This window comes from Amblyomma mixtum, chromosome 2 (assembly GCF_055824585.1).
Source record: "Amblyomma mixtum isolate Tamu chromosome 2, ASM5582458v1, whole genome shotgun sequence".
NCBI lineage: Eukaryota > Metazoa > Arthropoda > Arachnida > Ixodida > Ixodidae > Amblyomma > Amblyomma mixtum.
Window position 1 is genome coordinate 267,819,093 of NC_143013.1, and position 231,041 is coordinate 268,050,133.

A 231,041-nucleotide genomic window follows, 5' to 3' on the forward strand; every position below is an offset into this window, starting at 1 on the left:
CGAACATTTACCTGATCTTCATTGTCATTTTTAAAGATAAAGCGGCAAAGGTTGTTTTAAAAAAATTGACAGAGGAATTAGAGTGGTTAGGACAAATGAGGATTAGGTACGGTCGATCGTGCTTCCGTTTTCACTTCGGTTTCGGTTCGAGGCTCGGTTTAAGAGAGAATCAGCAGTGTTCCGTGGGTTCGACACCAACCTCCCAAGTACACTGATCTTTGAAGCGGTCTCCACCATGCAGCTCATGTGTAGCCCCTGTCGACCGCGTGTGTACAGACCCCACGATCAGGTAGACCGTGCGGGGACGGCGTGGAGGCGGGAAAGGCATTTGTACACCAGTCGTTATTTTACAGTTCTTGTTCAGTTGTTTTGATTTAGTCGCCGTGCCTGTGCCGCGTTTCGATGGAGGAGAAACGGAAAGGCGCCAGTGTGCTGTGCGATGTCAGTGCACGTTAAAAATCCCCAGGTGGTCGAAATTAGTCCGGAGATGATGATGATGGTGATGATGATGATGACGACGACGATGATGATGTCCTCAGACTTAATAGCACATACCCACGTCGGGGTTTTGGCCAGGGTGTATAGCGGATACAAACCCCTCTAATACTAGGGTCCCTAGAAATGCAAGTATTTCAGGGACCCTACTACTACGGCACCTCTTCCTCTTTCTTATTTCACTCCCAGCTTCCTCCTTTCCCTTATGGCGAGGTTCGGGTGACCATCGATATGCGAGACAATTACTGCGCCATTTACTTTTCCCAAAAACCAATTTTTCAATTTTTCAATTTATACGGGCTTCCAGGTAAAGTACACCGTTTGAAACTGATTTTGGAAGCCCGAGGCAGAGCCGTAGGGTACGCCTTTCCAGTAAGGCTAAGGATTTCAGCTCGTATGGTGCGGTACCAGGGAATAGAACACAACCAAATTCGAGTATCGGTCTTGCATAAGCCTTGTGGAGAAAGAGTAATGTGTCGCGATGCATGCCAAGTTTCTTATTGCCTACTCGTGTCAACCGGCCCGGAGTACGTTCTCCTTTAAACACATTACTCTTAATATGCGGGCGCCAGTCCAAACTTGGAGTTGATTTTTCCTCTTGATCTTATAGAGGAATATTGAGTTTGCTGATGATTATTAAAGGATTCTTGCCGTTTTGTAGATTCGATATGGCTCAGTCACGTTGCTCGAGGCCACTTCTGGAGAGGTTGACTGTTTATTAACGATTAACCAAACAAAGAAAGATATAAGCAAAAAGAAAACTTATCTACATTTGACTGACTCGTAGATTTTGCCCGACGAAACCATGCAGCCCACGGTCCCGCCGAAACAGCTGATTTTAAACCCTATGTCCCCGCCCTCGGTGCGGACAGTAACCAGTCAGGTGACCCTACAAATGTCCACCCAATAAATCATTGGGGAAAGGAAAACGTCACCAATCAACGACTAGGAAAGGAAAACACAGCCAGTTAATGATTGGTGAAAGAAGATAACTCATCTCGACAAGCACTGTACAAATATGTACACTTTCCAACATCGAGATTTCAGATGATTCTCCCTTCCTCTTGCGAGCTTCGCGAGCATTCTCGCTTTCCCACGGTGGGGGCTGTTTCAACCTCCGGTAAACCCAGGCTCGAGGAAAGTCATTCTTCAAGGCCCATCTGTTCAGTACCGTCACTCACAAGCTGTCTTCATGCACAGCGGACGGAGGGACACCAACTCCCGCACGCATGATTCGCTTACCGTTAACACACGCGGGATCAGGTTCGATTTGCGCTCGTCCTTTCGCCCTTGCAAACAAATTCAACAGTTCATTCTGCAATAACGTTCCCCGTCAAATGAATAACATTTAATTAGACTTTTCAACGCCTCCCGCCATCACTTTCGGTTTAGGCTCAAAGAAGTGAAAATGTTATCGCAGAATTACACCCTATTAGCGCATGTCCTGAGCTTCATCACGCACTCTCACGTAACAAGGGAAAAATGGTGTGTAGATGCCGCTCCATTCGCCGCGAAAGCCGGATCACCAGCATCCGTTCTGGGAACCTAGTGAGCTCAAAACGGATGCTGGCGAGTGGCGACGCGACTCTTATGCTATCTGATGCGGTGTCTTTATTGGTAGCACCCTGCACTGGCTGGGTTTCGCTCCCGCTTCCCAATGGGCACTGGTATTCTCTTGGACGTCCCATGGACCTCTTAAACGTCCACAGGACATTCAAGAGAGTTTCAGTGCGAATTGGGTTGGGTACTGAGGATGGCCTGGGTCACCTGGAACGCCTCTCAAGTATGGTGCTAATATATAGTAGGAAGATCCCTCAGTATCCCACTCTCCTAGCAATGGACGTCCATAAAGCCAGCTACTCAGCGATCATCAGCATTCTGGAATGACTCTACCTCCCACTAGCTGCAGTAGTAAACTTTGTGCGTTTCGTTTTGAACGATCTTCCCTTCTATACACATGTGTAGATCATGTGGGGCACTTCGGAGTAAAAAGGGTTGTGCCTCAAGGCTCAGTGATGGCCCCAATACTGTATAACATGGCGCCTCTTCCTTTGGCACGGCAACTGGCTACCATTCGGCATATATTATATGTGTTGTTAGCAGACGGTGTGGCAGTTTGGTCGGTCCATACGGATCTCAGTCGCCAAGAGGCAGGCCTTCAGGAGCCTGGAAAAGGATTCCGTCTGGTGATCTCAGTTAAAAAGACGAGCTATACCGGGTGTTTCAGCGGACACTTTCAAAAATTCCTGAAAATATTGGGTTCAATATAGCAAAAAATGGGTGTAGGATCACACTCTCTGCCCCGGCGGACACAATATGCTGCAAAACCTCTCTATTTATCCAGGTAATTAACAAAAACCCACTAATTAGCTTTTTAATTATCGTAGCTGGGTGGTTAGTCCCAATTGAGAGTTTGATGCCGTGAAGAAGACGATGTCATAGCTTTTGAAACGAAGAAAAACTGAATTTCTAGAGCCCTGCAGCGCGAAGAAAGCCGGCGCTTTTTCCCGCACGCGACCGAAACAGCGCACGAGGAGCGCCGGAAGTATTTTGAAGCGTCCGCTGATGACGTGACGGAATGAATGCAGCGCCCAATTCGAAACGCGTGTGCTAACTTTCCTCGCTAGAGAACCTCGGCGCTCAGCTTAGACCGCGGCCGGCGTTATCGACTGCTTCGTCGCTCAGAGTAAGGAAAATTATAGTCGTCTGATACGCGGCCGTCGCCGACGTTATCAGCGTTCCCTTTTGGGAACGCTGATCAGCACACCTGGCGCTCTGCCTGTCTGGTTAACTCTGGAGGTTTTTTTTTATATATTTTACTTTTTCACTAGCTTTGTGAAAGGGATAAAGGTACTCTTCTCTGGCAGTGTGCAGATTACTGTTTAACGTTAAAAAGTTTTTTTTTTCGTTTTTTTTTCAGACTAGAAAAAATGGAAAGAAACCTCAAAAATTTCACAATGGTTTTATTTCAAGGTTTTATGTTTGCTTGCTTTTAGTTTAGGTTTTTGTTTTTCCTTTGAAAACCATTACAGCGTGCATCGTTGAACGATTGGCGAGCAGTCGTCATCGCCGGTGCCAGGCGCAGTGCTCTTAAAACGTTCGTGCTGCGAGTACGCGGGCTGAAGGCCAGGTCACATATAAGATCCAGGCTTGACTTTAAAAAAAACAACTAAAACTTGAACTCACGGCTCAAGTAGAACAAAATGGCTGCAAATTCTACAGCGCTACACTTAGGCTGCTGTGCACGTAAGCGGTTTTAGCCAAATACAAGCCTAGCTTCTTGATTTCCAACGTAGCAGAGTACAGGACATCCGAAGGAATTTGGTCCAGGACAGGGGTCTTCCGCGAAGCACGTGGCCCCATCTACCTGGTGGCAAGGCCTTTGCACCAACCAGCCGCTAACTTCTCTGGCTTGCCGACTGCTGCAGATACAGGTGTCGTTTCGGAAACGTCCATACAAGGATTCGCAACAGGCTTTCAGTGGAACGCGTTCGAAAGCTTGTGTATATATGTGCAGTCGAACCTAGCTGTGGACACAGCTTCAATCCATGCTGCTGCGCGTAGTGCCGCATCAGGCGACAGTGACTCTGAGTCCGATAGGGAGTGACTGATAGATCAGTTTTCATGTTCCCTTTCTCGGTGCAATAGAACAATATAAGTTCATTCCACAAATATGATATTTATATCTCCTGAATTCGCCTGAAGTGCAAATCATTATTTATCTTCTCGGTACAATAGAACAAGAAGTTCGTTTCACAATATGAGATCTATAACTGCATATTCGACTGAACTTCGGAGCATTGTTATTGATCGTTGTGCTGTTGCAAATAAATCTGTTTTTGTCACGTTTTGCAAAATTTCGAATTTTTCATGAAAAAACCCTGAAAAAAAAACGGTTTTTTTCATGCCATTCAAAATTTCTTGAAATTTTTCATCTCTAGTCAAGGCAGCACCGCTGAGCGAGGAGGAAAGTTTCCCTCATGGGGTAAGCGGAAGCAGCGACAGGAGCGCCACCTCGAAGGCTACGCGGAGCTCCGCGGAGCCGGGGGAGGGCCTCTTCGGGAAGTCTCTTCGGGAAGTCTCTCTCCCCCCCCCCCCCCCCCCCTACATCCCCCTGCCCCTTCCCCTGGTCCCCAAGAGTGATGCCACCAACTGGCCAACATACGTCGGGACCAGTATCCCCCCCCCCCCCCCCCCCCAAGAATATCCCATAATAATTCAAGTCAAGTCTCTTCGGGATCCGGCTAGCGTCACGAGCGGTTGCAGCCGCACGCTCTCGTCACCTTCCGCGACAGGCGCACGGAGATCTGTCGTGCTTTGCCACTGGACTTCTGGTTCCAGGCAGCGAAGTGAGCGCAGCAAACGCGCGCTCTCGTCACCTCCCCCAGCAGATGCTCGGGGATGGCTTAGCCCCAAGAATGCGGCGAGCACGGGAAAACCCGGCCGCCATTGTCGGCGCGTACAACCGTTCGCCGCCGATACCCCCGAAGTCGCGCCCCAGCCGGTAAGTCGGCAACCCTTCTTACGTTAGCCTTCTATTTCAGAGGGATGCCTCGTTGATGTTATTCAGCTTGCTGGCCCGCTCTGTGTATTAATTGCCAGTGTAATAAATAACACATGAGTGTTCACGCTTTGTCGTCCCTCCCTTTACTCCCTTGAGCACGAGCCCCTCCAAGGTTAGCGAGCGGGAACGCTGCATCCGTGGAGTGGGAGTGCGGGGGCGGAAGACTGTCCCCCGTTAATTCCACATTCCATACTTCCGGCGCTCCTCGTGCGCTCAGTTTCAGTCGCGTGCGGGAAAAAGCGTAGGACTTCTTCTCACTGCAGGGCTCTGGAAATTGAGTTTTTCTTCGTTTCAAAAACTGATGTGACATCGTCTTGGTCACGGCATCAAACTCCCAATTGGGACTAACCAACCAGCTACGACAATTAAAACGTTAATTAGTGTGTTTTTTAATTACCCGGATAATTGGAGGGGTCTTGCATTATATTGTGTCCGCCGGTGCAGAGTGTGATCGTACACCTATTTTTTGCTATATTGAACCCATTATTTTCGGGAATTTTTGAAAGTGTTCGCTGCAACACCTGGTATTGTCCATCACGAACTGAGGGGTCCACACCTACTTTCAACAGATGCCCGCAAGGCGCTTATTGCAGTGCAAACGCCCTCACTACAGCCAGGTCGATGCGGGTGCTAGGAGTCGAACTTGACGGTTTTGGCTCTGCGCGCGCAGCACCGTGAATTTGCTGTGCGCGGCAGTATTTCGCTAGTACACTGCAACCGTTTCGTCGCATCATGCAGAGAGTTGGAGGCGCATACTTTAAAATGGCTCGAGCATAATTGCGCGTGGTTCTACAGCCTAGACTAGTCTACCAAGCCCGCCTTCCGCAAAGTGTGAATCGAGGCCACGCGAGTTATCACTGGCCTGCCTCGCTTAAATGACAGCCGTTCCTACGCTACAAGCGGACGCCCTGTGGAGATTCTTGGAGCACCGCCGCAGTGCGCTTGAACCGAAGCTTCAGGCTACCGCCATGACAGCTGCACTGGCACATTACATCGACCCGACATATCCGCTACTTCCAGCACCATCTTCAGATCCATCGTCGGCAGCTAACCAAGGTCACAGACAACCTTCCCCTCACTCCTATGCGCAATACTCACTCACCCCTAAATGGCACAAGCAGACCCCGCACTCCCAGCTGACTCCCTGGGCGGGCTTCCAGCTTACACTGACGCAAGTACGAGAAACAATGTTTTGCGCACCGGACTTGTTTGATCTATAGCTCTCCTTGATGTGGGCCAGACATATTCATACCTCACATGGGAGAGGGCTTGCGACAGCAGCAGCAACGGCGGAAGCACAGATGCCCAGGAAGCACGGCGGAAGCAGCAGTAGGTTGGCCGAGTCAGTCTTCGGGTCACCGGACTGGGTGATGCTACGCAAGGCCACGCTGAGGCTGCTAATTGAAAGACGCTGTGTCCTCGACAGAGGTCTCGTGCTTCGGCCATCCGGCGGGTGAGTTCGAGGAGGTTCATTCACCTGCGGGGAGACTGCGGCATACTCCTTTCCCGCGGAGGCAACGCACAGAAGACTTGTGGTAGGGGTCAAGGTGACGCATCAGTGTTTGATGACTCTGTCTTCCCTTCCCATCCCCCGAGCTGTGAGAGAGCGAGAGAGCATCAGCACCACCCCCTGCAGTGGGTGGTACCGCCAGCGTCATCAACTGCCCACCTGATTGGTCATCGTTGTCAGAACTTTATTCCCTAGTCAGGGATCTGGGAAATACGAACCCTATGTAACGGGATGTTGTGTTGTTATCAGGACACTCCCATCTCGACTGTAAATATGTAAAATAAACCTTCTGTACAGTTTCCTCGATAACGCAGTCCGACACCGTCCTTCGGAGCCGGGACCTGCGGGGCTGAACGAGTCAGTCATTACCAGGACCCCTCCGTCTCCAACAGCCTGTATACAGACCCCATCCAAGCATTTCGGGCGCTTATCGCAGCGTGGCCTTGTTCCTAGCTGGACATTGCCGCTGATATGTCACATGGGGGAACCAATTCCGTGAGCTTTTTTTTTTTTTTTATTCGTGAAGTCTGCCTTGAGGCATAAGTTGAGAAAATTGCGGAATTGCGGTCATGCTCACGATCCACAATTCCGTGAGCTCTCCGCGTTAGGTGGATTCGGCGCACAACGCCCAACCTCGTTGGATGCCTCTCATCCCATGTCCAGCGCATGTTCGGACAAAATTTTTCAGTATTGAAATATTTTAAGATACTGTTATGGAAATATTGCAGGTGTAGTGCAGGACGTCTTCCAAGGCGCCGCGTCGCGAACGACTAGCGGAACAGTCCAGGTACAGAGCAGAGGCAGCGGTCAGTCCAAAGCACGCACGAGCATCGGAACGTTGTTTCACTTTTCGTCGTCTTCTGCCTTAAGCGCCATCCGCCGATGGTTCGGGAGCCGAAGTCCTGTCTTACAACTTCCCCCGGGCGAAAAGGCGCCATCCTGGCGGCCTAGGGTGATGTGACGATGGCGGGATCGTAGTGTGGTTTGAGACGGTCCGTGTGGACAATTTCACGGCCTCGGCGACGATGATCAGTGGACGGAGTAAGGGGTTCGATGAGGTATTTGACGGGGGCGGTCTGTTTAAGAACGTGGTAGGGGCCCTGGTACTTGCTGAGAAGTTTGGAGGAAAGGCTGCGACTTGAGGAAGGCACCCAGAGCCAGACCAAAGAGTCAGGAATACAGGTGGGAAGAAGTGCAGAGGGATTACGGGTGCTTTGCTGCTGCTGCTGGGCGTGTGAAGTGAAAGACCGGTCAAGCTGGCGGCATTCTTCGGCATAAATGGCGGCTTGAGAAATAGTCGTAAATTCAGAAGCATCAGGGCATATGGAAGAACGGTGTCCATTGTGCAAGAAGGCTCACGGTCGTAGAGGAGAAAGTATGGAGAGAATCCGGTGGTGGCTTGAGCAACGGAGTTATAAGCATATATAGGTGACGAAAGGTAGAACGCGGTCCCAGTTGCAGTGATCGGAAGCTGCATACATGGCCAACATGTCGCCAAGAGTGCGGTTAAAACGCCCAACCAGGCCATTTGTCTGCGGATGGTAGGCGGAGGTGGTGCGGTGAACGATGTTGCATTCCTGAAGGAGAGCTTCTACAACTTCAGATAGAAAGGCCGGACCTCTATCACTCAGCAACTCTTTGGGAGCACCATGGCGAAGAATGATGCGATGGAGGATGAAGGATGCCATGTCGTGGGCTGTACCAGATGGTAAAGGCGATGTTTCGGCCTAGCGGGTAAGATGATCGATGGCAACGATGATCCAGCGGTTGCCGGCTGATGTGCTGGGAAGAGGGCCGTAGAGGTCAATGCCAACGCGCTCGAAGGGCTGCGCTGGGCAAGGTAGCGGTTGCAGAGGAGCGGCGAGTCGGCGAGGTCGGTTTTTTCGGCGCTGCCATGCGGTGCAGGACTCAACGAACTTGCGCACATAACGGTACATCCCACGCCAGTAGTACCGACCGTTGTCGTAGACGGGTGAAGGTCTTCAAGAAGCCGGCATGGGCACACTGGGGTTCTTCGTGGTAGGAAGAGCAAATGGAGGAGCGCAGATGGGTCGGAATGACAAGCAGCCACTTGCGACCATCCGGAAGGTAGTTGCGGCGGTAAAGAAGCTCGTCTCTGGTGGCGAAATGGTGGGACTGACGACGGAGAGCACGGGAAGAAGGTCTAGGCGATTGGCCAGTTAAGAAATCCAAGAGGCAAGCGATCCACGGGTCTCTGCGTTGCTCAGAAGCCATATCAGCGGACTCAAACGTCAAAGAATGCAGGGCGGATATAGAAGACACTGCCTCAGACGGCAGAGGGGCGTTTGAGAGATCATCAGCATCGGCATGTTTACGACCGGAACGATAGACAACGTAAATGTCGTACTCTTGAAGTCGCAGAGCCCAGCGCGCCAGTCGACCAGAGGGATCTTTCAAAGAGGACAGCCAGCAGAGGGCGTGGTGATCGGTGACAACGTCAAAAGTGCGCCCGTAGAAGTAAGGGCGGAATTTGACGATCGCCCACAGGATGGCTAAACACTCCTTCTCGGTGACAGAATAGTTGGCTTCAGCTTTTGTTAGTGTCCGGCTGGCGTAAGCGACAACGTATTCGTCAAAGCCAGGCTTGCGCTGCGCGAGAACTGCACCGAGGCCGACGCCGCTGTCATCGTGCGGAGTTCCGTCGGAGAACGAGGGCCGAAATGACGCAGAATTTGCGGAGTGGTCAGGAGGCGGCGGAGTGGTCAGGAGGCGACGGAGTGTCGTAAAGCTTCATCACAGGCTGGCGACCAGGCCGAAAGGTCGTGGCCGGAAAGGAGCTTGGTCAGAGGGTCGATGATAGTGGCGAAGTTGCGGACAAAGCGGCGGAAGTAGGAGCAGAGGCCGACGAAGCTGCTGGGGTCTTTTACAGAAGAGGGTTTCGGAACTTGTTACAGCGCGCAACTTTGCCGGGTCCGGGAGAACTCCATCCTTGGACACGACATGTCCGAGAATGGTGAGCTGTCGAGCTCCAGAGCGGCACTTTTTTAAATTGAGTTGGAGGCCAGCGTCGGCCAGGCAGCGAAGAACAGTCTCAAGGCGCTGGAGGTGAGACGAAAAATCCGGGGAAAAGATCACAACGTCATAGGTAACAAAGGCATATGTGCCATTTAAGCCCGCGGAGTAGGTTGTCCATCATGCGCTCGAATGTGGCGGTGGCATTGCAGAGACCGAAGGGCATGACATTAAATTCATAGAGCCCCTCGGGTGTGACGAATGCAGTTTTTGGGCAATCGGCCTCTGCCATCGGCACCTGCCAGTAGCCAGAGCGCAAGTCCAATGAAGAGAACTCAGCGCCCTGCAGGCAGTCAAGGGCGTCCTCGATACGAGGGAGAGGGTAAACGTCCTTGCGTGTAATCTTGTTCAGACGACGGTAGTCAACGCAGAACCGGATGTAACCGTCTTTTTTCTTGACAAGGACCACCGGCGATGCCCACGGGCATTGCGACGGCTGTATCACGTGGCACTTGAGCATGTTCTTCAATGATGCGGCGCTCAGCAGCTGACACGCGGTACGGACGTTGGCGTAAAGGGGTGCCAGTGTCAATACAGTGGGTAGCGGTGGTTGCGCGGCCCAATGAAGTTTGCTGATAGTAAAACGAAGCTGCAAAACAGTGCAGGACGGCGACAAGTTGGGCCCGTTGGGTAGCTGTCAGGACGGCGTCCACGGAACGGTGAAAAACATCGAGAGGATACGGATTGGCAATGGGAACAGGTGTAATGGCGCTGACGTGAAGGCCGGCTGTGCTATCAACGAGAGGGTATGCTGAGGCGTTATCGAGCAAGGCAACACTACTACGCGACAGGCCACAGAGCAAAGCGGTAGGGCAGGAGAACGGGTTGGACACATAAATAGCGCTTGAGCCACGAATAACTGTAAGCAGGGCATGAGGCAGCAAAACATATTTCTGGTTAGCGCATCGTAACGAGGGCGTATAAGTGACAGTTGCGTCAGAGAGCACAAGAAAAAGGCACCAGCACTATAGAGAAAGCGGAACGTCTGTGTCCTCTGAGACGACCACAGTAGCGGCAGACCGGTACGTCGAAGGCAACGTCGCTGAAGGGCGATAACTCAAGCTGAGCACGGGCGCAGTCAATACCAGTGTGATGTGCGGAAAGGAAGTCCCAACCAAGGATGACGTAATGAGATGAGCGGGCGAGGACGATGAACTCTATTGTGTAGGGGACGTTCTCGATAAGCTGGCGGGTGGTGCAGGCGGCTAATGGTCGAATGTCCTGAGCGCTGGCGTTGCAGAGGGAAACGGCAGGAAGAGGCGTCGTCTCTTTTTTGAGTCTGCGACAGAGGGTGTGACTAAGAACAGAAACGGTTGCGCCAGTGTCAACAAGTGCTTCGACGGCGACTCCCTCAACTAACACGGTGATGTACAAACTAGTACAAGCTAGTACAAACTATACATGATTTTGCGCAGGCAATAAATGAAGGAAAGCAGACTGACGCTATATTTATGGACTTTAAAAAAGCATTTGATAAAGTTTCGCATAACAAGCTTCTTCACAAATTAGGTAATGTACTAAAAAATGACAAATTACTTGCATGGATTACAGCCTACTTAAGAAACCGTCGTCAGTTTGTAGTAGTAAATAATTCCCCTTCCCCTCCAGTTCCTGTTGATTCCGGCGTTCCCCAAGGATCTGTTCTTGGGCCACTCCTCTTCTTGATTTTTATTAATGACATTGTCGATAACATCTCAGTTTCTGTTAGATTGTATGCTGACGATTGTGTGTTATATGAAAAGATTACTACTAAGGACCAAGTACGGTTAAATAACGATTTCACTAAGATAATAACATGGTGTGACCAATGGCAAATGTGCGTTAATTATGATAAAACAGTGTTCATGCGTATAACCCAGAAAAAGAAGCCTCTTTTGTTTAACTATACTGCTAAAAACAAAGTTCTCTCTCAAGTGAATACTTACAAATACCTAGGTCTGCGGATCTGCAATAACCTCTCCTGGACAGAGCACGTTAACAACGTTACAGCTAATGCCCTACGCAAACTATTTTTCCTCCGACGTGCTCTGAAGCTCGGCCCCCCCAGTGTACGTTCACTTTCGTATAACACTATTATTCGCCCTATGTTAGAATATGCCGTCATAATCTGGGATCCTTTCACTAAATCTAACATTGCTAAATTAGACAGAGTCCGAAAGAAAGCAGCACGGTTTATTTACAATTCATATAACCGCACATCTATCACTGCACTTCTTAATCAAAGTGGTTTGCTTCCAGTCTCTCACAGAAATCGCATCTGTCGTCTAAAATTTTTATTTCAGTTAATCAAAGGTCAGTACAATATTGACACATCCAATATTATATCGTTCTCCTCAGGGTACAACACAAGACAGCGCCATGATTTTACAGTAACACCATTAAACGCACGAATTAACACCTTTAAGTACTCCTTTTTCCCCAGAACGATTACAGAATGGAATAATCTAGCTAATGATGCAGTAACCCAAACTTCACTAAAAAGGTTTGAAAGCCACCTTTAACTTTTTTATAATGTCGTACCGCTACATTTCTTTGTTTCGTTTTTACTTTTTGAAATTGTTTCTTAATCTTAAATTGTTGATCAATTGTCCTTGATTGTTTGCTTGTTCCTGAGGTCGTTTTTGTTGTTTCCAGAATTTATGTATTGTGTGCCCACCCTGCGAAGGTCTTGTAAAAGATCGCAGTATCAATAAATAAATAAATAAATAAATAAATAAATAAATAAATGTTGGCGGGCACGGAAACAGGTCTTGAGCGAGTCGCTGGCGGCGCAGTTATTGCCTTCGGAACTGCGGCCGTTAGTTTTCCGCTTGCACGGCGGGTTGGCGGCGGAGCATCGGAGGACGGGATCGTCGGTCAGGGGACGGCGAACGGCGAGAGCGGAAATGGTAACTAGAAGAAGAAGAATCCGGAGGCGGCTCATGTGACGCAGGCGAGGAGGATGGCGGAAGATCGTACGGCGGCTCACGCCTATAATTGTACGGACGAAGAGCGCGACTGCGGCACAAACGAGCCACGTGGCCAGCGACTCCACAGGCGTAGCAAATAGGGCGGTTGTCTTGCGTGCGCCAGGGGTTGAGAGGCTGCGGCTGAGATCGTGGGCGGGCAGCCGGACGATAAATGAGAGGTGTAGGTCGCTGGGGTTCTAACAGGTGGTGAGGTGCCCTGTAGAGAGGAGCAGCAGATGGGGGCCGCGGTTGCACCACAGCATCAGCGTACGTTAAAGGAGCCGCGATCAGTGACTGCTGAGTAGGTGGAGGAGAAGGGGGCAGTACATCGGCGACCTGCTCCTGTATGACACTCTGGAGGCTGGGAGTGAGCGGCGGCGCAGGCGTAGGTAGGCTGGTCGACAAGCACAGCTGGCGGGCGACTTCCTCACGGACAAACTGCTGAATGTGCTGGAGGAGCGACTGGTGGTCCAGAGCACCGTCCTGGGGAAGAGCCAAGCTGGAAATATTTGCCTCTTGAAAGCCGGCTCGGCGGGTGGAAAGGCGCTGTTTGCGCAGCTCATCGAAGCTTTGGCAGTAGCTTATCACATCGGAGACAGACTGGGGATTTTTCGCGACGAGCATCTGAAAGGCGTCATCATCAATGCCTTTCAGAGTATTTCGGATCTTGTCGGCCTCACTCATGGAAACGTTGACGCGCTTGCAAAGGTCGACGACATCTTCGATGTAGCTTGTAAAATTTTCGCCGCTTTGTTGTGCCCGACTGCGCAAGCGTTGCTCGGCACGAAGCTTACGCACAACGGGACGGCCAAAGACCTCTGTGAGGCTGGTTTTAAGATCCGCCCAGCTGGAGATGTCCGCCTCGTGGTTGCGGAACCACTGAATGGCGACATCGCTCAAATAAAATATAACGTTGGTGAGTTTGACGCTGTCGTCCCACTTATTATACGCACTTACGCGTTCAAAGCACTTACGCGTACCAGTCCTCCACATCCGTGTCATCCATGCCGCTGAAAAAGGCTGGGTCACGCTGCCGCGCTATGCCGGAACAGATGACAGCCGAGGGAGGCGGTGATGCAGGTTGGGTGGCGGTCTCAGGCATCGCGGAAATGGGAGGCAATGCACGGCTGCGAATCTCCAGGGTGAGGGGATCGTTGGCACCTCCACCAAGTGTAGTGCAGGACGTCTTGCAAGGCGCTGCGTCGCGAACGATTAGCGGACCCGAGGCAGCGGTCAGTCCAGAGCGCGCACGATGATGATGATGATGATGATGATGTCCTTAGGCTCAGGCCCACAAAACTTTCGTCTTTGTGTGCCCGCACCTCTGCCAAGGAGAGTGCAAGAAAGCTATGTAATACGAAACACCAAACTATGTTCACCAGATGCACTAGTAATGTTGTGTACTCTCTCCCCCTGTCATGTGGAAAAGCTTATATCGGCCAGACGGGCCAATGCATTAATGACCGGTTAAGACAGCACCGCACGTCACTGCAGCCAGATAACACAGCTTATCTACCAAAGCATTGTAACAAGTGTCAGAACTGCACTCTCTTGTTCAATAAGGTGTGAGTCATGGGCCGCGGAAAAACGCAGATAGAGTGGGAGATATTGGAAGCATTTGAGATCAAAAAGTTAGGCTCTGATTGCATCAGCGACACTTCGGTAAAATTTTCATCTAGAGAGCTTCAGAATATGAGTGGGACTCAGTTTTCACATGCAAGAAAACTTCAACCGATAAATTGATTTTTATCTTTTCCTACGTAGGCATGAGCATGTGCGCCCTGCTCTGCTCGAGACTTTCAGGAAATAAAATATTGAGTTGTGTTCCAGCACTGTCCATGTGTATTTCTTCGCCGTGTGAACGCGTCCTGTTTTGCTGGTTTTTTCTATTCCTTTGCCCGCTAACCTTACGTCACGTAAAATATCGGTAAAGTTTCCTTTATGTTCATAAAGCGTACGCAACAGTGATCCATTCTGGCCAGTTCTCGCAAGCGGGTTTCTAAAAGTAGATTTTAGACCTCACTGAGCTATTTCCACCTAAAAGCGCGCGAAACACAATACTGCATCAATAGTTATGGTGCTCGGCTGCTGGCCCGAAAGACACGGGTTTGATCCCGGCCGCTGCAGCCGCATTTCGATGGAGGCAAAATGCTAGAGACCCGTATACTGTGCGTTGTCAGTACACGTTAAAGAACCCCAGATGGTCGAAATTATCCGGAGCCCTCCACCGTTTACGTAAACCCGACAGGGCCGAGTTGAGTCGAGTTATTGGGTCGGAAACCGGTTACTAAGTTCATGTAAGCGCGCGCCGAGGGAACCTGTTTTCCGCTTGCGCCGTCGCGCCTCCGAGACAGCGGTGGCGTGACGCGATTTTGAGTCTGCCACTACCCTCTCCCTTTGCGCTGCTCGACGCTTGGTGTCACTGCAGTCGAACCGGTCTCGACTCGCTTAAATAGACTCCATGTAAACACGCAGTCGTCGAGTCGGGGTGACTTTGGTTAACCCGACCCCCGACTCGACCCGACGCTAGTCGCTTTGTGACGTCAAACCCCACAAACTAAATCAACAATACTTTCTTGGCCACAAAAGTTAAGAAGTACTGACTCCAACCAATAATTTGTTTTAAACCCAACTTTTCGGGACCAACTCGGCCCCTTTTCAGTGGTAATTGAAGTGCGAACCAGCAGCAGGGAGCGGCGAAGTTAACCTCGTGGATGGAAGCGTTCCAGGAATCCTATTCACCGTCGCCTTTGTGAGCCGGACGTGCCATGACTCAACATGGCGCCTTCAACCTCTCTCTCTCTCTAACCTCTAACCAAAACGCTAACCTCTTCGAAGGCGATTCTGTGGTCGGCGCGTTCGCAGTGCTCGGCGAGGGGGTTGCCTTTTGAATTCATTGACCGGAGGTCAATCTTGTGTTGCCTGATTCGCTGACCGAGGTTTCTTGTTTCGCCGATGTGTGAGGCCGGGCACTTGGAGCAAGAGATTTTGTAAATGACACCCGTTTTTTTTTTTTTCTTTGGGGACACGGTCTTTGTGTCGTGGTAGGAAGCGGCTGATCGTTGAAACTAGTTTGTGAGCCGCGCAGATGTGGTGGTTTCGTAGAATGCGTGCCAGTACCTCGCTGGTGCCCCTCACCTATAGAAGCACAGTGCGGGCGTGTTTTGTTCTTTCCATGTTGACTGGCCTCTCATGTCCTCCGAGCCTGACGGCGGCGGGAAACGCGTTGAATAAAGTGAGTGGCTACTGTGCTGGCGGTTAGGTTGACGGCAAAGTTGGTTGATTGGCTCGTTGTAGTCGCGTGAAGTGCACAGCCTCCTTACCCTTTTCGAGAAGGGAATATTTATTGTTTTTATTAATGGAAAAGGAAAACAGGACACATATTTGTTTCCCACAGCAGTGTGTCGTAGCCTTTAGGTAGCATTCTGAGATTTTGGAAGTGCTGCTTCATTGGCAGTGATGTGACCGGAATCAGCCAGTGGGGTCGAACTGACGGCAAAGTGCTCTGTGGGCTATTTTGCCGGCTACCGACACAGTAGTATCACCCTTGATTGAAGCTACGTGTGTAGCGATTTTTCTGCATATCTGTGAACGCGATGGCTTCTTCCTCTTTTCTCTCCGCTTCGGAGGAGCCGATGGACTTTGCTCTCAGAAGAGACGACGGATGCCTTGTGAAGTGCTTGGGGATCGGGACCGTGGCCTTCACCGCATAGCGATGAAGTGGGCACACTACGAGGGAAGCCTTCAGGGGAAGCAGCAAACCTGAAGATTTATTTTACATATTTACAACATAAACAGAGAGGCCGAAAGTCGGAAATGAAGCGATTTGACGTACGACAAATGGCGGCTTGAGTATACATGGATAGTCCCTAGGCACGGAATCCGGTAGCTGGTCTAGCGTCCAATGTGCCTTTAGCCTTTTCATAGGCTCCGCCCTCGCCACGTGACCGCGCACACAGCACAGAAACACACACAGGCAAGAAGGATTCCTGGCTCATTGCAGTCGCGGACTGCGGTTTCCCGCGGGCCTACCAGGCCCAAGGGGTCGCTGGCTGCTATGCGGTGATCCTGCGGTGGGAAACACGAGATCTGACGGTTCGCACCGGCGGACTCCTCAGGAGGTAAGGACGAATCAGCCGTGTCCACCCCCGCTTGTCGGGCCGCTCAGGGGCACGCGGGCAATGGGTTGGCGCCGCCGCCGCCGTCACCCGCTGTCTCCTCCGTCGGTCCATGAGACAGCGCAGTACGGGAGAAGCGACGCATTCAGCATCACCGGAGAAGAGGATTAGATGCCTTTGTTCACGGTGACGCCGTCGCCAGAAGCCGCCCCACGCCAGCGTTTCTTGCGTCTTCTCCGAACAACAGCGCTTTTGGTCACGGTAGCTCGATGGCGCCTGCCTGGCTCGTCTGTTACCGCTGGCTGGGCCTCCGACCACAACACTTGTGGTTAACGTGGCAATAGAATTAAAATTTAAGTAGCGGCCTGTATGAGTCGGCTTTCTATACGCACCGATCCAATGACTGAATTGCACTCCGGGAACGCTCCGCGTGCATATGTCAATGTATTTCGCCTGGTGTTAACAAAGGGAGAGCGGAGGCCGCTCCCTGCTGCTGCTGGCTTGCATTTCAATCAACCCTGAAGAAGGGACCGAGTTGGCCCGAAACGTTGAGTTTAAAATAAAAATATTGGTCGGAGTCAATATTCTGCAACTTTTGTTTCAAAAACCCAACCAGGCGGACGTCCATCAAAGATGTTCTCGTTCAAATCTCACGACTATAGGTGCGCCGTGCAATCGTGTAAACCTGAGGACCTGTGGCTCAAGCATGGAGAAGAATAGTCCGCGGGAAGACCTTCAGCTAGGATGCAGTTCTGTTAATCTCTTCTAGAAGTGAGCAAGTCAACTTTTGATCGAGGTTATCGGGCCGGCGTTCTAGCTGTCGCGCTGTCTGGAAGCCATATTGTACAGTGGACAGAACACGTATACTTGTCTAGAACAGCTACATTCTCTGGAAATACGCACGCAGCATCTGTAGCGATAACGCCTGTTTCGAGACATGATGCAGCATGCTAGGCAACACTGACAGCATTGCCTCATTGTTCTCTCATGGCTTGTCGACGTGTGGCTGTTTTCGCAGTCCGGACCACAGTGCTCGGGTCTAGGCAAGTGTTTTGTCCTCTGTATGCAACTCATGGCTTAGCCGAGACAAAGAGCGAGAACAGAGCCGCACTTTGGGGGTTTTGCAGAGAGCATGAAAGGCGCAATCATGACGGTAAGTTTTGGAAGCATCGGTGCAGTTACGTACGACCAGCATAGGCGTGCGCAGAGGGCGAGAAGGGGGCAGTCTCCCCCCCCTATTAGACATACTTGATGCTCAGAAGACATCGAGCCTATGACGACCATGGCCTATGACAACCACCGTCATGGACAACCTATGACAATCACGGCTATGGAAGACATGGCCTATGGCAACCAGCCTAACCCAAAACAAGAACACAAAAATATTAGCCGGAAATACACACAGTGCCTATTAGCACGCAGCGGTCTTCGAACCATCAATCTGCCTCAGCTAAGCTTTTGGTTTTGCTGCTCCCATTTCAGTTTTGTCCGCGTTTCATTCGGCACTGATAACACACGGTCTAAAAAATTACGGAGGACACTTACGTGCTTTGCATGCAAAAGCATTGTTTTTGTATTTCTGTTGCTTTTAATTTTATTTATTTATTTGCTTATTTCATTTTTTTCTCTTTCTTTCTATAATGACACACCTATTCGTTAGCATACAGTCGTAAGGCAACGCATAAACTGGTTTGGTGTGGTTTATTGGGGTTTAACGTCCCAAAGCGACTGAGGCTATGAGAGACGCCGTAGTGAAGGGCTCCGGAAATTTCGACCACCTGGGGTTCTTTAACGTGCACTGACATCGCACAGCACACGGGCCTCTAGAATTTCGCCTTCAAGAAATTCAGCCGCCGCAGCCGGGATCGAACCCGCGTCTTTCGGGTCAGCAGCCGAGCGCCGTAGCCACTGAGCCACCGCGGCGGGGTACGCATAAACTAGGTCCACCTGTGTTCGCCAAGAAGCAACGCCGTTTTGTGGCCCATAGGTAGCTCCCGCTTTCCGTCCCGAGATAACCATTTGTCCACCAGCAGAGTGCGACGCCAGAAATTAGAAAAGCCTGCCAAAAGCGTGTTCCAACGGTCGTACATTAATGGAGAAAGTGTCTTGACCTGTGCCCTTCAACGTTCTTTGTCCTTAGCCTTCGAGAGAGGGAAGAAAACTATTTCTGAAAGGTTTAAGACCCTAGCTCCAGAGGGTTTCTTCATATTTGGTTTTTCCTACCCCCCAGGTGGGGCCTATATTCCAGAGCTTCAGCGTGTAGAGACGTTCGGACGGCCCGAGAGGGAGTGAGAAGAAACTTTTATTGTTCACTGATGTGGGCTACAAGCCCGGGCCAGGCACGGCCCTTCTGCGCTTGATGTATTTCAGTCCATGACGCTAATCAATCAGCTTCCGCTTCAGGCATTGGTCGCCTCGAAGACAGACAAGAGAAAAACTGCAGAGACAAAGAGAATGAGATTCATTCGACGCGAAGGCGGCGCCACTTTTTGCCATGAGCTCTCTTTTAATCAGATGGCGTGCAGAGGAAAGCGTAAAACGGTAGTAAAAAAAAAAGAACAAACACTTGTCACTCAACACCCACTGCATCCGAAGATAAGCCTTATGATTGTTGTTGTTGGCAGCTGGCAGCACCGAAATTTCACCGCTGAACGTCGCTTCATCTAGACAAATCAGAGTTGCTCAAATAATCGATACTGTAACGTTTGTTTCTTCCATCACAAAACAAGATATTTTTGTTTCTGCTGAATGAGACGTTTTGGTGAGAATACGTAGCATACACGCTGTACCCACCATGCCGGTCGTGGTGACGTCATCATGCAGTCGCTGCTATCCGAGACAAGTCGACAGCCAAGTCAGTTGCAGCAGGTGTCGGCAGCAGTCGGGAGCAGGCTGAAATGTGTCTGGCCCGAAGACTGTAAAACGTCATTTTCTCGTTGTACACTTTATTCACCTTCACGTGCCACTTTGTGTTTGTAAACTCTCGGCTAAGTTCCACCACACGGTCTCCTCAGCGAAGCGCAATGGGCAAAAAAAAGTAGGTATATGGAAGCAACCCATTGCGCAGCGTCCGTCGCTGCGGGTGGACAGACAGGCCTGGTCGTTACCTAACTTTTTCTCGCCTTTGTCTCAGATCTGGACGAGGCAGGGCGCAAAAGAACGAAGCTAGTACGGCTTTGGGCTCTGACGACGAGGCCCTGTACTCGGACTTGGAGCAGCCTGATGTGAAATCGAACGAATACCTGCAAGACGCCGTGGACGCATTTCATGCCGACCGCGATAAGGTAAATTCTCTTCGTTCGGTCGGTGACGGTCCCATCTCTACGGCGACCGCTTTGAGCTGCGGACGAGCAGTGTTTTGACTACTACGCGGCCTCTCCTCCCTACCAGGTGCTTCTCGACGATTCGGACACTGAAAACACGTCTGGCCAAGTGAGTGAGGGTTGCCGCTGCCTTAATTACCTTTGCACATGTGTAATCGTGGAGCTGGGCGACGTATGTTTACTAAACCGTCCCTTTGCATGCTATTCAGGAAGAAGTGCTTTCTCTTGGCGATGACGACGATGACAGCGAGAATGACAGCGAGCTCGACGACTCAGAAGATGAGCTTGGCCCTATTAGCGAAGCCCATTCCCGGAATATCCGCAAGGATGAGATGGCTAGCGACATAGAGGATGAAGAAGATGGTAAGTTTGGTTCGTGAGCATCTACAAAAGCTAATTTGCCATTTTAATGTTTCTAGATCGTCTTTGCGCGCATTATTGGCTCACCGCTTGATTCTTTGTCAATATCCATTTGTGTGCATGCGCCCTCAACTTTTACTTGTGTCGGCGCGTGTCACGTCAGTGGTCTCAACGTCTTTTGTGCTCACATACGAGTCTTCGCTACTGGTTTTCAGGCCTGCCGGATGCGAAGGCTTGGGGAAAGAAGAAATCAACCTACTATCACACGGACTTCATCGATGAGGACTATGCAGGTGAGCTTGGCTCTTTGTAGTTATTCACACTGCTCCGTAAAACTTCACTGTTTCCTTCCATATCAGAATCGTATCCGACTGCCGCCTGCTCGTATCATTCATTCCCTCCAAGGGTCAAAAGACGAGGCTTTGTGTGCAGTTTTTGTGCAGTTGGGCAACAAATTTCATTAGAGATAATAAGCCTAAAGAGTGCAGTTCACAGCCTGTCATTCGGCCAATGCAGGCCCAATGTAGGCAGATGGACTATAGGATGAGAATACTTGATAGATTTGTGTTGCAAGGTGTGGAGTGCTGTGTTATTGTTGATACTTTATAGACATTTTCCTTGTACAATTAGATTTCTTGTGGGGCATTGTTTAGGCATCAGTGAGGATGCAGCTGAACTTGCAAGGCTAGAGGAACAAGAAGCTCGTGCACTTCAGAGACGGCTGGTGGAACAGCTGGACGAAGAAGATTTTGGACTCGACTTATTCCAGGTGCCGTTTTTCTTTATACGTTCAACACTTTTTACTTCAGTGAGATGCTGCCTACAGACGAAAACAGAATTTTGTTTTCTTTGTTTCTTTATAAAGCTTCCAAAAGAAGAGACTGCAGAGGTTTTTGAGAAGGTCTCAAAGGATCTTTCAAAGCTTTCGAAACGGGAAAAGTTGAAGGTGAGTGGATGCCAAAAAATTTTAGGCTGTTGCGTTCGAATAAGTAGTTCATGCTACGATTCTCCTTTCCTTTGCTAGTTGCTATCCAAGGACAGTGCGGAACTGCTTGAACTCATTGATGACTTCAAGGCAAAGGTTAGACTGTTTTGCGTTGTCGTCGTGTATCCAGGTTTCCAGATTTATCTTTGTTCATTAGTTTTCACCCAACATTACATTCTTTTTTTGCAACAGATGATAGAACTGAGGGACACGATTTTACCTCTGGCCAAGCTTGTTGACAGCGGAAAGATCACCTCTGTGCCAGCAAATGAATATGTTACCCTGAAGAGACAGCTCATTCTGCAGTAAGTGAAATCCGCCGCAGTGGCTCGGTGGTTATGGCACTCGGCTGCTGGCCCGAAAGACGCGGGTTCGATCCCGGCCGCGGCAGTCGAATTTCTTTGGAGGCGAAATTCTTGAGGCCCGTGTACTGTGCGATGTCAGTGCATGTTAAAGAACCCCAGGTGGTCGAAATTTCCGGAGCCCTTCACTACGGCGTCCCTCATAGCCTGAGTCGCTTTGGGACGTTAAACCTCAATAAACCAATAAACCAAATCGCGCTGTAGATTTTTTTTCATCTTCAGTTTCCCTATTGATCATCCTAAATGCTGATGTGGTGGTTGTCGCTTTACGTGGACTCTTTTTTTCATCACCAAAATTTCTGTAGTGAAACTAGGGACATCTATAATTGGCCCTAAATTAAAAGATATGTATTTTGCATGAAGCTCTCTTTTTAATTTGTGGATGATATCAGCTTGATGAATATCATTGCATTTCATGATGCATTATGCTGGTTTACTGTCCAGCTTTGCTGTCAAGATTTACACCATGATGAGAATGTGCGTTAAGAACCAATTTGTACCTTGCATCTGCAAGCCACGCATGCTGTATGGGATAGGCGTTTACACTTATGCAGAGTTAAAGGAAGACCTCTACCAGTACTCGTACTCACTCAGCTTTATTTGGAGGCTGAACCCTTGGTATGTTATGCTAGATACTGAAGCAGGCTTCCATAATGCTTGCAGGGTTTGCAACCCTTTTCACGGGAATAAACATTGCCTCTCAGTCCTGAACAATGGCTTTGCTACTGTTAAAGGTGCACTGAAGAGGAATCTGAACTTGTCTTTTTGCCGCGGGAACTCGATCTACACGTTCTGAGCTTTCTTAGAAACTGCGATTTACTGCCCTGTGTGGCCGATTTCCCCAGTTAAATTGCATTAACGGCCGGCTCCCGCCTTTTCTTTTTAATTCTGCCTCGTACGGTGGGCGGAGTCGACCAACGCGTGGAGCGCCTTTCACCCAGTCCCGTGGCGGCTTGCCGCTCTGCCATCGGCGGAGTAATACGTAGTAGTCCGTAGTAGCAAATAGTCCGCGCGTATTTTTATTTCTTCGTGCTTATTTTGCGACTATATTATATGTGAATGAAACTATTAATTCATGGAAACCTAAAAAACAAAATAAAGCGAAAGCAAAGCCGCCACGGGACTGGGTGAAAGGCGCTCCACGCGTTGGTCGACTCCGCCCACCGTACGAGGCAGAATTATAAAAAAAAGGCGGGAGCCGGACGTTAATTCGATTTAATTGGGGAAATCGGCCACACAGGGCAATAATTCACTGTTTCTAAGAATGCTAGGAACATATAGATCGAGTTCCCACGGCAAAAAGACGAGTTCAGATTCCTCTTCAGTGCACCTTTAAGGAAACAAAATAGTGTATGTCCTCTGACTGAAATTTTTTTTGAGCAGACTGTTTTTTGCACTAACGTGGCATCCTGAATTTTGCTGCTGTTAGATACTGCACAAACATTGCCTTCTACATGATACTGAAGGCCAAACGAGTGCCTGTTGGAAACCACCCTGTGATCAAAAGACTGATTTCCTTCAGAAATGTGAGTCATTTTCATAGCTGCATGGTTTTTGAAGTTTATGCAAAGCATCACCACCCTAAATGGGCATAGTATGGTTTGTGGGCAGTTCAAAGCATACACTTAAAAGGGCACTGAAGACAATTCCGTAGAGTTTTCATTCTTCGTAAAATTGGATTGACTTTTTTGGTGTCTATTGATGTTCGTTCGCATTTATTGCTGAGAAATTTGGAATTGAAAATGGAATACTTTTTTTTCCATGACTCAGTTCATCCTCGTGATGATGACATTAAGAGATTTATGTACTCAGTGATTACTGGCAGCATGGTTATGTGACCTGTCATTAGAGATTTTCTAACGGAAATGTACTTATTGTGTCATAGCATTATGCTTGTGAAAATTGCCTGTGGCGGCGATACTTACAGTTTCTTGGACTTTTTTTAGCTTATAAAAGCTTCCATTTTCAGTGAAAGTAGCTTCTTTATTATTAGAATGCAATAATCAATCAATATAGGTGAACTAGAATTAGTCCTTGGTGTTTCTAAGTGCAAGCATTCGCAAAAGGAAAAGCTGCAACGTTTTTGGCATGTCAGTGGTAACATTGCATGCGCTCATGTTGAAGTGCTTATTATTTCCAGTTTTTCCTGTTAGTTTTGATTAGGAACATTAGGAAGTTAGGAAGATTATGGCAAAGAGTGCAACGCATGACTAGTGAGACTAGCAGTACTGCTTGTTAGCAAACCAACCTATCTGACCTGTTGAACCTTCCAGCTTTTGAAACAGCTGGAGCCAGTGGATAAGCGACTGTCCTATGAAGTGAACATTTTGCTGGACAAGCTGTCCAAGGGCGAGGACATTGTGCCATTGACCGTGCCAACAACGAAGCCCCAGGAAAAGCCAAAGCTGAGGTATGCAGTTTCTGTGGTGCCTTGCAGCGGAAGTAACTATGTAAAAGTCTGCGTAACCACTGATGGTGGCGTATTGTTTTCTTATGCTTGATTTTGGTTTTATTGCTTGACTTGTTTTCATTTCTGTTCAGGATAACTCAGCAGATTAAATCTGAAGCACCAGGAAGCACAAAGGAAACTCCCGTGGAAAGTCAAACAAAGCAGGCAAGTAACTGCTCATCATTTCTGCAACCAATGCTCATATTTCTTGCACAGTTTGAAACAGCATCATGATTTGATGCAAGGCGTTTGTATGCCATGAAATGGCTAGGCTTACCAGTGCTGGTTAATGTTGTACAGTTGTGGGCTGTACTGAGCGCTATAGTTTTAAAAGAAAATGTTTTTGTTGAATCCTTGCTGTATATTCGAGTCCTTAGGACTTTTGTAACAAGTTGCAGCTTTTAAGCATGGCTGTCAAAGTACATATTTATTTATTTTATTTTTTTTCAGTAGTTGCATGCCTCCTGTCGATTTTTTTTATGTGTATCACAGTCTGCTTTACCATACTCTTCAAGGTTCAGTGTAGAGCACTGCGCAGGCCTATCTTTTGAGGCCTGACCCAGACCGAGCCCGGCTCTACAGAAGGTCGTTCTAGGCCTGGTCTGGTCCAGCCAAAAGGGAAAAGTTTTATAGTGACTCGCAATTCACTGGCTGCATGAGCAGCTTTTTGAGACACAATAGTTGAATGTGGAAGCAGGTCACCGGCAGCGGTCAAATTTTGATGGGGGCGAAATTCGAGAGCCCCGTGTACTGTGCGATGTCAGTGCACTTCAAAAGAACCCCAGGTGGTTGAAATTATCCGCAGCTCTCCACTACGGTGCCCCTCATGGCCTGAATCGCTTTGGGACGTTAAACTGCGTAAAACCAAACCAAATTCGAGAAGCCATCGCTAAATTATGCACAAGATAGTCGGATTCTGGATTTTTCTTCTAAGGTTTCCTTTTGCCCCATTCCTCCGAGCAGCGGTACTGCAAAATTCAATAAAAGTGCCCAGCAACAGCATTTAGTGGCTAAAAGCTGCACCCATACAGAAGCACACGCAGATGGGAATGGGGAACAAAAAAAGGACTGCCTCCCCGCTTCTGCGGAGCCCTCGGCTTGTCAGAGAACCACAGGGTGTAAAAAAAAGAAACCCCAGAATGGATACAGTTGTCCCGAAAACACATGCAAAACTTCACTGGGTGGGAGGTGCACATAGGGCTCACTCCCCACACTCTTGAATCCACCTCTGACACTAATGAAGGTGAGACGTTGGCTGATGTGGCAAGGATTTCAACGAGCAGGGGCTCAACCGAGTTCAGAAGAAACATGTGCTGTTCGAATCACGATCCAGGCATGACCCAGTCAGGGCTCAGGGAAAATCTGCGTAGTCCCACCCTGGCCAAGCGCACGGGCCAGTCATGGGCTTTTGGTAAGGCTTGCCCCATGCAGCGTGCTAGTTTGTGTAACATGGTAACACTGAATTGCTTAATGATACTAGGTGCTAGTGCTTCTTGGGAGGTTTCACTTGAGCACAACCCGTACACCCCCACAAAGTTAATTTCACCACTGTTTATTTCACTTGTAACCTGCTTTCTATTGTAGCTTTTTTTTTGTAAATCTGAACTATTCATATCTTTTCATATATATATATATTTTTTTTGTTTTTGTTGTTTGCAGAAGAAAGATCTCAAACGTAAGCACACACAGGAAGAGCAGACCATCCTGGACATGTATGCGGAGATGCGGAAAAAGTCTCGGTTCGAGGGCAGCTCTGCCAGGTATGTTGTGTGCGTCCTTCGCATGAGCAGGCCACAAGGAAAGTATTTTTCTCATATAGGTCCACCTAAGCTGTTTTTCTTTGGCATCTGACAACACAAGCAGACCTAATATTTTAGCCTATGGTTTTTTTTATTGTTTATATGATATCTAATGTGAGCTACTTGATTCCTGCATGCATGACTCCATATATGGAAGCTTGCTTTCTAATAGAAATCTCAAGAAGTTTGCTAAAGGACAGTGTGACAGAGAGGTGCTTGTTTTTGAGGCTGCCATTTTTATCAGACACCCGTCTGCTTCTCGGACTGCAGTGAAGGCGATTCAGAGGACGATGAAGGAGAGCTCGATGCTTTCGATGAAGATGAGGAGGAGCGGCCTGAAGAAGACCCTGAAGAAGCAACCGGAGATGACAGGCGCGGCATCACATACCAGGTAGGCACATCTCATTAAAATCTCAGGTGCTTCAGAAGAGTGGTGGAGGAAGAAAAATCGAAACCAGTAGAGTTGCACTTTGACGGAGTTGTGTATGTTGGTGTAGTTGGTGCACACTGCTAGAGTAATGTGGTACTATTTGTGCAAACGCCATAGATTGTAAAGAGTGCAGCTTGCCTATGTTGTTTCTCCTATGTACATGCGCCTGGGTCTGTATATTGCTTGTATACTGTATTTAGTCGCTTTAATAAGTGCAGTTTTCATTTCCAAAAAACTTACTACGACACCTTGGCAGATGCATCCATCAGTGGACCGTCACGCAAGGTAATACATTAGCAAAAATTTAATATTCCAACAAGAATAGTGGGTGCATTCATTGCACTAGATGTTACGTAAGACCAAGTGCAACAGTTAAGACTTGTTTAAACATCCCAGTGATTTCAGTTCAGCTGCACCTGTATATTGGAACTAATATGCTCTGCAAGGCACTGAACACTCAAAAGGGCAGTACATAACTTTGAATCATTGATTTCTGCCTTTTCGTTTGTCGATTTCCCACCACTGTTCGCAGTACTTATATCTGCCGGAAAACAGCACGCGCCCTGATAAGAAGCAAATTTAGAAATGCATTAAAGTTTGGCAGCTGTCACTGCTGGTTGTAATTTTTTCGATTTTGAATATAAACGCTCTCTAGATGTACGCTTCAAAACATTTAACTGAGGCCTAGCTGTGCAGCACTGTTGTATTAGTTGGTAGTGGAGCGGCTGAGCACATTGACAGCCTCGCGTGATCAGTGGTTTCAGAACAGTTGCAACGTCTGTCGCACAGCGTGCTGTCCATGAAGAAAAATCTGAAAAGAGAAAAAAAAAACCTTGTGTTGTGCAGATTGCCAAGAACAAGGGGCTGACTGCCAAGCGGAAGAAGGAGTACCGCAACCCGCGGGTGAGGCACAAGATGAAATACCGCAAGGCCAAGATCAGCAGAAAGGGACAGGTGAGTGATCGGCTTGTGCTTGCACTGCTGGGTGGTTCAACAGCCAGGCTGAGCTCCTTAGTCCGCCCTAACCAAGATTATTTCTTACGTATAAAATGGGCAAGCGTCTCGCAGCCAATCCGTATTGAGTGGGCCCCGCGAGACCTCCTGAGCTCGCAAAGCCGTGCAGATTCTGCGACACGCCAAGCGACACGAACCTCTTCTCTGCCTCGCCTCCTAAATCTGGATGATGCCACCCTCTTTTTAACGACAAAGGAACACCTCCGGCACCGCACACGTGCTCTAATCCCTCCGTGTGCGGTAACCCTCCCCCGCAGTCTTACACGTGCAGAGGAGGTTGCGCTTCGGAGGATCCGGGTCAGGGTTGCCCTAATCCAGCCGTAACGCAAAAGTGGCCGCAATTTGAAGGTGTATATCCCCGCCGCGGGTGTCCAGTCTGCAAGAACCGAAATCTTGAGGCCGACATTCGCCACCTGCTGTGGGTTTGCCCGGCGTTGAAGCCGACAGGAATTCGGCACCTGGCGGCCGCGGGCCTTCGGCCGAACAATAGTGCTTCACACACCGTTTGAACTCAAGGACCTCATCATCGTTAACTCCTCGATTTCATTAGATCAGCTAACCTCTTCTCATTTATTGAAGCATCGTCATCTGTCATTACATACCGTTTTATGCTCTGAGGCAGTCAACATCGCTTAAAAAAAATAAAAGGGAATTGCAACACTGGGACACCATGGACAAATAGAAGTTAGACTGTATTGCTAAGGTAATGTATTCTAATCACAAATATCGCTCTCATAAAAAAGGAAACTTTTGTAACTAGAAAAGACAAAAAAATGACGGGTGTCTCCACGAATGGCCAATTCTGCAAGTAAAATGCGTGCGTCAACACCGATCTTCGGGCGTGGATCTCGGAGGCTACACTACACCGCCATTCACTTCAAAATGGTGGCAATCCATCCTTTTCTGTAAGGACGTCACGCATTTGAGTCTACTGGTGGGAAGGTTTTTAAATTCAATTTTCTTGCTTTCTTTTGCTGCTGGAAGTACATTGACACAGCCAGAAAAGGCCTGAGAATAAAATTTTACTGAGAACAGTAATCTCGTAGAATTGTTCTTGGCGTTCATTTATCTAAGTGCATTTTTTTTTTACTACTCTGGCCATCAATGAAAACTAAATCCAGCGCATGACAGTGGACACATTGAGTACTCTTGCTAGACCAGAATTGTATGAGGATTTGAACTGTGGGCCTGTTTTACCATGCAGTTTTGGCCATTTTCTTACTGCAAGAATAATTTTTTTTTTTAGAAAGTCGTCCTACCACAGTAGCCCTTGAAGGGGGACAGCATTTTATTTTGTTTTGTTTAGTTACAGTAAATTAGCAAATTCTTTCTGCAGTTAAATTCTAGGGGGCTTTCTATTCTAGACTCATTGGTTAAATAAAAATAATAAAATGTGCAGTATTTTGTAGAATTTTTGTTTTCCTAGTTAAGTACACTCATATTCCCCGTCTAGTATCATACGTAACTTGGTAAAATTTTTGTATATGTCTGTAGCTCGAGAGCAATCTGTGAACCTAAGATTGGATTTTAGCCTGGCTATTGTGCCTGTTAGAAACAATTTTCATAAGGTACAGTGTATGCTGTAGCAACTGCAGCCATGCAAAGTAATTTCTCGTTTCATTGTTCTTGAGCGCAAGGATTAACTTAACTGTTTTTTTTTTTCTTCAATCGGGGCACAAGAAATGTGCACAGTGTGGCCGTGTTGTTTGCTATGCGTAAGTCAGCTTGCGATTTACTTGCACAGATCTAGTATGAAAACACACTTGTTGTAGCTTAGTGCGTCAAAAGACTGCTGCCAACCAATGTTCCGTCTATCGCAGGTGCGCGAAGTGAGGACAGAACTGCAGAAGTATGGTGGAGAGCTGTCTGGTATCCGTGCCGGCGTGACACGCAGCATCAAGATGAAGTGAAGCGAACCTGTGATTTGCCAGATTATGTAACTCGCAACAAACTGTTGCTAGATGGTGGTGCTGTTGGTCAGCATTTTCGTTGTTTTGGATTGAGATATAAAGAGTTTTTCCATCATAGAGTTGGTGCGTTTTTGACCCCTATTGCTCCTGGACTGCGAACTGAGTCCACTTGTGTTAATTTTAACTGCTTAGGGACGTAGATTTTTGTCTGCATTTTCACAAATTTAAGTTGCCTTGAATTAAGGGGGGGATGAGGGTCTTGAAAACTTTTTCTTTATTTGTTAACATACCTATCTTTCTGAAACTTAGCACCTGGGTGTATCATTGAATGCTGATTTCGAATATATATTGATTTCAAATATCTCAGCTGGAAGGAAATATATGGCAAAATAAAAAATCCTAATTAGGTCATTTCTTACGGGCCTTTTTAGCAATTTATCAGTTAAATAAACATTTTTAAAGAATAAGCAGACATTTGCAAAGGCCCAAAGCACATCCTAAAGCTAACAGGATGTCTACAAACTAAATTTATTGATCATAAACAACAAAGTTGGAAAGAAAAAGTGACATTGCAGAAATTAGCCCACACTTGGCCTAATTGCTCATTTATCAAGTTTAAAGAAAAACAAAGCTTTAGGATGTGCTTTGGGCCTTTGCAAATGTCTGCTTATTCTTAAAAAATCATTCTTTAACTGATAAATTACTATAAAGGCCCGTAAGAAATTACCCAATTTGAATGTTATTTTGCGATAAATTTTCTTCCAGGTGAGATATTTGAAATCTAAATGCATATTTGAAATCAGCATTCTATGATACACCTGCTTGCTAAGTTTCAACAAGTTATGTTGAAAAATAAAAAAACAAGTTTTCAAGACCCTCATCCCCCCTTAAGGTGACAGTGAGAAAGGAATGAAAAATTTCAGACACAACAGTTGCACAAAAAGCACCTTTTCTATCGTCGTGAACCCATTAGACCGCATAATATTTTGTTATCATTTTTGTTATGTTATGCCCAATTCCCACGGTACTTTGATTTATCCCTACAAAGACCCACCGTTGGGAAATAGAATATTGGATTTGCTTTGTGATGCAGCGTCTTGTTGAAACGCTGCCAAATTTTTGAATGTCCACTTGCTGCGGCAATGAGCTGCGTGTGTACCCAGCTTTGTGGCTGCAGTGTAGCCCTGGAGCATGAAAATTTTATGTTTTGGCATTGCTCATGCATGTCCATTTCTAGGCTCTTTCAACATGAGTGCCCTGTTCTCTGGGTTAGGAGAAGGCAAGATTGAATTGAATGCAAGCACCATAGCGTGCCCAGACCATGGAGGGTGAAATTCCTGACCCTTTTGTGTTTGACCATCTGTGGTTTATTTATCTACCCACAGCGCCAACAGGCACTGCAATGGGCTGGATGTACAAAAAAGATGACATAAGCAGTGTCAAGTAAAATTTCATACAGCACTAGAAAATTGAGAAAGTGTCATAATAACATAGAAAATAAAACAGACCTACTATAGTAGGATACAACTTAAAAAAACAGCAGTTGCTAACACTGGGCCGCGGTCCGGGGCGTCTTGTATTACTCCGCTGGCCAACCGAAACTGTAAACGTAATCAATTTTTTAATGTTTGACTGTATCAAACAATCCATGTATCAAAACTGTAGAGCTCATAATTTTTTTCTTGTGCTAAGCTTCTTGTTTACGTATCAAGAAACGTTTCAGCAACAGACTACTTTTTCGTCGTGGAGGGATTCTGTGCGCGGAGGCTGAATGTGGGCGGAGCTCCACTGCAGACTTAAGTTGTATCCGACTATACAAGCAGTGTTTGAAGGCAACTTGTTCCATTGACGGATAGGTTTTGGAAATGACAATCGAAGTACATCATTCTTGCAGGCGATCTCTCGTACCTTGAACCTGTGGTCTACACTGCCAGAGACAGAGTGAGGTGCAAGCAAATATTTTGCTTTTTCAATGCGTCGGCCTCAATGAAAAATAGTGCAAAAAAACTTAACGGCAAATTACATCGACCGTTTTCCAAATGTTCCCAGCGCAGTTTTTCTTTCAAGCTCTCCGCACAAACATCTCTGCTGAAAGTTCTCGATGCAAACCGAACATCTAAATTGTGGACAGTTTCCAATTTCTCTGTCTTGTACTGCTGGGGGTCCCACACTGTGCACACATTCAAGAATCAACCTAACATTGGTCTTGTACAGCAATTCTTTAGTAGGTAAAGTTCTGGCACCTCACTGCAACATTGTCTACCTGTCTCTGCCGCCTTAGCTCGGATGTAAAATAAACGTCTCTCACGCGTGGGTTCTTCTTCCTGGTAAATGTTCATGCAGGCAGTTTTATTTACCATTCACCAATTATGTCTAGGTCTTATTGGAGAACGTGCACATCACCCATGCCTTTTATTTCCCTGTGAACTACGCAATCATCAGTGATGATCAGTTTTTGAGGAAAGGAAATGGCACAGTATCTGTCTCGCCTCTGGGCGGACACCTGAACCAAGCTATAAGGGAAGGGATAGAGAATGGAGTGAATGAAGAAGTGCCATAGTGGAGGGTTCAGTCACAGCACACCAGCGCTTTTCACGCCGCCACGGTGGGACCGGGAACTCCGACTCATTATGAACGCATTCAAGATTGCATGCTTTCAGTTATATCACTTACGTATGGTAGAATAATGGTGGACCCAGCACGAATCATATGCCAGACGTGACACTGGTGACCAGAGATTGAAACTCATTAACATGATACAATAATAGAGGTATATTATATTATGAAGCCAAATTATGGTGCAACCAAAAATGGCAAATTGGGTTGACTTGTGAATGACTTAAATATACTGATGCATAACTAGTGTTATTTAATACATTTATTGCCGGCCAGCAGAACAGAGACCAAAGAAATAAAACCACAGTGGGGAATGTTTGACATACACAAAAGAATGGGGTTAGGAAAACCTCGTAAGAATTTCACCGCATGAAAAGAGCTTTGATTAATGGGAAATCAATGCAGCTAAGAACACTTGCCTGCAAGTGAAAGGACATTGTGTGAAAGCATTGTTAAAAAAAAAAGTGATTAAAGCACTGCGCACCAGAACAGGTAACTTCACACTAAATGCTCTCATTTCAACACTCCTATGATGTGGCAACCCTTGAGAAGGCTTTGATACGCTTCTGCTTAACTAGTACCTCAGGGGGAAGTTGGTTCTGATCACAAGCAGTGTGTGCACAATGCAAATTTCTGCACAGGAACAACTTTTTCAACCTTCTGCAATTATGGTTTTAAGTGGGCGTCCAGGTCAGGTTTGGAGTAATAGTTACGCGTGGTTTGTGGCTTGCATATACTGTGAAGATTTAATATTCATTCCTGCAGAGAAAGCAGCTATGGAAGTGAAAGAGGTACTGAAATATATGCTTGGAATCGAGAAGCAAATCGCGGTTGGCTCAGCGGTTATGGTGCTCGGCTGCTGACCCGAAAGACGCGGGTTCGATCCCGGCCACGGCGGTCGAATTTCTTTGGAGGAGAAATTCTAGAGGCTCGTGTAGTCTGCGATGTCAGTGCACGTTAAAGAACCCCAGGTGGTCGAAATTTCCGGAGCCCTTCACTGCGGCGTCTCTCATAACCTGAGTCGCTTTGGGACGTTAAACCCCATAAAACCAAATCATTTTCTTACATAGTCTATTTGGTAATAATATTGCAGTCCAGGAGGCTGTAATTTACTCTACACGACACACACAGTATTTTACATGACACATGGTGTTTTGGATATTATGCAGAATGCACTCAAAACAGCGAGCCTAGCAAAGGGGAGATCAGGGGGTACTCAGCACACTGCTATTTTGGGAGTAATAAACGACACTGGTAAGGCAGGAAAACATATACAGAGCTTATGCAATTTTAATACTACATTTTGTTGCAGTATCCAGTGAAGACCCATACAGTATATAGTAAACACTCAGCAGCTCATAAATGCATTTTACTCATCACATTAGTAAGTATTCACTAATGTCACTTCAGAAGACTGCCTGTAGTCCATCGAAATGAAATGCAAAAAAATGCTCTGGTACAGGTTCAGCCATTGGAAAATCAACAAGCTCTTGTCAGCGCCAGAATATGAACCCAGTACCTTAGATGCATTGATACTAAGCCAAGGCTGCAGAGGCCAGACAGAATTTTAGATAAAAATATGCATATGTATCTAGTGAGCCAGCTATACAGCATTCAATGTCTGTAGCCAAGGCTTCTGTCCAAAACTTTTAATAACATAAGGCACATGACTGCTTTACAAACAATAAAACTAGGCAGTTTTAATAATGAGGCACACAGTTGCGTACAAAATGAGCCATTTATTTACAGTCAGTGCATAATAGCCACAGCATAGCAGCACCAAAAAAAGCTAAAATTTCCAACACTGAAGCAGCACTTTTTTTCAAAGCACCTCTGGGCGTAAAATATATTAAAAATTCTGGTTGCATTAAGCTCTAAAAGAGCAATGGTGTCTCGGCTTATTTGTTACACCTTCGCAGAAGGAGGGAAAATATCTTTGATCAAGAACTATGCACAGCATTTACATATCTTTCTACACAACAGTCACTATCACGTGCTATATTTGTCACTATGATACAGGAAATGGCAGCCACCTATTTACCATCTGTGCCCTTACCAAATGTCTCGGCACAGAAGTCCACTATGTGCATGTTTTATTGTGTGCACAGATTTGGGAAGCAGTGGCCACAAAAAAATATTGTCTTTCGCTTAAATACACTAAAATCACAGCTAGCAGCACTTGGCAAAGGAATAAAGGCTTTTCGTTTTTCTTCTTTTTTTTTTTTTCATTTAAGCAGCTCAGTCTTCTTCACTGTCGCTAAAGTGAGCAGTGTACTTCCTCTCCTCGTAGGTGTCTCTTGCATAATTGATTTGCTGCACAACCTGCAAGACAGATGCATAGAACAGTAAAGGTAAGTTAAATGAGTAACTTTCTTCGAGATCAGCTTAGCTTTAGAAGACAATTACCTAACTGGCCAGAGTGCAGGCACCTTCTGTGTTGCAACTAGTTGCAGTTAGTCTCCCCCTAGTTAATGAAACAGTTCTTGAGCAGATGCGTGACCACTCAAAGATGCCTGGGCAAGAGGGTCCCTCTTTTGGACACTAGCAACTTGTCCTGTGCCTGACAGGCTCTATTATTTGCAATTATTTTCTTGAAATGGTTTGCTTTGTTGGCTACTCACCTCTTTATTTCCTTTTCACTAATTTAGTTTCACAAAAAAAAAGTATTTCCAGCTATGTGCGCCAAGAAGTCACAACTACTTCCAAAGACTATTAAACTGGAAAGGACTAGTCTAGTCTATTGAACTGGTTAGTCTATTAAACTGGAAAGGACAAATCACTTTCTGCACTTCACAGGGGAATTTCCTGCACAGCAATTGGGGCGATAGAGCCAGTAGAAATGGGCACGGCCCTGAAAAAGTAAGTAGCGTGCTTTGTTCAGGACAACTCCAAGCATATTTCACTGCCGTCCCAGCTTAGAGCCTGATCTTTGAACTTCACCGCTACTCAGCAGTGGTCTACAAGAAAAGACTTTTGCAGCCTGGAGCAGTGCATTAAGTTTGCTGCTGTGCAGTTTCAGAGTTCTTAAACTACTCTCCACTGTGGTTATTTCAAGCAACTAGTTTTCGAATTAAACGAGCATGTCTCTTAGGGCAAATTACTTGCAGCACATAACTGCATGTGAGTGCTTCATCTATTCACCCACAAATGATAAGATGATGTATAAACCTTTAAATTTTGGGACTATCAGCAAGCTGTTCAGACAAAAAAAAAGGGTCTGTGCGTGGTTTAAAGGGGTCTCACAATACTGGCCACATAAACGGCACCCCAGTGGGTGGGAGCACAAGTAGATGATCGTGAACGACCTCCTAAAGTGAAGGCAGCGATCATGACACAATATCACAACTGAAAACTTCCAAGCTATGTTAACGATTGTAAAAAAACCATCAGGCATGCTTGCAGGTACCCATGTGCACTTGGAAAACATTTCTCACATGCCTCTAGATGAAAATTGCCCCCATATAAAATGCAACAGATGTGCAGGGCCGAATATACTATTACCAGCCACCAGATGCTGCTAGCTACAATTGCCTGCAAGGTGTTTGAATTATTTTCAACACTATGATGTAGTGCCAAAAAAGTTGCCTTCCTCCACCAGCATGTATGCCCACAATCAGAAGCTTATGAAGCGTGACTTTGGCAAAGAAATAACATCTTTTCATCTAGGGCTCACTGCTTGAGACCTAATGGCACTCTGCATGATTCACGCATGCAGAATTAAACTTCACAGATATATATTCTAGGCTCCATGCAAAGACTGCAATAAAATGAATTTTTTCACTGCTGTTGTATATTATAAACTTTCGTAGTGAGTGTACTTTTGCGCTATGTACGCAGTGGCACCAACCCACCTTTCTTGCAGTGGCCTCATTTTCACAGCCAATGCGCAGAGATCCGTGATGCAGGTCGCAGCTGCTCGAGAGCCGCTGGTTCTCGGGCCGTAGCAGGAACTCCACGTAGAAGGGCGGCTGCGGCTGCAGCCCAAGGTTGGAAGGGAACCAGCGGCAGTAGCTCAGGCTACTGTATGGCACTACATGCAGGATGCTCTCAGTGTGCGCGCCCTCACGCTTGATGATGAAGGCGCGCTCAGTTGAGATCAGCACCCGTGGCCCATCAGGCCGACTCTCCAGCTGTTCCATGGCTACAAAGCTGCACAGAGGCACAACAGCACAATGATGCAAGGAAGAACTTGTTTCAAGGTTGCTGCACAGTAAAAGCACAGCTGTGTTGCTGGCCAGCTTGAAAGACGGACTCCTCAAAAACCAAGAGCACGCAAAATCTGCTCCATGAAATCGACCTACTTCATTCCAGCTTTGGCCTACCCCCAAGTAGTAAGCTAGCAGACAGTGCAGGGGCATCACTCACAGGTCACTGCCGGCATCGGCCAGGTTGCAGAGGAACTGCTGCCCCAGGGCTTGGGTGGTTGAGTAGCAAGGCAGCAGGCCACCAGGGCCTGAGCAGAGGCGAGGTGGCCGGCAGCGTCGCGGATGCACATGTGAAGGGGGCTTGCTGGTGTCGCGCACGATGCTGGCCGCTTCCGTCACCAGGTCCAGAAACCCGGCAGCCGGCATGGCCACAGTCCCAATCAGGCCCTTCCCCAGACCCGTCAGGAGACCCTGTTCCAAGGTAAGCCGAGATAATTTTTTTTCGATTTGCTCTGCGTGACACAACACTTAGACATAGCTATTTAACTCTTTCGCTACCGCAGAAAAATGGACGATTTGGAGTGTACGGAAAGAAATTTTTTTTTCACAAGAACTAATACACCCAGCACATATTGCAATGCATGAATTTGTAGCTTATTAGTTACACTTCTGAATGAAACAAACAGAAAACTTCTTTGTGCGAAAGTAAATGAACATTTATTTGTGAAATTAGCTAAAAACACAAAAAAAGTATATAGCAAAAACAAAAATTACCGGCTGCACTAAGCCAGAACTTGATTAGAGAAAAACTGGAATATACAAACTGTTGCACATGTTTATAGCTGTCATTATTCACAGTTCCAGCTATGAGAAAAATTTACTGCACTTTCCATGGCCTGTCAAGTCAGGGGTCATGACTGTGGTGCCACTGTGAAGAGCAATCAGGGGTGAAGATGTGAAGCAGAGGTAGACTGACAGGTGCTTCACATAAGGCTTTATCTTTGTTCCGCCCTTGTTCTCTGATAGCCGAGCTTGCAGTTTCTTCTCTTTTTAATTTTTTTCGGTTGGTGTTGAATGGATTCTATGGGAGGATTGGGGGCGTGGACTTCATTTCCCTCATCATACCCGAAGATTTCTCGAATGAGCTGCTCCCTGAAAGCCAGCTGATAAAATTTGGCATTTTAGGCAAGCTCTAAAACATCAGAATCAATGAAATAAGTTTTAGCGATGTGGTTCGAAAGCCAGGACACTTTCCAAGTTTTGCCAATAGATGCTGCCGCCACTGAATCATCCGGGTCCGTTACGTGCAAAAAAACAAACAAAAAAAGCGAAAAACCAATTTTGAGAAATGATTTTTGATAGCTAGAATAGATTATTCTGGTATTTCAGTAGAAATATAGTCGCGGCAGGTCAACAATTCCAATGTATATGATGATTCCAATGAACATCAGCATCTCCAACAGATTCACATCTTCCCATGAGCCGTCACGCCGAACTTGCTGAAAATCTTCATGCATGCATACTTATTAGTGTTTCCGCACACGGTCTTCATCATTTTCGCCGTGAAGAGCATCAAAAAAAAGTCGAGACGTCGAGCTAATCTCCGAGCGCAGCTCCGCAGCGATGTGCCAATATGGACACCTAGCTGTCGTCTTGGTTGAAAAACGCGACGCGACCTTGAGCATTTGGCAAACTGCCTTCGCCATACGTTGTCAAGACCCTGAAGCATAAAAATAAACCACTCTCATCAATTACAAACCGTATGAACCGCAGAAAACTCACAGCGAACGAAAACAGAACTTACATGCAAGTAAGCGCTGACATTCCAGGCTCCCGAGGCGAAGTCTCGCTGTCGAAACCGAAATCCAACGTTTGTACATTGTTGCCCGACTAATAACCGCTGCTTTCGTCGCAAAAAACGAAACCGAAACCAGCCGACGTACTCGGTGTCAGCTTTCGTTTTCGAGGAGCGCGCGGCGACGCGGACGCCATTTTCTCCGGCTGACGCCGCTGCGGCCGTTCAAAGTTTTATTTTTCACGGCGCCCCCTCATGTCAAAACACTGAAACCAAGGCTGCAATCGAAAGAGCAGTTGTTGAGCTTGCTAGCTAGATGGCGGAGCACGTAAACGACTCTCCAAAATGAGCTTTTTTATGCGGGCGATTTGAATCGATCATATGCGATCGATGGCCTATGGCGCGGTAGCGAAAGAGTTAAACAGGTAAGCTTGTAAGGAGGTGCAGCTGAAGGGGAAGAAGTAATTAATGAAAAAGAAAAAGACAGCCTAAGCAGAACATAGAGGATACTATGGGCAATTGGTGCAAATCCATATTTACAACAGCTGCACCCGGTGTTGCATGTGTACAAAATTGTTTTTTGGGAAAATGGCGCATTATCTGTCTCATATATCTCGGCTGAACCGCAGCGCCATAAGGGAAGGAATAAAGGAGGGACTGAGAGAAGAAAGGAAGGAAGAAGTGCTGTATTGGAGGGTCCGAATAATTTCAACTACCTGGTGATCATTAATGTACACTGACATCCCATAGCACATGGGTGCCTTTTGCATTTCACCTCCATCAGTCGTGTGCCTGCAAACTTTTTTGCCCCTTTGTTCTCTCATAACTTAAAGTCTTCCAAGCACAGTGGTAAAAATCTCGCCATTAAAAAGAGATAAATCAAGCTGGATGCCCCTTTTTGAAGGGACACTGAAGACAAGCTCCATACAACTTTTATTTCAGCAGAAATCAATTCTCTGATGCTTTGCGGTTATGTTGATGTCTGTTCCGCAGCAAGACACAATTATTATGGAGAAAATTTTGTTCCAAACCGGAACAATTTTTCCACACCACTGCATTCAAGCTCGTGACATCAAGACCCCAAAGGACTCCGTAATCATCAAATGGAAGGAAATAGCATGAGATGATAGCATGAATGATGGGCTAGAGAGAATCCATGCTACCTGCTTTAACACATACCGACTACAGGCATTTGCCAGCCATGCTGGTTTTAGAATTTGCCTTTTGTTTCAAAGAAAAAATGCCCACAATAAAAAGAAAACCTTGTTTTTAAGTTCATCAACAGACCACGTCACAGCTGCCACCACCCATGCATTACAGTATTTCAACCTCACCAAAAAGCTGACTGCAGAGGTGACAGGAAAACGTGGCTAGCAAACTTGCCCGGTTGGGCAGGGACTGACCTGAACGCCCTCATTGATGGCCCCCTGATAGGAGTGCCTTGCGATGCTGGTGAAGCCGCCAACCACCCCGCTGCCCAGGCGTCGCAGCCCTGTCACCAGGTGCCTCTCAGAGTTCTCGGGGGCGGCTGCACTGCGGCTGCGCTGCTCCAGCTGTCGGCCAGGGTCCGCCACTGTCGTCAGGCTCTCGGACAGAGAACCGGCCATCTGTAAGTTTTGCACAAAATCCTGTCATGAGGAGCAAGAACAAACCGCACGAGCAAAACTCCCTATTCACACACGTAAATGGATGCGATGTTGCTGCATAAAGCCACATCAGCACCTGGCGGTGGTAAACACAAGCTTCTCGAGAAACGTGTTTCAAGTAGCAACATGGACCAATCGGTACACTTTAAAGTTCCTGCACGCACTTACATGTGTTACTTGCATGCCTCCAGGCAAAAATTACAGCAAAAGAAAACAGCACCAGCAAAGAGACAGGGAGAGTAGTGTCCTTGGTCGCCAAACCAAAGACTGCCATGCAAACGGCCCTGAGGTGCTGCTTGAGGCACCTGCAAAACTGTCACGCCAGGAAGCGGTGTCTCCTGCTTTAAGCTGCGTCACACAGGAACTGTGGAATTTAATTGCAGTTCAATGAATTACTGGCGTCTCCGCTGCAATGCTTCAGCCCTCATCTTTTGCAAAGTGGAGAAAGCAGTTTTCCAAAAGGTCTTTTACGTCAACTCCAAGACTAGACGCCTTCCCCAATCAGCTAGTCATTTCACGCGTCACATGACCAGTACCACCTTGTACGTGTTATCACAATCACGCCTCACTCTCATCCCACTCTTCACTAACACCACAACCAGGAGGGCATGGTTTACCATAACTTTTGTGGTATGGTGGAACAGAGAGAGACCACGGGTCACTCAAAACTGACGTGGATGAGAGCAGGTAAAGGAAATATTCATTCAAGATTCTCTAGTAGCGCTCACAAACTCATGAACACGTGTAATATATATATATTTTTTTTCATAACTAGCGTGCCAACTTTTGGAGGAGCCCTCTAATCCACGAAAAGCTTGTACCCAGCACTGACACATGCGAAATTGCCAAGCACATGTTGTTTGCGTTCAGTGGACTTTAAAACGCTTTAATGGCCTTCAAGTAAAATGTCCATGTCACATCAAATCAAACTTTATTTTCTCTCTCAAGGAGAACGTGGACATAATACTTCCACATTTCTACAACACAAGCTCCATCACCACTGAGATTTTTTCTTTATGGAAATTTCAACAGCTCTGGTAAAAATAAAAGCTTACTTTTTGAGCTTAGCTGTGCACTTTACTTCATTTATCTGCATTTCACGAACAAAACTTACCTTGGCAGTGGAATTTGACAAGCCGTGGGTGACGCCTTTAACAAAGCTGGTGGCATTGCCGTCCTTGATGAACTCAGACCAGCCGGTGCAGACATCATTGATGAGTCCCACTGGGTCGCCCAAGAAATCAACGGCACCCAGAATCTTTGCTGCATGGCTCTGGAACTCCTGACAAGGCACAGAGGGATGTATTACCACAGAATAAAAGACATGAGACCGTGTGATTTCTACCTCACAATCACAGATCTCATTTACACAGGCATTTCGCAGAAGTTTAGAAATTAAAGTAAGAAGAAATAAACACCTACCCCTTTGTAATGTTCAACCACGTTGTCGACCAGGAATTCAAGTGACTCAAATGGGTGGGATTTCACAAAGGAATCTGCAGTGATGAAAGAATCATGAAAAATTATGAAGTGCCTGCCTCCCTCTCATAACATCAGAAACCTTCTAGCAAGGCACTTTGAACTAACATTTAAACTGTGAAAGGTAATGCGAGATTGCTCTCTTTGGGAACCAGATTAAGAACAAATATTGTTGACACTGCTGTACAGTGCGACCACAAAAGTAAATGTCTGTTTGCATGACCATAACACAGCCTAATATGACCCTGCCCTCACTTTCATCTCTCCAAAATGAGAAATAAGGTAGCTACTTGAGATATGCGCCATTTTGCTTAGGAATAGATATCTGTTTTTTAACTCATTATAAACAGAACCAACAGCAACAATGAACTTATGGCCTTAACATGAAAGCACATTGATACCATGGCATTGACACCAAAGCATTACGAACTGTACATGTTATTTCTCTAGCCAGTGGCCTCCTTAGTTCTAGAACAAATAATTGCCATGTATAACTACTTTAAATACCAGCAGAAATGTATTCTGCAGGGATTAAGGATAACTCGCAGTATATTCCCACTTAAAGGAACAATATGACGTCTGCGTTGAATTCGCCATAGCCAAATAAATATAATTTGGGAAAGAGTAAGCTCGTGACCCCGCAAACAAATTCATGCCAAAGAACATGAGAAAACAACAACCAGTGTCAGCACAATGCTTTTTCATCGTATTCTTAAATTTCCTCCATTTATGTGACTCCCTACTAGAAGCACTAAGCAAGGCATCAAACATAGTAGTATGTGCTATGCATGAAGTTCAACTTATCAGCATTAAACTTATCTGAGGATAACCAACCTGTACAGCTGGGGTAACATGCAAACGCTAACACTGAAGCTTGGGCGAGCTGCTAATCCACTGAGTAATGCCGCGCTGTTTGAAACTAGGATGAAGGAAGACAGACAAGGATGATTGCTGGGTAAAACTTGCGTACAACACTGGGGCGGTGTGCTGTCCTGCAGACAAACTTACATTTTGCCACAGATGCTAGGTTCCAGAGAAAGTAAGTCACACAGACCAACTAGAAAGGTGGGCATGAGAACATGCTGTCTAATTTCACTTTCTAATGCCTGCCGAACTCAGCTTAAGTGCTCTATACAAGCACCAACACCAATTGTGCATGGACTGCATACTCACTTGCACGCATCCCCTATCATCTTTCATAAACTTGTAAAGAATTTAGCCACTACTGCTAACCTTCATGTGGCTATCAGCACATGTATTTGAGTGGGTATGCCCTTGCTTGAAAGAGAAATTTTCATCATTCACAAGACCCCTGAAATCAAGCAAAACTGGCTGGTTAGAAGCACTCAATTGAGGGAAGTCAGTAAAATGGGTAAAAGACGAACAACATTGTTTTACTGTGGCAAGCAAAAAGAACTTAACTATAAAAGAAAAGAGAACAAGCTAATCCTGTCACCAGCCACTGTGAGCCATCAATAGAGACAGGTAGATTTTTTTCGACAGCTTTCTCTGTTCCAGTTAACTTGACCCAGTACGTCGGCAGGCCAATGCGAACTTGCCAAGTTCGACGACGACATCCTCGAAGCGCATGAGGCTCCAGCCGACCTTCTTCTTGATGGTGTCCAGCTCTGGGGGACGGTGACTCATGGTCAACACGCTGAGCTTGACCTGGTCCAGCCTCAACTTCAGGGTGTTGAAGTAGAAGCGCCTTGCATTGGCCGACGCAGCTGCATTAGCTCTGGGTGCCCAGCAAGAGGAATAGACAAAAAACCAGCCATTAGATCCCGCCACGATTAGCATTTCAAATGTGCTCTGCTTCACAATGCAGCAAAAAAAAAACTAGCTGCGCACTTTCTGGAGCCAAAAGTAATGTTGAATGCTAGCAACAGTCATCAAGTGGTAAAGCAATGCATTTTTGCTTTTAAACATCTTGCTGTACTTTTTGAAGACATCTCAAACCTCTGTTCATAACTTCACGCAGGCCCTTTGGCCTACCTTTACAAAACCTTTATGAACCTGCTTAAGTCCTCCCCCTTTTCTAAGCCGTCAGCATGCTGGCATGTTGTTTAACAAGCACAACAAAGCATATAGTAGATAGTAGTAATTCAAATGCAGAACACAGTCAGGGCAGCGCACCTTTGCAACTGGTTGTCGATGATAATTTCGTCGCTGAAGTCATCAACCTGGTGGTGCAGGAACTGTACAATCTTCAGCATCAGCAACTCCTCCAAGGCCACAGTGATGTTCTTCACGTGCATGATGAAATGCTACCAAGAGAAAAAAAATTTGCCACTTACTAGCTTTGCAGTAACAGCTCGACTCTTCTGTGTGATGCACCACTCAGAACAAAGCAGTACATAATATATCATGAGTTAGTCCATTAACAGCAGCTTTTTAAACAGCAGCTTTTTTAAGCATTGCATTTTGACCATTGCATAATCAAATCAGAGAGACACAAAAATTCAACACGTCTTTACTCCACTGAAGCCTACTGACGCAGATATGCCATGTGACGACATCTTGTACAGGACTGCAAGTCCCCTGCTTCCAAGTCTAAGCTAAGGTGATGTTTTTTATCTGCCTGTTCTTGTTTGTTACACTGGCATTCCTTTTCTTTTCTTGCCTCTGCTGTTTCTTTTTTCCACTGCTCCAAAACAACTCCTAATGTGGCTGTCTTTGCTGCACAGTTTTCATACAGCTTCACGGCACTTTCAGTTCTTTGCCAATAAATGTGATGGTTTAGTGGCTGGCTAAGCATTTTCACTGAGCTCATTTGTACCTTTGTACCTTCCATTATAAAAACTGATCTGCCAAAGACTACAAGCAAGCATACAACTGGCTGCATAGTTGATCATACTGCTGCCATCTGCTGAGGGTGCATGCTGAATGCTAAATGGATAAGTTTTGGCACTGCTTGACAGATGGCATAGCATCCATGCAGCAATAAAACCAATGGACAAACACAAAATACGGATAAATTTTCCGCTGTACTCAGAAAGTGCAAGGTTGAAGTCAAGAATGCATTCCTGCACTAGAAAGCTATGTGCAGATAAAATGCACCACAACAGAAATGCTTCCTACCTGGAAGATGACCACATCTGTATCTTTCTGAGGTAGGCGCTCAGCGGTGATGACTATGGCTGGCAGATGGCGCTGGCGGTCACGCTCATGTAAGGGTGTCACATAGAGTGCCACTGGGCGCTCAGCTCCGTGCAGCTGATTGTCAACCTGCATGTTCTCAACGCTAGCATCCAGCAGCTGTGACGATGGGCTCTGAATGAAGTTGACACGGATATTCTGCAGCACTGCATAGAGGAGTTCCTCACTCAAGTGGTTGATGACAGACACGCCCACGCCTCCCATCAGGTGCAGGTTGAGCTGAAATTTTCATGTGTAGCAAGAGAGGGAAAAAAAAAGCAACAAATAAGCTAGAGAAGGGCTATGGAATAAAAGACTTTAAGTGCCAAAATACAATGTACAGCAATTCAATGCAGCTGCAAAAACACATGAACAGGTTGCATGACCTACAAACAGTCAAATTCATAACAGATCAGTTTCAGCCAGCAGGGGGCGGTAATCCATAGCTTCACAAAGCGCATGAAAGGAATTACCTACAAGACAGCGACAACATGTGTGCACTAGAGTAAACTACGAACTGTGACAATTTTGTACCTTAGCACTTTCATACAATGTGACTGTGCTTTTGCATAACTGCAGTAGATGTATGTTCCCAAGTTACCCTTGGGCTAACTGCCATCCATATTTCTTGCAGTAGTGGCCTTTTTTTTTTCTTTCTTGCAGCTTTGTAGCCTCCAGTGATTCTGGCACCTTGCAAATTCCACTAACTGGAAGTTACTTTATCGGCATGCAAGCTATTACTATCCTATCCTTAGTCTTTTGTGGTCGAGTTAGATAACTTGGAAAAAGACAATCTAGGGTGGATTTAACTGGGTAAGCTAATGAAGCATTACCACCTAAACAACAGCACGTTTGAAACAAGAACAAGACAAACTCCACAACACAAGCAGTGACACGAACCTTGAGCTATGTACCTTGTCTTGTACTCGTTTTAAATAGTAAGCGATTACCTAAGTCACGATCACATTTCCCACCTCTTGCCTTCACCCTGTTTCTTTCCTCAATAAGTATTTCAGGCTATAACCCTGTCACCACATGTATTTTAAAGACGAGCATACACACAGTACTTACCTCAAGGTCTATGCCAAACCTCCCATCCAGCTGAGGAGCCTGAGGGTCCTCTGAAGGGGACACTTTCTGCGCCAGCAGGCCGACGTCCGGACTCAAGGTGCTCACAGAAATCTTTTGCTGTGCATAAAAAAAGGGCTCTGTTAATAGGCACTTAGTCCAAGTCCCATCGACTTCCAGTTCACGTACCTTCTGCATGAAATCTGAGATGCCGAGCACAATCGTGGGGCCCTTCGGAATGACTCGAACAGAAAGAACTCCTGAGCCACCCCGCATCTTCTGGTTGACAACAGCCTGCTCCAGGGGCACACCATTGGGCATGCATTCGAAGCTAACTGGCTGCGGTGGGCCCAACACTACATCATTCCCTGCAAAAACAAATACATCTGCATATCAGCAACACTATGAATTCTAGTGCTGTAAAGTCTGTTTCTTTGGTAAGCATCAGATTTTTAATCACTGCATATGTGGCATGCAAGGTACAAACTATTTCTTTCACAAAAAATTGGGCAATCAGAAAAAACCTGAAACTGGGTTAGTTAGTGTTGCTTCACACTTTGCAAGGCACAAAAAAAAAAATATACAAGTTTTGTCTGTGTGTGTTTTGTTCAGGTTTGTGGAGCGGCACAGCTCTAATTACAAAACTAAGAGAGGTGATTGCAGAGATTGCAGTACATAGATACATGTACATTAAAGCTAAAACTTTTGAGCAGATATATATCCTGCATGCACTAGTATTTAAAATGCAGTGTGTATGATATAAGTCAAATGTGTGGACTGCCACTGTAAGAAGCCAGTTAGGAGAACTCGAAATCCACAGCAAGCAAGTTGAATAGTAATGCTTTTCTTTTTACAAACCCGCTTAAAACTGAAATGGTGAAAAAAAGAAAAGCTAGCATCCTGCCGAACAACACAAACTGACAGGCAAGTTGGTCTGACATATCAAGGTGAAACAGCAATAGCATCTTGCCACAAGTATGCCGAGACTTAGCATAAACAGGTCACACACTGCAGTCAGAACAATATTAAAATGAAGCAGTTGCAAATTTCAGTTTCATCTCCAAAGAAAAGCAAACGCACAAGGCTTGACATGACAAAAAAAAAGCTTGAATTAAACCGTATATTGCATGCCCCAAAGGTAATAATAAACAAGAAATTACTTGTGCTTGCACATAGGGAAGCTCTTCACAGGACAATCTAGACATCCCTTTATTTTCAGAAAGATGCTTTCAGGCAATAAGCAGGAATTGGGAATTAAGTGAGCTGCTCACAAGGCAAAGTTAAGAAATGACTGAAAGAGGTGCGTTGCACCTTTCAGTGCGGCTTGGCACAAGCCTATTCCTCCTACCAGTCCTTTGCAATCCTTCAGATCAACCAGCCTCAGAATGTGCCACATTTAAGCTGTCCCATTTAACTGCATGGCAAACACTTCCCACAACGAATCACTGCCGTACCTAACACATGAGGCAGTAATGCTACAACTTGACACCTACGCTTCATTTAAATGCTTGCGTGTCATCTCTGCCGGCTGCTTTTGAAATACAGTAAAAGCTCGTTAATTCGAACTTCACGGGACCGGGACAAACGTTCGAATTATCCGATGTTCGAATTATCGAATGGCCGCGAAAAAACCGACAAGAACCATTTGCACTACGGTGTATGTAGGGTATTTACTCGGGTAACGAACCCACTCACATAATGAACCCACCCGCCCCCGATTTTTGCCTAAGAATCTGAAAAAAAAAAGCGTCAGTCGTTAACGCTTCCCTCCGTTTGGCACCGTCACGGCCCCCAACGCATTTCTTGGCGGCACGCCAAGATGCTGCGCAGCGATAACATCACTTTTGACGTTAGCTCCAGCAAGGGGGAAGCGAACTTTGGCAGAGTGCCAGCGCTTGTTCGGTTGTGCAAGCCTCGTTTTCAGCACCATCACGGCCCCCAACGCATTTCTTGGCGGCGCGCCAAGATGCTGCGCAGGCAGCGATAACATCACTTTTGACGTTAGCTCCAGCAAGGGGGAAGCGAACTTTGGCAGAGTGCCAGAGCTTGTGCCGGCGTCTTGTTCGCGGGTGAGCGCGTGCTTGCGCGCTTCCGTTGGCGACCGACCGATGGGTGGAAGCATGGACGACACTCGCAAAGAAAAACAAAGTTTTTCGCTCGTAATTTGTAGCGCCGGTCCTCCGAAGTCATAGCATAGCCTTCATGGGCGTTGGCTGGGACCGCGCTGACAGTGCTTATCGGTATTTTCGAATTAACAGGGCTCGAATTAACGAGCATTTAGTTGCGAGTTCCCGAGGTTGCGTGGAAAAGAGGGTAGGCAGCCGCCAGCGCGGTCGCCAACCCCTTCCCACCGGTGCCGCCGGCCGCCGCGCCAGTGATGGCGCCATTTAAGCTTTACCCACTCTTCCATGGTTTTATCTAGTTCAATCTTCTGTCCCCGTTTAGGACCTACGCAGCCTCTAACTATGCGGAGGAGGTGCTTTTTTTTTTTTGGCCACATGCTGTGTGCCAAGCCGCCCAGACGCGGTGGCGCGTAGTTCGAATTATCCATAACGGAACCGACTCGCTTTCGAATTAATGGGCTTTTTTATACACAGATCTCTATGGAGCTTGGCCGGACCAAGTAGTGTAGTTTGAATTATCCGAAAATTCGAATTATCGAGTTTTGAATTAACGAGCTTTCACTGTATATTCAACTACCTTACAAACAGTTTTGCTTTGACATGCATAGGTGAAGTACTATGTGAAACCCATCATTTGGTGATAGAAAGATGCTGTTCAGAGTTCACACAACAAACAGCAACACAAGGGCCTGTGAAAACCCTAAAAGGCAGCAGACACAACACAGAGACACATGCGTCATTCTCACCTCTCCGCAGACCGTGGAATCCATCGCGGGGCTGCACAAACATGCCAGGCAGCTGGCAACAGAGGCGGCCGTCACTGCAGAACTGCCAAGTCTGGGTCAGACGCCGCCGGCCGTCGGGCTTGCGCAGCATCAGCTCCGTGTACTTCTTGGGCTCAGGTCCCAGACTGGCAATGTCGAGCACCAGCATGTGGCCAGGCTCTGCGCTGGGCCGGGGGTCACGTGGAGTGCTTGAGCCCTCATGTTGCAGCATCCCCGTAGAGGTCATGCGCCACAGCTGTGAACGCTTGCCCAGCTCCTGCAAGGTCAGGTCATATCTGATTGGACAATACACCCATATACAGTAAAAGTTCACTAATTAATTCGACCCCCGTTAATTCAGAAATCCAGATAACTTGAACTGCCAGTGCAGTTCTGGCCAACGCCCATGTGAGTCTACGGTACTGGACGCCCGCTAATTCTGATGCTGCGAGTCTCACAGCGGGTAATGAAAGGCTTAAATAAAACAAGCCTCAACTGCAGGTACAGGTGCAGTCGAAAGTAAATGGAAGGCAATATTAACGAAAAAAATTAATCATTGCCCGCTCAATTCATGCATCCTTGAATACATATGTGTAGACTAATTGTGATTGTGCGAATTGCACTGTGCACCAACAAACATGGATCATTGCGCTTCAGATTTAAAGAAATTAAATTTTTTTGACAAAGTCGCCTTCCATTTACTTTTGACGGCGACTGTACAAAAATGAGCCATCACGCAAATTCAACTACCTTCTTGTTGATGACAATGCGAGTCCCCTGCGGAACATCGAGCACCAGTTCTTGGCACTTGACATCTTTGGAGCCTGGCTGAACCTTCACCATTGCCCTCGGTCTGCAGCAAGCGAGAAAAATTTACCAAGGATGAAAAAAATATACAATAAATTCACTAGAGAATGCATTGCAAAACAAAAAGACGTGTTACAGACTAAACACCAGCACGTTCCCTGAAAAATGCCTACGAGCTCCACACGTGTTTGTGTGGGATTCCCCACTTTGCCCCGTCCGACTTTTGGCACTCACGAGTAAAGAACACACTGGACAAAATAGCACAAGAGTATGTGTTAACTTGCAAGTATACTAAAATACTGCCACATGCATTATGCTCACTTAATGTTCTTGATGTAAGTGGACATGTGGTGTTGTTATGTTTGTGTTTCAGTGTAAGACAAGCCTCACATGAAGCGAGTGTTGCAGCAAGATCGTACTTACTCTAAGAATGTTCCTGCGAAAGCAATGTAAAAGAAGTTCTCGTAGTAGAGTTTCTTGCCAGGTCTGAAAATGGTCATGTCGTAAGTCTCGCTCATCCCTCCGGGAGCAGTCACAGTGATGTGTGGCGGCAAGGTGGGCTCATCCCAGGCATATGGAACTGCAATTCAACACAATGGACACGGTGTGCGGAATGCACACAGCAAGCGCTATAAGAATAAAGGAGATATGAAAAGAATGCAATTTCTGAGAAATACACCTTCATTTTCAGTGTATCAATCAAAAAAAGATTTAGTGGCAAAAGCTTGCTCACATCTGTGCCTTTGAAAAATATCAACCTGCGTCTATCGATATGCAAGCATTGTCTGTCGTGAGCCAGCTACAATGTACATATATCAGAATCTCCAATCCTATAATGAGTGCCACACTAAAATAGCCACGCCAGCTGATATGCGTAACAATGCTCAAGTTGTAATTCACAGTTTGCAAGTTCCTTCAGTCCTATCCATGTTCAATTGATCGACTGGTCTCATTGATTGAAGATTTATTTTTTCTTTCAGATACATGAGGAAGGGTACACAAGCAAAAGGTATTTCCATGCCTGACAAGGGTAGTGGCATGGTATGGTAAGTGGGGCTTTAAATCTCATAGCTGTTCATGGGCTAAAAATAATAATAAATTTGAAAAATACTTTGGTGGTTGGGGAAAATAAATGTAAAGTATCCGAACCACCTAAATTAACCCTTTCACTGTCACGGACGTACCGGTACGTTTTCGCGCTTCCCCCCCCACAGTGTCACTGACGTACCGGTACATTCTCTATCGTGCGTTCAAAATTTTGCGCTTGAGCGCAAAGCTGACGCTCTTGGACTAGCTGCACCATCTGTTGAATCTTTCTACAAGTTCGTATTTTCGCCCCTTACTGTTTTGGTACGTGTATTGAAGAGTACGGAGTGACTTCCATCCCACCCCCCCCTCTTTGCTGAGTGGCGCGGTCACACCGCGTTCGCCGGATCATGACGCGCGCGTGTGGTTATGGGTCCAAGGGTTGTTCTGCCATCTGCCGCTGTTTTGCAGGTTTTTATTTTTCTTCTGTCGGCGTGTGAGCTACGGCGCTTCAAGTTCAAGGGCGCGTGCCGTTGCCACTCCGAGAGTCAAAGAGACTGACACATGACTCGATCGCTGCTTTTGCTCTCTCGTCGCACCCTCGCTTGCGGCTGGCAGCAGCAAAAGCAAAGCCCCTCAACTTTGTTTTAGCCTTTTTCCATCTCCCTCTCTCATCTTTATTACACAGCGTCCCATTTGTCTCCATTTTGCGGGCCACTGAAAGCACACCCCCGCTGCGCGCGGTTACTTTCGGATATGGCTGACCGCGAGGGACCTTCCTCTGCGCATTGGAGCGGTGGCCCTTCAGATTCTAAATACGAGCCGAGCTCGGATTCGGACTCTGACAGCGTCTCATCCGAGGAAGAGGCGAGTTCCGCATCGTCAGATTCCGACGTTGAAACGGCGGGACCATCATCCCGGAAGTGTGCGACACTGGGGGTGCGTCACGGGCAGAAACACCCGACAGCGAAAGGGTTAATTGCTGAATTACAGTACACCATTTCAAACCCTACATACTGCATGTGAAGCAACTAATGAAAAATTACTTTGCTTTAAGAAATACACAGTGAAATGCAACTTGCACAACACTACCACTGTGAACCAAAAAAAAAAATGAATATAATGTGTTCTGTGAATCTGTACCTGATGCATAAGGTCGTATTTGGTCAGTAAGTTTCTGCAATAACTGCTCGATTAAGGGGGGAAACTGGTCTTGTAAAGAAAATTTTATTAATTTAGTCATAGTTATGAAATTTTCAGGGCACATGTATTTTTGTGTGCTGATTCTAGATATGTCTTTTAATTTCATGTAAAACAATTCCTTGAGCACTTATGCACTTTTTATGCTAGTATTTTGCGGAGAGTTTTGAAGAAAATTTGCTGCAGGAAACTCGCTGAAATGTATGCCATTGGGTTCTCTTGACACCAAGGAATACAATAAGGGTAAAATTATCATCCTGGCTCCCACAGAACTTCAGTAATAGAGTACTGAAGCTGCCACTTCACACACAGGAATACACATTTTCCTTCTCATTTCTCAAGCGACAACTTCAAAACTCTATAACTTAAGTTCTATGATAGGCAGGAAGGCAATTTTACCCTTATTGTATTCCTTGGTGTCAAGAGAACCAAATGGCATACATTTCAGCGAGTTTCCCGCAGCAAATTTTCTTCAAAACTCTTCGCAAAATACTAGCATAAAAAGTGCATAAGTGCTCAAGGAATTGTTTTACATGAAATTAAATGACACATTTAGAATCAGCACGCAAAAATACATAAGCCCTGAAGATTTCATAACTGTGACTTCATTAATAAAAATTTTTTTTCAAGACCAGTGTCCCTCCTTAAACAAGCAATGATAAATGGATTTCGCATACTGTAGCAACAGAACCTAACGCGCAATGTCATGTCACCGTGACATCTGCTTCAAAAAACAAAACAAAAAAAAAAAAAAACATCGGAAAGTAGTACTTTGTCGCAATCACTGTCTCAAGGTCCCTTTGGCCTACAGGGACATAAAATCACCATTTGTTACCATCCTCAGTAAACAGACCTTGCTAAAACCTTTTTTTTTTCTTGTTATCCCTGTTAGTAAGCAGGTGTTGCTAAAGGTAGACTCCACTACAAGAAGTAGATTGAAAGGAACCACAATGAATGCTCTCTCAACTGGTGGAGAACATACTATGATAAAGCGATTTTCTAAAACAGCAATTCACACAGGCACACCAGAGTTCCCAGCTCATGATACACACCTACTAAGTTACAACAAGACAACAGTGAATAATGCTTGTATTAGTAGCTTGTCAACTTAGGGTGCAACAAAAACAGCTGGGAAGGCTACAGTACCTGACGTGTGTGCCTTGACAGTGGCCCTGAGCAGCTCGTTGCTGACACTTGTCTGGTGGAAGGTGATGGGAACTTCAGACTGATTGTCAATGCGCAGCGGTGGAGGAATCTTTGCACAGTCCATGAAGATGATGAAGAACATTGCGCCCTTGAGAATCACTTCCACTCGAAGAAAGTATGACCTCCCAAGATCATCCCTAAAAGAGCACCAGAGCATTACTGAGACTGCAATCGAAAAACTCCCAATTTTCTTCTCTCTCATAAGGCAGAAACAAGCACAAATGAAATTTCAAGAAAACTTCACAGTGCTACTTACAAAATCAACAGGAGCAAACAACACGACTGGCGTTACAGTCACACAACACAACTTCCAACACTGCCATTTGGGCCTTGGTCCCTGGCAAATGTAATGCTTGTTCAATCACTATATCTAAAACTGCCCAGGCATACTCCCACAATGCACTTCACAAAGGCAGCAAACCAGAGGTTCGACAAGCTAGCATTATATCTGGCCCTAACAAAGGCAGCAACATTTCAATACTGTTGTTTCAAAACGATCAGAATTCAATGGTACCGACCCTCTCTGAACTAAAAAGAATGACACCTGCCTCGTGTGGATGTGAAACGAGTTAAGCTCATCAATCTTGAAGCCGCCTGACCACAGGCAGCCGGGTGCGTCCACTAGCCGCACACACAAAAGGTTGTCAAGGTCCACCCGTGGCCAGTGGAAAGGCAGGCTGGACTTTGGCTTCGCCAGGGAGATGTGGTGCCTATGCTGATGCTAGAAACAGAAAAGTGTGTCAGAAATCAGAAAATGCAAGCCTGTGCAGGCATGCATGTGAATACATTCATCACACATACTCTTATAAAGCCATTGCATGTCGTGGTCAGCAACAAAAGCTCAAAACACAACAAACATAAAAAGACCAAATTTGCTTGAAGCCTACTAATACGACACATAGTCAAAGGTTCGAATGTAGTCAAGTGTTCAGATGTTGGAAAGCATACAGCTCGTACTCTGAGAAACAATGAATAGATTGAACACGACCTTTTAAAAATGATAAACATAATTTCAATGCTGCAAAAGAAGCATGAAATTGTTTGTCACTACCTACCAGCTCCTTTGTGGCAAATCTCTGGGCGATTTGAACAACAGAGCTGCTCTGGTTGTCGATGAGAAACCTTGGAGACAGCACAACATAGTTGGTGCACGCATATTTTCCTCTTCCTTGTTGAATCTCCACCCCAATAGTGTAGACCCTGCAACAATGAAGAAGGCAAACGGAGGTTATTCCATAGCCAGAAATAAAACCAAGCATCAAATGGTTAGACATGCGCAAAAAAGTTATCCACTGCCACAGGAGTCCAGTGGCTCCACCACAAAGATGTCATGTGCCCACATGTTGTTGAAGGACATGTTATGTTATCCATTTGATGAGTGTTGCCCATGCTGCTGACAGCCAGATTCTTGCAACTCAACTTCACAAAGTGATGATGAATGAAAAAAATGTCATTAACAAGCCACAACTGACAGGTTAGCCCTGTTCGGGCACACACAGCTTAAACAAGACCAAGCAGTTTACTGAGTCTTATTTTTTCCTGAAATGTACTCGATTGTGCAGACTCCATTTTTTTTCCACTGCATTGATGTTGCAACAGTTTCATCTTTTCTCAGTCACAGAGCACACAGCATCCCAAAACTCCGTGCCTCACAAGAAATTCACATTTTGATCAGCTGCCATTTGAGATAGAATTAGTCGAGCAGTCCCCTCACACCAACCTCCCAGGTGTTTTTCACGCTAAGCCTTCTGATAAAGAATTGCAGCACAGGTCCCAAGTGAAGAAAAAAAACTGGCGAACCTTTAAGTGCTGCTAAGCAAAGCATATAAAGCAGAAGGCACATGACTTTTTCATATCTGTTTATGCTTATGTGCCTCATAGTAGCAAGGGGCTCTTCAGCTAATGGCACAGCAATCACAAGAGCAAATATTGGTTATTTTTGTTTTATGTAATTGCTTTCACAGGGTGTAGACACTTTTCTTTTTTTTTTGTGTATGTAATAAAAAGATTTGTGCTGGGACTTATGAAACTTATACCTTTTTGTATGATGGAGTAGTAATAGGTGGAGCTGATATGCTACAAAATGAACATTTCGGACTTCACTCCGGATTGTAAACAAGACAACTGATTACCGTAAAAACCCGCGTATAATACGAACCCGAATAAAATACGGGGCTAAGATTTAGAGACGCGAAATGGGAAAAAAAGTTTCACTCGCGTATAATACGAGTAACACAAGCTCATAGAAGACATTTATTCAAATCACATCCCGCACTTCACTTCAATTACTTTGTTCTTCAGTAGCGCTTTCTTCGAACATTTCTTTGTCCGACAAATCATCCCAAATGTACTCATCTTCCGTGCCATCGAGGGCGTTCGAGATGCCGCACTTCTTAAGCCCGCTTCAGCCGCCCGGTTGGCGTCACTGCAGGCTCACCTGAGCGCATCCACTCTGCGTAGCACCGCCTGACTGCGTCCTTGAACGGTTTGTTTACACAACCATCAAACGGCCGCGAAAGCTTTGTCGCATTCCGCTGCACGCGAAAAGGGCTTCTTTCTGTTGTGGCCATCCACGAATGCTTCCTTCGACGACACCAAACTGCCTCCCGGCCGCACCGTTGCCGATGTTCTCCGCAGCCAAAATCGCTTGAAAGTAGCCGAGTACTGTTTTCGAGATCGTGACATCGTGCTCTCTAAAACAATATCCACTTCACGAAGCGTGCCTTACATGCTAGCACGTGTGTTGTCAACAGGCGCACAGCACACCGCGATCCCCCGGCGCACCCAACGGATCAACAAAGAAACGACGTCGTGACGTCGTTTGTCGAGAGTAACGAAGCCAAGCCGTAGCCACGCGCCAATAGCGAAGCGAAGCCATAGCCACGCCGCAAAAACGAAACCAAAACATCGAGCAACTTCGAAAATTTTTGTTCGGATCCGCAAATAGTACGAGGCGGAAATTTAGGACGCTAATTATGGGAAAAAACCTCGTATTATACGCGGGTTTTTACGGTATTTTAAAATTTTTGTGTGTTCATCATCATCATCATCATCAGTGTGACTTCGCCGACTACAGGGCAAAGGCCTCTCCCATGTCTCTCCAATTAACCCTGTCCGTTTTGTCGCTCAAAATTTCATAATAACCTTTTCCTTGTAGTAATATCTAACAGCTCCTTTTATATTAACACCGTCGAAGAGCATATATGCTTTTAGATCTCTGTGTAGTGATATACCAAAAAGCGCTACGTGCTGTGGAGGAGAAAAAAAAAATAAAATCTCAATGGAATCGCAAAAAAATAAGCTTTCTCCTGTGGTAAGGAAAGATTAAAACTCACCAGTCAGGACGGGCATCGTTTGGCGACACCATGAGCCGGCGCACCTTGATGCCCTTCTCCAGCGAGAAACAGGTGCACCACTGGGGAAAGCTCCGTGGGTGCAACTCCATCCCCACCCTCATGCTGCACCTGCAAACCACCAGAATACACCACGGGCCTGTGCACCACGCACCAAGCTTCCAAAAGCAACACACAGCTCACATAGCAGTGCATGGCATGCTCACAGGGTCTCCACCCTCTATACTACCGTCCGTCTATTTATATTAAAGTCAAACACAATGGGTCGACTGTGACCATTACAAAACAAAACTACAAAATGTGCAATGCATCAATGTGCTATTGTAACTTCATGTAACAAACATGACCACGAAACAACTTTAATTTTTTATACCGAACGTTCATAGCAAGGGTAGGGGACAGAGTATTCACGATTCATGCGAGGTGTGCACAGTCAAGGGCTAAATACACACCACTGCTCGTTTGGCATACCTATGGTGCACTTTTGCATTGCCTCCCACTAATGCCTTGGATGGGCAAAAGTCAAGCAGTTACTAAGCAAATGTGCGCCGTATGAAAACCTTTGCGTCTCCCCAAAATATCAAGAAGCCTTGAAGCGCACTTACATCATGGATGCTTCACTGTCGGCAAACGAGAAGAGCAGAGGCACCATGCTCCGTGCCTGCTCGTGCTCAGGAAACTGCCCAGCTGACTCGCAGTTGGTCCCTTCTTGCTTGAAGATGAGCGGAAGGCCCGAGCGGTTGATAATCCAGTAAGGCACAGACACAAACACCTTCAGTCGCCAATGAAGAAGCAAGGGGGAAGGAGAGAAAAAAAAAGAAACGAAATGACACTGAGTAGGTGGACAACGTCGAGTGCTCAGAACCTGACTACACCTAGACATGCTCTCCAGGTAAGGAACTGTCAGCAGGTGTCCGTCACATTTGGGCTAATTTAGTAACTGCCTTTTGTTAATCCTGCATCAAGGACTTTCAGTATAAAACTCCCACAACAGTTTTTAACACATAAGGTGCCTACACCTTATACATAAGGTGCCTACAAGAGCAATACAGTCAATCCTTGCAGTAACGAAACGGCCTGTGACAAAATAATAGACATAAAAAAAGAACAGCTATTGCCCTTGGAAGGCATGTATGTGATATCTCGCTTTAATCTCGTTTTAATGTTTATCTGTGAAGGGCTAGAACAAACTCAAAATAAACTTCACTGGCCATTTAGCACTGTGCACATTATTTACAGTGGTGCACTACATTCGAATAACCATTCAATGGCAGCAAACTGAAATTACAACACATATCCCGCTATGTCAAGCACCATGCAAAACATGCGCAAAACTCTTTTCGTTCCAAGCACCGCCAGCACAGAGCGTTTTTTTCAGACCATTTGCTAGTTTTGGTGCAACGAAATTTTGACATCGACGTGCACATTTTCAGCAAACTCGAGTACTCGAGTTCCACCAAACAATCTTGTGCAGCGTGGCGCACATTACCTGCTGTGCCTTGGTAGAGTTGCCAAGGTCATCAGTTTCCCCATTCGCCGACCTCTTTTCTGCATGTGAACTGCTGTGAGCATGCTGTGCTTCTCAGGTGCTGTGTGCAGTTTAGTTTCGGTTTTTGCACCATGGTTATGTTATGTGATTTGACTGTTTGGCAGTGTGCTTAGTGTGCTTGATGGTACCAATGCCCTGCTGCCTTAAAAAGGCCAAGATGAGTGACAGTGTTGGAAAACAGAAGCATAAGATGGTTTCCGCTCACCAAAAGGTGGACATGACAAAAACAACAGTAACCTTCCATGTAGCACATCTATGCTCCACCATTAGACATTGGTGTCATGAGGTGAAGCTGTGTAACAGAGATGTTGCAACCAATGTGTGCGTGCGTCATGCAGGGAAGCCAATCAAAACGAGTACTCGCGACAGATTTGCTGCCGTGCATGTGCTTTTCTTGTGACTCATATAGACTTCAGCGCCAAGAAGATGGGGTTAAATACACTGAATAGGCATCTCCCTGTCCTCTGCAACAATATTCCTCCATTATCTATTTCCTGGGCACTGAAGCCTGTGTGGGCTGCGGAAGAAATGGGTATATGTTGGCAAAGCTGACATATTCGCGGTTGGTAAACCCACATTCAGCTGCATAGTACGTGTGCCTAGGCTCGGTCTAAGGATCCCTTAAAGGAACAATGTGGGCAGGAAAATATGCGTTTCAAATTTTTAGCGTGTCTTACAAGTAGGGGTGTGCGAATAGTGGTTTTTTGATTCGAAGCGAATTCGAAGCGAATAGCGATTTTCTTCGAATAATTTCGAAGCGAATAGTTCGAATAGTACTTCTGGCACTAAAAAGAGGCTGAGTGACAGTAGGCATTTCCAAAACCATTTATTTTCCCAACACACGATGCCATTACACACTGCACTGAGGCTTTATTTAAAACCACACTTCAAAATTTTAACACCTAGAGTGAAGAACAATTTTTACTGGCAATTTATACTGGAAGAACAACTTTTACATTCCCAGACTTGCATTCCCTCAAGCAAGAATGGAAACGGCTGTACAAAACTCGCGCCGCAAGCGAAACGTCATTCGCACCGCTCGCGCGTCCTGGCAAAATTGTCCCCAGTAGTACTTCCGAGCAGCACTCAGCATCGCGCTTCCATCAAGAATGCTCTCAGCCTCCAACGTATCGGAGTGCCCAAGTTGCGGCGACGGAGTTCGGCACACCACCCAAGATGGCTCAATGCCCTGATTACGGCGGCGTTCCGTTCCCATCAACGCGCAAGCAGTCAGAATAGCAAGAAAAGACGCCAGTCGTAGATGCCGAGCGTTAACGGCAGTAATCCTCCATGGGTGCACAATAAGCTTGGCGTTATCACACGCTAAAGGCGCCCTTTCCATTGACGTAAGTATACACTTCGGCGACATCGAGTCCCCGCGCTGCCGCTGAATTTTTCGCGCCTCCGCCGGTAATATGATGGCTTGCTTGACAGCTGCCGAGAACGGTCGCTCATGTTCCGTACGCATGATTCGTCACCTGACTGGGTGAAGCGATAGCGCGGTAGGGCTGCGTGTTTATCTTCGCATCTGTCCTATCTGGTAATCTTTTCCGCAACTCTAACGGGAAAAAAAATCGAGAGGCGGTGGAGCGGGCGCGGCTTCGGTGCTTATCTGATTTTCCAGCCAGCGTCCGCCGCGGCGGACGCTGTTGTTGCGTTGTGTGACGCGCTTCTTTTTTCGTTTTTCCTTCTTTCCTCTTATCTTTGAACTCTCCTCTATCTGCACGTGGCAGCGGTGGTGGCTCGGCTAGAGCCAGTCGGCAGGCCCGTGCACTTTCCTTTTCATCCTTCGCTCAGTCGCAACAACAACAACAGTAAACTGAGGTTTCTTGTTTTGAAGCTTAGACGACTGATGGCTGTGCTCTTCCTTCTTTGCGTCTGCCTCGACACAGTGGCAGCGACGCGGCTTATGGCAGCCTTAGTGCGGAGGCTCGGAGACGGCCAGAACGCAGGATCTTCCGCAAGAGCGCGTCGCCCTCACCTTTATTTCGTTTGTAGCTGGGTTCGCACCCCGACCTGGTTGTGATTCGTGTATTGACTGACCCCCGAGCGTTGAAAGCGCGATAAAAAAAGCCACCTATGCGGCAATACTCGGAACTGAAACCAAATAAAGCAAACGGGCAAGCGCCCCAGAAACACTATTCGCGCGAGGCGAATACTTCGAAATTTCGAATACCGAGAATTCGGTTCGAAGCGAATATCGAATACCATGCTATTCGATCGAATATTCGAAATTATCGAATATTCGCACACCCCTACTTACAAGCACTGAAGCTGATATGGGAAGCAGTAAAAGCGGCTGTGCGGCAGTGATTCCGCTGCAAGCATCTGTTCTGGATGAATTTGGATGGAGCACCCTTTTCAATGCATGAGTTCACTCATCACAATAACACAAGCACAAGTTGGCACCGGATTAAATGCCAGCTATGTTGTCCTCAATCTACAAGGTAGCAGGTAAGCTCGTTGGTATGCAACAGTTGTAGCTAAGGTCCAAGCTGTCAGGAAGCAAACAAAAAAACAGCGGCTACCCCTTTGAATTCATTGCAATGACTGTATTCTCAGAACCATTGAAAGATTGCTCAGAAAAAGTGAAGGCATCTATCGCCCTAACAAACTCAATGCAAGTACTATAGAATTAAGTAGTATAATGTGATTAAATATCCATGAAGAGTATGCCAACTACAGCTAACACCAAGAGGGCCCCTGGAGGAAGAGGAGAAAAGCCAAGCGGCTCTGACCTTGAGTGCCCTTCCACGCAGCACGCTGACACGTGCATGCAGCAGAAGGAGCCGCCCCTCGGTGTCGTGTGTCTCTAGCCTTGTGGAGAAGCTGCTCGATCCAGGCGGGATCACCAGCTGGGTACACTGGCGGAAGTTCTCCAGGGAGAAGGCAATGATGACATACTGCTCCGTGTTCACCTGCAGTCCAGGAAAGAAAGGAAACAGGCTTCAGTTCCGGCTATACATTGCTGCCAAGTTGTACATAGGGCAGTGTGAATGTTTGAATGTTTCTAATATAGAAGCAAATAATGTGGTATTCAGTTTAGGCTTCGAAGCGAATATCAATATTCGGAAACCTCAAATATTTTCGAGATCTAGAATTCAGGAAACCAAGCTGCTGGATGAAGCAGTCAATGGTCCTGTGTATGCTCCGATGCTTCCGTGCGACTGCACCACTCTGGATGTTGGCACACGTGCACACAGCGCAGCTGCCATGTCCAGAACTTCGGCCTTCGATGGCTGCACGGTTCGGCACGTTGCCATCGAGCGCGCGTGATGGGATAAAAGCCCAGACAGATAGCCCAGGTGTGCAAGCGAACATGACAAGACGGGAACTGCAATTCGCTGGCACATGGAAGGCCCGAAAAACGAGGATGGCGTAAAAGATATGAAAGAGTGCAGAACTACCAACATGACCGAGGCAAGCGCTTAGTCAGTGTTGGCTTTTGTATTTGTGGTGCTGCGTACCGCAGGACGCTAACTTCGAAGCTGGCGATACCTTACCCTTACACTTACCCCTTCAACGGTTGAAATTAGATGAGAGGTGAACCGCCAGTTATTTTAGGTACCGTAATCAGAAAGCTAGCACACCAAAGCTCTTTAATCAGCGCTCGCTTCGTACAGCATTGCCATTTTCTCGCGCTCACGATCTTGGCACCGGGGTACACCACCCCCGTGCTTCTCTGCCACCTTTTCCTCTGTTTAGACGAATGTACTCGCCTCAGAAAAATTTCCATTAAGCCTTCTCACCAAGGAAAGGTGCATTCTGTGCCTTTACATGGTGCATCTGACAGTGCAAGAGGGCGTGCTCACATTCCAAGCACTTCATGCTTGTCAATGTTGAAAACATGCCTCCGTCTGTGGCAGCACAACGCACAACACTGCAAGGTTGGTTTACGCAAGGACCCATCAATCACAGAACTTGCTGGTACTGTGTCCTCTGACTGGTGTACGGCGCACAATGCCTTCGCTGATATCTTTTGACTTCCGTGTAACCATACAGATGACTCAGGCCATTGCCTAATCTGGCAGCAATACAAATGCACGATCAGGCATGCAAGGGGCCCGAGGGGCCATCAATCTCAGGCTTAACGGCATAGCATCCCAGACCTTCGAATTAACCAGGCTCGTGGCGGCCACCTCTTTAAATTATCCAGTCAAATTTGTACTAGAAATCATGATTCTTTGAATTATCCAGGATTTCAAAATAACCAAGTTCAAATTATCGGGGTTTTATTGTACTTAGTATTCTATTCACTTGAAGGTGAGTGCTTCTTTTAATGCTCTCAAAGAGATTGAATGATTGAAGCTGGAAAATGGGACGCCACCTCACAGAAGTTTGGCACCCCCCTCTGCCACTTCCTTTTGTTCTTGGTTGGCCAGTATTGCGACGAGAGAAAGCCCCCAGAATGGATGCTGAGTGTTACTCAAACTAAATATGTTTGCTTCCACTACTATTAACATTCTTTTCAAAAGGCACCAGTACTACGACTCTTCCCAAGGATGGGTGTGAACACATTGTTGCCAGAACCGCCAAAGCATGCAAGCTTGTTCAAGTGGACTGAGGAGCAAGCATTTCAAAGCATAAGCAGAACTTAGTTTTTTATTCTAGCTTTCAAGAGACTTAATATAATCATATTAATCGCACTCCCGTCATTCTGGCACTCCTACTGACATTAACAACAAAATTAACACCAAAAATGAGAATGTGGCTACAATTCCTATTCCGCCATACAATTCCACCAAAATGCTGAAATCCATGATTTTTCACAGAATCACAGGAAACTAGGGGCCTTATTATAATGTTGGCGAAGGTTGCGGAATGAAGTAAATAGCCTAACATAGCTTGCAGGTGCCACACACAACCTACCCCACGAGGCTCATTGCTATATCCATGGGAAGCTTCCTAGGTCACAAACGTACCTAGCCAAGTGCAAGTCAAGTAGCATGCCCTGAGATGATGACACACTTAGCTGTTCACTCAAAAGCAATACATGCACCACTGAATACCACACAAGCTCGCAAACAGCTTATTCACAGCACAAACAGCATTGCACTAAGCAGTAGGCGGGCAGGTTTAAACAAAAGGACCCAGCCGGTTTTATCTTTACTGCTACTATCTATTGGCAACAAGGTGAGAACCTGAAGACATACCTCGTGCAGTGCACAATCCCTCTGCGCAGGTATGATGCCCCTGCACTGACTCTCATTGACCACATAGTCCAGCTCGCAAGGCAGCAGATTGTGGATTCTGATGGGAGGCAGCAGGCTGATTGTGTGTCCAGGCACAGTGCTGGACACGCTATCCTTGTCGGGATAGTTCTCGCGTTTCACGTCCACTGAGAACCTGTCAAGGACCAGAGATTATGCACCATCAAAACACATGAGTTACTTCCTCGCAGCACCCCCTCTTGCTGTTTTGCAGCACCAGCTGATATAGTCATATACCTCCCACACCCCCTTGACACGATTCTATGCAGTATTCAAGGGAATACCAATAGAAGACTTCATTCAGACTGCCATGTAGTGGCGACAGTAGGCGGGCCAGTAGATAGCCGGGCTGTAAAGCAGGCTTGTGTAGAACTTGAAACTGATCGTTTATGGTGGTGAATTTTGCCTTTGAACAATAATCGCTTATTGCGGCAAAAGCGTGCCTTTGAACAAGAGATGAGTGGTGGCATCAATAATAAGACGTGCATTCAGCAATCGTCCCACTCAAAAGTAGCCAAGTCTGCCATCTGCACTGTATTTAGGCATGGCTCTGAACATTCTAGACAATGGCTGCATGTCCTTTCGAAAGGTCCAAGACTGCACAGAATCACCCACACGATTACGACATGAATTTTTGCAAGCAATCTAGAAGTGCCTAAGAGTCACATGCCAGATAACTTGTCCCATGTTGTGAACAAAACAATGATAGGGGTGCATGCTAGCAGGTGTGCACAGATTAACAAAACAAAACATATCGTAATATACACCTGAAGAGGGCGGCGTCGTTGCGTATGGGACAGCATGTGATGGAGTAGCCAGCACTCTGCCGTTTGCTCGCAACGTGCTGCCACTCCAGGGAGGAGTAAGCAATCAGGGAGATTGTCGGCCGCACCCACATGTCAGCAAACACATATGGCAGGGGCACCGCAGTCGTGCACTTGGGCTGAAGGCAGATCTGGTACGGGCGCACTGCAACAGGGATGAAGAGATGCACTAGTCAATACTAACGGAAAACACACGAGACGAGAAAGAGATGCTGAGGGGGTAGCACTGGACCTGCTAGCAATGCTTCATCAATATGCATTGTCCAATCTCTGCATTACTAGTGTTAGCTTTCGTAATCACGACTGAATCAGCGCAGTTTTCCACTTTTAGGCAAGACAAGCCCAAAGATGTGCCTAGCTTCTCTCAAAAATAAAAATTAGTGAACAATTTGTTATAAACTGGCTTGTCAGATCCCAAAGTGTTTCACTAGATTTTCGCAGCCTTTCCAGAAGTTCTGGTCAGAAGCTACCTTGTGCATGTGAGCCGGACTAAAAATAGGTATGGTGTAGTTAGTTTGGTACGGCATGTGGGGCTTGACATCCCAAAGTTGCACATGGGCTAAGAAGAAAGGTTGAACTTTGCAGTTTAAAACAAAACAAGAAAAACAATAAAGGTTCACTGAATTCATTGCTTTAAATTCAGTTTAATCGAAAAAGGACAGCATTTTTTAGATGTATGCCAGAGCTCGACGACTACTGAGTACGGGATACAGTCGGTCGAAGTGCAGACGCCAGAAGCACAGTGAGACAATGAGATTTCTGAATTAATTAGTGTGGTTATATTTTATGATGCTTCATTCTGCAACCTTGGAACAAAAATCACAGCGAACTGGGAGGCTCTACCTCCGTATCAAGCTTTGTCTGCTAGTGTAGTGCCATCCGCTCACAGACTGCCATCGATCGATTAGAGCCCGATTAGATTTTTGCGCTCCATGCAAGGACACTGACAATGCTGGTAACCCGAACAAGCCACCGCGAACATGAAGCCATGCACAAGGGTCAAGAAAATGTGTCATGTTCTGGTTTCCACAATGGTTCAGAGCCGCTTCCATCGTTGCTGTCATTCCACCACCAAGTGGTGTACAGCCTTTCCTTCTACGCTCCTGCTGCAGTCAATTTTAGTTTCTTTTTAATTCCAAACTTTGTTCTCGTGAAGCATGTGCTGCTTCCACAGTCCATTCCAAGAGAAAAGCTGTGAGCAGTGCGTCACAAGCAAAAATATATGTGCATCTTTTGCAGCTAAGTAAAGTGATTCCAACACGACGGTGACTAGACAAAAAGGCATCGTTTCACTTACTAATCATGGAAAGTGTATATGCATGTAGCTTGCCTACTGCTTTCACATATTTGTTTTTTACTAACTTGTTTTTAGCAGAGCGTAGTTTTCAAATATAAACTCTTGTTTTTCATGTTTGTCTCATAACACAATCACTTAACTCCCAAATGTTCACTTTTTCTTACGGCAACAGCATTTTAGCCAGCAAATGCTATTCTATATACAATCATGCATGCATTCCTTACTGGCACACCCCTCTCATTTTCCTCCCATAAGCAGTGATGTACTTGAACACCACACAAAAAAGCTACTCAGGCTGCATACAACAGTGCATGCTGCTGGTCGTGTCTTCAAACAAAGTTTCCATAACAACATGCTTTTCAGGAAGAAAATGGCTAAAAAAATACTGTTGCTTCCAGACACAAAGTGTTTAAGTTGAGCCAGAAATAGCATGCATGATTATACCACTAATTACCTCCAGCCGTTTCCAGCTTCACATCCACTGGAACCTCCACTTTGTTCTTGATCACCAGGGCCGACTGTACGGTGATCAGCTTTCGAGCGTTTCCATCGAGGGTCACACTGAACACCACGCGTATCATGCCAGAACTGCGGTGCTGTGTATGAGGAAATAAGTTGGAAAGACAATTTTCTTTGTATGCATGGTACAACAAAACTTCATTATGCGCGTGGAAGTAAACATTCACATTCACACTCTATCTAAACCTTCTTTTCAAACAGATTTCATGTGATTTACGAGGTGCTTTCTTTCTCAGTTTTAAGGACTCAAAGCTCCAGAGGCCACCACTAAGGAGCACCACATCAAGTAGCACTGCACTAGAAGCAGGAGTAACTGGGTCCAGCCTGCACTAGTGACTGCTAAACAATACCTGCCTCAATATTCAAGTGCATATGCATTTGTTTTCTTTCATAAGCAACTCTGTCGCCCTCAGGCTTGCACTTAAAATCACACCTGATGTCACCATACTTTAGTTGTATAAATGGCTTGTGATAGAGACATAAGAGTTTCATTTTTTGCTCTTCTCAAGCTCATTAAAAGCTCTTTTTTCAGTGCAAGTAGTCTATTTGTAAATAAAAAGTAGTAAGAGATCAATCTAGGCCAACTCCAACTAATCCTCAGTATACCTTTAATGCAGTCCGCCTGATTGGTGGCACCAGTGACGTGCTAAGCAGCGCGGCAACAAGACGCATGTGCTTTGCAGCGTCCCATTCCAGAAGTGGCATTTGTGCCATCCACACATCACAAAGGGACCAGTCACACAGCAGAGTGCAACAGTTTGGCCCCACTGACTTCCCCATTTATGCGGACTCCTTCACCATTTCCCTGGTACCTTGCAACGTTGACTTCCACCCACCCGCATCCACTTTGCTACTATTATCGCAACTGAGCTTTCAATATTTGCCACCACTTTCGAAACCGAGAAGCAGAGAGGCAATTTTAAAAGCAGTTAAAGAAACAAGCTGCAGTAATCTTTCCTTCATGTAGCTGCAGTGAATGAAAAAACAACACAACAAATAAATGCAGAAATTTACCCAACCTACACAGAAAGAGGAAAGCAAGACATATGCTGCACAATGTCTGCACCTTGGCACTCATTTTCGCAAAGCATTATTGTTGTGCTGTACACGCCCTGATCATTTTACAAAACTTACCCAAAGTAGTTCAGGTAGTGCAGGCTAATAGTCAAACATATCGCAGCATTGTACAGCATCAAGATTTTTAACTATATAGCTGTGTCACGTGATGTGCAGACAAATACATACGAAAAAGGAGATGGCCACAGTTCGTCCAACAGAAACACAGTTTGCATTCAACAACAAAACAGGTAGTTATACTGTAGCAAACAAATTTAGTGCAGGGACCCACCTGACGGTCGATTGGTATGGCATACTTGAAGTAGACACCCACTTTTTCCACTGACACTGGTTCTAGCTGGCCATAGCCAGCAATCTTCAGAACCAGCCTGTGCATCCTCAACTCATGGGAGTCCTGTACCATGAAGAAAACAAAGCACATGCTGTTTCTGCCCCTGAGCCTGCTGTGGAGCTTTGCAGGAAGTTGGCAACCGCTACAACAGTGCCATCCAACAAATCAATGGGACAAGTGACATAACAGCTGACTAATGCTTCTGTCGGATATGCTGAGACTGCCTTGCACAGAATGAGACTCTAGCGGTTCATCAGGTGCTCCAAACATCTGGAGAGAGTCCCAGACTGCTTCCTTCAGATATCTGATACAACAAGAGTGCCACAGAAGCTCCCCACAAGCACCGACAACTACTCTAATTACATGAAAAGTGGCCCACAAGCTACTGACAAAAAAAGACTGCACCTCGAAATCTGGTGTATCATTTTTAAACGGAAGTTAAATCCTGGTGTCCATTCATGCAATGGCAAAGCTACAGATGGTGCAAGATAAGTATGATGTGGAAGGAGACGCAAGAATTCCAAGTACAATTTCTACAGTGCCCAGCTGGGCCTGCCACTTCTTACTGCTCTAGGCAAAAATCTCACAGCTGCATCATCTGCACAAGCCACTAATCATTACCTGGTATACTAATTCGTTTTCTGTCCGCCAACACCCCAGTGACGATAGTGTTGCTGCGTTAATGCCCATATATGCAGAATTGGTGCTTCTCTACTTTGCATTCATAGATCCCCGGAAGTTCCTCATACTACGCCTGGCGCTGTAGTGCGGCGGGTTAAGCTATGCGCCACTGGCCTGCGATGGCAGATACTAGCACCAGTGGGGATTGTGTGACCCAGGTTGCTCTTCCCGAGCAACCTCTCGCGACCAATTATTAACTTAACTGCCACATGCCACAGTGGGCTGCTCACAATCCGGTGGGCAGGTTGTGATGACACCACAAGTTCAAATGACCTAAGTGCCCCCACCTGCCATCTAGGCTACTTCTCTGGAAATTTTTCATGAATTTTTAGCTCATGGCCAATGGCGGCGACGCCGGCTTTTCAGTGACAGAAGACCTTTCATGCTATCACGTTAAAACATGCAAGCCAGTATATTTGTCTCACAACCAAGAGCTCCAGATGCTAGACTACTATACAGACAAGAGGCTGTGGTCACCTGATGCCTGATTTTGCCTCGTCCTTGGAAGGTGAAAGGCACAACCTGGCCAGGTTCAACGTCCTTCCAATCAAACCTCGAAGTGGTCTGCTCTTCTTTGCTGCCACTGAAAGAGTAATGACATTGAACTCTATGTACTGCGAGCATGAGTAAATGTACAAAGAAGGGAGTTGCATGCTGGTGAAAACAAGAAAGAAAAAGTAAGGAAGTGTTCAGAAAAGAGAGAGGGTGGGGAAGTATAAAAACTGAAAAAGCAGATTCAAGAAATTGAAATACATAGATTGCAAAAAAAAAAAAAAAGAACTTCAGAAATACAAGTCTACAGTCTCACATGCTTATTACTCTGCCATGGCTACAAACCTGCAAGTTCTTGGATTGTATATGTGCACATATAGTTTGCAGGACTTATACTACAATGCACCACAAGCTCTTTGCTGCAGACTCACAGTAACAATGATTTGTATTTGTTAAAGTGCACATTTTATACAAGCCTTACATGATAAAATAAAACTACACCTCAGTCTTCACCATTCAAGAAACCTCTCTCCCACCGACTCACATGTGCATGCATGCACGCACAAACATGCATGCACAACATTTAGACACATCTGCCATTCAATATGCCACACTCCAGGAATCATGTTAGACATGGTGTGATCCACTGTCAGTTTTCACTGGTAAGATTCCATGCAACTATAAACGTAATGTAAACTCTGCCAATGTAACTGCTACAGAAACACTACAACATTGCTTGTTAAGGCCAATCAAGGATGCAATCACTCAGCAAACTGCGTTCTTCAATGTTTTGGCTTGTAATTAAGGAAACACGACATTACAACAGCACCTCTGCCCAACTCGATCACAAATACTATTAGGAAAAGCACAAAAATCCGCTGCAGCAAAAGCCAGACGTGACCAGGCAGAAATCTGAAGCGGCTGCACGCCGTGACCGCACACACTTCTGTTTTAAAACGTAAGATAAAAAAGAAAGCTACAAACCCGAATGCAGCGGCAACAAAAGCTGTGAAGCGGAAGGCAACCCCAAGGTCATTCTTGATGGCGAAAGGCACAAAGGGCGAACGACGCCTGACGAGCGTGTCTCCCTGCAGTGGGGCATCCTTGTCCTCTGGGCACCTGCGTTTTATAATTAATGGCTGACAACATGCACAATGTGCACTGAAGTGAGTTACAGAAAAAAATTCCTCATGGCAAGACACACATAAAGCCACCAAGCCTCCCATCCTTACACAGCTTGCTGCAATAAGACAGCCGGCCTACAAAAATTTGTGCAGGAACATACTGATGCAGTAAAGCAAGCTATACAACCTCGATATATAAAAAAGAATATTACGAATTACTGCCTATCTCAGCTCTTTCTAAACATCTTTGACAAGTGCATGCAATTCTCACTTTATATACGAGACGCAACTGGCCATAAAACTGAGATATCAAAATCCTCAGCTCCAAATGGTGCCCACTCGGATGGCAGGCTTCGCTGCACTACACGAGCGACTAATGACAGTACGAGAAGCATTTGCACCATGCACCCTGCCAATATGGGTGGCTAGTTGACAGTGCCCCAGAAGCAGCAGTGTGGAACGTTGTAGCCATTCACTATCCTGCATTCATGTACGCTGTCATGGAGATAGTTAAAATGGCGACAGCTTTTGCTCTGGTGTACCAATCCTATGCAACAACGCTGTAATGCAGAGAAGCCACCCTATACGGTGTTTGGCCCACTGCCTCTGAAAGCTGGCAGTGCTGTGCAGGGAAGCCAACTTAACAGCCGTTTGGTGCTGCTCGGTTTTTCACACCATCTGGAAGCAACACTAAAACTTCAGAAAACGTATCTTCTAATCTCTAATGGGAATTGCCTTGGTTGCCGTCTTTTCATCAACTAAACTGTGCTGCTCTCGCATGCATTTTTTACAAGATTTTATAATACAAATTTCTTCTATATCGAACCATTTTATAATTATTGTACCTGTTTGTTATAACAAGGTTCATTTGTGATTGGCAATTTGATGCAAAATACATTACTGATTCAGCCAGGGATTCAGGCTTCTTTGTGAGAGCAGAATACTGTGCAGCTTTCTGTGTGAAATAAAAAACAGAAAACTAGTCTCACAGTCGGCGATTGTTACACATGGTATGATACACACCAGCATCACACATGCATTGCTCCAGATATTAATATTTCATACCACGGAACAGTAGAGATGGAGTGCTTATGAATTTAGGTACTAAGCTCACTTCTAGTAAGAGCTCCTTGTAATACGAACATATTTTGGTGTGTTCCAGTTCAAACTATTTGCATGCACATGTATGAGGAGAGTATCCATGCTTACTCAAAAAGCTGTCTACAGGAATAAAATTTCAAGGACTGTCAACTTACTTCTCTGCAGAAAAAAGCTGGTAGAAATCAGTGGCCCAAGAAGTTTTCACCTTCTGGTACAAGTCCAGCAGAGCAGTGGTAATGTTTACTTTGAGGACGTCTTCAGCTGGGACAGAGAAAGAAGTGAAACTGTGACTGCTAAGAGCGCCAAAGTCACCACGGAGGTTGCATAACAGACAGCATTTGCTACACCCCTGTTAGGACGAATAGAACCTCACCACGAAGCACAACAAATAAGAAATAAAATCTTACCATTTATTTTGAAGTGAAATTTTGTGAGACCTGTTTTCCCAAAAGCAGCCTCCCACTGGCAGTTACACCTTTGGAGAAAAAGAGAAGGCCATATTTTTCACAGCTTCCAGCAGTACAGCCCATGAGGAAAATAATAGAAAAGTTAGCTACAGCCGACACAGCAGCCATGAAAAGGGAGCAAACAGCCATGTAGCTGCTCACTGTGCCATGTAGATACATATGTTTCAGTGTGCACTTAAACATATGTATTTGTGTGGGTATCAGACAAGCTAAGAATAGCCCACAGCTGCATTTCAGAGTAGAAATGTGGCTACTCCATTAATATTTGCCGGCTCCTGTACGAAACACAATTCACTAACTCACCTCCAGGGCTCCACAATGGGCTCCCATCCTGAAAGTGCTCTGTTGTAGTAGCCAATGCTGAAGAAAAACTTGGACTCTCCACCAAACGTTTTTGAGAGTTCTTGGAAAATGTAGGTTTCTGACGAAAGAAGAATAAATTCCAGTAAAAGTCAACACATGTGCACAAGCACAATTGCATTTCATCTTACATTAATAAGTGATGCTACAGATGGTGCTGAATCCCCAACCACGTGGTCGGCAGTACAATGTCGCAACCACTGGTTAACTGACACTGGTATTAGCCTTCAAAGGACACTGCTTATAGACACTTAAAGACACTAACAGTACACTAATACCCGTGCCACACGCGCACAAGAAATGGCAGTAAATGCTTAAGGCCTTAAGTTTGTTAATGCCATTATTTCCGGAGTTTGTGCTACACGTCCACATTTAATGCCATTATCGGAAGTGACGATGGCGATAACGCTTGCTAAGTAGTTAAAAGTTTCATCTGAATATAAACATTCTTAGTGAGCACAATATATTGGGAATGTTGTTCAAATGTAATGTAAAAACGATTTTCCAGAAAATATGGCTGTTCCTGCTTTACAAGTCGAAAAAGTAGGCATAAACTCGCATGTCAGCACATAAGTCGAGAGTACCTGTCAATAAGGCTGGTTAAAATGGCGCTCTTCGCATCGAAAATGCGGTATAGATGCCTCATCTGACTGAAAGTTAAGAATTAACCATTTCCTACTGGTTAGGAAGTCGTTACTAACAAAGCTGCATGCTTTTCTGCGTGTGGAATGGGAACGAGAGTACACGTTGCACGGGCGAATGAGTTGTGGTGAACTCAGTAGGTCGCGAATGGCAGTAAGGCTAATGTCATTAAATTTATGCGTGTGGCACCGCACGAATGCCATTAAAACTTAAGGCAGTAAGCACTTAATGGCATTAAGTCTGTCCATGTGGCACGGGTATAAGTCACTCCCCATTCAGCAAATCAGCACTGTGCCCAGGCAAAGAAGCTTAGCACTGCCACACTGAGTATGCTGGACTTGCAATTAAAACTGATGTACCGCTGTCAGGCTAACACGCGTGAAGAGAATTCCCTATAGGTGAGGCAATATTCCAGAGAAGGGAATATAATTCCAATTTATCAACATCTGTGTGCACAGCAATATAATAGTTACAAAGCAAAGCTGTACAGCCTTAGAAAAAAATTTTTCCTGCTCCAGTGGTTTTCTTTGTAGACATACAGTTGAGCTCAGATGAATGCTGCATGCAATTTCCTTCTTGTCATTCCTCAATGTTGCCCAAGTTTATGGAAGTTTGATTATTAATGCAAACTGCCTTGTGAGTAATAGTTCAGTTAAGTGCACAAGTTATGCACATCGAGGATGTGCTGGGACACACTCACCCCTGAGATCAATCTCCAGCAGTGGCACGTCGGCGTCCATGCAGTCATCAATGATGCAGAGGCAAAAGGAGGAAACCTTAAGCTCTACAGCAGACATGACGACGTCTTGTTTGGCAATGGAGGCTGGCGGCGCGATGGCTATCGTGCTCATGCTGGGACTACAAGCAGAGGCGTTCTGAGTGAGCCAGATTGCTGCATCGTTGAGGTTGCCCTTGCAGGCTTCAAGGCTACGGAGGCAGTCCTCGTGGGAGAAGCCCATTTCCAGGAGGCTGTCAATGTTCACTGCTGCATGAAAGATCAGAAGAGGAAGAAACAGCGCATCACAAACTGCTGGAGAAAAAAGAAAATTTAACTTCATATAACCCCGACACAATGTACCCTGAAAATTAAGATTAAGATGAGCAACTTGGAACCGTTTGAAGCTCTGAACAACACTGCGATAGATGGCCTTGAAAAAATTCAAAGGACACAAGTTCTGCCTTTAGGGTATGATGCGATAGCATTAATGGGTTCCTTAGTGGCCTCGGGTCCTCTTTGTGTATCGCTTTGCAGACACGAACACTGTTCTACATTTCACTTCATTTCATTTTTTTTTATTATTATTTATAGCAATACACCCAAGGCCCCCTTTAACCAAGTCGAACGAATGTTCCTCAGTGGTCAAAGGGTAGCCCACCCTGCTCACAACCCGGGGGGGGGGGGGCACCAGTTTCAGTCCCAGCTTAACCATTTTTCTTTTCTGCACAATTTGTTTTCTTTCTTCAGAGGCATCACATAACAGTGCTGAAATGACATCATGACCCTGTGAACCAATGAGAAATTGTGTGGCGACGTAATGACCGTTGCATTGTGTGATCACTGTGAGGTGTCCGAATTAAACGTGCGAGATCAAGTGGTTGTGGTGCCACGCCTTTCTCAACCAATCCGGATTTTTTTACCACACCAGCAACGCCGGGTTCTCTGCTGATTGGGAACTTAATGCTGTTGTGTTAATACCTGAACCGCAGCATACTAGTCTGCCCACTGGCTTGCAAAGAGGCTAAAACAGCTGCTCCAACTAAAGAGTCAGCCACAGACAAAAAAGGCAGTTAAGATTCACAGCAATATTTCTAAACGAGTCATTTGAAATCATACATAGGTCAAACATACATTGAAATAACTACTCATTTTTACCAATTCACACTGTCACACAGTGAAGCAGGTGCAATATTCCTCAACGTACTGCAAGTTTAAGACTTTGTGGTAGCTGTCTCAAGTTCTAATTGTGTAAACCACTAAGCTTTCCTCTGTCCAGTCCATAGTTACACAGCATAGTTAGAAACACAAGGTCACATCTGAAGCCAAGATTCTTGCCAAGATATTCACCGTCCGTTTTGTTGCCGCCGAGCAGCAACTGTTTTGGTATGGAGTCCAGGATCCTGAGGAACATCTTGACGTCATTGTACGAAAGTCTCAGGTTCAGATTCAGCGTCCCCACCTGAGAAAAATAAAAAGTTAAGCTGCCTAAGGCTGTCAATCTTGCAGCTGCAAGTTAGTGCACCCACAGCCAATCTGCTCTCAAGCCAGAACCATGCAACTGTTGCCCTACAGCAACCCACTGTAAAGGCACGTTCACACTTGCCCAAAAATCCGGCGAGCGAAGCGGATTCGCTCGCCACAAAAACTAGGACCTGTTCACATCTGTTGACGCCCGGGCGAGGCAAAACTGCCGCGCTACTGCTGTTTCTCGATTTTCCACACCACGGCGCTGCTGGCGGCATACACAGATAGAGTGAGAAAAGAGCATAAATTTACGCTGTCTACGTACCAGGAGCGTATGCATGCTTACGTACATTAAACTCAAGTGCATTCCCACATTTAGTTCAGCGTATGCTAGCACAGACACAAAAATTACCTCAGCATATAGTGGCGCCATCTGGTTGTCAGGACGAGAACCATTACTGTCAACAAATCGACTCTCCTCTTAAGCCTAGAAGCGGCAGAATCGTCACTCTTAATAAAAAATAAAGCAAATTTATCACTTATACGTTTTCTTAGAGGCAAGGTATGATGAAGCGAAAGACCGGCACCCCATTTATGGCCAGTGAACACACTGAAAAAGGCAGCAACAACGAGAATTCAGTCCAAAGCGAGGGGTCCGGCTTTGAAGGGCGCCGCCATGTTTGTTGCCGCGCGGCAGAAATCGGTCTGGACCGATCGGCCTTGCCGCGCCGCTTTCCGCCTCGCTCGGCGCCAAAGCAGCCGAATCCGCTTCGCTCGCCAGATTTTTGGGCAAGTGTGAACGCGCCTTAAGAGCTGCTTTCTTACAGCAGGCATTCCAAATTAAAATGTGAATAGAGGGGAGGGAGGAGGGTATTCAAAACCATGAGCTGAGCCACCACGGTGGCTCAGTGGTTATGGTGCTTGGCTGCTGACTCGAAATACACAGGTTCGATCCCAGCCATGGTAGTCGCATTTTGATGGAGGTGAAATGCTAGAGGCCCGTGTACTGTGCGATGCCAGCGCAAGTTTAAGAACCCCAGGCGGTCGAAATTATTCGGAGTCCTCCCCTACAGCATCCCTCATAGCTTGAGTTGCTTTGGGACGTTAAACCCCATCAAGCAAACTAAAACCATGAGCACTCTCGCATGCACTAACCTGCAGCACATGTCCAGACTTCACACCAAATGATGTGGACTCTCTTTCCACAAGATCAATGTAGACACTGATAGGGTCTATGATGGACAGAGCAGTGTCATCCTCCAGGCCCAAAATGCAGGAGAACACTTCCAAGTTCTGTAGGTTGCAGGACAGGGGCCTCTCAGTCAGAGCCTTGTGATAGGACAGCACAGCCGTTGACTGTACATAGGGAATAAGAAGACATTAAGTTCCTCCACAGAGTTGCAGTTCCACTAAGCATAAATCAGAGAACACTGCCAATTCAACTGAGTCATCCATAACTGAGAAAGCAGCATGAAAATTCCAAAGGGTATACACATACTGCCAGAAACCAAGAGAAAGCCTGAAGTGAAAAGCAGTGATATAGTGAAACCTCATTACAGTGAACAGATTAAAAATCGTAAAAGAGTTCAATATAGTCGAAATTCGCAACGTAAAATTCCACCAAAAACTCACGCTGGGGAAGCCAATTTCAATCAGCGAAAGAACGGAAACTGGGAGAGACCTTTTCCATAGGTTTAGCACCGTTTCAAAGCCGCTCGCAGTGATTGCGGAGGTCGCAGAAAAAAACCAAGTGGCAAATGCCAGTTAGTATGGCTTCTCCGCAAAGCACCACAGCACGCGAAGATGTCAGGTCAAATGCCAGTTAGGGTGGCTTCCTCGCATACAGCGGTGTCGCGTAAAAAACTGAAAGCCGGGACGAAAGCTATTGCCGTTTTCAGCACCTCCGTTCCATGGAAGTTTACGTGAGCAGAGGATGGCTGCTGGAAAGCTGCAGCAACTGACCATATCACTGGTTCTGTGGCACTATCTACGTGTTAGAGAGGTGCAAACGGGTGCCGACCGCCTCTCTACCAGCTCTTCTCGCCCCCATGTCTTGTGTGGCGCTGGTGGCAAATGCTGGATAAGGCGTGAACCGTGGCTAACACTTGCCGCACCACCACTAGTCACCCGTGTAGTAAGGCAAAGCCTGCTGTCTTCCATATGAGCGGACATAGCTTGCTACTCATCAGTTCGATATAAAGTAAGAAATGCATGTGTTTGTTGAAAATAATTAGGAACAGTTTGATATAGCCAACAATTCGTAATATATGTGTCCTTTATAGCAAGGTTTGACTGTACCAGAGTAGGTGAGTGACATGGATAATAGTACCTACCAAAAACAAGCAGTCCCTGGGACTACTGAAGGGCACACTAAAGCTGTGTTTCCTCAGCACTACAGCTAGCTTCTATCAGAAGCAAGGAGGCCTTCAATGCAAGAACTAAAACCACAAAGTTCTTGTTAATCGTCACAATCCAGACTTGACAAAGTTGCGCCACCATCTCTACATGTCTCACTGATATGCTGCTATCTGCCTAGTCTTCATCAATGGCCAGTCATGAGTACGCTTGTTCTAAGTGGGAAACCAGCCATATTTCACTAATTAACACCCTGAAGAACATGCAGAATCATTCAGTGGGTTTCTTTCTACATAATTATCACCATATTGCAAGCATCAGGAGCTGGCTGCTAGCCATAGACGGACATAGACATGCTAGCAAGCAACTACCATCTGACTAGTGAACTGTTAAGTGGAATTGTTTACTTGGCTTTAGATACAGCCTTGCATGTGATGCAGGCAGTCCCAAATTCTATTATTCTGCTCGAATGCTTGTCCTTATGCAGTTCAGAGAAAAAGTTCAGACATAGCATACCTTTAGTATTACTGTGTTAGTGTCCCACGCAGCAGAATCTTCAACAACAACAATTTCCGTGTCGGTCATGTTTAATTTCAGTTCCAAAGGAACTTCTGGAATAGGCTGCTGCTGCCACTGCTAGAGGGAGAGAAAAAGAGAGAGAGAGAGAGAGAAAATAATATGGGTATTGGCATGAATAAAATACCTCAAAGAAAAAATTCTAAACTTGCTATCCCAGCAAGCACTAGAGTAATTATGTACTTACAATTCTTATGCTAACTATGCATATAAAAGTAAGGCTCGTGACATATTTCTTGAATGCATTCAATAAAATCCAATAACGCCACTTCTTACTGTTACACACCACTAATAACAACATGGAGTATAATTTCAAATAAGAAGTTTAACAAAATCCATGCAGCACAAATAAACGGCACGAACAGTACCTTAGTTTATCTTTTATGACCTTTACAACGAATTTTTATAAGTGGTAAAAACCATATGAGAGAACCAATCTGCCAGCCTAGAGTGTATATGACACAGCACAAGCAAATGCACACACAGTAATACGAGTCTAAGCAGCAGCATAACTCAGAAAGCAGTATGTGTAGAAGTTACTGTTACACTGATCACTGGTGTAAATAGCATGAAGGAGCTTGTCATGAATGCACAATGACTGTTGTTCATGGCCATGACTGACCAAGTATTGCACTGTTCCCGGAGATATGTACTTGCTTTCCCTGACAAAAGTGCATTTCCTGACTGAACTGCAGACTCATCTGCTATAGAATCTCTCAAGAGATTGCATAAGATACCAGGGCACACATTCTAACTTCAGTTCTTTGAGGAATTTCCCTGCTTCCACAGTTCACGTATTGGTGGAAGTAGCAGAAGCAGTTGTGGTGCTCAGTTGCAATGAAAAGGGCAGTGGCGCAGTCGCATCATCTGTGTATGCAAGTATACAAAACTCCAAATTTGGCATGGTTACATAAACCACTTTTTCAAGCTCGGAGCACTGTAGATTGAAAAAAGAAAACAAAGTAGTACATCCTAATAAAATCATAATCACCTAGATACAATCTAAAAATTTACCGTTTGCTTCTTAGTAAAAAAAGAAAAGGGAAATAATTTTTGGTCACTGTTTCTAACTTCAGTGGCTACACAACGGAGGGGACATCGAAACTGCTTTAACGCCATAAGTAATTGTTCCAGAACTAATCCATCTCCTCAGCCATTGATACTGTAGCCTCATCTGCAATGTCCAAGGCCATACAGCAAGAAATAGAATCATAACTCAAGTGCATTAGGCTGATGACAGGTGCCTCACTATTTCTAAACAAGCACTAAACATGCTTCCATCACACCAGCCAATTGGTGACCTCTTCAAGGCATCAATTCCCTCTAGAGACTGAAGTTATATATGGGCTCAGGGTTTTGCTAACAATGCTTGATTTAGAAACGTACCTACTCTTATCAAAGACAGATGAGATGACCTGCTGTGCGGCCACAGCAACAAAAGAAAATATGCAATGTTTCCACACCTCAATTAGCAAAGCACTGACTATCGCTAGGATGGTGAAGGTGAGACAGCTGCTAGATCCTCAACCTGCTTTTGGGGGGAACTCTGCACTGTCTGTCTGGCCAGTGGGTAAGCCGGCTACATACGTAGGCCACCTGGGTAGGCCACCTAGGCCACATGACCTATTGACATCATCATAACCCGCCCACAGGATTGTGAGCAAACTGCCCACCACACTGCTTAACCACAGCACTACTGCGCCAGGAGTGGCATGAGGACTCCCACCAATCTATGAATGTAAAGTAGACAATGACCAATTCCGCATATGTGGGCATTAACCCATTAAAGGGGCTGCGAAACACTGCTTGGGGGGATACCGGCTATACTTCAGGTGGATTCTTTATGTCACACAGATGCTGACTTAAAAAGAATTACAGGAATCGATGCACAGGAACGGGAGTTACTCAATGAAGAAATTTCAAAATACAAGCAAGCAAAACGCTGCCCTCAACTCGATTTTGGTGGGGTTTCTCACTCTTATTTCGCTCTCCCAATGACGGCACCTTGCGCAGCCAATCAAAACAGCCCGCCAGAGCACGTCGCGGAAGTTTGCACTCCATGGTTGCCTGCTCTTTGTAACTCGTTCTTACTGAGACTGGCTGTGTCGTTTCCATGCCAGAGCCCCTGGGGGTGCATTTTTATTTTACTTGCTTTGCAGGGCTTTTATCTAAGACGAACAAGTTGTTTTTGTTGATCTAATATAGAACACCGACAGGTGACAATATGTGTCTCTATTTATTCACACAATTTGCAGTATATTTACTGTTTGTCCAATCATCAAGCTCACGCCAGGTGATGTCATATCCGCTGCTAAAGCCCGCCACTGTGTGGGGACACCATCAGAGCCATGAATTTGTTTTTGGGAAGACATTAAAATATTAAAAAACGGAATATACACGGTATTACCGATGCTAATAGCACCATTGTAACTCACTGTATGCGATCAACAGGCAAAACAGTCAACTAAGATTGTGTTTCTGGGCCCCTTTAATGCTATTGTGTCACACCCTCCAGAGCTCACTAAGTGCCCCCCTAGTTTTAGTGCTTTTAGTTAGTTCTCGCCGATCTTTGTCTGAAGCCTGATTTACCTTGAAAACCGAGCCTCGAATCAAAATCGTGAAAACCGAAGTGCTAGCTCATCTAATCTGAATTTGGCCTAACCATCCTAAATCCTCCGTCATTTTTTGTGTGAGAAAGAGTGCTTTTGTGGTTAGCCCTAACTGAGGACAAAAGCATATTTTTGTTTGTTTCAGAAAAAGCAAGCAAACACCGCAGTTAAACAAAGTGCCGAACAAAAACCACTCCTAACAAGCTTGAGCGCAATTCAGGCAGCAGTTTAGGCAACAGTAGGATTTTTACCTGGCCGCATTCACAACACAACTCTTGGTATGGACATGCTAATCACAGCTGACCTAGCACAATGAAACTGCAACTGAAAAAAGGTGTCTCACACTACCTTGGTCATGCGTCGGACTACGGACTGGTTCTGAACTGGGTGTGGGTCAGTAGATGCAACTTGCGTCCCTGAAACTGAGGGGAAAGAAAAACGGTTTGATAAGAAAAGAAAAAACAAGGAATTATATATGCACACTCCACTGCACATGACGGTAATATGCGCCAGCATTTAGTATACACCCATTTGAGGAGATCAACTGTAAAGAGACGCTGAGACAGAAAGCCACGTGTGTTACAGATCATTCAGCATGCAGGCGTGGCAAAGGAACATGGAAAAGACATAAACACAATCCTGATAACATTGCAAGGGAAGGTGCTGCTTTTCATGGGTTTCACCAGCCACCTTTTGCACTTCGCTTTCAAAGGCACTGTTAGTATGGTACCAATACTAGTATTTGTACTTATCACCTCACAACACTTTATCAGTACTACCTTCCGACTCAGTCTCATGCCTTATCTCTTCAGATGTCATACACACCTAAGCACCGACATCTACTCTCCCATTCGTGCAATCTTTCTCCATCCCATGAGTGATACGTCGGAGCCAACTGCCTATTGGAGGGACAAAACACAAAACTGGACCATCAAGACCAAGCGGTAGAAAAAATACCAGCCATTCTCCAGGTAGCCATGCCCTTAATTTTTGTGGTGCAGTAAGTCCGATATGAGATACTGCATTTTATATAAGAAATGTGGTATTCCGCAATGATGCGACGAACTGTCTAAATGTGGGGTATCACTTGTTCGAAACAGTGTGCCTGTCCTGACAAGGAGCACGCCCTTACCTGCAGTGGAAACTTGAGACTCGGCATCCAGGTGGAGGAACTCAGCAAGCTCGCTGATCCAGCTGAAAATGGCCATGACACGCATGTTGTTCAGCAGGACAGTGAATCGTGCTGTGTTGTGTGTGACTCTGTAGTGAATCTCGGCCTGCAGCACTTTCTCCTTGGAGGCATTCTTGGTTGGCGAGAGAATGTTGGTGAACACATTGGGCCGGTTGTTTACTGGTGCATCTAGAAGTGGAAGAGATGAAAGAGTCATGCATACAGTGTTTACATTACAGGGAGGTTTTTATGCGCTAGATATCATAGCATGCAAACTCGTATCTATGCAGGCATGGCAGAATGACTAATCATACGGTAAAAATTGATTCTGCACAAAAAAATGCCAGTCCTAGAAAACATTTAAAACACAGTTCAAGTATCTATAAACATCAAACACACAACACACAATAACAAAGTTGCTGAATGCTTGCAAGGCTACACAGAGACTGCAAAGTGCAAAAATGGAGGATAAACTAATGAGTGCTATTAATCAAGTGCTATTACACATGGCAGCCATAAATATACTAGAGATGCATGAGTAACGCAATTCCACTTGCAAACAAATTTTTTTTCAGATTAACTATCAAATGCCATAAATTTTCGTTGAAGTTAAATGCAACAAAAGAGCAGCTTGCATTCTGAAAAATCTCTGCCTTTCTTTTTCCCCCCAGCAGCGTACATGTTATATCAATAACTACAACTATATATAGCTTAAAAACAAGACCTGAAAAGTGACAGCTTTTGATTTTGCTGCGTGATATAGCTTTTGTTCCACACAAATGTTGCCATCGTTTATCCCTTCACATCACAATAATTGGCTACCTGCAGTAAAGCCGACATGGACCCAATCCAAGCAATATATGCAACAGCTAATGAACTGCAAGTGCAGTGTTCTAATTACATTGTCTTACCAGAGCATAAGCTGCTCCTAACATTCAAGCTTGAGAACTTTTGGTGCAATCACATCAAGTTGGTACATGTACCCAGCATACTACTTGTGCGCATCTGCTTGTCATCAAGTGTACACCATGCTCAAAGGGATTGACAGGGTCGCAGAAACAATGTACATTTCACTTTTGAATTCTACATAAAAATATTTTGAGCCTCTACATAAAAATTTTTTGAGCCTCATTTTTAATTTTGCCAAAACTGTTGCAATGAGATGGGACCTCAGAGAAATTTCCACACACAAGGATAAGGTGTTGTTGTGTGTTCTGCCCCGTAGACTAAAGCATTCTTTGGTCTAGGGACCACTGCACAATTAAGAGCAGCTCAGTAAGATCTGGAGAGAGAACGCAGTCACTGTACAAAAGGAATCCTTGGAATGACTAGCATCGACAGAATACAAAATAATTATCTGCAACACATGCAGAAAAAGGCACGCAAACTCAAGTGCAGAAAGAGTTAAGTAACAAAGCCAACAAGATGTGCAAAACTGGTGACAGAACTGTGTTGTCATGAGTTGTAGCATTTATGGAAACGTGGCTCACATCACTGCCTGCACCAACCTAAAGTCATGGTGAAGGTCCCTAACATTCTGTGGCAAAAAATTAAAAATTCCAAGTGCTGAAAATGAAGAATATGCAGTGTTCCGCAGGAGACATCAAAGAATGGTTCAGGATGCGCCTCGCGTTATATTCGAAACCATGGTACGCATTGTGTTAATTTTTTTTTTCTCCAAGTAGTTTAAAGCTGAAGCAACCTTCACCACTAGACTTGCGAGCCGACAGGAGAAGCCAACTTTTCAAAGTTGGTCAACAACTTAGGCTATGAGGGATGCCGTAGTGGAGGGCTCCAGAAAATTTCAACCACCTGGGGTTCTTTGACATGAACTGACATCGCAGAGTACATGGGCCTCTAGCATTTCGCCTCTATCAAAATGTGACCGCCGCAGTCTGGACCGAACCTGCGTCTTTCGAATCAGCAGCTAGGTAAGCACCACAACCACTGAGCCAACGCAGAAGATCTTGGGAGCAAAGCGCACAGAGTTCAAGTGGAAAGGATGTGGCTATGGGTATTGAAAGGAAGAGGCATGGGTAGTTTAGAAAGAGAAGGCACTGAAAGAGCTGAGTGAAGCAGGGAAAGAAAAAAAAGGGCAAAAGGGCGCAGGACTGGGCCTCTCGAAACATCACATAGTGGCACCACTGCGGTGATGGCAACTGCTGCTACATGGGAGACTGTGTGCATTAACGTATTGGAGGCTTTGCTTCAATTGATTGCGACACATGCATCTGAAGCATTGCCTTTTAAATAACATCAGCATGTTTAATGATTTCGTATTTTAGTGATCCTTCTATGTTTCTTTTTTGAGGAGGCCCCCAACAATGGTTGGCCTGAACAGTTTGACAGTATTATAATCGAAAAAATATTGCTTAAAAAATCCCCCAAGATCTCAAACTCCATCCTTGCATCTTATTCATGCAAATAAGGTAAATCAGCCATTTTCCCATCATTCTTTCGTTCTTATATTGCATCCATAACAATAGCAGTAACAAAAAATGAGAATATGGCTGCTACCACACAATTCCACAAAAAATGCTAAAATACACGATTTTTTACAGATTCATGGAAAACATTGTTCAGCATGTCCAGTTACTAATTAAAAAGTACTGAGTTCAGAAGCTGAACCAATTATCTGATCAGGTGCATCTCATTTAGTTATAACTCGAGTACTCAAACATGAACAACAAAAGATGTTTCAAAGACAAAGTGGTCACCTTTAAAGCGTGTGTCCAGGATGCGTATTTCATTAGAGACCAGATCGATGTCATTGGACTGATCTGAAAACCTCTCTAGCGTCAGTTTGGACCGGATGAGCTCCACCTTTGCTAGAGTTGACTCAGCATTCGCGCACTGCGGCCGGGCGTGCGCATGGACCAGCTCCAAGGTGACGTTCACGAGGGCCATGCGGATTGCCAGGAAGGTCCAGCTATTTTCACTCTGGCTTCCCTGTTGATAGGGAGGAGGGAGGGGGGTATAAAACTTTAAAATTCAGCACCAGCTGCAAAATCATCAGAAATATAAAAACAAGATAGAAAGTTCCTGAAAATAGACAAAAGAACGTAAAGGAGAGAAGCAGAGCTAAGAAGAATAAGACCAAGAAGGGCCATTAGTGCAGAGAATCACTTTCTTTTCTGAGATCGCCAGCAGAGCTTGTGACCTGGCCACAAACTTGCCCCTTGCCTTGACAATCACACTGCTCTGGCCTTGAGGTAAATTATGCCAAAGGATTGACGCCCACACACCCACCTGTTCTGGGAACAGCTCAACAAGGGTCACGTTGGATGCAGGTGAGCGTTCCACCTTCTCCCCAAGGTTGCGACTCAGGATCCCGTGGACCAGAGCATACTGGCTGCGATCAAGCGTCACGTGCACCGAGGAGAAGCTGCCCTCAACAGTCCAGTCCGGCACTGAAACAAATGCCAACAGCAGAGAAAGGGAGTGTAGAATCACGGCAAGTTTAACATGGCAAGCTAGCAAGGTGTCAAAAAATCAGAGAATGGTTACGAGTGAGTAACGCACATGTTTGAGCACAGGCTGTGGTGTGACAGCAACAAATTTTTCACAGACATGTTCTGTTCTTTCTTTTTTTACTAAGTTAGGCAGCCGAAGGTGAGTCCGAACTTTCCCAGGACTGCAGTGATACTCTGCAGTGGGTTTTGGTGGGTTTCAAACCAACCAACTCCCACAACTGAGGTGGACACCCAAGCCAATAGGCCACTTGTTGCCTCACACCCCTCTCTCTTCTATTCCCTAAAAGTGGAGAAAATTTTCCCTCTTCCCTATCTCCCACTTTCCCCTTTTTCCTCAATTTCGGTCAGCTTTCGGTCAGCAATTTCGGTCAGTCAATTTCAGTCAGCTAAAATGGACGTCTAGGCTTGCCGTTAGTTCGCGGTCGACGAAACAGCGCAGAAAAGATGCGGGTGATGAAGCAGTACAGGATGACACAGCTCTAGTGTCATCCCATACATTTTCTTTGTCTGTGTCCTTTTTGTGCTCTTTCGTCGACCAGGAATTTGGCTTAACTCAGTTTGTCTTAGTAGAACTTTAATGTATCCGGCAAATCAAGATGCTGTTACTGACCATCAAAGCTCTATTTCCAGCACATAGTATCAGATCTCACCTGAGTGGTTGAAAGCAGAGTCGAGGTTTTTCTCTACTAGCAAATGCAGCATCAAAGTCTGTTTAAGAAGGGGGCCACCCTGGAAAAAAAAAAGGGAACATTTTGCACTCCATATAAGCAGACAAATTTTGTTTCTGGCAGCTGGTTTTGACAGTGCTGTTGGTGCAGCATTGCCATTAAAAGAATGCAAAATAACCATAGAAATTCTGCAAAAATCACCTAACATAATAAACAGAACAATATGTAAAGCTAGAAAAAATATGAGGCAAACAAAATAACATCAGCAAAAAAACTACACAACACTATCACTTTTGACAAGTTAATTAAGATCTGGTTATGTAGTACACCTGAGCTACAGCATTAAGGGCAACCAGTTTCAGCCAATAAAAGTTCTGGGTATGAATGAGTTGGCCTAAGCAGAAGTTTGGCATGTGATGCATTTAACCTTGAAATGGTGATCACTCTATGGAATTTGTCGTGTCCGGTCGCTGTGTTGAATGCAGCGAAAGACGCACACGGTACTTTTAGACTTCGTTTATTTAAAGCTGAAGAGGGTGCGACCAGCGTCGACCGAGGCAGCAGCCGAACTGGCCGCCCGAAGAAAGGGGGGAGCTGAGAAGCGTCCACGGGAGGGAGTGGCTTCCCAGAACAGGAGGAGGGTGTGGGGGCGCACCGTGGGGGGGCATCTGGTGACAGCGTGCGACGAGGGGCAAGCGGTCGTTAGGAGGAGGATTGAGTGGTCGTTAGGAGGAGGATGCGAACTGTCGTTAGGAGGGGAATGCGAGTGGTCGTTAGGAGGGGGCGCACACACACAAAAGCAATAAGGGGACACAACACTTCCTTCCCCCTTAGAAAGTTGCCTGGTATCGTGCAGGGGGTCGGCGCTCACGCGTGGAGGCGCGCTGGCTTTGTGCGCTCGGGGGAGAAACACTTGTAGGCTGGCTGTTGTTCGCTGTGTCTCCTAGGTCTGTCCTGGGCGAAGTCTCTTCTTCCTGGAAGAGGTGCCAGGCTATGTGGGAAGATGGTGCACGTGTTCTCTCAGCTGGCGGACAGCTCTCAGACGGCGTCGTAAATCTACGCAGCTGGTTGAGATGTCGGCGTGCTACTGTGCCATGTATGTTGACGAGCCAAGAGCGCAGGCCTATGCGTCTGACAATTGTAGCTTCCTCCCAGCGTGGCTTTTTCAGAAACTGTCGGGCGAGGACGCGCTGCCCCTCATTAAGCGTGCCGCAGCGCGGAATTGCTTTTTCTTCCCGGAACGTCTCTGCCTTTGGCTCGGGGAGGATGGCTGTGAGCTGGGTTCGCATTTCACGCTCGAACATCATTTTCGAGGGGGTCTCGCCTGTTGTGCTCTGAACCGTCGTGTGCTGCTTGAAGAGAAAGCGCGCAAGGCGGCGCTGCAGCGAGCCTGTCTGATCTCTTTCAAGGGCGCGTTTTAGCTCGGCTACGTAGCGCTCGGCTTGTCCGTTTGTCGCTGGGTGGTAGGGGGCCGATGTAACTGAGGAGATCCCGTTGTCGCGATAAAACTTGAGAATCTCCGCAGACACAAACGGTGTTCCGTTGTCCGACACTACCTTGCGCGGCAGGCCGAACGTTGCAAATAGTGATCGGAGGTTGTCAATGACTGCTGCCGAAGTCGTCTGTCCCATTTGCCTTATCTCAAGCCACTTTGTGTAGGCATCTACGACCACAAGGAAAGTGCAGCCCTCAATTGGTCCTGCAAAATCAATGTGCAGTGTGTGCCATGGTGTGTCTGGCTTTTCCCATTCTGGGACAGGAGCTTTCGGCGGGGCGCTCCGGCTGCTCTGGCAAGGCTTGCATTCTCGCACCACTGTTTCGATGTCGTTGTCAATGCCAGGCCACCACATGTAGCTTCTGGCACACTTTTTCATTGCAACGATGCCCCGATGTCCGGCGTGGATGAGAGATATAGCTTGTGCGCGTAGTTCTCTCGGCATCACAACTCGGGACCCAAATATGATGCAGCCGCGATGGGTGCTCAACTCTGTAGCTCGCCTGCGGTAAGCGTCGAAGTTGTCCCCTTTGAGTTTATGCACGTTGCCTTGTTGAACAGCTGTGTAAACTAGCCGGAGAGCTGCGCACTTCTGCGTAGATGCTGCAACTGTGCCTGCTGTAAGCGGAGGTTCTGGCAGTGCTTCGAACATCAGAACGTCTCCTGGTGGAAATGGTTCGTCAACAGTTGCGTCTAGTGGCAGACGGCTTAGCGCATCGGCGTTTTGATGTTTACTCCCATTGCGGTAGACCAGAGCGTAGTCGTACGCTGAGAGTTTGATGGAATGCTGCGTCGGCTCGATGACACCTTGCTGCTCCAGTTTGTCCAACTCTTTTTCAACTGAATCTCGGAGAGCAAACGGCACCGGCCTGGCCTTCAGAAATTTGGGTTGCGCGTTGTCCAACAACTCCAGTGTGACCGGGGGCCCTTCGTTTCCTGGAATCTCTTCCGAGAATACTCTTTCGTATTTCTCTTGCAGTTGCTCAACCATGTTCTGGCTCGGCGTCTGGTGTATGCCGCATATCATCACGCCTAGTGGAGAAAACCAGTTTCTCCCTAGAAGGCTTGATCCTGTGCCCTTCACAACAAGCAGAGGTAGCGTATGGGTCTGGCCGTTGTAGTTAACCTGCACGTTGGCAGAGCCCAATAGTGGCAGATTCTGTCCTGACCACGTTCGCAGGTGCGTGTCGTCTTGTTGCAGGGCGGGTGCGTCAGATGGCCATGAAGTTCGGAACGTGTCCTCACTGATCAGAGTACAGGCTGCGCCGGAGTCCACCTCGAACTTAATCAGCTGGTGATGTACGCTTACTTCTGTAAAAATCTTCGGTCGCGTGCCGAGATTCATGGTGTTCAGGTCGTACAACACAGATGGTGTTGCTGATGTTGTTCCATGGAGATCAGATAGCGGCGTATTCTCTGAGGCGTTGACGCTGTGATTAGGCTGGGAAGGTGACTTTATCTTGGCAAGTCTCCGTTTCGTAATGCATGCTCTTTCGATATGCCCTCGCTTGTGGCAAAAATTACACGTGGCTGACTGGAATCGACATCCCTGGGGGTTGTGTTGGTCGTCACACCGCCAGCAGCGTTGTGCCTTTTTGACCGATTTAACAACAACAGAAGGCTTGCGCACCTGGTTGCTTGTCTGGTGTACCGGCTCGGTGTTCCGGCGAATCCCTCTCTGCTGGTGACCGGCGCTCTCCGCTCGAACGGCGATGTCGTAAGCTTTGCTGAATGTGAGGTCCTTCTCAGCGAACAGGCGCTGCTGCAGTGACTCGTCACTCAGTCCGCACACAAATCTGTCGCGTAACATCACGTCCAAGGGAAGCATGGTGGTGTTAGCAGAAGAAGCTGCGTCTCCCTCCTGCCCGGTAGCTGTTGTCGACAGCGTTCCAAAATTGCAGTCGGCAGCGAGCTTCTTGAGCGCTGCTACGTAGGCGCTCACTGTTTCTACTTCCAGTTGATCTCGTCGTTGGAAGCGAGCCCGGCTGTAGACCTCGGATGGCCTTGGGTCGTAGTGCTTTTGCAGCGCTTTTACGATGTCGTCGTAAGACACTGCCGCTGGTGTGCTTGGCTGAATAAGGGCGCAGACAGTATCGTAGGTCTGCTCCCCGCACAGCGTCAGCAGGTTGGCCCTCTTCAAGGCTGGGTCTGTGATGTTGTTAGCTTCAAAGTAGAACTGAAGGCGTCCAACCCACGATGACCACGATGAGCCGTTGAACTGTGGTATCTGATTGGGAAACCCTCGCGTAGCCATGGCTTGTCAATAGCGTTGCGTAGCGCGGGTCGAATCCACTTTCTCGTCGCCACTGTCGTGTCCGGTCGCTGTGTTGAATGCAGCGAAAGACGCACACGGTACTTTAAGACTTCGTTTATTTAAAGCCGATGAGGGTGCGACCAGCGTCGACCGAGGCAGGAGCCGAACTGGCCGCCCGAAGAAAGGGGGGAGCTGAGAAGCGTCCACGGGAGGGAGTGGCTTCCCAGAACAGGAGGAGGGTGCGGGGGCACACCGTGGGGGGGCATCTGGTGACAGCGTGCGACGAGGGGCAAGCGGTCGTTAGGAGGAGGATTGAGTGGTCGTTAGGAGGAGGATGCGAACTGTCGTTAGGAGGGGAATGCGAGTGGTCGTTAGGAGGGGGCGCACACACACAAAAGCAATAAGGGGACACAACAGAATTATAGTTAACAACAAAGATCCTATAACAAAATGACTCAATACATCACCCCAACTACTAAATATAAAAGCTCCTCCTCATTACTGTGATGCACAGATTGTTGTAATGCATGGATTGTGTTGAACAGTGCACTAAATTGCAATTATTGCAATTACTACTAACCAAACAACCACCAACCATGCACACACGTGGAAGATTCTAGTATTAATAAAAGTGTGCTTTGTTAACTATTCACACGACACAGCTAATGCAGCAAGCCACACCATTGGAATGCTTGATTTGCGCCACAGAATTAAGGACACCAGCACTTGGAGGACCCAAAGGTCAATATAAGGCCCAGTTCACACTAAGCAAGGAGTGCCTGTGGAGTTGTTTGATCCAATATGAATGGATCCCTAAAACTACCAGCCCATACAACTTGGGCCCCTCCTTCACAGACCTTGTTTGGTTTTAGGTTTTATGGGGTTTAACATCCCAAGGCGACTCAGGCTATGAGGGATGCCGTAGTGGAGGGCTCCAGATAATTTCGATCACCTGGGGTTCTTTAACATGCACTAACATCGCACGGTACAGGGGCCTCTAGCATTTTGCCTCAATCCAAATGTGACTGCCGTGGCCGGGATCCAATCCACATCTTTAGGGTCAGCAGCCAAGCACCATGGCCACTAAACCACCGCGGCGGCAGTTCTTCATAGATCTGTTCTCAGGTGAAAGGCAGGTGAACAAAAATCGTTCACTGCCGTAGAGAATGCACACTACACAGAGTTGGCTTGTAGAGGGGACTAGCAGTGGTAATTTGGCCTGCACTTTAAAGTTACCGCAGCGTTGCATTACAACTAGTGAGCAGGTGAAAGAAAGGAGCAGGATTCGGCAACATGATTAGTCGGGAGCTACAGATCACAACACAGACCCGGAACAGGTTCACATGTTCTGCTTGATGGTTACTTAATTACAAGCAATGATCTATACACAGTTAAATGCACTCATTATGGCACTCATACAGGCACAAGCAGGAACAGTACTTGGAAACTAATTGGAGCCCCAGCATTTGAGTTCCTGTTCACACTGGCTACAGTTTATCGTTTATGGGGGTTTAATGTCCCCAAGTGACTCAGGCTATGAGGGACGCCGTAGTGAAGGGCTCCGGAAATTTCGACCACTCTGGCTACAGTAGATTAAAAAGTTTTACATGTATACTAGCAACAATGTACTGACAGGGTCATCCAGAATCCTATCGTGGCTGTCCAATTTCTGCCGAAACTGACAAGAATGGAATTAGAGCCACAGAGTAAGCTCCTCATATGTCTGCCCATGCCTGCCAGGACACATTTTTTGTGAATAGACAAGTGGCCACTACATTAGAGACTGCATATTTCCCGTTCAGTGTTGTGTCCAGTTCTAAATGAATTAAATGCAACTTCTCTAACAAAAGACCTCGCGATGCACATGCATACCTGTCATGAATGACCCCAATTGACTGTAATGCAAAGATAAAAAAAATGCAATGTTAAGGGTCTTGAAAAGAAAATTTTATTAATTTAGTCACAGTTATGAAATTTTCAGGGAACATGTATTTTTGTGCGCTGATTCTAGATATGTCATTTAATTTCATGTAAAACAATTCCTTGAGCATTTATGCACTTTTTATGCACGTATTTTGCAGAGATTTTTGAAGAAAATTTGCTGCAGGAAACTCGCTGAAATGTATGCCATTGGGTTCTCTTGACACCAAGGAATACAATAAGGGTAAAATTATCATCCTGGCTCTCATAGAACTTGAGTAATAGGGTACTGAAGCTGCCACTTCAGAAACAGGAATACACACCTTCCTTCTAATTTCTGAAGCGACACCTTCAAAACCCTATAACTCAAGTTCTATGATAGGCAGGAAGACAATTTCACCCTTATTGTATTCCTTGGTGTCAAGAGAACCCAATGGCATACATTTCAGCGAGTTTCCCGCAGCAAATTTTCTTCAAAGCTCTCCACAAAATACTAGCATAAAATGTGCATAAGTGCTCAAGGAATTGTTTTACATGAAATTAAATGACACATTTAGAATCAGCACACAAAAATACATATTCCCTGAAGATTTCGTAACTGTGACTTCATTAATAAAAATTTTTTTTTCAAGACCAGTGTCCCCCCTTAAGTTGTTACAGCACACAAAGCTGGAAAAAAAGCCAACTGAAGCTCACATTTTTCTTGATGAAAATGGAAGGAAACTGGACGGTGTATGAGCCTGCAGGGTGATTAGGAGGCATGGCCTGGCATGCTGGCACGCACACCCCAGAGTAGACGTCCATGTCGACCAATTCTACATCCATGGCTTGTAGAAGGCACTTTTCACCTGGTTGGACATCGCAGCAAATAAAGAAAATGAAGAGGTGACAATGTGCCAACTGGGATGGTCTTGTTACAATAAACATCTTTGAAGAGAGAAGCCCAGTCACTTAGCAACCTGGTGTGCTATGCAGCATGTTTGTTTGTACCCCTCATGTTTTATCATTTTTGTCCAAGGTAGCGTGTACGAACACTCATGTAGGCAAATACCCATGAAAATAGAAAAAAGCATGACCACTGCCATAGCTCAACTGGTGAGAGACCTGCGTGCTGCTTTTTTTTTTGCTTTCTTCAAACTTACTTCAAAATTTAAAATCACTTATGCTTAGGTCATCAAGTAGCCTCACTGCCCAGCTGCAATGCGCAAACACCAAAAAAAAAAGATTGTTCCAGAATGTGACCAACATTTGAGCCTCATTTTAAACAAAGCTGAATCATTTAATCTTGACAAACCACTAGGTGTTCACATAAAAAGGGCTGTAGCAACAACCATTCTAGTAGATATTCTACTATAATGACCATTATTTTCTGGCACGCCACACTGCTTTTTTCACACTGCATACATTCGCTCAAACACCTACTCAGATTTCCTGTAGGGCTACGTTTGACTTGAGGCACAACACCTTACCAGTGAGGTCATCCAGGGCTCTCATAACTCCTTCAGCACTGATCACTGTGCAGCCCTCCCTAACAGGTTGCTCCTGCGAACTGGAAGAAGAAAAGAAAAAAAGCGGGGCTACAATGGCGCACGAATCTTCCTTTGTTTTCAGCAGACAATGAGCACAAACTGAGCAACAGTTTAAAACTGGATGCTTTTCTGGTGCCAAAGCAGGGTAGTCCACTCACGTTTCAACCGAGGAACGCCTCGAGGAAGAGGCGCTTTTTTCTTCTCCAGTGAAGCGAAATGTTGTGGTGATGTTCAGGTTACCGAGATTGGCAACAAGCACATCGAAGCTCCTGTAGGACTGGGGCACCACAATCACGGGCGAAGCAGCGGTCACCTCCAGCTGAACCCTGGGCGCTCTGCAAGCCTCCAGGTTCATCTGTACAGAATGCAGCATTAGTACATTAACATCTTCTCCCAGAAAAAAAAAGACAAAAACTGGATACATTGCAGCAAAGTAACATCATAAAACAGTGATAAGAAAGGCAATCATTCCCAAGAGATGGGCAGTAACAACTCCATGTGGTGGATGCACACATGGGCAGTAATAACACTGCACACGCACACAAACATATGCACGCACACACACACACACCAGTAATATAAAGACACACAAATCAGCAGTTGATGACAAAAAAAACTTTGCTGACCTTTTCTAAACTAGAACATTGGATCACAGCTAACCGGGGTTTGTCACTGATGTGAGCTAAATAACAAACAAAAAAGGCTATATATAAAAAAAAAGAGGCATAGTTTAAAAGCATCAGTAACACTTGCCATTGGTCTAGCTCGTTATTTTCTGCATCTACAGAAACCAACGCACAGATAGACAGAGCACAAGAAGATTGGTTGGTTTATTAGGGCTTAACGTCCCAAAGTGACTCAGGCTATGAGGGACGCCATGGTGAAGGGCTCCGGAAATTTCGACCACCTGGGGTTCTTTAACGTGCACTGACATCGCACAGTACACGGGCCTCTAGAATTTCGCTTCCATTGAAATTCGGTCACCACGGCCGGGATAGCACCCGCGTCTTTCGGGCCAGCAGCCAAGCGCCATAACCACTGAGCCACCGCAGCGGGTAAAGCACAAGAAGAAGCACGGTGACACGATAGAGTGCTAAACCATCAAATTTTACTTTGAAAGGAAGTGAACCCGCATCAATGAGGTACATTATCAAGAGCACATAACCAAGATAACAAGAACAATTGAAACACACACGCATGCACGCACGCACACACAGACACACACATATTGCTGCACAAAAATTTAGACAGGAGACAGACAGACCAAGAAAAATGCAAAATAAAAGTTAATAGTTCAGCGCTCTCTCCTGTCGTCCTCCTTGTTCTCGTGCTGTCTTCTCCGTGCGCCGATTCCTGTAGGCATGAATGCATCAGTTTTTTTTTTCCAGTGCACCATTCTGTTCGCTGTGTACTTAGTTCACTAAACAAAAGTGCTTTCATATTCAAAGGCAGTGCACTCCATGTCTTATACCAATATGAAGCAGAGTCAAACCTTGTTGCCAGCTGTCGCAGCTTTCAGAAGCATCTGAAGCTCACTGAAGTCAGCAAAGAAGTCAATGACCTCAGTCAGAAACCGCTGTGTGTGCACAACTTGCACTGAGGACATTTCACACTTGACCTTGACATCACAGTCTCTCTGAAGATTGGGATCCGGAGCTCCGTACCTGCAGGCAAAGCCAACAGTAACACAAGTGCTACAAAGAAATTCAGCCATGAAACTGAACGCGCTCGGCCGTACGCACACAGCTTTAGAAGGCGCAGATCAAAGTCCTACTTCTTAGCCTAATAATCAAGTAGTGTAGAAGTTGAGTGTGTCACACTGACTAACACCGCGGAAACAGAACATGCAACCATAAAAGCACATGTGCGGCCACAATGAGAAGTTGCATGTGTAAACTTTGGTTGCAACTCAGGCAAATGACCATTAATTATTTAGGTGCCTGCTTAGACGCAATACTTACCTTTGAGTATTGCGCTCTGTTAGACACCACAAAAAGGAGTACTGGAAGCTCATGATAAATCTTGAATAAGGATGTTTAGGGAAGGAAGCTGGTTTAAGAAAAAAAATTTCTATTAATTATGCCACAATTCTGAAATCTTCAAGGAACATGTATTTTGTTCTCTAATTTCAACTGAGCAATTTAATTTAGTGCAAAAGAAGTCCTTGTGCACTTATGAGATATGTTGTCTAAGTTCTTTGCGAAGAGATTAAAAAAAATTTTGCTGAAGGGAACTTGCTGAAATGCACGTTATTGGTTTGTCTTGACATCAAGGAATGCAATGAGGGAAGAATTGTCATTCTGCCTATTACAGAAGTTGAGCTATAGTGTTTTGAGGTTGCCACAAATAAATTTGAAGAAAAGTTCGTATTTCTCTCTCTGGAGTGGCAACTTCAAAACCATAGAACTCAAGTTCTATTATAGGCAGGATAATAATTTTACCCTACCTGCATTTCTTGGCATCATAAAAAAGCAATGACATAGTTTTTAGCAAATTTTTGCAGCAAAATTCCTTAAAAGCTCTCAGCAAAGCATTACATAACCAATGCATTACATAACATATTTTATAAAAGCACGAGGATTTGTTTTAAATGAAATTAAATGGCCTATTTGGAATCACCCTGATAGGATACAGTTTTTTTTTTTTCTTGAAATCAGGCAAATCTACACAGACAGAAGGTGAGAAAAATGTAGAAGTTTTTTATTCACAGCAACGTACTTGAAGATTTCAAGTCATAAGTCATTTTAAAATGCTAGTTACATAACCCATTTATTTTGATAGTTTTTCAAAGAAAAGATCTATGGGCAAATTTACAAATACAGCTGCACTTCACTTAAATTCTGTGTCTGTACTTTTCTCATTTCAAAAAAATAAAACTCCTCACATTTTCTCTGCAAATTTCATAGTTGTGACTAAGATATTAATTTTTTTTTACCAGCTTCCCTCCTTGAAAGGTCTCCCTGGTACATGCAGTTAATATGACAAACCAATGAATGCATCCTTAATTCCTGTTCATTCCCCAAAGGTATTATGAGAGAAGGCTTTTTTTTTTTTTCAGTGGGTTCCACAAGCAGTGACAGGAACAGCCAAGAGCGTTCTGGAGCAAGCCATTAAAAGAGCAAGTTGCTTTTGCTGTATAATTCAGGTAGAATGCGAAAACCACTAAAAGTTAATTTGGAGCACTTTTTCATGTGCGGTAGCAGGAGTTCCATGGTGAGAAACAAGATGACGCAGTAAATTTATACTAAATATGAAGTAGCCACTTGACTAGGACCACCGACACATGAATGCCTAAGAGCCCAAATTGTGTTAAACAGACCAAAGCAGAGAGGAAAATAAAAACAATATAATGAAATCTTCAGCTGCTACACATGCAAGTCATCCTGTTTTATGTTTTCACCTGTTCACAACATTCTACATATTGCGGCTTCTTCAACTTGGCTGTAAGTTCTTGGCCATTCCACAGTAGCCACTGCATATTCCTCATCTCTCACTGATGACAGCAAGTATTAGAATAGTTATTTTTTTTTATTTCGTACCTCAAAGGCCCCTGGTATGGGGCATTACATGGGGCATGGCATGGTATGGGGCATTAGGGTACATGGGGCATTCATTACATGAATGATTTTAGATGTGTTCAGTTTCCAAAAGTGCAAGCATTAAAAATGCAACCATTGGGGAGAGAATGTAAAGGCCCATGGTTATGCCCGGCAATAATGATGTGGTGCTGGAGGGAAACATGATGCTTTAGTTCCACAGGGGCAAAGGTCCATAGCACGCCACAGCGTGTACTAAGAATAGCATGCCACAGCGTGTACTAAGAACAGGTGGTAAAGTACATGAAATCAAAACAGAATCGGATTCTGTCGAAAACCTTTTTTATCACACACTGTGCCGACTAAATGAGGCGACGAGTCATGCCCGCGCGCGAGATGCTAACATCGACACCTGGTGTTGGCTGCAGCTTCTGTTTCTTGCATAGCATTAGAACAATTTCAACAAAATGTCCCAGTTTGTGTAACCTGCGATTATCCAACATGTGGCCTTGACCTCCGTGCATAGGTACCCCTCAATGTCATGTGCACATAAAAGTCATCGCCATCGTTAACATTATCAGTCAAGTGCCTCCCAATGAGCGCCAATGATTCCTATTTCATGCCAGGCATGGTAATGTTATTCCAAAAAAATTCCTAAGCTCATTAATTAGTCTGGCTCGCAGCCCCCCTCAGCTATGTTCCTCTTCCCTCGATACTGACTCAGACCCTCTAATACAGGGGTTCTCAAAATTTTTTGCCTCAAGGAATCCCAGCAGCCATCAACTCCCCAGTCCAGAATCAGTGCACTGTCAGCGTTTTTTTATTATTATTATTATTTATATAGATACTGGCTTTCCAGAGCGAATGGGCTTGCTGGCAGCGAAACTTCAACCCAGCCAGTGCTGCCGCCGGAACAGCCCACACTTTCAGTTGCCACATGCACAAGTGCACGCGACACACGTTACCTTGTGCACCATGGTCCTTCCACACCATCCTGCTAGCGTTCTAAACTACGAGCACTGGCGTACCAGTGTCTTGGCAGGCTTCCATCATAATAGACCACTGGCTGTCAGTTCTGCCCATTACCTGTTATGCTCACGTTCATTTGTTCTTTAATTTCAGCTAAAATGTCCACAGCTCAAATAAGCTAAAGGAATGTGGCCACAGATATGAATGTAAGAAGAAAGTCTGGTCAAGCAGCACATCTGTCAGCCCCAATCAATGCAGCAAGGAGGTGTGGAGGCAGTGGGGAGGACATGCAATTCATTCTCTCCAACCCGATAAAAAGCCCCTCCACAGACCGGCGCTGCGACAAAGAGCATTCTGTCCCACTTTTGCACTCTATGCCAATTAAAGAGCCCCATACAATTCTGACTCAATCCGACACCATTTTTTCCTGCATCGATTTACTGTACCACATACATTTACCTGCATTTCATTGAACATAGTAACCTTGAAGTCAGCTGCTGAGGCGCTCGGCAGCCCAATTCATAGGCCGTGAGGTGAGCCAGCTTAACATAACAATGTCAAGTGTGATGTGATTGTTTTTTTCTTTTTTCACATACTTGAATACACTGAAGTGCAGTGCCTCGGAACCAGCAGTGATGAAGCGCTCCCGGTACAGCTGGCCGTGTCCAGTGAGGTCCAGGACACAGATCTTGCCCAGGCTAGCTCGCAATGTGATGTTGGAGTCCCGCAGAGACAAGTGGCTTGAGAAGCCGCTTATGGTGGCTCTAGCCAGCTCATAGGTGGGCTTGTTCAGCGTCACCACAAAGTTGTGAATGTTCACCTCAAGCTCAGTGTTGTCGACTTCAGCTGTGAGGTCTGAAAAAAAAAAAGAAAGAAAGAGAGAGGACACTAAAGAAAAGGTTCAGGGCAATATAATATCCCTTGAAAGTTTAATAAATTGTTCAATATAACATCCCCATGAGTTCTGGGTGGGACCTTACAAAGGCAGAAACAATGAAACAGAGTCAAGTAGGGACCACATTCAGTAATGATGATTTCAAAGCTCATAAAATGTTCTTGAACACTTTCACTTGCTTTGGTTTATTCACATCTCAATATACCCACCATGACGCTCAGTGGTTAGGGCACTCAGATAATGAGCCGAAGTAACCATGTGCAAACCTGACCGCGGCAGCGGCATTTTGATGGAGGCGTAATGCAATGACGCCCATGTGCTATGGGATGTACACGCATGTTAAAGATCCTCAGGTGGTCTAAATTATTCTGGAGCCGGCATCCCTTTCTTCTTTCACTCCCAATTTGCTCCCTTCCCTCACAGTGCAGTTGAGGTGTCCACCAAGAAGCGAGACAGTTACTGCACCTTTCATTTCCTCAAAGCCAATTTTTTTTCCGATTACGTATCAGCCAAACAAAGAAGCAATATGCAAATGGCCCCAAGCAGCTGAGGTTTTTACTACAACACCCTTAAAGCACAAATGTACTATGCATAGAATGCACAATCTCAATTTCTGCAGTCTGCTAACTAAAAGCCTTCTAAAGAAACAACAGGGCAGGGAGTTCATTAGGAACAAATGATATAGCTGCAAAGTGCACCAAAACCAAGGTTACGTATTTTCCTATCCGTTCACAGAGCGCAAGAATTCCCAAAACATGTCTAAAAGTGTCACTCACCTTGGCTTACTTCCGAGTCTTCTCTGTGTTGAGAGTCCTGCCTGGATGCAGGCCTTGGATCTTCAGGAAGATCTGCGGCCAGGCCGAGGAAGTCAAGCACCATCACCCAAGTCTGGGAGTTTATCATCGTCTCCAAGCTGTTCAAGTCCACAGTCACAGTCTTGCTCACCTGGGTGAACAGATTGAAAAGAGGCAATCTTGGCCGAAGTTCCCGTCTGCCTTCACTGACAACATTCAGCAGTGGAAGCTCTACCGAAGCTAGCTGCTTCACAGTCAATGTGAAAGGTGCATTGCAAGCAAGGCAAGGATGATGGGACAAAACTGCAGTCCTCGCCTTGTGCTTAGCCGCATTGTTCATTTTTAATTTTTTGCTCTGGTGCTTTTCGCACAGTGCATTTTGATTCAATATGATTTTCATTTTTCAGCAGCTCACAAGGACAGCAGTTACTACAATATAATGAATCACCCTCAATTATGCCGTAAGAAAAGAAAAAATAAAATCCAAAGCCTGCAAGGAATTGCACAGCAGCCTGGCTCTACCTTCCTTTATGAACACCAGTCAATAGAACATTACCAGTCCTCCTTCCAGCACAGCTTTTGTACCTAAAAGCTGGCTCAAATCCTGCCAAGTGCATGTTCCACAGCCATACCGAAGGCAAAGATATTGCTAAAAAGCGTATAACGATGGAGGACAGACAAGAATGTTTGGCACTTCCATGTCATGCAAGGCTTGATTCGGCAGTTTAGAAAGGTAACATTACACCTGTTCTACATGTGTCACAATTACAATACAAAACAATCTAAGGGGTCCTCTGAGGTTACTGCTTTCGTCAGCTCATGGTGGTAAAATGAGAACAATACGAGTGCCCACAGCTTACACTGTTGTGCTTGGAAGCAAAATCTGGGCAGTGCCTGTCGATGAGGCGCATGTTGATGTGCATGAGCGAGTCTTCCTGCGCTGCCATGGCCAGAGGGGTCATGGAGCCCGATGGAGAAGGAGGTGGAGTCGATGGGGAAGCACAAGTGGTGCTGCTCTGGCCCCTCTTCTTGGCATGTTCTGCAAGAGGGGAGAGTGAAGCAACAAGGTATAAATAAAAATGCAGCGAAATCTCGTTAATTCGCAGTGACTTAACCCTTTGAAGGTTTTTGCCGTATATGTATGGCGGCGGTTTTCTGTCCCACAAGGTCTTTGCCATACGGGTACGGTTTCGATCTTCCGTTTGAAATTTTGCGCCAAAAGAACAATGCGTGCTCACTGGGGGGTGCTGCCACCTCTTAGGACTTACAAGAAGTGTTTGAATTTTGTGCTGCCTTCTTACGGAGATAAGCAGAACTTATGTCTAGCTTTAGCGCGGCGGCACAGACTGCGGCCACACCCCTTTTGTAGTTTTGGTTTCGTCGCGTGATCGCAACGGAGTCGCGCAAAATTTGAGTTTTCTTTCTGTCAGCAGTATCTTGCAGGGGCTGCCGAAGTTGATTTCTATCTTTATTGGCGCTGCTCTTAGCTTGCTTATCACCGTTGCTCGCGAGGTATTCTCGCCCTCTTTGGCAACGCACCTACGCGGTTTCAATTCCGCCGCGGGATCGCAACGGAGTCGCGCGAAACGTGTTTTCTCTTTGTGGGCACTGTTTTGCAGAGGCGGCGAAAGTTGATTTCTATCTTTATTGGTGCTGCTCTTAGCTTGCTTATCACCATTGCTATTCTATTCTATTGAACATTTTCCAGTTGTGAGTGATGCTGTCACCAAAGTACTGTTCCTAATTTTTTTTTACTATTTATTCTCGATTATATACATTTTTTAGATTCAAGATCCGCAATAAAGTAATTTGACTACCTGGGAAAGTTTTCTTCAAAATAATTCGACCCTCAAAGGGTTAATTTTAAACCCATAGTTTCTTCTAACTGATGCTTTGGCCCTGTCAAAGTACCTTGCATCTAAATTCACTTCAATCAAACTTTTGCTTTACTTGAACTGCCTAGAGGGCTCTGAATCGCATTAAGCAAGATGAGGTCCTTTTGACCAGCACCTATACCCAGACAGGCAGCACTACAATCTTCGCGTTTTTATTTTTGTCACGTGACTTCACCATACATCTGTTTCCATGAAAGACGAGCCAAACACACATTATGAATGTGTAAATGTGACTTCTGTTTGTTTATGGGGGTTTAACGTCCCAAAGCGACTCAAGCTTTGAGGGACACCATAGTGAAGGGCTCCAGAAATTTCTACCACCTGGGGTTCTTTAGCGTGCACTGACATCGTACAATACACAGGCCTCTAGAATTTCATCTCCCCTGAAATTTAACCGCCGCGGCCAGGCCATTGGCTTAGCAGTCCAAAACACACAGATTCGATCCCGGCCGCGGCAGTCAATTTTACAGTCGGCCGTCAATATAACGAACCTCAATTTAACAAAATTCACAAAGTAAAGCATTTTCTGTTTCCCAATATCTGTCCCATTGAAAGCCATAATTTTTTTCAGGATTAAATTAATTTTATACTGTACTTTCTATTTAACGAAGTCTTCGCCCATCGCACACATGTAGCAGGAGCCTTCTTACCAGAAGAATGAAAACTTTGGCCGAGACAGACCGCGATTTGCGTGTGCCCTTTTTATGCACAATATTACCAGTGGGCTTCAACCAATAAAGTAGAAGAGGACCAGAACATAGCGCTGCGTTATATGTCACGTACAGAGGGAAAAACGCTTGTCTAGAACAAGTTCTGGGCGCGTTTCAGTCTGAACACGTGGTATCTAGCAATAGCATTTGGTTAAAAATGGTCTGGATGTAAGCACGTGTGGCTAAACTCATTGGATTTCATCTTTATTTTTTGCTGCACTGGTCACAGAAGCTTTGGGATCTGCGGAACACACAGTTCGGTCGTTCTAGACATGTATTTTGCCCTCTGTACATGTGAAAAACCGCGATAAGTGCGCTCCACCACCAGCCATTAGTGTAGTGCGGCAAAGCCTGCTTGCTGTCATCGCCGCGGGCACCGCTTGGTGCTGGGGCTTCAATATACCCATTTCTATTTTGGGGGAGGGTCTCATTTTCGGCCTGAAAAACCACAATGCTCACTTGAATATTTGTTCCCTCAATATGTCGCCAATAGTACTTTTCAAACAGCACCATTGTCGCCAGGGGGCCACTGACAGGAGCCTGGTGGTTCGCGTGTTCATATCATCCACCGTGAGTTGAGAAATTGTTCACATCATCCCGAAACATAACGTATTGTAACGCATTCTGGCCGAGACATTTACAAAATTCGCATCATCGCAAAATTCTGATCAACCGTGACCGTATCATGCGATTCGACTGTGTTTACATAGTGCCATCTACCAAGAGTGTTTAAGAATCTCACTTTATTTGGACTACTGAAGCACAGGAATCTCCACTCAACGAAAGTCGTGATATAACGAATCTTTTGGCTGCAAGAATAACATTGTTATAACAAGGTTCAACTGTATGTGCAATTTTCTCCACAACATTTACAAGGCAATCCCATAAATACCTTGTAGAACACGTTCTACGGCAAGTTGGTACATAGCTTGCGTAGATGAAGCACACGAAAGACAGCACACAGACAACGAATAACACTAGACAGGCAAGACGAAGCGTCTGTCTCATGTTATTCTTTGTCTGTGTGCTGCCTTTTGTGCGCTTCATCTACTCAAGCCATAAATACTTTACACTTTCTAAAACTCCACCAAGTTTTTGACTACTTGTGCTGGTTAGCATACCTGTGGCTCTGCTCTTTTTCAGATGTGCCTGGAAGGCATTTTGAGTGCACAGCCTATCCGGCAGGGATGGGTGGGTTGCCACAGTGGGAATGTGGTACATCATATCCGGGCAGGAGAATGAGATGAAGTCCGACTTGGGTGGTCGAGCATCCTTGGAGTCAGCCTGCTGGCTGTCGGGGTTACTTGACCGAATCAAGTAGCGGTGGCTGGATTCCGGATGCTCCACAAGGTCCTCCATGACAATGCCTTTCAGAGCGAGCTGCAAGTGCAATTTTCAACCTCACTTTTCTCTATGAAACTTAAATCCGTGGTAGAAAAAAATGATATCTTTGTTTGACACCAACACAAGGTCTTAAAACTGCTTTGAAAACGACCCTGATCCTGGTTTCTACCACAAGACACCGAGGTGCTGAGTAATGAATGTAACAACCAATCCACAAAGAAGAAAACTCTCTTCTTGGTTGATGGGCAAGAAAGAGAAAGACACAAAGATTCACGGGGCAATTAGCTGTAGAAAGAGAACCTTTGTCACATGCGTATTTATGAGCTTCATTGGGGACTACAATGATCAGAAAGGAAAAGCTATCCCCTTAGAGAAAACCAGCCTAGGTCAAAACAGTGGTCACAAAAAATGCAGTAGAATCTCGATCACATGAATCTCACAGGTTCACAGAAAATATTTGCATCATCCAAAAGTCGTATTCAAAACGAACGAAATTCGTATGCAGAATTTACACACGTTTTTGGTGAACGGAGTTCACTTAAGGCCGCATACCACTGCTGACTCGTGATGTCAGCACTGTGCTGGTCATGTGCTGGCCGCCACTCACTGCTCTCGGCACATACCGCACGACTGGCGTTCGAGACGTTGGCAATGTTCGGGCAGCATGTGTGGTCATGCTCAAGGGTGTGGTCATAGCTTGCACGTTTCTATCATCCACAGGCTGTTTGTAACATACAAATTTCTGCGCACTGCACACAATGCACTCTGGCCAGGGCATTTTACGAATTCATATCATCCTGAAATTCATATCCACCGGGATTGCATCATTGAGATTCTACTGCATAGCGCAGTTCTGCCTTTCTACACTACAGTCAACTGCAACAAACCAATGTAGGCTTTAAACATTAGAGTGGCACGTCACTAGCAAGGACAACAAATTTTTAATTACAAAGTACAGGAGTTTTCCAGCCAACAAGCTTGTGCCTGACTTTCTACATTCTTTGTGTAATAAAAATGCAGTATAAAAGGTGAACCGCCTCAAACAACACTTCACATTTTTGAGGGGGCTCCATACACATAATTTTTAAAGCGCTCTGAAATGTCTCGAAATAAGCTCACCCACTCATTCAGAGGCATGCAGACGCAGAAATCTATCTCCACATTACGCCAATACTGACTCACCTGAACGGTAGTTTCATATGGGTTGTCCCGCTCATAGTTCACAACAAACTCTTGGAATGACAATGCGACTAGGTCTTGTTTGTCATTGCACAAATCTGAACATATGTTCATGATGAGCTCAGGCAGCACGAAGTTGATGTGGTAGCTGAGTGCCATCTGCTTTGAGCCATCCTCAGTGAGGCTTCCTAGACTATGCTCCGGTTTGTCATGCTCACAAGGTGCGTCCTTTGGTATCAATTCATCCTGCACATCAAGATAAAAATAAGTTAAGCTGAAACAAAAATAAAAATTTTTCCATGTACATAAAATCACGAGTTTTTGTAGTGTGTGTTTTTTTAAAAACTGATGCACAAGACATTAGTAAACATGGGACAATACATAAAATCACTTGTGCTTGGTACAAAGTTTATACCATATTCACTAGCACATAGGTAGACCTGTTTTTTTCAAAATCACATTCTGCAAATATGGGGTCAACCAATAAGCTAATTATAGCAAGGCCATGGCGCACACCTGGCTTATGCAGAAAAGGGAGGCAGAAAATAACAGCAACGATGCTAGTGTTAGAGCCTTGCCTTTTGCCTGCCTTTGACATCTCACAAAGTACAACAGTTGCTACCACCATTGCTGAGTCACCCATTTGTCCTTTTTAAGGGAGCCGTGCAAAAGATTCTCAGGTAAAGTGGATGCTAAGATAAACACAGAGCCCCATGGCATGATCACTGTGTAGACCGTGCTCTTGAATAAAAATTAAATTTCTCCTGGTCACTCAACCACACCAGAATCATGCTGAGCACTTTACCTGTGCTTTTGTATGAATTGATTCTCTCTCTTTGCCCGTCAAACTTGGGCAACTATTCTGTGCAGAATTTAAGTAAACCGTAGTCTCGGACATGGAGTCATCGCAAAATCATACAGCAGCATACGAGTTCGATACCACTAAAAAGTATGCCAGATATTTATGAAAGCAGCGAGAGCGCCGTTTCCCGTGTAATAACCACATCAAACTTTCTTTGCACACATGGAGGATTACTGTTATTGATCTTGGGAGAGTTCTTCCTGGCACCACCGCAGCTCCAATATGTGAAGCGCAGTGCCAATCATCTTAAATGAAAGTTCGCAGCTCGGAGCTTCTATTGGCTGAACTACTAATAACATTCAAACTTTTTTTTTTTCATGTATCTGAAGGTCGGGGGTCAACCTATACACCGTATTGCCCAATATGCAAGTAAATACAGCAAGTGAGTTTCTTCTCCCGTATAGTTATGGCTTCAATTTCAGCAGGTGGCTATGACATCAAAAGTAGGGCTGATATCATGCAAGGCAAGCGATAACTTTCATTTTAATTTGCTCCAACTCTTACGCTAGCCTGCCCAATAGCCAGAATGACAGTGGGGGCAGCACGGAGTTGCACAGAGTCCAGAGGAGTGACAATATAAGAAAATTTCTGTCAACCAAGTGGCCATGGTTGACACACCAAAGGGGCAAATGGAGATCACAGATCATTGAGAAAGGCTTTTATCCTGAAGTGAAATTAATACGGCTGGTTGAGATGATGCTGGTGATGAACGTCATTCTCACTCACAATGGTTGGCCTGACAAGGTCTAACAACATCGATAAATTTCAATACGCCCCTGACATAAAGACCACAATTACTGTTGCTCTAGCTGAACATGCCCCTAATAATTACTGATTAAAGTTACACAAGCAAACACTCAAGTACCCATGATGAAGACAAGTGGAGCGATTCTGCAACATCTTCTTCAGCACCAGTGTCTCTGCAGTAAGTGATATTCTTGGCTGACTTCAGCAGCAGCTCATACTGATACTTTGTGACTGCAAACTTGAGGACGTTTATCACAGTTCCAGAAACCTGAAAGATAAAAAAAGAAAAATAAACTTATCACATGAAAAAGACATCTGTTCGCACTATGAATAATGTAGGCCATAAAAATACTCAACCAGCAATGACGTACGACTCACTGTGATGCCATGTCAGGATCTCATTAGTATTTATTTTCTCTCAATTCAAGTTGTCTATTCCTCACGATGGGTTGCGTCTATATACGAAGTGTTTTATCACTGATATAAACAGGGTATACATAAATAAAAAGACTCACGCAAGTAGCGGTTTCGAATAATGGGGATAGAATATTTAGGGGGTAGTAATAATAATAAGAAATACCCTGCCAAAGCCAAAACATATAATGAGCTTACCTAAAAATACTAATTTAGAGCCGATTTAAAAATGACAATCATAAAAAAAAATTCCATGCCCTACCTCACTCCACCTAAGTATCACAAACTGCTAAACTGAAAATGCATGTTGGGAATGAATTTTTTGTATTCGAACCCACTTGTTCATCTATTGCTACATCACATGAAGGTGGTGTTTGTTAGAGCGTTATACCACCGTCAAACCCTATGAATTCACACAAGGCTAGGTAATCAAAATGTAGTGTCGTGTACGGGCGGGCTTGAACAAAAAATGCATGCCTAGCAGAGGAAAGAGTTGTGGCAAAGAAAAAACAAATGGCAGACAACTCCCTTTCTAGTAACTGATGGAACTTTACTTGTGAAGCTGCTATTAAACTGTACTGCACGTTTTTTTGGTTCAGCATACTGCCACAGAAAATCATTTTTTTTTGGTTACTTCAGAAAAGAAGAAAAAGTAATATAACCCAATATGATAATACACAAAACTAAACACAAATGTCACTTTGTACAAAGTATGAACGCAAACATACAGATGGAGGATTTTTGCAATAGCAGCAGCATTTATGCCTTGTGAGGACTCACCTAAGGTTCTGTTTCCTTAGGTTCAGCTTCCCCACAATGGCTGTCCTCCTTGGTTACCCGAACTATCAAGGGAGGGCATCTGCGTCACCACTGCACGACTGGTATTCCCGACATTGCACATCCACAAGCAATAACGTTTCCAAGACGAAGAAACTTGTTTCTTTAGTAGTGCCACAAACTCTGGTCATACAATGGTTATGCTGAAGCCCTCCATTGATAGTTGAAGCAACTAGAAAGGTTGCACCATTGCAGGGAACCTGAATCATAGGGGACAAAGAGCCACAGTTGGTAAAAAGTGTAACAGCCAATGGCTTGGTTATCAAGGCATCTCAATGCAACTTGAAGAAAACCTAGAAAAAGCATTACCTCTAGGATGGGCTGTCCTTTTGGCTGAGCGCAGGTGCTCCCCTGATCCCCCTGGTCTCCAAGCCAGGCAGTGCCATCGCTGAACCAGCCAACCTCCAGTTCATCATGCGGCTGCTTATACTGAACGGTGAACTCAATTATGGTGTCATGCAAGATGGGACGGCCGTGGGCTCTGCAGCTGTACAAGTCCACAACTGGCAGCGAATCAACCGACGGCACAACAAGGAAAGGCGCAGTCTTTCCGGACGCCGCCGCAATGTTCTCGTTGATGTTCAACGAGTACAGGTTCACGTCACGGAACTGCACAAAGAAGAGGCCCGCCTTGTGTGGGTCACACGAGTTGAAAGCAAACTGGTCCGACTGAAGCACAGAGGAGTTTGTGTTCTGCACTGAAATGCGGCCCAGGTGGGCGACTATCACATCATGGCTAGATGGGCTGGCAGGAAGCACAATCACTGGAGTCTGCAGGAGAATGTCGAGCCTGAAAGAGAAAGGATGACAAAAATTAAACTGCCATATTTGTACTTGGAAAAGAAAACAACCTGCACAGTCCTTCATAATGCTGAAAAAAGAAGCTGCCTAATAACACTGTGAAAAGCTGCTGGAAGAAGACCTCATGCTGCCTTTGCCAGAACAGGAAGAAAGTCATTACATTCCCGCAGAAACAAAACTAGGCCTAGACGACACAAGGTATTAATTTCTCAATTGAAGAGCATTGATTTCTAGAAGTTTTGCTATTCTGGTCTTCAAATCTGAACAACACCATACTTTTTTGAAAAACCTGTGCACATTTCACACCTATGCTCAGTTTTGCCAGTGCTGCTGTCATCAGTCAGAAATCGTGACAACAGTAAAAAGATAAAAAAAAAACACTAAAAGCTTAAACAGCTGCATGTAAAAGCATGCACAAAGTTTAATTTACTATCCTTACCATAAAATAAAATCAACAGTGCAGTAAATACACTCCCTGCATACCTCCTTGCCATAAAGCATCAATACAAAACATTATTTAATTCATGAATGCATATATGTTCATGCGATGTGAATTGTCCAGTTCCTGCTTGCTGGGAGGCACAGTAGAATCTTTATAATACGATCACGGTTGATATGGATTTCAGGATGATGTGACTTTGTGAAATTCCCAGGACAAAGTGCATTGTGTACAATGCACAAAATTTCGGTTGTTCTGAGCACTTTCTCGCACCATTATGGATGATGTGAACACGGAAGTCTCTACCACACCTGCGGGTACTGAATGCTGCTCTTATATTGCCAATGCCGCAATCACTAGTTGCGGTGCACACCCTCTGAGCACTGAGTGGCGACGAATGTCCGTACATCACTAACACCGCAATCATCAGTTGCAGAGAAACTGAATGGTGGCACGAGGCCCGCACATCGCCAACGCCACAATGGTTAGTCGCATAATACATACATCACCTATGCTGCGATCGCTAGTCACACATTATACATTGCAAACACTGAGTAATAGCGAGTGACCGTAACTACAACCCATCAGCTAAAAATAGATTTGCATGAATGCATTCCGATGATTCAGCATACAAAATTTGTTGTATGCTGAATACGATATGCTGAATGTTGTATGCTGAATACGATATGAATTCCTACTGTCTAAAGGCCAGGACAGCGTTTCACGTGCAATTTTCCTGGTGCCCCATACTTGCACTTCATTACACATCTTTACCCTCCTTTTGATGGTGCACTTTTGAAAGTGCCCTCCGTTCCTGATATCAGAAAAATGTTCTTCTGACACCATTTTTGTTTTCGATGACACAAAAAATGTCCCAAAGGATAATAAGTTGAAAGAAGCATAGGAAAGCGTAAATGCATGTTAAAAGGCCTTTTTCAGTCCTCTGACCATAACTGTCTTCCACTCACTTCACGTCCAGAGGCAGTGCTGCTTGCAAGTCAGAGGTCTCATTCACCGAGACCTCCCTCTGCATAGCGGACGGCGCGGCACTCTCCGACGGCGGGCAGACGTGGAACGAGAGGGCCATGGTCTGTGCAGGTAAGTTGACGATTCCCAGTGCCACCTCGGTGGCAGCATTCTTGATGGACTGGGCCAGCATGGAGACGCAGTGCTTGAACTCCACCGCACAGGACGCCAGCTCGTGCAGCAGCAGGGGTGAGTGCGTGTAGCAAACCGACGCCATGCGCACGACGACCTCCAGACACTCGGACTCGGACTCCTTGCTGCTGTGAGATGCGTAGCGCTTGACAGAAAACTCAAAGGCCTTCTCGCTGCTTGCAGGGTCATGGTCGGCCAGCGGAAGTGGCCGGTAAAGTCCCGCTGCTTGGTGACGCTTGCCGAGGGGGTCGTGCAAGTCTTGCACCAGATGTGGGTCACTGCCCATGCTGACGATTCTTCTGTACAGTGTCTTTTCAGAAATAAGGTCGCACACCTGAAGACCGCCCAGGGTGCCTTGGATCTCGAGGGTTGATCCTGGCACCAAAATAAAAAAAAAACGTGCATTGCAAACCTTTCCCGGCCACCACCTCTTCAGGGAATAATAAACATTAAGCTGAAGGTTACAAGATACAGCGTACAGTAAACACCAGGAATGTGCAAATATTTATGTTTCAAATGCAAATAAAATGACGATTCAGATAGATGATAGATTTTAGGCCTTCAAACGTGTTAAAAAATTCGTGAATGAGAACGATACTCTGTAATGCGAAATTTGAGCACATCTCTTTAGATTTTTTATTTTGTAATATTGAGGCACAAGCGATCCAGCTTCTGCTTTGGTGGCGTGCACCTCTGAATTCTGCAATCAGCAGTGCTGAGCCTCTGCTCAGGCAGCTAGTTTAGCATGAGCTGCAGACAAAGTGCTTCCACCGGCTGCATCACTCACCATTAAGAAAGAACTGCCAAGACTATTTTGTGTTATTATTATACAGGTTGGCCATTTATATTAGGAAGGGAGCGGAGCGTGGCGCGACTGCCTCGCTAATTGGGGGATCGAGGGAGGTAGTGCATCGGTGACAAGTGAGCACATTTCACAGCAGCCACTAACACAAACCTCCACTCATGCAGCGCTGTGTTTCTAATTATGGAATCGGTGGTTGAACTAGAGCGTGCTAAGGCGCGCTACAGCGCGCACCCTTCTGGCACCGTTTCTGAGCAAGCGGCGGCACTCTATGTGCCTGTGCAGTGCACACATTTTTGTGTCTATGACCGGCGCCCTGTTAAGCTGATGGCGGTGGCTAGGGATACCACTCAACCCATAAACAGGCGCTTAAGAGCTGCACTCTAAAAGGCTCCCTCGAATCCAAACTCTGCATAATTCAATAAAATTTTCAGCTCCCACTGAGTTTCAATAACAGAGAATCCATTATCCTTTGCACCTTTCATTGATTCTTCAGAGTTTCCAAAAGCTCTCAATCTGATGTCCATTCAAGCAGGTTTTATCATGATAGCCAAGCCTAAACTGAAAGTCACAGAAAGGCTCCCATCTGCCTCAACAGTCAGCTCCCAGACATGCCTGTGGGTGCCTGCCCGCTCTCAAAATCTAGAAATTTCTTCCAGGATCCCAAGGGGCCTACCTATTGATGTCTGAATCCTGGCCCCACTGATAGTGGCCGTGGCCACCTTCTGGCCAGATACGCTGCCCTTCTTGCTCACGGCTCGCAGCAGCAACACGTTGAAACGATGGAAGTCAAACGTGAGCTGCATGCTGTTCACCTGGTTCGGAGTGGCCTGCACAAGGCAAAACACACAGAGAACTCTCTTCACAACATTCAATCTCACTGAAGGCTCAGTGACAGTGTACGGCATTTTGTTCTACATTTACCACAGTAAGGAGTTGGCCCCTGCAACGACCTATGCCACCATCAGTGGCTCTACACAGTGGCAGAAGCTGGTTTGCTATGGGCAAAAGTGTCAAACAAAGCCCTAGTATGCAGGGGAATGGTCTCAAAGGTGCAAGTCGAGGAAATTAGAAAAGAAAAATGAAGTTGAAAAAAAAATAGCAAAAGCTAATTACTGCATGTTTAACTCTCTTGTTTCTTTTTCTTTCAGCAGTAACAATGTCACCTGGAATCTAAACATGTCAAGGCATAAAACAAAATCGCGAAATTAGAATGCGCACTCTGCACACTCCTTTCTCTCCAATGACACTTGCCTGCACTGAAGATGGGCTGAGGTCAAACTGAGATGACATGCTCATCCTGGCCATTGCCGAGGCTCTCTTGGGGGGCATTTTCAAAGCATCGGGGGGCTTCAGGCAACGAGCAAAGTTCACCAGCTCAACTATGGTCTCTTGGTTTGCTGTAAAATAATAGAAGAACATGCACCATGAAGCTGTTTTTCAAGAAACACGAGCATCAAATGTTTTCAACAGTACATTATTCACTCTATAATGCTAGCTAGTCAGAGCAATCACTCTGAGGAGGAGTATAATTTTCCACAATAGGGACTGTCTTGAGAAAATCAAGAATCGCAAGAGCAACACCTTACCAATAACATCAAGGTTGTTGAACTGCACGGCCGCAATGAACACCTGCTCTGCGGCACCATTGGTGGTGGAACTTGGAACGTTCACTATGGAGATTTCAACTGTGATCAGAGCATCTGTCTCGTGGGCATCCAGCATCCCAATGGGTGAGGCACGCTGTCTGTCCATCAGCACTGTAAGAAATAAAGAAGTACCATCAACAGTAAGCGCTGCCTAACACTGACTTAGTGATGCGTGAGAGAAAAAGATCAAGCCCATAATGTCGACAGCCATCTACCAAACCCCAATTGCTGACACAAGCCAAGGGCGTTCCCACATTTCTCGGAGCAAAAGTGCTACAAAACCCACCATCTTGGCTGGGATAACAGCAATAAAAAAAAAAGTACCTGCCATATTTTTTAAATTTTACCGCTGGAAAAAGGTGCAGTCTCACCAAGCAGCTGTAAGGGACAAGCCACAGTAAGAATCAGAGAAGCCCTAGCCGTCAAGCTCTAAGCTAACAGCTACCATAGCCCACAGTGCTCTTCAGCAAAATTTAATGGACATGCCCAAAGTACATGTCTATATCTCAAGAAAATGCCGTTTATGAGTAAGTTAAGGAGCCAGAGAGCCAAGAAATGTTGAGGCCATCACCAGCGGGGCCTTCTGAAACTAACAACTAAAAACAAACCATGAAATTAACACAAACCAGCATACTTTCTAGGTACCTGCATTTTCTCGAATCAGTCTACAAACTTTTTGCTGGAAAATTTATTACTTTCCAGGAGAGATACTGATTTCTTCATTGTAGGCTACTACAGTTCTTTCAAGATAGTAATGGCATGTGTTAGCGCTGATAATTTGGACAGTCCAAAATCAGTGGCTAGCATATTAACTTGTATTATCTATGTGACCGCCTCGTCGTCTTAATCATTTTATTAGTATGTATATTCCATGTTAATCGTTTTATTGTGTATTATCATCCTTATCATCCAAGTTATACTAAAACCGGGCAATGCCTTATTCCAATGGTCTCCAATTATAATCCTGTTCTGCGCCAGGTATAGGCATTCTACCCCTGAAGACTTCCTAATCTTATCTGTCCACATTGGCATATAGCACAGAGGACAAAATAACAGAAAAAGCAGTCATTTGTCCACCTGACCCTTTACCACCCCCTGCAACACTTGCTTTCTTTCTATTTCTTTTCTTTCACTTTGCTACCCTAAGTGTTCTGTCGTCATTACATGTCCCATCCATGTCCCATCCATGTCCCATCCATGTCGCATCCACGTCCCATCCACGTCCCATCCACGTCCCATCCCTGTCCAATTCCCCTTCTTGATCTCGGCTTGGATATCATTAACTCGCATTTGTTCCCATATGCCCTAGCTGGAACAACAACTGAAGGGTAGGAGCCAAACAAGACGAGTCAAGCACACACCTTTTGGGGGCGCTGACTGCAGGGTGGACAGAATCGCAGAGAGAACCTTTGGCACAGCTATGGTTTGCATGGGTGGTGCCGGCTGCATAGCCAGCAGAGGAGGAGTGGCCGGAGATGTTGGCGAGTTGGGATCGCTGTCCCTGATGCTGCCGCTTCGGCTGTCCATGCTGCATTGTGCCAAGGACAAGAGACGTCATGGACATTTTTTTTAAATTAATTTATTTCAAAATACTGCAGGCCAATGATCTGCCCAAGCAGGAGTGGAATAGAAACACTCTGCATATAATTAAAAGAATAAAAACGTGCCATTTCTAGCAGCACACAAATTGTACGGAATAAAAGAAACACACAGATTCACACAAATTTAGCTTGCAAAGAGATGTTCGAGTTCGCCAACAAAGTCTTCAGGTTCAAATACATCTGTTGGCAAGGAATTCCAGTCTCTGACAGTTCTAGGACAGTTCTAGTTTTAGTGGAGACGGGAACAAGTGAATGTCTGTGAACGTTAAGAGTTGTTCTTGCCGGAGACGTGTAAATTTTAATGCAGCATGGAAGTCTATTTTTTCCTGCCAAGCTGTCTTAAAAAAATGCCAAATTATTTATTTTCCCATGGGTTTCCAGTGTTTTTAGTGTTGTTTGAATATGTTAACTATGATGGGAAGTCATATTTTTCAAATATGAACCTGACAGCTTTCCCGTTAGCTGCATGATGCATTTTTCTGTGTATCGGTCCCACACTGGTAAAGTATATTTGAGTAAAGGCCCTTATGCAAATATCATAACCTAATTTCTTAACCCGTACTGAGCAGATTTTAATTTTCTTTGCAAAACCCACACATTTAGAGACATGGTTCTTCAAATATTAGTAATGTGTGTCGACCAGTTTAACTTATTTTTTATTGTAATACCTGAATATTTAGATTTCTCAACTCCTGAAATGCACCGCAACCTGTCATACAGGCCACACATACACCCCAAAATTGAGGAAATGTGCGCCCCTGAACTAGTGCGAGAACTGTAACAAACTTTTCAATTTTAATGAGAATGCTTGCCAACCAAACATTTTAGGAGGCAAAAAAACGTTGCATTTAGTATGCACTGGGTCAACAACTGGGTGGCAAACATGCGTGGCTGCCACTTAAGTCGCAGTTCGTGGCTAATGAGCCCATTCGCCGTAATAACAGAAACCGCCCCCCCCCCCCCCCCCCCCATGCAATCTGTGCAAGATTCATTCACAAGCAAATCAGCAATATAAAAAATGTATGACTTTGGCACAATGCTGAGGCTAAATATTCTCCACAAAAGCAAAACAAGCACCTGAACCAGACAGCCATTCATCCCGGCAATGCTTTCTGGCAGGCAAGCTAGGGAATCTTCCATAATTAAGAAAGTGAGTACAAAGACAGTAGAAAAGACATAAGTACAACAGACACCATAGTGTCTGTGACGTGCGTGTCTCTTCTAATGCCCCTTCATTTCTTTGTAAATTAAAATATGCTCATCCTACTCAAACATTTATGCCAATTTTGACAAACTAGTACAGCAATATGAAAGACTACTACTCAGCCTACCTGACATGCCTGTGTGAGGCCACAAGCAGCTCAAAGTCAGGCCCATACGTCTGCAGGGCATCGACCAGGAGGAGACCGTGCACAGACATGGTGACAGATGAATCCTGGGGCGTCTTGGAAAATGTCGCCTGAATGCCTGTCACCTGTAGCTCTGCAATGCACCTCCCTGCATAAGAACAGCGGCAGCTCGCATGAGTGACGCCCTAAACAAAGGAAGGGGTTCCAGCAACTGACAAGGATTTCGCATGTATTGCCTATCTAAACCATGAAAGAAAGAACGAAGTGTTTAGAGAGACCTTGAAAACCAAAGACCCTGAAACACCTTTCTCGAAACCGGCAACCTATTTTGTTTTAAGGCCTTCCGTTCACTCCTGGAATTGATAGCATGGTGAAAGGAAAAAAACACAATCGGTGTAGCATGTGTGATGCTTCTATTGATTGGTCTACCACGCATCGTAATGCTTCATCGCTACCAAGTCCTTTGACAACAACCCACTATCTTCTAAATGAACAAAAGAACTGATAAATTACGCCATTTTATTTTTACTGTTGCAACAAAAACCCCCTTAACACAACAGGAACCACAAAATATAGAGAGGCACCCAAGCCAAACACAGGAACACATTTATGAGAATGCTTTCAGGGCACTTCTGACAACGTAGTTTGAAGTGCACTTCGTAATCTAATTAGGTCTGCTGCCACATCTATTATTTATCAGTTCTAGAGGCACTCAAGAGTTGGGAAGTGACTGCATACACAACTTGGATGCAGCAAACATGCACAATAAACACAGTACAAAACAGAGCAACCCTACGCCAAGCACTAACAGTGGTGGTCATTTAGAAGCATGGGATCAACTGAATGCTACTGCATTAAGTGGCTTCGCAATGCACTAAAAACTCAAACAATTATTCACAAAAGAGGCAGGAGCAACACATTTGAGCAGAGATGCATTACCTCGGCTTTGGACTTCCAGGCACATCTGTTCAATGGAGCACTGTGCCAGAAGTAACAGCGACATTTCGTGGGACTCTCGGGCTCTCTTGGCAAAAGCACTGAAAATGAAGATCACAATCAATGACTTTCACCAAGTGACTGAACCAGGCTACCACACCCACTAGGTTACTGCACTAGGTGCCATGCACTTAGGTGACGCTTCTGCGTAAAAGGGTTACTGCTCACCATCCCAACAAGTAAAGTTGACTTTTGTTCATTATCCCTTAGCCTTAGCCCTTAGCCTCAGAAACTACGAAATTTCTGAGAAAGCTGTACAGCTTTCCCCTAAACATTGGACCAACACAGTTCCCACTTCGAGTTATTGATCAATTCGCCCTCGCCCTACCATAAGTTTGCCATGCCGGTTAGCTCAATTGGTAGAGCAACTGCTCCAGTGAAGCGGTGGTCCCGGGTTCGAACCCCGGACCAGGACGAATTTTTCTTTCACTACGAAGTTTCTGAGAAAGCTGTATAGCTTTCCTTTCTAACTGTATGGCTGCGCTCAGGTGGATGTCAATGAGTAATTACTCCCTTATTACCCTTAGCCTTATATCAGCGCTGCAAGATTTGTACAGTGGCTTCTTGTGAGCACAAATACAGGCCGCCCATTACAAGATATTTTTAATTTAATCATTTTTAATCCATTCTTTAATTTGAACTTCAGATAATTCGAACTAGATTTAATTAGTGAACTATGTTACAATCACTTCTTTTATCATGACTCCTCCATAAATTTTATAATAAAACAAGATTTGTAGGTGCTTTCAGCTTGAACACAGCACAAATGCAGCTCTTAATGCACAACATGAAAATGCTGAAACATAGAAACACAAAACTCCAGGACAATCATACACAGTGTTGAACTGGAAGCTACACACATAGGCCGACAGTGATATTGTTACCTCGCTGCAGCAAAAAGCTGCCTCAAAACAGTTCTCATGTAAAATGTAGAAAGCTTAACAACACCCAACAGAAGCTTGCAATGCAGGCACGGTCACTTCCAACAGATTCACACACTACCTTCCGCTCATCCCTTCTTGCTGGAAGGCTTTGCCAAGGTCTTCCGATGACGGATAAGGGGAAGAGGGCCCCTGAGAGGACCAGCCAGCAGGCCGAGTCGATGTGCTTTCTTTCAGCCTCGACAAACACATGTGCATGGCATGAACCTGCAGGATGGGAAAGACATAACTCATGGGCTTGCCAGGAACAGAATTCTAACCACAAAAGAGACTCCCTGCATGTGCAGTCGACATGTCATTTTAAAAAATGGGATCAAGAGGGAGATTCATTTTCCTGCCTCATTACAAAACAAAACAAAAGACTGCTACACGGAAGCCATAGCCATGTTTATATGAGTATAAAGAGAGTTTTTTTTTTCATCTGACATAATAGTTTCCGACTGCATCTCGTGTTATATTCTGAACCTCGCACTCTCTTTCTCGCTGCTCCATACCTACAGTGACTACAAGTGTCCAGGCAGGTGTCCACAGAGTTGGGGATTTGGCTACGCACATACGCCACGGTGTCATCCTGGAGGACATATGCTGAACTAAAACCACACGAAGCAAGCGTTCCAGAAACATCATTCGCTCGAGACAAATACTTTGAGATATTGAACACCAAACATTCTGATCGAATCGAATACCGAATACTTTACCATTTGATTGAATATTCTAAATTACCGAATATTTGCACACACCTAGTTGCAGGCCTACCACCGAGTAGCAGCCACAGCTGGGTGCGCACCAAACACAATACCAATGCATAATGCACGGCACATCGGGCAGGCGCACCGAGTAAATTGTGCATGCAGGGCCACTCTGACAACAGTTGCACATGGCAAAGTTTTCGCACAGAGAGATCATGGCGTTCAGTGTATGTCAGCACTGCTGTAGTGATGGGGCCACTCGGATTTGAAACTAGGCAAATGTTACTCTTGTAGACTATGCGTGTGTGGCTTACTATTCAGGAGCTCAACTAGAATCTCGTCAATTTATTTTACTGACTACAATTCGACTTAAATTTGGTTCAAATATTTGAACACCTCTGCGTGACAATCCAACCCGAATTAGTCAGTAACTGCCCAAAACAGCGCTGCTGCTTCAACTTCACGCATCAAATGGCCTTCTGAAGTACTAAGCCGCAAAAGCAACAATGAACAACAAACCTTTTGTTCGTTGACATGGGCAATTAGCCGGGGAAGCTTCATGTTGAGTATTACGCTCGGCCAATGGGGGTCATCAGTTGCTATTAGGCGCCTGGAATGAACACACAACAAAGCAATTACAAAGCAAGCATATTTAATACTCACTTCCACCGAGCTCAAAAAACATTATATACAAGCAACCGTTTCCACATGAAACCCAAAGTGCTTTGGAAGGTACATCAGAAGGGCACTGAAAGTTGAAGCAGACGCTCCTAGCTATTGCACACTTACAGGAACCCTAAGGCACACTTCAGCTGCCACTTACCTTTGTGCTAACAGACTTCTACGACAGACTTTGTTAATCGCTGAAGAAAGGCTGCCCCTCAGCTGATTTGCTTGCTCAAAAAAAAAAACAAGTTGCAGCAAGTTGCTGCAACTTGCTGCAACTTCTTGGTGCAAAAGCTGCAGGAAGAAAAAAAAAACAACATGCAGGCATAAATGGGTGCTATGCTAAGCCCCTGCCCTGAGGTACACAACCCGGCATGATACCAGTGGCATGCCGAAAGGGCAGGTCTCAAAAACAGAACTGAAAGCCTCCATGAAGGGTGCCTCAGGGTCCCTCTAAATTTCAGCTGCTTTCATACGTTTGCCTCCTTTTTTTTCTAAGTTTTAAGGAACACAGCAATAGAGATAAGCAGAGACAGAGCAGCTTGGGAATGCAACTACAAACAGGAGCAGGGGTCAAGCTGGTACCTCTCGACTTGAATGCTGATTGAGAACCTGTCCAGCACATGCATTCGGCTGGTGCCCTTGGACTGGGCAAACTTCCAGCTGTCCTTGCTGGTGCCAATGAGCACCTGCATGTCTTGCAAGTTCAAAGTGTACCTGCAAACAGCAGAGGCATTAATGAAAAAAATTACACCATTCAAATGCTAAGACACTCTTTCTTGCTCCACAAAGGCAGAAAAATAACACAATGATATAAATGGCAGTTCTCGAATCAAGCGTTACTGCGAGACTCGTCGGCATAGCAATTAGCTGCACGAAATGAAGCAGTGGCTACTTCTGTACAAGTGCATACCCACAAGACTCAAGAAGCACAGTAGAAGATTCAAAACATGCTTTAGCGTAGCACAAAGGAGTGCAAATGCTAATAATGATAAATGACGCAACACAGCCCAAGCAATATGTTGAAGGAAAAACGCAAAACAACTCCACTCTTAATAGTTTTCAGCAAGGATTAAAATGACACCTTTTTTGTCCCATGGCAGTGGTGACCTAATGTGACTACAGTTGATTCTCAATGACTCACACTAGAAGGGAACAAAAAATTTGTTCGAACTATGCAAAGTCTCAATTAAAGAAAGCCTTTCATAGTTCACTTGATGTTGACAGGGCCAAAGTGTCAGCACGATTAAATGGAAAGATTAAATTAGGTGAGTGCAAATTAATGAGTCCACTGTACCACATTACACAGCATGCAAAAGAAAAAAACTGTCAAGCAAGAAGAACCACAAAGCTCACATCTATGCACCACTTGAAAATGAAACTCACTTTTTGTACATGTGATCATAGATGTCAGCATCAGACAATGGAGTCTCTTTTATGGGGCTCTGGACAAGAGTCTCGCTTACTAGCTCCTCCAGCTCAGGTGGTGAAGAGCAAGGCGTCTTGAATTCAGCTAAAAACAGAGACAACAGCATATGTCGCAAAGCACCATCCAAAAAACATGGATGTCTGCAAGAAATCACACAGCAGGACTGGTCTATTCGCATGGAATCTAGATTCAACACCCAGATTCAACACCCAGATTCAACACCCAGAGTTCCAACACCCAGAGTTTCAACATCCAGATGTGGCCCCATCTGATGAAAGAAAGCATGTCGTAAGTGAAAAAAATTAACTTTCTCGAAATATGACCCTTTGTAAGTAATGACAAGTTCAGCTCATATAACAGCTAGTTGGATGTACTCATGTGAAAACTGAATATCGCTAGACAACTCATGCCTCATAAGCCTTTGGATGAAACATTTCATGAGGACACAAAGGAAGGCCAAAGAAAAACACTCGTAGTGTACAGCAGGGCATACTAAATAGCGCACTGCACCTTAGTGCGTGCAGCAAAGGCATTTAGAGAGCGATCACAATACTCAGTAATGCAAAGTTTGAGCGCAGCTGTTAAGGTATTTGGACCATAGGCGATCAGAGATGGAACAAGTAGTGCTGAATGGAAGCAGCGCTTGGCCTCAACTGTGGCTCAGCGCACAGTGAGGGGCAGCTACAACTTGGCACTGCTGCCGCTAAGCCTGTGACTGGGCAGCTCTATTAGCAGTAGCTGCCACTCTCGGCCACTCTGGCCTATCCCCACCATACCCTCCTCTTCCGCTTTCACCATACTCTCCTGTTCTTTCCTCCTCATGCTCCTGCCTTTCCTCCTCACGCCCTCTTCAATATCACCATACTTTCAACCTCCCATGTGTTTCCCATTCACTCTCCCTACCCAGCTGTGCTCCTTCACTTGCAGGAACAGGCGCTTAAGAGCTGTGCTCTAAAAAAGTATGCTACTCTCCCTCAAGACACATCGCTCATTCCTGTCTGCCCAAGCATGCTCGAGGATTACTGCCTAATGTGATAATCCCTCTTAAACGCCTAAAATCTGTCTCCCTCCACAACCCCCTTTTCTGCTTACACTCCTGAAAGCCAAAATGGGCTCCAACATCTGCAGCAGACTGACTGACCTACACAAAGTAACTGGAGGTTATAATTTTGTTGCATCTTCTTGTTGTCCCATCATATCTCACAAATCTGCTCACCAATCGACTGTCTCTCACAGTTTCTGTAATCCAAAGACCAGCCTGAAAGTACACAAATTAAGAGTGACTTCAGATCACCTTCATCGTCAGAAATGTCTTCCACGTTGGCGTGAGAGGCTTCTGGGGGTGCCGAAGAATTTGAAAACTGAACACGCCCCAAGTCAATCAGCACCTGAAACAAAAAAAAAAGCACTAAATGAAATGTTGTATTCTTTCGTAGCAAATGCAAATGCAAATGAAATGCAAAAGCATGGACTCAGAAAAGCCTCAAAAGAAGGAAAAGCTATGAAGACAACAGTCGTACGCAGTTGGGAGATGTCGACTGGAAACAGGAACATAAATTTTTGCACATCTTACCGTGGTAGAACTATGGTCAGTGAAGCTCTCTGGAACAATGATCTGTGGTGCAGATATGTCCATATGGATGTCCCACTTTGCAATCTGCAACTGTGGAAGGAACCAGAGTCTGGTGGGGCACTGTCGCAGTTGTCAACCTCACTAGTACCATGGAGAAAAAACATTAGGAGCAGTAGGCCCCATAACTTCCACTGGAAGCTTCCAGTTACACAAAAAACTAGGAGCCTCGCTACGGCCACACCAGAGATGTTCCATAATTCCCATAGTATGTTTTTCAGAAGTAGTTTAAATCGTCACTGAAGAAGGTTCCCACCCCGCTTTTTAATTTTCACCATAACCTCATCTCCTAGCCCCTAATCTCATCTTGTTGCACCGACTCGAGCACATTGTTTCATCATCCCGTGGCAAGAGCAAGTGCAGATCTCAAAAATAACATCATGAAACAGTGCCGATTCAGCAGTATTTTCCCTCTGCTAATAGATAAACACCAAAAACAAAAAGAAAAGTATCAAAGTTCACAAAGAAGCTTGTGGAAAAGCTTTGAGTCAGAAAAGCCACGATCATTCGCCAACAGTGAAATGCAAGTGGATACAATGCACTTTTTGCATTAGTACACCGTGATGCCACGTTGATCCACAAGCAGTTGCACAAGACAAACTGACTAAGACCTGTCGAAATGCGAACCATGCAAGCCGTATAGACAGGCGAACGCAGTAATTCTAAATCTGTGGCCTTCCGATTGATATCAAGTGTACACATTACAATTCAGCCCAGCAGAAAATGCAAGTAAAACAAAATTAATGCAGAAAAACTTCTGAAATTTCTGCCCTCTGTTAGAGTGAAAAGTGGCAGCAGCAGCTGTACGGCATCCCATGACTGCCTCCGTGGATCACCCTCTAGGCCTGTTAATTAGGCCTTTCACTGTTGAAAGAAAAAAGGTTGAAGTGAGAGGGCACCTTTACCAGCTAAGATTTACCAGGTATAAAAGCCTAGAACCGTCTGAAGGCATACAGCACATTCTCTTGGCCGCCACCTATTACTCAGCCTACACGACCTTCCCACAGCCATCGCTTTAGAATCAAAGAGCTGCTAGCCGAGAAAAAGAGTGCAAACTCACGGTGCTCTCTTCCCCTTCCAGCATGAGGTCCCAGTGGTGGCGCAGCTCCTCCTTGGTGTGCTTTTTGAACATCTCGTAGCGTGTGCGAGCGGCCGCTGACAGGTTCAGCTGGCCCCCCGATGAAGGGGAGCAGCTGCCCTCATAGTTGAACAGTGTGAAGAACTGTTTAACCGTGCGGATCGTCGACGGGTTGTACACAACATCCAGGGACTGGGTGTTCACCGTCAGGCTGCGTATTCAGCGAAAAGTGAGGACAGGGTGACGGCACGAGCAGCAATTTAGCCTTCAAGTTTAGTTTATTCTAGTATGAAGGCTTTGCTTTCAGTCACCAGAGTTTAACGGCAACTCTTCACAAAGGTTCTCCTCCAGTAAGCAGTCACACAAATGCCAGAAGTGCTGATTAACAAGTCTGAGCAGCGCTTTCATACACTGCTGCAATGCTCAGAGTCCACCGCAACAGCTAGTACGAAAAAGACTGGCACGAACTACCAAGTCTCATAAACCCTGCATGTCTACAGCAAAGCTATGCACTTACGCAACATGGGTGGCCAGAATTTGACTGAAGTGCACTCATATTTGTTTGTACGAAAACAATATTGGAGGAGCAAAACAAACCCATGCCAAAGTTAATCCGGGCCCCTCCACTGTGGCAACTCTTTCTGTCTCTTCCTTCAAGTGCTCTTTTATCCCTTCCCTCATTCCGTGGTTCAAGCCTGCACAACCCCAATATAAATAGGGGTTGGACTTTTCGGTTTCCATTTTCAAAAAATTCGGCACACTTTTTTCACTGTTCATTTCAGAATGCAAGTTTCGGTTTTTTTTGGCGAATGAATTATTGACTTTTTTGATGATTTAATGTGGCAATTCTGTGCAGTAAAAAGTCACTTAGAGTCTATCTCGGTATTTTTGTTGGCATGAACAATTTGTTTGCCAGTAATTATCATAATTTACCAGTAATTTCGTAACTGGAGGTGTGCTTGTGGAAGGAATTGCTTTTGCCATTAAAAAAGTAAGGCATTTAATTAGACAGCTAGGCAGTCAAGAACGCAAGTTGGATTTACTTGTAAGCACCAAGCTGACAACTTTTCTTTGGGTTGTCTTGCTTGGCTGAGTGAGAGGGCGAGGCATCACACAGTCTGAGTGTTGATGGCAGCGATAAAACTGCGGCTCCATCGTCGCGGTAGCCCAAACATGATACACTTCTTGTCGGCCATGCACAGTTTCGTGTAAGTGTCCTACTTGGACTTGATAAACCTACATAACCGACTAAATGCTCTAAGCGGGCGATGATACTGAAGAAACAGTGATTAGCTAGCAGGCGGCAAGGAGGTGCTGCTTCCCGGTCTGCATGCAGAGGAGCATAAAGAAGCAAAAAAATGCCTCAAATCGCATAACTGCATGGCTTATCCCTACTGAGTTAATTTTCTACATTGACGAAATGTAATTCGTACTTAACAGCCAGCTAGCTATCCTTGCATGCCAAGAATATTGACCTCTTTCGGTTTAAACCAAATTTGAAAAACCAAATTCAGAATACTTTTACTTTTTTTTTTTTTTTCGGTTGAAACCGGAAAGTCCAACCCCTACAAGTAACTTGACTTTGCTGTTCAGCCTTGCAGGTGTGCAATCTACATAGATATCAAAAAATCTATAATTAACTAACTTCATTTTTTTTTAACGCCACAGGGTTGAGGCTCCCGTTCAGCAGAAACTCCTAAGGCGGCGTCAGCGGCACTCGGTGTTGTGAGAAAAAAATCTCCGGAGAAGCAACCAGGCGGGCCACATAAGTCACCTGACCTTGTGGTCAGGTAACCACAACCCACCGTATTGTCAGCAAATCGGCCCCAGTGGCAAGTGGCAGTTAAATTAATGATCGGTCGGTCAGGAAGAGCAACCTGGGTCACACAAGCCCCAGTGGTGAGAGCACCTGCCATTGCAGGGCAGTGGCACATCACTTAACTGCTGCACCACTCTGCCAGGAGCGGCATGATGACTCCCAGGGATCCCTTATGTGTGAAATCGAGAATGACCAATTTCTGCATATGCAGGCATTAATAAATCCATTATGCTATCACATCATAACCTCAAGGCGGAGTGTGAGTATCCCCTCCGATTCTCTTTTTCTTCTTTTTCCATCACTGTGGTGACGGTAATGCTGCTTCAAATAACATAGATAGGATAAGCTTCAGCAAAGTACATTGTTGAAAACATGAAAATATGAAAGAAGCTCACACAGTAAAAAACTTATTAAGCCCTTTCAAGCAGAACTTTCACGCAGACATAAATGTAAACTAGCATAAATTATAAAATGCCAGCCAGCTAATCACAGCAGTCAGCATTATGACTAGAGATTGGCTCAAGGTTGAAAATATCAGTGGTGTGCCTAATTCACTTACCTGTGATCAGCATTGGACCCCAGAGGCTTTTTCTCGTAGGTGAGCTCAAAGAGAGGCACGTTTGGGAATTCCACCTTCTGGCTGATGAGAGGGATGCCAAAGGGTGCAGTCGATGGCGAAGTGAAAGGCAGAAACTTGAAGATAGAAGCCTGTGCCTTGGCTCCATCCAGAGGCAGACCCTTGGGGAACACATGTAACTGCTCCTGCAACAAAAAAAAAGCAGCTATTAGCACACACCTGGAATACCTGCATCCACTACTAATTTTCAATCATCAGTTCCCGTCAATGCTAGAAACACAATTGGTAAAGTCTTAGTGAAGAGCATGTGGCCATGCTGGAGAAGCTGAAAAGCACTGTGATAAGGCAGATGTGCATAACAGTCTTTGTGAAATAGAAATATTTTTTGCTGATTATAGTTTTGGCTGTAGTAATACGGGAAGCCCAAATATGCGAACTTACAACAAACGCAATCCACATGACTGCCAAGTTCATTAAAAGCGTGCTCAACTTTAGTTTGATTTGGTTTATTGGCGTTTAACGTCCCAAAGCGACTCAGGCTATGAGGGACGCCGTAGTGGAGGGCTCCAGAAATTTCGACCACCTGGGGTTCTTTAACATGCACTGACATCGCACAGTACACGGGACTCTAGAATTTCGCCTTCATCGAAATTCGGCCGCCGCGGCCGGGATCGAACCCGCGTCTTTTCTTTCGGATCAGCAGCCGAGCGCCGTAACCATTGAGCCACCGCGGCAGGTACAGTTGAGCAGCATGCTCAACTTTAATCATTTCACCTTTTATGCAGCATCCTAACAGACTTTAGGGTTTATAAATAAATAAATTTAAAATGAAAACTTTTGCTAATGCTTCTTGTCTTGAGGGTAAGGACACAAGAATACACACTGCATGCACCATTTTGCACCAGTCTACTACACTACAATTTAAATACCAACATAAATAAAAAGTACTTTTATGAAATTTAAAAAAAAAAAGACATGTTATGCCGACAGTCCTGGGCAGTTCAGACAAATGCAAGCGCAGACTGAACAAATTTATAAGGCCCTGGTACAATAACGCTACCACTCTGAACGCTTGCAATACGTACCTTGTGCCCAAGATATCCCTGCACTATTTACGCAGAGGAAATAACATTAGGTGCTTAATAGTTCAGTTCTTAGACGTAGTACAACGGTGAAAGTGCTAGCATCTGAGACTTCCTCAACGCAACTCACAACAGCATGCGGTGACAGCACATATGGGTAGGCTGAATGGGGCGCCGTGCGGTCCTGCAGGTGCAACGAGCCAAGCCGTGCCGCAAACAGGAAGGACCCAAACCGTGGCCGGCTCTCCACATCAACGGTGACATCCGTAAAGCGGAGCTCCACCAAGGGCTGCATGACCTCATCTCTGCATAACAAAAAAAAACAAAGAAAAAAAATCAGAGGACAGGAGCCGACTCTTGTAGAAATTGAAAGCACTGCAGAAACTGCAGAAACTGCAGAAACTGAAAGTACTAACACCCCTCGAAGAGGATGGCGACGAGCTACCAATCTACCATTGGTTAAATACAAGTTTTTTCCCCCTCCTCCTTTGAAACCAACTTACAGATAACTGATGTCAAGTAGCTGTACTGGAGGCACACAAATACAAAGTTCTAGGTCACAAAGTGAGTAAGAACAATAAAATTTAGCTGTTATCAAACGAAATACTTTCGAATACAAATTATGTTAGTCTAAACAAAAAAAACGAGTGCTTTTCACAAAACATGATCACGAAAAGATATCACGCAAGGTGGTTCTTTCATAATTACTTAGAAATTCTATAGCATTGTTTGACTCAACGATTACACGACAAGTGTGCTTACTAAATGTTGTTATGAAGAAATGTAAGCTGGTAATAGACATTTCGAAACATGCTTTTTGATCATAATTCTTTTGCATATTGAAAGGCATTTGCTAGACATTCTAATAAATGCTACTTCAGCCACTTCTTACTGGAGAATGGATGGTGTGACATACTGAAGGAAAAATTGAAAATGAGCAACATTCCTTCCGTGCTCCCTAGCTGCACCCGACAACCAAGTGCAGATCGTGGAATGCTGCCCCGAGCGCGCTTTTCTCGACAAGCTGCAGCGCGCTCACTCCCCGTAGCTGGTTTCATGCACTGCCAAGTACCACTTTTCAGGCCAGGAATGTCAGTCTAGTCACAAGAGCTGATGTTGCAAGCGGCTACACCTGTACGGTATGAAGACCCTTCTATCGCTGCCCAAATTGGTCTGATTCAGTACTCTCCATGCTGTTACAAATGACAAACTGTTACCAACCACAATTGCACAGTGCGAAGCAGCCCCCGTCTCTCAGCAGAAGCCACATAAAGGGAAAAAAAAAAGCACACAACAGCAAGCAAAATTATGCCAGAAAGGCGCAGCTGCAGGAGAGAGGCTCAAGTCCAGGAAGGGTGACATGGTCCACACAGGCAACATAGGAGAATAAGCCAAACACAAAACTCTGAGCTCCATGAACCTGAAGTAAACAGCACTGCAAACAGCACACTGCAAGCAGCACACTGCAAACAGCACACTGCCAACGGCACACTGCCAACGGCACACTGCCAACAGCAGACTGAAAACAGCTCTGGCCGGTAAGCTGCCTTCCTTCACAACTCACCCCGCTCCCAGACTTGGTGCAGCCTGATGTCGTCCGACCAGTGTGACCCCGCATTGGCTGAGCGAGAAGCAGACCCGTGCAAGCACTGCATCACGCATCAGGAAGGTGTCCTGGTCCACGCTGTCCAGGGCATCAAGAATTTCCTCCTCTGCAAAAGAGAAGGCAATGTTCAGCATCAACCTGTTCTTTATCACAGTGATTGAAGTAGGCAATGAAATCCTACAAATACGGCGAGCAGCAAGTGTAGCTGGCCTATGCACAAGTCACCACTGAAAGTAGCCATGTTTCCATTGCCTACAAGGCAGAGCTCTAACTGGCAACGACCACCAGACTTGAGTTCAGTTTCACAGAACATATTCCCAGCTCACAATCTATAATGGCTGCTTTGCAAAGTATACTCATTAAAAAAATGCTATCACAGCACCTTCTGCATTTAAAAAAGTGAAATACAGTTTGCGCCACAGGGTAACAATAGTATATTATGTAAAATAAACAAACCACTTCCAGAATTCATTTTTGAAATGATGATCACACCTACTGCTGCAATCATGACAGAGGTGGGAGCCAAGACAATCTATTTCAACACATGCTGGTGATGTGCAGCATACTGGAATTTAAAGCATTTGTATATAGATATTTAGACATACTGACAGCTATGACTATCATCATCATCTTTATGAGCCAAGTAACAGGTGCAGCTGGAGCCCTATCCTCTGCACCTTCCAATGGCAGGCTGTCCTGTCCACAGATTCTTAGCACCCATTGCTGCACAACAGGTCTGACCGCTGCTTTCTCAGTTGCTCAGCACCTGCTGGGGACTTAAGGCTGGGGGTTAATTGATAAATTCATATGGGAGGTGGTGGCCAAGTACTACACCTGGGTGACTATGTCTTGTTCTGATGCAAGGAAGCGTTTCTGCTGTTCCCCCTTCACTCAGTACGCCTTTCTAGAACAGTTGCACGTAAGGTGGACTTCCCTTAAGACAGACCAAAAAGGGACTAGATGAGAATATGCTTGCCTCATCAGAAGTGCCCTCAAAAAAGATATGTGAATGGCAGGTGTGACCAAGTATTTCTTACATGAAAACAACGAACAAAGTGGCCATGTAGTGAAAAGATAATTGCAAAGACAGCATTTATTGCACTATGCATGGAATGAACAGTGAGCGCACAAAACAGGCTCATGTCATCCAACCAACACATCTACCTTTATCAATTAGAAGCCCACGCTGCAGCGGAATGAAAAGGTGCCGGTGAAACCGAACTGAAAGATGCAATGCTGCCCTCCAGAAACATGACCCACCGGCTATCTTCTCATCCCTCTCCCCTAACTGGGGGCCACCTACCCACCCACATACCTCCACTCACTTTCACCGGACAGAAAAATTCTGTCACATGTGTGAAGTCTCAGCTTAGAGTAAAAGAACTCATCAGAGTAAAGCACCAAATTAATCACTGGCGGTAAATCCAACTGCTATTGCAGCTTTCTCGCATGAGGTTTCATGATCGTCCAGTCAATTTCTTTGTTTTCTTGCCAGCCTCGAGAGTAGTGCGTGGTCCACCCACAAATAGCGATCCACGCAGTAGTCACCGTGGTTCGTGATTACTGTGAAAGTTCATCTTAACCGAAAGGTGCGTGAAGCAGTTCATCTCACGTGGACTTCTTTTTATTAACTGCGTCTATGGGAAACAAAACAAAGGCTTTTACATTCTTCCCCTAATCTGAGAATTCATCTCAAACGAGTTCGTCTGAATGGGAGTCCATTGTGCTCTCAGCGTCAAATGAAAAGTAACCAAGACATTTGCAACAGGAGCAAGAAACAATAAGATATTAGTTGAGAGAGACTAAATACCATGGTACCTAAATTTCACTTCAATAGCGCAAAGACCGCTGCATGAAAATGTTAGTTTACCTTGCCTGCACTTCCTCTCTAGCAGCTATTAATCTTGTGTTCGTGTTTTCCCGTTACAGTTACCCCGTTTGCATTTCATTTGATCATATTTTGACTTTCATATCATCATACCGCATGTAATGTCTCTGGTAATTGCCTGGTAGAGCACAGGCTACAAATATTGGCCTCGCGACACTGCACCCTCTCCGCAGTAACCGTAATGTCACATTCAACCAATGACATGCCTTATAAAAGCTCCAGTGCCCATTGCTGCCCTCAGAAATGAAACAAAAGAAAGTCGTCATCCTTTGCTTCATATGCGAGCGTACTCATTGCAACTGAAATTCGGAATGGCCATGACAAGGCTCAAGAATCAATTCAGAAAGTGCTGGACACTGGAGTGTAGATGTGGACACGGCATAAAAAATAGGCACCAAATAAAGAGAGTATGGTAAGTGCTTACCAATCTGAGTTGTCAGTGTTGTGCTGATGGATGAAGCATCATCATCCGATGCCTCGTCCTCGGTTGAGGGCGGCTGCGGTGCCTCTTCCTGCTTTGTGTACCAGCCGGTCCAGCCGGGGAACCAGTACTGGAGGAGGCCCTGACCTCTGGGCCCAGCAGACCAAGACGACTGGGCACAAGAGCGGCGAGCATGTTACAAGTTACCACAGTACGGAACAAACAGCTTTATGCACAGAGCTGGAAGGGACAATGCAGATAGAGAAATCCTCCTAAACCTGGAAAAGGGTGCCTGGGCAATTAACTGCACTCAACAGCACTTGATTAGGCCAAGGAAATCATGTCATGAAAATGAAGTAGAACCTCTCCACACTAAAGTCACACGAACCAGCGAAAATCTTTACAATATCAGTGTGTTTGCTAGGTACAGTAAAAGCTCGTTAATTCGAACTTCACGGGAACGGGTAAAAAGTTCGAATTATCCGATGTTCGAATTATCGAATGGCCGCGAAAAAACCGGCAAGAACCATTTGCATTACCATTTGCATTACGGTATATGCACCTGTCGTGTCCGGTCGCTGTGTTGAATGCAGCGAAAGACGCACACGGTACTTTTAGACTTCGTTTATTTAAAGCCAATGAGGGTGCGACCAGCGTCGACCGAGGCAGGAGCCGAACTGGCCGCCCGAAGAAAGGAGGGAGCGGAGTAGCGTCCACGGGAGGGAGTGGCTTCCCCGAACAGGAGGAGGGTGCGGGGGCGCACCGTTGGGGGGGCATCGGGTGACAGCGTGCGACGAGGGGCAAGTGTCGTTAGGAGGAGGATTGAGTGGTCGTTAGGAGGAGGATGCGAACTGTCGTTAGGAGGGGAATGCGAGTGGTCGTTAGGAGGGGGCGCACACACACAAAAGCAATACGGGGACACAACACTTCCTTCCCCCTTAGAAAGTTGCCTGGTATCGTGCAGGGGGTCGGCGCTCACGCGTGGAGGCGCGCTGGCTTTGTGCGCTCGGGGGAGAAACACTTGTAGGCTGGCTGTTGTTCGCTGTGTCTCCTAGGGTCCTGGGCGAAGTCTCTTCTTCCGGGAAGAGGTGCCAGGCTATGTGTGAAGATGGTGCACGTGTTCTCTCCGCTGGCGGACAGCTCTCAGACGGCGTCGTAAATCTACGCAGCTGGTTGAGATGTCGGCGTGCTACTGTGCCATGTATGTTGACGAGCCAAGAGCGCAGGCCTATGCGTCTGACAATTGTAGCTTCCTCCCAGCGTGGCTTTTTCAGAAACTGTCGGGCGAGGACGCGCTGCCCCTCATTAAGCGTGCCGCAGCGCGGAATTGCTTTTTCTTCCCGGAACGTCTCTGCCTTTGGCTCGGGGAGGATGGCTGTGAGCTGGGTTCGCATTTCACGCTCGAACATCATTTTCGAGGGGGTCTGGCCTGTTGTGCTCTGAACCGTCGTGTGCTGCTTGAAGAGAAAGCGCGCAAGGCGGCGCTGCAGTGAGCCTGTCTGATCTCTTTCAAGGGCGCGTTTTAGCTCGGCTACGTAGCGCTCGGCTTGTCCGTTTGTCGCTGGGTGGTAGGGGGCCGATGTGACTGATGAGATCCCGTTGTCGCGATAAAACTTGAGGATCTCCGCAGACACAAACGGTGTTCCGTTGTCCGACACTACCTTGCGCGGCAGGCCGAACGTTGCAAATAGTGATCGGAGGTTGTCAATGACTGCTGCCGAAGTCGTCTGTCCCATTTGCCTTATCTCAAGCCACTTTGTGTAGGCATCTACGACCACAAGGAAAGTGCAGCCCTCAATTGGTCCTGCAAAATCAATGTGCAGTGTGTGCCATGGTGTGTCTGGCTTTTCCCATTCTGGGACAGGAGCTTTCGGCGGGGCGCTCCGGCTGCTCTGGCAAGGCTTGCATTCTCGCACCACTGTTTCGATGTCGTTGTCAATGCCAGGCCACCACATGTAGCTTCTGGCACACTTTTTCATTGCAACGATGCCCCGATGTCCGGCGTGGATGAGAGACATAGCTTGTGCGCGTAGTTCTCTCGGCATCACAACTCGGGACCCAAATATGATGCAGCCGCGATGGGTGCTCAACTCTGTAGCTCGCCTGCGGTAAGCGTCGAAGTTGTCCCCTTTGAGTTTATGCACGTTGCCTTGTTGAACAGCTGTGTAAACTAGCCGGAGAGCTGCGCACTTCTGCGTAGATGCTGCAACTGTGCCTGCTGTAAGCGGAGGTTCTGGCAGTGCTTCGAACATCAGAACGTCTCCTGGTGGAAATGGTTCGTCAACAGTTGCGTCTAGTGGCAGACGGCTTAGCGCATCGGCGTTTTGATGTTTACCGCATATCATCACGCCTAGTGGAGAAAACCAGTTTCTCCCTAGAAGGCTTGATCCTGTGCCCTTCACAACAAGCAGAGGTAGCGTATGGGTCTGGCCGTTGTAGTTAACCTGCACGTTGGCAGAGCCCAATAGTGGCAGATTCTGTCCTGACCACGTTCGCAGGTGCGTGTCGTCTTGTTGCAGGGCGGGTGCGTCAGATGGCCATGAAGTTCGGAACGTGTCCTCACTGATCAGAGTACAGGCTGCGCCGGAGTCCACCTCGAACTTAATCAGCTGGTGATGTACGCTTACTTCTGTAAAAATCTTCGGTCGCGTGCCGAGATTCATGGTGTTCAGGTCGTACAACACAGATGGTGTTGCTGATGTTGTTCCATGGAGATCAGATAGCGGCGTATTCTCTGAGGCGTTGACGCTGTGATTAGGCTGGGAAGGTGACTTTATCTTGGCAAGTCTCCGTTTCGTAATGCATGCTCTTTCGATATGCCCTCGCTTGTGGCAAAAATTACACGTGGCTGACTGGAATCGACATCCCTGGGGGTTGTGTTGGTCGTCACACCGCCAGCAGCGTTGTGCCTTTTTGACCGATTTTACAACAACAGAAGGCTTGCGCACCTGGTTGCTTGTCTGGTGTACCGGCTCGGTGTTCCGGCGAATCCCTCTCTGCTGGTGACCGGCGCTCTCCGCTCGAACGGCGATGTCGTAAGCTTTGCTGAATGTGAGGTCCTTCTCAGCGAACAGGCGCTGCTGCAGTGACTCGTCACTCAGTCCGCACACAAATCTGTCGCGTAACATCACGTCCAAGGGAAGCATGGTGGTGTTAGCAGAAGAAGCTGCGTCTCCCTCCTGCCCGGTAGCTGTTGTCGACAGCGTTCCAAAATTGCAGTCGGCAGCGAGCTTCTTGAGCGCGGCTACGTAGGCGCTCACAGTTTCTCCTTCCAGTTGATCTCGTCGTTGGAAGCGAGCCCGGCTGTAGACCTCGGATGGCCTTGGGTCGTAGTGCTTTTGCAGCGCTTTTACGATGTCGTCGTAAGACACTGCCGCTGGTGTGCTTGGCTGAATAAGGGCGCAGACAGTATCGTAGGTCTGCTCCCCGCACAGCGTCAGCAGGTTGGCCCTCTTCAAGGCTGGGTCTGTGATGTTGTTAGCTTCAAAGTAGAACTGAAGGCGTCCAACCCACGATGACCACGATGAGCCGTTGAACTCTGGTATCTGATTGGGAAACCCTCGCGTAGCCATGGCTTGTCAATAGCGTTGCGTAGCGCGGGTCGAATCCCCTTTCTCGTCGCCACTGTCGTGTCCGGTCGCTGTGTTGAATGCAGCGAAAGACGCACACGGTACTTTTAGACTTCGTTTATTTAAAGCCAATGAGGGTGCGACCAGCGTCGACCGAGGCAGGAGCCGAACTGGCCGCCCGAAGAAAGGAGGGAGCGGAGTAGCGTCCACGGGAGGGAGTGGCTTCCCCGAACAGGAGGAGGGTGCGGGGGCGCACCGTGGGGGGGCATCGGGTGACAGCGTGCGACGAGGGGCAAGTGTCGTTAGGAGGAGGATTGAGTGGTCGTTAGGAGGAGGATGCGAACTGTCGTTAGGAGGGGAATGCGAGTGGTCGTTAGGAGGGGGCGCACACACACAAAAGCAATACGGGGACACAACAGCACCGTATTTACTCGCGTAACGAACCCACTCGCATAATGAATCCACCCACCCCCGATTCTTTTTTTGCCAAAGAATTTGAAAAAAAAATTGCGTCCCTCCGTTTCGCGCCGTCACGGTCCACAACGCATTTCTTGGCGGCGCACCAAGATGCTGCGCAGCGATAACATCATGGTGTGTTTACTTTTGGCGTTAGCTCTAGCAAGCGGGAAGCGAACTTGGCAGAGTGCCAACGCTTGTTCGGTTGTGCAAGCCTCATTTTCAGTACGTTTGCCTTATTGTGCCATGGGCGATTGGGGCGGATGCCATCTACTGCCACTCAATCATTGGAACACGCGATAGCAGCAGCAAACGCCTTTTGCAGCGAACGATACTTCATGATCGCAGCGGACCGTGTGCTTCCGTTGGAGACTGATGGGTGGAAGGATAGACGACACTCGCAAAGAAAAAAAAAAGTTTTTCGCACGTAATTTGTAGCGCCCATCAGAAGTCATAGCCTTTCACGGGCGTTGGCTGGCACCGCGCCGACAGTACTTATCCATATTTCCGAATTAACAAGCCTCGAATTAACGAGTATTTAGTTGCGAGTTCCCGAGGTTGAGCGGAAAAGAGGGTAGGCAGCCGCCGCCGCCAACCCCTACCTCCGGTGCCGCCGGCCGCCGCGCCGGTGATGGCGCCATATAGGCTTTAACCACTCATCCACGGTTTTATCTGGTTCCATCTTCTGTCCCCATTTAGGACTTGGGCAGCCTCTAACTATACGGAGATGCTTTTTTTTTTTTTGCCACGTGCTGTGTGCAAAGCCACACAGGCGCGGCGGCGCGTAGTTCGAATTATCCGTAGCGGAACCGACTTGCTTTTGAATTAATGGGCTTTTTTATACACAGATCTCTATGGAGCTTGGCCGGACCAAGCAGTGTAGTTCGAATTATCCGAAATTCGAATTATCCGAAATTCGAATTATCCGAAATTCGAATTATTGAGGTTCGAATTAACGAGCTTTCACTGTATATCAGTTGTTGGTCAAGGCATAGCTCTCAGGATGCTGTCTGGCAATTTGGCTACTTACTAAACATGCAGTGTTTGTTTAGAAAAGAAACTATTAAGAGACACCTTCCACCCCGCATTGGTCCTCCCAACACTAAATCTGGCCCAGATTAGACCAAAACCAAAATGTTGACCTTCCATCATAACTCAAAACATATTACACCTGTCCAATAAAGTAACAGTTTAGGTTGCACACAGCAAGTTTCACAACTTGCTCAAACTATAACGAAGCCCAGCAGCCTGGAAGCAAGCAAAGTGGACTGGATTACCTGTTCTCTGCGCACTTTCTGTATGACTAGTTCTCGAAGAGACAACAGTGTTTCAAACTCCAGCTGCTGCTCCAGCATGTTCTTCTCTTTCTAGAGAAAAAAAATAAGAGACGCAAAAGATATGAGAAGTGGAAGCCATAAATACCACTACAATTGCAAAATGAACAGTACAACTAAAAACACTAACACTTGCTGAGGCATGTATGTACAATGCACAAGCTTCACAGCTGAACTGCTTAGTAGCCTGATTAGAAGCAATGCAGTCTCTTATGGCCCTCAGATGAAAATCGCAAAGCTTTACTCACCTTCGTGCCCAGAGTGACAGCACACTGAAATCAGCTTCATGTTCCAGCAGCCTGATTCCCACTGCTCTCTTCCTTTAGTGAAACACTGACTTCCTAACTATATGCCAACTATTCGAAGTACACCCAAAACTACTTAGCTCATTTATAAAAGAAATGGGACACATTGTGCACTCCTGTCTTCGTTTTTCGCGCTGTACATAATGTTGAACGTTCACCAACTCGCCCAGTTTTCGGTTCAGCCGGTCTATGCCAGCCACCTCCCGAGTCACAAAGCAGAGGAGGAATGTACCGTATTTTCCGGTGTATAAGACGCGGTTTTTTTTTTCAAATATCTTGCTGGTGCGTCCTATACAAGGGTGCGTCTTATATGCGAATTTTCCGGTTTTTTTTGCGAGTTCAGAAATTACTCACGTTCATGTTCAAGCTTTTTTCACCGAAGAAATATTACTACCAATAACGCGGTTGTAACATGGTTAATACTTCAATACGGAGACCGCCGTGCGCAACTTTTTTAGGTGAACTTTATCATGAAACGGCGGGGTTGACCACTTCCGGGATCTTAAACACGCGGCCGTTTCAGAGGCCTCAAGCAAAGGTAATGTGAAATGCCAAAAGATGGCGACAGTCGCGCTTCTCGCCATTGTCAAGACAAGCCAAGAGAAGCCGATATTTTTTTTTAGTCACCGTTTGCAAGTACGAAGTGCGAAGAGAATGCTTCAGACGTGTTGCCTTTTCGATAGCGCATCCGAAGATGAAGACTTTGAAGGTTTTACGTAAAAATAAATTCTTATGGACATAAAGAGAGTTCTTTCGCTTTTTTTTCGTTCGTGCTAAAACGTGGGCTGGTATGGCGTGAGTGTTGCCTTTTTCGATCACTTAGCGTTGCTTAAGAACTTCTCACACGTACGGTGCATTTTGCGATGGTTGCATAAGCATGTTTAATTAAGCCTCACTAGCCTAACTGGGTAAATTGGGGTGCGTCTTATACACAGGTGCATCTTATATACCAATTTTTTCAATGACAGCCTGCATATATGGCGGGTGCGTCTTATACAAGGGTGCGTCTTGTACATCAGAAAATACGGTATTTATATGGCTAATAAACTAGACTAGCAACCCTGGAGGCCAAATACAATCTTCAATGCAAAAAAAAACTCCAAACATTTGTTGTTTTTTTTCTCAGTGACCATGCAGATCAGCCAATTTCTACGAACACACGCCAAGCACACATCACGATCTGGGTTAGAGTGCATATCTCTCAATAAGGAGACAATATCTAGGCCATACAACTAGGACACAATAAGGTTCTTATCTAATGATGACACATGAACAGGATGGCTAAACGCAAACAGGCGGTACGTGTTGACAGTTGCAAGCCTGGCTTTTTAGATGTATATTCTGGTCTGCCACAGGGTTCTGTGCTGGGGCCACTGCTGTTTCTAGTTTATATCCATGACGGAGTAGCTGCTGTTGGAAATTCTGTTAAACTAAAACTGTTTGTGGATGATTGCCTCAATTATGCACCTATCACATCTGAAGGAGATCAGATTAACATTAACCAAAACCTGCAGGCTTTTTTGCACTTTTGTGTGAGAAATGGGAAATCAAAATTAACTTCAATTGAAGACCACATTTACCCATATAACTAACAAACAAAATATAATTTCTTTTCAATACAATATTACAGGCCACGATTTGGTTAATGTTCAAGTATCTGGGGGTGTCAATTTCTCACAACCTAAGTTGGCACAATCATGTCGAAAATGTGTGTGCGGTGGCACATAAAGACTGCATTTTCTAAGAGGAAAGCTGGGGAGAGGTACGAAAGATGTCAAACTTTTAGCATACAAATCTCTCATACGGCCCTCCCTAGAATATGCATCTGTAGTATGGTCTCCTCACCAAAAGATTCTTTCAACGGAAATAGAAAAGGTTCAAAGGCGTGCGGCAAGATTTATTTGTTCAAAATATAGAAAAACAGATCCGGTAACGGAGATGTTAAACTCTTGCAGTCTAGAGACATTAGAAAGAAGACGTAAAAGGAAGAGATTAAAAATACTTTATCAAATCATTCACGGGGAAATTAACATCAATAAAAAAAAATATCTGCAGCCTCCAGGTAGACTGAGCTCCCGCCTTAATCACCACAAAGCGATTCGGCCATACTTGACTCGAACTAACATCTTTCGCTGCTCATTCTTTCCGGATGCTAATGAGCACTGGAATAAACTGCCCGCTCATGTTGCTGAGTCTGCAGGTGTAGCAGCATTCCTGAATGCACTTGGGGATTCTGTCTAAGGCATGGGATTCCTGTAGATGTGCGCGTAACTGACTGTCAAATATTTCTTTTTGTATAGCAGGTGGCTGTACATTGGTGTGAATTGTGTTGCATTTTTATGCTCTCTTGTATTGAATGCTCCAAGAGGCTTGTTCATTCTTGTGCATATATGCATTTTTTTCCTTCATTTTCCCTCCCTGTAATGACCCTCAAATGAGGGTTGATAGTATACATAAATAAATAAATAAATAAATAAAATATAGAGAGACACAAACACAGCAGCTGAGAAAATGGTTTCTTGCCTGCATTTCAGGGGTGAGGCACTCTGGCTTTGTCAGGTGGCAGTAGTAGACATCCACGTAGCTTTTGACTTGCCTGGCACGCTGAAGAGCGAACTCCCAGGTGGCCTGACTGCGCTTCTTGGTCAGATGATGAACGTGCGCCTGTGATGCAAACTGCCACCACAGACTTGCACTGCACAGCAGAGCAAGAGCGTGATGAGAGATTCTCAACTTCCTGCAGGTACAGCTTAAATTTAGTACAGTCGCTCATAGGCATCTTTCCATCTTTTTCCACTTTCTTCCATCTCAAAAAATAATGCATTCCTAGCTTCCATCAGGAGATTCATATGACATGTGCCAACACCAAAGATCAAAGAATACTAACAGTATATATGCTGGCTCTGAAGCTGCACCATTTTAATGGAAGAAGTGGGTTCCGTATAGAATTCGATAAATAGCTTTCAGACCATTTCAAGTCGGAAGCACAAGACCAAGAGAGTAGAAGCTGCCACTTACTTTCCGCTGACCGCAACAGACGGTCGCCACCGCCTGTACTTCCATGACACATCGATCCTTTCCAGTTCTTTCAGGCAAAACACCATCTGTCGGTATTGCTCCTAGAAGAACAAGAGAAAAACATAAAATAGCCAGCACAACGCATGAAACCTGCCCCAGTGACACAGTGGCTACTGGCACCGAAATGCTGTGATGCTAAACCCAAGGTCACAGGATCCCAGCACCAAAGAGTCCCATGAAGGCACCCGCACTTTGATGCAGGCAAAATGCGAAAACAGTCATTTGCTGCGAGATCTCAGTGCACATCAAAAACACCCCCAGGTGGTCGAGATTAACATGGAGCCCTCCACTATGGTGTCCATGACCCATGTGCAGCTTTGGGACACTAAACACACACTAACAACAAAACATAAAAGACAGCAAGAGAAAGGGATGACGATGAGATTCTTTCACGCTACCCAAGCAACAACAGTAACATACCCTAACATTGCCCTAATATTACTTCTGCATGCTACATTAGTCTGTTGCTCAGCTCAAAATCTCCGCAAGACAAGCCCCAGCTGTTTCTAATGTCTTTCGTAACTGCAGACAATTAGCAGTTCCCAACCATGCTTTCTGTGGTAAGCACCACTACCACGTCACCTAACTTCCACGAGGTCACTCATCTTCTCAAAAACAAAAGAGACAGCTTAAAGTACAGTTCCCTCCACCCCACACTCCAAGCGTTATAGAGGACTGGAATTATTTACCTTCTCAGATGTTTTTGTCATGCAATTTTGTTACAGAACTAGAGCATTGTTTCTGTGGTTGAGCCTTTGTTTACTGCAGTGTGATCTATTGCAGAACTAGGTACTTCTTGCTGTTTGGTGCATAGCAATTTTATTGCAGAACTTGAATGCATTTCTGCCGCAGAGCCTTTGCTGTGCCTTTCTGTTGTTTACGTCATTCTGTTTGTCCTTTTCTCCAGTTTGTTTTTGTAACCATTCTTGACTGGGCCAAATAACTAGCCTACCATATTTTCAAGTAAAACAAAAGAAAAATAAATAAAATGAAGTTAGAACCCAGATTTGAAATCCTTGTTTTTAGGGGCAGGAAAAAATTTTTCGCACACACACACACACGCACCTCATTGAGGGTGACGGAGAACTTGTCCAGCTGCAGGTTGCAGGTGAGACGTGGTTTTGACCGGACCCTGAGGGGCTGCGGAGAGCAGTTTCGCGAGATTTGTGCTTGGAAGCTGGTGGTCGCCAGCAGGTATGCGTGTGGCTTCACACTTCGTGCACTGCTCAGCACATGCGTCTGCTGCTTCTTCATGGCTTCCTGCATCGGAAAAGCAATCAACAGAAAATGTGAGACGTGAACACACAAGACGAAGGGCGCCACTGAAATGGAGAAATGCCAGTCTACGAAGTTGCAAATAGCAGGTGCAAGCATAAGATGCTTGCAGTGCAGTTAAAGATAAACTGAGAACAAATTGAGATTGGCTGGTACTGATAGACTGAAGCATTCTACTAATAACAAATACGCTACATTTGCTGAAAAAGTAACTTTTATAAGCTAGGAAAGGCACTGAAATACAAGCACCACCAGCCCTGGCTGATTTTGCAACAAAACTCAGGGGTCTCAAGAGTTTTTTGTACGCAGATCACGGAGGCTGGGCTACATCGCCATTCACTTCAAAACTGTGATCACAGAGTTCTTTTTCGGTCTTGACATCACAAGTTTGAATAGGGTGGCGGGAAAATTTTAAACCTAATTTTCTCAGCAATAACCATTTCTTTTGTTTCTAGACCAACACCAGCATAACCAGGAACAGACATAGAATCAGTTTTTACTAAGAACAAAAATTGAATGGCACTGTCCTCGGTGTCTCTTTAATGGCTTGGCACCACCTTGCTCAACACAAAAAAAAACTAAGCAGCTACACCATTGAAGCGGCATACCAACGCAGTTTTTGCAATTCAAGACCACTGCAGGCATAGCAACCATGAAAATGAGCCCGGAGAGCCAGGGAAACACAAAACAAATTATTTGCAAGTCACTTTTCATTTGCAAGGTAAGGGCTGGGAGAAACTTAGCTACAGGACAAGACAATCCATTTGCACAACACTATTTATCTTTCTCAACTTCGGAGGCAGTATCCTATACTACATAGAGTGTGCTCGGCTAATTATTAATTTTAAATACCAGGACAACAAATGCTACAATCTACAGCCAAGCTCTCCATCCTTCATTGCACTGAAGCTAGCTAAAAGGGCCTAGCTAAAAGATGAGTCAAACAAGCATGGCTTGCCTGATTACACTGACGTGTGAATTTACCAAAACTCTGCACTTGTTCGGTGAACATGATGCAAACACGACATCAGCATACAAGTATCGTGGCTCAACCTACGGCCATCGCAAGGATGTCCAAGTCTCCCAACAGGGTCACATCACTGTCCCAGTAGACTGCAAACCCACTGAGCTGTACCGATTGGTTGGCAACATCATCTGCGGGTTCAGAGGCTGACGCCTGCGAGGCAGCCTGTAATAATAAGAAAATTGCAACGTGTTATAAAAACAAACATTGATACCTAACCTCAAGCTCTGCAAGAACACTTGATGGTATTAAGTGCATTCAGGTTTTTTTTATGTTCCAGGGAAAAACAGGGCACTTTCCTTTCTTACTGAGTCAACAATTATAAACAAGAGGAGTTGATAAAATTTACCATGCATTAAAAGGGTTCATCAGATTCACTAACAGCACAAGAAAACCTTATACAGCTAAAACAACAATGATAAAAACTGCAAAATAAAACAGCAGAGAGCTCAGCATCAAAAGACTGACTCCTCTACGTGTTTAAAATGGATTTTCATTCAGCTATTCATCAGGCCAGTGCTGAATAGTGAGTCCAAGCTGTTGCTAGCAAACAGAAATCTTTACCGAGAGTTAACAAAAAACTAAGCAGAAAAAGACCACATACGTCATCTGCCGTTGATGGTGCTGATGCTGCAGCTGTTGCTGGAGCTGTTGCAGCTGCCTGAGATGACAAAGTCTGGATGGTGATGCCACAACCGAATGGGTTTTGAGGATCTGTACAGCCATCTTCATACCTGATGTGGATGTCTTTGATCTTGAACTGCAGAACAAGACTCTAAAGTTGCAACCTCAGTATTTTCTAAGCATCAGAAGCAAAAGAAGAGTATATAGGAATGTATTCCTGCTAGTGCACTGAAATTTCTGTACTCCTGCAGTTCCTGTGTTTCAAAAACAAAAGTAAAAGTGGCACTTAGGGTGAACTCAGCTGGTGTCATCGAAACAGATTATTCGATATGATGTTTTCTGTTGCAAACAAGATGGCAGACATATGTTTTTACACCCAGATTTAGTGTTCAATGTAATGAACTTGTACAAGCTACATTAAACTCTGATGGCTTCCCCAACATATACTCTAATGCTTGATGATGCTCACATGTATGAAGGACTGCAAGCAGAACATGGAAACTAGTTGGTTCATTCTACACGAAATCAAGAGAAAACTAAACAATTATAACAAATTTTCCTAGATCTTCCACCCACATGGCCATGAAAGTCAGTAAACAAAATAAATTACAAAAACTGCACTATATTCCTTGAAAACATAAATGTAATTGGTTTCCTTCTCTGGAAAAGAAGTATACGTATGGTGTATTAACAACATAAACATGAAAACATAAACATTGAATGATATGATTTCAACCTTTTGTGGCACGGCATCCACGTTTGTGCAGGTGACTTAAAATAATTTTTGAAGTGTCTAGAGCTGTTTTCACAAAGTAAGTAATGGCGAAGATTTGAAATCCCTGCTGGATAGATCTGTAGGACCATATCATGCCTTGAAAAAGGGTCGATTTTCAAAAACAAGAAATAAAAATGGACACCCCAAAGTTCTGCAGTGCATGTAGGAAGTGTTGTCTAGGGCTGCAACTTTTTTCTTCCCTCACGTGGTGGAATGTTTATTAACATTACAGCGAAGTTTTCATTGCAGAAACATCTTCAGATGATAAGGAATATTTCTACTTGGACATAAATGTTTTTTTGAATAACAGGACTCAAATTTAGTGAGTATGTAAGTGCACGAGCGTGTGCCACCCTAAAGTTTTTCAGCCATTCATGCTATTTTCTGAAACGGGGGTTCCGCATATATATGCACAAATTTTCAAACTTCTCGCGATAATGGAACAATTTCCTTACGAACCGAAAGCAATTTGTGTACGCTAACAATCGCTCCTCGTCTTTTTCTCCAGTCCTCTCCGGAGTCCCCCAAGGTACAGTACTCGGACCATTGCTGTTTCTAATTTATATTAATGACCTGCCTAGTAACATATCCTCAAACACCCGCCTTTTCGCAGACGACTGCATACTTTATCGCCCCATCCACACCACCTCTGACTCTAGAATTTTACAGGATGACCTTAAACGAATTGAAACTTGGTGCGACAAATGGTTAATGTGCCTAAACACTAAGAAAATGTCTTTGCTTTCCTTTCACCGTCGGAAAAACTATCAGGCATCAAGTTACACCATTTGTGGCTCGGTAATCTCATCTGTCCACTCTTACAAATACCTTGGCGTCACCCTTTCAGATACACTAACCTGGTCAGAGCATATAATGAACATTACTAACGAAGCCAATTGCACTCTTGGTTGCCTCCGTCGAAACTTGGGCCTAGCCTCTGCATCCGTGAAAACACTTACTTATCTTACATTTATCAGACTTAAAATAGAATATGCATGCTCAGTCTGGGATCCCCATCAAGCTAATCTTTCTAACACCCTCGAAGCTCTACAAAATCGCGCTGCCAGGTTTATTTTCTCAGACTACTCCCATCATTCCAGTGTCACTGCACTCAAATCACGGGCTAATCTTACTAATCTTGAAAAGCGACGCTGCATCTTCAGGCTGTGCCTTTTTCACAAGTTCTACCATACGCCACTCAATGTTTCAGCAATCTTACCACTTTATCGACAGTCAAGCCGCACCAGCCATCCTAAAGCCGTCTATCCACCCCCAGCACAGACCACAGCCCATCTTCGTTCGTTTTTTGTTCAGACCGCTCGGGACTGGAACAAACTGCCTGTCGACGCTGTGCACCACTCCGACCCACATTCCTTCAAGACTGCCATCGAACCACTCTTCACTTGAACATTATGCCCATCCCTCATGTAATACCCCACACCAAGGGGCATTTGAGGTACTAATAATAAATAAATAAAATAAAAATGCTCGCCTAAGGGATTAATGTCGCAAGGGCAGCAGCTGAGACCAAAGGGTCTGATGGCACAAGGTATTTCGGTCTACTCAAGGTGGGGACATAAACACCGGCTCTCCTAGACAGATGAATCACCAACTAGCCCAGCCTTATGCTTTGACACAACCCCTCACATACGTAAAAGGTACGGGTAGCAATCGCCAGCTTTTGTGCCTCCTCCTGTGCCCCTTCACCACCCACTAAAACTGGGATCTCATCACTGCTGAGGCAAAGGCGCATTCATTCACATATATAAGCAGTTCCTGTCACCCATGAATAATCACTCACCTGAAGGTTCTTTACGATGTTTGTCATCACTGAAGTGCCACAGGTGAGCCATGCTGCATACGAGTATGCATAATATGAGGGTTCCTGCTTTGACTCGTAACTGGCCTGTACAAAAAGAAGATTAAAAATTTTCCAAAATAAGCCTCTGTATACTACATATGCATACACAGACTCCTTTTCCTCTCACTAGACGACAGCTATAACTTCACTTATGTTCCAAATGTTGCTGAGTTTCTGCATACAGTCAGTCCATAATCGCAAGCAATGGAATTTTAATTTTTCGCACATACACAACACTCTCAGTTGTATCGAAATACAGTGCCAACATGGGACAAGGGCCTTGAAAACCCAGAGGCTGAGGGCAGAAGTTTGCCAGGGCCAGGAGACCAGCAACTTTGAAATCTTTTTTTTTTTTTTTAATGGTTATATAGTGTGAGGCTGCAGGCAATGAATAGGCCTGAAGAAGCCCGGACACTAAAGGTGGCACAAAAGCAGAGCATTAGAGACATATGATGTATCATATAGTGAGGGCATGAGTACAAGCCGGAACACAGGCACGCGAGCACGCAGCAGATAATGTAATCAGGGAAGCCACTACAAAATGAACAAAATACAAAGATTAAAAGAGGTAGTAGCAAAGCATCCAGTTCCTTGTACAATAGGGGTGACAGGAATAACCGCAAGCAGGGGATAACAAATTACAGATGGGTTGACTCATCAACTGACAGGCAATAATGATCCTGAAAACAATGCGCACATTATGGCAGACGGAAAATTAAATTATAAAGAGTGCACAACAAAATGTCACAACAATGTTGCTCACCTTCCATTTGGCTTCCATAGCATCCAGCTTTGCAATTTTGGCATTTTGCAGTACTTGCTCTTCACGTGCTTCGTCATACTGCGAATGATGAAAAGCATTGTAAATTTAAAGCACACCCTCCTGTCTTCCAATAGTAGTTCCAATAGAAGTTAATAAGTGACTAAGTGACCACCATATGAAGAACTCTTTCACATCAGTACACGTGAAAAAATCCAGCTAAACAAATCTCCACTGCAAATGCTTTCAACAATAACTACAACTGCATGGCATAAAGACGAAGTTATCAATTAACAAAGCTATAAAAAATGTATACATTATGCCTAGAACTTTTAAAAGTGCAAGTACTGACAATGTGGCAGACACTAACTATTCACAACACATCTGACACTGCTCAGGGCTTACAAAAGGTAAAACAGCAAAAGTAGCTACAAGAGAAAAATACCCCCAAAAAAACTAATGACACCAAATTTTGATACACATGAAAGTACTGATGTAAAAAAAGAGCATCTTAGCAACACTGCATGTGAAGAGGAAGAACCAGTCACAGAAAGAAGCTGCATTATCAAAGAATCGTGAACCATGGATGCATACTTAATGGTCATGTTTGCATGTTTACACAGTAAATGGCAAACCTAATTTTGCATTGAATTTCTTTATTCTGTACTTACCGGTACATAAAACTTGCGGCACAGTTTGTGGTGATCAACGCGCTGATCTGCCTACATATTTCAGCTGCTTAAGCGCAAATATGAACACAACAGAACAAAACTTACATCATCAAGAGAGACTGGTCCAATAACTATGTACAGCTGCTCAATGGTAATCAGCCAGGGCTCACTACGCAATCTTGTCACTGGAATTTTCAAGCTCAGCTTTCCAATGAAACCTGTTTTTAAGAGTCAGAGAAAAAGAAAGCAGACCGGGGATTTCTTTTATGTCCTCAAAAATTAACACTCAAGCAACAACTCAAAATCCGTATGTATTTACCCGCTTTGATTTCCAGCGGCAGTAACAAATGTCGAAACGCATCCTTCTTGAGCGGTAGGTTTTCCAATTCAACTTGGCCTGCCAAATAACGCAAGCAGAATCAGCATTGCAGGTAGAGACGCGGAGTAAACAAGAGACGCGACAGAGAAATGGATTGACATTCGAAAGTTTAAAACAGCTGACCTCTGAGCAGCCCAATTGACAACTGATGCGTGTTCAGGTTCTCGACGTAACCTCCAACATAGGTGTTGAGAACCCATGCGGCGAGACCTTCCAACATGCTTGCCCCTGCGTAAACGAAGAACAGAACACACTGTAACTCGCGTACATTTCACTGAGGCTTTTCATGAACGTTTCACGGTGCTGACCGATCGTCGATATGTAGAGATCGAGACCGGTTGCAGCGATCCCATATACTACGCTTGAAATAACGCTAAAAAACTTCACCTTTCCCGAACACCGCCCGATTGCGGTTCCCTACTGCTTAAAGGGCGACACAATTTACATCGCTCCGCGCCACTGCATACTTAATTCCAGCGCAAAATTGCGGAAACTCGCACACGCCTGGTTTCGCAAGGACAAGCCCACATTTTCCTCGGTCCGTAAGCCATGTGAGTGGCGAGCACGGGCAAGACTCTTTTTGGATTTATCCATTCATTACCCCGCTCGCACCAGGGCCACAGAACGGTGGTAACGTTTTGAAACACTTTTTTACCTCAGGATTCTTCCTCTACTCTTCGCATATTTACAAACTGCAATGACGGCATGACAGGAGCAATACCAGCATCACTCCAAACGGGCAACGCAGCACTCGTACAGCTCTCGAGCAACTCCTTCGAAATGATAACAAAGCGACAGAGGCGACATCTGAAACAAGCACGCGTTTTCTCGAAGAACGAAACTGATTAAGCGCGGGAAAATCAAATGTACTGTTGGCTGTGAAACGACGGGGTTTTTTGGTTTTTACTGCCCGTGTAATGGGTTTGCTTATCCGTGACACGTGAAGCACCTGTGCACACGGACGCATCCGGCGCACACATGCACACAGCAGCGGCCCACAGCAGAAATTTATTTTGTTGTGAATGCAACATGCTACTGCTGTTTCGAGGAGGAGGAGGCGGAGGAAAGAACTTTTAATGTTCAGAGGCCAACCAACCAACCAAATGCATTCCCCCACCCGCCTCGGCACTAGGCCGTGGAGGTAGGAGGCATTGCTTTAGATGCTGGCCGGGAGGCCTTGTGTCCCGGCGGCCTCTTCAGCCAGTACTCAGACGAGGCGGAGCTGGCAGCTCAGGGTCCGAACTAGGGTCCGAAGACCATGGGTCTGAAGGGTCTCCTAGTATTCTTTTGAGTCTATATTTTGCACCCTCCCAGGAGAATTTTGGCATTCCATATACGGTCGAGGAACCCTCCCATCCCACTGTGTGATAACTCGATCGTCTGATACGGCCATGACCGGGTGTGGGAACGTATGTTAGAGTCGTCTCCACACGACTGTTCACGTATTATTTAACGACGGGTCTGGTGGGGGTACCAGCCTACATTCCAATCTGTAAGGCTGAGTAATTTCCCCACATTCTGCCATGCGCTCACCGCTCCCTTACCCTAAGGGGTCGCCCGGTGGTATATACTTCGCACTAGCTCGTGAGCCGTTTCGTTGCCGGAGACGGCGGCATGCGGCGGCGTCCAGATCAACGTAAATTTCCTCGCAATGTGCTGTTTTGAGCACACACAGGAGATCATTATCGAAAGTGAAGCGCAGAGATGCGTGGAGAAGAACGTGAGTGCAGACATCGACCCAGATAAACATGGCAGTTCAACACGTGCACTAAATTGGAATGCCCTCTGAGCTTACTCCGTGTGAAGGTGGCATATGGCCTATAGACCGTGACAGACACAGCCGACTTGATGCAGGACCCACAGTAATCTCTGTCTTAAAGAAACCGAAAATTCAACAAAGCTGTAAACTTTGAAACAATGGATGAAGTCCTACTGTTGCACAAATTGTGATCAAGTTTACATTATCCTCACTTGGTATGTGCCTGGGTTTCTGCCTGGGCTTGTATGTTCACCAAAGGCTTTGTTGAACAGTCACGAGTAGAGAAAATTCACTTGCATCACTTTTTAAGTGATGAACCGAATGGTGTTGAAAATACTGAAGCGGGCAGATGACGATGGCAATAAGCGATGGAACGAGTGGGAGGAGACGAAGACGACAACTAAGTTCTGACAGTGTTTCGTAACACCGGACTCTAGCTGAACTCACTAAAATGCAGGTTCGGTCACCGTCAACTCACTAATCTCGGACACCTTGTTGACGCTTCTGGTGTACGTCCCAGATCCCGTCAAAATTCAAGCCGTGAAGGACTTTCCTCCTCCAAGGTCGGCGAAAGATGTGCACAGCTTTGTCGGCTTGTGCTAGTATTTTTGCTGCTTTATCAAAGAATTCGCCGGCATCGCTCGTCCCCTCATCTACACCTTATCTTAAAAACGACACCCCCTTTATCTGGGGCCCTGCTCAAGAGAACTCATTTTCATCCCTCATTCATTTGCTGACCGCTCCGCCCATCTTAGCCCGTTTTGACCCGTCGTCTCCCACAGAGGTTCACACTGACGCCTCCGGATATGGGATTGGCGCCATGCTAGCCCAACGTCAACGGGGTCAAGATCGAGTCATCGCTTATGCCAGCCGCCTACTTTCCGCCGCAGAGCAAAATTACTCCATTACTAAGCGCGTGTCTCGCCCTTGTCTGGACAATAAGACCCTACCTGTTCGGCCATTCATTCGCTGTTGTCACTGATCACCACGCTCTCTGTTAGCTGTCTTCACTAAAAGATCCCACTGGTTGCCTTGGTCGCTGGGCTTTGTGCCTCCTAGAATATTCATACTCTGTCATATACAAGTCAGGGTGTCATTGCCAGGACGCTGACTGTTTCTCTCGATACCCTGTGGAGCCACCTGACCTAGAAGATGCTGAGACCGTGCCCTGCCTCTTTGCTATCTCTGATCTCACCGATATTGCCAACGAACAGCGCCATGACTCATATTTATGACCTATCTTTGATGGCATCCATTCCGCAAACCAATCTCCATCTCTGAATCATTATGTGCTCCGGAATGGCATTTTGTATCGCCGCAACCTACACTCCGATAGTCCTCCACTGCTGCTCGTCGTACCCCAACGTCTATGCTCTTCTGTCCTTGAAGAATTGCACGATCTGCCGACAGCCGGCCACCTTGGCGTGTCCTGCACGTACGCTCGGGTGCGGTACTGCTTCTTTTGGCCTGGTCTGTATCGTTCCGTCAAGCGTGACCTGGCCACTTGCGACCTGTGTCAACGTCAGAAAAGGCCCTCCACTTTGCCTGCCGGTCTTCTACAACCCATAGACATACCTCCGGAACCTTTTCACCGTGTTGGCCTTGACCTTCTTCGCCCTTTTCCAATGTCCCTCTCCGGCAACAAGTGGATCGCTGTCGCAACTGATTATACGGCTTGGTACGCCATCACGCATGCTTTGCCTACCAGCTGCACCACCGATGTTGCCGATTTTCTTCTACAAGACATCATTCTTCACCATGGCGCCCCTCGTCAACTGCTGACCGACTGCGGTCGTTATTTTCTGTCCAAAGTAGTTCATGACATTCTTCGTTCGTGTGACATGCAGCAGCAGCTCGTGACAGCTTACCATCCACAAACGAACGGGCTTACGGAAAGGTTCAATCACACGCTCACTGACATGTTAGCCATGTACATCTGACCCGACCACCGAAATTGGGACACAGCCTTGCCTTATGTGACGTTTGCATATAACTTTTCCCTTCATGACCGAACAGGCTATTCCCCTTCCTACCTTTTGTTTGGTAGGCACCCCACCTTGCCTTTGGACGCACTCATTCCGCCTTCTTCAGTCCCCACCACTGCTTACACTCAGGACGACATCGCCCAGACCACGCTGGCGCTCCAAATAGCAAGTAGTCGGCTTCATGCCTCTCAAGTTTCCCAGAAGTCTGCCTACGGCCGCTGTCACCGGGCAGATGAATATAACCCAGGATCACTCGTCCTTCTGTGGACGCCGTCTCATGACAGCATCGGTCTCTCCGAAAGGCTTCTTTCTCACTGCCTTGTTCCTTACCATGTGGTACGCCGTGTCACGGACGTGAACTATGAAACTGCTCCCCTTGCGACCCTCTGGCCCCACCACCGACATCGTTCACGTCTGCCGCCTTAAACCTTATCACGACGCTCATACGTCTCCACCCTAACACCGAGACGGCGTTTCAGCAGCAGGGGGTCCTGAAGCGGTTAACTAACAATGAGGGATGGAACGAGCTGGAGGAGACGAAGACGACAACGAAGTTCTGGCTATGTTCTCGATGCCGCTCGCAGCTGTTCCTTTCTATGTGTAAATATCTGTAAATATATTCTTTCCCGCAACAATACATATCAATGTCGCACAACAGACAGCTTAGCTCTACACATGCTGCTTAATGACCGCTGATAAATTTTTTGATTGATCATTAAAGTTCAGAAATATCTAGTTGGTTTAGCACACATGTGCCCTCCAACGGATTTTCAGTATTGTAACCTTTATGGGCAGTACATGCTAGCTTTCTTTCAGTCTTTAGCAGGCTCCAAGTCCAAAAGAAAAAGAAGGTCCAAAGAATCCCCTTTCCCTCCTTTATTGCTTTTGTTCACATTGACCACTGCAAAGCACCGCATGCGTGCGTACCCGACTGAAATACAGTAAACAAATGAAATTTTTTTTTTGCCAGCATGTCTCGACATTGGGAACTTTTTTAACAATTCACAGTTACCACTTCGCTGTACTAAGCTTTATGGGGTTGTCTGAATCGTTCAATCATACCATTGGCCGGCTTCGGACCTCATCAACACAGTCTGGTTTGGTTTGGTTTACTGGGATTTAACGTCCCAAGGCAACTCCCGCTATGAGTCGTATGAACCATAGTGAAAGGCTCCAGAAATTTTGACCACCTGGGGTTCTTTAATGTGCCATGACATCGCACAGTATACGCGGGCCTCTAGAATTCTGCCTCCATCGAAATTCAGCCGCCGCGGCCGGGATCGAACCTGCGTCTTTCGGGCCAGCAGACGAGCGCTGCAACCACTGCACCACCGCGGCAGGGTCAACACAGTCTGGTTTCAGAACAAAAAGTCGGTCTGCAATAATACACATGACAGTGCTGCCATGTCCAGGAATATGCCTGAAATTTGTAGAACTGGCTCTTGCAACTGAGATATAGTCATCATGCTAATTATCTGAAAGAGATTACACAAGTAATGGTGAGATCCAGTTATATAAACTACTTAGCGCAAGACTTTGCGTACTTCACAATTATAACATTAGTGCAAAGGTTTCAACAATGAGCTAACAATCACCTATCATATAAAAAGGCGCTTTTGCATTATTTTGCCAAGAGGCTGCCACTGCACTAGAAAGACACCTCAGCCAACTTTATGTGGCAGACAGCCAAATATAGCACCACAGGAGTAAATTGTTTTGAAGAATTTGTGTGTTCAGCATGTTCCTAAGCAACTAACAAGCATGAAACAAAAATTCATTTTCATCATCATCATCAGCAGCAGCAGCAGCCTGACTACGCCCACTGCAGGGCAAAGGCCTCTCCCATGTCTCTCCAATTAACCGTGTCCTTTGCCAACTGCTTCCACTGTATCCTTGCAAACTTCGTAATCTCATTCGCCCCCCTCCTGTAAACAGGCGGTGAATAGCATTGACGAGATTGTGTCCCCCTGCCTGACACCCTTCCTTACTGGAATTTTATTGCAGATTTTATGAAGCACTATGGTAGCTGAGCAGTCATTATAGAGATCTTCCAGTATTTTCACATAAAACTCTGCTACACCCCCGACTCCACAATGCCTGCATGACTGCTGAGGTTTCAACTGAGTCAAATGTTTTCTCGTAAGCCATGAACGCTATATAACAGGTTGGTTATATTCTGTGGATTTCTCCATCGCCTGATAGAGAAATGCGCAAAACAGCAAAAACACAACAAATATTCAATTGCTTACAAATCCCTGCCATAAGTCGGACTTGGGCGTTTCCAACCATAAAAATATTTTTTCTTTTTCCTTCGCAGTTCTGCAGGCATGTACAGTCAGGCCAGAATGAAATGTGAAGGATCGCTGTGAACAAAACATCTTTCAGCTGCAGTGCACAAATAGCCCGATTCATGTTTAAGGGTAAATGGTCTACCAAAGTACATGTTCATAAAACGGCTGTGAAGGAATATCTCGCTGCAAAGTGGAAAATTATGACATATGCGTTTGCATTTCATTTTGGCCCAACTGTACTATCGCGCTCAATACAAGCTGCAACAAACGAGTTGTGGTAAGAACAAGGGTAAAACTGGCTGTGAAGAAATATCTCGCTAAAAAGTAGAAAACTATGACACATGCGTGTTTGCATTTCATTCCAGCCCAACTGCACTATCATGCTCAATAAGAGCTGCAACGAACAAGGTTTGGTAGGGGCAGTTTCTGATGCCGTGCGAGCCCAGCAGTGCCAGAAATTGCTGCAGTTAGCTGTCAATGCAAACTACAATGAATAGTCCCAACCACAATATTACACATCACGTTTCAGTGATCAAACTCGTCGCACATTACCTAACGAAAATTCGGAGTACTTTATACTAACATTAGCACATGCCGCTGGTGCTTTCGCGTATGAACCCAATAAACCATATTTTATCTTCAGAACGTTTTCAAGAAATTTTAAATGATGAAGGGTGTTCCCCAACATTTTGGCTACACCTGTACATTAAATGTTTGTGCAAGCTGGGCCCTCCATATGAAGGCGCCATGATTTACTACAAAGCGGAAACCTCAGTTGATTTACTTCTGATCCGTTGCAAGTCATATAAGGTGCAATAGTACATCTATTCAGCAAGGTCTTAAAGATTCCCCCTGCCCCCTCTTAACATAATGCCTGTAAGAGAATTATAAGTATATGAATAAACGAATGAATGAAGACCTCACGGTGAAGTGAATTTTATTCAACACTGCAAAAGGCAACAGCACTGTAAACACATGTATAAAGCAAATGTGCATGAAAACATTGCACACCACAAAAATATGAGTCCAGTATTATTACATCCATGCATGTACACAAACACACAAAAGTAACAGTGGTTTAAACAGTGCTTCAAAAAGCTCCAGCAAAACGCTGGAAGCAGTGTATATACATTTTATGTTGATTCCTAGCAGGAGTGAATGTCAGAAATCAACAGAGAACTGTGCAACTGAATCTAACTCCACTTAGCAAACTCAGGACTGCAATCTGCAAAAATGTCATATATTCTGGTAATCCCAGAGGTCTGGCCTCGGGTGAGTCCAGACTTCTTTTTCAACTTGATGATACAGTATTCAGTATGTGGGCAGTGGTAGGTATGCCACCCGAACACAACAAAGTGCATTGAGCAAACCAAGGGGACCTTTGCAAGCAAGTTGTGAGGACCAGCAGCACAAGTCTATATTTTTCATTACTAGTGCTTCCTGCAACTGCCTAAAAATGCAGCCTCCTGATGTGTATAGACATGATATACTTGAGCAATAGGCAAAGGTCTAAAAAAGATAGTGAGATTCTATTAAAACTATGGGCAAATCTGAGTGTCCCTACAAGATGTAAGAGCATCAGAAAGCACAAAAAAAAGTTCCCCTTTATTTAGTAAAGACACATCAAGCAACTGCCTTCTTGTTTAGTAAGAAGGTACAATGCTGAGAAAAAATCAACTCACAACAACACGCGTTTACAAAAAAGTGCTTTCACAACCACAAGCTCAATCAGGAAGGCTTATTTGTGTGGACAAGCAAAGACAAATACTTTATGCAGTGTTCTCACCACCCATGGTGTTAGTTTCATCTCTCACCACTCCACAATCAGGCTTTCACGAAACACTGGTAAGAAAACAGGTTCAAGCCAGTTAGAAAATATGGCATATTCTTCAAGCAACATTAATACGCTGAACACATCTCCAGACAGGGCCTAACACCGGGATTAAGACAACCCTTTCAAGAGAGATTGAAACAACAGTAAATGAGTCATGAGCACTAAAAGGCACTAACATATTAATTATGCAGATGAGCTACAGTGTACACAGTGTTCCTCGCACCCTTTCTCTTTACAGTGTCACAAAAGAATAACATGAGCAATGCTGAAGTAATGAATAGGACAACTAAATACAGCCAAGTGCTCACAAAATGCATATAGTAGCCAGATTTACAATGCCTAAAGAAAAAACCCGGCAACACTAGCTTTTCACATTTACTTCAGTAAATGTAAGTGGGAAGAAAAAAAAGCTCATTGGTACCTTACAGGAAACCTTCCATTTACCTGGTAGCCAGTAATATACTGTACCTAGTGATAGTGCATGTGAATATGAGCCACATGAGTTAATGTGTCAACATTAAAAGAAAGTTCTATGACTTGTCTACTGACCCTGTAACAAGCACCCGATTCGTGCAGTACTTGTAATGAATCATGCACAGCTTGCAAAGACTTTCTGCAAGTGAAACAATGTGCAAAAGCACACAAAATGAGCATGACGCAGGCAAGGCATTCTACAATGAGTGTGCAACTTCAAGCGACACCAACTCTCGCTTTACATTTCTGGGAGCCGGCAACTCCCAGCCGCAGCACATATTAATACTCCTTGCTGTAAGAACAAGTTGTTTTTTTTGAAATGATGAGATGTTCCCTAGAAGCAGCCCGACCTGTAGAGAGCAGCGTCACATAACCTGCTAGGCAGGACACTTTTTCACACAGCTGCTATATGAATTTCCCTCGTTTTACACAAAACACTAGTGCTGCGCCTTGGAGGTTGCAGAAATCAAGAAATTTCCAATGCTTCTTTTTCTTTGGTGGCAGAAGCAGCTATGACTAAGCACACAATGAAAAAAAAAAAAGATGTATATGCAAAGGTTACGACCAGTGAGCCCTCCCTTTCAGCTAGCAGCATTTCTTGTGGGGCTTTTCTGCCGACAGACAAAGGCCAGGATGAAAGCTCATGAAATACAAGTGCTGTAAAAAAAAAAAAAACACAGAAAGAAGAAGAAGAACACAGAAACCCTACTTCCTTTCTTGCAGCTTATTTTAAGCCCGCGGGCACTACCTCTAAAAAAATGTGCAACCACAAATATGAGTCTAGATTGCATTTTGCAAGCTCACAGCTAAAAGAAAAATTTTATTTCTACTAAGGCCCCATGGTCTGCTTTGTTTCTTCTTTTATTTTTTTCCTCAAAAAGAATACTACAGACCTCCGAGCTTCACAACCTATGATGAGAGGCTCAAAACACCTCGCCATATTACACATACCAAGCACCGGTACAAATATGAAGTATCTTACCATTTTATACTGAAAAAACAGATGGTACAGAGTGTGGTCTAGACCTCTGACATTGTTTTCTCAACAACAAGAGTTCTAAGGCTTTTCAGCCTTAAAATACAGTGTATACCATGACAGTGACACCTGCTTTGAGCTCATCGGCACTGTAGGAGTTGTGAGACACTGCTGGTAGATGATTGCACAAACAAAAAGGCGCGTCAGATTTATAAAAAAAATGTGCTTTGCACAGCTGTATAAATATGCTTGTAGTAGGTTCGATTTTATCATAGGCTAACAGAAAACAAAACACCGGTGGCAAAGCCAGGAACAATCAAGATGACATTAACTGTCATCTAGCCTGTTGAGAGGCATCCAATAGCCAGATGCTTACACCCTTCACAAACAAGTTAAAAACTGAACCAGAAGCTGCCATTAACTTATTACCACTGCTAACCACTGCTTGAGTGCAGGGCCCATTTGTATTGCTGTAATCGTATCTATTAGTACTATCACTGCAACAAGTATCAAAAAGCTAGTTTCTTTGCAATGAATGTTAATAGACACAGCTATCCGTTCAATACCTAATCTCTCCTTTGCCCAAACACACCTCACCTGAAAGTTCAGCAAGCAAAACAGGGCAGTCACTACCTGCTAAACACAGAGTAATCAAGTGACAAGCACCTTTCTAGTATCCTAATCCATAAATTATGAACATTAAAAACAATAAAAATTTGACTATTTCTGACAACACTGGCTAACAGCACTTTGCAAAGGGAGAATGTGCAGCTAAATACGAGCACAAAGCAGTAAATATGATTCCAGGTTGGGGTGCCGACAGCGGGCCACAGCAAAGCACTACAAGCGAATAAAACACGGCCCCTTTTAAAATGATTGGCGGAGACTCCTGTGATAGAATCACAGAGAAGTTCAATCCTGTGCATTGGCAGAATGCTGTTCCTACAAAGAGCACTGCAGCCCACTGACTTCATTCCTCATCCGCCACATAATCAGCCAACATGGCATCACCGGGAGCTTCGTGCCTAATGAACTGTATGGCAGTATGAGTAAAGCTTTCAAAAATAATTTCATGTTCCGAGGCAGAAGGCACACGTTAAGGCAAACTTGCCATCTTGCAAAAAATGCAATGGCTTTTGTTTCCCACTGAAAAGAAACACATTCCGCCTTGCAATGGTGACAAAGGCACACTCTCCCTATATTTCAGGTGAATCATGTGAAGGTTCGTCACTGGGCATGCTGCTGGGACGGCGTTCAAGACTTGACGAAGCATGAAAAACCTGCGAACTGGATTTGGGAAGCAAAACATGCACAGTTCATTATCCTGCTCCTTGTAATAGCTATGTAGCAGGCAGTTAATGGTTGTGCAGACAGCTCAGATGCTGGAAATGGCACTCAGCTATGAAACAAATCAGTAAGAGACAAAGGTTTGGTTTATTGGGGTTTCACGTCCCAAAGCGACTGAGGCTATGAGAGACGCCGTAGGGAAGGGCTCCGGAAATTTCGTCCACCTGGGGTTTTTAACGTGCACTGACATCGCACAGCACACGGGCCTCTAGAATTTTGCCTTCAAGAAATTCAGCCGCCGCGGCCGGGATCGAAGCCGCGTCTTTCGGGTCGGCAGCCGAGCGCTGTAACCACTGAGCCACCGCGGCGGGGCCGTAAGAGACAAAGGAGAAGCAGCTAAACAAGAAAAGGTATAATACAAAGGCCCTGCAAAAGCAGATTTTAATGCTTCTCCCTGACTTCATCACTGTAAGCAGACATAAGCTAGAATGATCCAAACAATACATGAAAGGTCATTTTGAGTGAAGCTGTTGTCATGCGGCATGACATTAAGCCGTAAATAACGCCACAATGTCTTGCAAAGTACAAGACTGACGCAAATAAATTTATCTGACTTCATTTCATCAGTTCACTTCTCATTCCTGTGTCCCTGCTTTTCTTCAGCACTGGGTATGGAATGTCCTTTAAAAAGTTTACAAACAGCTGAAGCTATTTCCTGCTATAGGTGGCACATGAGACACTCACGGCAACTTTGGCGCTGTCCTGAGATTCCGCTGACACGCTGCCGTCTCTATGGGCAAAAGGAAAGAATGAGAAAGCAAAATAAAACATAAAAAGCAAGAAGCTGCACTGCACACAGAACACTTTATGTAGTTTCTAAAATATATGCTCTGCAGTAGATGCAAGGCAGAGGAGCGCAGCAACATCATAAGCACTGCCCTGTTGCCTCAGATATCAAAAACCACAAAACGGAGACATCCAAACAACTCCATATTACTTGCACAATGACCTTAATTTATAACTTCACGCATCTAGTCAGCTCATTGTGAACAATGTCATAAACCTGCACACATGCATTAGAAATATATTTTTCAGCCCCTTGCAAATGAAATGAAAAACTACAACAAATTTTCACTCACGAGATATCTTTGTCTGAGTTTTCAAGTTGCAGCTGCAGCAGCTTTTTGGGAGAGATCTGAAGCAAAAGATGGCGACAATTTCAGCAAGGCATAAAAGAAAATGCAGAATGTGAACATAGAACAGCCAATCAATAAGCAGCTTCAATAACTGGTAAAACTGCAGCTTGAAGCTAATGCACAAGGACTTGGCATGCCCAACTTTCCAGAAAACGACTATGTATCCTTTTCAGTCAGTACTCAAAGTGGTCTCTGGACAAAGCAGCAATAGCAAGTGTGCCGTACAGAAATGGCACAAATGGCTTAGCTCTTTGGTTCCTGGAGACCAATGGGATTCTGAACAAAACTGACTGTTACGGAAACCATTACGGCTGGCAGAGTTCTGTAATGCTAACTGTGAATTATAGTAGCTCACAGCGAAGGTCCTTCACTGCCCTCTGGGACACTACAATCTGCACCAAGTGTAACATTTTTGAACACTGTCAGCTTCATGAAAAAAATTTCATTAGACTGCTCAACCTTTGCAACCTGCCTTTGCCAGTCACCACCACTTTTCGCATTTGCGACATCTTTTTCACACGCAGCGGCAGTAAAGTTTTGAAAGTATTCACACCAGCTAACGAGTACAGTCGAACCCGGATATATCGAATTCGAAGGGGATCCGAAAATAGTTCGATATAGCGAAAATTCGATATACAGATATAGGCCAAAACTGCACTCGCGATCATAACAAATTGTGGCTTACCGTTTGGAACAGCCGCGAATCACGTAGCATGGGCACGCAGTGTGAAAGCGCTTTATTTCGCGGAAAAAAAATCGCTAATTTTGGGCTGCTTTTTCTTCTGCGAAACGAAGTTCAAAACACTGGTCTCGATCTTCGCTAGACTGTCCAGGTGTGAAAGCCCAGTGCCTTCCATTTCGCCGCAACAGCGCCGAATCAGGCTAAACGCCGAAGCCAGTTCAGTGGCTGTGCATGGGCGCGTTTCTTCGATAACACAGTCGCCCTCGTCGTCGCTGGAATCGGCGTCTTGAACGCCAGCTATCCCGGCCACAATGTCCTCATCAGCGAGGTCGGCTACCGCCTGAAGTTCGCTATCGGCGTTAATAAAGTCCTCAGCAGTCACTTCGGACGGAACGGCGCCGGGAAAATTCGACAAGTCGCGAAACGCGTCGTCCAAGCACTCATCGTCCTCTAAATCTTCCGGAAATTCATCTCCGGCCACTTCAAGGCCTGCCTTGCCAAAACAGTTGGCTACTGTGGCCTGCTTCACGTCGCTCCAAGCGCCGGTGATCATCTGGATCGCGCCGAGCAGGTCAATCCTTAGATCGGTTCCAATGCGGAGGTTTACGAGGAGCCGTTGAATAAGTCGCTTCCTGTAGCCTACTTTAAATGCTTTTATAATACCCTGGTCGAGGGGCTGCAGTCTCGCTGTGGTGTTCGGCGGAAGAAACTTTAGTTCGATGTGCTGCAGCTTACAGGTGGTTTGATGGGCCGAGCAGTTGTCGACCAGAAGGCAAACTCGGCGGCCCGACTTGCCCAACTCTGCGTCCCAAGCCTGCAGCCATTCAACAAAAAGTTGACGTGTCATCCACGCCTTCCTGTTACAGCCGTAGCGGACAGGAAGCTGTTTGCAGTTCTTGAAGCAGCGTGGCGACTTGCTCTTTCCGATCACGAATGGCCGTAGCTTGCACGAACCGTCCATGTTGGCCGCAAGCAGCACCGACACACGCACTTTGCTCATTTTCCCGCCGTGACATGAGGTCCCACGAAGCGCGAGTGTCTTATTCGGCAACATTTGCCAAAAGAGTCCAGTTTCGTCTGCATTGAAGATTTCTGCAGGCGAAAACTTCGCAGTGATCTTCGGCCACTCCTCAGAGAGCCACTGCTGCATCTCCTGGCTGCTGACAGCCCCACTTTCACCAGAAATGGTCTTTCCTACTATGCCGTGGCGGTTCTTAAACCGTTGCAGCCACCCAGTGCCACCGCAAAAGTTCTCTACGCCAAGAGCCGTAGCAAACCATTTGGCCTTCTCCATTAACATCGGGCCATCCACGGGAATATTTTTCGCTCGGATTTCAAGGAACCAAGCATAGAGTGCCTTCTCCACTTTGTCAAAAGCAGCAGGGCGCACACGACACGCTCCCGAGCGACTTTCCTCACTTGCTTTAAGCTTTATCTCCTGCTTGTTTTTTAACAACGTACTCAAAGTACTCCGCGGAATCCCGAATGCGTCTGCCACGGAGGACTTCTTTTCTCCATTCTCAACCCGCCGGATTACTTCAAGCTTTGTTGCAAAGTCGAGATTCTTCCTCTTTTTGATGTCCGCGGATGCCATAGCTCACCAGATGACAGCAGTCGTACACGCTGCACGCGGCTCGTTGAAACAGGCGCACACGGAAAAACACACGAGGCGCAGATGGAGCGGACCGAGCGAAGAATTTGCGAGCGGCAGTCAACTCCGCAGCGAAGGAACGACAGAGGGAAAAGAAAGAAAGCAGGGAGAAAGATCGGCGGAATGTGCCGTCGAGAGTGCTCTGGGCTTCGCTTTTTTTTTTTTTAGCTCTCTTCTCCCCAGACCCACGAGAGATCGCTTTCTCTCTTCCCTTCCCCAGGAAGCGCGGCTTGGAAACATCGCCGCGCACTCCCTTCGCTAAGCTCCAATGACCTTGCCCAGGCACCCGCCGGCGGTACAGGAGGAGCGGGGAAGCTCGCGCCGGTGGGGCGCCAAAACGGGAGGGAGGGGGGGGGGGGGGGGGGGACAAAAAAAAAAAAAGGCCCTGCATCTCCGTCGCTAGTGCGACGGCCGCGTGTGCGCATAGGAGCAAGCTGACTGACTGCGGAAATGTTCACCGCTGAGGCGGCTGAGGACCGGACAGGAATGTCTTTGGGGAAAGCGCACCTTCCAGGGGCGCGGCGCGGCGCGGCGTTCGATATATCCAATGTCCGGTGAAAATGGAATTCGATATACAACGCAACTGCCCTATACTTTTACATAGTATTTTCAAGGGGGTAATCTGTGTGTTCGATATAGCCAATAATTCGAAATATGCGGGTTCGATATATCCGGGTTCGACTGTATATGCCCTTTTCTGCACCCCCTCTACCTCATTTGCTAAAAAAAAAAGAACAAAATACGCTTTACAAAGCTAGCATCACGAGTCAAGAAAACAATGAACCGCTCACTTTCTTGTGGAGGACGTGGTCAAAATTGAGCTCCCTGAAAAATGGCTCCCACTTGAGCTGATGAAGTGACTGCAGGCGCTTGTGGGGCATCTTGCACAGAAGCTAATGACAGCAGAAGAGAGATGCAGAAACAGTAATCATCTTGGGGTCCATTCCACACTGCGACCACAAGCCACCGAACACTGAAACCAGGGGGTATGTTTGAGGCATTTCTTAGCCTCTTAAATTTCACTTTGCAAGTGCACTGTTAAAGTAAAGGCATGGATAAATACTATCACAAAATAAAACAGAAGAAATGGACAAAATGGCGGTGATCTAAGTCATCACAGAGTGCACACAGCTACAAAATTGGAATGAGCGCCTCTCCAGCTCATAGAAACTGACATAATATTTCTGCAAAGCAGCCTAGCCACTAAGGGCACTGAGCCTTTATTATTTATTTATTTCAATCCTTTTGTTTTTATCATTTTCGCCTCAAAGCTATGAACAACCTCAAGATCGCACCCAGTTACTGTTTTCCAGATTGAAAACATGAGGAATATGAAAATATTTTCACTGCACAACCAGCTGAATGAAAAGGCTAAGCAAATGGCTAAAGCAAAATTTCGATTCAAGACCTTAGCCTTCGGCAGGGAAAAAAAGATACATACATATAAACTGCCCATACTACAGAATAATTAAATTTGAAATTTCATGCGTGCGATTCTGTAGCCAGTCATCGTTTGGTAAGAACATTTCTGCATTTTCCTGGTATCTGAAGAGAGAAAAAAAATAACTGAGCCTGAACTACAGTCACCCTTTGTGTAATGTTTAGGTATTGCTAGTACCAACCTCTCTCAGTCTCAGTACAGGAAACAATGGAAGGAAAAAAAAAAGAACAGTGCATTTAGTTCTAATAAGCTGCAATCTTTAATCAGCATTTACCAGTTGTACTACTACACTTTTCCCTCATCAAAATGCAGCTGTTTCATGAGGAGTTAATCCCGACAAGTTAATGTCAACAAAGAAACACATTATTATGATCCTAAGCTTGAAGGTCTGTTGATGTGTAACAAGTGTACCATACCACTTTGCAATGCTGCACTCATGCTCACGCACAGCACAGACACAGACGTTGCTGGATGGCTACAATTTTAATCCAATTCTACACAGGTGATATAAGAGAGACACTGAATAACCAGAAGTGAGATTGCATTGGTTCATTCAGACTTGCAGAATTATCAACAGCAAAACAAGCATCACAAACAAGAAAAGCAAGGATGTTTAAAATGCATCTTTCATAAAACTTGCCTTCCGAACAACTTTGCGAGCTGGGTCAGAGAAGTTTTCAGGAAGGTCATAACTGGCTTCAGCTACCAGGCGCTTCATCTGTACATGGTCACCGGTGCCTTCAACTGGATACTGCGCAAGAGAGGAAAGAAACTATGCGTAAACAAAAAAAAGGAAAATTGTTTCTCAAGATGTTGAAACAACAAATAAATGGTGGCCTTCTACAGCAAGTTTGGCTTAGTCCTTTACCCCAATGGGCTCTATTATTTGACAATGAGAAGCAATGCAGTGCCTTCAATTACAAACTCAGCAATGAGCACACTCTCTGCATTGTAATAACAAACTCAGCAATGTGCACATTCTTCAGTAACAAACTCAGCAATGTGCACACTCTCCGCATTGTAATAAACTCAGTAATGTGCACACTCTCTGCACTGTAATAACAAACTCAGCAATGTGCATACCCTCCGCATTGTAATTTAACCTCAAGCTATGTTTGCGATGTGCTCTACTCAAGCAAATAAAAAGCTAAGGTTACATAGAGGCTGATACGGAACATCCTCTGATTTTTTGCTCTTGTGCACATTGTTGATTCATTACATGCTTGATAGGTGGATTCAAAGCAAGCTGTGAGAAATCCAAATGAACCCTTGCAGGCACCTGGTTCTTGGGTTCTTACTTTCCAGAGTATGTGCGAAGCCACTCTCTCCGTTACTACACAAAACTGTAAACACGGCAGCAAAAGCTGAACGCTTGAATCTAAACGACAAAGCACTGCTGGGCTGCCGAGTGATTACTAACAATGGGAAATGTGCCAACCTTTCCCACCAGCAGCGCATACATCATGATGCCCAGGGACCACCAATCCGCAGCATGGGAATACGGCTGTGCGGCCAGGACTTCAGGTGCTGAATGAGAAGAAAAATCCACACACAGAGCATACTACAACACAGAGCCAAAAAATCAGCAACGTGGCAGGCTATAAGTGAGAGAGCACAGAGCACTGACAGCATGAAAAATGGTTCAGAAATTACACCACACTAACGCCCCCTAATAGATTAGTAACATATGTCATGTGTGTCTCACAGTAAAAGCTTTTACAACGTCATTACAAGGAGTATTCAGCGACGTCACAGTGGGCGGCATTTTGCTGTTCAAAGGCAAAAGGTTGCACAGGTGTCTAATGGGCTTACTGCCATCTGCTCTGGCCTACACAACTAATGAGTTGGAGAACAAAATGCTGCCTATGACGTCACCTGAATACCCCTTAGGGCCTAGAAAATTTACACAAGAACACTGCGAGAAAGATAAAAGCTTCACAGCAGCCTAAATGTGCAGCCTAGAGCTGAAATATGCAGTATTTGCTTGCACGTGCCGACAAAGTACAGCATCGTTAACTTTAGGCTGTGTGCTCAGGTTACCAGGCAAACAGAAATTCAATGCACCATTGGTCCACAAACTATTGCAGCACGAATGCATATAAACTACACATTGCATTTACATGTCACAGCTCACCAGCTATTTCGTGCAGCAAAACTCTTAACACAGAAGATGTCATGCATCAAGAGTTAGATTACTTCTTTTTTTTTTATCTAATAGAAACCATAAAAACAGGACATGGAGTGCATTGGGCAGCAGGATGGTTTTAGCAAACTCGCTACATGCATATAGGGACCTGAGGTATGAATAACGTACCTGTAAGTTGCCAAAAATCTGACCATTGGTTAGCATGCCTGTGTAAAGTAAGATTTAGCAACAGGTGTTTACGGTGATGAAAGTGAGCCATTCGCGGCAACCTCTGCACGTAGAGGCGTGAGCGGTGCAAACATTTGGTCACACCATTTTGCACAGAAGGCACCACCCACCTTTGCACCTTGTTTGTTTTTCATGTTACGCCAACGACGCCACATAACCACGAAATGTGCCTAAACAGCTGTCGCTGTAAAATTTGATCGTACTGTGCAATGTTTAAATCAAGGGGTGCTTTTACAATACACCTGACACTGATGGGACTTAGGCATGAGTTAAAATAAACCAGAAGTCGAGATTAAATGGATTTTAATTAACATCACTCTACTATACAATGCCTAGAAAAGTGCTACTAGGCACTTTCCAAACAAGGTTGCAAAATGCCTTACTGCTCACCCATAAACTGCATGGTGCCGCACACAGTATGCGCTCGGCTGCAGTAGCTGAGCCAGCGGGCAAGGCCAAAGTCAATAAGCTGGACATGGCCTGGAGGAGGACAAACGACGAAAATGTAACGCACGCACAAAAGCATGGAGTAGTCAATGTAATACACGCAAGGTGGACTCACAAATCAAAAGAGAGAAATAATAAAAAGCAGGCTCACCATCTTCATCAAGCAAGACATTCTCCATCTGCAAATAAGCAGCATGCTCTAATCAACAGCACTACGTCCAAGTGAATGAGAAAAAGAAAAGAAAGAAAAAAGAAAACAAGGTGAGGCATGTAGACCTACTAATCTAAAGGAAAAAAAGCAAAATCTCAAATCTACATACAAAGAAGTTTGAATTGTAAAAATGTCTCTCAAATACTTTGTCTTTACAAGCAGCACACATAATTACATCACATGCAAAATAATCTACTCATATTCGCTTCGGTTATTTCACGATTTGATTCGGTACCGGAGTATCGCATAGAGGTTTGATTTGGCTTTAAAATTATAGGTACTATACATTTATGCATCCCCATAAGAAATGAATAACTGGTAGTAAAACAGTTATTCACTGTGACACACACCCACCCACCTTGAGGTCTCTGTAGATGACACCCGCACAGTGTAGAAAGTCTGCAGGGAGAAAAAAAGAAAAACACTATTTAATAGTTGGTGTCAAGAAAGCTCGAGGCGGCAAGTCACCAACATCAATGAGCTTCATCTTACTCTTTTCGTTCTGTTTTTGTTGTAATTCCCACACAAGGGATGTGTTTCAAGGCTCTAAAATAGCTGACATAATGGACCTCGTGGCACCTAGCCTCTTTATTTCGAGTGCACACAAATATCTAAGAACTGAAACACCAGCACAAAAGCAGAGCACTGAACTTGAGCCTTTCGTACACAGAAGAGCAGCGGTGCTTCCAACCATAATCCTCTGAATACCACATCAAAGCTCAAGAATTGCGAGTAATCAGTGAAATATGTGTTCCTCTGATAAACTGACTACATCAACAGTACACTAGCAGTAAGTGGTGAAACCTAAAGAAGCACATGCTGGAATGACTGGAACACCCAGTTTGAAAACTCTTCTGGTACAGAAATTTTCACTCCCTTAATTTTCCACTTCTACACAAGAACCAAGTGTCCTAGCATTTGTATAATTACACTCCAAGTACTAAATGTTAAGCGTCTAGTCAAAGTGTCTGCATTAATTACACAAAAATAAAACTAAGCCCTTTTTACATACCATGTGCACAGAAAAGGATACACGTGTGCTGGTCACTGCAGCTCGTAGCCGAGACATATTTGCTGGTTTACAACTGAACAGGCCTAACCAAAGCCGTTCAGGGTGCGCCCGTACTCAAGCATGAGCAAGAACTCACCCAGGACTAGAGCCAGCTCGGCTATGAGCACTCGCACGAGGTCCTCTGAGAATCCTCCCAGGGCTTTCCATGCCAGCCGGAGCTCGCCGTAAGGAACATACTCAGTGACTGTAATCAAAACAAGGTGCAGGAAAAGCCTAAGACTTACAAGAGCTGTGCCATCTTGTATTCAATGGTGACATGTGCAAGGTTAAATTTGATCTACGTGAGTAGCGTGCCCCATGAACATCAGTGTGACGTTTTATTACCTGATTAAAACTCATGATGGCTCAGCTCGAGAGAAACTGCAGAGGTTTTCAATTAAAAACTGGCCTGAATGCAATGCTAAGCAGCTTTAGAAATGATGAGAATTGTCATGCATATCCATTCATCCTGAACACAGCACAAAGTTTATATTTAATCTCAGAACTTTAAGCAAAATTCTATATCTCATATTTAGTGCCTTTTTTTAAGTCAGTAGTAGATGGCAATGATGCAGCTCGTACCCATGCATTGCCCTCAAGAAAGGTATCAGCCAATCAACAGCAAGGTTTTCTTTTTTCCCGTGCTGCTATCAAGAAATCCGCCTTGGTGGTAACTATGGCAGCGTGTACAAGACAGAGCACAGGCAGTGTTTATGAAGCATAGCTTCCCACGCGTGTGCAGCTCCATCCAAAAAATTAATACCTTGCTTGCACTTCCAAGTCAAGTAAAACAAAACAGCACTTTTATAAACCGCCTTCATAACCATTAAAGATGGGTTAACTCACAGCTGGGACAGCATTTGCAAAAGGCACCCTGTCTGCAGTTAGATAATTCTTTTTGGTAATGGTTTCCTCAGTTGCATCTAACCCACAAGTGATTCCGAATACAATGATCAACTTCCAGTAAGGGCACGAGGAAAGTACAGAGAGAGAAAAAGCGTAAAGAGTGTATGATGAGGCAGTGGTAGTTTCTTGGAAGACCCACCTATAAAAAGCTGCTTGCGGGTCTGCCAGTGGTGAGTGCAGGGAACTACAAATGGGTGGCGGCCTAGCATGGCCTGCAAAAAGAAAATGAAAAGCTAGGTTAGGCTTGGTTAGCTTGGCTCAAACTGAGTTAGGCTGTTTTGGTAGCAATATGCATCTGCACACAGCCCCTCTAACAAAATATAGAGAAAAGTAAACATCCCCTCGCATGTACTGATAGCAAACCATTTTAACGGTATTTAAAATCCATGAAAGGTTATCTTGCTGCGCACATCTAAGAAAAATGCATAGGTGCTTTTTAAAGAAACTTTACCCACCAGGCACACCTGCATAACCTGGCTGCTACAGTGTCAGAACAAAAATTTGTGTGGACCAAGAACACAAGTTTGCAGTAATCTTGTTGCCTAAACTTTTGGACAACTCAGAGAACATTTTCAATGGTCAGCCAGTGAATACAGCAGTTTTCGGCCATGATGTATTATGCTGATGGCAAAGGCTCTATCCCACAGAAAGACCTTAATGCACCAATCGCCATAAAAAAAAAATTGGCTGTTACCACATAATGTCACTTTGATTTTATTGTCTAAGCTCAAGTAGTTCCTTTTCATATTTTTTTTCTGGTTGCAATTAAGCTTAAGCACAAGCAATTGAATCCAGCATTTCTAACAAAACCTGAATAATGCACGATGCACCTGACACCAAGGAAGAACCTCTCATATCTGATGCACTCTTTGAACCATTAAACCACTTCTGTACAAGACACTCGACAGTCACCTGAATAGTGACTTCATCTTTGCACTGCTGAATGGCCTCCTCCCTGACAACTTGAGCTTTGGAGAGCACCTACACAAAAAAATGAAAAAGAAAAAAAAGCACACCCAAGTAGTAAGAGAGCAGCACGGTTGAACATCTAAGACAGCTCAAGCATTCGAAACTGAATATCAAATATACAAACATTACACTCTATGACACGCATCATAGAAAGGGTGTTTTCGGGTAACTTGAAAAATTAAGGCCACTTGCGGTACTGTGCATGCAGGTATGCCTATTTGAGTGGACATCGTGGCATGCCAAACTGAGGGCAGCAGCTCTCATTTTATTTCTGCTCAAATGTAAAAGCATAGCCATCCAAAATAAGTGGTTTGGTTTGGTTTATTGGGGTTTGGTTTGGTTTGGTTTGGTTTATGGGGTTTAACGTCCCAAAGCGACTAAGGCTATGAGAGACGCCGTAGTGGAGGGCTCCGGAAATTTCGACCACCTGGGGTTCTTTAACGTGCACCGACATCGCACAGTACACGGGCCTCGAATTTCTCCTCTGAAGAAATTAAGCCGCAGCGACCGGGATCGAACCCGCGTCTTTCGGGCCAGCAGCCGAGCACCATAGCCACTGAGCCACCGCGGCGGCAGTTTATTGGGGTTTAACGTCCCAAAGCGACTGAGGCTATGAGAGATGCCGTAGGGAAGACCTCCGGAAATTTCGACCACCTGGGGTTCTTTAACGTGCACTGACATCGCACAGCACACGGGCCTCTAGAATTTCGCCTTCAAGAAATTCAGCCGCCGCGGCCGGGATCGAACCCGCGTCTTTAGGGTCAGCAGCCGAGCGCCGTAACCACTGAGCCACCGCGGCAGGGCAAAAATAAACTGCGTCGAGGCTGGGAATCGAACCAGGGCCTTTGCTACTTGAAGCGGAGACGCTACCACTCCGCCAGGAAGGCTCCCAAATAAGTGGAGTTGAGCATAAATTTGAAAGCGCGATGCTGGCAGCATATAAACATACCTTCTCATACCTATGGCCTCCTATTTTTTTTCACTTCAAAGCAAACAGCTCTCTTCAAAGTCATCATTTCAGTAAGCTGCATTCAGTTAGGCTCTAGTGAGGCTCATTACACACAAGCTCACACGAGCTAAACACAACATGACAATGAAAATCACAGGCCTCAAAACTGCATTACCTTTTGCTGTCCTTACTTCTCAAGTTACTGCTAACCTACAGCAAGCAATGATTGAAAATCAAGCCTAGCTTAGTGTTTTTTTCTTTTCTGAATGCTGCCAAGCTTGCACACCACATCGCGGGTACACTCGATTCATTCTACCTGCAAGAGAGTGAAAGTACACCAACCTTCATGGCATAGCACTTGCCCGTGGCAGCATCTCGCACCAAATAGACCGAGCCAAACTTGCTACCAGAAAGCTGCTTGACTTTCTGCAACGAAAGAGGCTCTCGTTTAATAGAACGAGGTCGAACAACTGCCGGTGCTGACCAGTGTGAAAATTGGCCAGCATTTCTACATGCAAAGTCAAAGACTGACTGACTGACCACACACAATCCAAAATGTTTTGAGTAATTTATTTCCCTTTCCTTTATGGAACTTAGCGCTACCTACACATGAACATGATTACCCTTCCAACTGGTTTTCCCTAATGGGCTCATGCTCTTGAATGCATTCAATGAGCAACATAAAGAAAATTCTACAAATCTACATGCACGCATTCAAGGTTGACATTTCACCACCATGTAGACAGTAACAGTAAAGAATTTATATACAAAATATAACACGCAGTTCATTCTACAACTGGCTTCTATTTGGGCGAGGTGTGCTCAAGTGCTAACAAATACTTGAACGTGTTTTAACTACAAAGGACTTGTTTTAACAAGTTCAGAAAGGCACAATGGTTGCTATAAGCCACATGCTTATACACTCAATGTTGTAGACCAGAGTCATGTGTAAGGCATTTCCTCTTTGCTGCACACTTATCAGTCATAGAAACTACAGCTAGATACAACTTAAGACTGCAGTGAAGCTCTGCCCACATTTAGGACCGCCACACAGAATTCTTCCACAACAAAAAAATAGTCTGCTGTCAAAACTTTCCTGTAACGTAAACAAGAAACTAATCGCAGTGAAGCTCTGCCCACATTTAGGACCGCCGCGCAGAATTCTTCCACGACAAAAAAATAGAGCGTTGTCAAAATTTTCTTGCTACGTAAACAAGAAGCTAATTGCAAAAAAAAAAATTATAAGCTCTAAAACTTTGATGCTTTGGCTTATTTGGTACAGTCAAACATTAAAAAGCTGATTTCATTCACTGTTGTGATTGGTCAGAGGAGTTACACAGGATGACGCGTACTATGGCCCATTTTACCAAATGCTGTTTAATTTGTACCCTGCTATAGTGTGCTTCCCTATAGAAAAAGTTGCATCAACCAACAAGCTCAGCCCCTGAACCACTATTGCATGAAACGGCACATGAGCTTGCCAAAGAGTTCATGAACTCTCTAATCGCCACCTCTTTTAAAATTTGTTGCTCACATTTAGAGAGTGAGGCAAGGCAAGTGCTTCACTAAAGGAAACCCATGAAGCAAGCATATTGTTCATGAAAAAAAGAATACCACTCCCCGAAAGACGTCATATAACCAGCGGCATTCCAGCAACATTGCCTGGCTGGGAAAAGTCTGTACTTATGTACTTGTTACACTTCTGGTTTAATTGCATTATTTTCATTTCACATTAATTTTTACCGCAGTTCACTTAATTTAGTGTTACTAAACACACGCAGCAATTTAAAAGTAGGCAGTTCTTTTGCAAGTTGAAATCCCTTACCACCAGATGTAGCATGTGCACTTCCACAAGCACGAAAAGGATTGGTTTATTGGGGTTTAACATCCCGAAGCAACTCAGGCTATGTGGAACGCCGCAGTGAAGGGCTCCAGAAATTCAGACCACCTGGGGTTCTTTAACGAGCACTGACATCGCACAGTACACGGGCCTCTAGAATTTCGCCTTCATCGAAATTCAGCTGCCGTGGCCGGGATCGAACCCGCGTCTTTCGGGTCAGCAGCCGAGTGCCATAACCACTGAGCCACCGCGGCGGGGCGAGCACGAAAAGGAATAAAATTGGAATGGAACTGTTGTATTATCTTGGCCCAAGTGTCCATTTTCATTCGCACCAGTGGAAAGTTTCTACCTCCCACATATGCCTCTCCATCAGCAAGCTTGGCTACCATCAGAGCAGACCGGCCAGCAGCAACGAACCTGGAAGTTGGCCTCCAGCAGCTTGCTGCGGATGGGAAACTCGGGCAGGAAGAGGGCTTCAGCCAGTGTCACCGGCCACGGAGTCTTGGCTAAGGGATCGGGGCAGGCAGGCGGGGGTTCTCCAGCAGGCATCGCTGATGCTGTTGGCGGCAGATGGGGCTGCCACCGCTGCTGACGTCGACGACCCAGGCTGGTGGAGGCCCGTGACCATGACCGTTGGGCACTCGCCACCGAATGCACACTTGCACTGCTGCCCCAGCTCAGCTGTCATCGTGCGGAAGCAGATTAACAATAACGGCATTAAATACAAATGACATTAAATCTATCAAAGCTTTGTGGAAATTTATGTCCACAGAAGAAAAGGATGCTTTGCATGGAAGGAGGCTAGGAACTCAAATCACCACCATGTCGCCACGGGGAGGTTAGAAGTTTGTCGAGTACTGAACAACCCTCCCATGACACTAAATTTCATGATTTCTTTTGCCTGAATCTGCCTGCAAGAAAATAATGAGCATTTGCCACAAGTTTGCTACAAGTGGGTTTGTCTTTTGCTACCAGTCTTGTACACACTACAGAAGACAAGTAACCAATTACAATTACTTCAGCCGAAAGGTAACTAACTTCAGTGCTCGATTACATCCTATGAAAAGTAAATGAACGATTATAGAGAAGTAATCTATTATTATGGCATTATTTTTCATCAATCTTTTATCAGCATGGCACAAATATACACAAATGAGAATGAGCTTCTGCGGCTTCCTTGATGCTGAAGTGCATAACATAGTATGTCACCTGCAGTACTTTCTTTCAGCGCTTTTTTCACGTTTCCTTGTGAACACACCAGTAGAGACTCTGAAAACTAACATGGTGAGAGAAGTGCGTTGCTTTAACATATGAACACCTTGCGAAGTTATGTAAAGCGCCATACTCAGCTGTTCATGCTCTGAGGGAACAAAGCACAAGCTCACTAAACATGACATTCCATTGCACCGTCGTGGTGAAATGCAAGGCATGGAATATGAGTATAGTCAAATGTAGGCCACTCAGGCTTGCAAGTAAGGATGTCCTCATGAGCACGGCTTCTCCACAGCTCAACCATTCTTCCTCTAACGTAAGAGAATTTGGTGCTGCATCAGTGTTTACCACTGAGTTCAGAGGTTCTCGCAGTTGTACAAATTGTTACATGTTTTATGGAGAAAAAAACTTAAAAAATTACTAGTAATCGATTATTGGAAAAAGTAACTGGATTACAGAGAACACAGTATCTTTCAAAAAGTAATCAATGCATTACAAAATTTTTTTAAATGTGTAATTCATTACAAATAATCGATCACTTGTAACACATTACATACAAGTCTGCTTGCTACTTACATTCTCTGGCAAATACAAGCAAAAAAATGGAGGTGTTACAACAACCACTGCCATTTAAAAACACTGTAAAAAAGCTGAACATTACTCATGAAGGCAAAACACAATACTAGGGCACACTAGAGCTGCAAAAGGTGCCATGGGTAGTTACAGCTAGCCCAGCAACATGTACTAAACTACAACATGCACACATCAATGAATGGTTTATGGTTTATGGGGGTTTAACGTCCCAAAGTGACTCGGGCTATGAGGGACGCCATAGTAAAGGGCTCCGGAAGTTCTGACCACCTGGGGTTCTTTAACGTGCACTAACATCGCACAGTACATGGGCCTCTAAAATTGCGCCTCCATCAAAATTCAACCACCGCAGCCGGGATCAAACCCGCGTCTTTCGAGTCAGCAGCCGTGAGCCATAACCACTCAGTTATCGTGGCGGCACTCATCAATCGGTGATTCATATCCACCACCGTTATCAATAAGCTGCCCTCAGCTGTACTGCCCAGTCAGAAGGCACAAGTGAAAAGGCTTCTAATGAAGAAGGTGGCTCTTTCTGTTCGTGTGGAACAACCTAGCACAATTGGTTCATGCCCCCATACCAAACACAAGTCTTGTGAGAGAGCCATGACAGTGAGGAATCGGAGTAAAAACCCAACCAAGCTTCGTCCGACACATAGTACACACAATAGCCAGGATTAAAGGTGTGCAGCGAAAAGGAACTGGCATGCAGTAGACCTTTGTTACAATAAAGTAGCTCTAATAGAAGCCGACCATGGTTACAGCTGAAGTGCATGCCACACTTAGGACAAATTCATCAATGCAAAAATGCAGAAAACTGGACTCAGTAACAAGGGTGAACTGGCAGCATTTAAAGAGACTTATGAAAAGCAGCATAAATGTTTATCCTTTACTCTCTTTTTTTTTTATGTTATAGTGAGCACCGCAGGGGTGGCACTAAGTGACTATGCCTGTACAGCCGGCCAAATCTTTAGCTGGCGTGTGCGACGGCCGCGTTTTCCGTGCTCCTGCAGGTTATGACGGCGCAAACTTACTAAGATATCAAATTTAAGCACAGGCTCACTAAACCCCTGCTTAATATTGAGCTTTCCCCAAGTTTGCTTCGTCACAAAGCGCACGAGCGCAGAAAAAGCGGTCGTACACTTTCAGCACATACAGCCTTGTTAAGTGACACGGAGTACCCCAGAATGGACAGAAAACCATCACATTCTGATGCCACATGCTCACAGGCAAGAGCATGATTTTCACCTTGATTTCATCAAACTAGAAGAATATCATACCGGAGGAATAGAGCAGGCAGAAGAGTATAACTTAGGGTAGATGGAAAGATTGGTGAATTAAAGGCTTTCTTGCAAGCTTCAGCATGGGCTCATGAAAGCGTTGCTCCTATACCGTAGCATCAATTGTTACAGGTGCAAAACAAGAATAGAAGTTGCATAGAGTGGCAGCAAACAAAGTGTCTTCGGTGAAGTGTCAAGACAATGGAAAAAGCACAATGCTGGCATTTGGCAGGAATGCCTGCCACTGACTAGGTTCATCTTTTGTTGCCCACGAGAAAGAATGCTGTCGTGACTTTGGTATCGAGAGTTTGTGTGTTCCTGCGCCTGTACGACACTGCATCTGCACTGTAAAAAAAAAACAGGATGTATAACAAAGTCTTTCATGCCAGCCCGAATATTTCGTTGCCGCTTGGGTTAACTTCTGGAATTTATAGGTCATTGACCAGGGTCATTGAACAGAAAAAATAAAAATTCTGAAAGTGCTATGACTCACTGGTTAAAAATCGTTTCATTTCGGGAGCCACAGCACTCCAGGAATGTCAATTTTTTCTTGCGGCCATGCATGGTCAGTGACCTCTGAACTTCAGCTACGCTTCCTGACCGGACGTTGTGTTGTCAAACCAGTGATTACTCGGGTTAACTGCATTTTCAAGCATCAGTCCAACTTCGTTTCATCTGACTGCTCCCTCTCTTTAACACCCAAGGGCAAGGTCTAGGTCACAGGAGGTAGATTAGTACAGGATAATTTAGATCACATATTATTATTTTGCATGGAACTAAAGTTATGTCGTTTACACAGTTTTGAGTTTCACCCTAGTTGAGAGGTGCAAAATGTGAACCTACATTGAAGCAGTCGGCAACAGAACAAATCAGCCAGTGTACTAGTATAATGGTTCGAAGCGGTGGCGTGCAATATAAAGTAGTGCAAGGAGTCAAGAAATACAGTAGGGGGACACAGGGTGGCGAAGCAGCAGAAGAGAAGGTCGTAGCTGGAGTGCAAAAGCACCCACACTGTGGAGGAAGACTTACAACCAAGAAACAAGCGGCAAAGTGTCCACACAAATCTTGAATGGTACCCAACATTCTTTCGCACCCTGGTTTAAGATTCAAACAACATTATTGGATGACTTCTCCTTATCATCATAAAAATAAATCGATTTTCCTCTCTTTTCAACATCCGTACAGCCAGGCATATACAATCAAAAGTAAGTAAATGAACCGGTTCGATTAAGTGAAAAAGCAATTAAACCAGTTAAATGAAGTGAAAACTCCTCGCTACTGACCAACGCGCGTGAAATGGTTAAGTTTGCATCGCGAGCAGCAGTTTCTCTGAACACCGTGGGGACAATCAAGGAAGAACAGAAGGATCCCACGCTAGCTGCCCATGATGTATTTTTGCAACGACCAATGTTCGCCAAAAATATATCGCAAAAAGAGCATGAGCAAACAATGCACAAGGGTATTTAAGCGCAGACAACTGAACTGCCCGAACGGGTCGGGTTACCGCTGCGGCAGAGTGCAAGAAAATGCGTGAGTGGTGTTACCTTTCGGAGCCAGCCCATCGCCTACCCGCGCGCACTTCGGTCCCTCGTCGACAGTCTTCGCGCTGAGACCAGCGCCGGTCTATTGTTACCGACGCGACGCTTCCAACTCCGTTTATACGGCAACCTTGAAGGTCCGGGTAATTATGAACGGGCTCGCGTTTATTTCCCCGTCCCCATGCCGCTGCGGCACGGAGCCACGAGAGCGAGCGCCTTGGCCCCACTTTTTACCCTGCGCCAGTTGGGCAGACAAGCGTAGCACAATACGATCGCCCGAAAGGCGTGTGCCCGTGCGGCAGGGATCGCCGAGAACACATTCCGATGCACGCACCGTAACAGACAGCGCTCCGCGCCGCATACACATGCGCGCGACTTCCTGCAAGCTCAACACGAGCCGCTTGTTTACCTGAGACTGCGTCGAGCTCCATCTCCGGTACTGCTGCTCTTGAGACTCAGGGGTTGGTTTCTGCTGGCTGTTGCCCATGTAACGCGGGGGATGTGGATGTCACTGGCCAGGCCTCCGTTCATTTCGGCGAAAAACACGATTGCCACTATTTCGATGCAAGGCAGCGCAGATGGACATATCGTTGCCGCGGTTACGGTGAGTGATGGGCTCAAATATGCGAGCCGCACGGGGCCGCGTAGAGGAGACAAAACGCACCATCGGAAAACGAAACAACGGCGTAAAATTTTTGAACTAACACTTAATAGAAATATCGATTCAATTGGACAATATTTATCGTAGAAATAAAATTGTAATGTTTCAAATGTATTTTCAAACAAAAATACTGCAAACTATATAATATGGAGTTAAAAACGTCGACCACCTACTGTCTTGTGTTTAGTCAGTTTCCGAACAGCCACAGCCAGTACGTGCTCGCTCGCTCGATCGGAAGGGCAAGCAGGGCATCATGGCGAGCCCTGCCGCAATGCAGTTTTTTCGCAACTTTTCGAAATCTGCTGTGAGGTTTGCGGGACATGGCGGTGAAGAAGCTTCGCATGAAGGTTAGTATTACCCTGACAGTTCCCCTGTTCGCTACTTTTTCGAATTCTTTTACCTGCGCTACGCACTTGCCAGCATGCGGCGGAACTTTCACGAGGGAACTTCGTGTCCTTTGAACCGGCGTTTTTTTTCTGACTTCGATGTGTCGACATTTGCTGCGATATTTTACTTACCTCGTCGCGATGTTTTAGTTTGAAATCTTTGTTCTGCGCAGCTGGTCAGCTCTTGTGGAAGAGGCTGACTTTATTCGTCGCCTTCCCGGCCATCGCGCTTTGCGGCATCAACGTTTATTTGGCCGAAAAAGAGCACGCACATCACTTCCATAGACCGGAGTACCGTCCCTACGAGTACCTCCACATCCGTACTAAGGTTGAGTACACTTTAAGCTTTTTTTTTTTTTTTTTATCGCACTACTTTGCATAAAATGACCGTTCCTATGCTATCTAGGCAAGGGCGTTTGCGCTCTGCCATAACTGGTCACGAGTGCCTAAGCACCGAGTACCATCTCACGAGCGCCGAAAAAACTCGTTAGATGCTATAAAACTATAAGGGGATTTAACGGCCCGGCACAACCCCGCCCCTCGTTTCTTTATTTGCGGAAAGCGGTTTTTTTTTTCGCTAGTCTTGTGCCCTTGTTCAGCAAAGCAAAACATCTGGTGCAGATAGGGACTGGATTGGTGCGTGGCATTGTATTGCTTCGATTGTATACTAGTACAATCAGCCATGATCCCCACTGCTGTAGGAGGCACAGGCGAGCTAATTTCCTTGTGAACCCGTTACGGTCAGAACTTTACTTTTGTGTTCTTTAACCAATTACCTGCTGTGGTCCTTGTCACAGATCTGCACCCTGAAACAAACGTAAGCTTTCGGAAACGCACCTCATTAAGTGCCAAAAGTGCTGGAGAAGCATGAGGCTTAGTGCTCATCTCAAGGCTACCACCCACCAGAGTACAGGATTAAAAGCTGCCAGCTTTGTGGCATCAACAGAAACTGCACACATGCACTATGAGGTTTATGATGTGGTCCAGTGATGAGTTTATGTGGTCTAAATTTATCCGGATCCCTCCACTACGACATCTCACATAGCCCTGGTCATGGCCCCTGTATCGCTTTGGGACATCAAATCTCACATACCAAAGAATGCAAAAATGAAACAAAACAAGTGATAGAGCACTGTCCCAACTGTGAAAAGCAAATGGCTTTGCAATCAGAGGGACATGGTTGCTAGTCAGGCACTTTTGGATTGCAGCTGCCTACCTGACAATAGTGGAATGCTTGGGCGAGAGCATGAAAGCCTTTGCTTGCATTTAAAGCTGTCTCGGGCGGTTGCGTTATGATTAGGATGTGCTAAACATAGGTTTAATGTTCCTATGTGACGTCTACACTGGAAAAAAACTCCGTGATCAGTTTTGAAGTGAGTGGTGGTGTAGCCTTGCTTCTGGGATCCACACGCTGAAAACTGTCAATGCACGAAGTTTACTTGCGAAATTGGCTGGTGATGGGGACACCTGTATTTAGTATTTTGGAATTTTCTAGCTTCTAAAAGCTCCATTTTCTGTAAAAGTAATGTCTTTTGTCGTTCGAATGCAATAATCTGTTGTTTCAAGCCAACTTCACTTTGTCCTTAGTGCCCCTATAAATTGTAGGGCCCAAGGTCATGAGATCGAATCTTGGCCGCATTTCGATGCAGAGGTGAACTGCAGATATGCCTTTGTTCTGTGGTATGTCAGAGCACGTCGAAGAACCCCAGGTGGTTAAAATTAATCCAGAGCCCTGTTATGGCGCCCCTCGTAGGCCACATGCGTCCTTAACTTATTGGGACAGTTCCTAACTTGACGCACTCTTCAGGCGACATGAAAGGGTGGCTGTAGCTGACTTCATATTTTACCTGGTGCTTTTTTGGGTTACACTCTGAATATGACTATATGCACCATTATCTTGCTAGTGTACCCTTGTGTGTTGTTGCAGCATATTTTGGTGCCTGTACTCTTATAGCCCTGCAGGCAGCATTAAGTGATGCTTGTACACAGTTGTCTACGCTGACTGCTATTGGTGCTAAGTTATGTTCAACAATCGCTTGTGTGCATGTCAGATGAAGCAGGTGTATATCTGCCGAGACTAGTTAAACAGGTATTGTTTTGGTGCCAAGAGCTGTGCTGTCAGTGAGTAAATAGATCATTCCCTGCTCTTGAACCCTCGAAGTCTTTTTATAATCCAACTAACTTTCTTTCTAAACTTTTCTCTTATCTTGTTAGAGATACCCGTGGGGAGATGGGAACCACACCATCTTCCACAACCCCAAGAAGAACTGGGTTCCCGGTGGTTACGAAGAGTGAACACCGTAGGTCCTTGCCTGTGTGTACCGTATGTCGAGAAATTCCAGCCAGGCAAAGGTCGTAAGAGTTCAATAAAGATGGTTTCCCAGGTTGAAGCTGCAAAGGATGTTCTCCTGTGTTGTCATTCATTGGGGCTGGTGCTCATAGCCTATTTAGAACGTGACTTGAAGTACCTACAGCCTGACGTGTCAGAGTTCTGCAGAGGTTAGGGGAGCAGCCCAGGATGCTAGGAGTTGCACTGCACAACTATCAAGGGGAGCTATGCATGTTCGGTAATGTGTTTGTGTGCAAGCTCAGATTTTCACAGGGAACCGCAATTGAAACGTTTACCATGTGCTCAATCTGCAACATAGCAAGTCTAATTGGCTAAACGAAAGGGAAAGTGATGTGGGTGCCTGTGGTTTGTGTGGTACGCCAACATGCAAATGTTGTTGTACCTCTGCTTTGTACAAGTTCCAGATACACAAATGACCTGTTTGACAGTTTATTTCACTTTAACATTTATGCAAACATATTCCACATGCACGTTTCGAAGTCCGCCTCTCATCTACAGTCAGGTACATTCTAACATCTTTTGTTTTAGCACAAGAAAATAATTTCATGAACCCAGTGCCTACCCACTAAGTCGAGGACAGCATGCAATTGCAACTGTTTAACTGGTTAACTTTTTCGATTCAATCACAGTGTCGTGAACACCACCAACATGAGCGGTAGCATAAATGACATCTTTTGAGATCACATTGCTGGTGAGGTGTTTAACGGTGAGAACACATTGCAGCATTACTTCGTCCAAGCTCATTTTTAATAACAGGCATCATGAAAAAATTTACTGACCTAACCATAAGAAATGAGCTCCAACAGAGGTGACTGGCCCAACAAGGCACTCTTTATAGGTTGAACTATGATTGCAACCCTTCAGATTTAGCAGGTTAACTAAGGCCCCTTCAGCTGGATCGCCTCATAGTTAATGAGGCAAGTTAGCCATTACTCGGTGACAAGAAAACTGCCCAACCTTGTCGCAACAAAAAAATGTGCAAGCAGCGTGAAAACATCACGGCTGTAGATCAATTCTATTTGGCAGTACACAAAGAATATAATCCAAGTTCTGTCAAGCACCACTGTTGCAAGTTTACTGAAGCTCCCAAAGCAGCGTTCCTCTACGTCCATCTAACTTAACGACTTCATACCTGGCAGGCTGCAAGTTTAATATGGCCACTGGAAGCCTTTTGCAGTATAAATGTTAGTGCGGAATATGGACAGATTTTGATTTCCACCGCAAAGTCTTTCTGCCACATTTCGCTTCTCAAAACTGCAGGCTAACTTGCTTTCAGGGATACCTAAAAGCTGCTGTTTTCAAAACAACATTTCAAGTCGGTACGCTGGCTTTGAGCAAAGTGACTGTACAAAATACTCTGTCTCACAGTTTAAGGCCTCGGTTAGTTCAGTACTAATGTAAACCATTACTCGCATGGCTTTGTATGTCCTCTCACTTCCCATTCTCTTTTATCTCAGTGGTGCGAGCAGTCACCCCCAAAAGCAGGTGAATAAAAGCATTACAAAAAATGTGGCAGAGACAGCACTGCATTTTTTCTATCTCTTTCTTGAAGCCACTCTCACTTCACTTGGAGCCTTGCTTATCGAATTGTTGCAAGCTGTAAATGTTCTTTGAAAAACGCCAAGCCAAATGCATGTTAAGTAGCTCTGGGAGAATCACTACAGTTCCAGGGCATTGCTTTGTGTTCTTGGAACTGCAATATTTACAGTAAATTGTGCCTCAAATAGAGGTAGTACAAAGAGATCACTGCTCAGCTTATAACAATATTGAGTATCGCACAGCTGTAATTTTGGCTCACACTTGCCGGCCATCATTTTTAGTATCTTTTTTTTCCCAATTGAGGTATGCAAGGAACATCTCCAAAAACAGGCATCAAAGTCCAGGAAGGAGCGACATACACTGTTTGTTGTGAAATGCTTTGTTTCCTCCATAGCTTCCAAGCAGTAAAAATTTTTGCACTGAAGCAGCATAGGCTGAACAGTTGCTGGCCAATGCCAGCTGGGAGCCACATTTTTCAACCAGCACAATGAGCAGCAACAGCACCAGTAACTGAAATTGCATGAGAACAGTGTCAATTTAGCATTGCAAGTGTAAACACACAGCCTGTGACACCAGCTTCATGTCTTTAAAAGTGGAATGCAGAGACATAACAATGCGGTTGTACTGGAGTACCTTTCACCTGCCTATGTCCAAATCCTTCATCTGACCGCTCGAGTAAAGACGCCTCGGGATCAACGGTCATGCTGGATGGAAGTAACGAACAGACAAGACACTGAAAGCTTCGGCACCCTTCCCTGCCTTGTGAAAAAGTAGAAGTCTCCTATTTCACCAGCACAAGTCATGCAAACAGCTTTTCCACTAATCTCTTACCCGTTGCTCTTGCACCTCGAGACCACGGCAGCAGCCCCGACATGCTCTGAAAGGTTAAACTGAAATATAATGTTACAGAACACAAAGCCTAGAAAAATGAAGGCCCATATCCTGACTTCAATCCCTGCAGTGGGGATCAATCATACCATGACTGGCTGAAGCATGAGTGGACCTCCACATGAAATGCTTTTGCCAATCAGTGTTCATTGCTAGGGATCAATACAAGTATCAAAGTCAGAACATGGGCAGAATTTAATGGTCACAACTGCCCTCTTCACACATTCCATGCCACACTACACAACCGCAACACAAAGTTTGCCTCACACAGCTAGAAGACATAAATGAGATGTGCATTAACGTTACCTCTAACAAACAATCTGACAGGTTCACGCATGTTTGTGCATACTGGCACACATGTCAGGAAGCCACAAGTATTAAGGCTACATCTAGGCTCTTTCTTGGTTTCTATTCTTCGTGGCATGGTACTCTCCAGGATTCAAACTGTCAAACAAAATTAGGCAATCTGCCCATCGTCCTCCCGTGCTTCACCAATGTATTCGTGCACTGTTTTTCGTTTAAGCAGAACCAGCTTAAATCACTGTACAGTCAAGACAGGCCGCTGGAAAGACAATGGTAACAACATCAAGAGGCACTAACAAGACATGGGCCAACAACAGCGCAGTAATTACAAACAGTAGCAGCAACATCAAATGCGGTGGATCATGGCAGCCCAGCGGAGGTGTACATGATACCCCAGCAGTGAACGATGCTCGAGCTTGCTGCAATGGACAGTTTATTTCAACAGCCGCCTCATGGTAGACAGTGAGGAGCTTCGGTAGCCGCCACCAAAATGATTCCTGCAGAACGAAAAGCATCACCCATAAAAACTACCGTGTCACCAAAAGAGCAGGGGAGCGAAATACAGCCCTCTCACTTCAAGAGCAGGTGCATACAAGAAAGAGAACTGAGTTTAATTTAATCGTAAACTTTTTATCTACCCATTTTTAAATTCCAAATCCTTCAGAAGTCTCTGCAACTGCTTCTTTAATTTGAGGGTGGAAAACAATGCTTGTAATAAGCATTATGTGCTAAATGACGGCTCTTTCCTCGATTTTAAACATGCCGAGGATAATCACTGCACACAAGATGAGTTCGCAAGCCTCAAAGTAACTAAAGCTAAAAGTTAAATGCTGCCAGGGAAATCGTGCTTAAAGGTGCAATAGAGAGGAATCCGACATCGGATTTTTACCATGGGAACTCGATCTACACTCTCCGAGCATTCTTAGAAACTTCCTATTATTGTCCTGTGTGGCCGATTTCCCTCTTAAATTGGATTAAACATCGCGGCTCCAGTCTTTTATTTTTTTTTTAAAAACTTACCTCTGAGAGTAGGAGGAGTCAATCAAAGCATGGAGTTCCTTTCAGTCAGTTGCGTGGTGGCTTAGCTTTCACTTCTATTCTGTTTTCTAGGTTTCCGTGAATAAACAGTTTCAGACGCAGACAACATAGCCACAGATTAGGCCCACAGAAATAAAAATATGCGCGAACTCTTTGCTCTCACAGATCACTCCGCATATTACTACGTATCACTCCACCAATGGCAGAGTGGCAAGCCGCCACATGACTGGCTGAAAGGCACTCCACGTGTCGGCTCAGAAAAAGTCAGAAAAAAAAAGGAAAATGGCGGGAGCCGGGACGTTTAATTTGATTTAATAGGGAAATCGGCCACACAGGACAATAGTTTGAAGTTTCTAAGGATGCCCTGAGCCTGTAGACTGAGTTACCGAGGTAAAAAGACAAGTTCATAATCCTCTTGAGTACATTTGACAAGCACTGCTGCCATTACTACCATTCACGGAAATTTTTTACATAGAGCTTGCATCACATTTGAGTCGAACATAAATAATCCAACCAACTGTTGACTACCAAGCACATTTTACAGCAATTGAAAAGGGAGAGAGGCACTTGCCAGTGGTTGAGGTAGTGGAAGAGATGATAGAAGTCAATTCTTTTCTCAAAGCCTGGTGCCTTGGGTATAACCTTGAAGTAGGCTGAGTAGAACTTGGCATCGAAGCCACCAAACAGCTTTGCTATGGACAGCTCAAACTCGGAATGTCCATAGTAGGACGCCGGGTCAAATATTACTATAAAAGAAATAAGAAAATAATCCATACTGCACCACTGAGCAACACTGCGCCTGCAGGTACAACGAATGATCTACTAAATAGGGGTGACCAACCGCAGTGGCAGTTAGGATGCTCAGCTGCTGAGCTTGATGACCCAGGTTCAATCCCAACCACAGCAGACACATTTCAATGCAGGCAAAACACAACAGGCACCTGTGTGTTGTGCGATGTCGGTGCATGTTAAGGAAACCAAGGTGGTCTAAATTAAGCCAGAGCCCTCCACTATGGTGTCCCTCACAGCTCGTGTGTCGCTTCGGGACGTTAAACACCACAATTTACAATTTCCAAACAGGGGTTAACCAGTTTGAGCTGTTCATTGAGGTAGCTTGATCGACAGAATTGCAACACCAGTGTTGTTCTTAATATTGCATTCTTATTTGTCACAATACGCTATCAGTGTATCATCATCATCATCATCGTCACAATACGCTATCAGTGTATATCCTCCCGATTACTATTCTCCACAGAACCAGAGTGTAAATAGTGCTACCAATTTTCTTCAAAAGTTCAGGATGCGATAATTTGGGTCCAATAACACGACAGAAAAAATTCAGAGGGCACTTCGGCTCTCTAAAGTGCTGCAAGGCGAAAGCGTTTCCTGGCCACTGTTTGTTTTTATTTACTTTTTTATTTTTCATATTTTGTTTTTATTTATTTTTTGCTCCTTTTCTTAATTTTATTATTTTTTATTTTTATTTTCACCTTATTTCTATTTTGTTTTTATTTTTGTTTATTTTCTTATTTTTATTTTTATTTTCTTGACTTTACTCCTTTTATTTTATTTATGAAGACCATGCATTCACTAGATGCGCCTTTATTTATGCTGGAACCTTGAGCCTTTTAAGCAGTGATGCCGAAAGGCGGACGAATATGCCGACACGGCTGCCGACGCGTCTGCTAACGACAGTATGAGGCATTAAAGGCTTTCGCCTTAATATTTTTTCCTGTATTTGAACTTTTTCCTTTGTGATGAAAAAAATCAAATTGTTTTTTGAGAATAGGAAGGACTCAGTAACTGTCTCACTTCTTGGTGAAAACCTCAACCACACCGTGAGGGACAGAAGAATGGTGAGAGTGAAAGATGGCCAATCTCCAATACAGAAGGAATTATCAAATTTCCAAAGCACACACAAAAGTCAGAGCCCTTGTCACTCAGATGTGTGTTTCTGTGTGTTCGCAGGAGCATCGCATTAACAGTATTACGGCAGAAAAACTTTCTTTGCCATTTCTGGAGTGGCAACTTCAAAACCTGATAGCTGAAGTTCTATGTCAGGCAGGATGATTAATTTACCCATATTGCATTCCTTTATATCAACAGGAGCAACCAATGGCATGCATTTTAGCAAGTTTCCTACAGCAAAATTTCTTAAAAGTTCAGAACAAAAACATTACACAACTTATTTGGAATCAGCACAAAAATACATGCTCCTTGAAGTTTTTGTAATTGTGAATTCATTAACAAAAATTTTTTTGTAAGACCCTCCTCCCTTCTTGAAGTGCTTTAGTGTACATTAAAATGCACGCGATTCTGCTTAGGTTTCTTTTCTACCGCCACTGCAATGCACATTCATGCTAACTACACCTCTTTAAGAACTCATCAAGTGAAAGGAAATAATGCCGAATAATGCCCCCCACTGTAATGCCGAAAGGCGCTGTGGGTATCAGATAAATAAATAAATGAGACTTTCACCATACCCATACTCACTACATGGTTCTGAATGTGGCCGAGAAAAATCTTTCTACAGGTGCAAACCTCCTTGCATGGCTGCCGTAACTATGATTTCGCCAAATACACCGGATAAATTTTCCACTGCTGGGTCTTCGGAGGGCGCGACTCCTCTGGTATGTGCAGGTTGGATTAGAAAATCTCTGTAGTGCTAATTCAAAATTACAACACCCGAAAGCTGTCAGGTAAGTTGGTGTAAAGACGCACTCGGTCCGTCCTCGCACTCGGCAATGTTGCCACCCCAGAGGTCCCCGTGAAGCAGGGCAGGCTCGATTTCCAGGCCCTCAAAGAAGGAGGGCACCTTGTGAACAAGGAGGGACCAGAGCTCGGGCGCCTCCCGGTCATGGTACTTCTCCTGGGCCATGCGCACCTGGGTGTCAATGCGCTGCCGGCAGAAGAATTCCTGCAAAGGCGAAGAGACGCTGATGACGGTTTCCATCCAGTGACAGACACTTTCAGTGCACCAGAATCCGTCTTAACCTAATGCCCCTGCGCTTGGTGTAACCCATATTAGAGGTCATTAAATGATGGTCTGTGGGCCGTTTGGAAATCCTAAAAGTCAGTGCTAGGGTATTTGAAATTCTTGCTTTTCAATAAAGCCCATTATTATTTTTTCAGCTGCACATCAAGGTCCCACAGCCATAATCGAAATTCACTTCAATGTCTCTTTCATCACAGACCTCTGTTCTTTTACACACTTAAAAAGTGCAGATCCGTCGCAGTGACTCAGTAGCTTCGGCGTTCAGTCCAAGATCACTGGATTGAATCCTAGTCATGGTGGCTGCATTTTGATTGAGGCAAAGTGCAATGACATGTGTTTGCTGTGTGACCTCAACACATATTAAAAAAACCACGGTGGTTAAAATTAGTCCAAAGCCTTCCAGTATGGCATCACTCATAGCTCAAGTGCAGCTTCGTGACATTAAACCTCAATGCTAATTATACCACACTTAGAAGTGCCTTTCATTTTCATGAATGAATCAATAAATTTATTCGGCAAAGGCGGGCCCGAAGTCCACGAGTGTGGATAGAGGGTAGGGTAGGGAATGGGGTCAGGCGTGAGATGGGTTTTTTTTGGTATTGGTGGTGTTTTTACCCTCCACACCATGTTTTCAGGAGCGTATGCAATGTCTACACATAGCTTGCTAAATGACGCTTTCGTGCAATGACTTCTCCTTTTTTGCTGCAACACAATATGTGCCCTCAAGCTACGAAAACAGCACTGAACCACGAAAATACGCTGCAAGATTCATATATGGCATTCATGCCTCCTGATGTTAACACGGAAAAAAAATTTCTTTCCCTTTCAATGTTTTCCATCTTTCTCACACGAGGACCCATTACATCGTTAATGCACATTCCTCACACCCTGCCAGCTCCTTAATTATTTCTCATTTCAATGATGAGTAAGGTGTTCTGCAGAAGCTAGTATGAAAAAAAACAATGCCAGGACCTAGTGTAATCCTCTGCCATGCGCCCTCAGAAGCACAACCATATATTGAAAACAACAACCTCCTTTTTCTAAAACAGCATTGCACACAATTCATAAAACAGAACCTATCAGCAAAGTGAAAATTGATCACTGCTCAAGTTGGAATATGGATTCCCTAAAAAGTACAGGCACATATACTAACGTAACTATTTAGTTCTCAAACAGTACTACTTGCAGCTCACCAAAAAGAAGATATGCCAGCCGAGCAAACCTACATATCACTATCGCATGAGGAATGAAAAAAAGTGGCACCCATGTGCGGATTATTATGCAGACATTTTGCAGATACAAAGTGAGCACAGTCTGCAAAATCCTCCACTCTAATGTTCTCAAAGAACAGGAAATATGCAGAAGGATTAAAAAGGTTGAAACTTGCACCAACAGAAAGCAAAACATGATTAGGATTTTTTCAGAATCAAACTCGCGAAGCTTCGAGGGGTAACAGTGCTAGAATATACAGCGAACGTTCCAAACAAAATATGCACCATCCAAATGATCTCATGGAAATCATGTGCACTTGCTTACCACCCAGTCGTCATGCCAACTATTGTCCAGAGGCAAGTAGCCACAGCAGGTGGTGATCCCAAAGCCAAACTGGTCCACGTAGCCAGACTCGTTTCGGGAACCATGCACAGAGCTGCTCTCGTCCCGTTTGCGGCTGTTGTGCAAATGCATGCTGCAAGCATTTGACAGGCACCAGGCATGTCAATTAGTCGCGCGTCCTCACACAGACGGCTGTGGTTGGGCACCTTGCCAGTTGCTTGCCCAGCTGCTCCGAGTGGCGGCCCAATTGGCGCATCCGCACGCTCTCCATGACCAAGGCAGCACCGCCAGCGGGGTTGTCAACCACCTACGCGACAGGCTTTGTCAGTGAAAGTAAAAAGCCTGACGAGATGTCTAACCCTGCTTCCCTCAACAGCTCAGAATACAAAGCTGCCAGCGCTCACAAAACATACAACCAGACATGTCAGTGACTTGGTGGCCGTAAATCAAGCAAAAGAGGTAACACTTGGCAAAGGCACAAGACAAAAAAGAAGGCGCCTCTGCTATGGATAGTTAATTAGTTCTTGAAGACTACTTCTGGCTAGGTATAGTGACACCTTCCAAGCTGTTTGTTTATAGAAAGAGAATAAATCTTGCTACTTGCAACTATAGTTTCAGCTGTGAAGTGGGAATGGCTGCAAGAAAGAAAAAAATGCGATTTTCCTCTTTCATACCTTTAACCATGCAGGGACGAATTAGGGGCTGTTGTTAGTTATCCACAAAGCTCATACAAGTAAGCATAGAATAGAAAAAACCTTTCAGTGCAGGTTTGTTAGCATAAATGGCTTCTCACGCGCTTGTTCCTAAAAAAAAAATTGAAATACCTAGAGCACACAGTTCCATACATCTCTGTAAATGACTGAAAGCATTAAGGAGAATATATAGGGGACATTTAAACATGAACTAGAAGTAAGCTTGTTTTGTGAATCGTAAGCAGAAACAATTGTCGACATTCACGAACTTCGAGAAAACTAGATCACAAATGTCACCTTGACTTTTAACACACAGCGGGTGTCACAAAATTAAGCAGAGTGATGATACAGGGCTTGCTGTCGAAGAATTCGATTTGCGGTTAGCTGCTGCTCGTTGCACACTCGGACAGAGCGCATTTAGCTCTTGTGGTCCTTGCAGTTTTTTTCTGAGAGGAAAGTCGTTTGTAAGAACGGCTGGTTCATACTTACGGCAATGGGCTTGGGTACTCTGACGGTCTGGGTCTCCAGGATAGCTTTCAAGGCCGCGAACTCGCCGTCGAACATCGTTCGTGCCTAAGCAAAAGAATTTGAGAGTTACTGGGGTATCGTCGACGGAATCCGAGCCGTTCAATACGCAAACTCACCGCGGGTTTCGAGTTTCTCTTGATGAACACTTCGCCGTCATCGGTTTCATACGCTTCACCCTCATTGATGCAGCCGCTACCACCACGGCCAGTGGCGCGGAGTTTCGTCGTTTTCAGGGCTTCCTTAATCCTCGCCTCCATCGTTGCCGGCCTACAACGACACGAATGGTCGACATGAGCTGAGGAGCCTAAATATAGCACGGGAACAACAAGACTCCTCCGGCACAATCTCGCGCATCGCGGTGCCGAATCCGAAAGCGACCACCGTAGCAGCCGCGATGTCAACAACCGCGCGCGCGATAGAGCGATAGAGCGGCACCCGCCGCGGCGCCTTCCAATCGCGATTGGAAAACTGAACAAAGCCAGTACTTCGTATCCCGCTCGTGCGCTAGAACGTGCGATAAACAACAGACGAGCTGCCTACACCGAAAGTGCGATGCGACACGCGATGAGAACGGCCGTCACCTCGCATTACCTTGAGTGTTGTCGGCTGCCTCTTGTCCTCTTGGGAGCGCTCGAACACACCTTGCCCCCTTGCCAGCTCGAGCCAAATGAGCGGTCTCTGGCTAGGAAAGTAGCCAGGCGCGTCACTGCTGTGTGTTGGAGTCCCGCGGAAAGCCCGTGCACTGTGATCCAATTATTAAGGACAACGAGACAACGTCAAAACGACCAAAACAATCCATTACAATTCGATGCAGCATCGCTCTCAGACGCTGCCTCCATGCGCCACATCCCAGTGCGCAGCGCGCGCCAACGATTCTAGCAGCGTCGGAGGCATTCCGTTTCGGGTGCCTTCACCCGCGCGTAGGCCACGAAAATAAACCGCTGAAATGCGAGCAAACAGCGGAACGTCTTTCTCGACGTCTCCAGCGCCGCGCTGAATACCAGACGTTTTAGAGTCGCTGTCGCGGGTATCCGGGACTCTGGCCCATGGAGCCTGGGACGCAGCAAAAGAAACGGGTAGCACCGGCACTACAGTGCTACAGTGCTCTCCAGAATTCCTCGAGCCCAGAATACGGGGTAGGTTAAGAATACCTGCGGGCTTCTCCAACAGGTGCTGATAATAAACTCCGCGGAGCAAGAAGGGAGTAATTTGGATAAGGTCGTAATAAATTTATTAGCATATAAAACGATCGAAGCAGTCATGCACTGCACTCGCTTTCATGTGTGCACTGTAGAAAAATGCAAAAAAATGCACTCCTTTAATTTGTGCAATCGCTAGCGCCCACTGAATAAAAAAATGTAAACACGCTGGGGAAAATTATTACAGAAATACCAGAGCTTTCGTGAGACATAAAGTTCACACTAAATAATGCATGCATTACCCTCAGACTGCTAAACATTCTGCAAAATATTTTCTACCCAATCGCGTTATGTCACCTCTCTTACGTCATAGGACAACATGTGGTCAGATGACATACTGGAGTCACACTTCAGTGCCAACTATACAAGTTTTAATGAGATCTGATGGCTATGTACAGATATATTACATCTTTTTTTATTAGCCATTTGACGACATACATGCATGCATGTAGATTTATGTAATCGCGTATTCAACCAGTTTATGCAAGCTGAAAGCCTGTACAAAGCCTGTGCTTTTTAGGAGCAGCTGGCACTGCCAGCTGCTCCTAAAAAGCATAAAAGCAGGTCACCTTGCACAAAAAACCATGATTTAATTATTCTCAGCAGTAAGGGCTATGTGAATTGCCTTACACTGCATATATTGCACTAAAATCTGATGTTACTTACAGAACAGAATTAATCAAATGGCTCAGTGGCTATGGCATTCAGCTGCTAAGCCCAAGGTTGCGGCATCGAATCCCGGATACATTTTGATGGATGCAAATAGCAGCGCTGTGTGATGTCAGAAAATGATTAAGAACCCACAGCAGTCGAAATTATGTAGAGATGCAATTTGGGCTAGTTGACTGATTAAGAATGAGCAAAGCAGTGCAACAAACAAGGACGACAGAAATAAAGACAACACATGCTCAAGTGTTGTCTTTATTTTTGTCGTCGTTGTTAGTTGTGCTGCTTTGCCCCCTAGCCAAAATTAAATCACAGCCCTTCACTACAGGAAATCTTGTGCCTCGTGCACAGCATTAAGATATTGAACTCCATATACTGCGTTTTCTTTTAAGTAAAGGATAGGGAAACAAAATGCAAGCGGATGTTATGCAAAAGAACTCCTGTAATGGAAACAACCATTTTCTTTTCTTTAGAACATTGCACGGTGGGGGAAGCCAAGTGTATGCACCTCAATCTTCCTTCCAACATCACAGAGGATGTCCAGGGTGCAACGGTAGAACTGCTTATCACAAGCCAAGTAAACAAGCAGATAAGCACACTTTCCTACAGCGCGTCTGAGAATGCTACTGTGTTCTTCAACCAGCTCAGTCAAGTGCATGCGACAGCATGTCCCAATATGCTGCTGGCTTTCGAATTTTGCTCAGTCCAGTCTGCTTTCAAGACTGAAAGCACCATTTCACAGTCACTTCATTTGAGGCAAGGAAACGAACATCATTTCATAAAATGTCTCAGGTTCCTAGAACTGCATGACGGTTGCCAGATAAATTGCCACATTCATTAGTACCTTCCTGATTCCTGGGGACAAAATTCAGTGCGACAGGTGACCGACTTCAGCTCTAAAATGAAGAGAAACTCGCACCCCAAGTTGTTCACACTAGTTTGTTTATGTATCAAATGATGAACCCTGAGGCACAAAGTGAATTGGCAGTGTTGCCAGAAATGCTAAATTTGTCAGGCTATGAACTTGTGACAAGCTGTTCGAACAAGACTACCCACACCACTTTGGCTGATTTCAATACTGAATTCAAACAGCGCAGAAAAAATTTCAGGTGAAAGAAAGACACATATACGTATATAACAGAGTTAAGCATCGACTTTAAATTTCATTTTTACCTCAGGAGTCCAGAAGGTGAATTTATAGGACTTGTTGCTTGCACAGTATGTCTCGAAAATGTTATTACTTCACCTTGTCTGCCCTTTTGGAATAAATATGAAAGCCTGCACTTGTCTATGTAACCTTATTTTGCCCATTTTTTTCATGCAGTTTGAACTTGATACTGACATGCAGGTAACAGGCAAGCAATACTTCATTGAAAGGTGAAGACAGACGGAAAAGTGTACACAGAAGTAAAACACGAAATGAAGCCTACTTTCATGAAGTACTATGTCTTTACACTTTTGACCAAAACAGAAAATCGTTTATGTTTTGTAATGATACAACCACACAACAAACAAATTGGAATTTTATGTGCCATTTTATGCGCCAACCTCTATTTTAGAACTAAAAAAAGAAAACCAGAAATTCTGAAGTGGCATTGACAAGCACTACCTCAGAGCACACAGTGTCACACGTTACAAATGTCTACTGACATCAGGCTTATCTCAAAATAACAAAGAAGGGAATCCTTCAAAGGCTGTCAAACAGCATTCCAATAAGAAATACGGAAGCTCTGAGCTGAAAAGCACACCACATTCAACCTGCAGCATGTGTGAAATATCACGCTATAAAAACTTGCCTCAAGGCACAGGGTGGCATCCTTTACCCACTTACAAATCAGAGTGACAGGAATTAAAAGTGTTGCATTTTAACGCATAACACTGTTTGTGGCCTCAATTATCAGCCACAGCTTATAAATGTCACAGATCAGAAAGATGGCTTTGAGCAGTAAACCAGGATGTCTCAACAAGACACACTGAACACGACTGTGAGCTGCAACGGAGTTCCAGAGCAGCAAGTCCATGGCCATGAGTAGATAGCTGCAAAAGTGTACACATAAGCCACCAAGAAACTTTCCCAACAGCCAGAAAATTTAGCCAACGGATTTAGTGCGAGATTATCGCAGTGCACTTTTCAATTCCAGGTTACATGCCTATGTCACAAAAAAATTAGATGCTACACATGGCTCTCCCATAAACTTTTGGAGCCAAGCTTGCAGGTAATTCTGAAGTATTTGGCAAATGGCAGATACAAAGACAATGCACGGAGGAATACATGGTATGTACAATGAATAACAGAGGGCAGAAGCTCCGTTCGTCCACACCAAATTAGTCCTCTCTTCATTTGCACAGCACAGAAGTCACATCAAAGCAGTGCCTTGAAAAAGGCATGCTTCTTCACTCTGGCTCAGAAAAAGTCTGCAGCTGCCTTCCGCTTGAGGGGCAGCTTTAGCAGGTTGTCAGTGAGCGATGAAGCTTCACTGCCGGCCAAGTATGGCTCTCGTCGAGAGGCTTCTTTTCGAGACATGGGTGATGGCACAAGAGGAGACGGGGTGGCACCCAGCCTGCCCGGTGTGCTGCCCGGAGTGGAGGCAGTGGGCGTGTGTCCGGGCGTGTAGCTGGCCCTCAGAGCCAGGTCCACACCCTTGGAGATGCCCAGCTTGGCTGAGGCCAGGTGGCGTGCCGCTGGTGACATGGTGCCGAGGCGTGCCAGAGGAGACTTGGGCGATGGACTCAGCCTTGGGCTGCACCGAACAACAGCACATAAATTTCAAGCCCTGAACAGGACCACAACGATCAGAACCGTTTGGTAATAGAGAGCTTTAGATAAGGGGAATGAAGCTCAAAGGTGCCTTATTTATGCTATGTATCAATCCCTTTCGGTACATACTTATGGCTGGCTTATGGGGGTTTAATGTCCCAAAGCGACTCAGGCTATGAGGGACGCCGCAGAGAAGGGCTCCGGAAATTTCGACCACCTGGGGTTCTTTAACGTGCATTTCGGTACATACTAGCGAGAGCTTTAAAATAGGGGGCTGGCCGCATCTGGATTACTTCAGCCGCTTGCAGTGCCATTTCGGCTGAAAACTGAGCGCTAAATTGTAGGTCTCACAAATTTAATTCTATTTACACTCCAACTTACATTAGCATATGCAAGAAGCAGTAATAAATAATAAATGCAATGTATTTTGTGAAATTCCATAGTTTGTAACCTCTTTTTTTAGACCAGCAACACTAACCTGTTTAAACACCCCACACTTCCTGTCTCCATGGCGACCAAATCCAGAAGCAACCTCAAAGGCACACTGAGGACAATTTCGTCCAATCACTGTTCACAGTAGAAAGTGGTTCTCTGGCTATTTACTGGCTACTTTGACATTTGGCCGGCAGCAAAAGACACACCTAGCGCCGGGAAAACTGGATTTAAAAATCGTCCTGCCAGTCGATTCAAAGTTGCTACATCCTTATCGAAAAGAATGAGTTGCAATTATTTTGAAGTGAATGGAGGGGTACCTTATCCTCTGGGATCCGTGTCCCAAAACCAGTGTCAACGCACAGATTTTACTTGTGAAATTGGCCAGTGGTGGTGACACCTATATTTCGCTTTTTGGTATTTTCTAGCTTATAAAGGATCTGCATTTGGTGAGAGTGGTCTCTTTTCTACTAGAATGTGGTACTCTATTTATACAGGCCAATTATTTGTATTCAGAGTCCGTTTAACCTCAGTAAAGTGGGCACAGGAAACAGCACGATTTTGAAGCAGAGTTTAGAAAAATGGTACAGTCAAAGAGCTCAGCACAATGATAAAGGCATCAATATTACACAGGAATGCTACCGTATAATCTCCTGTAAAGGCCCCACCCATGTATTATCCGCACCTCGTAATGGACTAGATAATTGAGAAAAAATTACGGTTCCACATTTTTTTTGTTAATTCGTGTATGAGACGCACCTTCAAATTAACACCCCAAATTTTTTTTTTTAGTGCAGCCCTTACAGGAGTTTATACGGTAAATGGCTACAGTCGCAATTACCAAGATAACATCATGACTTGAAAGAAATGTCTGGCTGTTTTAAAGAAAGCAAAGATGGCCTTCCACTTGCTTCAGCAACTTGGCAATTAGGAGGAGAAAAAATTCAGGGGGGAACTTTGTTGACCCAAAGTGCGGTGAGGCAGAAGCCTTAAACGCGGTGTTGCTGCTTGTGTCACTGATGTGTGGTTAAGATGCTAAGCTTCGCCTCTAAGAGTGGAACGCTACAGCGTCATGCAACGCTGCCAGGGAATCCACAGAACGCCATCGCCCGTTCGGCTGTGCGCCTTGCTCGTCAGTAAATTGCTTTTTGAGGAAAGGAAATGTATCTGTCTGGCATATCTCCATGGACACCTGAACCTCGCCGTAAGGGGAAGGGAGCAAGATGGGAGTGAACGAAGACAGCCTATTCACTAGACGCGCCTTTGTTCATTCCTGATCATCGAGCTGGCATGGTGGAGTTGTTGCATGCTCGTCTCGCACTTCGGAGACCCAGGTTCGATTCCCCAACTCGACCAATTACCTACTCGGTTTTATTTATCTGGACTGAGGAGAAAGGTTAACTAGGCTAGTTGGTTAATTAACTAATTAACTAAACTCAGTCACACGTGGAGCATCAGTATACCATCCCTTTAAGGGGGGACATGGGTCTTAGAACATTTTTTTTTATTTAAAGACCAAATGCAATAAAACTGCAAAGACTTATTCAGTTTTTTCTGCCGATTTCAAATATGCAATTTGTTTATTTCTAGGCCAATTAGTTCCTGAGATATTAATATATATCATGCCATTGTGTGCTCAAACAATAGAAAAAAAATGGGCCACCAGGAATTTAATTTTAATATGTGGGTAGATACTACATTGTGTGAGGAATGCAATGCTGGAAGCAGTTGTCAGTTTTTTGTCCGTGTGGTCAAATGGGCTTAATAGTTAGTTTTCAAGTGAGTTAACCAGACATACACTGCCAGAAAACACATGACACACATGAAACTAACTATTAAGCCCATTTGTCCACACGGACAGAAAACTGAAAACTGCTTCCAGCGTTGCATTCCTCACACATTGTAGTATCTACTCGCATATTAAAAATAAATTTCTGGTGGCCCATTTTTTTTCTATTGTTTAAGCAGACAATGACATGATATATATTAATATCTCAGGAACTAATTGGCCTAGAAATAAACAAATTGCATAATTGAAATCGGCAGAAAAACCTGAATAAGTCTGTGCAGTTTCATTGCATTTGGTCTGTAAATAAAAAAAAATGTTTCAAGACCCATGTCCCCCCTTAATTGGTTGCATGGATACTAGCCAAAGTACAATTGGCCCCGTTTGAAATTCGCGCACTGTGACGTCACGAACATTTGTACCAACTGAAAAATGTGACATTTCTGTCGACAACTCCTGCTTACAACGATGAGGCATTAAAGGCTTCCGCCTTAATACAGTGACCTCTGACAAATCACCTAACTTTTCAGACACCTTAGGGATTCCCCTCAAGGCCAAAAATTGGGCAGTAAGTCTACGGCCAGAGCTGTTACTGCTGCACCAACCTGTTTCATAACCCATTTGAGTGCTGCTAACAGAACACAACCTGAAAAGTGTATGGTTTTGAGACTGTAGACCATGAGTCACTGTCAGACAGTCTAATGCACCAAGTTCACAACTGATCACAGAGGTAACTCCTTTTCTGCAACCTTTGCTGCAGCTCTTTTCTGCATTCCAAAATGCCACCTCAGAAAGATGCGGTTGATCATAGCACGGTGAGTACTATCGCGCTCAATATGAGTTGCAACGCGCGGTCATCGACCGGGGTTCGTTCCGTGGTGTGCCTCCTCCAAACAGTCGCTCGGAATTCTGGGAGAAACTGCTGTTCCAGGAAACAACAGAACCCCCGCTCAGGAAAAAGTTTCTCCCAGAATTCCGAGCGACTGTTTGGAGGAGGCACACCACGGAACGAACCCCGGTCGATGACCGCGCGTTGCAACTCATATTGAGCGCGATAGTACATGGTCAAGCTTAAGGAGCAAAAGTGTGGTGTATGCTGCAAAGCAATGGAACCCAGGTAGAGGAGGTGGCACGAAAACAGAAATAAAAAAAAAAGCAGTGGTCGATGCAACTCTCGGAATAAGCACACCACTGTGCGGTTAGTAGAAGAAGAAGCCATCAGGAAAACACGGACGAAAGACACTCACACAACGGCAACTCCACTCTTGGCGGCTGAGCCACTTTCTGGATATCTTACCAAAGGAATGTCACATGACTGCTAACTCTGTCGGGATGTCCATGCAATGTCAAGTAAAACTTTTTTTCCCCAAAATCAAGTTAATGCTCAATATAATGGCAGAATCAGTCCTTTGGAATGGTTTTGTGGCACTGCTAACATTCAGTACTGTGGCAGATAGTACTTGTGAAAGTAAAAATAAACACATATGCAAAAAGAGAAAAGGCAATCCCGAAGGTGATGTCAGCAATCTTCCAATGGGATGTGCAGAGCGGCCTTACCTGAGCAAGGAAGAGCGTGCACGATCGAGGGCAGCACTCTTTCGAGCCGCACTGCGCCGGGCTGCACCATCTGCCAAGGAAAGGGCCAGCCTCTCCCGAGAGCGAGGCTCTGGTATTCGAAACTGGGGTCCTCCAGGGTTGCGTGGTAACGGCGTGTCGCTGCCATCCAGCAGAAAGGGCGTGCCTTCAATCTCACCCCATGTTAGCAGCGGGGTCTCCCCAACACCTGCAAATAACGCCAAGGCGTTTTCACTATTCTTTTCCCCTCTTTTCTCAGCTTCTAATCTGCCCACAGAACAATCTACACAGAGAGTGCCAAGAACTCTCAAGAGGCACAACACTGGTTCACCCACAACTAGATCACAGGACAAATAAAATCGCTTGCCCCAAACGAAGCAGTGAATTTCACTGCTGAGCATGAGCATGAGAGCAGTGATAGAAGAAACCACAGCGCAAGCACCAGACAAAGACTTGCCTGGTGCAGGTGACGGAGTGGCCACAAAGCCGTAGCCTCCTACTTTCGGCGAGCCTGCCCCTGGCTGGAGTTCGCGGCCATCCACACCCAACTTTCCTTCGAGGGCTTTGGCTTGGGCATCGGCCGCCTGAGCCAGCGCAGCTTTGTTGGCATTCTCGTCAAAGGGTGACTGCTCGAGCCTCGTGTGGGTGTGCACAATGGTCCGTCGTGGGCCGCGCTCACGAATCTCCTCCGGTGTCAGCGGTGCCCCTGTTTGAGAGTTGGTGATGCGTTTCAGAGTTTAGTCTCGCAAAATGATGGGCAACCACTTTGCTTGCTCACGTCATTTGTCTCCGAGGGTACGAACAGCATAAAAAGAGACAATGTGTGATGAAATGAAACATTGGACAAGGCTTGTCTTGTTCTTAATGAAGACACGCGTAACCTGCCAGCTCAAACTGCTTCTATAGTGAAACACTGCATGTCCACAAAAACTGAATCATTACCACTTCTGAGCCCCTGTTTGTGTTTCAGAAATGCAGAAGCAATGTGACGGTCATAGAAGACACTCACTAGTACAGAGCAAAGAAGTATAAACTATGTGGCCAGTACAAATACCTTCCATGACTGTGGTCTGTCATTTTAGAGGCCCACAAGCCAAACCGTTACCAAATTGCTAATATGAAATGATTACACTGAAAATGCAGAAACACAATGCAGTCACAACCTACCTTGTGGTATATACATGAGTGAATTCTGGTTGGTGTAGCGCCACGTGACAGGCGGCTTGCTCTCCCCGTCCCGTGCTCCGCCACTGCCCTCGACAGATGGCGGCCCCTCCAGAGCAGGCTTCGGTGCTGGGCCCTCCAGCATGGCGTCCAGAGGAGCTCCCTCGGCCTTCTCATCCCGGTACATCCAGGCATGCTTCTCACGGTGGCGCCGTTCGGCCTCAGCGACCATCACTTCAAAGGAGGCATTGTCCTCACTGGTGTGTTTGTGCAGGAATGTGTCCAACGAAAGCTGGCTGGTCTGGGACGAACTGCCTTCTGGGTCATCGGGCGTGATGCCCGCTGTGGACAGAACGAAAGATGGAGGAGATCAAGCGAATGACACTCAAAACTGTTCCAATCGCTATGATGAGCGAAGTCCCTCGCAAAACAAAAACCTCCCTCCCGCAGTAATCTCTAGCCATCTATAATGCACTAGCTGCCGCCAACATATTTCTGCAGATTTCTTGGTCTAGTTTCATTGCTCTACCTGCTTCTACTTCCATGAAATCAACTCTGTCGTTCCGGTACACCACCATGTATCCACTTCAAACATCACATTCCAGTTCAAACCAGCTCGAGTACCATCAGACTGCATCTATTCTCTGATTCATGCTCCACCTGCTTCTCTTCCCATGGAATCAACTCTGTCGTCCTAGTAGACAACCAGGTATCCACTCCGAACATTACATTCCAGTCGAAACCCAGCTAGAGTACCATCAAACTGCATCTATTCTCTGATTCATGCTCTTTATATACCACTGTTAAGCCTGCCACTATTACCCCTGTTACACCTTTCATATCTTGCTGCACTGTCGGTCCCAGCTTTACACTTAGCCTCCAAATTTCAGTTCCACACGTGTGTCTGGCCTCAATACATTGGCCACATACCTTTCTTCAAGCATGTATTGTGAAATGAAAAAGAAAAAGACTTGGCCTAACAAGTGCACAGATACGGCATGGAGAGGAAAAAATGGAAGTACAAGACAAGAGTGGCAGAGACTCACAGAAAAGTAAGAGCACAACGCTTGTTCTTCGTGCGATGAGTATGAATACTTTCCATTGTCGAACTTGCCATATTTGTACAAATGCCTTTTAAAGTATGACCATGACCTAGCTTTCTATATACAAGTTCTGTTGAATGCAATGCTTTCTTCTTTATGGCAATGGCTATACTGGGGACTTCCTTTAAGGGTAAACAGAGTCGCAGCTCGGGTAGTGCAGTTGAGCCCGATTTCAATTATTGGCTATACTGAGCAAAGAAATTTTCACCTTGAAAAGCCTGTGTAAAAGAAAAGAAAGTCACGCTCCATGTCAAGCTGTAATTCTGCGGGTCATTCGATATATTGAACTGTGCCGCGCTGCCACAAGTGGCGCTTCTCCTAATGACACTATTCGATGGCACAGCACAGAGATGGCTCACAGCTGCGCAACTGTGGGCACCTGCTGGCAACGCTAGCACTATGAAACTGTGTGAAGAAGTGAACATGGGGTGTACCTGAGGGTAGCCTTCGGTCTCTTGAACTCATTTTCCACGCTACACCATTGTCATGAGGTGAAGCCATCTAATTAATGCCTAGCAGCACTCCTTGGGTGACCTCCTTCATTGCGGAAACCAATTGTACCTTACTATTAATGAGCAGTTATTCTATTTATAGTGTACTGCTAACAGGATTAGACATCTTATGATAGGCAGTGGACAGGCCTAAAGCACTGTGCGCAGCGGCTACGATGCGAGGCAGGTATGACCTAGCAACACCTACTGTAAGGTGTGCTGCAGCATGCTGGCAGGTGTCACGGCGCTGCGAGGAATGAGTCACTAGTGCAGGTACAATGTATTTTTTGGTTCTTGGTCATAGACATGCTTACCTATTACAATTTTTTGTATATCTAACTACTGATGTATCGAACCATTCCGCAATTCCCATCGAGTTCCAATGTATCTGGGTTCAACAGTACACCGTAAATGAAGACAGCTCCTGCAATCTCCTGTTAGGTAATCGGAGCATTTTCCACGTGGAAAAAAAACACACAAGTTTTTTTTCTATCCCTGTCCTTATCCTTCACTGGAAAATGCAATGCACTCATCGTCTACAATGTTCCAAGTAGGAAGTTTAAAAAATCTGGAAGCTGCGTCGAAGCAAAATGCAGAACTTCCTAAACCTGCTGAGCTGCGTTCGCTTTCCCGCATTGCACACCCCACTGTTGTTAGCTCCCCCCGAAAAGCACTCCTCTCGGTTCGGTTACTTTTAACTAACAGGGGAGGGCGCTCGCGTCGCAGCGACACCAGCGCCACGGATGGCGTTTTGCTGCGCGCGCGCGAGGGATGGCTGGCTCTCTTCTCCCTGGGACCGGGAAGCTCGCAGACGTTTTGCTGGCGGCTCCGCTCTTCGTCGACGGGCGCCTCTTGGTCGGAATTTACTCCTGCCAAGCCCGTCCCGTCCGACATCGGAGTTTTCCCCCTGCCCTACCGTGGGCGAACGTTCACTCGTAACCGTGCTGGTGAGTCGGACTTCCTCGATTCCTCAGTGTATTTTGTTGCTAGCTGGCGTTATTGTTGTTATAGCAATAAATGCCTTGTTTGTGTCAGCCAGTGTGTCGTTCCTTTGTTCCCGCAGAGCACGGCCCGCCGTGGTCGGCATGCGCTCGGTAGCGCTCGCGACCACGGGGTGGGGTCCGCGTGGCTTTGAACTGTGTCAGCCGCGGTAAAACGGGGAGAACGGATTTATCTCCCCGATTTTCAACCCCACAACCTGCTGATGCCAAGCCCCAGTTGTGTGCTCACAGAAAAGAGGCTAGCATGGGCATCGTCGGCTGTATATGATGCGCATCACAGTAACCCTGACTGTGGGAAGCAAATGACGCAGAAAGCATCAACGACAGCAAACAGCTGCATCACATTTGTCTACCTCTGTGATGAGTGAAGATTATAGGATTTTTTTGTTGACAAGCTCTAATTACTTCACCATCATCATCCCTTGAAAGGGGGCAGCAGTGACGACAACACCGTGCACAATATCAGGTTCTGAGGTTCACTAATTTACTCTGCTCACTTGCTCACACACTACTGCTAGCTGCCTTATGGCAGTCAGGACACAAGTGGCTTAACTGATGCAAACTGCCGTTTCCCTTGCTGCACTCTAATAAAAATCCCAAGCTGAAAATGAAGGCACCAGGTGAAACCTTCAATTTTAATCAACGTGACAAGACATAACAAGTCATAAGAGCAGGAACAAACTGGTTGTAATGCAAAGGAGTCTGCAAGGAAATCTGATAAAAAGTCAAAAATTAAACAATGACATTACACAAAACAACTGAAAAGTAAAACGCAAAGTGTTGCAAGAAGGAAATGGTAGGCAAAGTGCCTCATTACAGGATGGGTCTATGTACCTGGAGAGCCTTGCTTGTCAGAGGTATGGCCAGGTTCGGACGGTGCTGGCGTCGCAATGGGCTCCACGGATGGTGTCTCAAATGTAGAGGGTGTTTGTACTACAGAAAAAAAAGAAGAAGGGGAGTGGGGTCAAATATTTCGCATATCGCATCTATGAAAAAAAAACAATGCGCAGCAAAACCTCTCAGAAAAAGACATGGCACAGATGTTTTGCGACATGGCTCCGAAAACACATAGAGTAGAAAAAACTCATCAAAGTGCAATAAAAATCATTTCAAGATGTGTGTTTGGCACTGGGGTGTGTTGAGTGACTTCTTTCAGCCCTATGCATAAGTAATACTACATATCTTTGCTCAGAGAAAGAATATGGTTACACTCACATAAAAATGATTAGGTGAGTAAAAACTGACATGACATACATTCACTAACTTAAGGTATGAGGCCACTTTGAAAGTATAAAATATGCAAGCAAAAATTTGGTGTCTATACTCCTTTAAGGCTTCAAATTGTAATATCGATGAACAAATAATGCTTTACAAGCAACGGTGAAGATTATGCTTACAAGAAACATGGTGCTTAATGCACAGCAGATCTACCTTGCCATTCATCCATGGTAAAAATGGATGGTAAAACAGCGCGGAAAAAACACGAGGACAGAACAAACACGACAACACGAGCACTGACTTTCAACTGACGATTTATTGCGCACATGTGTACATATATAGCATTCCCGCCAAACACTAAACAGAACAAAAAACACTGCATCATCACTGAAAATATTAAATCTACATATCTACAAATGCATGCTCCAAAAAGGTGATTTCGCGGTTAGCCAGTGATAATGAGGGCTTACTAATGCATGCTGTACCCCCTTTGTCAATGTGATATGCCTCTACTATTTCCCTTACTATCTGATCCTTATGTTTGATGATGACGGATGTCTGATGAAGCAATGGGGCGCACGTGTGCTCAGGTTGCCTGCAGTGAAGCGCCAAATTCGAACCGGCTGCCTTGTCCAAAGAATTATGGTGCTCCCTCAGGCGTTCGTTAAGACATCTCCCAGTCTGGCCAACATACCACCCACCGTGTTTTTTCCGCGCTGTTTTACCATGGATAGTAATAACCCACTTGCCCACCTTTCTGTACTTCTAATTGCCATTCATATATAGAAGCAACACAATATGTGAATCCTTGCACTTTAGGAATTACTTTTTAGAGTTGTCTGTCTTGGCAATATGGTAAGATTCTATTTCTTGAGTCCTCTAATCGTGAAGTGCAAAGATTGCAGAACTTTGCTGCAGGCAGGCTATGCAGGATTTATCTCGCTCGTGGTGTTGACGCACATGACATGCTAGGTGTGTGCATGTGCCATTTTTAACACTTTGCAGTTCTTTGCAAGGTGTGTGCTGATACGTCCTGTTTCATCGAAGTGCACAGTACTGCATGTTGCAGAAGTCTTGCACACCACATTTTGCTAGCAGGCCACAAATGACTTGGCATGTCTGGTGTCACATTTGTTGCAAGCGATTACCTTTTCTTCTTTCGCCTCATTCTCTCAAGGCACGAAAATTCTTGTGCGCTTGTCTGGTGCAGCTGCCTTCCTACACGCAGGTATTGTAGTGTGTGCCTTTCTTACACGCCTTATTTTTCCCTTTTTTTTTTGTACTGTAGTACCAGTCATGAACCATCGCAAACATGCCGAACATTTGCCACTGAAGGCGACTGTCTTAGTTGACGGAGTGTCTAGCGTTTCATCCAGATGGAACGATGTGACTGCTGCTAGAGTTCCGTCCAAATGCAACATTTACTGGCATTTCCACTTCTGTCCATACCACACCCTTCTTTCAAGGGTAGATGTGCAGGCTAGTTGGTGAATCATGATTCCTTAAAACAGCGCAAAAGACAAGGGCACAGATAGAAAAGACAAAGGCAGTGCTGTGTGTGTCTTTTCTATCTGTGTCCTTGTCTTTTGCGCTGTTTTAAAGAAACCCTTCTTTCGTTTTTGGACCAAACCCTGGTTAAAGTGTCCTGGAAGCCTTCTAGAAAACTGTACCCTGATGTCAAATTCCCTATAGGGTTCTGATCAGACTAGCACCAATTTGATTTGATTTGATTTTGAATACATAACATCACATCATGTACAATGGTATACTTCTGCATGGTTTGTTTTGATACCCTTTGCATCTAAAGCAGTCAGGTTTGGCTAGTTAGGTTAGCTTCACTGTCACAGAATTCAACTGGTAGTTTTTTTTTTTTTTTTTGCACATAACTCCAAGAGCAGTTTTTTTTTTCGTTTTTTTTTAGAATGCCTAGCGTTCCACCCAGACAGAACAACATCTCTGCTGTTAGAGTTCCATCCAGACATAGAGGTGCCCACAATACTTTTTGGAACACCAAAAACATGAAAAACCTGAATTTCGTCACTAGCTTGATTTCTGGCACAGCCAGACATTGAAGCATGCACAGTGCGGATCGTTCAGGGCAGTGCAAACCACACTCTTCAGTTTGCGTCTGCATGATCAGATTGTCAAGAAATTAAGCTGTCTTTGTAATTTCCATGTACCAAAAACTTTTGTGGACACCTGTACCAGTGCATTTCATCACAAAACATGGAAATATTTGCTGCTGAGAGGTTTTATTTTGTCAGCTTTGGTTCGTTGTTATTAGGTAACAAGTAACTTAAGAGAGCCACTGTTTCGTATGGACGTAACTGAGTGGTTTCTGTTATGCTTGGACACAGAACTCCAGCAGCAGGTGTTGTTCCGTCTGGTTGGAACTCTAGCCGCACAAAAACAATAGCCGTGCAGTAAAGTGACTGCGTTACAGGTGAGCCCGTACACACCATGTGCGTATCCAATCGAAGATGAAGTTAAGGACGATGACTCGACTGCGATCCAGGTGAGGGTACGGTAACTTACTTGAACGAAGTAGGCTGCGGGCGCTTCCACGGTGCTGATACTTCTCTTGTAGCTCCCTTAACTTGGTTATATTGTTGGCTTCAAGAGCGTCCAGGTACTCATTCTGTGCTCGAAGCTTGGGCACGTCGGGAAAGAAGTCCCTTTCGATGATCTTGCCGATCTCCTGAAAAATAAACGGCGATCAAAAGGTCGCACATAGGCACAGTATTCTTGCTACGCGATCGCTAACCTGGAAGATTAGGTTTATAGGGGTTTAACGTCCCTAAACGACTCCCGCTATAAGGGACGCTTTAGTGAAGGGCTCCGGAAATTTCGCACACCTGGGGTTCTTTAACTAGCTCTGACATCGCACAGTACACGGGCCTCTAGAATTTCGCCCCCATCGAAATTCGACCGCCGCGGCCGGGATCGAACCCGCGTCTTTCGGGTCAGCAGCCGACAGCCATAACCACTGAAAGATGAGGTTACCCTGGCGTAGCTCAATGAGAAACTATATTACTCAGCAAGCATGCCACCGAAGTGACAGCAGTATGGTCTAATCAGTTAACAGTTAATAGCATTATGTGCTTCAACACCAGCGCGTAACCATGGCTCAGTTAACCTACAATGACGACAACCAAAACGAGTTCAAGAATGAGATCAGAATATGTTTTCTTAGGTGAAATACGGTTCGGCTTCGTATGCTGTCATTTAGCGCAATGTTGGAGAGAACAACTCACGGCAGTGTAAGCATCCTCGTCCAAGACTTTCACCGCCCGGGTCTTAGAGGGGTCGGCATTCGATCGCACCAGTGCGACAGCTTTATTCGGCTTGAACACTTCGACGCTCATTGAACTACTTCCTTTCAGCGATTCTTCACACATGCTGTTCAACGACACAAAAACGACGTCAGAAACCACAACGAAACAACACCGCACAAACCGCACACACGTACGCCATTTTTGGCAGAATTGATGCCTATGGCCTTACGTCACACCGTGCTTGTTGACTTTCAATTATTAGATGTAAACAAGCAATAATAAAAGTTATAATAAGTGGTTTTATTCTTAATTTTAGTAACTAAATTAAAAAATTTATCAGGATATTGACTTTTGTTTTGTTTTGGGCGATATTGAAACTGCGGTAGAAGAATCGAAACCACTTTGCGGCCTCTGAGCCATGCGCCCCGCTATCGCATTGATATGGATGTGAGATGACATAAAAGTACGAAGTGTCTGCAGGGCCATGTATTGTTTAAATCCCATCGTCAAAGAGAAACCGTCATTCTGAAACACTGGAAAATCGAATGGAGGAGTCTATGTCTGCGCTTGGAGAGTGCGTAAATGTCATCATTGGATACGAATTCGCTTCTGAACCTGCTCCAGATATCGGACAGCGGCAAGTATTTAAATCTGACTTGAAGACCACTTTAGAGCGCGAATCAGTACAGGCCACGGACAGTACAATACATATCTACTTTTCCTCCCCAGCATTTCCTACAGGAAGCTTTGCTCACAGCGGCGGATTAGAAGCTGCGTACCAACGTGGGTTTCTTACATCGTCAGGTGCAGAGTCCATTCATTTTTGCGACTAAATATAGTTGTAGAGATGGTTGATGTAGGGTTTTGACGTTTTATTATGGTTAATCTGCAGCGTGTTATTTGCGTTATTTACTTTTGTCGCAGAAAAAGTTGAGCAATTCCTGCTTGCAAGCCTTGAGAACGCAGGTACGGAACTGGCATCATACCTGTTCGCTACTCGTCTAAAGTGAGCGTCATTACATTTACAGGAGCTTTCAGTGTACCCTTCATGAGAGATGCACACAGGCAGTGGACTGATCTTGAAGCCATTCGATCACTGGACCGCCTTCTGAATGCTTCATTGAGCAATCACGTCGCCAACAGGGCTAGCAAACAGCAGGTGAGAACAGGGTCTGTTAGATTTTATCTTTTTTGTCTGTTTTGTTCCTCGATGTAGTGATCACACTGTGGCATAGACGGCATCAGTACGCCCTAACTGTCTCATCCTAAACACTGTCTATATCTGAGTACCCCTTCAATCCGTCACGACCAAACATCCACATAAGAACGCCCTCAATTTGTACCTTGTTGGGTGCTGTGAGGAGGAAAATTTGTGTCATCCTGCAAACGTCCACTAGAGGACAATATCCTGCCATTAAATTTGCTTCAAGCCACCTTTATCAAGCATATCTGCTGTTGCATAAGAACTAATTATGATAATATTAATTAATTCTTTTGCATTATGATGCAATAACGTGAACTGTTCTGAAATATTGCAGATACCTTGAAATAAATTTGTTGTGTAATCAATTCTTGCGTGCTTCATTTCTAATATGCATATTTCTATGAGGCTAGGCTGTTAACTCTTGTGGTGCACACGGCATGTATACTCATGTTTGCTTCAGTGCATCTGAGCATGAAGCAATTAGAGAATTGAAGTTTTGAAATAAGTATGACCGTTGCTTACTGAAAAACCTTCATGAGGGACAAGTGTTGGCGAATAAAAATGGAAACCACGTTCACCAAAGAATTCGTGCTGAACAGGGTCGACTATTGCAAAATTGAAATGAACAAAGATAAAAGCTGGTGCACACTTTCCATGAATGTTGGCTCCAACAATCACATACTAACATATATTGTGCACATCAAATGTTTGCTTTAACGAGGTGAAAACGCACTATGAAAATCTTCTGTACTGAGGCCGAACAATAAGATTTCTCATTTCGTTTTGTATGTTCTCGGTGACGATAACCTCAAAGGCACTTCCACTGAATGTCCTGCAGACGTTGTGGTAGTTTCCTGCACATGATTGATTTCTTGCATGAAGACAGGGATCGCTCACAGATTATACTCTTTCCTAGGGAAGGTCTGTGATTCAGACTGCCTGTGCAACATACAAGGACCCAAAGCTCACTGAAGTGCAGAACTGGATCTACGATGGCAAGTTACTTGGGCATCAGGTAGTAATTTAACTGTGTTGTCATTTTCACAAAGTGACAGCTAGAAAGCAAAGTACGACAAAAATTTTGTCCAGTAAATGCAAAATCAGCAAGTGAGATAAAGTTGAAAGGAAACGCAAAAAGCAAAAGGTGCCATGTGCTGTGTGATGTCAGTGCATGTTAAACATCCCCAGGTGATGAAAATTATTCTGGAACCCTCCACTGCAGCAGCACCTCTTTCTTCCTTCACTCCCACATTCCTCCCTTCCCTTAACTGTAGTTCAGGTGTCCACTGAGATGTGAGACAATTACTGCCCTATATCCTTTCCTCAAAAACTAATTTTAAATTTTTTTCGTAATAAACATGCACATTCAGGCACCACAACTCTAAAGTTATGGACAGAAGAGCTCTTCAAAAAAAAAGGGAGTTTACTTTCATGTTTTTTCCAGGGAAAACTCCGAAAAAACTTCTGTTGGAACCGGTTTTATTGCTCTTATACCCTATGCCGGAGTCATCACCTTTTAGAATGTTCCAGTACTTTCTTTTGAGTTATAATATGGGATTACTCTAATTCAACACCCTAATCCACCTTAATTTTCTGGGGTACACCTACTTCGGAACTTTTGGGGGTTCTCTGGAATTTTGGGGGAATTTTTGGAAATTAAATTCGGGCATCACCTCTATCAGCCATTTTTTTCAAGTAAGCTGCAGTGATGTTGAAGCTAGGCTTCGTCATACATCCATTATCAGTATGTGATCATGGACTTCTTGTCGATCTTGACGTCATAAATTTGAATCAAGTGGGTAAAAAAAAATATGTTCCATTTCTTAAGTTTTCTCTGCAACAAATGCGTCTACTACTGCTGAACAGACATCAACAGGGTTATAAAGACAAATAATTGATGTTTACTATGAATAAAAATTTTTTTACGCCATGAGTCTTTTGAGCAGAGTGCTATTTGAGGAGCGCATGTGGCATGGAAATAATAACGGAAAATGTGTGCTCTGCTGTGCTCATGGTGTTGTTTTAACATCTAGTTTTCACGTTTAAAATTGAGTACTTCTTTGAGGGAACACTTCGTGTCTCAGGAGAGCAAGCTGCCGGGCTAGTTGGTGAAGCATGTTAAATAGAATTCAGCGCAAAAAAAAAACAGACAAGGGACGAAGAGAGACACACTGAGACGTTCACGAGCGCTAACTACCAACTTTTTATTCATGCTGAAGTACAGGGGATATATAGGAAGGGAATGTGCATTATCTGTACCTCGCTACGCGCATGCTCTTCATTCCCTTCCTATATATCCCCTGTACTTCAGCATGAATAAACAGTTGGTAGTTAGCGCTCGTGAACGTCTCAGTGTGTCTCTCTTCGTCCCTTGTCTGTTTTTTTTTGCGCTGAATTCTATTTAACATACTTCATGTCTCAAATGAACTACTTTCCAAATGTACCTTTTACATGTGATTAAGATATAGCATTGCTTTCATTCACCTGTGTCGTTCTATGCAGTTGTCGCCCTTGTAGTATTCCACGTGAAGCCATGTAAAGAGAAAATGTGTTGCATGCTTTCCGTATACCTAATGTGGTGCCGGCGTCATGTGCATTAGCAAAACTCGATCTCTGTTTGACAGATGTAAGATTCTCAGAGGAATTGCACTGCTGTTGCCATTCTTAACCTGCTGTGATAGCGCAGTGGCTAAGGCTTTCTGCTGCTGAGCACAGGGTCACAGGTTTGAATCCCGGCTACGGTGGTTACATTTTGATGAAGGCAGAATAGGGCACATCAGTGCACATTGAAGAACACCAGGGGCTGGAATTAATCCAGAGCCGTTCACTTTGGTGTCTCTCATAGCCCAGGTGCATTAAACCATATCGTACCATGTCATTTCCATTCTTGCCACATTTTTTTATGATGTGTCTTTTACTACCTTTTTCTGGAGAAACGTGTGCACATGATAAACAGACCCCATTGCCTGGTTACTTTTGACAAAGATGCTACCTTCTTAGATTTGAGCATAAGCCACTAAACCCACGGGAAGTTCTTCAATATTGAGAATCTATAGCAGTATTCAGATCACCTGCGAAGAGGCCTGCAGCCATTATGGTGGCTGCTGGTTCGGTTGCTTTGTCACAGGTATAGAATTTTTTAACACTAAATTTATCACAAAACACTTCAGCTACCAACTGGTATTCCTTGTTTGATGAATGACATCCTTTTGGATTATCCTTGACACACCTGAACTACGTATACTTTACTTTTAGTTTACTTAGTTTAGTAGTATGTTGTTCAAAGGTGCAGTTCAATTGTATGTAGCACTGAAATGATTATGGAAAGAACTGGCTCTTTAAGTGTGTTGTGCAAAGCCTCGATGTCAAGTTTCAGAAAACTGTGTGAAAGACAGACACGGCATTACCTTCCCCTTTGATTGTCTGCTAAAATGAGAATTTACGAGCTAGATTAATTTCACTCGTTACTTAGCGGCTAAGCTTGACCTAACAGCAAGCTAAAAGATGCATGCGGGTTCAGGGTTACGACTATTTTGCATTTCAGGCACTGATGTATGGCATCGTCTGTGCCTATCTGGGTGTTTCCGAAGATCAGGCTGCCGTATCTTTTCTGTTCAGCTCTCTTCGAACTATGGTAGCTGCTGGAGTACGACTTGGAGCTATAGGCACTCTTGAGGTTTGCACTTTATGTTGTACATTTCTCGAAGCGGTTGGCCATGATGCACAGATGTTGCTTTCCCAGAAGCGTGGCAATACTCAGCCTCCTTCATTCTTTCAGGGCCAGAGGATGCAGTTTCAGCTGCAGTTGAGGATACCAGAGGTTATGGAGAGGTAAACTATGGATAAACACAATTTGTAGAATAATTGTTTAGGTTTTGAAGTTAACCGAGCCAATTAATGCTGGCAATTTCTCATGCCTTCAAGTAGAGCTACAATGCATAACATATATGGAAATAGCTCTAAACCAAGCCTAACTGGCTTACTTGGGTGCTTTATTGTGAATACTATGTTGCAGTAAGAAAGCAGTTTTGCTTGCTGTGAAAGCTACTCAATACAGTGGTTAAATGCTAACCAAAGTGGTTGTAAGGGCTGTTTTATTGTATCAAAAAGTCCTGCAACGTTCTGGATTTCTTGCTGGCGAATGAAAACAGAAAGCAAAAAGGCTATTGTATGTGTTTTTGACAGTTGGGGACCCCGAGTCTTTGCATTTATTACTTAACACAACTTTCACATATATTATCATGCACCGAAAAATTGCAGTTGTTTGTAAGCTCAAGCTATGCTTATGATAACATAGTCCCAGCTCAAAGCTTTGTCTCGGTTATGTTCTCTTCATTACTCTGACTGGCAATTGTTGTTTTAAGATGAAGTGGCAGAGGGCGTGGTATGGTGACCTTTTTGCTTCCTTTCCACAAGCAATTGAGTGTTTTTTTTTTAAAGATATTTGCATGTCTTCCACCTTTTCGTGAACTTGATATTTGGCGTGCCATAATGCCGAATTCAGGCTTGCTTCTATTAACGCTGCACCCAACTATGATTTGCGCTTTGTAACATTCATTGTTCTACCTTTTGGGGCACATTTCTGGGCATGCTTTTGTTCTTCCCTGCTGGCACAGTCATGTTAATCTGCATGCAGGCACAGAGAGAGAACGTCAGACAACGCTGCCAATGTGTTTCCACTGGTCGATGTGATGCAGAGCTCGCACGACCAGCTGTTTGCACGCATGTTCTATTCCTGAGTTCGATGCACCGTGGAAAGCGGATGACCACTGAAACTACAAAGAATAAAGTGAGACTAGTCCCAAAGTATGCGACAAGGCCCTTTATTTACTTCGCACGTCATTCATTCACAGAAAATAGTCACTCAAAGCCAGCTTTGATTATGTCACTACCAGAGGACATGCATCATTCCCTTCCCATATAAATTACCACTGCGTTCTGCAAGACCAAAAAACACCAATGCTATAAACTGCGACAGTTTTTGCTCTGTAAACAGACAAAGAAGACCATGGGTTGTGTGGTTATTTCTGCATACTTTCCACACAAAATAAGGAGTTGCTAAATTACCTGGGCCGGCTTGCACGAAACAAATAAGACCGGCTTATTTCCAGTCTAATCTTATTCGCGGTCTAAAAGCTCTCTCGGTTTTGAAGAAAGGAAAGGCTCATAGCTGGTTCATTTTGTTCATAGCTGGCTCAAGTGCGCAGGAACACGGATTAAAACATTGAGTTACCGAGACTTTCATGGTGCATTTGAGGTGTCCACTGACAAAATGAACCAGCTATGCGCCTTTCCTTTCTTCAAAACCGAGAGAGCTTTTAGACCGCGAATAAGATTAGACTGGAAATAAGCCGGTCTTATTTGTTTCATGCAAGCCGGCCCTGTTCATTTGGTCATCACCAATAACAAGGCCATGTCACCAATTTAAACAGCATGATCAAAAGCTCTATTCTTTTTGCATTCAAATAACTTGCTCTTTCTTGAAGAACAAGGCAAAGGAAACAACAGTTCCTTGAATTTACAACAGGTATAATGCCAAGCTATCTTGGACTTCCCACACTGATTCTTGAATTTGTAATAGCTCTGGGTAACACGCACCAATGGTAGATAGCAGCAAATGTTGGTTTGTAGACGAGCGTATCAGTCTGTGCAACTATACAGCTTCTGTAGACCATTGTGTTCATAACAAAAATCACAAGGTCAGGTCTGCACGTCTATGGGATTAAACAATTGCAGTTTCTTGCAGGCAGTCAACCGAAGCCACCAGCAGTACCTTTGTCTAAACAAAAAAAAAAATCATAAAACAAAATGGGAAGTTTTCTGCCAGAACAGCATGGCCATATATATATTGGTAATGCTTTGAACAATGTGGCATATTCTAAACCTCCCAGAATTGGCTGTGCCTTTCTATAGCAAAGAAAAGCAGGAGAAAAAAAAAAGTTCACCAATATGGCAAGATTGCAATGACCAGACTGCAAGGAAAATGACATTATTCCACAAGGCACTCACGAGATGGCAGACATATATTGACCACTGGATGCTTGCCAAGATATGAGGAAAAGGTGCAGCATACCAAACCACTCGGAGCAAAACACAGCAAAGTTCATTCACGCTATAGATGTCAGTGCATACCATGTGGAATAGGCACAGGAATTAAAAAAAAAAAACTAAATTATACAAGGCATCTTGCAAGCGATTCATGCGCAGTAGATTTAACAGCATGAAACAATCAGTGCTGAGAGCTGCGAGTATATGTAAACTGGCGCTTCTCACAGGGCAGGTGCATCTAAAATTATTTCATCTGCAATAAAAACCGACCTGCAAAGAGCAGACTACAAGTGTTTGCTCATTTCTTAAGGTGAAATTTTTAACAGCTTCCTCCCCTTCCTTCTTGAGAGCCCGAAGTCCTTCACTTCAAGCATTTTGTGAGATAAGGGTGTTAAGCAAATCAATGCAGCATAGTTTCCGCTGGCTTCAGAGGCCTTCAAAGAAACCAGGATCCACTAAAAAAAAAGCAAGCAATCTGGCTAGGAATACCCACAAAATTGTCTCGCTGAGTGTTAAAAATGTTCGATACAACTGAACAGTACATTCGAAATGCAAATATTGATGACCATTGTAAACATGGCAACGTAGACAAGTGTGACGCAAAATGTGTGACATGGCTTTGCAGCTGGTTGAGTATTTAACATATAAAGCCAGGTGGAAAGTAAGTGACATGAGACACTTGTCATCCATATTAATTGAATCTCTTTGGCAAAAAAACTATATGCCATTTTGTAAAGCATTTCCCCATAATACTGCGAAAAACAGATGTGCTTGTGTGAGGAAAGCAGTCAACAGTGAGTGCATATGGGCGATGCGAGGTGCAGTTAATTCACTCAAAAATGCTGTGCACAGAGGTGGGGCCAGAAAAAGCAAGGCCACAGTGTTGATAGTCTCTCTATACTATCTCGTGTCATGCTAACTTGTGCCATGCTAAGCAAAGCTTCTTGAAGCTCAGCGGAAATTTTCACTTGCTCAGGCTCTCTTCATGTAGGCAGTGCTGAGACTGGTCTCCAGGCTAGCACCTTGAAGGAGAACAAGTTACACAGGCTCAAGGTGGATCTCAATTTTTTTTTTTTTTCAGCTTTAGATTACCAACAAAAATCATTCAGAGGAATGGACAGCCACAATGGACATTATGATACCACCTTTAAATGAGCAAAAGCTTGAGCACTTGGCAAATACTTCGCAATTGATTGGAATTATCAGAGCAGGAGAGACGCAATCTGTGCAATCAGATACAAAGCATTAGTTCTCGACTGCCATACCACTAGATCAGATACATTGGAAGGCAGTGTTAAATGATTACTAGTCTTCTGATATAAAGATGAAGTTCCATCTTTGAAATGAGCCACATTACGTCATGGGCAACGGCAGCGATGAATTTCTGCTTTGCAGTGATTTGACAGATGGTGCCATTCCTACTGATAGGTACAGGCACTTGTACACAGTGTGCCTCGGTCAAACTGCCTTAGAAGAACAATTTTGAATCTTAGAAACAATATTTTTATGCTTTTTTATTTTCTCTGCATACTGCTGAGGCAGCACACTTATTAAACAGAGTTGGGGTTAGAGCCACGGGCAAGTGCAAACTAACAAAAAAAAAAATCTGAACAAAACGAGGCGAAGTGCAAGGTACAGGAGATTCCTGAGATAGATACTTGTGACATCTGTTGCCAGAGTGAGAACAAGGTGAACCATCTATGCCTGGACAAGCACACACCAGCCAGTACAAAGATTAGTTGCGGAAACAGCCTGCAAGCTGTCTTTGGTGCACCTGTTCATGGTCATCAGAGAGCTGTGCGTGCCAGATATACATGTATATAGCAAGACACAACTTGAAAAAAAAATTAAAAAATAGCACTTGGTAACACTGGCCACGACTTGCAGCATCCCGTGTTACTCCGCTGGCCAATTACAACAGTGAACAAGATCACCTTTTTAATGCTTGACTGTATCAAACAAGCCACAGGAATCAAAATTCTTGAGCTTATATTTTCGTCTCGTGATTAGCTTCTTGTTTTGGTAACAAGAAAAGCTTCTGCTTCATGGAGGAATTTCATTTGGTGGTCCTGAATGCTGTCAGAGTTTCACTGCAAACTTGAGTTGTATCCACCTATAGATATATATACATATAAAATATATATATCCTTTGTTTTTTCTATTCTAAATGTGCATTTTTTGTGAGCCAGTGGTTCGTTAGTTAGCAAGTTAAATGGTGAATCCTAGCTGCAGCCGCGGTGGCTCAGTGGTTACGGCGCTGGGCTGCTGACCCGAAAGACGCGGGTTCGACCTCAGCCGCGGCGGCTGAATTTCGATGAAGGCGAAATTCTAGAGGCCCATGTGCTGTGCGATGTCAGTGCACGTTAAAGAACCCCAGGTGGTAGAAATTTCCAGAGCCCTTCACTACGGCGTCCCTCATAGCCTTAGTTGCTTTGGGACGTTAAACCCCAATAAACCAAAGCAAACCTAACTGCAGCAATGTTCTTTTTCCTCCTCCTCGGTATTTCATGTGCTAGCAGCTAACACAAATATTCTAAGCAACATTTTTGCCGACATGCTACCATCTGCTGCTTCAGCCAGCTTCATCAGCTCTGTGCTGTCACAACCAAATTTACAAAAACTGTTCCTTTTGAGCAGAACATTCAATCAACCTCCCTGGAGAAGGTCACAGAGAGGCTGCTCCTCGAATGACTAGAGAGCATATGCGAAAGCAGTGGTCAGAAACCACACGATAAGCAAACTGCAACCTCTGACTGCTAAATGTCCTGAAGTAATTCCATTCTGACTGAATCCATACACAGTGTACATGCGCCCATATGGCACCACAGCAGTAGCCTGTACGCCATTTAAACAGTGCAAGTTAGTACGTGGAGTTGCACAATCGCGGCAGTCAAAGACGAAAGATATTACCTAGCAAGAGGGGCCAAAATGTTTAGGATAAAAAATAACGGCGACTGAGAAACAGAAGAATATTGGATAGGAACACTGCAAGAATTTTGTACAGCACTTAAAAATAGTAAAAATTAAACAGATATTCGTAAATGCACAGTTTCCAAAGCTCATTGAAAGCAGTTCAATTTGTACACAATTTAAACGGGGTGTGTTAGCATGTGGACTGCAATAGCCGTGCTAGGCATGTATACTCCGTTTCATACATAGCAGGCAATGCTGCAGAGGTAGCAAAAGTAATGCATTTGCGAAACCGTATGACTGCACCACATAGCAATCGCTCTTCTCGAATCCTCAGTGAGTGTCTAGACGAAAACTAGGAGTGGTATAAAACGAAGTGGTAGCACTGAAAATCGCCGTTGAAGCTGTGGGGGCTCTCAGTGTTCGGGTCCTCTGGCTATAATTTTCACCGAGTGTTAACTACCTTTTAGGTGCGAATGGAGTAAGAGCGATTCGCTCTACCAGCTGCCTATCATGCCACCATGCGATTCTTTCTTCTCGAAGTCTTGGCGAGTCGTACGACGAAAATGTGGCAAGAGGTAAAACAAAGGCCAGGAGGCTTCCAGTCATGGCACCAAAGGTCTGTCGCAATGAAATATGCCTGTGTTCACTTTGATTGTACGGCGAACTACTGTTTTGACGCGGAGTTCGTTGCGCAAACAGGCGCACTTGCTTAGGCAGCGTTGACTGCTATACATGAAACGGAGTATAGGGCATAAACATAAAAACAGAGAACCAAAAATTATATATACAGCTTAATTTTCCTGCCTAAGAACCATCAGTTGGAGATCCTGAACAAAAGAGAAAAGCTCCACACTTCATGAGAACCAAGCTGTTCATGAGCAGAAAAAAATGACTTCACAAAAAGTCAAAGAAAAAAACCTTGACTGGCTTTTCTCCTATGGAGGACGACAGCCAAATAAGACACCCTGTAACAAAGACAGCCAGTGGTTACTAAGAGAAACATTTCGTACAAACCAGCTGCATTGGCAACCGCAAATTATTATATGCTCAGTTACAATAATATCCGTGTTGCTGTATTCATCTTGGCCTGCTACTGAAATGTTGATTTCAGTGCCTTGGCAGCAATCCCGAACATGCATTGCAAGCACTGGCACATTCACAACATAAAGTAAAACACATCTGCCTCACTTCAAGCCAAACCAGGCAATCACAAGAATGGAGAAATACTTAAGATTACAGATGCCTGCAAATACCATAGAAAACAGACATGTCCTAGTTTTGTTGATGCCCACTACTGTCTTGCCCTTCCGCAGGGGAAATGACGTTTTTTTCTATGATGCAGTCCTTTAGTTCTCAAAACAGGCTTTTCAAAAGAAAGCTGCAGGCTGCATACCAAACAGACATGCGCAGAAAAGAAAAGACTGTGCTTCAAAAGCACCTACAGGGAAAACACCTGTGTTTGCTGTCACACAAGTCACACAGCACACAGAAGCACTATGAACAGCTGCAGCCATTTTATAGCAGCACGACTTGCGTGACCACGAAGGAGTTAAGGTGCTCAGTATGCTCTCAACTCCAGTAAAGGACTAGCTACTCTGAAAAGCCGCACTGACCATATCTTTTCAGTGGACAGCAAGGGGAAAAGCAGGCCAGCTAAAGGAGGGCCCTGTAATAAACCTGAAAGGCTGGTAGTAGAAAATGGATGGTACTGAAGACATGACCAGGCACATCACCATGACATTTTTTTTCATGACATCACTGAATTGAAGGCAATGCATTTAATATAATTATAGGCCTCTGGAAACAACGTGAACAGGGCAATACATATGAGAATGTAAGGATAGGAAGATTTTGAGTGATGGAGGTAACGACTCAGTCAGTTAGTAGTTGTCACACTTAATTGCACCTCTTCAACTAAGGCCTTCCCATTTGGCAATTCAATAATTTGCACCATCCCATGAACTCCATTAACACGCAACTGTACATAGTTGCTTCAAACCACTAGTCTCAGATTTGTGTAAACGGTATAAATTTTAGAGATTAAAAAAAGAAAAGACATGCTACCTCTTCTCATATATTTTTACTTTTTGGCTTTTCTTTCAATGCTAGGTGAGACTAAATTTTCTCTCAGTCTTTTTGGAGCACATAAAACTATAGACTTGTCATGATGTCCACCACAGTTTGAATATATGCCTTTATATACCCCGCCTTTTTTTTTTTTTCAATTTCTTCATCAGCATGCGCAAAAACAAGTGGAAGTAGGACACTGTCTTAACTGTTACAAATTCTATGCAAGGTAATCGGGAAAATATCCCGCGACACCCCTAGCAGTGCAATAAAAGTGCACACTGCCTGAAAAGGTCACACGCATCCACATTAATGCTTTTGGGAGCATAAAACCATTGCAAAATATCCTATGCTATCAGCATTTTACGTGTGATGAACTGCTCCTTATTGAGACGTCGCCAACCGCTTTGGAAGGCCGCTGCGGTGGCTCAGTGGTTATGGTGCTCAGCCACTGACCCGAAAGACATGGGTTCGATCCCGGCTGCGGTGGTTATATTTCGATGGAGGCAAAATGCTAGAGGCCCATGTACTGTATGATGTCCGTGCATGTTGAAGCACCCCAGGCTGTCGAAATTATTACGGAGCCCTCCACTACGGCATCCCTCATAACCTGGGATGTTAAACCCTATCATCAGAGGAAAACGCTTTTTGATGGTTTGACGCATCTGCATTCTTAATGCGAAAATCATAAAAATTTCAAACACACAATCAGTATGACCGCATTCTGCTGCTGGTAAACTAACCCCTACCAAGAATGCACGCGCAACAGTGAAAGCTCTGCAAAAGGCTACAGACTGTCTCTGGCTTTCTAGCTCATAGCTCTATCAGTGTAGCCATCACTGCAATTTCAAGTCACCGGGAAACATCCAAGTTCTCAAGCATGCAACAGCAGATAGAACATGGCACAGTTTACTTCACAGCCGAAAAAAAATAATTGGAAAAAGTTTCACTGAACACCAGAGGTTTAGTGCTCAAATTATGCCATCAGTCGCAAATGCGTGATCTACAGTAAAGTAAAACAAAAGCTCGCATGCCACCTTATTTAAATAAGAAATTGTGCATAATTGAAATTGTAAATCAGCCATGAATAAGACTTTTACAGGGCGTACTTGCACACCAAAATGGCATGTTTTGCCGAAGGCATCAGGAGGCAGTCTTCAATGGCTACACAACCTTTGCACCTCCACAGAGGCACGGCTATAAAGCACGGTCATCTAAGAGCACAGCTACTCTGCCTATTCTACCATTCCAAAGCCCTCTAAGAAATTCTAACATTACACCATGACTTGTTCCCCACACCGTGCACTCAGTGCATTAGTTAATGAAGCCATCTAGCTAAGCTATCCTGCTAGCACACTTATGGCAAACTACAGCAGCGACAAGAGCTCAATAGGTGTTGAACCTGTCTGCTCAGCAGCACAGGGCTCAGAACAGAAGGCCACAGAGGCATGTACCTCCATGGTGACTAGCATGTGACACTCGGAAACAGACGATGTAGGCTATCCCCAAAAGCGGGGGCGCCCTTGCAAGAGAGTGGGCCACATCACTTGTATCGATACTTCTTGATGCAGTCGTTGCCAAGATCTACGACGATGGCATGGCCATCCGGGAAAGCAGCGATGCCTAGAGGGCGACCCAGCCGACTGCCTCTGCTTTCGACCGTGTAGGCGAGCTGTCCGCCAACGCGCTCAAAGATAAGGACGTTGTTCTTGTTGCGGTCAGAGCGAGTAGCCAGAACCATGCCTTGTGCATCGATGCACACTCCCCCGAATCTTCCTTTTCCTTTGCCCTCGACAAACATCGTCGAGAGTCGCTCGCCACGAGAATTTAGTACGTGTATTGTGGAGTCCGCAACCAAGATGCGGTCGTCACCGGTAACTGCGATTGCACTTGGGTTGAAGTTAGTTGGGAGCGCCAGCGCTTTTCCTTCAACCCGCTTCACAAGAGTACCGTCCTGTTTGAAAATAAAGACACAGCGTTTTCCACTGTCCACAACAAATACGCATCCACAGGAATTGACTGCAAGGGCCGTGGGTTCCTGTAGGTCAGCATGTGTGAAGCTTCGAACAACAGTTCCGTCAGCAGTGAATTCTGTGACCAGGCGGGTCCTCCAATTGCACGCAACGAGAGTATCTGCGGACGGTGAAAAGGCGAGCCCTGTGCCGCCGCGCTCCTCAACGCCAACTTCCGTCAGGTGACGGACAAATCTGAGTTCTGGAGTGAGGACCTTGATCCTGCAGTTTCCTGTGTCCAGAACGTAAAGCAGGCCCTCTGGTCCACACACAACGGCCACGGGCTGGTGAAAGCTGTCAGTGCCATCTCCGCGCCGACCGAACACTGCGTCGGGGTCGATGTTGTCGGTGGCGGAAAACTCAAATGGGCTTCCTTGCAAGGGCCGGCCGAGTACCGACACAGTAAGACGGTATCGCGTGACACGAGGCACGGGAAACGTCACAGCGTATTCACCATTGCCACGGTCGATAACCTTAACCTCAAGCTGCTCCTCATTTTCGCCACAGGTCACAAGTGTAGCAGCCACAGGATCCCCGCCCACTGTCTGAGGCCGCCCGTCGCAGTCGTAGGTACGAAGCAAGGCACAGGCCCTAACGTATGCTGGGCAGTCCTTGACGTTGATTGTGCACAAGGGTGGGAATGTGCGGCTGGTCTCGATTTTGCCAAAGATCTTGAGCGCTTGAGAGATTTCGTCTAGAGCTGAGTTGTAGGCACAGTCAAAGTGGAGGTAGCAGTTTTCACGCGGTTCGGCTAGGTGGTCTAGGGATCCCATTTTAGCGTCTAGGTCAGAGATCTTCTTGGTGAGGTTTCGGACATCGAGCTGACTATCTTGGCCGCAGCACTCCTGGTCAAGCTTTGACCTTTCATTCTGAATCCGATTTAGCTGCTCTTCAAGGGCCTCTTTCTTGTGGTCCCAGAGTGCCTGCAGTAGAAGAGAGTACGGAAAGTTACATCACGCAACATCTTCCTTTGCCCTATGTCGCAGATGAGTAATTCTCACCATAAGCATGCAGAAACTATTTGAATAGCAAGTTTAACTTAATGCCACCCCCTGCTGCCAGACAATCTGAGCCTGGTGGCATCTTCTTGCATTACATTTTACAAATCTATGCCATCCAGCTTTGCTTCTAACGATAGATAGCTGCCTTTTTTCAACATCTCGAACAGGCCTGGATTTTAGATGCCACTATCCATCATGCAGATGAACAGATCACAAAACACCAGGCCAGAGACTCGCAATGAACCATCACGCCTCTTTTCAGGCACAGTGGTGAAGAGTTACATGGTAATCACTGCAGGGGTAAAAAAAAATAGCCTGCAAGGTGCCAGTGCTACATTTTAAATCTTGGCGTCATGGTCTATGAGGGGCGCCACGGTTCTGGATTAATTTCAACCACCTGGGGTTCTTTAACATGCGCCGACACTGCACAGTATACAGGCAATTTTGGATCATGCCTGAATCAAAATGGCCAAGCAGCTAGTATTCGATACTGTGTCCTTGGGCTCAACAGCCAAACAACACAGCCACTAAGCCAACACGGTGGGTCTGTTACATTGTTACAACAAAAGGATAAGTTGTGCATCTAACCGTGATCATATATTGGGCCTGATTTTTACTATACACAACGCAATAATTTGAGAATTACTGCTACGGTTCATTTAGCTACCATATTTTCTACCATGTTTTCAGGGCCGCTCTTCCTGTGTACTGAACCTACCAGTATCATGTTTCATTTGTCAATATTTCATGCAAATTGTCAGTCAATTCAGAAGATTAGCAGAGTGGTTTGTTGGGCGAGTTACCATATTGAAATATACCTCCGCTTAAAAGACACGGACTAAAAGATAGAGACACACACACACAGCGCCGCACTTACAACTGAATTTTTATTCGGGAAACACTGCTCTTTATACACACCAGCAGCTGATAAAAATGGAAGATGGTAACACCCGGATGATAAAACATTGACAAACTGTCTCGTCACTGCTGGTGTGTATAGAGAGCAGTGTTTCCCGAATAAAAATTCAGTTGTAAGTCCAGCGCTGTGTGTGTGTGTCTCTATCTTTTAGTCCGTGTCTTTTAAGCGCAGGTATATTTCAATTCAGAAGAAGCTGAAAAGTAAGAACAAGGGAGGAGGATAATTTTTGACAACCTGCAATGTGGCTAACAGGGACTTCCGCCGCTGCTCCATAAGGTCCTGGATCTCCCTGAAGGATGCCTCCACTTGGTCCATCACTTCCTCTGCCGCAGCGTCAAGCCGCGTGATCTCGGCGCTTACCGCCTCCGCAGCAGCATCCAGTTTGCTCAGGCACAGCTGAGACTGCAACGATGGGTTGAAATAAAAAAGAAGCTGAGCCACAGAGAGAAGTACGACAGCAGCCATGCCATGGCTGTCTGTTGTGCAAATGCTATTTGTTGGTTGAAAACAAGACAGCAAAAGAAGTCGGAATGGCAACAAGTGTTTAATCTTTGATCAGCTATCTCGGAATAAATTGTCTAGCACGTGCACGCAGGAGAGCAGAAGTGGTGACTTCTTCAAAGCAAAAGAAAGATATGAGTAAATTAGAGACAGGAACACACAGCAAGACCACGTAGGCGTGTCAACTTCAGCGCCTATTAGTGCCGTTGCTTTCGGTGTTAGAAACCATACTGACATCGTGGCATCAAGGCATTTGCTTCATTTTCTTCCTCCCATCACCTTCTCATTTGCATAGCCATTACTTTATAAGCACTTACCTTCTAGTCACCCTCCTCTCTAGAGTAAGCCTCTGTTAATATTAATGCTGACGATGAAGCAAGACTGATAGAATGAAAAATTCTGGCTCAAGGCAAGGTGTGGATTCTTGCACGTCGTCTGCAGGTGCCACTGCTTGCAGCTATTGCGGCTACTCTGAGTATTGCCCCCTAGGTGATAAGCTGAGAAACTTCTTTTTAGGGAGGGGCCTTAAAAGCAGAAACTGCACTCCTGTATAATCTTACTCACGGGGCAGAACAACTGAACGAGAACCAGTGAAATGCAGTTTGTCAAAGTCAAGCCAACCCTTGCGCAAAGCAGAAAAGCCATTTTTGGAACAGATGATCACCAAGGAAAACTGCATTAAAAACTGCGATAAACAATTTCCCAACAAACTTTATCCATGAAAAGCCAGCAAACCAGATGGGAAACCAGTTGAGTCATTGTGCTGATGTTATGAAGGAGAACGGCGGACATGTTACAGAACGGCACGCCATCTTTAAATCGAAATAGCATAGCACATGTATCCATTATAAAATACGACCTATAGAGGACCTATAGAGGACCTATACAGGACCTATTGAGGACCTATTGAGGACCTATAGAGGAACCTATAAAGTATGACCTAGTGTTGATGTCTAGCCATTAGAATCAGATCAAGCTGGTTCTACACAAGGCCACGTCATTTTCGCTGCCACCCAGAGGAACAAGGCGGTGAGGAGGCTCACCTTGTAGAGAAGTATCTCAGACATGCGCTTGACGGCGATGGAAAAGGGCACAACTGTGTGGCTGGGGTCAGCATGGGCAGGGCCGAGGCACGAGGAACAGAACACCTGGTCGCAGGCCTCGCAGAAAAGAAGCTCGGGGCCCGCGGGGTGGAGGGCGCACTTGGGCACCACCTCCCTCCGCCTACTGGCAACCAGGTCCAGCAGCTGGTTTACCAAGAAACTCGGAGGCAGGGCAGCGACCCCGGGCTCCGGCAGTGGCACGGCCTCACGGCAGATGGGACATCGCAGCGTGCCCTCATGCTGCAATCCGCATCATCATCATCATCCTCCTAACTACGTCCACTGCACAACAAACCTCCAAATAACATTGCCTTGCGTCAGCTCCGACCGCCCTATGTCGCCAATCTTTATCTCACCTGGCCACCTGACACTCTGCAGCTCGCTGCTGTGTCTACCACCCCTTGGAATCCACACTGTTACCCTAAGGGACAGAATATAGAGTGAGGTTGTAAAGGACAACCTCTCCCGCTCCACTATTGTACCGTCGGGGACCCTAAGGGACAATCGGCTACCTGCTGTCTGCATTACACACCCTGCCCATGTACAGTCTTTGCCAAAAGTAACCCGACACAGGTGGTTTGTTTCTTAGCCGTGTAGCGAAGCCCTTACATCAGCCCTTAAGCTCTGAATCTGTGTACAGTAAGGTGAACCCTTGTGCTCACGTTCTGACACCTTTCGGTCTTTATGGGTAGCGTAAAGGCTCCGTTATACGGTTGAGAAGCAAAAACCTGTTGCTCGGTTACTTTTGGCAAAGGGGGTACGTTTCCTCTTGCTGATTTCAGCTAGGATATCACCTGATGGTAAATAATGAAAAAAATTGTGGTGGAAGAAGATACGCAACAATAGCTGCCCAGCAAAATGCAGCCACCTCGACACAAAGGCAATCATTTTAAAAAGGTCCCGAAACACTCCTTTCAGACTCTTTATCCTTCATGAACTCCTACAAGGTCATTGTGCACTTTGCTGCACTGGCGAGAATAATGTTCTACTACTGGCCAGTGTCTCTTAATAAGAAGTGAGCAGAGCGGTTCCATTCATTCCGTGTTGCCCTCTCCCCTCTGCCAGCACTGTGAAGCACAGAATCGCATCCTCTGCTGCCAGATCTAACCAGAACTTTCCTATCACAGCCACTCACCAACAACCCTCTACTGTGGGTACATTTCTGGAGCCACTTCTCAGCTTACAGGGCAATATAGAATATTGCAGTGCCCTTGCACTTTTAGCAAGGGAAAGCCGGAACAGAGGTGCCGGTAACTTTGTAAGAAGAGACTCTTGAAAAAAATTGAATAGCGTCAAATCATAAGACAAATCTACGTGCAAAAGTGCTGCATTTGTGCTGAGTCAAGTGGCAACTTTTTTTTTTTTTACTGCGCAGTGGGTGTTCTCAAGCTTTTTCCTTGTACCATTTTGTGCATGAAATATTTAACGCTGGCATTCCACAGTTTTTTAGAAGCTAAAAGCAAACATCATAACAAAGGTAACAATATCCCCAGGGCTATGAAAGTGCTTAAAAAAAAAAATCTGAGTTCTGGAGTCAAAGCAATGACCTGCAGAACAGAAACCTGATGTATTAAACAGCTGGGTCACAAAGGACCACAGCTTCATAAGCTTCAACAGGAGCACAGCTACATTTCCTTGCCCAGCAAGAGAAGGCACCATTGATCCAGATGGTTACCACTGAAGATGTTCCTTTTTGCCCTAATTGCTATCGATGAGAAATACTGGCAGTTCTTTTTCCCTTTTATCAAATATGGCAAATTCTCACCCACACGCTTCTTTCGAAGTCATGTTTTACTTTGCTGGAGCAAATGGGGCAAAAGAGGAGACAGTGCGATAGGACGGACACTGAGCACACAGATTCAGCTGTCAACCAAGTTCGCACCTGGGATCGGGCAGCCACCGCAAGGCGCTCCAGGCAGCTGCGACAGACTGTGTGCGAGCAGGAGAGAAGCTTGGGGCTGCGCTCTTGGCCATCATACGTGCAGAGGCATGTGCTGCACGTCAGGAAGTTTTCGCTGAAGTCTTCGTAGTTCAGCGACACTGTCTCAATGAGGGTTGACGACGTCATCTCGGCTCACTGAGGCACCTCCTTGGGCACAGCGCACCCCACCCCAGACAGACACGGCTGTCTCTGCAGCCTCTCTGGGGCTCCTGCATTCCACCACGTCCACAATATAATCACAAACTGTAAAAGTACGAAAAGAAAGCAGGACCAGCGATGATGGCAGTAAGCATACTTTCATAATAATTTATGAATGCTATGTACGCATATATCATAGGATGACATTTTGTGGGCCTAGTTAGTTCATAAATGTTAGACAATGAAAGTGCAAATGTAGACACTCAAATAGGGCCATGGTGGGAGCGCACACCCCTGATCTCCTTCCTACATGAATGTACGCACACTTTCACTGCCATTGTCTAACACTCTGCCTCATTATGTGTCTGACATAAAGGGCATTTATGCTGGCTTGACAATACTTAAGTTCTGCCGACAGGCTGACAATTAACGACAAGGCCATAAGCCTGTCTCCATGCAAAGTCGCATGACGACAGAAAGTCTTGTTTATGGCACAAAGTGTGAGCGCATTACACGCAAATGCTGGAAAAAAAAAAAGTATGCCAGCACACCCAGTTTTTAACACAATAGCTTTAAAGGTCCCATCCAGCGGAGAACCCGTCCTTAAAGGTGGCGTGTCCAGAAAATCTGGATAGGTCGAGAGGGTCGTGACATCACAACCACATGTGACATGAGTGAAAACAGCGCGAAAGAAGCCCGAAGGCGAAACAAAGAAGGGACAGAAAAGAGCGCTGAACTGACAACTGAATTTTATTGAAATAAACTCGTACAATATATAGGAAGGCAATGGCAAAGATAATCAGAAGCAGTCAATGTCACATGGTGTAAAGAGCCATAAAAGCGATAAAAACATAACGGTGATAAAGCTAAAAGTCAGCTGAATCTCAAAAGGGATGAGAACAAAATGAAAATGAAAAAAAGTACACTTGATGACAATAAACTGAAAAAAGGCAGTGGCTCTAATCTTGCGCTTCATTGCAAAGAATGCAAATGCATGCCTCGTTTACGCGAAACTGTTGTTCTAGATAGAAGTAGGGACAGCGTAGCCTGGGAGTTGAAGGAAGCCTTCTTTATAATAAGAAATGGCTTGGAATGTGTCAGTGACGTGTCAAAATCATTGTATGGGAGTGCACTTGCCTTTTTGGAACTACATTGCTAAATTTTTATTGCTGACTACGTGTGTGTCAATCATTGAGTGTTACTGTTTCATCATTTTATTGTTAAGGTCTGTGCACTTTTTTAGCCCCTCGTTGTCACTTTCAGTCAGTTTTTATTCTTTCCACAATTTCATTTCGTCAGTTTTTATCGGTTTTATCCTTGTTACCTGCTATTGATGTTTTACCGTTTTATGGCTCTTTACACCATGTTACATTAACAGTTTATTGTCATCAAGTGTACTTTTTTTTCATTTTCATTTTGTTCTCATCCCTTTTGAGATTCAGTTGACTTTTAGCTTTATCACCCTGTTTTGTTTTTATCGCTTTTATGGCTCGTTGACTGCTTCTGATTATCTTTGCCACTGCCTTCCTATATATTGTACGAGTTAAGTTCAATGCAATTCAGTTGTCAGTTCAGCGCTCTTTACTGTCCCTGCTTCGTTTCGCCTTCGGGCTTCTTTCGCGCTGTTTTCACTCATTTCACAATGAACCAACAAGCCCAGCAATAAGTCCTGCTTCACAACCACATGACTTGCGCGGGTAATTCAATTACCCCACAATGATCGCACAATACAACAGTGATGACATAATTATACAATTCCTCACTGGTCTACATACTCGCGTCATTCCACCACCATTATGTAGAGCTTCTGAAGAGAGCAAATGAGATGAAAAGAAAAATGGTCGAGCCAAGATTCGAACCACTACCCCTTGGCAACTGAAGAATGTTCGTTCGGTGCAATAACGGTCTGTATGCGACTACCTCATACCGCACAGGTAGTGATACTGTCGTATTAAGGCTAGATAAGCGTCTCCAGAATTTTTCATACTGCTGTCAGAAAGTTCACTAACTTAAGAGTACATCATGAACAATGCTGTAGTGACACCTGGCGACCAGTTTGTTATGTGTTCAAATTACTGGAAATGGTCACGAAAGAATGATTTGGTTAATTGTGCAGAGGTACAATGCAACAATTAACATGCTGCAAGAAGCATGTTAATGCAAGCATGCAAGAAGCAAGAAGCAGCAAAGTACACTGAAAAGGCATTAAATGTTTCTTGTACGATTGGCTTACTATGTAACTGCATTCTGTAATGCACAATTAAAACTGGCTAAAGAGTGTAAAGCACAGAGCTAAGGAAAATTCACAGCATGTACTCCAAAGATGGTGCCAATAAACAAAACGTCGAAAATCACTTATGCAATGACAAAAACTGGGTGGGGACGGTGAATAATATATGAAATCTGAATTATGGTTACAAAGGGAAATTACAGAGAATTAGGTATACGTTTGTAACTCCTATATGCTGCCACATTGCGCTAATTTTTACTGTCATCTAGTAGTGCACTAAAGGTGACAATTTGCTCAACAACAAAATGTAAATGAAAACGGTTTTCCATCAGGATGAGGGGCAAGCAGCTACTCACATTACTATTAAAAATGTTGCACGTTTTCTGGACTCTGAATAAAAACTGTGTATTGCCAAACATGCTCTTAGCTTCAGATCAAAAACGAATTGCAGAAAGTGTTTTTTAGTAATGTTCATGCCAATGTACAGGCAGCTCTCAACTGATCCAAATAGTCAATTAATATGTCAAATATTCTTGCATACATAGACATGTCTCAGTAGGTCTCAAATAAATTATGGAGGCACGTGGAGAGCATTTATGTATCTCACTTCAGATATGACCAAGATGAGATCTGTACAACTACACTTTGTAAAATATATGCAACAAAGATATTATTGAACACAGGCATGTTTATGGCATGCAATATATATATATATATATAGCAAGCACATCATATTTTTTTCTATTCCCTATGTATGATAATATATGCCTGCATTTAGCATAGGATTGATATGGTTGCTCTATACACAGAGAAAGCTAAAACAGCGTATTGGAACGTCACGACTGGGCATAAGTGTTTTAATGGCCCGATCGATCGTGCGCGCAATCACGCGGAAAACAGGCCTACAATCAGTGGCCTAAAGATCTGTGTAATTGCCTCTTCCCGGGAACGACCTAAAAATCGGGCGAAAGAAGAAGGTGCGCGGGTACTTTGCAAGGGTAATAAATAAAAAGATAAGGGCAAGAGCGACCGCGCAGCCAACCGGATTATCCCATCTGTTGTCCGAAGGCGGCGAGGAGGCGCGCACGCTGGCGACGATCCAACATGCGATCTCTCAAATCACGGGGAGAGCCCCTCGCAGCAGCAGACTAGCTTGTCTGTCTCGATGCAGCGCGCGCTAGACCGCGAACCCGTCGGCAACCGGCGGCTCGGTTGCGAAAGCCAAGCGACCACGCGCGTCACGCGGGGGAGCAGGCGCTCTTAGCAGCTGTGCAGGGCTGCGCTCCTTTCGCGCGCGCACACACACCTGATCGCGCACACCGTTCGCGAAGAGCAACGCGGAAGTGGGTCATCACATGCTCCCCGCCGTATGGGCTGAGCCAATTTTAAACCCCCCATCCAGTCAGCGTGCCCGCACGCCGTCTGAAAAACCAACATTCGAGGCGCGATTTTTATCAACATCGCGCGTGGCCTGCGCCTAATCTCTTTGGGGAAATAACAGCGCTGCACGGTGTGCTGGCCGCATGACTCTATCGACTGCGGGCTCGCCTTTGTGCGACATCATACGCTGGGGGGACAGCGAGCTGCAGAGTGTCTGCGCGAGCAAAGCGTGGCGAATGGACAGAGCGTCAAGATAAGAGAGCGCGGTCAGAGCGACAACGAGCAGGCCGAATAGAGTCGACACCGCGCAAGTACGATGCGCTGGACAACGCGGACGCTTTGTCGGTGTTGTCCAGGAGCTCGGTAAGGCACTCCACGCGGCCGCCCTGTCGAGCGATGCTTGGGCATACGTAAAAGGCATCTCACGCGAGAACGTTCGAGCCAACGATACATCAGCTGCAGCTCACCGCGTTCCTCCCGAGAGGCCCCTATTTGGAGCCTTCTATAAATGTAGCGCGATGCGGCACCGAGGTGTCGTACGTGCTTTTCTTGATTTCTTTCGCGTCTTCGGCGCGACGCGTCAAAACCAGCTTTTGCAGAGAGACCACGGCGGCAGTGTCCCACTCAGACCTGCTCCGACGGGCCGGCGAGGGCCGGCGCGGAAAGCCACAAAAACCTATTGTTCACGCTCGTAACACGCTTCAACGGGCATCGCACCAACGGATCTGAGCGTGCATGCAGGATATCGGGTCTCGCTCGGCTGTTTAGCTGCCGGCCGCATTGCTCGATGCCATTTCCGACTCGCCGAGGAAGTGCCATTGACGAGAACCATTCCGTGCCGCCTCATAAATGTCCCAAAAGCACCAGGCAGGACGTCACGTAGCGACGCACCGGAAAGCAACCACAACAAAAACTATACCGACTTTCCAGCCGAGACAAACGACAGTTTTTAATAGCTCGACGGCCTGGAAGAGCAGAATATATTGCAAACGAAGCAACGAAAAGGCCAGCGAATGGTATTCATCGGATCAAACATTCAAAACGCATCATGCATTTCGGTACAGCACGAAAAGGCGAGCATCATGCATGCACCATTACACAGCCGCTGCCCGTACGGCTCATCGATTTCGCGCTTCGAACGACAACCAACTTTCACTCAAACGACAAACGCACTCCGTTTATCGAAGAGCGTGGAATCAAAACAAGAAGAATGACGAGAGAAAGCGCGATTACTTACCCACTCGACCCGTCAGTTACGCGATGAGGCCGTGCGGCTTCGCTGCGAGTCCCATAACAACAACAGCTGCAGCTGTTCCGAGGTCTACGGTCTACTGCGACATCGACCGGTCGGCCTCCAACACGTAGCGAGCGAGCCTCGCGCGTGCTCTGACGTAGTTTCGAAACCGGCCGCCGCCGTCGTCAGCGCGCAAGCTGTGAGGTGCTGCCGCCCTGCCGCCTCCACCTCTGTGGCATTGAGTCCGCGCACGTCATTTTCCACGCAGCTATCATTCACTCGGGAAACGCGGCAGAGAAAACTGACGCATGCATTGGCGCAACTAGCTTTCGAAGGTTTGCAACTTGTTTCTCGTTTGCGGCCCGATTTCTTCAGCTCAGCTTCCTGATCAAAAATGTGAAACGGGCGTTTGTATATGTGAAGCACACATTGTCTTCTTCACCTTTCTAGGGCGCGGGAAAACGAAATAAACCGCGGCTTCAATTCGCTTCGAGCAGAAGAGCGGAAGCATGCACTCTGGAACGGTGCAAGCTAACCATTTCGAAAGAATTTAGGATTTAGTTTTCCTTTAGGCAGGCTCCTCTGTACGGCAATTAAGTGCTGCAGTGTAGCTACCCTTTATGCCCGACGCTCACATAAATATTTTGATCAAACTTAACTAAATGAAGGTCGCTGACTCTATGAACACACGTCAGAGAGTACTTTTGTATCTGCCGCTTCACAAGTTGGGAATTTATAAATATATATGTGACTCATATGTGATGAAAATATATTTTCATAGATAAAAACTGCAGGCGTCACTGCTACAAAAAGATGCGCAGTACATTTTAGGGAATGACAATCATCCAAAATTAATATATAACGTCGTGCACAAGCACACTGACATTTATCCAGAAATATATATGGGTCAACGAAATTGTACGCATTGTCATACAAAACAAAATACAAAAATTTAATATGACAGAAAAAAAATGAAGTGAGGTAACTAAACAGCACCACACCGAAATCAAAGCCCGTTCACGTAGAATTCATAAACTGGCCTTCAATACTTAGAAATGATGCCAAATTTAAATGCACTTCTGCCAGTAGCACTAAAACGTGGCAGCTTTCTTGTGCAAGTTCAGCAAAATATTTACCACATACCTAAACTTTTAGTATCTGTACAAAGTTGAGCTCAGCATGCAGAGTTGTAAAAACAAAAATTTTCAGCAACACAATTAAGGAATGCAAGCTACATGGCGCTGAATGTGAATGTGAGAGGAGCATTTAAACTCTAATGCAGAAGCTACTGTTTACATTACCCTCATTGATCTATGGTATACTTCAATAGATTTCATTACATTACAGCTTTACATAAAAGTTCATTATACAATCAACAATAAAAAATCAGAAAGTATGCCGAAAGCCTGCTATCCTGTGATATTTGCGAGCAACTTGCAATAAAAGATATATTCAGCAACTTCCGATTAAAACTTGCACAGCACATTGACTCCACTAAAATCATTTTGCATTGCAGTATGCAAGCTTGAATACTTGCATGAGTGTTTTTACAACGCAGAGGAAATTGCACAAATAATTGTAATAGCTTTATTCACACTTTCAAGATACATAACTTAAGTAGCATATGTAACCCATACAAACATACAAATCGTTTAGCCTGACATATACTGCAGTTTTCTTAAAATATACAGTTGAGTGCATTAAATAAAATTATAAAGTTGTTTCATAATTCAGGACTGAATAAATGACTTAATTTTGTTGCTAGCCATTCATGAACATCCCAAAAATTTAGCATAGTTATTTGTTGTGTAAAACCAAACCAAACTGCATAGGTGTTCTTTATGATGCAACACTTAATGCAGCTATGCATAATGCATAAATGGAAAGCTTCAATGCATAACGCTACCAGCAAAACTTGGTAGTGGTACTGCACCATTACAAGAACATGAATAGTGTGCACAGAAGACTGGTGAGGTATGATATGTATAATGCTTGCTTCTTGGCATCAAAGTTGCAGTACAAGTAAATTTGGAAATAAAAGTGAGCCGCCGCGGTGGCTCAGTGGCTATGGTGCTCGGCTGCTGTCCCGAAAGACGCGGGTTCGATCCCGGCCGCGGCGGTTGAATTTCTTTGGTGGAGAAATTCGAGGCCCGTGTACTGTGCGATGTCAGTGCACGTTAAAGAACCCCAGGTGGTCGAAATTTCCGGAGCCCTCCACTACGGCGTCTCTCATAGCCTTAGTCGCTTTGGGACGTTAAACCCCATAAACCAAACCAAACCAAATAAAAGTGAGAAATTCCAGTGCCAAGGCACCAAAGAAATCAACAGTGCATTAGTCGCACAAACACACAAAGTGTCTCATGCAAAAATTTCATTTTTTGGTCACATTTGTGCTGCCATACACATTCACTAGCGACTCCAGATGTCTATTATGCGGAGGTAGATGGGGTTAGACTCAAAAATATTTGCTGTGAATATCAACAATTAGAAGCCAAGAAAAACTATCCTCTGACCCCCCACCCCTTTTCATCACCGTCACCCTGTTACAGGATCTCTGGCTTTCACAACTGTCACAAAAGGCACTAAAAGTAGCTGTATGAAGCAATACTAGGCATACGCAATTTCTACACAAATTGATCATGTTCTGTTTCGCTTAAAAAAAAAAAAAAACGAAAGAGCATTCCATGAACCACAGAAGAGCCAGATTTTGTCATCTGTAAGTGTTAAAAAAATACTGAGTGTGTAGATGTTTGTTTCTATACTTCAGTTATTCAATAAAGAAACAAAAACAAGAAATATGACATTAATCACATAATAAACATGTCCCCCCCGCCCACCCGAAAGTTTAGCGGTCCATTTATTATGTGACGCAGTATATTGACCAACATTTATTTTTTGACAACTAATAACAGTTGTGTTCAATATACTAGTGCATCCATTAAGCAAACAAATATAAGTGTTTCATTGGTAAACTACACGAACCTGCCACTCATCCATGAAACAAGGAAGGAACCTTTTGAAACAACCCAAAACCTTGATACGAAAATATCAAGAACAGAAAAGAAGGCATGAAGATCATAGGCAGAAGTTCCCAGATGTAACTGAAAAAAATTAACAGACGATTTAGCATGGCTTAGCGCGGAATATCGTGCAGCAGCTCTACTCACGGTGGGCACTTAAGGTCCTTACGTGCTGAAGGCATTTGACCTAAAGGTCTTTACCACAAAGGCTTTTAACCTAAAAGCTTTTACCCTGTAGATATTTGCCTTGAAGGCCTTCACCCAGGTGAAGGCCTGCCAGGTTGCCCACACACTGGTAGG

General features: G+C 45.2%; 8 protein-coding genes and 1 pseudogene across 18 annotated transcripts; 3 read left to right on the forward strand and 6 right to left on the reverse strand.

The window, feature by feature from the left end:
• Positions 1-12,400: 12,400 nt before the first annotated feature.
• On the reverse strand, positions 12,401-16,782 carry LOC149363909 (uncharacterized; annotated as a pseudogene).
• Positions 16,783-19,493: 2,711 nt separating this feature from the next.
• Sas10 (UTP3 small subunit processome component Sas10) lies at positions 19,494-29,417 on the forward strand. The gene is made up of 16 exons (XM_089573886.1): positions 19,494-19,705; positions 19,802-19,952; positions 20,059-20,100; positions 20,201-20,354; positions 20,567-20,644; positions 21,005-21,120; positions 21,217-21,297; positions 21,376-21,432; positions 21,529-21,641; positions 23,128-23,224; positions 23,972-24,108; positions 24,240-24,312; positions 25,807-25,907; positions 26,217-26,337; positions 27,223-27,330; positions 29,211-29,417. Exons 1-16 carry the CDS (start codon positions 19,692-19,694, stop codon positions 29,298-29,300), a joined length of 1,533 nt encoding a protein of 510 aa, XP_089430012.1. The 5' UTR covers positions 19,494-19,691; the 3' UTR covers positions 29,301-29,417.
• Positions 29,418-33,635: 4,218 nt separating this feature from the next.
• Positions 33,636-145,267, reverse strand: Vps13D (vacuolar protein sorting 13D). 6 transcript variants are annotated; one of them, XM_089573892.1, is made up of 79 exons: positions 145,142-145,267; positions 144,610-144,714; positions 144,427-144,504; positions 144,213-144,325; positions 143,440-143,517; positions 142,617-142,721; positions 140,021-140,176; positions 139,450-139,581; positions 138,183-138,377; positions 137,058-137,158; positions 136,563-136,734; positions 133,678-133,767; positions 128,379-128,547; positions 126,025-126,172; positions 124,591-124,765; positions 123,361-123,563; positions 120,965-121,193; positions 119,848-119,937; positions 119,569-119,662; positions 118,232-118,358; positions 117,431-117,562; positions 116,699-116,789; positions 115,552-115,697; positions 114,493-114,590; positions 113,536-113,701; positions 111,965-112,131; positions 110,544-110,714; positions 110,209-110,354; positions 109,631-109,784; positions 107,963-108,527; positions 106,064-106,544; positions 104,622-104,771; positions 102,898-103,140; positions 101,493-101,751; positions 98,627-98,805; positions 97,749-97,917; positions 96,674-96,932; positions 93,065-93,236; positions 91,731-91,927; positions 91,513-91,592; positions 90,740-90,891; positions 84,357-84,435; positions 83,483-83,643; positions 82,951-83,182; positions 80,195-80,422; positions 79,411-79,478; positions 76,394-76,513; positions 74,678-74,878; positions 73,406-73,517; positions 72,041-72,325; positions 70,642-70,759; positions 70,279-70,346; positions 70,027-70,132; positions 68,631-68,765; positions 67,632-67,737; positions 66,414-66,536; positions 65,001-65,142; positions 63,193-63,394; positions 62,369-62,561; positions 59,954-60,133; positions 56,272-56,438; positions 55,649-55,777; positions 53,369-53,513; positions 52,862-53,034; positions 52,254-52,450; positions 49,305-49,461; positions 48,825-48,927; positions 48,057-48,351; positions 45,377-45,555; positions 45,191-45,307; positions 44,063-44,359; positions 43,118-43,248; positions 42,541-42,719; positions 40,925-40,998; positions 40,617-40,784; positions 39,260-39,463; positions 36,282-36,532; positions 35,768-36,065; positions 33,636-34,238 (listed from the first exon to the last, which is right to left on the reverse strand). In XM_089573892.1, the coding sequence occupies exons 2-79, from the start codon at positions 144,704-144,706 to the stop codon at positions 34,155-34,157; spliced, it is 12,936 nt and encodes a 4,311-aa protein (XP_089430018.1). In that variant the 5' UTR covers positions 144,707-144,714; positions 145,142-145,267; the 3' UTR covers positions 33,636-34,154. The 6 variants fall into 6 exon arrangements, with proteins under 6 accessions (XP_089430018.1, XP_089430014.1, XP_089430017.1 ...); XM_089573888.1 differs by having other exon boundaries at positions 79,411-79,484; XM_089573891.1 differs by having other exon boundaries at positions 82,951-83,185.
• Positions 145,268-151,441: 6,174 nt separating this feature from the next.
• Positions 151,442-174,063, reverse strand: LOC149363912 (ribosomal protein S6 kinase-related protein-like). Of its 2 annotated transcripts, none has more exons than XM_089573893.1 (15): positions 173,837-174,063; positions 169,227-169,490; positions 167,312-167,395; positions 165,964-166,032; positions 165,191-165,263; positions 164,243-164,350; positions 163,453-163,493; positions 163,035-163,062; positions 162,827-162,916; positions 161,501-161,589; positions 160,703-160,813; positions 159,413-159,514; positions 156,232-156,287; positions 155,837-155,882; positions 151,442-155,092 (listed from the first exon to the last, which is right to left on the reverse strand). In XM_089573893.1, exons 1-15 carry the CDS (start codon positions 173,912-173,914, stop codon positions 155,060-155,062), a joined length of 1,272 nt encoding a protein of 423 aa, XP_089430019.1. In that variant the 5' UTR covers positions 173,915-174,063; the 3' UTR covers positions 151,442-155,059. The 2 variants fall into 2 exon arrangements, with proteins under 2 accessions (XP_089430019.1, XP_089430020.1); XM_089573894.1 differs by lacking the exon at positions 173,837-174,063 and adding an exon at positions 173,434-173,796.
• Positions 174,064-174,286: 223 nt separating this feature from the next.
• On the forward strand, positions 174,287-176,875 carry LOC149363913 (cytochrome c oxidase subunit 6A2, mitochondrial-like). Its single transcript, XM_089573895.1, has 3 exons — positions 174,287-174,435; positions 174,648-174,802; positions 176,689-176,875. Exons 1-3 carry the CDS (start codon positions 174,342-174,344, stop codon positions 176,767-176,769), a joined length of 330 nt encoding a protein of 109 aa, XP_089430021.1. The 5' UTR covers positions 174,287-174,341; the 3' UTR covers positions 176,770-176,875.
• Positions 176,876-177,237: 362 nt separating this feature from the next.
• On the reverse strand, positions 177,238-187,413 carry LOC149363914 (ketosamine-3-kinase-like). Of its 2 annotated transcripts, none has more exons than XM_089573898.1 (8): positions 186,953-187,413; positions 186,478-186,628; positions 186,323-186,406; positions 185,348-185,448; positions 185,124-185,274; positions 183,314-183,509; positions 181,164-181,338; positions 177,238-180,051 (listed from the first exon to the last, which is right to left on the reverse strand). In XM_089573898.1, the coding sequence occupies exons 2-8, from the start codon at positions 186,616-186,618 to the stop codon at positions 179,988-179,990; spliced, it is 912 nt and encodes a 303-aa protein (XP_089430024.1). In that variant the 5' UTR covers positions 186,619-186,628; positions 186,953-187,413; the 3' UTR covers positions 177,238-179,987. The 2 variants fall into 2 exon arrangements, with proteins under 2 accessions (XP_089430024.1, XP_089430025.1); XM_089573899.1 differs by lacking the exon at positions 186,953-187,413 and adding an exon at positions 186,902-186,932.
• Positions 187,414-187,569: 156 nt separating this feature from the next.
• Es2 (ess-2 splicing factor homolog) lies at positions 187,570-203,238 on the reverse strand. The gene is made up of 7 exons (XM_089573896.1): positions 203,009-203,238; positions 202,290-202,452; positions 199,371-199,469; positions 195,945-196,283; positions 195,235-195,483; positions 194,760-194,985; positions 187,570-190,967 (listed from the first exon to the last, which is right to left on the reverse strand). Exons 1-7 carry the CDS (start codon positions 203,150-203,152, stop codon positions 190,631-190,633), a joined length of 1,557 nt encoding a protein of 518 aa, XP_089430022.1. The 5' UTR covers positions 203,153-203,238; the 3' UTR covers positions 187,570-190,630.
• Positions 203,239-203,425: 187 nt separating this feature from the next.
• On the forward strand, positions 203,426-209,172 carry LOC149363916 (uncharacterized). 4 transcript variants are annotated; one of them, XM_089573909.1, is made up of 8 exons: positions 203,426-203,666; positions 203,759-203,833; positions 203,954-203,995; positions 204,058-204,188; positions 205,150-205,248; positions 207,778-207,909; positions 208,012-208,064; positions 208,870-209,063. In XM_089573909.1, the coding sequence occupies exons 1-8, from the start codon at positions 203,612-203,614 to the stop codon at positions 208,970-208,972; spliced, it is 690 nt and encodes a 229-aa protein (XP_089430035.1). In that variant the 5' UTR covers positions 203,426-203,611; the 3' UTR covers positions 208,973-209,063. The 4 variants fall into 4 exon arrangements, with proteins under 4 accessions (XP_089430035.1, XP_089430033.1, XP_089430036.1 ...); XM_089573907.1 differs by lacking the exon at positions 208,012-208,064 and having other exon boundaries at positions 208,870-209,172; XM_089573910.1 differs by lacking the exons at positions 207,778-207,909; positions 208,012-208,064 and having other exon boundaries at positions 208,870-209,172.
• Positions 209,173-210,393: 1,221 nt separating this feature from the next.
• On the reverse strand, positions 210,394-227,880 carry LOC149363917 (tripartite motif-containing protein 3-like). The gene is made up of 5 exons (XM_089573906.1): positions 227,725-227,880; positions 222,680-222,948; positions 220,738-221,037; positions 219,428-219,595; positions 210,394-218,196 (listed from the first exon to the last, which is right to left on the reverse strand). The coding sequence occupies exons 2-5, from the start codon at positions 222,863-222,865 to the stop codon at positions 216,805-216,807; spliced, it is 2,046 nt and encodes a 681-aa protein (XP_089430032.1). The 5' UTR covers positions 222,866-222,948; positions 227,725-227,880; the 3' UTR covers positions 210,394-216,804.
• Between the last annotated feature and the right edge of the window lie 3,161 nt (positions 227,881-231,041).

Coding starts and splice junctions, on each gene's coding strand:
- LOC149363913 (XM_089573895.1), top strand. CDS start 174,342: ATGGCGAGCCCTGCCGCAATGCAGTTTTTTCGCAACTTTTCGAAATCT. Junction 174,436..174,647: donor TGAAGAAGCTTCGCATGAAG/GTTAGTATTACC, acceptor TGTTCTGCGCAG/CTGGTCAGCTCTTGTGGAAG. Junction 174,803..176,688: donor ACCTCCACATCCGTACTAAG/GTTGAGTACACT, acceptor TTATCTTGTTAG/AGATACCCGTGGGGAGATGG.
- LOC149363912 (XM_089573893.1), bottom strand. CDS start 173,914: ATGGGCAACAGCCAGCAGAAACCAACCCCTGAGTCTCAAGAGCAGCAG. Junction 161,590..162,826: donor CGGCACCATGCAGTTTATGG/GTGAGCAGTAAG, acceptor CTTCTCATTCAG/CACCTGAAGTCCTGGCCGCA. Junction 159,515..160,702: donor CTCGCAAAGTTGTTCGGAAG/GCAAGTTTTATG, acceptor TGCTGTCATTAG/CTTCTGTGCAAGATGCCCCA.
- LOC149363914 (XM_089573898.1), bottom strand. CDS start 186,618: ATGGAGGCGAGGATTAAGGAAGCCCTGAAAACGACGAAACTCCGCGCC. Junction 181,339..183,313: donor CGAGTGCGAGGACGGACCGA/GTGCGTCTTTAC, acceptor TTTCTTTTATAG/TAATATTTGACCCGGCGTCC. Junction 180,052..181,163: donor TTCCACTACCTCAACCACTG/GCAAGTGCCTCT, acceptor TTCGTTCTGCAG/GAATCATTTTGGTGGCGGCT.
- Sas10 (XM_089573886.1), top strand. Junction 20,355..20,566: donor CATAGAGGATGAAGAAGATG/GTAAGTTTGGTT, acceptor ACTGGTTTTCAG/GCCTGCCGGATGCGAAGGCT. Junction 26,338..27,222: donor GGCGCGGCATCACATACCAG/GTAGGCACATCT, acceptor TGTGTTGTGCAG/ATTGCCAAGAACAAGGGGCT.
- Vps13D (XM_089573887.1), bottom strand. CDS start 144,706: ATGTTGGAAGGTCTCGCCGCATGGGTTCTCAACACCTATGTTGGAGGT. Junction 119,938..120,964: donor TGGAAGGGGAAGAGAGCACC/GTGAGTTTGCAC, acceptor TTCCTTCCACAG/TTGCAGATTGCAAAGTGGGA. Junction 101,752..102,897: donor CATATGAAACTACCGTTCAG/GTGAGTCAGTAT, acceptor TTGCACTTGCAG/CTCGCTCTGAAAGGCATTGT.
- Es2 (XM_089573896.1), bottom strand. CDS start 203,152: ATGTGTGAAGAATCGCTGAAAGGAAGTAGTTCAATGAGCGTCGAAGTG. Junction 199,470..202,289: donor CCGCAGCCTACTTCGTTCAA/GTAAGTTACCGT, acceptor TTTTTTCTGTAG/TACAAACACCCTCTACATTT. Junction 196,284..199,370: donor TGACAAGCAAGGCTCTCCAG/GTACATAGACCC, acceptor TTCTGTCCACAG/CGGGCATCACGCCCGATGAC.
- LOC149363917 (XM_089573906.1), bottom strand. CDS start 222,865: ATGACGTCGTCAACCCTCATTGAGACAGTGTCGCTGAACTACGAAGAC. Junction 221,038..222,679: donor CGGTGGCTGCCCGATCCCAG/GTGCGAACTTGG, acceptor TGCGGATTGCAG/CATGAGGGCACGCTGCGATG. Junction 219,596..220,737: donor CTGAGATACTTCTCTACAAG/GTGAGCCTCCTC, acceptor CCATCGTTGCAG/TCTCAGCTGTGCCTGAGCAA.
- LOC149363916 (XM_089573907.1), top strand. CDS start 203,612: ATGTCATCATTGGATACGAATTCGCTTCTGAACCTGCTCCAGATATCG. Junction 203,667..203,758: donor GCTCCAGATATCGGACAGCG/GCAAGTATTTAA, acceptor TTTCCTCCCCAG/CATTTCCTACAGGAAGCTTT. Junction 207,910..208,869: donor GAGCTATAGGCACTCTTGAG/GTTTGCACTTTA, acceptor ATCTGCATGCAG/GCACAGAGAGAGAACGTCAG.